At 40.4% G+C, this 262,324-nt stretch overlaps 18 protein-coding genes and 1 long non-coding RNA gene across 32 annotated transcripts; 12 read left to right on the top strand and 7 right to left on the bottom strand.

The window, feature by feature from the left end:
- Window positions 1–14,291: 14,291 nt before the first annotated feature.
- LOC124289673 (serine/arginine repetitive matrix protein 5-like) lies at window positions 14,292–35,298 on the bottom strand. Of its 4 annotated transcripts, XM_046726288.1 has the most exons (7): window positions 35,178–35,296; window positions 27,859–27,918; window positions 26,933–27,308; window positions 20,635–20,682; window positions 19,972–20,219; window positions 15,790–15,947; window positions 14,292–15,011 (listed from the first exon to the last, which is right to left on the bottom strand). In XM_046726288.1, exons 5-7 carry the CDS (start codon window positions 20,173–20,175, stop codon window positions 14,489–14,491), a joined length of 885 nt encoding a protein of 294 aa, XP_046582244.1. In that variant the 5' UTR covers window positions 20,176–20,219; window positions 20,635–20,682; window positions 26,933–27,308; window positions 27,859–27,918; window positions 35,178–35,296; the 3' UTR covers window positions 14,292–14,488. The 4 variants fall into 4 exon arrangements, with proteins under 4 accessions (XP_046582244.1, XP_046582240.1, XP_046582241.1 ...); XM_046726284.1 differs by lacking the exon at window positions 26,933–27,308 and having other exon boundaries at window positions 35,178–35,298; XM_046726285.1 differs by lacking the exons at window positions 26,933–27,308; window positions 35,178–35,296 and adding an exon at window positions 34,688–34,775.
- A 1,471-nt stretch (window positions 35,299–36,769) lies between these two features.
- Window positions 36,770–45,521, top strand: LOC124289675 (protein FAM221A-like). Its single transcript, XM_046726291.1, has 8 exons — window positions 36,770–36,936; window positions 39,234–39,312; window positions 39,597–39,691; window positions 40,052–40,242; window positions 41,000–41,212; window positions 41,673–41,783; window positions 42,018–42,130; window positions 42,984–45,521. Exons 1-8 carry the CDS (start codon window positions 36,860–36,862, stop codon window positions 43,104–43,106), a joined length of 1,002 nt encoding a protein of 333 aa, XP_046582247.1. The 5' UTR covers window positions 36,770–36,859; the 3' UTR covers window positions 43,107–45,521.
- Window positions 45,522–99,200: 53,679 nt separating this feature from the next.
- On the top strand, window positions 99,201–155,015 carry LOC124289651 (mucin-3A-like). The gene is made up of 19 exons (XM_046726255.1): window positions 99,201–99,231; window positions 109,853–110,090; window positions 110,408–111,815; window positions 111,876–116,973; window positions 117,883–118,067; window positions 119,069–119,237; window positions 119,701–119,894; window positions 129,318–129,517; window positions 130,139–130,260; window positions 130,546–130,670; window positions 131,110–131,206; window positions 139,101–139,233; window positions 141,469–141,508; window positions 141,737–141,870; window positions 144,272–144,298; window positions 145,693–145,788; window positions 146,032–146,087; window positions 146,867–146,997; window positions 149,064–155,015. The coding sequence occupies exons 1-19, from the start codon at window positions 99,201–99,203 to the stop codon at window positions 149,592–149,594; spliced, it is 9,015 nt and encodes a 3,004-aa protein (XP_046582211.1). The 3' UTR covers window positions 149,595–155,015.
- Window positions 155,016–156,083: 1,068 nt separating this feature from the next.
- LOC124289643 lies at window positions 156,084–158,433 on the top strand. Of its 2 annotated transcripts, XM_046726250.1 has the most exons (3): window positions 156,084–156,188; window positions 156,811–157,574; window positions 157,611–158,433. In XM_046726250.1, the coding sequence occupies exons 2-3, from the start codon at window positions 156,812–156,814 to the stop codon at window positions 157,643–157,645; spliced, it is 798 nt and encodes a 265-aa protein (XP_046582206.1). In that variant the 5' UTR covers window positions 156,084–156,188; window position 156,811; the 3' UTR covers window positions 157,646–158,433. The 2 variants fall into 2 exon arrangements, with proteins under 2 accessions (XP_046582206.1, XP_046582205.1); XM_046726249.1 differs by having other exon boundaries at window positions 156,811–158,433.
- Window positions 158,434–161,537: 3,104 nt separating this feature from the next.
- On the top strand, window positions 161,538–162,856 carry LOC124289650. Its single transcript, XM_046726254.1, has 2 exons — window positions 161,538–161,695; window positions 162,211–162,856. Exons 1-2 carry the CDS (start codon window positions 161,643–161,645, stop codon window positions 162,854–162,856), a joined length of 699 nt encoding a protein of 232 aa, XP_046582210.1. The 5' UTR covers window positions 161,538–161,642.
- A 2,100-nt stretch (window positions 162,857–164,956) lies between these two features.
- LOC124289646 lies at window positions 164,957–181,693 on the top strand. Its single transcript, XM_046726252.1, has 5 exons — window positions 164,957–164,967; window positions 178,582–178,677; window positions 178,898–178,953; window positions 180,715–180,930; window positions 181,688–181,693. The coding sequence occupies exons 2-5, from the start codon at window positions 178,653–178,655 to the stop codon at window positions 181,691–181,693; spliced, it is 303 nt and encodes a 100-aa protein (XP_046582208.1). The 5' UTR covers window positions 164,957–164,967; window positions 178,582–178,652.
- Window positions 170,934–172,351, top strand: LOC124289642 (extracellular matrix protein 2-like). The gene has a single exon (XM_046726248.1). The coding sequence runs from the start codon at window positions 170,960–170,962 to the stop codon at window positions 172,283–172,285; it is 1,326 nt and encodes a 441-aa protein (XP_046582204.1). The 5' UTR covers window positions 170,934–170,959; the 3' UTR covers window positions 172,286–172,351.
- Window positions 175,282–176,061, bottom strand: LOC124289647. The gene has a single exon (XM_046726253.1). The coding sequence runs from the start codon at window positions 176,059–176,061 to the stop codon at window positions 175,282–175,284; it is 780 nt and encodes a 259-aa protein (XP_046582209.1).
- A 5,826-nt stretch (window positions 181,694–187,519) lies between the features above and the next one.
- On the top strand, window positions 187,520–195,748 carry LOC124289672. 5 transcript variants are annotated; one of them, XM_046726282.1, is made up of 4 exons: window positions 187,579–187,630; window positions 192,409–192,472; window positions 192,996–193,827; window positions 194,829–195,748. In XM_046726282.1, exons 2-4 carry the CDS (start codon window positions 192,420–192,422, stop codon window positions 195,045–195,047), a joined length of 1,104 nt encoding a protein of 367 aa, XP_046582238.1. In that variant the 5' UTR covers window positions 187,579–187,630; window positions 192,409–192,419; the 3' UTR covers window positions 195,048–195,748. The 5 variants fall into 5 exon arrangements, 4 of the variants coding, with proteins under 4 accessions (XP_046582238.1, XP_046582237.1, XP_046582239.1 ...); XM_046726281.1 differs by lacking the exon at window positions 187,579–187,630 and having other exon boundaries at window positions 191,813–192,472; window positions 194,829–195,091; window positions 195,314–195,748; XM_046726283.1 differs by lacking the exon at window positions 187,579–187,630 and adding an exon at window positions 194,522–194,529 and having other exon boundaries at window positions 191,813–192,472; window positions 192,996–193,958.
- Window positions 195,749–199,429: 3,681 nt separating this feature from the next.
- On the top strand, window positions 199,430–200,855 carry LOC124289645 (extracellular matrix protein 2-like). Its single transcript, XM_046726251.1, has one exon. The coding sequence runs from the start codon at window positions 199,430–199,432 to the stop codon at window positions 200,582–200,584; it is 1,155 nt and encodes a 384-aa protein (XP_046582207.1). The 3' UTR covers window positions 200,585–200,855.
- Window positions 200,856–204,494: 3,639 nt separating this feature from the next.
- On the bottom strand, window positions 204,495–207,046 carry LOC124289674. Of its 2 annotated transcripts, none has more exons than XM_046726289.1 (2): window positions 206,866–207,046; window positions 204,495–205,733 (listed from the first exon to the last, which is right to left on the bottom strand). In XM_046726289.1, exons 1-2 carry the CDS (start codon window positions 207,029–207,031, stop codon window positions 204,946–204,948), a joined length of 954 nt encoding a protein of 317 aa, XP_046582245.1. In that variant the 5' UTR covers window positions 207,032–207,046; the 3' UTR covers window positions 204,495–204,945. The 2 variants fall into 2 exon arrangements, with proteins under 2 accessions (XP_046582245.1, XP_046582246.1); XM_046726290.1 differs by lacking the exon at window positions 206,866–207,046 and adding an exon at window positions 206,583–206,743.
- A 995-nt stretch (window positions 207,047–208,041) lies between these two features.
- Window positions 208,042–210,861, top strand: LOC124289666. 2 transcript variants are annotated; one of them, XM_046726274.1, is made up of 2 exons: window positions 208,042–208,175; window positions 209,110–210,861. In XM_046726274.1, the coding sequence occupies exons 1-2, from the start codon at window positions 208,136–208,138 to the stop codon at window positions 209,892–209,894; spliced, it is 825 nt and encodes a 274-aa protein (XP_046582230.1). In that variant the 5' UTR covers window positions 208,042–208,135; the 3' UTR covers window positions 209,895–210,861. The 2 variants fall into 2 exon arrangements, with proteins under 2 accessions (XP_046582230.1, XP_046582229.1); XM_046726273.1 differs by having other exon boundaries at window positions 208,043–208,175; window positions 209,104–210,861.
- Window positions 209,039–220,567, bottom strand: LOC124289670. Its single transcript, XR_006901732.1, has 3 exons — window positions 220,459–220,567; window positions 219,246–219,249; window positions 209,039–209,050 (listed from the first exon to the last, which is right to left on the bottom strand). It is a non-coding gene; the product is annotated as an uncharacterized LOC124289670 (long non-coding RNA).
- LOC124289665 lies at window positions 215,068–243,513 on the top strand. Of its 3 annotated transcripts, XM_046726270.1 has the most exons (5): window positions 215,068–215,220; window positions 216,376–216,442; window positions 217,906–218,192; window positions 219,284–219,795; window positions 242,109–243,513. In XM_046726270.1, the coding sequence occupies exons 2-5, from the start codon at window positions 216,377–216,379 to the stop codon at window positions 242,123–242,125; spliced, it is 882 nt and encodes a 293-aa protein (XP_046582226.1). In that variant the 5' UTR covers window positions 215,068–215,220; window position 216,376; the 3' UTR covers window positions 242,126–243,513. The 3 variants fall into 3 exon arrangements, with proteins under 3 accessions (XP_046582226.1, XP_046582228.1, XP_046582227.1); XM_046726272.1 differs by lacking the exons at window positions 216,376–216,442; window positions 217,906–218,192; window positions 219,284–219,795 and adding exons at window positions 238,683–238,749; window positions 240,257–240,543 and having other exon boundaries at window positions 215,089–215,220; window positions 241,597–243,513; XM_046726271.1 differs by lacking the exons at window positions 215,068–215,220; window positions 216,376–216,442; window positions 217,906–218,192; window positions 219,284–219,795 and adding exons at window positions 231,472–231,565; window positions 238,683–238,749; window positions 240,257–240,543 and having other exon boundaries at window positions 241,597–243,513.
- On the bottom strand, window positions 221,039–223,375 carry LOC124289669. The gene is made up of 2 exons (XM_046726277.1): window positions 223,162–223,375; window positions 221,039–222,293 (listed from the first exon to the last, which is right to left on the bottom strand). The coding sequence occupies exon 2, from the start codon at window positions 222,283–222,285 to the stop codon at window positions 221,506–221,508; it is 780 nt and encodes a 259-aa protein (XP_046582233.1). The 5' UTR covers window positions 222,286–222,293; window positions 223,162–223,375; the 3' UTR covers window positions 221,039–221,505.
- LOC124289668 lies at window positions 224,605–227,520 on the top strand. 2 transcript variants are annotated; one of them, XM_046726275.1, is made up of 2 exons: window positions 224,605–224,740; window positions 225,671–227,520. In XM_046726275.1, the coding sequence occupies exons 1-2, from the start codon at window positions 224,701–224,703 to the stop codon at window positions 226,459–226,461; spliced, it is 831 nt and encodes a 276-aa protein (XP_046582231.1). In that variant the 5' UTR covers window positions 224,605–224,700; the 3' UTR covers window positions 226,462–227,520. The 2 variants fall into 2 exon arrangements, with proteins under 2 accessions (XP_046582231.1, XP_046582232.1); XM_046726276.1 differs by having other exon boundaries at window positions 224,606–224,740; window positions 225,677–227,520.
- On the bottom strand, window positions 229,679–231,342 carry LOC124289664. Its single transcript, XM_046726269.1, has one exon. The coding sequence runs from the start codon at window positions 231,168–231,170 to the stop codon at window positions 230,262–230,264; it is 909 nt and encodes a 302-aa protein (XP_046582225.1). The 5' UTR covers window positions 231,171–231,342; the 3' UTR covers window positions 229,679–230,261.
- Window positions 243,514–243,870: 357 nt separating the features above from the next.
- Window positions 243,871–245,506, top strand: LOC124289677 (extensin-like). The gene is made up of 2 exons (XM_046726294.1): window positions 243,871–243,877; window positions 244,332–245,506. The coding sequence occupies exons 1-2, from the start codon at window positions 243,871–243,873 to the stop codon at window positions 245,504–245,506; spliced, it is 1,182 nt and encodes a 393-aa protein (XP_046582250.1).
- Window positions 245,499–251,960, bottom strand: LOC124289678. The gene is made up of 6 exons (XM_046726295.1): window positions 251,888–251,960; window positions 250,772–250,877; window positions 250,065–250,192; window positions 249,208–249,271; window positions 246,395–246,522; window positions 245,499–245,586 (listed from the first exon to the last, which is right to left on the bottom strand). The coding sequence occupies exons 1-6, from the start codon at window positions 251,922–251,924 to the stop codon at window positions 245,519–245,521; spliced, it is 531 nt and encodes a 176-aa protein (XP_046582251.1). The 5' UTR covers window positions 251,925–251,960; the 3' UTR covers window positions 245,499–245,518.
- Window positions 251,961–262,324: the final 10,364 nt, after the last annotated feature.

The following is a 262,324-nucleotide window of genomic DNA, read 5'->3' as shown; positions in this document are numbered from 1 at the left end:
AGATGAATCTAATGATAATGTAAATGACGTTTTTGACATAGATCTGGTCCCTGAGAATGATGTGCTTGATAAGGAAATTACTGTTGAAGAAATTTTGAAGAGTATTAATCATTTATAGACACGGAAAGCTGTCGGAATAGATAGAATAGAAAATGAGCATATTATTTATACTAAGCATGAATTTATAGAAATATATTATGAGTTGTTTAACTTTGTTTTGGAATGTGGTACCGTACCCAAGTCATGGCTGATAGGGATAATTAAGCCTATTTACAAACAGAAAGGTGATGTAAATAATCCTGAAAATTATAGGCCAATAACTATTTTGTCATGCCTTGGAAAGCTTTAAACTTCTGTTTTAAATTATCGCCTTAGTACTTTTCTTGATGATAATGATATATTAAGTTAGGCACAGGCGGGCTTCCGAAAGGGGTACTCTACTTTAGATAATATCTTTGTTTTAAATGGACTAATTGATATACTTAAATCTAAGAAGAAAAAGTTATATAGTGTTTTTATAGACTTTCAAAAGGTTTTTGATAATGTCTGGCGTGTGGGACTTTGGCAAAAAATTATTAAACTCGGAATTACTGGGAAAGTTTTAAAGGATACTTATAATATGTATGATAATATCAAGTCTTGTGTGTCAACAGGTGGAAATGATTCTACCTATTTTGACTGTTGTAAAGGCGTACGCCAGGGAGAACATTTATCACTTCTCCTTTTTTCACTGTTTATTAATGACGTTGAATCATATCTAGCGACTAATGCCTGTGATGATGTAGAAATTGATGATATATTTGGATTTGTAAAGATGTTTGTACTGATGTATGCTGATGACATGGTCTTATTTGCTGAAAGTTCGGATGAGTTACAGCGTAGTATCAATATGTTTAGAGAATATTGTGTAAAGTGGAAGCTAAAATTAAATACAGAAAGAATAAAGTAGTCATATTTGGCTCTAGAACTGCAAGGGTGAATTTTCAAAAAAATTATTTTGGTGACGTACCTTTGAACATGTCTGACACTTATACTTACCTTGGAATAAATTTCTATAAGAATCGGAAATATAATGCTGCCATTAAATCTTTAAGAGAACAAGGCCTGAAAGCAATGTTTTGGTTGTTAGCTAAAGCAAGAAAGGACAAGGTATGATAAGGGTGGTTTTTGGCCCACAAACAGAATTGGCTGAACACATGTTATTTGTTTAGAGACAAGATGGCTTTGCATAAAAAAGCTAATTTTTAAATGATCTGAGGCCATAATTTCAATGCAGAGGGGCCAAAAATGGGTTTTATCAGTTCCCATGAAAAAATAACAAGACATCTGAAATATCAGTGTGCCATAATGACTTATATACAACTATCAGTTTATTTACATACAAATAGTATCAGTTTTACAACAGGTATTCATGATGAAAACATGTCAACATCAATCACAAGGTTTTAACTTCAAGGGGCCCAATTAGGGTTGCCATACATTGTGAACAGTAATTCAATTACTTGCCAATTAATTGATTACAAAAAGCTCATTATTCACAACTTTCTTTGCAAACAAACTATAGGTCAATTTTACAACATGTACTTATGATAACCAATCATGTCCCACGAAAAATCACAGGGGCCCATTTTAGTCTAATTACATTTTGGGCACAGCTTGATTTGAACAAGTAAGTGTTAAAAGTCAGTATTCACAACCGGTTTTAGCAAATATACAGTAAACATCTCATTCACAACATGTTACTACAATAACCAATCATGTTGCACTAAAAACTCACAGGTCTTGACCTCAAAGGGGCCTATTTCAGGTGAAATTACATTCTTGGCACAGCTTGATTTAACACCATGTAAGTGTGAAAAGTCAGTATTTACAACATTCTTGCAAATATACAGTAAACATCTCATTCACAACATGTTGTTATAATAACCAATCATGCTTCCCTAAATATCACAGGTCTTGACCTCAAAGGGGGCCATTTTTGGTGGAATTACATTCTTGGCACTGAGCTTGATTTTAACACCATGTAAGTGTTAAAAGTCAGTATTTACAACATTCTTGCAAATATATACAGTAAATATCTCATTCTCAACATGTTGTTATAATAACCAATCATGTTGCACTAAAAATCACAGGTCTTGACCTCAAAGGGGCCTATTTCAGGTGAAATTACTTTCTTTGCACAGCTTGATTTAACACCATGTAAGTGTTAAAAGTCAGTATTTACAACATTCTTGCAAATATATACAGTAAACATCTCATTCTCAACATGTTGTTATAATAACCAATCATGTTGCACTAAAAAGCACAGGTCTTGACTTCAAAGGGGCCTATTTCAGGTGAAATTACATTCTTGGCACAGCTTGATTTTGACACCAAGTAAGTGTTAAAAGTCAGTATTAAAAATTCTTCAAAAAGTAATTATTCACATCTCATTCACAGCAAAGATATATAAAACATCCACTTTCACTCTTCATCCACATGGTCATCAATCTCTGAATCAGTTTCTGAATCACTGTCAAGAACTGCAGCATTCAACCGTGTATCACTAGAGTTGCTGGAAACTGGCATATTGTTTTGGTGTCTGCCATACCCAGATTTTCTCTCAACTGAAAAACAGATGACTTTATGTCAAAAGAAAATTCTGTTTTAAAACTTTGATATTATAAATCTATTCAAGGGTAACATTACTTTTTTATTTTCAAATGTCAGTAATCTGGCCTTGAAGGCTTATGCAGATTTAATCACCACTGAGACATCAGTATTTCTGAAATTCTGTGACATTAAATTAGAAAATTGAAGAAAAACATATTGTTTATTTTTTAGCACTCATATTATGCTTACCTTCCACCTCAAGTTTTAAGTTGTCATCTTCATGAAATGACACTCCTGAAATCAGTCCAAGCAAATTTCTCTTATCTGAAAACAAATATTTGAAATCATAAAAGAATTATCATTATGTTCAAGAAATTGGTGCTTTCTAATTTTTCTAATGCTAAACATGTCAATAGTATAGTTATATAGGGAAGGGAATTGACCTCCAAAAGCATAATCAATCGTTGAGGCCACTTTTTGATCAATTATAGATATAAGATAAAAACAACTGTTAGAGCACATGAAAACAAAGGTAATCAGTCCTCTGTTTTAATATGACAATTGAAACCAATAGTTATTGATTCTGTAAACATATTTTTTAAGAAGAAAGAGTGAACGCTTTAATTGATTATGTGATTTGGTTATCGGTAATTGACTGGCAGCCCTCAAAATATCCATAAACTAATTATTTGTTTGATCAGTGCACCACTAATTAACAGCTCCGGACAGTTTGTAAATATTTACTTAAAGAAATTACCATACTAACATTTTGAAACAATGCTTACCTTCTACAGGTTCTTTATTGTGTGGGAACAAAGTGGAAAAGTCAGTGTCTTCAGGCTTAAACAAGATTTACATGATGTTAATTCAAGTTTGTTTGAACAGTGTAACTTACATTACCAAACTTAAGAAAAATTTTTACAAATTTTTTATTTTATGTGCACAAGTTTTGTCAGCCAATTTACAATGTTTAAGTTAACTTTTGAAGAAAAAAAAGAAGAAAAGAAAAAAAACCATCAGGATTTGAACCTGAATGTCTGATAACAGAAAACATTGAAAGGCCATCACTGTAACCACTAGCCTACAGATTCTACTGTTACTATTTGTCACTTTAAGCTTATATATTACACTTTGCAACAATGTGTCACTTGACGTCTGCTTGCTTTTCATAATCTGCTAGACCTTGATACAATGTTCTTATTCTAACAATATTAAATGTAGCCTGATATATCAAAAACATCAAGGTACATTATTTTTGTTAAAATGTATGTATATACACACAGTTACATCCAGTGGAATGCCAGTGTTATTTGACAGTGACAGGTGACACAGAGGGGGTTTTGCTAAACCGGTTTTAGCAAATATACAGTAAACATCTCATTCACAACATGTTACTACAATAACCAATCATGTTGCACTAAAAATCACAGGTCTTGACCTCAAAGGGGCCTATTTCAGGTGAAATTACATTCTTGGCACAGCTTGATTTAACACCATGTAAGTGTGAAAAGTCAGTATTTACAACATTCTTGCAAATATACAGTAAACATCTCATTCACAACATGTTGTTATAATAACCAATCATGCTTCCCTAAATATCACAGGTCTTGACCTCAAAGGGGGCCATTTTTGGTGGAATTACATTCTTGGCACTGAGCTTGATTTTAACACCATGTAAGTGTTAAAAGTCAGTATTTACAACATTCTTGCAAATATATACAGTAAATATCTCATTCTCAACATGTTGTTATAATAACCAATCATGTTGCACTAAAAATCACAGGTCTTGACCTCAAAGGGGCCTATTTCAGGTGAAATTACTTTCTTTGCACAGCTTGATTTAACACCATGTAAGTGTTAAAAGTCAGTATTTACAACATTCTTGCAAATATATACAGTAAACATCTCATTCTCAACATGTTGTTATAATAACCAATCATGTTGCACTAAAAAAGCACAGGTCTTGACTTCAAAGGCCTATTTCAGGTGAAATTACATTCTTGGCACAGCTTGATTTTGACACCAAGTAAGTGTTAAAAGTCAGTATTAAAAAAGTTCTTCAAAAAGTAATTATTCACATCTCATTCACAGCAAAGATATATAAAAACATCCACTTTCACTCTTCATCCACATGGTCATCAATCTCTGAATCAGTTTCTGAATCACTGTCAAGAACTGCAGCATTCAACCGTGTATCACTAGAGTTGCTGGAAACTGGCATATTGTTTTGGTGTCTGCCATACCCAGATTTTCTCTCTCAACTGAAAAACAGATGACTTTATGTCAAAAGAAAATTCTGTTTTAAAACTTTGATATTATAAATCTATTCAAGGGTAACATTACTTTTTTATTTTCAAATGTCAGTAATCTGGCCTTGAAGGCTTATGCAGATTTAATCACCACTGAGACATCAGTATTTCTGAAATTCTGTGACATTAAATTAGAAAATTGAAGAAAAAACATATTGTTTATTTTTAGCACTCATATTATGCTTACCTTCCACCTCAAGTTTTAAGTTGTCATCTTCATGAAATGACACTCCTGAAATCAGTCCAAGCAAATTTCTCTTATCTGAAAACAAATATTTGAAATCATAAAAGAATTATCATTATGTTCAAGAAATTGGTGCTTTCTAATTTTTCTAATGCTAAACATGTCAATAGTATAGTTATATAGGGAAGGGAATTGACCTCCAAAAGCATAATCAATCGTTGAGGCCACTTTTTGATCAATTATAGATATAAGATAAAAACAACTGTTAGAGCACATGAAAACAAAGGTAATCAGTCCTCTGTTTTAATATGACAATTGAAACCAATAGTTATTGATTCTGTAAACATATTTTAAGAAGAAAGAGTGAACGCTTTAATTGATTATGTGATTTGGTTATCGGTAATTGACTGGCAGCCCTCAAAAATATCCATAAACTAATTATTTGTTTGATCAGTGCACCACTAATTAACAGCTCCGACAGTTTGTAAATATTTACTTAAAGAAATTACCATACTAACATTTTGAAACAATGCTTACCTTCTACAGGTTCTTTATTGTGTGGGAACAAAGTGGAAAAGTCAGTGTCTTCAGGCTTAAACAAGATTTACATGATGTTAATTCAAGTTTGTTTGAACAGTGTAACTTACATTACCAAACTTAAGAAAAAAATTTTACAAATTTTTTATTTTATGTGCACAAGTTTTGTCAGCCAATTTACAATGTTTAAGTTAACTTTTGAAGAAAAAAAAGAAGAAAAGAAAAAAACCATCAGGATTTGAACCTGAATGTCTGATAACAGAAAACATTGAAAGGCCATCACTGTAACCACTAGCCTACAGATTCTACTGTTACTATTTGTCACTTTAAGCTTATATATTACACTTTGCAACAATGTGTCACTTGACGTCTGCTTGCTTTTCATAATCTGCTAGACCTTGATACAATGTTCTTATTCTAACAATATTAAATGTAGCCTGATATATCAAAAAAACATCAAGGTACATTATTTTTGTTAAAATGTGTATGTTTATACACAGTTACATCCAGTGGAATGCCAGTGTTATTTGACAGTGACAGGTGACACAGAGGGGTTTGCTAAACAGATGATAGAACAAATATGATAAAATTCTAGCATAATTACAAAGATTCTCACCTTTAGAATGCTGCCTGATCATATTTTGAAAAATCTGCTGATGTCTTCTTATTTTTCCAGCAGTGATCAACAGGGTCTCCAAAAAACTACCCTTGTTTACCTCAAAGTAATCAGCCTTGAGAGTCCCTTACGATATTGAAATTTGTTAATAAACATGTTTGATAAGTTCATTTTAGTGCTCTAAAACATTCAAAATAGTAATGAATCATGGAATAGTTGTGTAAATGTGGCGAATAGTTTTCAGAGATATTACTTTACGCCAATGTTTATTTTTGAGATGTTGTATGGGGCAATTTCATAAAACAGAAAAAATTTACTTTTTTAAACATTTTGATATGAGCAAAAGCGTGACCCACCACAATTTTTTAGGAGTGCATTCTAATTTACTCTCTTCATGTGTGGTGAAAAAATTGGGATGGGTCAAGCTTTTGCTCACACTTTTTTATCACTCTGAAAATATGAAAATGCAGGTTTTTTCGATGATATTGTAAAATAGGTTAACTTTGAGGTCTTCAAAGAGGAAAAAAACAGCACTTAAACGTATAAAAAAAACATATGGAGGTAATTTCAACAATTTATTTAGCATTTTTTATGCTAAAATTATCATGTTGTAGAACTTTGAATATCATGAAATTTTGTGGGCCAAAAAGGGCCTTTATCATACCTTGTCCTTTACGCTTACCGCCAGACTGTCTTTTTAAAGCATTCGACCATATGGTTGTACCAATATTATTATATAGTTGTGAGATATGGGGCTCTAGTAAATTTGAAAGGTTAGAATTAGTTCATAGATGTTTATTAAAAAGGTGCTTCATTTACGTAAAGGTACCCCGGCTTATATGTTATACGGCCAGACTGGACGCCTGCCTTTAAGTATTACTGTCAAACAAAGAGTATTATCCTATTGGTGTAAAATTTTAGATAATGAAAACCAAAATAAACTTACAGTTAAAGTTTACACTAAATTATTAACAGTTGACAATTATACTGAATACCAGCCAGCTTGGCTGCATTATGTTAAATCTGTTTTAGACGATTGTGGTTTATCAAATATCTGGTATAATCAAAATTGTATTATTAGGAACTGGCTCCTTTGTAAAGTTGAACAAATTCTAACAGATCAGTTTATAATACAATGGCAATATGAAAAATCCTTATCGTCTAAGGGTAAAACATATGACTGTATAAAACCGTGTTTTGGTGCTAAAGACTATATTTTATTACCAGACAGAATTTCACAACCGCTTTTGAAGTTTAGAACTGGTAATACTAGGCTACCTGTCGAAGTAGGACGCTGGCATCATGTGCCATTTAATGATCGAAAGTGTCTGGTGTGTAACTCCGGTGAAGTGGGTGATGAGTAGCACTATATTTTTTAGTGTAATTCTTTGTTAGCAGATAGAAATAAGTTATTACCAAAGTAGTGTTGTACAAGACCCAATTACTTTAAACTGCATAGTCTTTTTATGGAAAGAAAATTACACAACTGTTGATAACTTAAGCAAATACATTACATGTATTTTTGTAACCCTTTCAAAACTTCAATGATATTACTTCATTTATGTATCATTGCATATCTGTACTATGTACATCACATGTACTTATGTAAACCTATCAAAAGTTCAATGATATTGCCTCGTATCAATATCAATATTACATTATGTATCACTGCATATCTGTGCTATGTACATTACATGTACTTATGAAAACCTATCAAAAGTTCAATGATATTGCCTCGTATCAATATCAATATTACATTATGTGTCACTGCATATCTGTGCTATGTACCACTGTGAGTGGTTTTAGTGAATTGAACTTGAACTTGAACTTGACATCTCCTTTGAATGATCCTGCTCAGTTAATCCTGCTGGTTGCTGTTTGTAATCCTTACACTCTTGTGTCAACTTGTGTGGGTGATCAGCGTAATTTGGGAACAGGCGAGTTGCGTACGTTGTTCTTTGAAGACTTATTGGCTGAGAAACCTAAACTAGTTAAGATGCTGATAATCAGGGGATAACTGTACTGTGTTTGACGAATTGGGGACGTATACCGGTGGTTATATAGCCGCAAATTTAGTTAGCGTAAGCGTTAGCGTCGCCGATGTAACTAAATTTGCGGCTATATAACCACTGGTATACGTCCCCAATTCGTCAAACACAGTACAGTTATCCCCATTCTATTTCAACTCGTTTTACGCTGGGTTTTTTCGTGAAAGAAATTCATTATGTAAACCAGGTCAAAGTGTTTCTAGGTCAAAGGTAAATCAAATCACTCCTTGAACTTACACCATCGCCTGAAAAAGTAGTTCCCTTTCAAACTTCAACACGTTTATTATGTGCACACTGACTAAATCTGACAATGATGAATAAATTATAGTGTAATAGCTAAAATGGACGGAATTATCATGAAATCGCCCTCTAGTTATCAGAAATGAGCAGGCCTCTGCAAATGATAATGGCCCGGTGAATCCTCAACTACGGACCACTATCTGTTCTGTTGTCAAATGACGCCACAGCAGGTGACGTCACGCTCCATAAAGACGTCATAAATCTTGTTTCATGATCTAACAGTGTTTGGTCAACAGCCCGTTGCGAGTAAGTTGTTTGAACTTGCAATTAAATTTATGATACTGTTTTGTCTTTTTTAACACAAATTCCATCCAATTTAGCGGAATAGGGGAGTTAAACTGACCGAGGGCTTCTGCAAATGACAGCGCCCAGAAAAAACAGTGTTACACCAATAGTGTAGGGATACATTCAAAGGTTTTGGTGAATAGATTTTCAAATTGCGACCGTATATGCTGATTATACGGTCGGAAATTTATAGCATTGACCAATCAGGCCCCGATTTCTCGAAACAAGCTTAAGTCTGAGATTTGACTTAAGTTAGAGTTTTTACTCAAATTTGAGAATACGGAAGAAAATACATTTCCCAGAATGAACTGAAATCGATATTAAACTCAAACATAGTAGACATTTTGAGTTTGGTGGATATATTACAGAAGTTGTTTGGGCTTTTTTATTTTTAAGATGCAGTTGAGTTAAAAATTTAGCTGTTTCAAATTGTCAAACTCAGTTTTAAATTTGAGTAAAAACTTAAGTTTGTTTCGAGAAATCGGGGCCTGAACTCGTGTTACATACTAAGCTGAATTAAAATATGCTATTTCATGTAGAATTTAGATATTGATGGTGTAATATTTGTCAACCCCTTGGGATCACAAATGGATGGAAGATCAATGTGGACAACGACGTATAAATATTTTAAGAACATGAACCCAGTATTTTGTGTAAAGAATATCTAATGGTAACATCTATTTCAGGATGTTCTACGTACGATGGCACTTACGCTGGTCATTGACTTGGATGACTGCAACATCTTGACATCAGGCACGTTGAGAGAACTGCACGGCCCATGCTGAACCATGCAAAAACACGCAGTGTTTGAACTTGCCATTTGTGTAACGGGACATGGTTCGAAATCACCCATGAGAGCCGAAAATTTAATGATGGTGGCTTGAATTTGTCTTTTAGAAACTGGCCTAAAAACTGTGCCTAAAATGTTCAGTGTGATATTGCATATCTGAGTCTTACATGGCGAGCATGGCTGGGGTTGTCATGGCTACTATGGCTATGGTTGACATGGTGAGTGGTGTAAATTCTTCTTCCGTTTGCTTAATGTTTATACACTTTGGAAGTGGTTGTGGCAGTTTGTTTCATAACTTCATGTTGCATTAACAATTGTCACACCAAGGGCGGGATCGCGAACCTCTCAATGTATATATTTGGCACCGACTGTTGTTTGAATATATTTGTTCACATAAACGTGTTAGCTGAATAAACTTCAATTGTTGTGGAATCATATTATGTCTTTAGTTGGAGGTGACATTTGGGCAATGACGACAGTGGAACTGGCAGTTGGGCGGTTTAAAGTAAACTTATCACATGTCCTTTAGTAACTGCTTTGAATTACTAAATAAAAACAAAATGATTTTTTGATTAATTTCGGAATATACTGTTTTATGTTCGTAGAAACAGATGAGTTTCAGTTGAACTATTTGACCATTTGAGATCACCGTGTCGTTTGATTGTGCTCTGGTGAAATTCACAGAACTGGGTGCTATTTCACACAAGTCGGTAAATGCTAAAATGAGACTTGGCTTCTCATTTAAAGGGTGCATGTGACAATACTTTTAGCTTCGGAATATTACGTTTAAATTTGTAATATGGACAATAAACTTCGAGGAATGACGGGTGATATACTATTTACAATATTGAATTCACTCCTCGTGTGTACTGTTCATTGTCAAACAGTGTTGACATTCCGTATGGGCGGACAATCTTTCATTATCAAAAACTTCGAATTAGGCAACACAATTCTCTTAGATGTGCTTTCTGTAATGTCAAATGACGATACTTCTTTTTATGAATTTTTAATGCCATAACCGACTTAAGTACTTAATATTATTTTTATCAAACTACCTCAATCCTTACGCTCCTGATTGGTTTGTCGTCTTTTTGCACATAACACTCATGGAGAGGGGGGCGAGTCTTCTCAGAGGTTGCGGAAAGGGGCGAATGGTGACATGAGCGGTGACGGATTCAGATCAACACACGTGCGTTTGTTCACATGACGACTTTCATTGATCCAAATGAGAGTTTTCTCCGGCTTGCTTCGGATATTATACGTGCGCTTTTATGATATTCTCGGGCTATGTCATTAAATATATACTACCCATCAAAAGTTTAGACTCACTTTAAGCACTCACTATATGTTATGTATATATGTATGGTTACATCGAAGAGGAATTTCTCCACTAACTTGGGAGACCCAACTGAACACCTTATGCAGATGAATTGCACGAGGATCATGCATCAAATTGCTGTAAAGCATGTGCAAATATCATGCATGTGGACAGCTGCGTTTTGGTGTAAAGTTTTGTTACGAATTCGTCAATTTTCACTGAGTTTCAACATTTATTGAGCTGATGACAATAATCTTTTCAACGTTACAAATGTGTTTTACAATACATCAGTTCATGTGTAAACAGTACCTTTAAAGAGTATGGAAAGTTTTGCAAAATGTATTTTAGAACAGTTGACTTAAGTAAATGGCTACATTTACACTAGTGAGTCTAAACTTTTGATGGGGAGTATATAAATAGCTACCAGTTTCAAAACAATATAGTTCTCTATAACTGATCAATTTTACACTTAAATATCGTGCTGACATTTCACTTCACTGGGGATATTTTGGTCTGACGTTAGTGGGGTCATTCATATCTTTTTAGACGTATTCATCATAAAGGGGAATACTGGAAAACTGGGTTAAAGATAACCTTATCACAAACATGCAATTGTCGGAATACGAGCGCGTTTGTTTCTTGTTCATTGCTATTTTACAAACTCTTTGCTCAATTTTAATCATGGGAGGTGACTTTTACCCATATGAAAATAAAAACTTTGCTTTAGTATTATAACATAACCAGGGGTGTGGTAGTAAGGTTACATGCAAGTTCAGACAACTGGTAGACATCGCGTACAATACATCATGATAGGACTCTCCACGAATTCTTCAGTTTGGGATATAAACTAGTGCTTATAAGAAACTCTACACCGCAAAAAATATTACATACAAATTCACAAAAATAAAAATGAAGTCATAAAGCCATACTGAGCCATGTCAAACACGTAGACCCATCTTTTCCGGGAACAAACGGTGAAACAAGTTAACAAATCGCCTAAACGTCGCAAAAAATCCAAAACGACGTTTCCTGATGTAACACGAAATGCACGTGCATAGTGACGTTATGAAACAGCCTACGCGACACAGTAGTAAAAAAGCACACACAAAATATGACACGTTTGAGGCATATCGAAAGAGAGAGAGGGAGTTGTCGGAATGGCCCGACAAGGAGCTAACCACACCGTCGTTGCCAGAACCTTCGGCTGCACCCGAGCAACTGTCATCAGACTGATGCAACGACGAAGACAAACAGGCATTACATCAGACAGACCTAGGACTGGTCGACCGGGGATGATAGCCACATCCGGACAATTCATCTTAATATAAATCGTTTTGAGACGGCGACGTCAACGGCAGCGGCGGCACTAGGACACCGTATCAGTCGACATACAGTGAACCAGCGACTGAGAGAACATGGTATTCGAGCATGTCGACCCTATCGCGGAGTTCATCTTAATAACCGACGTCGTCGATTGACATGGGCCAGGCGAGTTCGACGTTGGCAGATGCGTGATTGGCGACGTGTGATGTTCACCTACGAGAGAGTAGGTTTTGCCTTACAGTAAAGACATCCAGGCTCGTGGTTACAGACGGTCAGCAAGTCCGATCGTTTGGAGCCGGTAGCGTGATGGTGTGGGGTCTCAAAATGAGACTTGTGATTATTCATGGCAACCTGAATGCTCGAAAATACAGGAACGACGTTTTGCGACCAGTAGGTTGTGTTGCCATTTATCCAGCAACAACCACGTGGCATTGTCTACCAACACGATAATGCAAGCCCTCATACAGCAAGACTGACAAACGACTTTCTACATAACGCTAACATCGTCGTTTTGCCGTGGCCAGCATGTTCTCCCGACATGAATCAGCTGGAACACGTATGGGACTACCTGGATCCGCAAATCTGCCACCTGTCAACGCTTAAGAACTGGAACAATGTCTCCTACATGAATGGCATCACGTATAACGTCATTCGTCGTCTTACGTGTTTTGGCGTGTTTTGAAGCCAAAAGTGGTCACTCACTATTGATTCAACATTTGACATTTTGCAGAAAAAAACCTCCTTGATGGTTTGACTGAAAATTCAGACGATGATACCGGGTGTCTTTCGGTGTCAGTCTAAAGGGTACTTTCTACTTCCTATGAAATGAAAATGTGTAGGAGTGAATACTCTATTGAAATTGAACAGATGTTTATTTATATATGCTTTTCCTTTCTTTTCAAGTTCGGTCAAACATACTGCATACTTTTTTTTGAGCACTAGATTATTTCAGGACTCATAATTACAGCTCAAATATAATGTTATTTTCATTGTCTATGTTGGGAGGAAAACCCCACTTGCGATTCTGAAACCGTTTTTAGAAATATATATTTTAAGATAAAAAGTGAACAGCTGGCAATAAATAACATTAGAATATGTTTTCAACAAATTATTATCACTGAAAGCGTTGAAAGCGGGTTACAATAGTAGCCTTTCAATAACGATCCTCGTAAAAGGGATTTCAATTTTCGTTGTGTCCAAAACAGAGGTCGCAGATCCACAATGTACTTTATTTGACTATAATGTACAATATTATGGCGACAGTGTGCTACCTTCCCACAAAGATGTGTAGTAGTAGTAGTAGTAGTAGTAGTAGTAGTAGTAGTAGTAAATGGCAATATAGCCTAATGACAGATCACAATTTAAATTCTGGAAACCCATTTGTCCAGACACTCTCTACGCTGTGGCCAGTTTCTGCAAAAACATATTACAGAACTAAATAAGCTATTTGCATGAATATATACTGGAAAACGAAAGCCTAACATTAAAATCATCGCCGATAGTCAAGCCGTTTTGAGTTTGAGACAAACCAAAGGCACACCTACACAATAACAAATATAGTATGTAAATCTTTATTATATTTACTTAAAATCAACATGTCATCGTGTTAGGCGCAATGCACAAACTAAAAAGCTTTAGATGTAAAATAGTTAGTGTTAGCTAAATGTTAGAAAATGCGCATTACTAAAGTATACAAATTCTAAGTAGAGTGTATTATGTCCGGATAGTGTCTTCCCCGCTCTGACACTACGCAAATCTCTTCTTGATACAAAATACCCCTGCGAACAAGGCTCATGTGTTCCTGTTACTGTTACTGGTGGGGTAGCCTAATGGTTAAAGCGTTGGCTCGTCACGCCGAAGGCCCGGGTTCGAATCCCCACATGGGTACAATGTGTGAAGCCCATTTCTGGTGTCCCCCGCCGTGATGTTGCGGGAATATTGCTAAAAGCGGCGTAAAACCAAACTCAGTCAGTCAGTCAGTCAGTTATGACAGTTTCCCGATGAAGCCATTCCTGTTCCACCTCGACCAATGGCAGTGTGACTCATCACACCCTTCAACACAACCTGATGGAAATCATGAACCTAACATGACTGTTGACTTGTTCACTGTTGACCGTCGATTGCCAAACCCAGTATTCCTGCTCAGCACAACATAGTGTCAAAATAAACAGGATATGCTCACGCTACTAGGATCTATAAGCCGCATCACCACTGTCAACCCGATTTTTGCCTCTGGTGTGATGATCACCACTATTCACAGCACGAGGGTGTGGCTTATGTTTGGGGCTGTCCCTCGCATCATCCTTTTCCCTGTAGTCTTCTGGGGAAGCCTCCCTTTTGCCTCTCTGGGTCATCTCCCCGCTCATGATCCGACTCTTGTCTCTCTTAAACATCTGACCACTGTTGGCTGCTCTCGGCCGTGTCCGGGGAGGATCAGTAGTTCTGTGGTCCCTTTGTTCACGCTTGTTGTCTGCTGGGTCATTCTGGGAGACTCTGGCCTGTCTTTCTTTGGCCGGTCTTTCTTTGGCCTGTCTTTCTTTGGCCGACTCTTCTCTGCTCTCTCTGCCCGCCCTGCTAGCTCTGCCTTCTTCTGTGACCCTGGCCCAATGGGCTGTTACCTCCTCCTTCAGCTTCTGTGCATAGGCTCTCTTCAGTTCCTCCAAACGTTCTACCACACTGTCAATATGACTTTGTCTGTCCTTCAGCGCCCTGCAAAACAAAGGAATATTATATTCAAGACATTGACGTTATTCGCGGTTCTGTAGTGACACTACAATAATCTGGGAGCACAATTTCGAGTCCAATGGAAGTTAAATGTCTCCAAGATCTGGATGGTGAACGTTATCGGCAATGCCAAACCTGTATCTGATGTTCCCAAGCCATGGTATTCCTGGAGTTTGCTAATACGACTATAAACCCTCCTCACTGTGTACCCCTCGTTGTGTACTGATGAACATGTCGATAACGACGTGAGACATGATATAACAGAAGGGGTGGGTTTTGGGTTACGCAGACTTCAGCATCAGTATAACCATGGACATGCATCGAAGAACATCAGAAACGGGTTTCAAGCACAATACCAATGTGGAACATCGAACCGTGTCTGAATCACTAATTTGTCCCGATGACCACGAAAACCAGCTCTAAATATTGGTTTTGTAAGGAGGCATTTTGCAGTCAAAGAGTCGTCAGATTGAACCAGAAACAAAAAGCCCTATGAACGTACACAAAAAGGCGTATATAGTATTCAACGTTCGTATTTATATAAACAAGGCTCCGTGGGATAGCCTAGCGGTTAAGTTGATCGCTCCTAAAGTCGAAAGGCAATTTCGAATCCCTACATGGGTACATTACTGAACACCAATGCTAGTGTCCGCGCTGATAATGCTGTAGTGTGCTGTAAAAGCGGCGTAACACCATACTCGCACACTCGTATATCAAACCGCGTGGTGTGGGGAATAAAACCAAATGCGAAAACCAGACTCACACTTTGTCTATGATGAGGCTGTCCTCAAACAGCTCCATGACCTTGACCATCCGGTCTTGGCGAGCCTTCCTTCTGTCCTTCCGCAGTTGGTCATCACCAGCTTCCTTCCACCGTCCTCGATTGTTCCTACTCTTGTCCTTTGCCCGTTTAGCATCTCTCTGCAAGAACGGCTCACGTTATTAACTTTCATTTTGATGAAACACTTGGGACACGAACGGGTGTTTAGATAGAATGAGTGTTTGAGACACGTGTATATGTTAATATGTTGCTTCAAAACAGCCAGCCCCTATCTTCTTTTTTATCGTTTGTTCCGTCTTGATTTTTGTAGCTACTTAGTGGTTCATTTTTTACTGTACTTTTTTTTGTTTGGGAGATGGGGAGTGCTTTTGGGAATTCATCACGCAGATTGTATTTACTTTCAGTTTTTACATGTCATCAATAAAGTGGGCGGAAATGAAATGTAATGTAAATCTGTGATGTCTCGCATCAATATTTTGGAGAAATCTTGTAATCAATGGTCTCTTGAGAATTCCACAGCGATCCTGACAAAGCTTTGAGGATATTATCTCCTTCCGGTATTTACAACTGACCTTTGGGTGAAAACTGAATGATAATATGATAGCATGATCACTGTTTTAAGTTATAAATATCGACTGTAGCGGACCTTTTAAATAGAATAATTGGAATACCCTACTGTGAGTTCACCTATTCCCAGAGTGGTCCCCCTGTCTGTTACGCAATAACCAAATTCAGGGTCCACTCCGGGACAACTCGTTAGGAAGGAGTGATCGCGGAGGCAAGTGTGGAACAACTTAGAGATTTTTCTGGGTTACATTTTCTTCTTATTCTTGAGTACAACGTTTCAGGGCTTGTTCTGGCCCCATCATCAGGTTCTGTTTACCCAGAAAAATCTCTCTGTTCATCAAATAGCATCTTCTAAAATCCCAATCAAGCATCCAAAATAGTTGTCTTTGGAAGTGGTCCCTCTAAAAATAATAGTCCAACACTGTTGGTAATTAAGTTGATTGGGTTAAGAGAGGCCAGTGTGGGAACACTTAAGTGTTCAGGGGCCACGCTGGGAAGGGTCGTTAACAAGGCGTGAAAACTCAGGGCCCACTGTTGGAAGGGCCACTCCGGGCATAAATCTGTTATTTGTATTGACAGTGAACTTCCATAAACATTATTGAAACTGAAATTGTTATTTGTACTGGACATCATGCTGATACCGATCCTTAACAGAGACTAACATTCAAATGAAGCATCACAAAAATATTGATATTACACTTATTACTAACATTCTAATATGAAACATACAACAGCTCAAAATTATCAAACTCGTCAATGAATATATATATCAAAATATTTGGAAATACATACAGAGCACATCCTCTGCTCGACAGCCACCAGAGTATTACGAACATTTCATTCACTCAGTATGTAATATATTGATATAATAATGGGAATGTTATTTAATCCCGACATCGATACCAAAGCAGGAAATAAGTCAACCTTTCAAACAGTTTTGTGGGTTGAGTAAACATAATCGAATTAAAATATTATCAGACTTTTCATCTATGTTTAATTTTATCGGTAATTAATCACACTTTAATTGGTCCTGTTCACACACTGTGTGTATACTTCATGCAATACGCGTTTCTCACAGGTTTTGAATTTAGTCTCACAACAAGAACCGGGCTTGTATTACAAGGCTGGTTTATGATGCACTGATGTACTGAAGATGATTACCTCTCCTAGAGCGTGTCAAATGTTTGGATAACCTTCCCAATGCGCTTGGTCATATTTTCATTACCCTTCCCCAAGCGACGAAATGGAGAACAAAATAATCTCACAACAAAGACTGAATGAATAACAATAACTGGAAACTTAAACAACAACAAAAATATTCGCATAGCAAGAGTTGATATAAAATGTACCGCGGTTTTAAAAAAGAACCCAATCGCCTTCTCACTTCACTACGAAGAAATGATGTCTTAAATATAGAACTCATATTTGACGACATTATCGATGTGATTATCAGGGATGGAATGACATGTATAATCAATTGTTGTATCCGATTATTATAAGATCAATATAAGTGACGTTAAATCACAAACAGCTGCCTCGCCTAACAACAGGTTCATCGGTTTTATTGATCTAAGGCACATTCCGTCACGAACATTATAAACTGAACAGTTTACTTTGTAATCATGACATGTTGTTTTCAGACGAGGTCAATTCTACTTATCAGTTGTGCCCAGTTATGTACCTTACTCGTGACAGGATCCTACGATAATGAGTTTCAATAGCGGCCTTAATAATCATTCTTGTTTTGTCAATATCATACCCGAGGCAGCGGGTTTTCTTCACAGTGGTAAACTTTAGATATCTGCATTATTTTGTTTCTTTGTCACATATATATAACAGCGGCTTGTTTGCGTCCGTTAAGAATACAAACGGCTGTGGGTTGTGAGGCCAATACGTTTATTCTGGTCTATTTATTAAACAGCCAGGCTGGTTGTACCCAAGCTGATCATAATAGAGGATATTCTTCTGAATGATCACACTCACAGATCTTAAATCGTCATAAAATTCCCAAGACTCTGGCTATATCTCTCCTTCCACAGTACAAGACGGGATCTGACTTTAAAATCTGAACATTGTAGTTAAGCTGTGGCCGGCTTGGCCTATCAGTAAAACAATAGAAATGACTGAGAGCTGGAGCAAAGAGTGTTGAAAGCATGCAGTGTGACAATTAGTGGAGGTTAGACTGAGAGTTACAAGGCTTACTATGCAGAGCTATGGACCAAGAGTAAAATAAAGTATAAAACATAACTAAGATTCTTACAGGTGTTCTTATTGTTTAATAGAGTGAGTCATTAAGTGGAAACAATGCCATCCACCTTGATACTTAATATAATCTTCCCAACTAAAACCTATGTACATATATATATATATGAGTCTGCCACATATATGTTAAACTGATATCATACTACTAAAACGTGTACAAAGCCGCGATAAAAACTAGGTTAAGTAAGTATTTGAGTAGCTGCATATGTATCACTAGACGTTGAATATTGAGGAACAGTTATCCCAGCCAATTGACGTCCAGCTTTTCGCAACCTCTCGTACCCTTCAGGTTTTCCCGTTTTAAACTAAAACGCTGTGATATCAATGGAACACTGTGCAAAGAGGCATTAAACCTCACTCAACCCCTTGCTTTGTCTCTACATTATATACATATACACTAAACGCCAAAAGAAACGTTTTCCTTAATGACGGGGGTACCTATCTTTAGCTTGCGTTGTGATGCGTGGACGTCCACTTCTTGGTCTGTTTACGGGGACCCCAGTCTGTCTGAAGCCCTGAATAAGTTTTATACCCGTGATACGATGGCATCCGAGAGCTCTGGCAACGGCATTGTATGTCGGCCCCATCTGCACCATTACAATGGCCCTTTCTCTCTCTTCAGCTGTTAATCGTGGCATATTTCTCGTACTTGTGCATCATATCATGCATGCTAGGCTCTCTTTATACCCTACAGAATCATTCTACATGTGAAATGGATGCAAATACTGCTTGAATATTGCTGCGTTTTGGCGATTGATATTGCTGTGTGTAAACATAAAATGGAAAAATGTTACGTTGTAAGCAAAAATGTTAACAAAGATAATTTAAGATGTTCCCAAACATTTTTTCACAATATCACAGACACGTTTTACTTGTTTTCACTAATGCAAATCAGCAGAAAATGTTTTAAAAGACTGAAATCATAGGAATGATTATCTTACAATTTTACACACTCAGCAACAGTTGTTTCTTGTTTTAATAGTTGAAAAATAGTGTCTTTAAATGGTTTATCTGTGTCTCAAACAAGAATTTTTTTCAACCTTTCTTTAGGACATCTAAATCACTGTTATTGGTTTATTTCGTCATGGAAATATGACAATTTAACTCTTCTGAAAAGATGCATTTCACTTAAATATGAATGCATTTGAGAAATATTTTTCGTGATTTGCATAAAGCTGTGTTGTTCAGCTTTCTTGTAAACTAATACCTTCTAACATATCTTTGATAGTTTTAAGTAATTCGTTAATGTAGGAGGGTAACGTTTCTTTTTGGCGTTTACTGTACATACTTACTCACTCACTCACTTGCTACTTTGTATTAACCTTATATATTTACCTCATTACTCGTAGGTGACGGGTCCCTGTCTGACCAATCGTCATTTTCGTCATTTACGCGTGGTTTGTTGTTATCATACTTTTCGGATTGCCTCCCCTGTTTCGTAGGCTCCTTACTGGATCCGTATCGTGGGGAGTTTGACCCTCTTTGGCCTGACGTGTAACGTTCGTCCTTTACATTGGAATCACGTTCCTCGTTGTTCATGTTTCTCTTCTCAGCTTTAGAAGGACGGGCGTTTCGAGCATTACCTGAACAACATTCAAAATATATATATACATGTCTACCAAATGACAGCGAACATGTACGCAACACTCAACCGAGGCCACAACAAACCATGCAATTACCCCAAAATGGCAGACTGTGTCCGTTCAGCGCCCAAACGTACAGTTTAATATGAAGTCACAACCCATCTTGTTGTCAGAAGCTACTGACGGGAACGGGTGGCCCACTGGCATGATTGATGCATGTCATCATATCGCAGTAGCGTAGATCGATGCTCGAAACAAATGTCTGGATTATCTGGTTCAGACTCGATAATTTTACAGACCGCCGCAATATAACCGACATAGTGCGGCGTTAAACAACAGAAAAACGGATTTGCGGCAATTAAATGTTGCAAGAATATTAAGACATGTAAGCGCAATAAAATAGCTCAATACCCACCTCTATCCTGTCTACGCGAGGTGTCCCTGTTCGTGTCTCTTCCCGTAACTGGAAACAAAAGACATATTGACTTCAGGTAGGGTGGAATGACGTTGAAGAATAACTCACTTATATGGAGATGTGTATGTGTGTTTGTGTGGATATCGATTATGATCATTTCTTTATCTCCACAAATGCCAAATGCCAGGGTAACAACAAGTCCAGTCAGAGCAGGTTTGGTTTGTTGTAGTAACGCGCACTCAGCAATATTCCGGCGGCGGTCTGTAAATAATCGCGTCTGGAACAGACAATCAAGTGATCAACAACATGAGCATCGTTCTGTGCAATTGGGATACGATGGCATGTGTCAACCACGTCAGCGTACCTGCCCTCCCGATCCCGTTAGTCGCCTCTTACGACAACCATGGGTTACTGCAGACCAATTTAACCCGGATCGTCACGGGTTAGAGTAATAGGACTGAACCATCGACTTACCTTCATCCCGGCAGACACTACACAACGTAACCGAATCTTTGAATCTTATATTTGTTGTGTAAAGCCACACTTTATTACGACAGTCTGTAAACAATCAAGTTTGGGCCAGATACTCCAGTGATTGATATTGTGAACAACGACCCACGACGTCGGAGTACATCAACAGAGTCACCCAGAATGACCACTGAACCATGTGGTCGCCTCTACCTGCCAGCATAGTTTGGGCTTTTGTGCCAATGATAATAGAATGTTCATACCCTCATGGCCAAATTAAAACTAGACACGACCACAGTATCGTAAGGCAGTTGTTAGGTTACACAAGTAAATACTATCTTCTCTTTATCAAACACATCTTTAGTTACAAACACAAACCTAACGTATCGTTGACCCAAATCTATGTTCAAATGAGGAAGCCAATGAGCGAATACGAGAGAAGTGAGTGAGTTTAGTTTTACGCCGCTTTTACCAGTATTCAAGCAATTTCACATCGGGGGGACATCAGAATGGGCTTCACACATTGTACCCATGTGGAGAATCGAACCCTGAGTGAAGAACGAATGCTAGAGGATGTAAAATCTTATGTCCCGTGACTTTCACAATGTAATAAGTTACATTCGGAACAAACATTGCCAGTGTTAATGTACAATGGGAACATGTATCTCGGAAATAATTCCTCTGGAGAAAGATCGTATGAAGCAAATTTTTCACTTCAAGAACAGATACCATGTTCCATAATTACTACATTGTTCTTCAGGACATACATGTAGAAAAACCCCGGTGTCCTTGGCCATAAGACCGTAATGTGAGCAGTGTCTGAGTTGAACGCTCGATAGTGTTATAAGGTGAAAATGCATCCCTAAAGCAGTATGAGAATTACAGCAGATTCCGTATTTCCGTTACCAGTATGACTCAGAACTGATAACCTTTGGCTCATGACTAAGAACGGTTAAACACATAATGGAAACAGAAAGTCGGGAATAGGAGAAAGATAAACATTGAGATATGAACTTGGCTCAAACTTTCGTGAGGCAAGGACACGACAAGGTCGTCAGAGGAAAGTTACGAAATACATGAGTTAAAGGGCGGAGACGGAAGTAACAAATCACTGAAAAGGGGAGTCACTGAACGGTGCTGTCCGAGACTCTTCTAATTATAATACACATGAGTGAAAGGACAGATGCAGATATTAACGAATCAAAGCAATACGTTGAAATATGTGATCAAGATAAGGTCAGGCTCGTCTCATTTAAAAAGACATGTTTGGGCGCTAAGAGCAGAGAGAGTGCGGAGAGTACTAGCTCAACATTTCGGAAGCCAATCCACTTTACTAAGTTCCCCGTAGGATACGAGCCTGCTCTGTCTTGTGTTGGAGTTGTACTTTTGAGAGATATCGACTGAGAGACAGTAAACCTATGTGAGTATAGAACTTGGTGTTGCGTTTATCCTTGAATGTATGTGTGCCAGTACATGAATGTGATGTAGTTAGTTAGGAGTCACGGTCGCCCGGCCCCTCACTCCTTGACTGAGCATTCCCCATGGACCAAGCGAGTGCAGAGCTGGAGCTTACATCTCCCCTGACAATGTGGAACGACCATAATCAATAGGTAACTGGGGTAGGGTTTACTAACACCCATACGCCAGTTACGACAATAGCGACCTTTGATAGTGTGTTTTTGGGGAATTGTTAAATAATGTAATATCAATGAGAATTAACGAATCTCGAGTAATCATAATATGAACAGTTGTGGAAAATACTAATTGCATCAATACTTTCGGACCTCTTTATCATTGTATTGATTAAATATGTGAAGTATATTTGGAACACGAAATAATCACGTTATGAAAATATTCTCTGTTCCCACTTGGGAACATAATTCGATGATAGAACAACGTTTCAATCATAAATCAATGAATTCATTATTCATTTCATTATTCTATTATAGCATTATTAAACAGGAGCGACCAACAACGTGTTCAGCGGCAGTGACGCAAGTCCCGACCCCTGTTATATAAACCGTAATATGATATGCCTGTGTGGTGTTTAGGGAGTGAGTGTGCAGTTAAACGCTGAAATCAGCACTGTTCCAGCCATGTCACCGTGACCTATGATCGAGTTGGAGTAAAGGAAAACCAGTTGCGGTAATCTAAGCAACTAACAGCTCTGACAAGTGCGATGTCACCCAATCAACTTAGCTATAGATCCTGACCTCCCGAAAACATGTTTATTTGTTATTTATTGCTTAGTATTTTATTTTCTTTAGTCTGTTTTTTCAAGGACGCATTCAGCAAAAACATCCAACAACTTAACGCCGGCTTGTAAATACATGTAATCGAATCTGGACCAGACAATGCAGTGATTGATACAACCTAGGGGGTCGCCGTACGATGACACGCACCAAACCGGACAAGGCGACCCATTCGAGCGCACAAGTTGGTGGGTACCAATGTACTGAGATATTCCGGTAGGCGATGGCCCGAATCAGCCACCATAAACATCCATGAGATTTACTAAATGTGGAAGTTTACAACAGTTGTGAGCACCGGGAAACAGGCTGTAGGCGTTTACAGTATGACAGAATAATCATAAATATACGGATAAATGATTCGAACCTGCATGTGCAACCACCTAATTCCTGCTGGAAGAAAGCAGCGGAATGATCCTCAAATCCTATAGTAACCATCTTTTCTTCCTGTTAAATTTGTATAATCCATGTCAATTTAAAAATATTTCTATCCAAATAACAGCGAAACTGTCGGAGTTCCTCAGTGTCTTCTGTAGTCAGTGCGTTTAGTTTTACGCCGCTCTCAATAACATTCTAGTTACATGACGGGTTTCGTCTGTAAGCTGACAATCAAAAGAAAGTGAACCCCCACGTTTCATGTTGGAAAAATGATACAAACAAGAGTGGTATTTTTCGCGGATGGTGTATTTGACCCCGATATCATAGCTGTGATTTGGATCTAGCAATGACTCTTTTTAAGCTTAATAAAGTGTTGATAATATGAATTTTTCTTCAAATCCAGTTTTCAAGTGTATACTTTCTTTTGCTTTGTAATATACATTCGAGGTCACGCATTGCACCAGTAAGTACCATATATACCAACTGCAGCTACATTTACAATAATATACCTAACAACGACATGTTGTTGATCACTGGATTGTTTGGTCGAGAGCGCGGTGTAAAACAACAAACAACGACAGAGAAACATGTACAAAAGAACACACAATACAACAGCAAACGCAAAGAGTATACCTTACCTATTGTTCACAGAAACAATAAAAACATTCATAAAGAAGTTGAACGATAAAGAATTGGTACATTTTGTATGGAATAAAACAACTACAGAAAACTTCAGCTATTCTGTTCTTACCTCTCTGACACGCCTCGGAACAGAGAATTGGAAAAGACTGTGTCCCCTGCGCTTTTCAATCCAAACTGTAGCATGTGACACCTTACCAAGGGATCTCCCTCACTGATGAAATATACATGACAACAGGACACCAGTCTACCTATGCACCTGCGATGTAATCAATTTGGAGTGTTCAATTTCCTTAACCCATAAATATTGCAAGCCGGCTTCGATTCTTCTTGCAGTAGCTTGCCAGCCTATCGTATATTCGCTTTTAAGCACCAGTGGATTAACGGTTTCTACAAAGCTTGGATCGGCATGAAAAAGCTTTCAATGCTGTTCTCGAACCTATAAATGTGTGACATAAAGAATGGTAAATGTAATTGTCAATAATTCACGGATGTGCGCAAATCTTGGCTATCAACGTCTATTCAGTTGGTCACGGAGTAACGGTATAACCTTCCTGAAACACTGTACATTGTTAGAAGATCGTGTTTCATTAGGAAAAAGCTTTTACGCCAACTGGTATTTTCAATCATGTGCACTTGTACACAGAATATTTGAAAACTAATTCTGCCAGGGAAGTTGTAATACATTGTTTGGCTACAAGAAACCTAGCATGTCAGCTGGTAGCCCCTCGCTCATAAACATTGCAGCTGTTCGCGATTGACAGAGTAAAACTGTTTCTGGACTAGACACTCCAGTGATTGATATCATGAGCATCATCCCATGCCTTCGGGGTTGCAAGGACTGACTGACTGACTGAGTTTGGTTTTACGCCGCTTTTAGCAATATTTCAGCAACATCACGGCGGGGGACACCAGAAATGGGCTTCACACATTGTACCCATGTGAGGATTCGAACCCGGGTCTTCGGCGTGACGAGCCAACGCTTTAACCACTAGGCTACCCCACCGCCCCGGGGTTGCAAGGAAGCCACCGAGAGTTACTTTCTGATCCTTAAGTCTCTAGCAAACTCTACTGGGAATGAGCTCCGACCGTGAATCCAAGTAGGGTCGTCTTATCTAATGGTAGTGGAGAAGGACAGTGGTTAAAGCACTCTCAGCTATTTCCCGGGCTCGATTCTCCACACTGACGTAATGGTTAGAACCCAATATAACCCAGAAGTTATACGGTGTTAGCTGCTCTTACACAGTCGTTGAAAAACACGCGTTTGAGTACTAGAATATACTTTCTTTGTATCACTTTATTTTTTAGTTATATTACCCTTTTCCGTACACAGATTATGTTATTCAGTCATGACACTAATTACACAGTCAGCGCAGTCAAATATAGTCAACAGATCATAGAGGTAATCCTTTCATGCTGTGTCTGTGCACAAGGCTTACATCACACCTGCAAAATTATAACGCCCTTTACATCCATGTTTTTAAGATATGTAACATATACACGTATCTAATCTAGGCCAGTAAACCTATTTGTTCATTATTAACAGCGACTCAAATTTCCTTTTTTGCGACATATTTTTGGACATTGAGGAATTTAGACAGTTATGACGTCAAAAAAGATCCTAGACGTCTGAAGGAATGATTATTGATCTGTATGCAATCCTGGGTAATGTGTATGTACATCAACACATGTGTGCATGCACTGTTTTGAGTGTTCTGTGTTTTCAACCGCAACAATTATCCAACCCTCACCGGCGAGACGCACTGATGGCGCTATTGTGAACAGAGAAGATGGCTTCGAGCTATCGCTGCTACAACACACAGACTACTTGATCCATGAATTGCCTCACAAAGCACAAATTTGCCTCAACACTCACGTCCAATAGCTCGAGCAAGTTTGCTAAAAAGATCAATAAGCACTCTATATGATGGAAGGCATATTAAGTATGCATTTCGTGCCATCGTGATTGTAACAGGGCAGCAATTATGTGACGTAGGCTTCGAATCATCCTGGTTCGAATCCTAGCTCCGTTTTATTTATGGCAATGTGAAGATCGGTTGCAATTGGCCTTCAGCAACCAATACTTGTCTTAAGAGACGGGATCGGCAGTGAGGTTCGGCGACGTGATGCGTGCCACCTATCCCTATTGCATAGATCGGTGTTCAATCATTGGATTGTCGAGACATGAGCTGATTATTTTCAGACTGCCTTCATATATAACCGGAATGTTGTTGAGTGTGGAGTGATGCATAAACAATTGTATTATTATCATTATTATTATTACTTTGTGAGAACCTCGATCCTGGTAGTGGAATCACAAAAGAAATCAACACGTATTCTCCGCCATTTTTAAGCTGAGACTGCAATATTCCCTTGATATTCAAAACGGCGCAAACCTCATCTCACTCACTCACTCTAAAGTTTGTTAGTATCCCATTTAACTTCGTTAATATATCATTGAATGCATTTAATGACGGGATCAAAAGATCGAAAAGCAAATGAAGACGTGGACACAATTCAGCATGGACGTGGCGGGATAAGCGGTTAAACGAGTAAATAGTTACCTTTTTCTGGCTATGTAATTTGTAGCACCCCGTACAGTCAAAAGATCACTTGAAGTCTAATCAATTTGCCCCAAACTGCTTTCTGTGAAATTCACATAAGTATCCTCCTTTGGATCACTGATACAAGCCGAAAGCGACAGACGCAGAAAACCCTAAAAGCATACTTTAAAAGAACACCCAGTTACTCTTCCTTTTGACCAACGTTCGACATCATGTGGAGAGCGTGGATCGTATGTTCGTGAAGGAGCAGTCTCTGTGTGTCCAACAGGCCATTTCCCGATGGCTAACGTATTGATTTTGTGGGTATTAATCAGCATAAGGCTTATGATGAACGATATTTGTGCCAGATCTGTCGTCGTCGGCATTGATTCTTAATCTGAAGTAATTAAAATGCCATCAATATTTCTGCGTTCAATGGAACGCGATTATTGGAACCATGGCGACAGACAAACTCATAACTTTGACTTATGTATGTAAAATAGCCAATTTAAGTCTTTCTTTTTATGTGTAAAAACATGTACCGTAAAACGAAAACATCAGCTCCAGGGAAAGACCTCATACGCCGAAACAGATGATATTTGGGGAGTAAAACTAAATAGAGGTGAAAACTGGACCACAGAAAATCAGGTTTTCACAGAAACGATAAACATATGTTTCCCAACTAAACCGGCAGAATCAGTGGATCTATTCAATCTATTATAAATGTTTCAATAAATCTAATATGAAAAATATAGCAATGCAACTGATTTATTAATACGAAGATATAATTATTGAAGTAGAATCTGATGTTCATCAGATATTGGACGGAATCATCGTCTGTGATAAACAGCGATGTACCACAAACAAAGAGACAATACGACTGTTTGTTTGTACAATCGATCCGTATGACTTAATAACCGGGAATCAATATAATGTTCAATACGTACATTCGCTCATCTTTTACGGGATTCTGGAACGTCTAGGTCCTCTGGGCCTTTATCGATTTCCTGTAAAATGTCACAAGAGGTTTTTTTAGAATGTTTGTTTGTTGTGTCTTTCACCAAAGTCACCAATACTGCAGCTAAACTGACGGACTAAAGAAAGTATACACACATGATTGATAGTGGCTGAAAGTGAAACACACAAGACATGCTTATTCGACGGTGATGTATTCGACACGAGTAACATAAGCGACTGTACATCCATCACATAAGTGCGGATCTTTCAAAAGCTGATGTGCACATGTCTCGTGGAGCACAGAGATCGGAGTTTCCAGTACTTACTTTCTTTTGCCCGGTAGAATATATAAAGGAGATGTTATTTGCACAAAATATGAGCATGAAAACTTGATAATTTCAAGGGCCAGTGAGATATATTCATGTGCTTTAAGCCTTCAATCCTTCAAGGTTCGGGTTCCCCCATGGGTACAGTATGTGAAGACCACACACTAAACGCCAAAAGAAACGTCACCCTCCTACCTTTATGAATTATTATCAAAGATATGCATCAGTTTAAAAGAACGCTGAACAACACAGCTTTATGCAAATCACGAAAACAAATTCTCAAATGCATTCATATTTAGGTGAAATGCATCTTTTTCAGAATTAAATTATCCTATTTTCAACCATGCCGAAATAAACCAATAACAGTGATTTAGATGTTCACAAGAAAGGTTGAAATACAATTCTGTTGTTAGACAAAGATAAGCCATTTAAAGTCACCATTTGTCAACTATTAAAACAAGAAACAACTCTTGTAGAGTGTGTAAAATTGTAAAAGATTCATTCCTATGATTTCAGTCTTTTAAAACATTTACATTAGTGAAAACAAGTAAAACGTGTCTTTGATATTGTGAAAAAGTGTTCAGGAACATATAAAAGTATCGTGTTTACATTTTGTATTGAAAAGTAAAAGTCCTATGATTTCAGTCTTTTAAAACATTTACATTAGTGAAAACAAGTAAAACGTGTCTTTGATATTGTGAAAAAGTGTTCAGGAACATATAAAAGTATCGTGTTTACATTTTGTATTGAAAAGTAACATTTTTTTCCTTTTCATGTTTACACATAGCAATATCAATCGCCAAAACGTAGCAATATTCAAGCAGTATTTGCATCCATTTCACGTGATTCTATAGGGTATAAGAGAGACTAGAATGCATGATCTGATACACAAGTACGAGAAATATGCCACGATTAACAGCTGAAGAGAGAGGAAGAGCCATTGGGATGGCGCAGATGGGGTCGACATACAATGCTGTTGCCAACGCCCTCGGATGCCACCGTATCACGGTTATAAGACTTATTCAGCGCTACAGAGAGATTTGGGTCACCAAAGACAGACCAAGAAGTGGACGTCCACGCATCACAACGATAGCTACGATAGGTACCTCCGTCCTTAAGGAAGGAGGGTAACGTTTCTCTTGGCGTTTAGTGTGCATATGAAGTTTTTCCCACCTTGTTGATGCTGGAATATTCTAAAAGCGGTGGAAAAACCAACTTACTCACTGAAAAATTCAAGTTATCACCACCATTAGTGAGACTAAGGACATATGCACTTTCACATAGAATTAACGGGCTCGTTATTAATAAATATTATAAATTTACAGATGCTCTAAAAATCATATCAGAAGGAATATTTCACGTGCTCTATACACAACGCCCACCCCAACCCACCCACACCCAGCCTATCACCCATGGATACATATCACCGCCATGCCATGTAATAATGATGCGTGTCTAACTGAATCACGGGAGTCAAATGACTCCTACTCTGTGCAATACCTTTATGCAAACCATATAGTTTCCTAATACTAAAGCAGTATGGAGTAGACGCACATGTCTTACAAGACGTATTGTAATCTGAGTGCTCATTAGTCAGAGGACTCGTTGGATTTGCTCTTGCTGGAAGAAGGCCGTGGTTTGATTGGTTGGTAAAAGATAGTAACATCAAAGCGGATCCATGTATTCACGAGTGATGGGTGTCGTAAACTGGAGATTCGCAACTCGAGACTGGTACTTGTACCAGAATGTATTCGCAGATAATTTTGGAACGTAATGATCATTTTGCCCATGCTATAATACAGGTATATTTTTTTACAAAACAGAAAACATTTCAAAGACGGATTTAAACGTTTCAAAATATGGATGATTTTACTGTCATTGAGGCATGCATAGTAATCAGAGTAAATACATTATTGTTTGCTAACTGTATAAGAATTGTACTAGCAATTGTCGCCGTCAAGTAAAGAGGAACAATGTTGTATTGCTATAGATGCGACGTTTCGGTGTAGATGCTAACACCGCTATCATTTGTTTGATGATATCTTTTAAATGCCACTGAAAGAAGTTGTACACTCTCTGGGGCTGTGAGGTAGCCTAGTGGTTGAAGCGTTGGCTCGTCACGCCGAAGACCCGGGTTCGAATCCCCACATGGGTACAATGGTCGAAGCCAATTTCTGGTGTCCCCCGCCGTGATGTTGCTGGAATATTGCTAAAAGCGGCGTAAAACTCAGTCATATTAACTGTCCGTGGAAAACATTTAACGAAGTTCAAGATTTCGATTTTACACGCCACTTTATTGATTTTTTTAAATTTGCGAAACTGAATTCACGCTAAAGAGATCTAGACGGCTATGACACAGCTATGAAGTACCGAGGAAGCTATTTAAAAGCAAACTGTTTACTGATGCATCCGTTTAAACGCCATCGGTATATTTACCTCGTAATGCTTCAGTGGGAGATAAGACGTGAAAACACAAACAGTACATTAGCGGTAAACAATCCCGCAACGACCCTTTAGTGTTATACACCAGACACACCTCAGCTGATGTCACAATGGTATTGTGTCACAATACCTAGCGACACAATAGTGACAGTACATGGAGAAAAACAAAAAAGCATGTGCTTTCAAATACATTTTTAAACTTCACCCATTCAAATTCTGAACAACAAAAACCATGCTCATCCTTTTATGTGATCAAGCACTTATATTTAGTCGTAAGTTCCACTAGTAAACCAGCCAACCATTAGTAAACTTTGCGTCAACCTAAGAGACGAGGCTTCAACTCGATGAGAACATTGCATAATGTATACAGAGCGCGGAGAAGAGCGGAAAAACATACAATGGGCGTCAAGGGTCGTTATTTAATGGCCTACCGTACAACGTGATATTGCAAGGTGACAATATAAGTTGTTCACTGGTCTCGAGGGGGACATGGGTTACATGGGAACATACACAAACATCGAGGGTACATCAACCCATGGGCCCCGAGGGACCAGTGAACATACCGAACACCTCAATGGTAATTTTAAACTTTAAACACGGGTATCGGATCATAGTATGGAGTGCCAGACGACAAGAAAACCAAATTTAGAGTTATCTCCCTTCATCGATTTGCATTCGCAAAATATCGGCACTTTCCGTAGATAAGACGTGAGTCAATGTTATTCGAGATAACGAATTACTATTACGAAGTTCCAAATGAGTTCGGAATTCCCAGCGGGGTACGCAGAAAATGTTACTCGCTTGTAAGCGGGATACATTGAAAATAATAGAAGAGCGCTCAGCCAATCTGAAAACGACATTTATGTGTGAGGCAAGATAAGGTCCTATCGCGATTTGCCATCGCCGTATCACTGTAACACATTGCACTAGATCACTCAGTCACTTCACAATGTTGATCTGTCACACCGAACTACCACCCCGTCGCATTGGCTAATTCATGGCCCTAACGTTCAATCGTATCGTTTCGTGTATCAATCATACCGTCGTTCTGCGCTGTCACCCTTTAACATCAAACTATCGGTAAATCTAGTCATTGTATCACGTCGCTCTATCTACACATTTGACCACAGAGCACTATCGCTCCATCTCATCACTTCATCGCATGATGCCATCGCTCTATCATATCAAGCCTAGTGGTTAAAGCGTTGGCTCGTCACGCCGAAGACCCGGGTTCGAATCCCCACATGGGTACAATGTGTGAAGCCTATTTCTGGTGTTCCCCGCCGTGATGTTGCTGGAATATTGCTAAAAGCGGCGTTAAACCAAACTCAGTCAGTCAGTCTATCATATCATGGGGCGGTGGGGCAGCCTGATGGTTAAAGCGTGTGCTCGAAACGCTGAAGATCCGGGTTCGATTCCCAACATGGGCACAGTGTGTGAAGCCGATTTCTGGTACCCCCTGTCATGATATTGCTGGAATATTGCTAAAAACGGCGTAAAATCATAGTACTTACGCACAATCACAGCTATTGCCCTATCACATTGCAATACATGTATAGCCCTATCACAAAACCACATAGAGAGCTAAGGTGATGAAGGGATGGCTTCTCTCAGCTTCTCAACAGACCAGGGCAAACAAAGAAGAGTATGTAAAAAGTTACATGCTTCACTCCACCAGCCATGCATATTTGTAATGTAGTACACAGACACTGCGGTCGACAAGAAGGCGCAACACAATACAGCATGGGGAAACTGACACGTGTCACCATATTGACATTCAATAGACATGGTGGTAGCTCATGTTCCATGGGAATAACACTGCCGAAGGAGGTCTCTGGAGGATGGAGACGTCATACAAAGAAGATACAGTGGCGGATCCAGAGAGGGTGGGGGTGGGGGGTGGGGGTTTGCTGTGTTTCCAGGGGTTCGTTCCCCACCCCACCCCACCCTTTTTTTTGAACATGACTTAAGATCACATTCATGAATTTATTTAAACCGGTTTAAATTGAACTTATCAACAGTCATAATTTATGAGTGAGTGAGTTTAGTTTTACGCCGCTTTTAACAATATTCCAGCAATATCACGGCTAAGGACACAAGAAAAAATGCTTCACGCATTGAATACTTGTATTGAATCGAACTTGGGTCGGCGTGGCGAGCGAGCGCTGTAACCACTAGGCTACCCATCGCCTTGTTATACTTTATGTGAAATTAATAATAAAGTCAGTAAATATTCGAGTGGCAGATATACAGAATCTCACCCGAGTGTCTTTTGATATCAAACATATCACCACGAGTTGATAATGTTACAAATTTTTACATTTATCAACGAGTATTGATATATTTGATGTCAGAAGACACGAGGGTGAGATTCTATTTATCATCAAAAATCACTCTTCATTAGTTCTCAATGAAAGACGTTTGACTCTGAACACAGTACGGCGATTAAACTTAGCTGGTTCCCGGCTCCCTTTGTGCGCGCCACCTTGCGCCAAAGCTATATTGCGATATCCGAGACGGAGCCCAGCTTACCATTAGACTTGCAGTGCAGCGATGTCTTAGCATTGTGACGTCATCAGATTTTTGACGTCATAGCATTGTGGGTCATGATGTACAAAATCTTCTGTCTAAACGTTATCCTTAGGAGGTATCATTTTGATCTCACACAAGCAAAAATCTCCTGTAGAACAGAGTTTAGGATGATAAATGATGATGGACATAATCGATTCAAGGCGTATGCAAACTATTAACCCATAAAAACAGGTGAAAAACCGTGTCCATGAACATTATCCCGTGATGCTATCATACTCAACCTCCTATGCGGAAGCACCTGTTTACCTTATACGTATATCGATTAAAACTGCTCAGAGATAAACAAATGAAATCTTATGAAGATAGTCATCATTGCCAGCTCAGGAACTGAAAAATAGATTATCAAAATCTAACCGGGCCAGATGTGGCGTGTTTGTTTGTTTTGTTTGTTGTTAAGCAACGCTCTCGGCAATAGTGAAAGTAATACTGAAGAGAGTGCGAGAACGCGGATTGAAGGGTATTATGTGAGGTGAGATGAGGTGAAATTGGGTTTTACGTCGTGCTTGAGAATATTTCGCTCATATGACGACGTGCATGCGTATGTATGTGTATGTGCGGCTGCTTGTACTAGCCCAGACTTAAGCTGGTTTTATAGTGCTAGCCCTCTGAGATACCATGCCGCAGTAAGGCATGAATACCCCACATTATACTGACTCCGAGCCGTCCAGTTGTTGTACCCATTAATGCCGAGCGCCAGGAAGGGACCAAAAAGTACCATTTTTTAACGTCTTTTGGTATGACGCGATCGGGGATCGAACCCGCGACCTTCCGCTCTCCGGGGTATAAATTACAGTCCTTGTGCAAGTCAGAGTGAGTATTTTGTGCCGCTTTTAGCAATATTCCAGCAATATCACGGCGGGGGACACCAGAAATGGGCGTCAAACATTGTACACACGTGGAGAATCGAACGTCTTCGGCGTGCCGAGCGAACACTTTAACCACTAGGCTACCCCACCGCGGGGGACACGAGAAATGGGCTTCACGGATGGTACACACGTGGAGAATCGAACGTCTTCGGCGTGCCGAGAGAACGCTTTAACCACTAGGCTACCCCACCGCAGGGGACACCAGAAATGGGCTTCACACATTGTACACACGTGGAGAATCGAACGTCTTCGGCGTGCCAAGCGAACACTTTAACCACTAGGCTACCCCACCGCCTCTGAGCACGTCAAATACCTCTTGTCTAAAAGGACCACGACATCGACCAGGATCAGTATCTAGGTTGATGCATGGCAGCATCTCCCACTGCGTGGATCGATACTCCTGATAACAACCTCTGCTCTTCCTGGTCGAAGATCCAGGTTAGAATTGGTCTTCAGTACCCATGCTTGTCGTAAGAGGCGAGTCGCTAACGGGAGTCGCAATGCGTCTGGTGAAAATAAGCCATGAACTGAGCAATAACATCTGTGTAAAGTGACATCTAAAGTGTCGCTTACTCACGCATGCACGCACTCACCTTTACACACCAGCGTTCCATATGCTGACACCCAAATCGCGTTTAACGCCAGTGGGTGCGTGCGTGTGCAGTCAGGTGGTGACATGCATATGATTTGTATTCTTCACCTTTACCTTTGATCATAACATGAACGCTCTAGGGCCCCGTTCCACAAAGCGATTTTAGCGTTACGATTGTAGCAAGTCTGTGTTAAGGTATAGGAATACCGAGCATCTTAGCGTTAAGATCGCTTTGTGCAGCGGAGCCCATAGCTGTATTCGAGCTTAAAATAAAACATATTACTGCGATGTGACAGCTCACCTCAAGCAGAATGGTGTAGTAGTGTCCGAACGATATAGTCGAACGGGACTGGTTTTGACCGGGCGACCTGGTCACCAATAGCTCTCGGGACATACATAACGGTGTCTGAGCCACATATAGAAGCATATCCTAAGAGTTTGATTCATAATTTACAGTTATGCTCTCTTAGGATGAGAAGAACAACACTCACCTTGTCAGAAACCGTATCATCTGTGATGCTTGTTTGTTCTCCATCAACAACCAACGACCATTTTCTTTTCAGTTACGGCAGTTGGTGTAAACAAATCGATTTACTCCCATTGATGAGTCAATCGTGTTCTACAAGATATTTTCAATTTCTATTAGTGAATCAATACTACTTAGTGTCATGTTTTATGAAGATCCATTGATCCGTTTTTCGTTTGTTTACATCCCTGTTGCCATAGAGTTTAAACTTCCGGTATTTTCTCATCATTGTTCGCTCATGACGAGGCGGCAACCAGAACATTTTCTACCATAAACCCAGTGTGTCCTAATATAATTCGTTTATCGCTTCTTTTAACAGAATTTCCATTATAATTCCAATTTCGTTTTAATTTGGTAGGAAAGCGCTAACTGTTCCTGGTTTCAGATGTTTCCATCTCGGTGAAACCTATGGAAATTGGTATGGTCAGTATATGGTCTCTGGTATGGTGTATTAAAAACCAAGAATCATAAATCAGGAACATATAGCCCCAAACCATTGATCAGAAGATGAGGACGATACAAAGGCTGGCGGTCAGGGCTCAGATCAACTTTACAGAGGAAGTTATTCAATTCGTCCTAATAACCCCCAAACACGAGCGTGGTGCTAATAAACCAAGAAGGGGGATCTCGGGGAATCTAGGATTCGAACCCATGATTATAGATCCTTGCCCGCAAACGGGACACAACTCTGCCCGACGCATCAAAGAGGCTAGTGCAGGATTGGGATGTGTAAGTGAGTCAGTTGTTTGGGTCTTTCTCCCGAAATCAGCACATCAATCGAGTCAACTGTACAATACACAAACTAGTGGTTGCTAGCAGGAGCAACGAGTCCCATCACATGTCAACAAAAAATACATCATTTAGTGGATTAATTCAGCTCACACATGTTGGGATTCAGGGTCAGATATCCATACTTGCCCCAAAAGTCAATGAAGATATGGACCATGTGTGTGACTGACAGATTTCAATATTTATAGACAGCCGTCTTATTGCTGAGAACGGCGTTAAATAACGAAGTAACACAATAAGTCGGTATTTTAAACAATCACACACATCGATGAAAAACTCGAAAACAAAAATAGGCATTTTTAGGGTGCGTTCATAATTTATGGCTAGGGGGTGATGATGATTTTCATGGAGAAGCATGTACAATGTAAAAGACACCCCCCCCCTCCCCCTAATATTTATGCCCCCCAGTCCCCTAATATTTATGCACAAAGTGACCCCCAAACTCCTTGTCATTCTTGTTGTTTGTTTGGTGCTTGTTTGTTTCTTATTTATTGTTATTATGTTCGAAGTCAATGGATATGAACAGTAATTTCATCCAAAGTAGAAAATCATAATCGTATCGTTCGACAATAGACTATATTACTACATTCCTCTTGCCACGGGATAATTCTGATGCATGAAGATAAGAAAAATATCCGATAACAATTATCTCAGAGTAGACAGGTACTCTACCATCTATCGCGAGCAACCCAGTCTAAACTTAAGAAACTGGAGAGTTGCCTCCCTTGAAACTCTCCTCTCAATGAGACCACATTCCGCAAGGGTTACTTCCGCTGTCAATGTAAACAAGCTGAACACAATACTGTCGCGATCCATTGAGTGTTATTTACGGTCGATTGCTGTATTGACCCTTACAAAATGGGTGACAAACAGTACCACCTCAAATTTGATGGCTCTAAGGCTCAAGCTGTCGATGCCTACCTGGAATACAAAAGGTAAAGGGTTCGCTATGTTTTATCATGTTTACGTCACTCACTCTCACTTAGTCGAAGTCGAGCGTGCAAGGTTCAGCCGTGTATGGCTATGACCTCTGTCATCTCAGTACAAATAGGCCATTTGAACTTACGTCTACTTCGTATGTGTAGTCTTCAACACTTTGTGACTAGAAAAGGCACACATAGCGTTACAGATGTATCGATATTCCAGTAGTGGGATTTCCAAGTTAGAATACACCAGTCAATGCTTGTAGTAAGAGGTGGCCTTAGGTATCGGGGAGCAATGTTGGTGATTTGGTCGTGTTTGTACCACGACAGCGTGGAATGTTGTGTTTGTCTGGTTCAGACCTGATAACACGACGTCGACATAAGGCTGGAAAAAAAGAAAACAAACTCAAATAATTTACTGTGTCAACAAAAACAAAAACAATGGGGTGGTTTTAATAACAAAAACTGATCTACCTCGTCAGCATTTCACATTCATACCTTTATTGCCGTTAAAGAACTTGGAATACCGCGACTAACAGGATCGTGGGGGTCAGGCTTGCTGAATACACATGTGTCATTATATCCCAATTTCGTAGAAGGATCCTCATGCTGCTGATCACTGGATTGTCTGGTCCAGACTCGATTATTTACAAACCGCCGCCATATAGCTGGAGTATTGCTGAGTGCGGCGTAAAGCTAAACTCACTCACTACCTTACTGGAAAACCGTGATCAGGACACCATAGGAAGAAGAGAATTGATTCTGATAAAATTATGGGTGTACCATCCTTGTCTGCATTCATGAGAATGAAACCTGTTATGGGAGAACTCTGCTCCTCACTTGATTCGTTTATCAGGAAAATCGCTGAGACTGAATTTACCAGGGGCAATGTTGCTTTAATGAGTTTGGGTGTATATATTTGTAAGATTAGTATTATTGGTGGTCTGACTTTTAATCAATTGGATCGGATTTGACATATATCGAACATGTTGTATCATGACGATGTTATTATTTTGGAGTTACCATGACTACCATTTGTAATTTGGAAACCATCACTGTTACTCATGCAGTTAACGGTTATATTGGTTTTCTTTGAAAAATAATGGAAGCATTCAAAGGAAAGCATTTAAACATGTCCGCCTCGGTACTGCTGCCATGGAAGATTTACCTGAAAATATCATTTATTACTAAGTTACGTTAACGTAACGGATTTGTCATTCAGATCTAAAACAGTACTCCTCGTCAGAAACCTGTTTGCATTCCAGTAACGCTGAAGCCCGCAACATATATATTCTGTTTTACAATAGGTCAGGGGTCACGTGCCCATGCGTGTTAGATCCGCTATGTTAAACAAGGCGCACCCCTCAAGCGTACATGTAGCTACCGTTAGAATAGAGTTCAAACAGCCGGGGTCTTTGTATGTGTGTAACTGGTCAGACGGGACGATTGATATACATTGTTACAGACATTTATGATTATATAAGTTCATGAATATAAATTATTTGGTAATTATTAAATAATCAGGAACTATTGTAATCTAGATCAAAAGGCGTATTAGTCTGAACAGACTTAGACCCGCGGCATTATGTAGTTTCTTCCAGCATAAAACCTTCTGAACTAAAAAACATTAAATCTCAACACGTTTTCAAGTCTCTCCATATAACTGGATACTAGACACTTAAGTAATCAATTATTGTTATGTATCATTAAAAGTACTGCTCCAAGCGGTTATAAAGCCCTAAAATGCACTTTTCCAGAACCTCTTACTTCTAGATTATCCTCTAGATTTGGCGCCACATCGTGGATAAACCAGTCATTATGTCCATGTGAAGGCAGGCTTATACAGGCATACATGTACTGCAAAAAGCAAAGTTTAGAGATGACAATACTCAAGAATGGCCCAATAAAATACCCTTCACTCACTCACTCCAATGTATGAATTGTGCATGTTACTGAAAAGGCAATCTTATGCAAATCAGTTCCCCTGAACCAGGACCGGGGGCATTGCTTCCTTCACAGGTCACAGGAACTACCTTTCGGGAACTTTGACCGACCAATTAAATGACACCAACAATAAATTGACATCAGAGAAAAAGAAAACAACTTTCTCAAGCTATAGGGCGATTTTCGTATGCAGGAATTACAGTCTGAATAGATTCGCCATATTCTGCCACTTTGCCAGGTAGCTTGCTATAGTTCGCCTGGTATCTAGAACTTGCACGTATTCATTTACACGTAAACGCAACAACATATAGAAGTTTACTGTGTGTTTAGGAATGAAGCTGTACTGTCACCTCTGTCACTTGCAGAATTGTTGGGGAGGACGATGGCGGCATCATGTTCACCCCCGACGAGTACGAGGACTATAAGAAAAGGGTCATTCCCATGGTGAGTCATCATCATCATCAGTAGCAGTAGCAGTAATAGTTGTAGTATTTATTTTTCTAGTTTACTGACTATATTTACGACGCACATTTACATTTAGATGAATTTCAATGGGGGCTTATCTCTTATATATTTTTGATTACATCTGTATACAATTATCATCATTATTATCACAAAAAATATTGATATGTTTCAATGCATTAAGACGCACATGTATTCTTAAATACGAGAAACTATGTCTGTTTAACCAGATGTAATATTTTAACATAACATTCCTCATCTTTCAGCGAATGAAAAACCGCCTGTTCACGAGTTGGTCATCGCCGACTGGAATGGACTGTAAGATGATTGGTCCAGAAACCCTTTGTTTCTGTAAACACAGGTACGTAAACATCACAAACACCCAGGTTGGACTCCAGCTGTCGTTGCGAGTCCAGCAATGGAAAGCGTTATTAATCGAAGCACCTGTAAAATATATTGCTTAAGCTGTAACATTGGGTTAAAACGTGTCAATTCACGTCTCTGGCGCCCATACATCCCACCACGATTACTAAGGTCCCTGTCCCAATCAGCGCCCCCTCACAAATTTCAAGGCCAATCTATAAATGATCTTGATAAGCCCGTCTTGGTAAGACCGAACATTACAACAGTTTAAATTTACGTGTTTGCATTTCAAATTTGTTTAACAACATTATCGTGTTTATTGCGTCGAATTCCGTCACTGTGTTTTTCCTCTTTGTAGGTACAAACAGCATCAGACCGACTTTGAGGACATCCCCACGGAACGCCCCATCCTCCTCCTGTGCAGGGCCAAGGGGTGCAAGTGTGTCTCCTACCACTACGTCCCCCTCAACGGCGGTCAGCCTGTCCGCTGCACGTGTAAACACACGGCCGATGACCACTCTGAGAAGGGACCGTTTGTGTGCAAAAAAGGTTTGTATGTTCTGTTAGAATCTGTATACCTGTTAAACTGAGGTATGGTAGGGGCTACTTTGTACATGTACTATATTTATGTTGTACAGCAGATGCTGATCTGTACACCTTCTCCATGTTGTAGCGGGTAGAGATTAGATCTCCTTCTTGCCTCATATCCATTGACGTAACAAGATGGCTCCTGTTGTTACTCTGACTGGCTCAAAGAGAATAAGACCCCTGAAGGTCCTGGTTAGAATTGATCTTCAGTAACCCATGCTTGTCGTAAGAGGCGATTATTCGGGATCGGGTGGTCAGGTTCGCTGACTTGGTTGACACATGTCATCGTTTCCCAATTGCGTAGATCGATGCTCATGCTGTTGATCACTGGTCCAGACCGGATTATTTACAGACCGCCGCCATATAGCTGGAATATTGCTGAGTGCGGCGTAAAACTAAATTCACTCACTCACTCTAAGATAATAAAACAGGCACTTATTGGTTGAGAGTCAGTTAGATGTGTCTGAGAGGTTCAAACAGCAGCGTGGCATCTCAGAGGGCTTGCACTATAAAACCGGCACTACTCCAGACCAGAACAAGTACTCTATCATTAACAGTAATCCAGCATTGTGACGGCAGGGGGCAACCGAAATGGGCCTACACAAATTCACTTCAATTCAGATGGGGGCGGGAGAGAGATATATATGTCCTTACGGAGTCTTGAGTGTTACTTTTCATACCAATAGAGGAAATATAGCAGTACTGATGATTAATGTAGGTGGCTGTACGAAGTGCACAGGCTTCAAGAGTCCCTTCACCTGTGGCTGTGGCTCGCCCGTCCATCAACACACCATGATCGTTGAGACAGCAGATGAGAGGGAGGGGAGAGGTCACCCTGTTGGTCAGGCCACACCCTACGCCGCCATGGGTGGGCTCACGGGGTTCTCCTCCCTGGCCGAGGGGTACATGAGGCTGGACCCAAGTGGACAAGGTAACCTGGCATCAATATCTATGACCTGATAACTAAGAAGTAACGCCGAAGATGGACAGCTTCCTACAGTAGCATGTCAGTTTAAGTATATTTGGATAAATGATTTCGTGGTCTGGGATAAGAAGAGGAGCGGGTTTCGGCCACTGTTAGTGGAGTGAGTTAGTTCCTGGTATATTTGTCAGTCACTGCTTCAAGGCATAAGCTGTGATTTTTTTTCACTTTTTATCAAGGCGACAATTTAATTTTCATGAAGGCCAGCATATCAACAAACGTTTCTTTCCTCGGGCTCGCTGCGAATAGTTGCAAGAATTACTCACTCGCACTCTCATTTTTCCTTATTAAACCGGAAAACGCCACACAACCGCACACACGCAAATCACACAACAGAAAGTGGTGAATGTTTGTACAAGTTTCCTTTGATGACAGACAAATGATGTCCTGCCTTCAATCTTGTTGACAGGGGCCCCAAGCAAGGAGTTCCTTGACCAGGAGATCACCTCCAACGACAATCCGTTCCTGAGAGCCAATGTCCATTCTATCAAAGCTCATCAGATGGCTAAGAAGACATCAGGTAAACAGTTAGACCAATAAGTAAGAAGTGGTCACCATTAGTGTTACATACAGAAAACATGATAGACCCAATCAATTACATTTTTTCATAGTTTTACTACTTTGTAGTTCGAGTTGCAAGAGACATTAGCATGCAAGAGTGAGATAACTCCTTTTACAGAAGAAGATATCTCCTTTTCTGCTGTTCTCTGATATGACCTCAGTATCAACTCACTCACTGATTGTATGACACCAGGTATCAAGGGGGCGGACGACGAGGTGTTCGACGACATCACAGAGAGGGTGTCCGCCATGCGACGCCCTGGGGAGGAAGACATGGACTACTTCGAGAGGCGGTACCAGGAGAGGGTACGTCAGGGACTGTTAATGTTGAGACCTGCACGTGTGTTGTGCACGAAAGGGTACATCAGGAGACGTGTGTTGAACGTGTACAAATGCTAACTGAGCATGGGTGGCCCTGTCGTCAAAGTACGAAACTTATGGTCGTGGGTTCGAATCCCAGTGGAGCTTTCTTAATGTTTTCATGTCTGTCAGCACTATTTCTCTGCTCGGTGGTTACAACAGGCTTGTAAAAGTCAAGACTTACGTATAACAGGCGTCACACATTTAGACTTATGTATACTAGTAACTGGCGTCACACATTTAGCGAACATAAACCATCATGTAGTCTCTCACTTACTGTCACTGATAAATGTGTCTTTATCAATGGAAAGATAAATTCGGAGGCCTATATGGACTTCAGAATTTAGGGATTTTAAAAGTGTGTTTTCCCGTAAAGATCATTTTCAGTATATTCAATCCAGCTCCAATGATTTCTTTCTACCCTTCAATTTGGGTGACTATCAGCTTGATACACAATTGAATATCAAATATTTACCTGCGAATCTCATAAACACATAATGTTAATGATAAAAACATTATTACGGTATATTGTTTCAACCCATTAGGTTCGAAACCAGCTTTCGCCCTGATTTTATTTACAGTTTTGTCAGAGTCATACCCATTTATGTTTCAAAATTGGTAAACGTCAAAGTGCATAAAGTCCGGCTTTCCTGCAAAAATGACACACTGCGAATTACCTTTAAATACTGCTGAACGCAGTTTTAAACACCTCACTCATTGACATAGTTACTTACACGTCGCTTTCATGTCACGTTAATATTTAACGGCAATACAAATTTCTTTGTTTGTATATTTTCAGCTGAAGGCAGAGAAGGCTGCCAAACGGAAAGAGATTGGCCCAAACTTGAGGCAAGGTCAAAGGAAGGCTATTACACCGAAATCTAAGACGCCAGCAGGTCGGAGTGGAACCCCAGGAAAATAGGCGAGACTGAGCTGACACTGCTGTTTTCACAAGTGCTATTACTTCCCAGGGTTAACCCTTAGAGCTTTCACTAATCTGTACGCTTCTGTGTGACCTGATCAGATTGTAGATGTCTCTACACGGTTGTTGTACTCAAAGATGTGATACAAAAGGTCTTTGTACAACAAAGGTGTTTAGTTCAAGACTAGATATCTTAATATTTCAAATTTGATTTGAAAACACATGCGTGTAGACCATGAAGACACGTGTTCTTGAAGTAACGAAATTCTACCTAAAAGGGACCCGGGTGGTTTAATGTATGGTATAAAATGAACCCCATAATTCAATTGCTTAACAAAACAGTATTATGCTTAGCTAGTATCAGCGTAAAGTAACTGATCAATGCATTAGTATGTGGATACTATGCTGATTCATTGTAATGATTATAATATGGTTTTAGGTGTGGGAACGAACAGTCAAAAGTATATTTTTTTTTAATAATATTAGAAAGTTAACACATAAAACCGGATACCAGCTGCCTTAGTGGCCAAAGAACCAGGGAAAGTGGCTTGGAATCCCAATTTGGCTCTGCTTACCCTCCTTGGTTTATCAATACCATGCAGTTCTCATGGAGTTCTCCAAAGTGACGCCTACTGTCGGGGGTACCTGGAGATGACATGTCTCTCATAAAATATGACGCACTATGGATATTATCCAAATACTGAAATGCTTAGTGTGTGCGCAGGTAAAAGAGTCCATATTAAAACAATGCATAACAGAAAGGAGATGAACCTATTTCGTTGGCGGATGCAGATTGGGGTGTGTTTGCAGGGGTGCGCACCCATGAAAAAACACACCCCACCCCTTTTTTCTAGAAAATGTATTAAATGCACATTGAAACTCTCGTGAAAACGGGTAAAAATGAACTGTGCAGCCCCCTTTCTCAAAATGCTGTATCCGCCCATGTATTACATTGTGACCACGAACCATCTTAAAAAATTCAAACAGAATAGGTTCATTTCCAAACTTTTCTTCTGTCTATCCCGTCATAGCACTTATGTTCATCAAATTCTAAAATACCTAATGTGTAAGCTTTATTATATTAGCGTAAAACCGTATACTGTGTAGTGGTACATTATATCATAGGTGTGTGAATTGTTATGTATATACTGCCGCTCTAGTCTAATTATTTATATAATGTTCAGTTAAAAGATCTATATCTTGATAACTTTTCATATTTGCAATCACTTCTCCATACATTATCCACACATTATTTGTTTTCCAAGCGGCGTAATGCAGCAACAAGACACTAGTAGTACGTTATACCAGAAAGCGTACGTCATATCCACTTCTGGTTCATTATCACATCAGTGGTTACGACTTCAACCGCCAAGATAATTAAAATTGTCTTCACTCGTAATGAAATCCAGTTATCTGATTGGCCAGTCTCGAAAACATTGTAGAAAACATGCAACAGGGTAAGCCAACGTGACGTCACATTGTCGCCTATGACGTCTTCCACTTATCCCTCTGCATACTGGTTCACGGATCCTCCGCTTGGTGTCGCTGCACTTACCCGGCTTTCCCAGCCTGTCGGAGGAACGAACGGGAACCAGTTTTATCCCACTATGGCCCTGTTTTGCAGCTTGAGGGTCCATAACGATCAGTGTGATGTCAGGCAGATCTGATATTGTCACATAAACACATCTCACGGGAAAACTGTATGTATTTGTGAGCACCTGTTACATTCGTTGCATTTGCCACGTTTAACACATGTGGGTACGGGGCAGTTGGATAGCCTAGTGGTTAAAGCGTTCGCTTATCACGCGGAAGACCGGGTTCGATTCCCCACATGGGGACAATGTGTGAAGCCCATTTCTGGTGTCCCCCGCCGTGATATTGCTAGAATATTGCTAAAAGCGGCGTAAACCAAACTCACTCACTCACTTACTAGCGGGTACGGGATTTACCAGCGGGATGGTCGTGTACAACCCTCGACATTCTGTCTGGTGCAGTATCCCCCATACCCAGCTAATAACACGCCAAATTCTTCGCCAACTTTAATCAAAACATTCCTTGAAGAGCGACAACAAGGACCGATAGTCTCTCAGTGTGTGTCAGTTATGTAGTTGTGGACGTATTGATGTTAATGTGTGTTTTTGTCCCAATGTTACGTGTTGAACAGTTTAAACCTTTTTGTTCATATTGGTTTCAATCAAATTGTTATGTTCTTGTTCAGTATATCTTATGGCAATAATTCCACCATTTAGCTCCCGAGAGCTCATATATTTGCGATATGAAGTCAGAATTAAAAGCATCGCACGTACAAATTGAGGAAGTTATGATTTTACATATGATCCGTCCGCGAAGAAACATGTTACGTTTTATATAGATGCATGAATTTATTTTAATAAAGTATATTTTAGTTCACGACAATTTGATCTTGTTTATGTTATGTATAGTTCATGAATGACTGAATTCTGGCACACATGACAGCAGCGTATAAGGATCCCCACATCACCGTCAACTTATGCTTATCCACATCCATGGCATTGAAAACATTTTGTTAAATTAAATGTTCTTTGGACGGCAAGGTAGCCATGTTTAAGGAGTGATTCCTTGCGGCAGAGATCGTGTTCGATTCTCAATATGAATCTAGTATGTAACGCCCCGTCCTGGCCTGCTTGAGAAGTAACGTCTTTTAATGTATTTTAGTATGACGAGACCGAGGATCTAAGAACTGACCTTCCTCTCATCTAAGGGCAAATGCTGTATCCACTACACCACGGAGCGACCGGGCAATAAAGACTTTGTTTGTTTGTTGTTTACGCCGCACTCAGCACTATTCCGTATATGGTGACGGTCTGTAAATAATGGAGTCGGGACCAGACAATCCAGAGATCAACATCATGACCATCGATCTACGCAATAGGGATACGATGGCATATGTCCACCCAGTCATCTAAGCTGATCATCCGATCCCGTTAGTCGCCCCTGACAACAAACACGGCCACGGCTATAAAGAGGTGGTCACAAAGCTTCACCTGAAGAAAGTTGGTAAAACTGTCTCATATATTTACAGGCCTCGGCTACTTGGCTGTAAATGTGGCGTTGAAAATATTTCATTTAACTTGACGATGACTAGTTTGTATAAGCTTTGAAATACACCCATGTGTCTTACCCACGGGGTTGAAAATATATAAGTTCGTAAAGACGTGCACAAGTGTAAATATTTCTTCACGTGCACCATTGTATTGTTTTACGTCATCCCGATAGCATTGCTGACATCATTCGAATCTTCTTGTGACGTAAGATCGAAATGAGATCACACTATAAAGGCCCTTTTAGCTGAAGATTGTTGTCATTCGTCAGAGGTGCTACAATTCTCTGAGAAGAGTCAACTTGTGTGCGTTCCAGAGCCTTACGGTTCATGGTTCGAATCCCGGTCCGCTCTGATTAGTATTCCGTGTTTGTCAGAACCATATGTGTGTCCATTGCCCTGACCAGTGTAACGCCTTTCCTCCCACGTCAAGCTGACGCTCTGACGTGCATTCATATAACAGACTCACTGTCCAAAGCGCCTCTAGACCAATGATATCCGGTTTAGAATTGATCTTCAGTAGCCCATGCTTGTCGTAAGAGGTGACTGACGGGATCGGGTGGTCAGGCCTGCTGACTTGTCATCATATCCCAATTGTGTAGATCGATGCTCATGCTGTTGATCACTGGATTGTCTGGTCCTGACTCTATTAGTTACCGCCGCAATGTAGCTGGAATACTGCTGAGTGCGGTGTTAAACAAACAAAAAAGAAACAAAACACCTTTAACCCTATTCACTCACATGCATAGGCAGATCCGGGGGAGGGGGGTGTTGTTGCAGGGGTGCGTGACAACAACACCCCCACCCCACCTCCGTCCTGAAAATTTATTAAATGACCATTGAAACTCTCGTGAAAATGAAGTGTGCAACCCCCTTTCTCAATAGTGTGCACCCCACCCCCGCCCCTTTCTCAAAAAGCTGTGTCCGCCCCTGATTCCCATGTTTTAACCTCAAGCCAATGACTTGCAATGTGCTCCCCACGTTGACACAATAACCAAGACCACTGTAACATAGGAAACTAGTTTCAAAAGCTTGGTGTAAATTCTGACTTCACACGTCCAATATCGTTATCTGGTAATAATTACTTGAGTGATTATTCGCCATTGCTTCGATGCTGTCGGGGCTTTTTTAATAAATCATGAAAAACAGAAGATATTAACCGTGAGAGCACTCAGATAAGGAAGGGAATCTATAGAGGTTTGACTAATTGGTCGGTACTAGTCAGTAATATCAGTCACCATACGGGTCGTGGAGTACTGTATCACACTATGCTAGGACTGCATGCATGGTATTACCGGTATACCGCAATACGACTATAAATGGTACGTATTGCTATCAAACGATATATTAGGTGAGAAAATATAATTATATGGTTTACGTTAACATCTGCAAACTTTCATTCACAACTGACTGAGAAGTTAACAGCAACCTTCACGTAACGCAATGTACATCAAGGGAGACAACTCTTTCAAACCTTACGACACAACCAGGCGAAATGTGTACATTGACGGCTTGAGTGAAAATCGAAATATCATGTTCTTTTAGTTTCTCTGTCATTAAAACTTTTATTCCAAATCAAACCCTTTATTTAAACACTAAAAAACAACCAACACCCCCACCCCCACAACACCCCACCCACACAAGTCAGTGTTCTCAGTTCATCGTCAGAAGCTCTGTATCCAACACTTTATAATTCTATATGTTTATTCCAAACAAACACATGTACACTCTCATCATTATTCAGCAAAACGATCAGCTCGTCAGCCGATATAGATCTAAACAAGTATGTTTTCACAGTTCTTTAAAATTTCAACTGCATAAAACACCGTGTAATATTATTTCTAAACACTTATATTCCAAACCAAAGTAATAACAAAATGGTAATTGTTTTTACAAACAATAAACACACCGACCGGCCAGTTAATGTCGAAAAGCCTTATCCTTATCATTTGCTCTTTTGCACTTCCAAACCAAATTATTTACATATTAACTGTTATTCAACAGAACAATCACCCAGCAATCAAGCAACCAGCTGATATCGACATGTAGCCTATGTCAACACCCATCTTGTCATTACTTCGTGATGTAGTCAAGTTTCCACCTGCATCAACATAATTACCCCACACCTGAGGCTCTGTTATCTCCACCAAGCAATCTCGCTCTCAATAAATAAACCCCCTGATATTACATCCACAAATATGACACACAGCAGAAACGGTTAATTAGATTCTCATGTCTTCTCGACGAAGGTGTCAGAAGGGAACACGCCTTTTTACTGTTATGTAGAATGGCGCGATGCAAACTCTACAGCGTTGCTGTGCAAATACGGGTAAAATCGTGATATTTGCTTTCTGTCGATTTTTTTTCTCTTTGCGTTGTTTTTTTCATTTATAAGTGTCTCAAGTAGGACGGAATGCTGGGAGCAGCTAGTATAATAGTACTTTTTGACAATTTGTCGGTGAAACATTCCACGGATTGCTCATTCAACGAGTGGTCTGTGTGGGTTTGGCTCAAGAGGCTGCAGTATTTCTGCACTCGATCTGTCGGTGTGGTTTTGTAGCGAACTTGTGGGAAAACATTTTTTAGGTTTGATTCAGCTTTTTGTTCATTGTTTGAGACCAAACTGCAAACATCGGGTTGGAGTCATCACGTAGAACAATAACAGTGAGATTATTCCACAGTAAAGGTCACTTGGCCAAGTGAGTGAATGAGGTTTTAAGACACTTTTAGCTGTATTCCAGCAACATGACTGCGAGGGACACCAGAAATGGGATCCACATTACACATCCATATGCGGAATCGAACCCGGGTCTTCGGCGTTACAAGTGAACGCTTTAACCACATGGCCACCACACCTCCCCATGTGGCCAAGAGTGCAATACATAACATCATAATAATTTTCTAGCGTCTTGAGTTTGGTGAAATAGTGCTGAAAGGGGACATGTACACTCACTCAATTGGCGTTCTTGATAAACATTGGATAAAATGTTCCAATCAAAATACATCCTGATTGACATCTATTTTATGCCGCCGTGCTCCTGTAATTCTTCTACATAGCCTTTGAAAATAGTGATCAACCAGATTAACAGTGTCCGGGATTGGGAGGGGTCATTGTGGTGAGTGAGTGAGTCTGGTTTTTACGCCGCTTTTATCAATATTCCAGCAATATCACTGCGGGAGGGATCACTGTAATGGCTACTGAGCTACTATGTATGATGTTAGTAAATGACACAATAAGTTACTATACTCGCAAAATGAAAGAATAGCTTGCACTCAGATTCCCTCATATTCTAAGTGTATCTATATTTTGAAAGGTGTGTCAAACTCGGTATCTATTTTAGATTGACGAAAATGCATGACTAATTCCGCGGACATTGGGCGTTCTAATTGTGTTTAATGCCGAATTGTTCACGTTTGCATTAAGCCGTGAGCATTAAATGAAATTAGAGATTTATTTCAACATTCCTGTGTAAACATCACATACAAAAGGAAATACACACTTGCAGATTGTATTTCACCTAAAACTACAAACGTTATCAAAACGTCTGAAAACAGTCCCCGAAATATTGCAAACTTACGGTCCAGAACACAACTGTATCAAGTACATCGCCATCGTATAACCATTAATTGTTTAAGTTTTAGCCACATAGAGACATGGGTGAATACTTGCTTTCACTGTGCAGCTGATTTAGACGTTGTGTACACTCCCTACCATTCAGCTGCTGTATGCTTGGATGTACGATACTCAGAGAGCTTAAGGGCCAGCGCGTTTAAAGTACAGTTTAAAGTACACAGGAAAACACAGTAGGCCCAATAGTTTAGATCGGAAAGAATTATGGTTATTTGTTAAAGTTGGTGAGTCAATCATAAAGCAGACGATATGGACAACTTCTTGTTGGTGCTTTTATGCAATATACAAGAAGTTGTTATCAATAAAATCGTATGCTTCATTGAAGAATATTTAGGAGCTCTATAGCAGTGCAGTGATGGTATAAACAGCAAGAAATTCGATACCCACTGCATGGAGTGAAGGGCACATAAACTGGTCTTAAACCTCATCTGCGCTTTTGCCTCCCGGTCAGTATGACAAATTACCGTGCAGCGTACTTTAAAGCTGAACCCTGTTTTAGAAAGTAACCTCAGTGTTATGATTCATTTACCATGTTTAAGCCGTAAGGTCCTGCTGAATTCAAAACTATCGAAACAAATGTGTAGGCCTACGGGTCGATGTCTACTGGCAACAATGGCTGCACGCTCACAGCTTCCAACTCCATCACTTGCTTGATAGTGATGTTAGCATGTACTGACTGACTGACTGAGTTTGGTTTTACGCCGCTTTTAGCAATATTCCAGCAACATCACGGCGGGGGACACCAGAAATGGGCTTCACACATTGTACCCATGTGGGGATTCGAACCCGGGTCTTCGGCGTGACGAGCCAACGCTTTAACCATTAGGCTAACCCACCGCCCCTGTTAGCATGTAATCTAATGGTTTTACTGTCCTTTGTTGACAAGGTTTTATATATTATATGTATGTATTATACATTTAGAACTAGTTTTAGTCACGATATGGCTGAAATATTGCCTATGTGACTTTAAATTTTAACTCACTCACTCACCCTGTTAGCATGTACAAGCGTCGCATCTATTGCAATAAAGCATTTCTCTATCAATCAAAATGTCTCTTCATCAAACCAGCTTCTAAATGCCACTTGAGATCCCGGGGTCCAAATGCGTAGGCCCCGGTCGGATCCTGGGGTGAACCTGGTGTTGAAGCCAAACTATAATTGCCAGTTCTCTTCTTAGAAAAGTCACTGAAAAGGATGTATTCATATCTATTTGTGTCATTTTAAGTGGTCAAAATGCGCATGCCCAGTTTGGAGTAAGATTTATCAGTTTTGTCGTGAGAGCGTGACATGAGTAATATAAGCGTTAGTGTCAAGAGTTTGCAGGTATGTACACTTAGAAATACACAGTTACATGCAATTATTGCACATGTTACATACAACACATTTGACCTGAGTGTTTGCCATTTTGCAATGACAGTTGACATGAACGTGTCCCTTTTATACGTATCCTGATTATGCACACCAAATTAATTTATTCTATTCAATTTGATTACTTTAGTGTAAATTAAACACAATTAGTATGTTCACTAGGTGTCAAAATCATGACGTGAACCATATTCACCTCATCATGTTAGAAGGATAAACACTGCAGCCATATCCGCTTGCCGGATATGGTGAGCGGTGTTCACTAATCCCCTAGCCGGCTGGACAGGGGGGACCTTTTTTCATAGGGATCAACAAACTTTGCACAACCATTCACCCATAACTCTTAATCCCCTCAGCCTGCCGGACAAGTGGGAATAACCCACACTATGTTGGCACCAAAATTTATCGACGTTAGTGTAAGTCAACTTTTTTTACATACCCCAGTACAATCTAAGATCAGGATAAAATACACGCATGCACAGAACCTGGGTAATTAATGACGGAAGTTAAGCCATTTACGCTGGGCTAAATATGCATCTTCGAATCTAGAAGTTTTCCTTCTGTCATGGACGTCACTATTTTGTCTCTAACTGCAAGTAGTTGTGTAGAGTTGCTTCCCTTAGTTATGTACTCTGTACAGGGAACCTCCTTCAGCTGTTCAGTTAATGAAACTGTCTTTCTATCCAAATTTAAATCTTACTTTCGATTTATCAAATTATGCATACTCTGTGGCGTAGTGGCTCGATCCCCTGGGTGCGTCATACCAAAATATGATCTGTAATCGGTAGACGATTTTTCGTTTTAACGTGCAAAAGTCAGTTTAAGTGTGACATTAATACTCAACTCCGGAGTTTTATGGTGTTAAAATTCCGCTCAAGGGAGTTAAAACCAAACATTATTTTTTATGTGACATCAAACGCGCATCCCTCAGGAAAACCTTCGATTTATTTCCTCCGGTGCGGATATCTATGTCATTAAAATCCCCTTCATCCTTCCCATATAAAACAGACGGTAAACGACTCAAAATAAAAAATCTCATAATGTTTCTACTAAAGCCTACAGTTAAAGCGAGAACTCCGATGACCCGGGTTCGATTCCCTACATGGGTATAACTTGTGAGGCCCATTCTGGTGTCCCCCGCTGTATTACTGCTGGAATATCGCTAAAAGTAATGCCACAGTTTTTCCTCCATTGTACTGAAATCATTACGAAAAAAGAGCTGAACACACAAGATTTATCGTGGATGGAGTAATTCACACATGTGCATGCAGTGATAGCTGAAATTCGTTTACATGGCACCGTTAAATCTCCGCAACATTGCTGAATAATACGCCTGTCACTTTCCACCAAAATCCTCAGAAATAGCATCAATATTGACGTATGAATAGCTCCATCTGAAATGGAAATATGTTTTGTCTAGTTTCAACAACCCAGAAAAGCATTGCTACTTGTCCTACCTCAACTACGTGGCTAGGTCTTAAAGGATTAAAAGGACAGTGACTAATTATAGCAGTGTTTAGTGAACAGAACGTATTGAATTAGTGTATGTCGACTATTGTCTCTGACGAATGGGCAAGATATCATTGTTATGTTAATCAAACAGTGATATGTTTCCCGTTTTATATGAATTTCATAGACAATAATTATTTCAGATAATATATTAACACATGGCTCGTTAGCAGACACTTTAGGTTGTCATATTGACAAATGGTCTCACTGACCCCTAGGAAAGGGCCCAGGAACCAGGGTTAACTGACAAATCAACAAGCACACACTCTGTCCATCTCAGTCGTCTCTTCCGACAAGCAGCAGGTCCTGAGATTCACAGTCAGGAGTGACCCAAGCATGGTTGTAAGGGAGATGCTGACCCTGTTTAATCCGAGTAAACGGTAAAATTGAAACCTCAAACTGATTCCTTTCTCGCTTGAAATGTAGTGAGGAAACGTTGTTTAGAAACAGTTCATTTTATAACAGCATCAAAGCTTATGGACACACACCATAGTACAAGATGCCCCCTGGTCACGGCGGGGACAGATCCGAGATACCTCTCGCATCCCTCTTTTACTTGGTGTGGATTCGCCTAAAAGCGTGAAAACACAGCTAGTAGCGTTTGACAGAGTTTTACATGTATCCGTTAGATCCTCACTATAACGTCAATACATGTTTATTTCGTTTCACAGATAGTTCAAACATTTCAACATATCAACACAACTTTGATCTTGGAGAATTGGTCGATAGTGTTCAAATATTCCGTTTCCGCTTGGAATTAGGGTTTAGCTTTTGACCTTGCTTTGACCTTGAGGTCGTGGTTATTTTGGAGGGAGCATTTGTAAGATTCAGTTTAAGGATTAAAGCGCGTGTCGTTGATAAAAAAACATTTACCAGTCAATTTCATAAATTTTCAAATCTTATATAACTTCCAATTCGTACTTGGTTTGCGCTTTCCGATTCTTTGATTTGTGTATCTTCTCCATTGGACTGGATTTGATCCTTGCAACGAATTAAAGCGATCCATAATTGTCTATGAGTCAAATGATTCAGGCAATCTATCTACTAACTTCTGTTTTTATATAGCACCTTTTTACAACAGAACCAAATATTCCACGAATGTTTAAACAACTCTATTTTGACAAATGATATATTATTTAAAAACATAATGACAAATATACCTCGAACACGTGCACATATGCTCAACAAAACAATCCTGTTTAATTTCTACATACCACGCGTATCCTTCTCGCGTAAACGCATCGCAACACACTCCTTACACCAGTTATATTGTCACAGTTGTAATTTAAAGACGTTAACACGTTCAAGGTGATTGTGCAAACATAAGGTCGTTTACTCTTTGTCTCTATAGTTATCGATATTACAACCTTACATTTAAGCACATCCCCTCATACCGAAGTTAGAGATCTCTTTGACAATGGAGAGATGACACCGTTACCTTGAACCCTAGTTACAAACAAGCTTAGGCTACAATTGCCTGTTGACAATTTGGACGTAAGGCACAAACAGACCCCTCAAATCAAATATCAAATATTTGATTGGGTGGAATGTAAAAGGGATTTAGACGGTAATCTCTAGTTTCGCAAATATGTCCACACAATCAAGAGAAAGTTCCTTGCATCACAAATACGTTTCGTACACACCAATCTATAAAGTCTGATTTCTGTTTGATGCCAACTTGTCTCCTGCCAAGGGACAAAGCAACATTATACAAAACAGGGCTGGGTTCCGTCTACTCTATGTTCCGAGTATCCTTATTTTGTGTCATGTTGTTTCAAGATCTAGTGCCTATCATTTTCAAATATTTAATTCTGAAAACATCAATGGCCACGGCTGGTCAATTTTTTCTGTTAAAATGACACACCATTCTTTGTGACTCTCGGGGATTTTGGCTTATGGACACTATACACCTTTTGCCACAGTCTGACCGGAAATCCGAGGGTGGGGTGGGGTGGGGGATGGAGCCATCATAATCTGGACAACTGGAGATGATCGAACATATAGATCTTCGTTTAAGTACAGTAGATAGACAAGAAACGACAGTTTTGTGAAACGAAATCAAATTCGTTTTATTCCATCGTAAACTCTTATTTATTTATTTATTTATTTATTTATTTATTAATTTATTCTTCTTTCCTTCCATCCATCCATCCATTTTTTTTATCCTTCCATTTCATATATATCTCATTTCTTATTTGTCTCCATCCACGAACTTTCCATTTATCCTACTAGTCAGTCTTCAGTTTTATATTTTTATTGCTTCACCTTTCAGTTCACCCTATTATTCATTCATTCGTTTTGTCACTAATTACACGGTGACCTATGACGCGGTATCTCTGCCCTGTCTTATGACTAAGTACGATCTCTCCCATCAACTATTAATTATACATTGCGTGGTTGATGGCGGTGTCGTCATGGACGCTGTTGCTGCTGGTGTACGTGTACATGGTGCAAGACGCTGTACATAGCAACACATACCAGTTAATAGGAGATTTCAAAGAGCTGCTTCAGACAACGATAATATGGAATTTAGACTAAGGTGATTTACGTAAATTTGTTCTTCGGAATGTCGTTTTCGACGTAAAACATGTTTCGGTGTTTTTCCTTGTTCAGCCGCATGGCAACAAAGTTGTTCTGTTTGACTTCATGCCTTGCCTAAAGGACCGCCTCCGTGGTGTAGTGGTTAGAGCGTCCGCCCGGAGAGCGGAAGGTCGCGGGATCGATCCCCGACCGCGTCATACCAAAAGACGTTAAAATATGGTACTTGTTGGTCCCTGTCTGGCGCTCGGCATTAATGGGTACAACAAGGACTGGTCGGCTCGGAGTCAGTATAATGTGTCTGAGTGGGGTATTCATGCTTCACTGCGGCATGGTATCTCAGTGGGCTAGCACTATAAAAGCAGCTTAAGTCTGGGCTAGTACAAGCAGCCGCACATACACATACAAACGCATGCACGTCGTCATATGAGCGAAATATTCTCAAGCACGACGTTAAACCCAATTTCACCTCACCTCACCTCGCCTTGCCTAAACAGTGAGTGAGTGAGTTGAGTTAATGCCGCTTTCAACAGCATATCAGTTATGTCACCGTATCCCAATCGATGCCAAAGATTTTGATTATTGGATTGTCTGGTCCAGATTCGACTTCTTACAGACCGCCGCCATAGAGCTGGAATATTGCTGAGTGCGGCGTCAAACAACATGTAGGTCGCTATGCAGTTGCAATAATCTCACCGCGACGCTAAATTCCATTTCCCCACCCCGTTTCATCTCGCTCCAACACTCTAGATGCCCACAGATGATCAGCTGGATGAAAACACCGACAGGTGGTTAATTTGACGATCGATCATCAGTGAATTATGCATGTCTCTATTTTCTGCGCTTATCAAATCACGACACCAAGGTGTATATATCATCGCACACGACAAAAACAGCAACACCACCGTAACAACGTCGTCAGGGCCTGCATACGTCACTTGCCCTCAGACACCAGCAGAAGACGATGTTATCAGGCAAATTGCGTGGTAACAGTCTCTCTCACCCATTTGTGTCTGTTCAAAGACAATAAGAACTTGACAACCCTTTCAATTTGTAGACACTATCAAAGACGAATTAAAAAGTACTATACGTGAGACTAATTTCTAATTTCTAAACCATTAAAAATCATATCACTCTGCATAGAGAGGAGCAGAGTGGATGAAACGTCACATCGATCAGCGGTTCGCTTCCCGAAAGTGTCTCCATGGATCCAGTCTTGAGGGTATCCTCTAATATAGCTACAGTAATATTAGAGACGATTACGTTACCTCACTCACTCACTCACTCACATCGACGGCATCGACCAGAAATAACCGTCGTTACATCCCTAATTAATATTTGTCACAAGTAGGTATGTCAGCTCTCTCTCAACACCCTTCGGCCCCAAAATGATAAATTACTTCAATAAAAATACCAACATTGAACTGATAAATATGTAGGTTAATTGACTAAAACTGCCTAACCTAGTTACGTGAAGTCCACCTACTGACACTGTATTTAACACACCGAGGTTATCAGTTGCTGCAGATATCTCGTATTTGACAAGACACGTTAACACTTAGATTATCACAGATCGTAAGAATTGTTGATACATTGTATTTTGACACATGAGATCAGCTTTTTTTCTCATGATGGTATTGAGGATTTTAAGAATATTAACACCCGTAAAGATCCGGGTTAGAACTGGTCTTCATCAGTCCATACCTATAGTGAGCATTCATTACAATTTCGAACATAATAAATTATCTAGGTCACTCATGAATAGATGCTAATTAATATAGACTAAACGAACCGACATCGCATCGAAACGTTATGTGTATCAATCAGCTCATTATCTCATTACAGTCACTGTTGTGATTGACTTGCTTAATTACATTATCCATCAGCGTCTATTTCTTCATTGCTTTCTTCACAGACATGCGTATCTGGCATTCGGGCTGATTGAAATGGACACGACTATTGTCGATTTCAAATGTACATCTGGTGCTGCAAGACACGTACAGCTGTAAAAACAGCATATATCGATGTAATGTAATTGTACTGGCTCCATTAAGATAAAAGCCGACTAATTTATCATAGACCAATCTTATTAAGCCTCGAATGTTAAATTAGGTCCAGACTTTGTAATCGTAGAGTGGCACAGTGAGTGAGTGAGTTTAGTTTTACGCCGCACTCAGCAATATTCCAGCTATATAGCGGCGATCTGTAAATAATCGAGTCTGGACGAGACAATCCAGTGATCAACAACATGAGCCTCGATCTACGCAATTGGGATCCGATGACATATGTCAAGCAAGTCAGCGAGCCTGACCATCTGATCCCGTTAGTCTCCTCTTACGACAAACATGGGTTACTGAAGATCAATTCTAACCCGGATCTTCAGAGACTGCACAGGTGAACGTTGGACGAGAGATGGATGTTGACAGCAAACGAATTTCAAATTGTATATTCCTGTCGCGAAAACTGAGTCAGAGTTGATGTGCATGACAGTCAGTGGCGGTTTATTACTAACGTACGTGACACCTGACAGTCGTGCCTGTATTTAGCAAGTTCCTCTGTGTAGGACCTCTACTCACGCCACCGGGACGATGGCTCGCACTTCCAGCAGACAAAGGCCGTCGTCACATATAGATCTATTCCGAGACAAGCGACACTTAATTTTTCTTTAATCGTCAACTTTCGAACAAAAAGTCCCACGCATACCTGAAACAAACACTGAAAAGAGTTTTGATTTTTAACGCCACTTTTACAGTGTTTTTGTTACGTCACATCGTGTCAGATTTGTGTAGGAGGAAATCCCGTGGTGATGTAATACTTACACATGTACCACTTCAGTGAAACCAAGGACAACGGACGTGGTACTGACAAGTCAAGAATCTTAATCAGGGGCAATCTGGAATTCTAAACCCCAATCACAGGATTCTGTCATGTCGAAGGGAGGCAACTCTAAACATCGAATTATGGAGCCAGAAACGATGTATAGTAATGAAGGAATCAGAACAGTTTAATAATTATGTTTTCCATCAATCACCGTGGTATAACTGAATCACTGCTCAAAGAGACGTGAGTACTAAATCATATATATGTATACGATTCAGTTACTTACACTGACACCGTAATGTTAACTGGTTCTTTGTTAACACACCCGTGAAGATCCGTGTTAGAACTGATCTTCAGCAACCCATGCTTGTCGTAAGAGGCGACTAACAGGAACGGGCGGTCAGGCTCGCTGACTTGGTTGGCTCCCGTCATCATATCACAATTAAGTACATCGATGCTCATGCTGTCAATCACTGGGTTGCCTGATCCAGACTCGATTATTTACAGACCGCCACCATATAGCTGGAATATTACTGCGTGCGGCGTAAAACTAAACTCGCACACTTTTTGTTAACAAGGCATTCTTTGACGTAAAGACCATCAATGGAAAATCTTTATATCTTATAAGTCTGTGGTTACAGCATGAGAGTAATCCAGCATAGGACGTCGCTTAATCCATCTAACCCTTGCTCCCGTAATAGGGAAGTTAAACCGACGGGCATTCCTTCACGGAACACCGGTAACAGGCCGGAGGTGTGTTTGTTTCTGACTGGTGACTCAATCACGTTCGGCCCAAGTAATGCCTGTCATCTTAGAAACACTTCCTAATCGACTTCTCCACTGCTAATTTGAAGAGGGAGTTGCGATTTTTATGAGGTGGTGATTGTGTTGACTTATTTTTAAGATGTTTATTGAGAAAATAGTGAAAAAGCTGCTTGTGTTTGAAGATGGTCTTCAACTGCGAGCAAGGCGGCGGGGTAGACTTGTGCAGTGTTCGCTCGTCACAGAGAAGGCGCGGGTTCGATTCCCTATATAGCAACAATATCTAAAGCCCATTTCTGGCGTTTGATGGTGCTGGAATATTGCATAATCAAGCGTAAAATAAAAAGTGTTAGATGGCGTCATTAGGAATAACAAATAATTATTTCAAACTGATATATATCCCCAATATATGTTATTTTCATTTATCATGTGTATAGTGTATTAATGTCTCAGTTGGTGAAGTTTGTTCCACTGACAACAGAACCAAGGCGCGGAAAATATACTGTTGGTGAGAGCAAAAACTTGAAATCACACTTTACTCAGGTCATTACTTGGAAATCCATGAACCTCGTGGGGTGGGTATAAATCCGGTGGGTACAAAATGATAGTTGGTGTACGGATTGTGGTTTTACACAGCATTCACTCACGAAAACATTCGTGGATCCGATTTATTGTCCAGCAAACCATAATATATAATTAGTAAATTTCAGATAAAGTATATCATATCACTTCTGACTTTTGATAGTTTCTCTACCCCTCCTGTTCATCACTCTGATATGTCCAACACGGGGATGGCCTAAACTCGGGCCAAGCAGTCGGACCGGGCCGGGCCGCCGGGTACTACTAAAAATGGATTACAGAATATTAAAACGAACATAACAATGCAATGCATGTCCGGTATCCGCAGAAGATATGCTGAATCGGCGAATTTGCGTTCACGTTAAACCTGCCAGTCACAAATATAGCATCGATATTCAGACATGAAGAGACTCAACATTCTTCCCTGATGCTTTCATCCTCCGAGTTATCCCCCCCCAAAATCAGAGATTGTGTTTGAGGGGAATAGTTTTATCTGTCGCTACCGCCCTGGGCAGTGGATCTGAAACCACTCTGACCGGAAACACAATTCCATAACGTCAGTAAATATTGACGGTGTGTATGTGGATCGCCTCTTCGTGACCTTCGTTGCTCGTCGTGAGGACGACGTTGGTGACCGCGACGTTCGGAATCTGTATGTACGGTCTTGGTCTTAAACGTATTCATATCTGCCACAATAAATGAAGTATCTGTTATGCTGATTTGTGTTCCTGGGGTGTTCGTGTATTCCTTTGATGTTCAACACTGCAGACAGCAATATTCCACATATATATAAATGGCCAACTCTGACAAAATATAATACCATGGTGGCTAAAATACAACAAGCTAATAACTGTTAATTCGATAGATGGTACCCGTGAAGATCCGGGTTAGAATTGATCTTCAGCAATCCGTGTTTATCGTAAGAGGCGACTAACGGGATCGGGTGGTCAGGCTCGCTGACTTGGTTGACACATGTCATCGTATCCCAATTGCGTAGATCGATGCTCATGTTGTTGCTCACTGGATTGTCTGATTCAGACTGGATGATTTAAAGACCACCGCCATATAGCTGGAATAATGCTGGGTATGGAGTAAAACTAAACTCACTCCATCGATGGTTATGTGTTTGATGCGGTTAGCATAGGTGTGTTTGTAGTTTGTTTTTTGGCAGCCTTCTGGCAGCTGTTTTAAACGAAGTAAAATTTTGATAACGTTTGTAACTTTTGGGTCAAATCCAAGTAAATATGTTATTTTGTCCCGCCTTAAATGCAGGACTATGTAGACAAACATGTGGGTGATAGCATGAACATCGTCCTACCAGGACAAACATTTAGAGTAACGAAGCTGTCCACCCGATCCCGCTAGTCGGAACTTACAAGAATATGGGTTGCTCAAGAGTAATTCTAACACGGGATTATTATACAATGAGCTGATGGAATACCAGCCATGTGATAAAAATCAATTCAAAATAAAATAGGACTGCATTTGTTCCCGCAGCGAATAGCTGCAAAATTGCTGATGTGCCGTAAAGCAATACTCTGTGTGTGCGCGCATGCGCGATTGGTAGCGGAAGTAGGTAAGGGCCGGCAAGTAGAATTATGTCAGTCGTGAGATTGATACTTTGTGCAAGTTTTCTTTAATGTTTTTACTGGGGTTTACCAGCTGCATGTCATGTAGACGTGTGCTATTCCGAGCTTCAGCGACCAGGAGTTCGGGACACGCGTGACGCGTGTCAGCTGTTCATGTGGCTGCCAATATTCGGATCACGACGCGTAGCACGCATTTGTCTGAATGACACTGGGGAGGTCTGGAAATATGTTGCACTATTGTAACAATGTGTGTGCAATAGCCATCGTATGGTTGTACAAAATGTCAAACGAAGCTTCTTTTGGTTTATTGGGAATGCTGAACATTATAAGAGTGAGTGAGTGAGTGAGTGAGTGAACTTCATTGGTCCTGTGGCTTTATGACCTGATGATCGAGAATATTATGTAAGTTGAGATGACTTGAACAAATTTGGATCTCTGACCCACTTAATTTCGGGCTTCTGGCACATGGAGTTCTGGAGAAGACTTTGCGTTTTGCTAAATATGGCGCCTAACTGCGTTATTGAAATGTAATTTTGATGCCGTGCGTGCGAGATACGTAGGTTATTGAACTGCTTGACCATAGTCAATCTATACACTAAGCATTTATATCGTAAATAATGTGATTACAACGTAAATGTCATAACCACATATATCCTGAAAAGATTAATCTGATGTCAGTGCTTGTGTGAGTGGGTTTAAAGCCTGTTTTCACATCATTACGTGGGAGGGAATCACGGTGTAACTTCTAACCACTGGTGGAATCACAACCACAGGTAATCATGACAAAACTGGAAACATAATCCCCGCCCTACCCCGACACTATGTGAGCAATACGGCAGGTCAACCATATCAGTCACCTATATCTGTAACCGTCTCGTTTAGTTACATATAGACTTCGTGTGAAGTATCTCTTGATCAATATTGACCCGTTGGTGTTCAAACACTCCAATCCGATCCTAATGATAGACCGATATTTACACATATGCTATCTTACGGTTAAATAGAAGGCGGAGTATATCAATACCAGAATGAACTGTATAGGGATCGGTTTTAAGAGTCATGAATCTGTTTGAAAAGACTCGAATCGTGTCAATGCCTTTACCCTATACATAGATGACATGATTCGATGAACATCACGATCGCGATGGGATTAGCTGTTTGGTTGGTCTCCACACCACTATCATATAGGTCATGTGTGTTTGTCGTGTGTCTTCTGCAGCCCCAACTTTAGTCCAAGAATGATGAACACCAGAAATCTGTTCTGTCCCATCGAAATATACTGAAGGAAACCATCAAGGAACACCAGTTTATGGCAATGTTCCTTTATTTAATCTCGGATTTCCTCCCACAGCACTTTTCAAAGCTGGTGATGAAAACTGGAAGACATTAAAGGAACACTTGAATTTTCCTGTGTCCCTTTATTTGTTTCTCTCAGTGAGGTGAGGTGAGGTGAAATTGGGTTTAACGTCGTGCTTGAGAATATTTCGCTCATATGACGACGTGCATGTGTGTGTATGTGTATATGCGGCTGCTTGTACTAGCCCAGACTTAAGCTGGTTTTATAGTGCTAGCTCACTGAGATACCATGCCGCAGTGAAGCATGAATACCCCACTCAGACACATTATACTGACTCCGAGCCGACCAGTCCTTGATGTACACATTAATGCCGAGCGCCAGACAGGGACCAACAAGTACCATATTTTAACGTCTTTTGGTATGACGCGGTCGGGGATCGAACCCGCGACCTTCCGCTCTCCGGGCGGACGCTCTAACCACTTCACCACGGAGGCGGTCTGTTTCTCTCAGTATGTATTCGAAGAAAGGAAGTAATTCCCCACATTGTGGATTTGTTTTCCGTTTCTTTTTACGCTCCGCCTTTTGGCAGCTTCTCGGTTGTTAATAGTCGTTTAGTTGATACGTTTTAATTTTCTTGATGCGGGAAAAGTGGGTGGAGTGTAGTTTTCTTTTTTCATCCAGACAGTTCGCTATTTTTGAGGGTGTAAGTGTACAACCCATAATACAACTGAGATGTCCTCTTGAGCACGTGACGTCACTGTATGCTGGGGGTACACATCTTGAAATATCAATTGTCTGATTCATCTGATCCGGTGTACTTTCAAGTGACATCCGTATGGAGTTTGACAAAAGATATGACGGTGTGTCAGACATTTGCGTCCATATATGGAGATTCGGGGAAATAGCTTAAATAATAAAATAATGAATCAGCTTTGCGCATGCACTGTATTCGTGGATGAATGGGGCTTGTCCGACAGTATTATAAGTGTTATACAACCTTGAAGTTTTGAGTGCAAGGGAATAAAATCCGTGAGTAACTGTAAATGAAATTAGTAGGTGGTAAAACAATTAAACGACAGGAACTCATAGTACATGCATATCACCCAGCCTAGCAACGCCAATGGTCAATTTCGATGACGACCACAGAGACGGTACACTGGCAGGGTGCCCGTTAACAGTTTGTACCATATACACTCATATACACCAGACACCATATACACTCATATACACCAGACACTCATATAGACGTGACAACATATACACCAGACACCGTATACACTCATATACACGTGACACCATATACCATATACACCAGACACCATATACACTCATATACACCAGACACCATATACACTCATATACACCAGACACCATATACACTCATATACTCCAGACACAATATACACTCATATACACCAGACCCGTGTTGTCTCGGACTTGACTTTCAATATAAGAATAGACAGTGGTTAATTCGCCACCATCTCACACAAACAAAAGTGAATTTCTGTTCATGATTTTATGAGTGAAAAAATGAACGAGTAAACATATCGGGTTTTTTAGCAGTACGCTATATCAAAGTAAAACTTAATTCCAGAAATATAGTTCTGTTATTCATAATATTGTATCCACTAAATACAAAATATAAGCCCAATAGAGCCAAAATCAAGGCTTAATTTCCGCTGACGTAATCTAGCCTTTTGCCAAATAATTCTAAACTTGATTCTTGATATCTGGTAGGCAGATAACTGCTATATTAATGAAATCACCAAGAAGTGGCGGTGACGAGTTACACTTTGTACCCATGTTTGGAATCGAACTTGAGCCCTGACCACTTTTAGCACTGGGCTACCCTACTGCCTTGGCAAAACAAAATATCTTTTCGCTGGAAACGCTGGATATTTTGAAAAAGAAATGTTGTAAGAAATAATCACATAAAATCTAGCCTTCCTTTCACAGAGAAAGAAAGAGAGTGTGTATTGAGGCCGAATATACCTCTGATCTCATAACACAAATACAAACAGTCACGACAGCAATAAGTGGCGTAATAGCAACTGTAACATAGAGTGTTATGATAAAACTAGCTGGCAACAAAACAGGTACCGAACGTGCAACAAGCGTAAATATTAATAGGAAACACAACGCGTGGTCACGCTAGCGTCCGCGGCGTCTCCGAGAATCTCCATCCAGTCTCATGGCCGCTGTATGTATCCAACCACCTAACAATCTCACATCCACATTCCGCGGGATGGGGCCTGTCAGCTTATTTGACTTCAGGACGAATCGATCAAAAATCGATATCAACATCTGCCGTCAAACGACGTGAATTTCAAAGGGCGTTCCTTTCATGCTGTCAGAATTTAACCTACTTTTCATAGCAAACCAATGAGTTAGTGGATTGATATCAATCTGCTTTATTGACGGTAAAGGTTGTATTTTGTAGAAGTACCACGGTTGTAAATTAAACACGCGCGTTCGATGACGCTCAACACCTGTTGAAGATGCCGTTGCGGTTTAGAGTTCCTTCCCTTCGCTGTGTCGAGAAACTACTTTCTTAACAGCTTACCTAATAAACTTTACACGGTTTGTCCGTGCAGGCGCATTCTGTCACTGTAATTGGACACTGCTTTTGAAGGTTGTGTTAAGCGCATGTTTAATTCACATGGATTTGCCAGCCGGCATTTCCGGACGTACCATGCACATGAGATGTATATATTTATACCAGTCAATTTCCTAAACAACATTTCAGAGAAATTGTCCTTCAAACTTTGTCTGTATAATAAGGATGTATTATACTGCGATTATCTAATGTGAAATCGTAAAATGAAACAATTATGTGCGTCTTGATTTCAGTTGTTTGTGTTTTGTTTAACTGACTGACTGACTGACTGAGTTTGGTTTTACGCCGCTTTTAGCAATATTCCAGCAGCATCACGGCGGGGGACACCAGAAATGAGCTTCACACATTGTACCCATGTGGGGATTCGACCCCGGGTCTTCGGCGTGTCGAGCCAACGCTTTAACCACTAGGCTACCCAACCGCCCCGTTTTGTTTAACACCGCACTGAGTAATATCCCAGCTGTATGATGACTGCCTAGACAACACAATCCAGTGATTGACATTATGAGTAAGATTCTTGCCGTTGGGGTAATCAACCAGTCTGGCCACCGAGGTCATTAGTAGTGAGTGAGTGAGTATGGTTTACGCCGCTTTTTGCAATATTCCAGCAATGTCGCCGCGAGGGACACCAGAAATGGGCTTCATTTATTGTACCCATGTGGAGAATCGAACCCGGGTCTTCGGCGTGACGAGCGAACGCTTTAACCTTCTTGGCTACCCATTTTCAATAACTGCCGCTACTTTAGTGTACAGCAGTAGGTACGTTAAGCATGAAAAGGTTGTTGGTCATGTCAATGTATAAAATTTGATTGAAGAGAGACCGCCTCCGTGGTGTAGTGGTTAGAGCGTCCGCCCGGAGTGCGGAAGGTCGCGGGTTCGATCCCCGACCGCGTCATACCAAAAGACATTAAAATATGGTACTTGTTGGTCCCTGCCTGGCGCTCGGCATTAATGGGTACGACAATGACTGGTCGGCTCGGAGTCAGTATAATGTGTCTGAGTGGGGTATTCATGCTTCACTGCGGCATGGTATCTCAGTGGGCTAGCACTATTAAACCAGCTTCAGTTTGGGCTAGTACAAGCAGCCGCACATACACATACACACGCATGCACGTCGCCATATGAGCGAAATATTCTCAAGCACGACTTTTAACCCAATTCCACCACCAGTGAAGAGATTATCTGGAGTTCTACCTAGCTGAAGATAATAACACTAAAAATAATGATCAATCAATGCCCCAAATTCCACTCTGCAGTGAATATTCATGACGCTACGTAATCATATCCCAGGTCAACTATTCAGAGTGCATTTGAATTTCATTCTTAGATCCCCAGGTATTGCACAGCTCAAGCGGGCCATCATATGTTTACATTTCGTACATCTCGATAGAATGGATAGAAAAACTACCAACCACGATTTATATTTATAACTATAAACCTGGTAGATCAGAGTTCATAATATCACATGCTTCCTTTTTAAAAAACACACCAACCTTCACATGACATTTATTGTATTGTGGAAAACAAAACAAGCCCTAAACTTAACAGTGTCCTTTCGACACGAACTTTTAACTTGCGTGTAATTAAAAAGGTACAACTGTTTTTTAGAGGTTGCGTGTAAACACTTCTGACACAGGGTTTAAATGGAACTATTTGTATAAGTACAGTTATGTTTTGCGTTGTCTGACATTTTTGCTTGTCTTATGTTAAAGACGCCATGTCCTTGTATCGATACTCCACAGTTTGACGGACGTGTGGTACATTCTATTCTCAGGTCAGGTCCCATTTCAGCACCTTAATCTTCCCCCTGGCTTAAACCTGTACACAGACTGTGCCGAAAGCATACATTCCATTGCTTTAAAAAAATCAACAAACAAACCGATAAATCTATTTATTTTTGACATGATGTTTTCTTTCGGGTCACGTGAACGCTAAATACTTTCAATGACAATAATAAATTCAGTATTTATGTAAATGAATAATTCATATTTGTCCAGAATGATAGATTTATGAAATCTTACTGGCGTGAGATTGTTATATGACCTCTGCACCAGGAACGTCCTAATGATATGTGACAGGTGCGCGCCGCGACTTGATAAAAGCTAGTCGCGAGGGAAACCTTTCAGAATCACGGAGCGCTGCTCACGGCTGACACATGTAAACAAAAGTGCCGGCGCGATGTGGCGATTCAACGCTCCTCTTTTGAAAACCCTTCGTGGGTCGTGTTTAATACCTGTGTTACAACTGGAAGCCACATTAATTTCTCTTTAACGGATTTCGCATTTTTCACCCCAGACAATGCCAGGTTACAGTGTATGGGAGTGTCTTCGCAGATCACTGAAGGTTTGAGCACCGCATGCCGATTGTCATTTTGACGGCATGGATGTAGATAACCACAAAGCACCTCGGAAGATGCGAAATTGAGTCGGATATTATTGCACGTGACATGACAACCTTTGAGTTGCTAAAATGGAAATATTTCGATTTATGCTTGGATTCCTGCTGTCAAGTTTTGTCATCCAAGGAAATGCGCAGTCTGAGACAAGACCAGAAATTACAGGTAAGTGAAGTCGATATAGTCGTGTGATAATTTACCTACTGCTCAAACAACCATGACATGTAAAGCAATTGTCACGGAACAAGATCCCATTGTCGGTGTTCGTGTCATCCGAATGAACATGCTCTTATAATTGTCTTACTTCTCTTCTGATATGAAAGTAGGACGAAGTAGAAACTCGGAGTCAGACGAAGCAAGGCGTTCACTTCCAGACATGATATTGTGAATGTTTTCATATATTATTAATAATCCAGTAACAAATCGGATGCTATTAGATCGATATTTTCTACCTGTGGGTAGCTTCTGTTGATATTTCTATCCGTTCAGATTGTTTGGAAGAACGAGAGTATATGAAGCGGTGTCCTTTTGAAATTGAGATTGGAAGCGCTGGCTTGGGATTAGTGTCCATTGATCTAGATAAGCCGGGTTAAGCACGCTTTGGGCGGTCGATTCATGCCCCAGACCATCTGTTTGTCCTTGATTGCAAGTGACTGAAAAACAAAAGCAAATGAAGATATTAATGGATAAAATACTTCTTAAATGAAATATATTTTTTGAAATTTATTTCAAATAAATTTTGATAAATGAAAATCCTTTTTATTGTTGTAATTGATATTCTCACAATCATCATTCCATGTTGTGGGGTTTGTGTGCTATGTTTCATATAAATTCATCAAAAAAGGAATAAAAGTTGAGACAACTTTAAGCAAAGCAGGTATAAATACACCCACTTAAGGTGTATTAATGCTGACTGAACTGTCAATAGCCTTATTCCACACAGACTTTGCTATACGCCTCTCTCTACTCCCCAATCCAGCATACCTAACTCTTTTGATATCTTTTACTGTTCCCCAACCCTAACACCCAACATGACTGATTCCATCCAACACAGCTCACTCCGCCCGCACACATCTCACTCCCTGACCAAGCTCCTTCCTCCACACCTGAAACGTCTCTCCACACCCCATAGCTACACCTTTAACCTCATTCAAACTATCACTCCACCACTCCATCCTAAACAACTCGCTCCAATGAAAATCCCCTTCCACAACAACCAGACTCTGTCTCATTTCCCTCACCCTAACCTCACGCAACTCAAAGCAATGACACTTCCCACACACCCAACACACAGCCACCTTAGGGTACCTTCCCTCTCACACACACACACCTTACAAGACTCCAACCACCCTGCATCAACCCCACACCTGAGTCCATCCAACACATCTCACTCCAATGCCCATCACGCATCCCACAAGCCTCCTTCCGCACCCCGCCCCTTAGCCAACCACATCCCAAATTATCACTCCACCCAAACTCCATCTTATCCCCCCTCCCCTACAGCTCCCTTCAACCCCACCTCGCTCTAACCAAAACATATTACTCCACCCACACACCTCAGGATATCTCACCTGTCACACACCTCAGGGTATCTCACCTCACACACCTCAGGATATCTCACCCTTCACACACCTCAGGATATCTCACCCTTCACACACCTCAGGATATCTCACCCTTCACCATTGTAAACACACCCACAACCACTGCTCTACACACTTTACTAGACTGTATGGGTGAAATATTGCTGATGTGACATGAAATATTAACTCACTCACTCCCACCACCACGTCTCTTTCCTCTGTTCTCTGTACACACCTTACCCTGCCCCACACATCTCACAACCCAAACAAACCTAACCTCTCCCATTGCAACCTTGGCATTTGGTCACACACATACACACCTACATTATATCAATTACTAACTTCACCACTGTACAACAATACAAATCTGTGTTGGTATAACCTTTATATTGCACTGTTGGTATATATTCACTGCAAAAGATTTGTATTTCTAATATTTATTAAAAATCTTTATTCATATTTTATGACACTAAAAATCAATTCCCTCTGCTCTCCATGCTGTTGAGGGAATACTGCTTTTACATATAGACCATACAGCAATGAGATATGATAAATCCAGACTACAGTAGCAACACAATGGGGCAATGTCAATAGTAGGCTGTCACTCAGGCGCACTCTATTGACATGCAATTAACAACCCAATCCTTTCCAATTGTGGCGGAAAGTTTAGATTTCATGTAGTTCTTCCTCTTAGTTGTTTGTTGTGTTGCTTCAGGTGTGTATTGGATGAATACCTATATAATACCTGTATGAATACTTGTATGAAAACCTATTTGAAATATGTTTATGAATTATTGAATACCTTTATGAATACCTATGAAAATACCTATGTGAATGTATGTACAGATGCATGTATGTTTATATAGTTAATACCTGTATGAATAGGAATACCTGTATGAATACTTATAGGAATACCTGTATAAATACTAATATAGTTATAGGAATACCTGTATGAATACTTATATGAATACCTGTATAAATACTTATATGAATACCTGTATAAATACTAATATAGTTATAGGAATACCTGTATGAATACTTATAGGAATACCTGTATGAATGCTTATAGGAATACCTGTATGAATACTTATATGAATACCTGTATAAATACTTATATGAATACCTGTATAAATACTAATATAGTTATAGGAATACCTGTATGAATACTTATAGGAATACCTGTATGAATACTTATATAGGAATACCTGTATGAATACTTATAGGAATACCTGTATAAATACTTATAGGAATACCTGTATAAATACTAATATAGTTATAGGAATACCTATATGAAGAATACATTTACAGCTACATTTACTCATGCTTGTAGGTAACAAAGATACTTGTTTGGTAATATGATTTACAAGTGATTGCTTCCCTGTTTGAATGGCAGGGATATTACAGAATACTGTATATCTACTTGACTGTATGAAGTGGTTAGCTCTGTAAACTGGGGCCAGATATTGTGTACTTGCCAATGACACTTGAAACAGTTCAACTAATTCATGAGTAGGGACAAGCTATTAAATATTTGGGAAGGGATATGGGGCAGGGGGTATTTTTGGTTGCATCAGAATATTGTCCCAGTATCATTGCATTTACTATTTTGATTTTTGTGTTCAGTTTTAATGGACTTTTTACGACTACTTACCAGTCCTATCTGTTATCACTTTCAAAGCAAGATACTTCATGGGGGACAACTTCTTTGTTATGTATTATGTTGGGGTGGTGGGTTAGCCTAGTGGTTAAAGTGTTAGCTCGACACTCTGAAAAGCCGGGTTCGATTCCCCACATGGGTACAATGTGTGAAGCCCATTTCTGGTGTCCCCTGCCGTGATATTACTGGAATATTGCTAAAAGCGTCATAAAACTCACTCACTCACTCACTCTTTATTATATCATTGTGCAGCGTATGACTTGTCACTTGTTCCAGATATATTTACAGTCACCTGTTATTTGATAATGTCAACATCATACTATCTGCCAAACAAAATATATACAAACATCTATTGCATCTGCCAGCACTGTGTCATGAACAGTATATATAGAGAATACTACCGCGAGGTCTTATTACATACGAATTCTACGAAAGAGTGTCCTTCCTATGGTATCTGACTGAGCCGTGGCGAGGTTAGATAACATAGGAAGATCACGAAGTTTCTCGTATAATTCGTATGTAATGAGACCGAATAGTGTATTTTTATTATTACCCACGTCTTATATGCATTAAATTGACAAAATAGCGTATTTTGGTTATTTTTTGGTTTTTCATAAAGAGGTTGCGGAAGAGTTTTGTACTGTAGTACAATATTTGCATGGCGTCACACTGTAATGACGTCACTGCCTTTGGTAGCAGGCAGCCAGGATGCATGTCAGTTGCCATCGCCTGCATACAGCCTCCTACAGTAAACTACTCCGTAGCACCCGTTTCTTGGTTTGCAGTTGCTTCATTCGGCTAACATCACTGGTGGAAACATTGCGCGTTTATGTTTTTCGGCGGATATAATGTCTCAGTTCGACTCACAATTAAACAGCGACCGCGGCAACGTTAGCAATGTTTACATTAGTGTTTACATTAGTGTGGAAAGGCGCATGAAGAAATCTGCATTTTATTTATTTATTCCCACAATGCATTTAAGTTATAGAATGAATGAATTCACGTTTTCGTTATGAATGAAAAAAATAGTTACGTCAGAATGTGACCTAATTGAGAGGTCATCGGTTATCAATCAAATCGTTAGAATCTCAGGTCAAGTCGTTACGACACAGGTCAACGCGATCACGACACTCGTGTGACGTATTACAAGATTAGTATGCAACTACCCATACGTTGACCACGTGGGAATAAACTCTCATATCACCTGGTAAGGGTCAAGAAGTAGTTATGAACTGAACTTACTTACATTAAATATGTAGTTATCCATTATATATCATGTTTTCAGCAATGTAGTAAGAACCGATATTATAAATAAATTCACAATTTATTGTCAAGTTTATAATTGAAAATTTAATACATCAAGACATTGCATCAATTTCATACTTGTGCTGATGTCATTTGAAACAGACACAATACCATAGAGTAAAGCATATGTGATTTTCACACTTATCTTCAGTTTTGTTGTAAAATCATTTTTCTCAACTTTGTTTGTCATTAATTGAATTGACTCTGTGGTGCAACATTGCAAGGATGTTGTTACTTGCAGTAAACAGAAGCCAGGACATAATTTACAACCAATTAATCCATTAGGTTAATTAGCCTTGTCTTGACTACAGGTACACACAGCTCAGTCATAAAAAGGCCTCATGGCCTCCAGGCATGGTAGTTGTCAAGCCGAGGTTGTCAAGCTACTCCTGAAGTTTGATGTGTCATAGGAAATGTAATATTGAAAGGAAAGATGTATTGTTTGTTATTGTGCTTTTATTAAAAACTACCCATTATAAATTCTAAAGTAATTTGGAATTACATATTTCATTAAATTAATACAATTTTATTCTTTCTGGTTAAGTATGTTTGAGACAAGTTTATCTACTTCCAACAGTTACTTGGACAATGTCCATGGCGTTTCCATGCCTAGCTATGTTATGCTAAATGATGCAGAGATTGCCCTGATACAGAAATCTGTGTTGAAAGTACTTAGGTTGATTTTGCTTTTGAGTAGATTTGATGCAACAGAGAGTCAAGTTTAACATCAAATTTTGTGTCAGTATGTTGTGTACATTCAGTCATCCCATATTGCCAAGTCATTACTTTTGTTATCGAACCTATTTCTAAAAGTAAAATAGCTCTTACGATTCGTCAGTAACGTTTTTTCTGATTGGCTGTCACTAGTGTCATTTTTCACGCAGACTATATGTTACTTGAACTAATACTTGAATTAATTTTATAGAATAAATCCTTTTTCTTTAAAAGACACCATATGATATGCGCATGACTTTCGTGACGACACAGAGTCAAGGTGACTCCAATATTTCAGCAGCCTCGAGCAATCCCTTCATAATGTCCAATGATGGTAGTTTCACTGCCAGGTGCTCAACGTTAAGGACTGGTCCATTCTGAGTTAGTACACTGGACCTGCTCAGAGGTAGTCATCATATTTTGTTCCCAGTCTGCTCCAAATGGCATTAAAATTTCCCAAATAAAAAAATGTGTTCGTTTTTATGTACGTAGTCACAAAATAATGAGTTTTCTTAAAATTTCAACCTCTTTTTTTAGAATGCCCGAGAAGCACCTGGCTTATATAAAAAGTCGATTCCACACCATAAACTCATAAAATATTTTATAAATGTTTGGTTATGAAGTCACATTAGGCCTCATAAATCCACAAATCATTACTTGCAGTGGGCTGTCTGACATATATTACAGGTACACATTATCCAAGGTGTGTTTGTTTTTACTCTCAAAAACAATATGCATAATGTACAGAACCTGAGGGATGTTACCTGTTTTCAGAAAGGTACACAGTGGTGGCAATATTCAAACAAAGACATAAGAAATACACCTGTCCAGTGTTATACAACTGTGTGTATATGTGGACTGACATTCTCCAGCCATGACACTGTAGGATAAGCAGAAAACTATTGAACCACAGCAATGATGTGTTTTGTGTAGACATTTTCTGTATGTTAAACAGGCTGCTTTGACTGTAAATAGCCAGGTCAGGGTGACATCTACGTGATTATATCGCTGGGAATAACGTAAGATGTTCCGCCAAGTCCCTGGGGCAGGCAGCTTAGGAATAAAGCTGTACTTGGTTGGAAAATGACATTTTTAAATTCCTTTTTTCACCACATTCTTTGGTGATTTTGAGCAAATCGTTCAATACTGGTAGGTAAAACCAAGGTTATGTAAAATGTTATAGCTTTCTTCTGTTAATCCTTTAAATTTGTGGGGATTAACACTGATTAGGAAGCAATTCATTCAAATAATGCTAGAAATCTATGATCAGGATTTCCAATCCCATGTTCCATGGATACCATGTGTGAAGCCCATTTCTGGTGTCCCCACTATGATATTGCTGGAATAGTGGTAAAAGCGGCGTAAACCATACTCACTCACTCACTCCACTCCCAGGTCCCCCTGTTTGATTTTTTAGGTTTGTCAATGTCAGCAAAGTAACTGTATGTGTGGTAATCATCTTAGACCTGCGCCACTTTAGAAATATGCATATAACTGAAATACTCACTCACTCACTCACATTAACTCATTCAGATTAACTCAGAAATCTCACTTATTCACATTAACTCACTCACTCATTCACATTAACTCATTCACATTAACTCACTCACTCACATTAACTCATTCACATTCACTCCACTCACTTACATTAACTCACTCACTCACTAACTCACTCACTCACTAACTCACTCACATTAACTCACTCACTCTAAGAATGCAGTGTCTACTACTGAATGGCTGGTCAGTTGGTCACTGGAGGTCATTATTGATGGATGAATCAACCAGTCAGACATCACTGTGTTGGAGGTTGTCATGCTTCAGTTTGCACAATAACAATCCCCAAACACATCCCTTGTGCTGTTTCCATGTCATCAACACAACGGATTAGCTGCTGCACGCTGGGGTGTCTTCAAGTCATGTGCCTGGTATTTCTAAGGGCTGTTTGGGAAACACGATTGATTTAAGTAGTGTCTGGCACGTTCATTGTAAATTACGAACTGATATTTCCCACAATGATAATGATTACAGTAGAGGATGTAAATGGACATGGAATTTTTTAATTATATTGTTAAATGTTGGCCAGGAGAATTTCAGTATTGTTTTTAAGATATTCACTTTTAAAAATAATATCCATGGAGGTTAAGAATAATCATGCTTATTCGAACTAATACTTCATGACAAATGCACTCCTATCTATTGTTGTAGAGTTTTTTGTTGAAAGAATGACAAAAGCCTGGAAAAGTTGAATAATAAATATATATGACATTTTTCAAAATATTTTGTCCAACTGTGTTATAAACTTTGGTGATATTAAATTAGCTGTGATTTTATTACTGCTGTTTGTAATACATCATGAATACTGCTTTTAAGAATCTTTACAGTTGATTGGATATTTCTGTAAATAATTAAGTCTAGACCAGACAATCCAGTGATTGACATGACCATTGATCAGTTGGGGTACAATGATCAGTGAGTCTGACAACCTGATCCTGCAAGTCAACTGTTGTGACAAGTTGAAGACAAATTCTAACCTGCATCTTCATTAGGGGTGAAACGGTACGCTCTTATCATGATACTGTACGTATTGCGGTACAAGGCCTCCGTTTCGGTTTGGTATGTGAGATATGATCATGACGCTAAAAATTGACAACAAGAGCCAAACCTTACATTGTTTAATAACATGGAAAAACAATAAGCATAACCTTTGTTATTTTGAATGAACAAAACAGTCATGAATAATTTAGTCATTCTATGACTAAATAGAAATGAGAGCATGAAAACCGAAAATACTTAATTTTTGTATTGCATTGCGATATACCGAACCGAAGGCAAAATACCGCGGTGCGACCAATACCATGGTATACCATGATTTTCACCCCTAATCTTCATGTGTCCTTTTCAAATTTTAATGAATGCAGTTATCATGTTCCAATGATTACGAGAAACATATTTGAGTTGGATGTTGGCAGCAGAGCATAGAAGTCCGGCTTTGTTCATCCTCAGAGCTCATGTTTCGATGAACCTACACTTTACCCCTGGATACCTTCCCATGCTTCTTGCAAATTTTCCTTCACCTGCCTTTCATTTTTAATGAGCCATTTTGATTTCCTATGGTACGCAGTGTAATGAACCAATCAGAATATGGGTTACAAACCAGCTTCAATGTTAGGTTGATGATATCATCAACATGGGTGCCTGCCCCGGTAATTATAATGGAGTTAAAAGCCAAACATTCAGTAATAAAAAACTCACTGTGTCATGAAAAAAGCCCACAAAAGTCTTCTTGATGGGAAGGATGGCTTCATGTCTAATTAAACTGGCTGTGAAGTCCTAACTCACCCATTTCCTTTGTCCTTTTCTTGAAGTTCAATCGGTCAGTAAAATGTTTCTGAAAATCAAAGGCGAAAAATTTATGATCGTGTGAACCACAGGAATGGATTAAGGAGATAGTGTGAGTCTACTGAAAATCAGGCCCAACAGATATATAGAGAATACCAAACGATGTCCCGTGTAATACCACATTAATGAAACGAGTGAATGGTTTGGTATCTAACGAGCGAAAGCGAATGAGATACCAATGCCATTCACAAGTTTTCATAAATATGGTATTACACGGGACATAGTTTCGTATTTTATTTATTACTCACCCAACATTAGCAAAATAATATCGAGCAAAGTACCTCTTTCCTAAGAATTCATCGAGTGTGATGACTCTCAGCTATCCGCGAGTCAAGCAAGGTCTAATACTACTGTGACAGAGGTATTAGCATTGTGACGTCATAACTGTAAACCACTTTGGCGTCATACGTACGACATCACGCGATGTTATTACACAATGTGTAATAACATTGTAAAATTATTAAACAGTGATATCTTCAACGGGTGAGTAATAAATATGATTTTCTTTAATGGAAACTCAAACCAAATAGTTTTGCTATCGACAGAAATATGCTCTATTTCCGTTGCATTATAACTCAATACTAAGGCAATATTTATCAACAAACATATTTAAAAGCACTAATGTTAGATTTATAATAGACATTGTAAATGGTATTTATTAAGTCTATAATAAACCAGTATTCCCTGACCACCTGGACTTGTATGTTTCTTTGTAAAACCCGGTGGTTACCAATCCTGAATAAATTATTAATTCTCCATGAAAAAAACAATATGTTTAATACTACAAAGCATAGAGTAGTAGAAAAATTGTACAATGTATTTTTAATATATTTGTAGGTGATATTAATATGGGCCATGTAGACATGAAACAATGTATGACAGTCTCTTATACTGTCAATATATCCTGGGTGTTATTGATAATATATGCATATCAGGATTGTATTACATTTTATTACATTGTGCTGTAAATTTGTTTAAATTATCAGTATTGAAATGACATTTTGAATGTCAGACAGATTAAGAATATATTGATTTTGTCAGTGTCAACATTTTGGCCATCTGTTCATCAATGTGTTTAAATTGAAAGAATGTCAACATGAAATAATTACTGTTATTCCATCAGTGTGCCTTATACATACAGGAGTTGATACATAGTAATTTCTTCTTAATTTGAAGTTTGAATGTACATTAACTGACACATTTAGAAGTTTGAAACTGTTACAGTGAAGATTTATTGAGTATTGTCATTGAATATTTACTTATTTGCAGTGTAATTATTGACTTTGAGTAAATCTGAAATAGTAATTTTTGTAATTATGATTCATCCAAGTATGTGTATAAAGAGGTTTTGGGATAAAGACTGGTAAAACATGCTGCGGCCGATATTTATGCTTATCTGACTTACAATAAAGTCTCCTGCCGCCTCAAGTGTGCAATTCATTTAAAGTTCTGCTGAAATGACGATTTAAAGAAGTTTAAGGAGTGTTTTTTAACTTTGACGTATTTGTTTGCTCTTTGTCATCATCCTTGTGATCAAGCTGTATGCCACTCGTAGTGGGTAATTGAATCTCATCTAAGACAGAAGATATACACCCACGATAATATATTTATAGGAATTTATTGTCAATTTCAGTAGGTCTGCTTTACTTTAAGAGAAATCTACTTCAAAACATATGTTGTGCCTCCTTGTATTAAGCCATATCTGGACCCACCCTTTTTGTCAAGTAGGAGTAATCACAAGATTTGGTGAAATAAACATGATTCAAGCATGTCTTGCTTCATCAGGTGATACAGCCTGTCGATATTGACCACAAAATGAAGTAATAATTCTGTGCAAGGCATGTCACCGTGTCGATCAACAGCTGTCAAGGTGATCAACAGATGTAGTTTTCACGTATGTTTCAGTGGGAGAATTCCCTGCTGACTGGATACAATCTATTTGCCTGTTGGCATTTCAGCACATAACATTGGGTTAGATAACTTATGTCAGCTGAGGTTTTATGTAAGGAAGTTATTTAATAAAGTGTTTTGTTTTTGTTTTCTTTTGCAGAGTTTTTTAATTGTAAGCAATTAGTACATTGTTCTTCAAGTTTGTAATTGTTTTTCTCAATGTATGTCAAGTTTTTACTTTCAAGTGAAAGTACATTTATCACATTTCTCTCGGGTTTCCATGGAAATGGAGGGTGGGCTTCTAACTCAAAACTGTTGAATATTTTTCAATAGAACTTGGCAAATATATGAGACAGATCTTGAAGTGGTGCCTTTTGCTATTTACAGATTTTTGTGGTTTATTATTTTCTTGGTTTCCATGGAAACGATTCGGACTTACTCTCAAAAGGGAGGGGTGGGTTTTGTTTCCGGAGCACAACTCTTAATATCTTTCAGCAAAACTTGGCAGATCCCAAAGTGGTGCCTGTTGCTATTAAATGCAGATTTTTGGCAGTTTTATTTTTCAGAGTTTCCATGGAAACGATTCGGACTTACTCTCAAAAGGGAGGGGTGGGTTTTGTTTCCGGAGCACAACTCGAAAACTTCCCAATATCTTTCAGCAAAACTTGGCAGATATGTGAGGCAGGTCTTGAAGTGGTGCCTTTTGCTATTTTCAGATTTTTGGCATTTATATTTTTCCCGGTTTCCATGGAAACGATTAGGACTTAGTCTAAAAAAGAATCAAGCCGGACATTAAGTAACTGTCAGATGATTTGTTCTTTCAAAAAGGTGGGGGCCGGGGGGATTTGTCATCTTCTGTTGACTCTTGTTATTATTTGACATTGTCACATGGTATTTTTAAGAACGTAATGCGAGACTACTATAAGACTGACTGAGTATGATTTTACGCCGCTTTTAGCAATCTTCCAGCAATATCACGGCAGGGGACACCAGAAATGGGCTTCACACATAGTACCCATGTGGGGATTTGAACCCGGGCCTTCGGCGTGATGAGCGAACGCTTTAACCACTAGGCTACCCCACCGCCCCACTACTATAAGACAATTCTGTTTATCCACACCATTGTGATTCTGTCATTTGGATCTAATACAAGGAATTACACACCCTGTGTTCAATAATAGGGACCTTCCTTAAATAACTTGTAAAACTATCAATGACAGTGATTAATTTTGTTTCATTATTTTCACAAATAACACTTGTAGACACACTTTTGTGCGACATGTACAGTTCCGTTGTTGTGGTCATTGTACATGTGACTCCCTCTGCTGGTTCAGAATGTGTTATAGTTTCAGGGTTTCAGATTCCTTGTATTAAAATGCCAGTGGCGAGGTTAAGAGCATAAAAATAGTTCCCATAAGTTCTTTAAGGGTGACAATTTTGATTGGTTGATACCAGTGATTAATGACTTCATGCAAGAATTTGACAAGCTGTGGAAAATGATAAACATTTTAATTGATCATGCTTAATGAAGTGAATTTCGAATTACATATTTGGTTTGCTGAAAGGCATGACTTTCTGGCACAGTTTAATACCAATGTGAACACCTAAACACTTTGTATTCGCTGAGATCAATCTAACTAATTGTGTCAAAGTGCATGACAATAGATACTGAAATTTATTCAATAACCTGTCTTTTGTTTTGTAACTAATGTCTCTCTTTCCCCCTTGGGCAAGGCAGAACCATGGGTGTTTGGGTCTTATCTTAACAGGTACTCTGAATGTCAAACAACGAAAAGATAAAACTGATCCTACCTCAGAGTTAAACTAATACAAACATTTAACCTTGATCATGTCAAAGATCAAAACATTACCATACCGTTGAGTGATTATCTGGTATGAGGTGCAGCCCTATCCCTAGCTAAAGGCCATTGGTGGGTCTTTAAGAAGTCATGTAATTCCTAATCCACCTCTTGACTGATTGATTTACTTCTGGTTTTAGTCACATATCCACAGGGAATCTTCTACATGTTCAGGAGATTCTAATCTGTAGTGCAACCCTATCCTGCTAACTCGAGGGGGATTAAGTGGAATTAGTGAACACTTACATGGGTTTATGTTATGTCACACTGAAATCCGCTTCCCTGCTTGAAATGATTTCAGGAATTGATTTCTGGAATGTGTCTGTTGGAGGACGTTTCATTACATATATGTTCACAAGATAATAATCTCAGTCTTGGTTATAAAGACACTGGAGCTTATGTCATCATGAATAGGCATGGTATGACACTCCCTCCCTCCCACCCACTCACTCACTCACTCACTCACTCACTCACTCCACCCACCCACCACCCACCCACTCACTCACTCACTCACTCACTCACTCACATCAAAATTTACTTTTCAATATCGCAGTTGGGTGCCATTTATTATTAATTTTTGCAAAATGCGAAGTCTTCTCTAGAACACCATGTGCCAGAAGTCTGAAACTAAGTGGGTCAGAGATCCAAATTTGTTCAAGTCATCTCAACTTATATAATATTCTCCATCATCAGGTCCTAAAGCCACAGGACAAATGAAGCTGAAATGTCCCACATGCTCCCCGCGTGAAGACACCCCAGTGTGTTTCAGGGTACACAAAATTCATGAAATGTTTGTTTTTTCAGGTAGTAAAAGTCGACTGCATTTGGCTCCAGGGCTTTATTAAATATCATGAAATGTATGTTCAACTAAACTAGGATGGCCTTCAGTGACACCTTAACATATATTTTATCACAGATTGAAGACTTGCCTGAAGCGGTTTGATATATATGGCAGTATACAGGGACTAAAATATTCTTGAAATGCAAATATATTTTCATATCCGTCTCTTCACTATCCAGTACAAAAGATGACAGCCGAGAGTGCATGCATTTATTAATGCTGACTAAAGGTTATCAGGGCGGTTGGGTAGCCTAGTGGTTAAAGTGTTCACTCATCACTGACGACCCAGGTTCGATTCCCCACATGGGTACAATGTGTTCACCCATTTCTGTTGTCCCCCGCTGTGATATTGCTAAAAGCGGCGTAAAACTAAAGTCACTCACGCAAGGTTTTCTATTTTAATGTTGTCTTGGAAGTCTTGTAAACCATGACCTGAAGTCAGTGTCAGGTTCATCTCACAATGTCCAGACCTTCTGAGAGGCTTATATCCCATCCTAGGTCTGCAGTAAATGTCAGGAAAAATTTCCAAAAATCAATTTACAAATTTAAACATTGGTTTTATCACAGTAAATACTTGCATCAAATGAACTTTCACTGATGAGAGGACAAATTAAAGGAGGACAACATGCTCAAGTAAGACAACTTCAAATAAGAATAACACTGTTATTCCACCTTCACTCAAACATCAAAAGTAGCCACTTTGATATTGAATAAAAGACTTAAAAAATCCTTGATGAATTTGAACTGCTGTCTCTCATAACACTGACCATGAAACCACATCCGAAAAATCCAAGCTAATCTACAATACTTTGGCAAGTTCAGATGTCGTGAAGAGCTGTCCAAGGGCTGAGATCGACTCCTCTCTCTTATAAATCAACAGACAAATGAACAAAAACTTCTTAAATATTTGTATTTCAAAGACTGAATTTTTGCCCTCTTGAACAAATGCAGTGCAACAAGAAAAGTCATTTAAGAATTCCTTGTTGGCCCATATGATACCTAAGCTCCTTTCCTATGGTGATTACTTGTGCAAAATCACTTACTACAGTATGCAAAACAGTTCCTGTATCATAAATATGAAAATCAGTATTCTGTGTCTACGTTACTGGAGTTGCCATGGGGACCAATCAGTGACAGTTTGACATAAATAATAGATTTTGAAACAGCAGACAATTCCATTTCTGATGACCTGATCGAAACCTGCTAGAACCTCAGTTTGCATGGGCAGAAATATGTCCCCATCAGACTAATAGGATAAGTGTGGTTGCTGTGTGTCACATGGATTGGTGGTCATGACGTCAACCACTGGTTTATCTCCCCTGACTTAGTCGTTGTCATTACAGTATGAGCAGTCAATATATGGCTGGAATATAAATGGCTGCCATAAAACATCATTCACAGCCCGCCACAGCCACCTGATCCTCTTTAATCTTACAGATAATCCCTTCCATCCTCGTACCATTCCCCACGGTGCATGATCTAACCCTAACGGCTTATGAGCAAACAGTGTTTCCATTCAAGATGAGTCGTTAGGATGTACCTGCCCTGGCTCTAGGCTGGCGACAGCGCCTTGGCCTCAGCCCCATTAAAAAAACTCAACAGAAGACACCTTCCAGACACCAGATCGGCCATGTATGACTATTTACACCTATCTTGTGAAAACCAACAGCTTAGATAAAAACTCGCCAGATCTTACGTCTCCCTAATCCAGCGGCTGTTGACACCTGATGATAATCCCAGACAGAGCAGGTTCAATTACCGGAGTTAAGCTCATCCCTGTCTCCAGATTTCTCGTTGGTGCCTGATCTTGCCAGATAGCAAAGCACACGTCCGTTGTTGTTCAAACTGATTCTCTTGCATCAGGCCCATTTGCCGATGGGCAGGGCTAGTTTGTTGGACCAACATTGGGTGACCTGGTCGATGACACGACACTTTCACATATCCTCTCTTGTTCTCCGAATAGCTTTTCAAAGAAAACAGACCTGCTAGTTTATTTGCCATCTCGTAAGTTGTTGATGGTCGGCATCCAGCGAGGATCATTAGGGATCAGGTCCGTCATCAGGTTATGATGCATGCCAAGAGTTTGTTGGGTTTGAAAGAAATGTGGCATTATTTTAAAAAACATTAAAAAGTTTATCGGTTGTGTGAGATTCTTTCTGTTTTATATTTAGTTTCGTCGGGCATATGTTGCCAAGGTTTGTTGATTAAACACAGTATAGTTACTTTCATGTCATTTGCTAGATCTGATGTTATAATACAAAAGTCTTGTGTTAGCTGAACTTTGACATATATTTGACGTTCCTGCCAGTGATTAGAAATTAGGCTACAATAATTATTATAATCCAAATATCTCGATAATGCCATTTTGAAAATCCATAAAACATAATGTGAGTTGCAGCGATGGATTTAGGGCTAAAGACTACAACTTTGATTGTCGTGAACACATTGAAAATAAAAACAGAGCAAATATCGAATCGCGTTGAAAAAGAATGGATGTGTTGAGTCAGGGACACCGAAATTCTTTCGCTACGCCTGTTAATGCCAGATACATATTCTAGTTTCTATGGCTTTGTGCTGACATACGAATCCATAATCCTTTGAGTTCTACAGGGTCTGCCAGAGAGTGGAAGGATGGTTGTTCGTTTGAATATCCCTGCCTGGGTCATACCAAAAGATGGAATTTGCTGCTGTTACCCTTGCATATGGTGGATAAAACAAGTGTAGTATACCTCGTCTGAGTAAGCATCTACATATATGTTAAACTGCTGTATCAGCAGGTTTCTTAGCAGGTCTCTCAGTTCACTAGAACTAGAAGAAGCGGACGTTAGTGTGGACAAGTACTGCAGCACACAAGTCCATGATCATCAGTATCTACATGCATTAGGTGGTTGCTTTGTTGTCCGACTCCGCAACGCGGCATGGGGGACTATGCATTCCGCAACCTCCGTATGTACATCCCTATTCTTGTTAACGTGATATCTCATGCACTGTTGTACCCAATGTCTTCAAATTTGGTGACAGCCTACACTGGGGAATTACACAGACACCAGTTGATTTGGGTGACCTTGACCTTATCGTCAAGGGCACCACGATACTTTGACAACTTTTCAAACTTATGTAAACGCGATATCTCATAAAACATTGCACCCAATATCTTCAATTATGTCGACAGCCTACATTGAGTGATTATGCAGACACCAGTCATTTCAGGCATCTTGTATGTGACCAAAAACTAAAAAGTAGTAAATATGTTATAAATATTTCATTCTTCTTTAGCGCCGGGGGACATTGCCATATTAGTGGCAAACACTTGTTGTTTAATGCGACACTCAGCAATATTCTAGCTATATATGGCGGCGGTCTGTAAATAATCGAGTCAGACAAACCAGTGATCAACATGAGCATGTCAACCTACTAAACAAGCGAGCTCATCTAAATATCCTTTGAAATTTAATACTTCTTGTATATTGACAAAGAAAAATAGCTAAAAACAATTTATGTTTGTCAATTTTTAAATTTATTGTTTTCACAGTTGCCTATTGATCTGTATGACATATGCAAACATATGTAGACCAACAATACCCTGCCTATGTTAAGTTTATCCTTCAAAGTAAATCCATGATAGCTGAATATTTTCAAGATCTGTTCATTTTGGAATGTGGAAATTGAGTTTATTTGACCTATTTAAGCTATTTCCGAGCCATGGTTTCCTACAGTTGGTGAGTATTTGCTGTGTAATCAAGGGAGTGTGAAGTATGCATTGTACACGAGAGGGGACATGGTTGTCAAATAAACATCTCCAGCCTTGTGTTAACTGGTTGGAGTTTCCACATAATCTCGATTTGCTTTGTTTAAAATTCAATACTCCTGTTAATCACTGTTTAGTGTTCGAAAGTCATTTAGAAGCTGGCAGAACACTGTGTAGATGGTAAAGAAGTTGTTGCCCATATTTTTTTTCTGGTCAAGTCATTTTCAATCAATGACTAAATTTCCACCAAGGAAAAGTAACATTCGTAAACTGGGGGTCTTGGGAGATTATGTATTTTAATCAAGTTGTTGAAAAGCTTAATTGAACACACAAACAATATCCTAATTAAGGTCACTGCTCAATTCTCCGCAAGGGTACAATGTCACTCACTCACTCACTCACTCACTCACTCACTCACTCACTCACACACTCACTCACTCACTCACTCACTCACTCACTCACTCACTCACTCACTCACTCACTCACTCACTCACTCACTCACTCACTCACTCACTCGAGTAGACCGCCTCCGTGGTGTAGTGGTTAGAACTTCCGTCCGGAGAGCGGAAGGTCGCAGGTTCGATCCCCGGCCGCGTCATACCAAAAGACGTACTTGTTGGTCCCTGCCTAGCGCTCAGCATTAATGGGTACAACAAGGACTGGTCGGCTCGGAGTCAGTATGATGTGTCTGAGTGGGATATTCATGCTTCACTGCGGCATGGTATCTGAGTGGGCTAGCACTATAAAACCAGCTTAACTCTGGGCTAGTACAAGCAGCCGCACATACACATACACACACATGCACGTCCTCATATGAGCGAAATATTCTCAAGCACGATGTTAAACCCAATTTCACCTCACCTCACCTCACTTGAGTTGAAAGGTACCTGTTTGAAGAGTACATAAGAGCTTCTATCTCCAGGACAGTTAACAATGCATAAAGCTGATGCTGCTAAAAATGAAATATTCTATGACGCTATGAAAAATTGAGCCATGTATAAACACAGTAATGAAATTAAATACTGAATAAACATCCCAGCTGACCTTAGCCTCTCTCTGTTCCTGAAGATATGGTGCTAGTATAATCATGTAGTTATTATTATTAATGATTGATGTGGTTTAAGAGAAGAAGAAACTATCACATTAAAATAATGGCATAGATCATGTGATAATGTGAAAAAGGCCTGTTTGAGTTGTATAATAAGCATCACCATAGTAACAGTAATGTTTTTGTGATGTATTATGACTATAAGTGCTCTGTATCAGTTGATATGGATATCACGGATATCAGATTGCAAATGTTGACGCATTATCATGTTATAGCACCTTTTGTATATCTCAACGGGCAAAAATAGGAAAGGTTGGAAATATAGGGCAGTGTTTTTTCACTAACCAGTTTTTGTAAAAACAGTAAAATTTGGTACATTAAATGACAGTAAACTTTAGCCACAATGTGTTGATGATCATATTTTTGTGCATATAATTTAACCAAAATATGAGGTTTGTCACATTTAAAAATTATATAAGCAAAGTAATACATAAATATATCCTGGTGTCAGGGGTTTTCGACGATGTAAGACAAAAACGTATTTTTTATCTGTAATACCATTTAAAGTTTTCATTTTACTAACCTTGAGTGATAAAGGATATATTCATCTATTTCACACAAAAATATCAAGTGTTCCCTACAAAAATAGTGTTGATGGCATCGTATCGGTGAAACTGTTGCCGCTCGTAACATGCGGGTATTTTGTATGGGTTTTCGACGATGAGCCATACTTTTTGCTCCGCACTGCGAGGGAGTGTTGTGATCACGTGGCTTCCTATTTATATATTGCCTGTCACCAGCAGACGACTGATCTAACTGAATTTTCGCTATCTATTTTTTGTTATAAAGGCAACTGCTTTTGCATCGTAAGTGGTATTAACCATCTCGGGTAAATAATATTGATGTTTGTTTGCTTTTTATATAACTTTACTTCCCGATTTCCATTGTCAATAAAACTTCTCATGACAGCGACTGGGCACCCGCTCTACCAGTGAAACTGTTTGTGCACTCCGATTGCACACGTACTCCCCTGATATAGCGCGTGCAATGCAATTGTCGAAATCACCAGAACGTCGAATTCAGCTCGTGTTGGGATACATGTGCATATTTCTACATTTGTGTGTAACTTCTGTCATGGTTATAAACAGAAAAGAAGATTTGTATACACAAACGGTTCAAGCCATCAGTGGTTTTGCATTGAACACATGGGGCATTGTTCAAGGTCTGTTAGTACTTGGGAACAAGGATGTGAGACTTACCCCAGGGTTTTGGTTGTGGGATTCCTCAATTCATTGCCATAGGAACCCAGGGTTCAAAATACCCCATATATTAGAGTGCCATGGCACGGTAAATATTAAAATGACATGGATAAAAAATGTTCCCAGTGCCCTTTAGCACGCTTAATTTTTTTAGAGACAAAACTCACCTTTAGTCATTTGATCCCCCAAACAAAACACTTATGCAAACGACAAACAAGCAAAAACATTTATTGACTTTATCGCCCAGGAAAACACTGGAATTATGATGGATGATGTTAAGAAATCTGGCTGTTTTGGCATTTAGAGTGATGGGAGCTGTAGTACTGATAGTTCGGTTATTGAAGAGGAAACTGTGTATGTTAGATATACTGAACAGGTAAACCTGTCACGGAATTCTTAACTATTAAAGTTGTTGGGAAAGCAGAACAAATGAAGGTTAAGAAAGCCATCTTAACAGAAGACATATCAGTGAAAACAGAAAACAGGTTACATTTGTTGTTTACTAACAATAAATTTCAAAAGATCATCATCATTGCTACAGTCATTTATTCTAAAAACATGTGGGCACACTTGATTTCTGAATGGCACATTTAAAATATTTGCCTGGTGCCCTAAGGCACACTTAGAAAAAAAAAGTATTTCTATCCCTGGAACCTATGTTTAGCTATTATAAAGAATCAGCATAAGTGGATTGGTGGTCCAGCTCTGTTGGTTGTCATGACTACGTTGGATGTTGCTCATGATATCGATCACAGGTTTCCCTCATCAACTCTTGATACAAGTACCATGCTACAACTGATGTGTTGATAACAGTCGTAAAACAGCATTCACTCGATGCTTGGATTTTGAAACTTTTGTTGAAAGGGGCTTCACAAGTACAACTATGCATTATAAGGGTCAAGGTAGGGGGTTGGCTTATCTATGAGATTGGTTATCTACTGTAATATACGGTAAGTATTGACAGAATCAATGCAGGACGACTGTGTTTATTTGAAAGAAGGCAAACAGTGCAGTATGGTAATAAATATTGCTCTGAGTAACCAGCAGGGACGTGCCCCCATCACTATGCAGGGAATTACCGGTTCTTTCATCAAGAAAGTATTTGAAGCTTGTGAAGTATGTTTGAAGTCTTTAACTTAGTTACTTAGAGAGTGTTTGATTCACAAGTTTAAATATTCATGGTGAGGTGTCGTTAGCCAATGTTGAATAATTCAAGCAGTGTATTGTCAAAAATGTTTAATATACTCGATGATGATGAAGCTGGCTCTGAATCAATGAAAAGGCCATTACTTATTGAAATGTCATTCATTGTGATCGGGAGGAGAATGTTGAATGAAAGTGCATGCTTTCTGCTTGGAGGAAGATTTCGCTGGATGCAACATGTTGGACAGTAGAGTTGAGAGTGGAGGGCAATGATCTGTTCCTTGGAGCCCATCTGACTCTATACCATGAAGCTGTCTGAATAATAGACTAGTATCTCAATATATAATTTTAATTGTAACAAATAAACCAAAATTGAAAAGGGAGACCAGAGATTCAGCACCTGGGGAAATCTAGACTTGGTTCGGGCAGTGGGGTAGCCTAGTGGTTAAAGCGCTGGCTCATCACTCCGAAGACCCGGGTTCGAATCCCCACATGGGTACAATGTGTGAAGCCCATTTCTGGTGTCCCCCGCCGTGATGTTGCTGAAATATTGCTAAAAGCGGCGTAAAACCAAACTCAGTCAGTCAGTCAGTCTAGACTTGGTTCATTGAGGGCTTTACCATTGCAGAGAGGGCTAGGCTGTTGGGAAAATAATATGGTTCAGGGACTGAGACACTGACTATCTAAATAACTGACAGGTCTATGGAGTCTCCATATAGGCAGGGATTTACCTTGAGTCCTGTATTTGAGGGTCCCTGGGACTCATACTCTTAATTTTCAGGGGTCCTGGACTACAAAATGGGGGTCCCAAACACTTGAATATTATAATCAATACTATGTTGTAATATTGTTGTAATCCAGCAGAATATAGGACGTAGGAATTCGCGTCCTGTAAATCCCCGATATAGGTCTATTTGCAAGTCCTGGAGACTCTTCTCAATGAATGTTAGGTGGACCAGGGTGACCGACCACCTCAGCAGCAGAAATACAATGCAAAGTATACTGCAGATTGCAAGCTTGTCTCTGAAACGAGACGTTTCAACACAGCCGTAAGTTACTTTGACCAAAACACGACTAACCTATCAATGAATTACAGTCAGGGAAGAAGTCTGTCATAATTTGACATTAGGTCATCACAATGGTGTAGTAAATCACAGACCAGGAATTAGATCACACTCATATGTTTGATACCTGTTACCTCACAGAGGTAAAAACATCCACAGGTGTGTGAGAAAGCTGGAACACTGTTCTAAGTGGGAAACCATCTCACTCACTCACTCATGCTGTGCATAATGTGTGTGACCATGCTGAATGATCACTAATTCTGTGACAAGTATTGCTTGAAACCTGTTCACAACTAGCGAACACGTTCACAAAGGCCTGGGTTTGATTCCCCACATGGGCACAATATGTGAAGCCCATTTCTGGTGTTCTTGCTGTGATATTGCTAGAGTATTGCTAAAAGCGGCGTAAGACTAAACTCACTCACTCATAACACATGCTCTCAACATGCTTAACAGTTAGGTTGCTATACACTCTCTGGTATGATGCATAAAAATTACACTGTTGTATACAAAGCATTCAGTTCTCATTTTTTCTGATGAAATGAGTGAAAACAAAAACATATAAAGTATTCAAGTAAAAAAAAAATACATGGAGCCTAAGAACTGTTTATATCTAACCACTTATCTGTTGACCAGTCATACTGGCCCACCTCCTTGGTGTAAGAGTGTCCGCCCGGAGAGTGGAAGGTCGCGGGTTCGATCCCCGACCGCGTCATACCAAAAGACGTTAAAATATGGTACTTGTTGCTCGGAGTCAGTATAATGTGTCTGAGTGGGGTATTCATGCTTCACTGCGGCATGGTATCTCAGTGAGCTAGCACTATAAAACCAGCTTAAGTCTGGGCTAGTACAAGCAGCCGCATATACAGATACACATGCATGCACGTCATCATATGAACGAAATATTCTCAAGCACGACGTTAAACCCACTTTCACCTCACCTCACCAGTCATACTGTAGGTATTCATACTGAAATGATCAGTAAAAGCAGTCTTGTAATTCGATCCACATGGAAAGGCTAAATAATGACAAGGTTGAGTCGTGATTACACCTTGACGAGGATGAACTGATCCCACAATACCTGCACACCATCCATTATTAACAGGTGAAATACCAGGTGATACCTGCAGCAGGTAATCACCGGGGGTCGAGACATTCACTAGACAATGCTGGAACTCCCATGAGCACTGTGTGTGGAATACAAGCATTGTAGCAGGGTGTAAAGAAAGATTATAATTGTTATTATTGTTACATTCAAAGTACTAATGCCAAGGAAATGGTTCAACAGTCAGGTTATTGTTAGGGAGGTTCTTGTATCTAGATTCTGTTCAGCTTGCTGGAGGTGAGTCATTCATCTTATCAGTTGGGAATGAAAAATTATTATTGTTTAGGCCATGAAGAAGACTGACGGTGTATGCTTGTTCCTAGCAAACTGGTCAGGTATCTGTGTACATGGTGAAATGTATTATATTGTTAGATGTACTTCGTAAAATTGGAATAAGATCTTGATTCAGGTTTCTATTTTGTACGCTAATATTACAAAATTGTCTTATGAACCACATTTCTGGTGTCCTCCGCCGTGATGTTGCTGGAATATTGCTAAAAGCGGCGTAAAACCAAACTCAGTCAGTCTTATGAACCATCCTGATATCTGCTCTTGCGAGCACTACCTTACTTCATATCACACAACAGTGAGTGGGTGAGTGAGTGAGTGAGTGAGTATGGTTTTACCAAGAAATCATACCACTGTTGATGGTATTTCAAGTATGGACCAGACCAATACTGTGAGGATATTTATGTTTCTTCACTGTAAATAAAAGTCATAAATTATGAACGGTCTCTAACTTAGGTTTGGTTTGTTTGTTGTTTATGCTGCACTCAGCAATATTCCAGCTATATGGTGGCAGTCTGTGTATAATCAAGTCTGGACCAGACCATCCTGTGATCACCGGCTACACAATTGGGATTCAATGACATGTGTCAACCAAGTCAGCGAACCTGACCACCTGATCCCGTTAGTCGCCTCTTACGACAAGCATGGGTTGAAGAAGACCATTAGGTCAAACATAAAGATTATGACTTCTGTTTGAACCTGTGTGATGAGTTTCCAGTATTAAACCCTTTGTGTTACAATATTTGACCAAGAATAATCGTTCCTGTGACACACCTTGAATTTGTCTTGGAACTATATATACCCTGACCGTCACATCAAAACGTCTGCCCAGTATTGACCAAGTTTCAACGGAGACTACTTGTTGTCATAACACCACACGAATCTGTTGAACACCTTCAGTCTATGAACATCAACAGATGCTGCCATTGGCGATGACCACAAACAACATCATTGCCATGTTCGACAATCTTCAGCAACATAGCTGGCTGTACACTTGCACCAGGTGAAGGAAAAATAAATTATTCATCCTCTAATTTTCCTCCCCTGCGAAACCAGGAACCATCCAATTACTTGCCAGGTAGCAGATCACCAGACACGATGTTAAGTCATTGTGATCCTCAGGAGGGAGATGTACACGTGGAATAACTTCTGGAATGGTTTCAACTTTACACAGTAACAGTTTAATTACATGTTCTACAAATGTTTATTCCCAAAATACCTCAAGGTAGAATACAATGGTATTTTGTTTTAAAAATCTAAGATTTAATTTTCCACTCTTACTTGTAAATTTAATTATGCTTCAAGACTGATAAAATTTATCAGCACATCTTCCTTTTAGTTGTTTGTCCACAGCGTTCTTCTTGGTAGTTGGATTGAAATGTCACTGAAGTGTACCACATCATCCATTGTCTTATGACATCATCCATTGTTGTATGACATCATCCATAATCTTAAATCTTCCATTGTGACATCGTCACTTACAGGGGTGATGTCATGCTAGTTACATGCCCCACTGTGAAAATTCAGTGTTTTGGGATAATAAGTGGCAACGTGGATTTTCCAATATTTTAGTTTGAGGATGGCATCAAATGCTCAACAATACCCCAAACATGAAAAATAATAGTTTTTCGTGTAATCAGGACCTAAAACATGAGTAAAGAGATTGAAACTGAAGCAGCCATACTCATTAACTGTCCAGTATTAGAAATAGGGCACATGGATCCAGTTTGCCCAGGCCAGATTTTCTGAGGCAGCAATCTTTACCACTGAAGTTTGGTTCCTGTTCTTAAGTCCATTCTTTCAGGCAAGATTCTCTATTTGTATAGAGATCCAGAACTGAGTAAACAGAATCAAGTCTGTCGGATATTTTATTCTGTTTGTGGTGAAAGGAAGCAAATATCACTTAGCCCTTCCAGCAATGTCCAGACTTTTCCATCCAGTGTCTCCTTAGCATTACAATTGTTCTGGCATTTTTCACCCTCACACTCTCTATTAGCACATGGTCGTTGTCGTGGACAAACTGTTTGACCCACTTAAAGGAATTAGAAATCTTTGAATTGAAAACAGGTATATCATATTTGTTTCAAAAGGAAATACATTTGAACAATAGTGCCACTATTTCACATCCGACCACATCCGTACAATTGTTGGTGTTCCCCGTTGGAACATTAAAGCCAGAATTTCACAGTCTGGAAGAATGGAAGTGTTGCTGCATAACAAATAGGGACAGGTGTATAATACATTTATACAACTTTCAGGTAAAGAGTGAAAAGGTGTTGCAGGGTGCGATTTAGTTTGCCTTGGAGAAACTGCATCAGGTGCAACATGATGGATAATTTTGGTTGTACTTTCAAAATATTGGTTGCATGCACACGCACACACACGCACGCACGCACACACATGCACGCACACACACCAAAATAATAATAATAATAATAATCTAAGAAAATAGATATCTTACCAAATCTATAAGAGCTAAAGAGTTACTAATGCACTGTGCTACAGATTAGCTCAATTCCTATTTTCATGATGAAACTTTCAATGAGAGAAAAAACATAAATTCAACTGTAGTAAGATTTATTCAAATAAATGAACATCTTAGTTTCATTATTAACACCATTGCTATGATGACTTACAATGTTTTGAAGCTATCAAGTTACTTGCACTGGGTGTAACCTGCTAGTAAATGTTACTTGCACCAGCTAAAATTAACTTGCAAAGGTGCAACCTGTTAGTTGCTAAACGATGCACCCTGTGTTGTATTAACCAACAGGTTGGCTGTGTAAGTTGGTTATTGGATTGTGTCTGTGGTTTGTACGTACCTATAGCTGACTGACTGACTGAGTTTAGTTTTACGCCGCTTTTAGCAATATTCCAGCAATATCACGGCGGGGGACACCAGAAATGGGCTTAACACATTGTGCCCATGTGGGGAATCGAACACGGGTCTTCGGCGTGACGAGCCAACGCTTTAACCACTAGGCTACCCCACCGCCCCTCGTACCTATAGAGTTGTAGTTTACAGTGGAAGTGATGCTGAGTCCTGGAGCAGCTGTAACTACTTACTTCATGAAGTACTGGTTGGTTTGGGTTCAAGAATTACACGAGTCAATGTCTTTTGATATGTTCATTGTTCTTACTCTTCTGTAAAAGGGGCCTTGGGGTAGCCTAGTGGTTAAAGCGTTGGCTCGTCACGCCGAAGACCCGGGTTCGAATCCCCCCAAGGGGAAAATGTGTGAAGCCCATTTCTGGTGTCCCCTGCCAGGATGTTGCGGGAATATTGCTAAAAGCGGCGTAAAACCAAAGTCAGTCAGTCTGTAAAAGGTTAGTCTTTGACAGTTAGCAGGACCACCTCCGTGGTGTAGTGGTTAGAGCGTCCGCCCTCAGAGCGGAAGGTCACGGGTTCAATCCCCGACCGCGTCATACCAAAAGACGTTCAAATCTGGTACTTGTTGGTCCCTGTCTGGCTCTCGACATTAATGGGTACTACAAGGACTGGTCGGCTCGGAGTCAGTATAATGTGTGGTATTAATGCTTTACTGCGGCATGGTATGTCAGTGGGCTTGCACTATAAAACCAGCTTAAGTCTGGGCTAGTACAAGCAGCCGCACATACACATACACACGCATGCACGTCATCATACGAGCGAAATATTCTCAAGCACGACGTTAAACCCAATTTCACCTCACCTCTGTAAGACATTAGTCTTTAACAGTTAGCAGACAGTAAACATTCAGAGTTATTGCCCTTGTATTTTATAGGTTATCATGTTGTATTCACATTGGTAAAACATTTCCCGAAACAACATATCCCAGCAGGGCATATGGATCTGGTACCTCATCTGTCAACAAGGAATGTTGGGAAAAACCATTCCACTCAGTTTCCAGTTAGAAATAGTTTAATTCAAGGCAAGATGAAATTTGAGATAACATGTATTTATTAAAGTATCCATTTTTTTGTAAATTCTTGTGAATATCTTCCTTAGAACTTCTGGAATTACTTGATTATAAGCCAATAGGTTTTCCCTTACATCACCTCATCATGTGACCTGCATCTAAGCTTGCAGGGGACTACTAATTGTATGGACTATCCAATAAAAACCTAATATGTCAAAATATGTGTATCTGTCCTTTTCACCATGGTAGTTGCCATCGAACAGCTCTCAGTTACAACTGAATATCACATTTTCTTTGGATGAGGTATTTTATTGGACTCTTGGCATTTGTTTAGTGTCAGATCCTCCTTGACAATTGTTTGATGAGCATAATTGTTTGATGAGCATAATTGTTTGATCGGCAGTCCAGAAGTTGGTGAGTCAATAATAAAGCATGAACTTTAGGGATAACAATTTCTTGTTCATCTCTGTGTAGATTCTTATGCTGTTATTTAGCTTAAACCTCACAATACTGCTGTACACTCACAAACAAAATAATGATAATGGGTTTTTTAAGGTCTATGTGTCAGGGTTTCCCATGCCTCATTGATATGATTTGCGATCAAAATACGCCCACATCTTCAATGACTCATATTTTATGCAACATATTTCCATCAGTCAATATTAATTTGTTTTCATACAAGGCAACAAAGTGTTGTTTCTGCTCATTTGACTGGGCCTAAAAGAATATGTTAACGTGGCATTTTTCTCTGTTGGAGGAAAGTAGGTTATAGATAGCTGCCCTTGGTTGAAAATCCATAAAACATAAAAGGTGGACACTTAACTTTAAAAATGATGACAAACGCTTTCGTGTTTACCCAAATAAGCACTGAAGAATCATCTGTAGCTATTGCTAAACAGAATATGTAGTATATTTACATTGTGTGATCTGCAGTAGTGTCGGATACAAAAAAAATTCTGATAAGTAGGTCTAGCTTGTGACTCACAAGTGTAAATAGCCCTTCATGAATGTTGCAGGTCCACATTGGGATGAAAGGCCCCAAGCATGACATACAAATAGTGCAGTACATGTTCTGTGAGGGGGTTAATTAGCACTTCCTTTGAACTCGCTTTTTCTTTTCTGTCCTATTCCTCCATTGAATGTTGTTTACAATTGCTAAAATAATCTTCTAAAAATTTAAGATGTCGTCAAACCTTCCAAAAATATATCTTTGACTCTGACATTGTAAATTATGACAGCCTAATCTACAGACGTCGTAAAAACAACATGCCAAGGAGAATATACAAATATGGTAAACAATGAGTGCTATATCACTCAGTGTTTTGATAGGACCGCCTCCGTGGTGTAGTGGTTAGAGTGTCCGCCCTCAGAGCGGAAGATCGCGTGTTCGATCCTCGACTGCGTCATACCAAAAGACGTTAAAGTATGGTACTTGTTGGTCCCTACCTGGCGTTCGGCATTAATGGGTACAACAAGGACTGGTCGGCTCGGAGTCAGTATAATGTGTCTGAGTGGGGTATTCATGCTTCACTGCGGCATGGTATGTCGTGAGCAAGCACTATAAAACCAGCTTAAGTCTGGGCTAGTACAAGCAGCCGCACATACACATACACATACACACGCATGCACGTCGTCATATGAGGGAAATATTCTCAAGCACGACGTAAAACCCAATTTCACCTCACCTCAGTGTTTTGATAGAGGGAATTCATTGTCGGTGACATAAGTACTACATAATGGTAGTGTGCTGAGATGAACCAATCAGAAGAACAATTTTTATGGATTGACAACTTATTTATAGCAATAGAAGCAACATTTTGGTGTAAATGCTAACACCGTTATCAGCAAGTTATACACAATATTATGTATGTTAGCATGTACACCGAAACGTTGCATCCATTACTATAAAGAAGTTGTGAATCTATGAGAATTGTTCCTCTTCATCATACCAGCTTTTAATGCCACTTAAGGAAATACCTGTCATAGTTGACTGACCACATGTACAGGTGAGCTACAGAGCCCAATGTATTATATTAGTATACAGGCTAGGTTGAAGATTGGCTTGTGCCAAGACTCACATTAAGTATCCCTCATGGATGCTGTTAGTGAAACCTGTTCTTGGTGTTATTAATACAGTCAGACAATTGTTCAATTTCGTTGACTTCCTGATGTGTGGATTGTGTGATGCTAATATCCTACCTTTCTCACCTGGTGTTGCAGCAGCTGTGTTGCTATAGCAACGTAAGCTGCTGTCCCCCTCCCTGTGATAACACCTCAGTCTTGCCATGTGGTTCTGGGATGGTGACAGGTTGACACTGGTCATCTGTTGCTCACAATCTGATGTAAATAGTTTATGATATACCTGATACTTGGAAGTGATATCCTGTTGCAGAATAAAAGACTTTTCTATCTACTCTACACATCAATAGGTCAGTAGGTACTTCTAGTGTGTGATTCAGGTAATGATCCACAATGATTTTAAGTGTGCATTGTAACTATAAGCTGATGTGAGATGTGTGGGAATGAAAATCTTGTAATTCAATTGCACTGGCTTGTTGTATTTCCTAACCAATTTAAGATTTCCAAAATCATGGTTTTATCAAGTTTTATCATTTGCTGTTATAATCATGCTAAGTTAAATTTGTTGTCCGAGATTGAGCGAGACAGGAACAAACATACAGGAACATTGATGAAACACAAATGTTTCTAACTAAATGTTTTGCATCTACATACAATGTAGTGTTTTCTGTGTTGGAATCTTAATATGACTCTTTCAGGGTTGTACACAATGCAGAAATATGCATCCATTATGCACATATCTACAGGCAGGCCACAGGAAAAAATGTATATTTTGTCCCTGGGGACGTACTTTAATAGAATAATAGAATAGAATAATACTTTAATGCCTTTTCAGGAATTTGTGTTACATCAGCAGAGCTACTGACACATTAGAGAGATACCAAACATATTTACATAAATTCTTTGATTTTGGTATCTTCACATTTGTTTAAGAGAGATATGGTACTTGGAATAAAGGATGTACGGGCTCTCTTAGTTTTCACAATTGGAACTTTGTAGCGGCGGCCTGAAGGGAGGAGGTTGTATTCCGAATTGAGTGAGTATGGTCAGATATGATTTTGACAGCTTGATTCACGATTTGCCGCTCATATATTGATGATAAACATTCAAATCTGACTCCAGCGACTTTACTTGCAGTGTTAACAATTTTGTCTATTTTAGATTTGAGATGAACTGAGAGAGACCCGTACCAACAATGGAAGGAAAATGTTAAAATACTCTGAATAAATGCTATATAAAAAGATATCACAGATGGGTTAACATTAAAAGATCTCAGTTTACGCATGAGATGAAGACGTTGTTGACACTTTTTGTATAGGGCTTCAGTGTATAATATTCAGCCTGCACCAAATTCTCAACAAGAAATATAAAGATCCTGTTCTAAACATAATTATTACATCTTACATTACAATGTGCGACACTGTTACTATACTTTATTACATTACAAGACTCTCATATTTCCTGTAAGAACCGTGAAATTAGTATTTGGGGATCCCTAGGTGTATGGGCCAAGGTAGAACACTGCTCATTGATGTGCCGTTTCATTGTCGCTCTGTCAAACTGAACAATCTTACACCAGGGCGGTGGGGTGGCCCAGTGGTTAAAGTGTTCCCTCGTCACGCCGAAGACCTGGATTCGATTTCCCACATGGGCACAATGTGTGAAACCCATTTCTGGTGTCCCCCGCCTTGAGATTGCTGGAATATTGCTATTGCTCCCTCCCTCCCTCCCTCACTCATTCACTAACTCACTCCCTCCCTCGCTCACTCATGCTGTACATATAATGTGTGTGACCATGCTAAATGATCACTAATTCTGTGACAAGTATTCCTTGAAACCTGAACACACCAGCAAACGCGTTCACAAAGGCCTCGATTCGATTTCCCACATGGGCACAATGTGTGAAACCCATTTCTGGTGTCCTCCTGTCGTGATATTGCTGGAATATTGCTAAAAGCGGCGTGAAACTTAACTCACTCACTCACATACTACAATCATACACATCACATAGCAAAAACATATTTGGATCACACAGGGGATCATTTTAAAGTTAGCCTAAACATAACAGAAGATATTCATTTCCCAACAATTTTTTAAAGATAAGTTGCCAACTTTGTTTGCCCATCCTCTGTTATCTAGGGTATAATGTCTGTTAGGATAAGATCCTAGGTTCCACCATAGTTTTGTTTCAGCCTCATTCATTAACATGACGCCAGAAGTTCTCATCCAGTCAGATGTGTCTCCACTGTATCCCTTCAACATATTCCGGAAATGAGGTTAAAAACAGATGTTTCCAAATGTTCCTCTTGTTAGGTGGATAGTCTAGTGGTTAAAGCGTTCACTCGTCACGCCGAGGAGACCCAGGTTCTATTCCCCACATGAGTACCATGTGTGAAGCCCATTTCTTGTGTCCTCCACAATGACATTGCTGGAATATTGCTGAATTCGGCGTAAAACTAAACTCATTTATTTGCTATTAGCTTGAAAGGCAAGAGGCAAACACAGATATCTTCTTGATCTAGTCTTTCAAAATTTGCATGAATTAGTTACAACTTGGGTCCATTTTTCATAGAAAATCATATCAAAAGGATTTACATATAGTAAGTATTGTAGCTGTCACACATTGAACATTGATAACTCGTTAGGATGAGAAAGCCACAATAACTCGGTGCTGCAAGAGTTGTATACTCCCCAGGGAGTTGAGATTGGTAACACGTTGTGCCGTTGAGATTGACATCCAATGATTGAGGGAAAAAATACCAGCGCTTTGAGCAAGCACAAGTTGCTTGGATATGTGCGCTATAGAAATATTGTATAATAATAATTAAACTCCCTAATGTTACCATATGATCATCTTGAAGGAAACTCTCATTGAAAACAGCCTTTTGTAACTTATTGAACATTAAAAGTTACATCCATTATCTCCCCACAATCATACTGACACTCGGGGTACAGGTAAAAGTCGTGTTTGCAATGGCAACTGTCCAATTTGGGCATCATTACATCTTAAGAAGGATGAACCCACGTTATAGCTCACAATGTCGCCAATCGGTCTGACAGAGGAGGACAGTGTGTGGTGCCCATAGGCGGGTCAGGAGACGGGTGTGTTGTTGAATCATCAGATGTACACAGGCTTGTGACATTTATTTACATGTCAATACCTAGGCCAACCAATTTGTTTGAGCCAGGGAGGTTGTCGAGCTGCTCGTCGAACTGGTTGATGAGCTGACTCACCTGCTTTCAGCTCGGTCCGATATGTTGCAAAGCTTGAAATAAATCTTGCCTCTTGCAACGATTTACGAATTACTGAATTACACTGATATTGAGTGAATGGGACTGGCGTGAAGTATTGAATGGCCTCTCACTGTGGGTCTATTGTATAGATTTATCTTCATATCAGAAATAGTCTCGTATAAAAGACATGAAGAATAGTCTATTTCAAGCAAGAATAGCAGCGTTATTTTGCCGAACTGGGTGTGTATGTGTGATAATAAATCAGCATCTAAGATAGAGTCTTTTCATATAGAATGCCAGCAGCACAGCTAGAACTAATTTCAAAGTTAGTTTATGCTCAGACAGTCTTCAGGGCACTCTTGAAAATCACGTTTTACTTGCGTTTGTTTGAAGCTACTACAGTTTAAAATGGAAAACACATGGACAATAAACATTGGAACATGCTTGTTGCACAATAAGGTTTTCAAAAATATCTTTGGGTTTTCAGAAATTAAAACGTGTGTTATCTATCTCAGTGACAAGGAAGGAGGCAACTTTCAAATTTTCAACCTCTTTTTCCAAGTGGTGGCTGAAAATTTCTGAGTCTTAAAGAACAAAAGATTTACACACTTCACAGAAAGCTTGTGTTTACATGTGATACTTTGATGCTTCAGACTGCATTGTGAACCAAGCTACAGCAACACGTTATGTGTGGATCCCTACGTCTAGGCCACTACCAGTAATACCATACTGCCAGCAAACTAGGGAATCGTTATGATTGATTGTCTTGTAAATCCACGTTTGTAATATTAATGTGTATATTTCTAAAGCACTAAATCCATGTCGTCTCTGTCTCCTCCGATACTAAAGGTAAATACACAAAACCAAATATTTTCCATTGACTTCTGGAGTATATGTTATATATAGATTTTAATTAATTGAGCCCTCAAAAGCTATTACATGTGTGCGCAGCCTGGTCTTAAAACAGATGTAAACAATTCAATTACTTGCTTAACCAGTTCCTTTTCCACATATATGATGATACACAGATTGAGTGAGTTAAGTTTTACGCCACACTCAGCAATATTCCAGCTATATAAAAATCGAGTCTGGACCAGACAATCCAGTGATCAACAGTATGAGCATAGATATGGGAACTGATGACATGTGTCAACCAAGTCAGCGAGTCTGACCACCCGATCCCGTTAGTCGCCTCTTACGACAAGTGGGTGTAAACAGATTGAACCCACAAAATGTTCACCTGCTTCAAAATATCTCCGGTCACATACAGCATAAGTCATCATGTTAAATAAGAGCACTAAATATTGAAAAACATGGTCAGTTTTATTTAATGGATGGATGCACATTTAGAAAACACAAACATCTTCCACAAAATCATCCAATCACAGCTGCCATATGATTCTATCTGCACTGAACGATCCTTTCTAAAACTACCTGCTAATCAATGGATTGTAGTATAATGTAGAGTTTGGTATGGTATAGCCTAAAGATGTTATACAATACCACATTAGCATAATTAGTATACCTGTCTTAGCATCAGGTTTGAATAGACACAATCTTTGTAGCATCACAGTATCCTTGATTATCAATATTGATATTTTCAAGGGCATTCTTCAACTTGTTCAACATTGATTAAAGGATGTCACAATAAAACTGAATGAAAATGAGCTTTTTTCCAAACACCATATGTTTGTCTTTGCAAGCCATTATTTTTGTTAAGGCAGTCAAGATCATGTTTAAGTCTATGCTGTCCCAACATGCAACATTGACAGCTTCCCGCATGCAAATAAGCAGTGTGCAATAAAACAGTTTTTGTGTTTTCAAAGTGTTCAAGAGGACATGAAAAGAGAATTTAACAGTATAGATTTGTTGTCATGACAACACAGTTTCTTTATGTACACAGGTAATGAGATTGATTTTTCCGAAGTATCCTGTAGACCCAGGTTATAGGGGCAACAATAGTAAATACGCTGATCAGACAATAAACTCTTGTTGGTGGTGAGTAGCAACTAAATATTGTGCTAGCATCTTTGGAATCAATGAACCCATGTCATGTGACCAAATCAAACTGTACATTCTGATGTGGGATGGATGCAAGAAAATATTGTGACAATTGTTGCGACATAGATATCTATATCTGGGTTTGACACTGACCTACTTAACAAAGGATCCCGAGAACCCTCAGTCACTAGTTGCAAGGGTCCTTGCAGGAACCATGAGGGTCCTGTAAAGTACTGGAATGGTGTGATGTTACCTAACTGTAAAATTTAATGATTACTTTGATTACAAAAATGAAACACAACTTTATGGATGACAACTTCTTATTTATTGCATAGAGCAACATTTCGATTTCGATTCTTACATCATTATCAAGCTAAAGGTGTGTCTTGATAACGAAGTAAGAATCTACATCGAAACGTCGCTCTATGCAATAAATAAGAAGTTGTCATCCATAATGTTGTATGTTTCATTTTTGAGTCACCAACTTCTAGAATGCTCATCAAACAAATTTGATTACAGGTACTTTCAAGCAGGGTTTTACCTTGAGTCCTGTATTTGAGGGTCCTTGGGACTCATACTCTTAATTTTCAGGGCTCCTGGACAACAAAATGGGGGGGTCCTAGACACTTATATATTATTATTAATACTGTTATTGTATTGTGTATCATGATCATCACATTTTTACAGTAATTAAATTGCAAAAATACCATAACCCAGCTAGTAGCAAACTCAGTGATAACTTATTGTCACTTGATTGGAACTTTTACAAAAAGTATTTGGGCTTTTTCTCAGTCCCTGTGGACGTGCTAATAAATTTTGTTGCGTCCATTGTCAATTTTTATGCGTATAGGATTTGCGTCCTGTAAATCTCTGTTTCAAGTTATTGTTGGGAATTTAGTACGGTGGACATTATTTTGTGTCCCAGAGGATACAAGATATACTTTTTCTGCATTCATTCTACATGTTTAGGCATACTGGACGCATATTTCTACACTGCTGGTGGTACACTTTGTTGTGATATAATATAAAACTTGGACAGTAATGTTGTGAAAACATGACATGTGGACATTTGGCTGGTTCTGAGACAAGTCCATTGTCAAAAAAGAAAGATAAACATTTGGTAGATTAGCCTTAATTAATGAATGTTACTTTGACCTCTTGTACAAGCAGAAAATATGGTATTTCTAACTACTTTTCATACAGATTCACATATTTTGATATTCAATAACAACAGATAACAAGAAATATTACTTATTGTTACTGTAGTTATATTGCCGATGTGACGTTAAATATTAACTCACTATTACCGTAGTTGGACTGGGGAATGCGGCATCAATATACTATCACATCATGAAACCATGATACAAGTGTTTCTGTATAGGGAACAGTTAAGGTCATGGCATTGACTTTCCTTAAAACCTCAAATTTAAACAAAAGCTCAAACTAAAATGGCCTTTCCATCGGAATAAAATCTGTCCGATAGGCCTTTTTGTTGCTTGACAGAAGCGATTAACATTTTCATGAGCATGAAACATTCTTGAAATACTTGATGTGCAATTATTATTATGAAATGTGGTCATTGGTTGAAATAGCTGGTACTTCTAGAAGTAGAAACTGTGTCATATTTGAGAGGTCATTATCAACAACTAGTTTTCTTGTCATGCGCTGGCTGTGTAATATGGCAGTGCAGTGTATTGTTGAACAATGTTGTACTTTTATCATGTTTATTACCTTGTTTCTCTTTAGATTCGGTTCATTACACTATTTTTTAACAATAATCAGTTCTCAGGAATGTATTACGATCAAAGATAAGCATTGATGTGCAAGTTACTTTACTTAGATGCATTTAGAGTTAGGTGTCTGTAATCTAGAAAACTCCAGCTGAGTATAGAACATTCTGGAAGGTTACTTAGTCATACTATCAAATAGGGCCGAGGGACAGTGTGGTCAAAGGCCCGGGTTCGATTCATCACTTGGGTATATTGTGGAAAGCCCATTTCTGGGTCCCTCTCTGTGATATTGCTGGAATATTGCTAAAAGTGGCGTAAAACCCACGTCACTCACTCACACTCGAGCCTATACCATATGATGGAAGCCTGACCACATACTGCTAGACATATAATACTATCACCGACTTTAGTCATTATCACTGCAGTTTAATTTTATACTGCCATTGAATTTTGTACTGCCACTTTATTCAGTTGTGTACACCATTGTATCTCAGGTAGTGATTTGTAAAACTCATTTATTTTACAATACACTTATTAATTATTTAACAATTTTTGGTTGTTTGTTTCACAGTGAATGCATGGGTGTATGGATTTCTGAGTTGACTAATTGTTTAAATTTTTAAATCGACACGTAACAGCTGTGTTATGGATGTAATATTAGGAGGAAACTCTACAAGCTAAAAGGAAGGAAATATTCACAAATATTCAATATTTCTCATGGGTGACAGATAATCAATAATTCTTAATTATGATTAGGTTATTGTATATGTTACTTTTTCTCCTGGGAAAATAAAGGTAAATGTGTGTTACCCAGCGTGTTACCCAAGAGGCATTAGCTCATAAACAATGGATGACAGCATTGACAAGTAGTTGTAACAATGCACTGATATAACACCACACTGCTATGGGTTGCTACTAGTAATGCAAGAACAGCCTCTGTGGTCTTGTGAACAGGACCCGCAAAGGTCCGGTTTAGAATTGATCTTCAGTACCCCATTCTTGTCGTAAGAGGCGACTAACGGGATCGGGTGGTCAGGCCGCTGACTTGGTCAGCGCAGATCGATGCTCGAGCAGTTGATTACTGGATTGTCTGGTCCAGACTCAATTATTTATAGACCGCCACCATATAGCTGGAATATTGCAGAGTGCGGCGTTAAACTAACTCACTCACTCACTTGTGGACAGAGTCTGCCTAAAGAGCTGGTCAGTGGTTGGAACCTCTGGGCATGCCATTATTATAATAATCAGCTATACATGTGTATGTATGTTGCTATTTAGGGCAGTGTTCTTGAAAGTAGTGTTAAAACCCACTTTTGGCAGGATGGGTATCCTTAGTAAATGGTTAAATCGGTTCATCATGTGAAAGACCCGGAGTTTGATTCCCAACATCGGAACAATGAGTGATGTCTTTTTCCGGAGTTACCTGCAGCAGGGATGGCAATTTTCCACCGATTTTATTTCAAATTGATCAATTCAAATCCTTGCTCACTCACTCACTCACTCACGTTAAAGTTATACAAAATGAATTTCTGCATAGAGTTTAACCAATTATGTTGTGGGTAATATTGCTGTTGTCAGCATGAGACTCAGTGAATGTTAAATATTCTGACACAATAGTGTCAGAGAAAGTGATGTGAAGGTTGTCAATCATTCAGACATTTCAGTCACAAACGTATTTCATATTCTGATGTACTGTAGAGCTGATTAAAAACAGTTCACATGAAAGTCTGTGTATTTGAGAAAGTTTATTGTGAAAAATATCAATTGCACAGTCATATCTGAGTGACACATAGTGGTTGTTCATGTCAGGAAGTGATAAAGATGTCAGTTATACTGGGTTAAACCCACAAATCAAACACTCTCACATTGAGCCCCGTCGTTGACATTGTACCTTGTGAGAGGTGGGATAGTGTGAGAGTTGCACTTGTATTGCACTGATTGAAATACCGAAGTTTTCAAGAGGGTCATGGGACACTCATTAAGATTTTTCAGATGTGCACGTCAGAGTTTAAGGTGCCAACACAAATTCTTTTGACATCCATCTTCAAACTACACCAAGGCAAGACAGTTGTTACTAAGTATATAACATTTTCCCCTCTCTTCTCATTGACATTGATAATTCCCTTTTGAAATCCCCAGGTAAGTTTATAATTACTCAAGGTTTACTCCCAAAAGTTAGACGTCCCAAAAGTCAGACGTGATTACAACCTAGTCTTACCCACTCATATAATGAACCTGCCCCATACACTAACGAGATGGTGTTCATCTTTTATTATGTTCATCATTATTCACTTAATAATTATGTTTTTAAACATAGGTTGGTTGTAAAGTAACATATTAACAAAAATACAATCAAATTGTTTTGTTTCATGTCAAATAAAGTCATTGTCATTATCCTAATAGCTTCTCTTTGTGTTTGGATTAGTATATTTGGAGTAGTCCATTAATTAACGAAGGTAACAGTGTAGTGAACCTCAGTGCAACCAACCATAACCTTTGTTGTTTTAACTCGTCTAAGTTTTGGGAAGTCTAACTTTTGGGAGGTCACCTTACTCAAGGGTACCTGCCATGCCATGACAAAGTTACTATAATGATTAAAGAATTAGATGTCCTTAGATTTCCTTTGGCTATTGTACGAATGTCACTGGTTTCATACATTGTCAGTATTGTTGTCAGGAAAATTCCATTTCTCAGTGAACCATTCAAGGTCCAGGAAGATATTTTAGACTTTGCCATTGTGATTTTAACCATGCCATTATCACCTTAAGTGTACTTTTAAACACTGTATTAACGCTCATCATAATGCATGATTTATGTACTTTTCTGTCAGCGTTGTCATCACCATGTGTTCATTCAATACTGAATTTATGAGGCGGAGGAAGAACTGTAACTTATGTTGATGTAGACGTTATTTATGGATGTAGTTTACAGTTTGTTATTATATTGACAGTCCTGCTTTTTAATTTTATGATTTGTAGTCGTATCATGAAAGATATACACATAGTTGATGTGTCCTGCATTAGAGTGAGTGAGTGAGTTTAGTTTTACACCGCTTTTAGCAATATTCCAGCTATATCATGGCGGGGGACACCAGTAATGGGCTTCACAGATTATACCAATGTGGGGACTCGAACCCGGGTCTTCGGCGTGATGAGCGGACGCCTTTACCATGAGGCTACTCTACCGCCTTTCCTGCATTAGAGCCAGGGTTGAGTGTATACCAGAAGTGATACTGGTACAATAGATTTATCTTACTGATTTGCTTCAATCTGCCCTTGTAAAATATTCTTACAAATTAAAAATTGATAGAAAACATAAAAAGCTGTTTGATTAAGCTTAAGTTATCTTGTCAATCAATCAGATGTCAATATTCAGGGATGATTGGGTTTCAAATTTTGTTGTTGCTCGTGAAAAAGTTTATTTGTAATTATTGCTGTATTTTAGCTAGCAACCTTTATTACCATCATGTAAGTACAACAAGGCAGTTCTTATTATAACTGGTAGCCATTGATGCTGGACATCAGAGGTGACAGGGGGATTGGGTTTTCAGACCAGGCAATTTGGTTTATAGTGTGGCATCATACCGTACTCCTATGACGTTGATCATGCTCATTATGTCAATCACTAGATTGGCTGGTCCAGATGTGATTATTCACAGAAACACTTTCAATTTTAATAAAAGATAATTCTTACTATTTAGTTTCCAGATTTATTGCTCATTTTCTGAAAAACTGTGGCAAACATAATTTTGATTTATAAATGCAAATTAATGTGTGTTTTTTTTATATGTTTCTTGCCTTAAATATGAATAAAAAAGTCTATCTGAAGGACACACTTCTGTTCACAGAATTTTGTAACTGCTAACAAAAATGATAAATATGTCATATTGTTAATCATTTTTAAGTCAAGTTTTAGAAATAATGAGTATCCTGAAATTGTTGAGTTTTTTGTGAGCTTATTTTAGTGCAGTGATAACTTTAATTGCTAGTCCCGACTAGATTGTTTACCATGTTGCTACCAGACCACCATAGTGCAGGTGGAAACTTGCTGAATTAAACAACAAACACACTTTTACTGAACACATTATCGTCAGGTGTGACAAAAATCCTTGAAAATGTTGAAGTTCAGACTTAATTCTAGCACAGTTAGGAATTTGTAGACATAATATTTTTTATCAGTACAAAATAAATTCTAAAAGAAGCAAACTGTACAAACTTTCTGTTCCAAAAGGCTTTTTTTGTTTCTGGAGGTCTACAAACAAAGTGAAAAACCAGTAAGTTAAGCTTTTTAACGTCTTTGACAAACATGCAAATGTCAGATGTGGCGGTTCACATCCTCACTTGGAAAGCTGATTAGCTAATTGAACTGTCTCCCACAAATGTCAGGTAAATGTTGGACATTGACATTTAACTGTGTTAGTCAAACAGACAATTTCCGCAGCCTGTAACATGCCTATAAAAAAGGTTCAAGACAAGATTGACAATTTCCTTGATTGTGTAATGTGAGGAGGAAGCCTCTGTCTGGCTTCATGTAGGACAGCCTCGCAGGCATTCATGGGAAGAACAGGTCCTTTGTACCTGCTTGTCATACTCAACATACTGCAAGACTGCTGATTCAGTTAAACAATAATCACTCACTCACTCTGTTCATCATAAGACAGACTGGCAATGAAACTCTGTCACTTCACTGAACGAAGACAGGTTGAACTAAAATGGAAAATAACCCCAAGTGAAAGTAAATATCCTTATTCATGCTATTGTTAAATCTCAGGTTGATGATGATGATGATGATGATGATGATGATGATGATGATGATAACAATTATATTTTTCCTCCCAACCAACTTCAAGATCAGGACAAATTATATTGTCCGTGTTTAATGTTACACTTAATAATATTCCAGCTATATGATGGGAGCCTGAAATAGTTGTGGGCCAGACAATCCAGTGATGGATAATAATTATGAGCAGTCATTTACACCATAATTGTATGATGCGATCAACCAAGTCAGTTATCCATTTAGCGCCTCCTGCCCCAAGCATAGGTTGCTGGGATATGAAATGCAGGAATACATACATGTACTATTAATCCTTCAAGTACGAAATAAAATTTTGTACCATCTTCGCACTACTCAGTCCTGTTTAACAGGGGTATTTATTTAGGATCTGCAGCAATATTGTGCGACAAGAGTTTTGTAAAGAGGTTTCTCAATTTTTTGCTCTTCTTTGTAAAAAAATTATTGGTGCCATTGTCACGAAATGTTGAAGGATCTCATGTGGCCTCTCTACTCCTTTGTTTTTTGTGGATGTTGACACTAGGAGGAGGCGTGACTTGGTAATCTGAGGGGCTGGAATAGGGGCTAAAGGTCCCTGTCTTTGTGTTGAGAGGCCTAGGGGGATATCTGAAGAATCTTCCCACTTCGGGGCCAGCGAATGCCTAGTAGCAGGTTACAGTTTACTGTGCACAGAAGCAAGACAAACAAGACACAACACAATTTCAGGAATTAAGCCTGAGTGTGTTTGAGATAGGATTTAACCATTTCTGTCATTGTGTGAAAGCCCAATACTATAGTCATTGTTCTGGGACCATCAGTTGACGCTTTTCTTTTAGACCGGAGGGAGAAAAAAATCATATTTGTTGGTCTTGATAATTATTTGAAAGTTTGTCAACACCCCTGAAGTTAGTTTGAAATTTTTGTGGGAGGCTCTTGATGCGTTGTTGTAACAGTGTGTACAAGGTTTTGTTTCTTGTTTGAACCTGAACTATATTTGTTATTTATGCCAAGCAATATCCTGAACAACTCATTGGATCATAGTGAACAGTTTGTTCACAGACTGAGTGCATCAGAACTGAAACGGAATGAAAAACCCACTGACAACACCAACCTGTGCATCTTAGTGAGCATTGAGGTTTCCAGATCATTTCACCAATGAACAATGGGACCTTTTGGCAATGATAAGGAAAATATGATGTGATATTACGCTAAATAATTTCGTGAGTTTAGCAAAAGTGAAATTTGTTATGCTTATAAAGAGTTTTGAAAGTATTATTTCATTAGAAACCACTGAGATTTTAATTTGTTTAAGACTTGATAAGGCCCTAATTGCAAGTGATTTGCCCTGAAAAGACGCTAAATTTTACAAAACTTGTGAAGTTATGATTTTACAGGAAATTATTCCATTAAAGATACCTAGCAATGACAATATGTGTTATCTATCTCGATTGCAAAGCAAAACTTTTGCAGCAGTACCGATGTATCAAAGAGTTACTTCCCCTGTTTTTTTCAAATATTTATATTTCTGTGTGTCTCTATAGGGCCTTAAACTTGTGGATTGGGCATTGAAGAAACCTTAAATTTCATGGCTGATAACCTGTATTAACCTTGAATTAGTCAGAGTTAAGTAGAAGCAGGCACAATGCACACGTGCACTTTGCTAAGTATGTGCAAAAATCTTGAACCTTATGTTGAAGTCTATTTCACTTCACCGTATGTTTATAATAGTCTTATTTAATTCATTGGACTTATTTGGGGCGGTGGGGTAGCCTAGTGGTTAAAGCGTTAGCTCATCACGCCGAAGACCCGGGTTTGATTCCCCACATGGGCACAATGTGTGAGCCCATTTCTGGTGTCTCCTGCAGTGATATTGCTGGAATATTGCTAAAAGCGGCGTAAATCTAAACTCAGTCAGTCAGTCATTGGACTTATTTCATGTTTTCTGTCCACAGATTCAACTACATTATTGTTGCTGGAACCAAGCAGGACAGTGACTGACCTTGACATTCCAACATCAGGCTTTGACCTTCTGACTACATCAGCACCACAAGGAGGCACTGTGCTCTCAGCCATTACTGGTGACACATCTTCAGAAACTTCACCAACATCAGCTCAACTAGAAACATCCTTCAATGAAGCCTTAACAAGTTCTACACATTTGCCAAGCTTGGGCTCAGACCAAAGCTCTCTGTCAGATGCACTGAGCAGTTTTCAACTTTCCAGAACTGATAGTGTTGTTGATTCTTCACCAAGCAATAGTTTTGTTTCATCAAGACTTGTAATACCAGAGTCATCCATACAAAATGTTGAATCAAGTTCTAGGTCACAAGAATCAGTGTCATCTGAGCAATATACATCAACTTATGTGTTGCTGGAGCAGGCATCTGAGCAAACTGCATCAAGTTCTCCTTCACAAAATGATATTGCATCAAGCTCTGTTTCACAAGAGCAAACTGCATCAAGTTTTGCACAAGAACAAAATATTGCACCTATTTCTGTGTCACAAGACCAAAGAACATCAAGTGCTGTTCTACAAGAGGAAATATCTTCAAGTTCTGTGCTGCAAGAACAGATAACATCGAGTTCTTCACTACAGGATCAATTAACTTCAAGTTCTGTGCTGCAAGAACAGATAACATCAAGTTCTGTGCTACAGAATCAATTAACTTCAAATTCTGTGCTACAGGATCAATTAACTTCAAGCACTGTGCTGCAAGAACAGATAACATCAAGTTCTGTGCTACAGGAACAGAAAATCAATCTTCAAGTTCTGCAAGAACAGATAACATCAAGTTCTGTGCTACAGGATCAATTAACTTCAAGTTCTGTGCTCAATTAACTTCAAGCTCTGAGCTGCAAGAACAGATAACATCAAGTTCTGTGCTTCAGGATCAATTAACTTCAAGCTCTGAGCTGCAAGAACAGATAACATCAAGCTCTGTGCTACAGAATCAATTAACTTCAAGTTCTGTGCTACAAGATCAATTAACTTCAAGTACTGTGCTGCAAGAACAGATAACATCAAGTTCTGCACTACAGGATCAATTAACTTCAAGTTCTGTGCTTCAGGATCAAGTAACTTCAAGCTCTGTGCTGCAAGAACAGATAACATCAAGTTCTGTGCTACAAGAACAGATAACATCAAGTTCTGTGCTTCAGGATCAATTAACTTCAAGCTCTGTGCTGCAAGAACAGGCAACATCAAGTTCTGTTCTACAAGAACAGGTAACATCAAGTTCTTTGCTGCAAGAACAGGTAACATCAAGTTCTGTGCTACAAGAACAGGAAACATCAAGTTCTTTGCTACAAGAACAGGTAACATCAAGTTCTGTGCTACAAGAACAGATAACATCAAGTTCTGTGCTTCAGGATCAATTAACTTCAAGCTCTGTGCTGCAAGAACAGGCAACATCAAGTTCTGTTCTACAAGAACAGATAACATCAAGTTCTGTGCTGCAAGAACAGGTAACATCAAGTTCTGTGCTACAAGAACAGGAAACATCAAGTTCTTTGCTACAAGAACAGATAACATCAAGTTCTGTGCTTCAGGATCAATTAACTTTAAGCTCTGTGCTGCAAGAACAGGCAACATCAAATGCTGTGCTACAAGAACAGGTAACATCAAGTTCTGTGCTGCAAGAACAGGTAACATCAAGTTCTGTGCTACAAGAACAGGTAACATCAAGTTCTTTGCTACAAGAACAGGTAACATCAAGTTCTGTGCTACAAGAACAGATAACATCAAGTTCTGTGCTACAAGAACAGGTAACATCAAGTTCTTTGCTACAAGAACAGGTAACATCAAGTTCTTTGCTTCAAGATCAATTAACTTCAAGTTCTGTGCTACAAGAGCAAATATCATCAAGTGCTGCTCTTGAAAGCCAGTTAACTTCAAGTTCTGTGCTGCAAGAGCAGGTAACATCAGGTTCTGTGCTACAAGATGAATTAACTTCAAGTTCTGTGCTGCCAGAGCAGGTAACTTCAAGCTCTGTGCTACAGGATCAATTAAGTTCTGTGCTGCAAGGGCAAATATCATCAAGTGCTGCTCTTGAAGTCCAATTAACTTCAAGTTCTGTGTTACAAACAACAGGGCAAATACCGCCAAGTTCATATTCTGCAGTACAGTCATCAGAGAACTCAGTGTCATCTGGACAAATTTTATCAACATCTGTGTCACCAGCACTTTCCAGTGCACCAGTATCATCGAGTTTACTCTTCAGTGCTCAGTCGGAGCTGTCAAGTGCCTCAGCTTCTTCAACTGCATCTTCAACTGTCGCACCAGCCTCAACATTTGATGGTACTGAGGTCCTGGATTCTAGTGCTTCATCATTTGGTGATCAAACTTCTCTGGTATCTGTCTTAGAAGCATCTTCGAATATACAATCTTCTCCATTGTCAACTAGCTCTATAGCTACACAAGATATAAGTGAGAGTTCTGATGTGCCCTCAGAAACTTCTGCTGTGCCCACAGAGAGCTCTTTCCCATCATCTGACCAATCTGTGTTAAATACATTCCGTACAAGAAATATTGACTCCACAGAAAGCCTAATAACAACCAATACAATATCTTCTATGCAAAGTTCAGAAGGAACGCCTTCACCTGTGTCTGTAAATACAAATAGTTTTAGTTTTGTGTCAACTAATGTGCAATCTTTATCAGAAATAACAACACCTAGTCAAATACCAGAGACTTCAGACCAAATCTTTGCAACCTCAACAGACAGTCCTACATTAAGTATATCACTGTCTATAGCAGCCAGCTATGATGCAAGTAGCCTGTCCACAAGTATATTTGCCCCTGTGTCTGAAGATGTGATCTCATCATCGAGTTATGCCATCCCAGAGCTTAGTACACTCCTTCCACAAAGTTCTTCACCTTCTAAGACTGCAAGCATAAGCGAACATGTTACATCGTTCTTATCTGAATTACAATCAAAAGAATCCAGTTCATTCAGTGACCAGTCACAGACCACACTGTTATTTGATGCCTCAAGTGCCTTATTTGGACTGACTAGTGAAATATTGTATACATCGGAAAACAGTGTGGAACTTCAGACCCAAACTGAAACACCAAGTATAGATACTATTGCTTCCACAAACAGCCTGTCATCTGAGCAGATATCTGGAAGACAAAGTGAAACTTTTCCATCTTTAAGTATCAGTGACAGTACATTGGCTAGTTCATTCCCACAAGAGATAAATCTTGCAACCGAATCTGTGACATCAACACTAGAGATTCTGTCATCTAGAATTGGTGGAAGTTCATTTCAAACCTACGGAAGTAGTGAAAATATGCAAAGTTTCCTTTCTACTTCAGGATCTCAGCAACAGACAGGTGTGATTTCAGAAAGCTTGTTTTCATCTGAGTCCAGTGATGCGGCACCAACAGCTGGAGTACTGGGATCAAGTTCCCATCAGTCGGACACCATATTCACATACACTTTGTCAGTGACTGCTCCCAGTACTGGGTCAGCCTCATCATCTGATGTTGCTTTAACTGATGCTAGCATCCAGGAATCGTCCTTTACAGAGTCCTTGATACCAAGTCTGAGTATAGTGTCAACTTTTATGTCCAACACTGAATCGGCGCAACCTACATTCCGTACACCTAACCCAACTGCTGTCTTTACAGTTGTGTCGGTAGAGTCATCATCTACCCAACTGGCCAGTATGTCCTTCACACCACATGAAACACATGGAATACTTTCTTCTAGTTTGCTAGAAACAGCAGATTCAAGCTTGTTCCAAGCTCAGTTCAGCAGTGTCGTAGGTGAAGCTTTCAGCTCAAGTGAAGTGTCTGTTTCCCAAAGTTCAACTGATTTCGCTGCCTCAAGCTTATACCAGTTCAGCAGGATATCGAATCCAGATTCAGGATCTGTCGGTTCATCTGCAACTTATGTCTTTGGAACAATGTCAGGATCAACTGTTCAAACTGATCTTGTATCAAGTCAAGCCTCAGATTCTCCTCCATCAACAGAAATATTCTCCTCCAGCCAAAGTATTGTTATTGTTGTTCCATCAATCAGTGATGTCTCCTCCACAGTTCCTCAGACACAACTGTCATCAAGTGTACAAGGGCCTGGATCATCTGAGGTTGAATTTACTGGTATCACACTTCTGAGTGACTCATTATCTACATCATCTCAAGAGTCAGTTTTGGGTACAGTTCAACCATCGACTTCTGGATCTGAAGGGCAGTCCATAGCATCATCTCCTCTACTACCAATCATCATGGGATCTGACACAGCAACAGGAACTGAGTCATCTAGAACATACATCAGTGACTCGCTTTATGCAAGTGAAAGTGTCCAGACCACTTTGATCAGCTCTCAACTATTACCAGACACTACTGACATTCCAGGAAGCAGATTCTCAGATTCTTCTCTTCTGTTGCCCTCTGGTGTGGATGTATCAACTGGATCTCCATTTGCTACAGCTGTTTCAACACCTTCCTTCACCTTCCCTAACCCATTCATCAGCACTGCTGAGAGTGCCTCCTTTGAATTCAGCACAGTTTTAAAGCCTTCTACAGCTCCCATTGTTATCCTCCCAACTATTAAACAGTCATCTGCAATTTCCTCGTTTGATATATCTCTTCTGAAACCATCATCGTCACTCTTTGAAACACAGTCATTGTCAGGATTCAGTGATATTGTGTCATCAAACATGGGATCCATGAGTTATGCAGCATCTTCACTGTCAGCATCAGAATCCGAGTTAAGCAGTGGACCTTCGATCCCAATCATCACCTTGATGGAAAGCCAGACAACTTTCTTCAGTGACTCCATACCTACAGAGCTTCTGTCCATGACTGCAACTGGATCACAAAGCTTTACTGTCTCCACTTCAGTAGCTTTTGATTTTAGTTCAGTGTCAAGTTCAAGTGAAGGCAATTCAACTTTTATTGATACCACAAAGCCAAGTACATTCCTGTTTTCACAGTCACCTACACCAACAGGCAGTTCAGCATTCCTGGTCAGCAGCTCAGATCTGTCTACAAACTCATCCATAGGAGGAATAGTTTTACCAACGTTCTCAGGATCATCAGCCTCTGACATTGTTCCTTCTGGATCTGACATCCTCTTGACATCAACTGGGAGTTTATTTGCCTCAGATGTCAGCTCTGATTCTGGAGGATTTGTTCCTGTGCCTACAACCTTGTCACTGGGCAGCTTCAGTGCCTCTTCAACAGTTTCACTTGTGACTGAATCTAGTAGTGGTTTGCCATCAGAAGCACCTTTCGAAACTAGCACCAGTTTGTCCTCATTGTCTATATTTGACACAAGTACTATTTTACCATCACAAGGACCTTTCGGAACAAGCACCAATTTGCCTTCACTATCTTCATTTGACACAAGTCCCATGTTGCCTCAACCCAGTCCTTTTGAAACAAGCACCAATTTGCCTTCAATGTCTTCATTTGACACAAGTAACATTTTGCCTACTCGAGGTCCTTTTGAAACAAGCACCAATTTGCCTTCACTATCTTCATTTGACACAAGTTCCATGTTGCCTCAACCCAGTCCATTGGAAACTAGCACCAATTTGCCTTCACTATCTTCATTTGACACAAGTAACATTTTGCCTACTCGAGGTCCTTTTGAAACAAGCACCAATTTGCCTTCACTATCTTCATTTGATACAAGTAACATTTTGCCTCAACCCAGTCCTTTTGAAACAAGCACCAATTTGCCCTCAATGTCTTCATTTGACACAAGTGCCATTTTGCCTACACAGGGACCGTTTGAAACAAGCACAAATTATCTCTCATCTCTGTTTGACACAAGTACTAATTTGCCATCACAAGGACATTTTGAAACTAGCACCAATTTGCCTTCACTATCTTCATTTGACACAAGTTCTATGTTGCCTCTACCCAGTCCATTGGAAACAAGCACCAATTTGCCTTCAATGTCTTTATTTGACACAAGTACCAGTTTGCCAACTCAAGGATCTTTTGGAACTAGCACCAATTTGCCTTCACCATCTTCATTTGACTCAAGTACAAATTTGCCTACACAAATACCCTTTGAAACAAGGACCAATTTGCCCTCACAGAGCTCATTTCTGACAAGTGTCATTTTGCCATTCCAAAGTTTATCTGAGACCAGCTTATTTTCTCCTTCACCAAGTTTTTCTCCATCCAGTCCAATGAGCAGCTTTGCCCCAGTTCCACCAACTGGAATTGTCAGTTCTTTGTCAATCATATCAAGCCAAGAATATACAGACATATCATCTTTATTCACAAGAAGTGACATATCAACACCAAGTGCTCTGATGTCCCAGATCTCAGCTACTGGATCTCCTCAGTTCGTGAGCTCCTCCTCATCTGTAGAACCTTCAGGAGCATCCTCAGACATATTTGGATCCCTAAGTTCTGATTTCTTGGAAAGCAGTACAATATCCTCATCTGTGAGCAGTAGTGTGATAATATTTTTGCCATCATCTAAATTTTCGGATGTGTCTTCAGTCATATTTCAGACAACAGTATCTGTGTTAGGCAGCTCATTATTTGCAACTACGACGAGTTTTGCTGAGGTCTCAGTAGATACATCTCAGATCTCAGACTTCTCAGTGCCTGTTACAGTGTTACCATCTCTGAGCAGCATGGTATCAGAATCGATTTCAATTACTGGAGTAACCTCCCTTGAGTCAAGGTCATCAGTTGACAGTTCTTTACAGCCAGATTCAACCACTTTTGTGCCTACTGCTATCCTGTCATCGTCCATATCAGGCAGCCCAGTGTTGTCTCCATCTTCATCTGTGATAATACCAGCAAGTGATACGAATGTGATATTTTCAAGTTCTGTTTCCATGGTTTCATCCTCACAGACTGACATATCCAGCATTGTGTCAGTGGATACAAGTACTCAAACTGATGTCATCCCTACAGTTGTTCCAAGCTCAACTGAACCAATATCAAGCTCTGTTATGGATTTGTCGTCATCACTGTTCCCTTCTCCCACATCATCATCTTCAGCAACACCATCATCGTCTGTCCTGCCGCCAATACCAACCACTACCCCATCACTCAACACCAGTGATGCTCTCAAGGAATTCTGGGTGAACACAGGTGAGTTTAGAGTATGTAATAATAATATACGTAGAGAAACAAATTAAGAAACACAGGAAAATTCAAGTGTTCCTTTAATATTTTCTAGTTTTCATCACAATCTTTGAATAGCGCTGTAGTGATGAAAACTGCAAAATAATAAAGGAACACTTGAATTTTCCTGTGTTCCTTTATTTGTTTCTCTACGTTCAGTTTCTGTTGGTAGGATGAAATTCTAAGGGCGCAACCAAACACTTGAAGGAAATATGTTTCAATACATGCTTCGTCAACTATTACTGGTGGAACACATGTGGAATAGTAATCTGTTGTGTCACATGTTCTGTGCAGAATTGTATCCCTTGGGCATACAAGAAACTTATAAACATGGGTTTGAATCCAGATTGCCAGACTTTTATTTCTAGGTTCATCAGCACCAGGGCTCCAGATAAGGGTCGTATCGGCATATGTACGGATATAAAATAAGTACGATACGATAGGAAATAATTTGGAAAACGTAGCGGATACGCACCACAGCAATGGTGTACGGTCTTAGAATCATTTACAGACGTATTTATCTGAAAATGTATTGTTTTATTTGTTATTGCAATGTTGTGGTGCGTACATGAAACGAAGCACAAGATTACTGATACTCCATTAAATCCCATTCAGTACTCTAAATATACTCTTAAGGTTTTCCAGTACTCCTGTATTGAAAAAATAAGGAGTACGTACTCCTGATGTTGAAAAATTATCTGGAGCCCTGATCAGCACCATACCCTTCCTCCTGGTTTTCACACTAAACAAATCATTACTAACCTACATCACTTGTGCTTTCCTCCACTGAAAGCATACATGCCTCTATATACATGGAACACTGTCAAAAGGAGTGTTAAACCCAAGTCACTCCCTCACACACTCTCACTTTTACAGTGATCAAGGTGCGGCAGTCAGAAGACGTGAGCTCTGCTGCCTTCAAGGATAAGATGGAGGAAAGGTTGGCCGGGGTGTACGAAGAGGCCTTCACCCGCGAGCAGATGATTAACAATGGGACGTACCAGCCTCTCAAGCGTCGCAAACGATATGCATCGTCTCCTGATGGCAGTGTCAAGCTACAGGCATGTGATCTTTGATGTAGCCATAGAAATGCTTTCAGTTGGATGTGAACCAGTTATTTTCTGCGCATTTCGTAACAAAGCTGTATAGTTTAGTATGGCAGATAATTCCACGGTTACATGTGGGAAAAACAAAACTGACTGTAGTCAAAATAATGAAAAATGTCTGGTTAAGGGGAGGTAACCCATTGTAAAATGAAGCAGTAGTGAAATACCACTCAGTGCCCAGTATTTAATGAAAGGGAAATAACTGTAGGTAGCTTATAATTACTAGAAGTGTCTGTAAAATATACGCAGTCATTTTTGACATCACATTTTGTGCTGAAATGGCATCCGAGACTGAATTTTGAATGCATGACCATGAACAAGCAGGTCACCCAAATGTGCCAGTCTTCTCACTATCATCTTCATCAGATTGGTAAACTAAGACAGATGAAACCGCCAAAACTCTCACTCAAGCAACAGTCATATCTCGCCTTGACTATGCAATTCACTTTTGTTTGGGATAACAGCTTCCCTAGATTTTTCTGTTTATTACTTTATGACTTTTTATTAACACCATGGAGTGAAATGTTTCTAAAATATATGATTGTATTTGTCAGAAATTAAGACATGTGGTTTTGAATGTTCTATTTGTTACAAATCTTCTCGCTGATAATGTTAATTAGTAGATCTAGCAAAAACAATTTGATTAGTTTTATGTTTTCAGGTAAATATAGTATTTCATCTCTAATTACATAGTAAAGTGTTATTCAATATGTGAATTATAACAGTAATTGTCAGGGTAAATCAAATATCAAGCAATCATTTGTATCTTTTCAAAGTAAATATTTTTTAAACTTAATACTTCTGCGGCAAAATGTGAGGGAAATATTAGTAATTAACTCACAATTGAGCAAGAATTGATTATTTGGGTAAGCTCCAGCAACCCTGAAACCTGTTCATGCTTTCACGTTCAATCCACGATATATCTATCATATATGACCTTGACTTGATGTTTGCAGGTTGTGAATGTTGAGCGCGAGTCAACTTCCAACAATGTCAAACTGACCTACCTGGCTGAGAAGGATGGGAAGATGGTTCCATCAAACAAGATGGTGGACGCCCTGGAGCTGCTTGACCACCAGGAAGTAGCCCTTGGACTCGGATATGTTGTAGACTCTAAAGCAGAACGTAAGTACTTGTAGTCTTGAATATAGCATAGAAGCTACGGCAGAACATAACTGTATGTATTTTATATATAAACACTCTTGCAAAACATACGTACATATAGTGTCAGATGTGTGGAAGATGCTAAGATGGAACACAAGTGCATCTCAAGGTTGGAGGTTAAATAATGTGTGTTGTCTGCACTGAAATGAATTAATTTTGTTTGTTAAATGACTCACTCGGCAATATTCCAGCTATATGGTGATAGTCTGTAAATAATCAAGTCTGGACCAGAAAATCCAGTGATCAACATCTTGAGCATCGATCTACGCAATTTGGGATACAATGACATGTGTCAATCAAGTCAGAAGCCTGACCACACAATTCTGTTAATCGCCTCTTATGACAAGCATGTGTTGCTGAAGACCAATCCTATCTTAATGTGTCCTGATCAGAATTTAAAATGATCTCTGTCTCCTTCTCCCAGCCTATGTGCCTATCCCGGTCCAACCTCCTGCTGAGGACAGGAAGTTGTGGATCATTGCTGCAGTGCTGGGACCCATTGCACTCATCATCATCATCTGGATCATCATCTGTATTGCCTGCCGCTGCTGCAACCGCAAGACCAACGCCGACGCTGAGGAGCCTCACCTGATGAAGGTTCGTCGGGATGGAGCTCAGGTGAGACTGTTTAGCATTGTATCAAACCTTAAACATTTTTTACTCCAATATGGAACCTCTCTGTTTAAAGACCTCACAGCTCCTCAATAGGAGGTCATGTCAGGTGAATAATCAGCCAATCAGATTAGAGGCTTCTGAACTCTTAGAACAAGAAGCTTTCAAGCCCAGCATGTGTAATTTCTGGATCTCATTAAGGAGCTTAAGAAATGGACGCTGTGCTATTGACCACAAACGGATTACCAGTAGGGGTATAACAGTGTGAATTGTATGGCTTATATGTTTCTTAAAATCATTGTAGAAGAGGTCTTCAAATGAATCATTTCAGGATTAACTTTGGATGGTTAAGTTCACTCATTTGTTGCAGCTTTCTATGGCATGGTCGTCAGACCTTTACGCAAAGGGCGATTGTACGCATGTTAAATTGTTATTAAATGAGATTGACATGGCTCTGCAGTCTGGTACATAGAAATTCAGCCTAGAGAGTGCAAGGGGTATGCTTCCCGGCCTTATCACACCATGAGATATTGAAAGATGTTTCTTGTTTCCCTGCGTGGGGCTCGGCATTATGGGAAGAAAAACAAAGACTGGTGTGCTTGCAGTCAGTATACTGTGTCTGAGTGGGTATATATGTGAAATTTCAGCATTGTATCTATATCAGTTGGCTAGCTCTGTAAAACTAGTCTGGACAAGTAAAACCACACACATCACGATATAAGTGCAACAAGCCACACTCACTTTCACATGGAGAATTGATATATACTATATTTTTCAATTGGCAAACGTCTTAATGAGTGCCCTGTGGCACAGGGAAGCAAGTACAGTGAAACCTGCCAACACCGGCACCTGTCCAATCCGGCACACTGTCAAAACCGACATAAAATTTTGGTCCCGCCATTTTAGAAGCAAATCCCAACAAGCAATTGTAACTGTAATTAACACTGTCTAAACCGGCATGGGTATGAGCAGTCCAATCAAGGACCCATAATCCAATACACTAATTAATCCTCTTGGCACGCTAGATAATCAGGAAGTAGTGATTGCACGGTGAATCTAACGCTCTAAGCCAACATGGGTATGAGCAGTCCAATCAGGGTCCCTTAATCCAATACACTCCTCTCGGCACTCTAGATTAAGTGATTGTCGAGTGTAAATGGCAGCCATGTTGGAAAATGATTGTCACTGTCTAATCCCGCATCCTGTCTAAACCGGCATTTTATTTCGGTCCCGTGGTGTGCCGGTTTAGACAGGTTTCACTTTACATTTCTATCCCTGAAAGTGTATCATGACATGGCTTCCAACTGAATCATGCCCCTCGTGTACTAGTGTATGAGCAGTAAAATATATCATGTTCAGTCAGTGTGTAAGCTTGATGCTAATATGCGCACGTAGCGTGACAGCATGGTGATGTAAAAACTGAGCTATTCTGAACAGTATGTGGTATCCATGGTGATTATACAGATGTTACAGATGTAGCTCACAGTATTTGTAACAAACTGAAGGACATTATTTAAATGATGTACTCCATCAGCAGGCATTGATTACATCTCTGAGCTTCAGTGGGAAGTTACACTGTGAAGTTTCAGTACTAGCTACTAAAGTTATCATATAGCTTGTGTATATTTGTCAGATGAATTTCATTTTTTTCTATTTCCTGTTGTTAGTGATAAGTCTTTGTTTTTAGATATTTACCAATTTGGTAATGTACAAAAGTTATTATTAATTTTCTGTAGAACTCTATTGGAGGGAATGCTTACAGTCGTGAGGCTGACATGACATCATTCTGGAATGCTACAGATTTATTATGCAATAGATGACATCATTTGCTTTCTTGGTTACTGACCAACCTAGTGAGCAAAATGTGAACAGAAAGTGACTACATTGTGCTGATAAATTTTTATTACATATGCTAAGTGGAAAGGAACGTTGATTTCAAATTTTGGATTTTGGTACAAAAGTATTATGATGAAGATAATTTGTGTGGATCTACTTTTCTTTACAAATTGTGAGATGCCACAAATTTCAAATTCTTTTATGAGTTATGATAGCTCTGACCAAATGAAGCTATACTATTAAGTTCAATATGACATGAATTAGGCATTAGGCTTTCTCACACATAAAACTAGTTTACAATCAATTTTCCAATAATCACTGGTTTAAACCTGTGCTAGGGAAGGTCAGCCGATTGTAGGGAGTACTTTGATGGGGTACTTGTGTCAGTCATGTTAACAGAGACAATGTTTTGGGGGAAGATTACTAACTTAGACCCAGCTTGTCTAATTTAGACCCAGGTTACTCACATCCATTCGACAATATCTTATTTACTGCTGTGACAAATATTATATGGTAAAATCATAAAAAATAGAATCAGCTTTACCTCAGAAATCCAAGAAGTCCTCACGAGTGAGTTTCTTGTGCCCAGTGCAGGAGATCATCAATACTATATCAGCCCCTTCCCCAGTATGTAGTGTGATTATCTCCATCAGTCTCAACAAAACAGCAGTGAGGTGAGAGGAAGAGGCTCTGTATTATTAATGACATGCTGCTTCAGAGGGTGGAACTCATGTAACCTGGAGCAGGTGCTTCCTGTACATACCAGTAAACTGGTGAAATGCTGGGATTGTGTTCTCAGAGATTTTGTAGGAGCTTTTCAGTTTTTGCATTTTAGGATTCCATTTAGGCTAGATGTGTTTGTGTTCTTGTTTAGGGATTCTTGTAAAATGTAAATGATTTTTTTCAAACCTTTCCATATGTTCTTAAGCGGAAAAGAAATTTACATTTCAACTACGAAAAAATGAAATTTTATGCACAATTTTCCATATTTTTATAATCATATATGTATGATGTTTACACCATACTTGCTTGAAACAAGCATCTACTCAACTGTGGTTTATCTGTGCCCCGACCAGTAGATCCACATGTATTCCAGTTTTTGTTCTCTACTTCCTGGGGATTATACTTCAATTTTTTTTGTACATGTTCTTTAGTTGAAAGTTACATTTTTGTTATGATCAGTAACTTAAGTCAACTTAATTTTTATCTAATACTTGTTCTAATTGATTCCTCCCTCTAAGCTTTAGGTCATGGAAAGTCTGTACCAAGGAATTCAGCTTGTTTGGCCTCATGCACAAATTTTAAGATAATATTGTTATTAAACTGGAGATCTTTGATTCCTAATCCAGTTCAGCTGACAGATCCGGACATGTTGTTTATGTTTCCATACCAATTTGATTAATGTTGATCCATTTTGTCAGGTAAATTACAAACTTAAAATGTTTATTAGATATGTTATTAGAATATGATTCATGTTGATAAATGATGCAATTATAGAATTCAAAATAGATTCAGTGGCCCAGATAAGCTGCGTATCCGGGTAAAATACGCATGGAAAATTTCCAATTACGCATTGAAAAATAAATGTTGTGTACCAACTACGCATTTAAAATGTTAAATACGCAAAATGTTTAAAACAAATGCGTACGGAATATATTTATAAAAATCGCTTGCGTAATGAAAACGACATCGATTGCTCTCAAGTTGTACTGATAGTATAGGACAAGTGTTGTACTGTCAGTATAAAATGAGTGATTTTTTTAATGAAATCATTTCCATTATATTTAAGTTGGTTTTGATTAGGTATGACATATGGCAGAACATACCTGCTTAGTAAACTTACTCAATGACATAATACTTAGGTGAGTAAAATGACCGAAATACACACATATTTGAAAGCAGTGGGTAACGGAAAATGAAATACCCACTCAACATTCATAATACCCACTCCAAAAATATTCAGTGGGTACAGTACCCACATGAACTAAATCTTATCTGGAGCTCTGTAGATTTTTATTTCAAATCTCAACATCAAATTTGTCTCTATTGGACTCTTTATTTTAAGGATATTGCAATCTCGCCCAGTATCCCATAAAGAACATAGTTATAGTTCAATGGTAGTTGATTACAAGCCTACACGTATATATAATTGGATAGATAAATTCAAAAATTGATCTTAATGTCCCACATTGACTCAGCTGTACCCAATTCAATAGAAGTACCTTATAGTGAGGCAGTGTGTGACCGCGCTATAATGAGGTGCTTGGTTGTCAACAGTATAGCCACAACACTGTGACAAGTCCCTTCATGTTGAAGTTGTGGCTCTCTGTCAAACAAGGCACTATACAGAAGTGACCACGTTTATAAACATTACCTGTTAAATGGGAATCAAATCACTTGGATTTATATGACTGCAGAAATATGACCAAGTGGCTTTTGTGTTCAAGTACTGATGTTAAGGATGGCAGGAAGGTTTGTAAATGTTGTACATTACAGACAGACAGGTAGCAGGTGAAATGTGTGATCGTTAACTGCAGGTAGCTAGGTGCACTGAGTCGTGGTAAAGACGATCATTACAAATCGTTGAGTGCTGTGGTGTAACCTGATTCTATATCAGTCATAATTAGTTTTGAGGCTTAGTTTATGGAATGTTTCATTGTAGTTATGTTGTATATTGTTATATATGGGTCTTGGTCAGACTGACAGTCAGTGAAATTGGTTATGTCACAGTGAAGGTGATTTGATCAATTATTTGCCCAGGTCAGGCTTACCGGTATTTAGATTTTGCATGAAAAGTGGTCAAGATGGCATGTCTCGATTCCCGAAATTTAATTTTCTTTGTTGTCTGCTCATTTCTCAGCAGTATTACAGCCGTGTGACTGAGGATTGTAACAGCCATTCCAGTGAGTGACATTATGACTGACTGACTGAGTTTGGTTTTACGCCGCTTTTAGCAATATTCCAGGAACATCACAGCAGGGGACACCAGAAATGGGCTTCACACATTGTACCCATGTGGGGATTCGAACCCGGGTCTTTGGCATGACGAGCCAACGCTTTAACCACTAGGCTACCCCACCGCCCGTGACATTATGAAGAGAACCTACCTTGTTGGTACATGAGGGCAGTCAACTGGGTAGTGGGATAGTCTAGTGGTTAATGTGTTCGCTCATCACGCCGAAGACCCAGGTTCGATTCCCCACATGGATACAATGTGTGAAGCTCATTTCTGGTGTTCCCTGCTGTGATATTGCTGGAATATTGCTAAAAGCACTTCCAAACTAAACTCACTCACTAATATAATCCTCAAGATCTGACCCTCCACACCAAGGATAATAATAATAATTAATTTGTATAGCGCCTATTTTCCAACTTTGAGCTGCTCAATAGCGCTGAACAGGGTAGATAATTTACATATCATATGCTTGATTAAACAGGAAAGTTTTTAGACAGTTCTGGAAGGATTTGTGAGAGCTTGCTGTTTTGAGTTCAAATGGTAGATTGTTCCACAAGGTAGGGGCAACTTTGGAGAAGGCACGATCAGCAAGTTTAGTGGATGTTGAGGGAACCGAGAGATTCTTCATATTCTGAGATCGGAGATATCGTCCTGGTGTATACATCTGGATCAGGTCCTTTAGGTAGAGAGGGGAGTTATCATTGTGCAGAGCAGCATAGGTCAGTGATAAGACTTTGTACACCACCCTAAGCCGAACTGGGAGCCAATGTAATTTGTTTAGAACAGGCGTGATATGCTCACGAGGTTTGGTCCTTGTAACAATGCGAGCTGCCTTGTTCTGGATCCTCCGCAGATGGGAGATAGAACTAGATCCAGCCAACAACGCATTGCAGTAATCCAACCTTGATGTTGCCATATGACCAGCATGCATTGCTGGGAATTATTTAGTGTTTAAATTTCTGGCATTGTCTTTAATCAATTCATGTGGAATTCAAACTCAGACTGCTAAACTGATGTGACTTAATGAGTTAGATTGACTAACTGTCTGCAATTGATTGGAAAATAAATAAAAATATATACATATCTTGTAAATCTCCTCGTCGGTCAATTTGCAAAGAAGCTGTTCTCATCGACTGTGGTTCTGGAAGTTAAGATGGATTAGTTTGAATTATTTACCCCCATGGTTAACTTACAACCTGGACTTCTTTATTAAACACCTTGATGGGCTAGAAGCACACACGAATGTCTCGCGGGCCCTCACACTCGTACCTCAGGGAGCTATACATAGCAGTGCTAATCAGTACTGCATCAGGGTGGAACTCTCAGATTCAGACAGACACTTTCGGGAGTCTAGATTGGTGTGTTTGGCTGTGTGAGGTTCCTTTTTAAGATTTTCGTAAGTTTTTTAATTTTCATGTTTACTTTTTCTGCCGTGATTTTGTATTTACTTTTAGCAATATTTTTATGAGAATCTGTTATGCATTCATTGCAGGCATTGTCAGTATATTCGATCGGTTCACTTGTGCTTGAAAAGACAATATATTGATGTTGTTGGATGTGTTTGTTATGACCAAGCCTTGAGGTTGAAGGGGTTGTTTTGAATGTTTGTTGTTTAACGCTGCAATCAGTAATATTCCAGCTATATGACGATGATCTATGAATAATCAAGTCTATTCCAGACAATCCAGGGGTTGCTTTGAAAAGGGCACAAATTTCTTTGCTCAGAAAATTTGTAAAACGTGAGGATTAGTTCTTAAATTTTTTGTGTATGATGTTTTCAGAGCATGTCAAATTATATTCATCCAGACATCTCTATATCAGTTTAAGTTCATTTGACTGTTTTTTTAAGCAAGTTAGATTTTATATCAGTCCGGTTCCATTTTCTTCATATTTGTAAAATATTGTTGGTTCGTGTTTGCAAGTGATAATCTGTCCTTTCTAGTCTAGAAATTATTATCTACCCGTTTCATTTTTGCAAATGACTATGAATTTTGGTCATTTTAATTTTATGGACCTACTTGTTAACAGACCTACCGGTACCGTACAAATACCTCAAGTTTTTAAATTTTGATACACCTAAACTAATTCTTTTGTGATGTTCTTTTAGTTCTGGACAAAAATATCCTTTGAGATGTGAATTGTGCTGCTTAATCATTGACCCTACACAGTTGAACCACCATATGCTATTAACAAACCGGAGTTTTGTCTCTGGTGTTGTGAACAACTGAATTTAATTAAGACATTTCTTACAACAAATAGTATGGTGAAGACTAGTTGAAAAACCTAATATAACGGGATTTAAATAAGGAAAAGTATGGATTCCGACTTTTATTATGAATAATTTTCTTGATGCATGTCTGTCTATGTACTATCCAACATTCGTAGGAAGAGTCAGTCAGGTTGTTGAAAAGGATATCACATTTATTAATGTTACATTTTATTGATATACTGTCAGAACAATTTTGATTTTTCCCACTTTAAACTGACAATATGGAATGAATTGTGACGTTTTTCATTGTATTCGATTGTGATGTCATACCATTCTTGGGTGACATCACTGCTGTTTCACTACTGTGAGAGTCAACATAGATAATGAGTGCTTCAGACAATGACTGATTTTATAATGTTTAACAAACGCAAATCAGAAAAAAGTGAAAGCTCTTGAGCAAGGTTAGTCTGGATGACATAAATTTACTTACAAGTCAGCACAAATTGATTCATTAAAGTTCTGAATGTAAGTCGCACATTCCACACACGCATGCATGCACGTGCACAAACGCACACGCACACGCACACATACACACCAGCAAGTTGTTTATTTCAATGCTTGGTGATATTTCAGGTGTATGTAAGTGACAGGTAAACAATCCAATGTGGACCTGACAGTACAGTGATATTATAACAATCAATCCCTTGGGTCATGATGACATGCTAACAATCTATTTAGCAATTCTGACTACTCAATACACTGAGTCACCACTCCTGAACAGGCCTATTCTAACCTAATATCCCCCAAAAATATACTTGAACAAATCAAGATTGGAACATAGAGACAAATTGACATCAATTCTACAGGTTTTAAATGTCAATTCAAAGGAACATTATGCACCTCATGGCCTAAGTAATTACTCTATGTGTTTGGGTTTCTTACCTAATATTTGCAGAAATTGCAGAAAATATGCCATTAGCCCGTCACTTCCCAGCCATAGTGAGAGTCGTGCATCCTGACAAAACAAGGACAAGCTTCGTGTGTCTGCCGACAAGCTGTTGCCTCTGAAATAAATGTGATGCTCACATATTGATGATGATAATTTGATAGCTCCCTGCATTGTCAGTAAGGTCAGGTTGTGTTAGACTACAGCCATGGGCAGACCAGAGGTAGATATTTCCTGTACATTCGGTTATTGTGGTGCAGCATAAATCCATTGTGCCTCCTTTCAGAACATTGCAGTACTGTTGTTCTGAGGTGAGGCAAGGTGAAATTGGGTTTTACGTCGTGCTTGAGAATATTTCGCTCATATGACGACGTGCATGCATGTATGTGTATGTGCAGCTGCTTGTACTAGCCCAGACTTAAGCTGGTTTTAGCCTTAGCCTTTAGTGCTTAGCCTGTTGTTGTGGGAACAATGTGGCTGTCTGTCATCTGTGTGATTGTAAGGATCACATTGATAACTGGTAGATTTTGATGTTCAAATTACTGTTGGACTGTTATTCCAGGGAAAGGAAGGTCAGTTTATCTTTCTTGAAGGGCAGTAAGGTAGCCCCGTGGTTAAAGTTTTTTTGACATCAATTCCACAGGTACTTTGTTTGAAGGTCTGGTTATTCACTGAATACATAATTTTCTTTTGAAAGTGCTAGATGTAACTTACAGTAAAGTTGGGATTGCACTTTCTCTGTAAGGTACAGATTCTAGTACATTTGGGGTTTGGATTTGAACCCACACTCTCAGAGTGAGGACCAGTAGACAAGTTTTCCAGACGAGACTCAAATCCCAACAGTTAAAAAAATGACAAGCACCCATCTATCTAATCTTGAGCAGCATTAACAGACTTTTTATGGGATGTGCTCAGTCTCACATTTGCAAAGCTGCTTGGACCTCCTGGATGAGTTGAGTTATATTTAGTAAATATTGGCTGAGTTAAAGGTTCCTTGTTGTAGTATAAAGTGCCACAGGCACAGTCAAATCCAATCCAGGAGGGCACTTTTAAAAATGTTGATGTTGAACACAAGTATACCTGGTGATGCTTGTTGTTTAAATCCAGTGTATCTGTGTAATGTGGACAATTCTGTTTAATCAACATGTCATACCCAGGAGGAGTGATAAGCCTTGAGATTTGGTAAATGAAGAGGAGCTTGAGATTCATTTAGAGGATGTGTGTTTGTGTCTGTATGTCTGATGTGTGTCTGTATGGCTGCTGTGTGCATGCATGCATTCATGCATTTGTTTAAAATCATCAACATGGAATGAGAAATATTCCAAAGCCATTAGAAAGCATATAGTGTACCAACTATGCACCCATGAAACAGATTTTATGAAAGGCTGTTTATTCTTCATCCTATTGCTATATTTCAAATTACTTATTTCACAAATTTGTAAGGAGAGTTAAGCTACAGAGCCTGTGTGTTGTATGTTCCAGGTTCAGAGTGAGGCTTCAGGTGCTCCCCCCGACTACCCCCCAGAGCAGGGGAGCAAGAGGAGCAGCAGCGTGGGGCTCATCAAGACCAGAAACAACAAGATGTCCTACGAGGTGAACCCTGACCCTGATGAGGAGTCCACTCTGTACCCAGAGGTTAAGAAGCTAGTGGACATTGCCAAGACTAACGGGAAGAAGAAGAAGTAAGTCACTGTCACAAGCTTCCACAGAAGTAAAGAGGGGAGGTGAGGTGAAATTGGCTTTTACGTCGTGCTTGAGAATATTTCGCTCATATGACGACGTGCATGTGTGCATGTGTATGTGCGGCTGCTTGTACTAGCCCAGAGTTAAGCTGGTTTTATAGTGCTAGCCCACTGAGATACCATGCCGCAGTGAAGCATGAATACCCCACTCAGACACATTATACTGACTCCGAGCCGACCAGTCCTTGTTGTACCCATTAATGCCGAGTGCCAGGCAGGGACCAACAAGTACCATATTTAAACGTCTTTTGGTATGACGCGGTCGGGGATCGAACCCGCGACCTTCCGCTCTCCGGGCAGACGCTATAACCACTACACAGAAGTAAAGAAATTTGGATATGGTAATAAAGATAATGAAATGTAGTACACTGATTTAGGTTGGGACCTGTCATGATGATATCATGACGTTTATTTACCTTACTTTTCTGACATTTATCGAGATGACACTGGATCTATTTAGGAGGCTGATAGCTCGTTTGCAGCAGATATCTGGGGTTGAATGGCTTCATGATCATTGTATTGAACTACTGAAAAAGATGACATTATTTCCTCTTGTTCTAGACATCCATCAGCCAGTCCGCGGTCAGAAGCCAATGACTCCATGACATACGTGTCCGAGGATGATCGCTACTCCACGCCGGCCAGGAGGAAAGGGAAGAAACAAAGGAACATACCAAGAGAAGGTAACTCTGCTCAGTACTCCTGCTGGACTTACCATTTCTTACAGCAATGTCTTTGAATATTTAGGTCTGTAGTCTGAAACAGAAACTGTTTTAAATGTCATAAACATGGGAGATTGAAACAAGGCACTACCACATTTCAGTTAAAATATGTCATTTGACTCTGCACAAAGAGATTGCAATCTTTAAGTGATACTGGAGATATGGAACTTAGGAGTCGGTACAATATTAGGATATTAGTTCCTCCACCCTCCTGCCTCTCTATATCAGTTCATTTCTGTTCACCAGCTGATGATTCAAGCTCCCAGATTGACAACCCAGTGGCGCCCCACCCTGAAGAGCTGAGAACCAAACCCCTGCCTATACCCAGACACAACAAACACCTGGACAGCAAGCCACCTGCCTCAGCCCAGGTAAGTCTGTGGTTGTGAGGTGATTTCCGAACAGAAATACAGAGATTACTGATAACCCAGAAACTGGCTTATACAGAACTAAATTGTGAAACTGGAAAGTGAAAACAGGAGATCAATGAATAATTAACGAATTACCTCGAAACACCCATTTTTAGGTTTACAGTCACAGCCGCCAGCACATTGTTACAGGCTCTTCAATATTGATTATGTACAGACTCCAGCCTTTTATTATTACTGCCACTCAATTTGCTTTTCAGATTTGCATCACTTACGCTGTGGTGAAACAATTAATCTGTGGTGCTTGTAGGTTTCTAGTCAAGTGGTAAAAGTCTAAGGCTTAGAGCTTTTATCACGCATATGTCTGACACACTGTGTTATGACTGAAATACTGTAGAGCAGCATTAAACCCAACTCACTCACTCACTCACCTGTATTTCAGGAAGAGGAGGCACTCCTGGAGAGAGCTGAAATGGAGAGATTAAGGAACAAGCAGCGACTGAGAGAGCAGCGCAAGAGAGAAAGGTCTGGTAACACAGGTGAGGTGTTCTCCTTTAGAGCCTTGTGTACCTCCGACCGCCTCCGTGGTGTAGTGGGACCGCCTCTGTGGTGTAGTGGTAAGAGCGTCTGCCCCGAGAGCGGAAGGTTGCGGGTTTGATCCCCGACCGCGTCATACCAAAAGACATTAAAATATGGTACTTGTTGGTCCCTGCCTGGCGCTCGGCATTAATGGGTACAGCAAGGACTGGTTGGCTCGGAGTCAGTATAATGTGTCTGAGTGGGGTATTCATGCTTCACTGCGGCATGGTATCTCAGTGAGCTAGCACTATAAAACCAACTTCAGTCTGGGCTAGTACAAGCAGCCGCACCTACACATACACACGCATGCACGTCGTCATATGAGCGAAATATTCTCCACATTAAACCCAATTTCACCTCACCTCACCTCACCTTGTGTACCTCCAGTTCTGTACAGTTTAGGGTCCTAATTAACCTATATTTGTTGGCAAGAATTGTATCATAGTAAATCTCATTGTATCAGAGCAATGTGGGACTTTGGTCATCATTCCTATAAGAATTGTATCATGAAGTCAGTCTCATCTTTATTGTACCTCAACAGTGTGGGATGTTGATCGTGATATCAGTAACAGATTACAGGTTTCTAAACTACATGATATGGCTGGAATATTGATGAATATTAAAACAAACATTCTCAAACTTGTGCTGAATTGGAACATACTGACTGAGGAGGTACTGAGCATCATATAACAATGTAACAGATTCGACTCGTATGTCATTGATAACAGGACAATTGTGGAGGGAGAGACATTAGTGTTTTGTGATACATTATTGCAATTACAGCAACAAACCAATACCTCTGCTGTTAGGAAGATAAGAATTATGAGAAATATGTTAAGTAAGATAACAAGTTTTTCAAGTTTTCCTTTCAAGGGCATGTGGTTTGGAATTCCAGATCTATTCCTGGTATATGAAACCCCAAAGTATAAGTATAGGCTCCAAGGCTGTACTGAATGCTAAGTTCATGGATGTATAGTAATTCTATTCCTTAAAGAGGCAAGTCTAGATAAGTGGACCACTAGCCTTGCTCCAAGGCTGTACTGAATGCTAAGCTCATGGATGTATGGTAATTCTATTCCTTAAAGAGGCAAGTCTAGATAAGTGGACCACTAGCCTTGCTCCAAGGCTGTACTGAATGCTAAGCTCATGGATGTATAGTAATTCTATTCCTTAAAGAGGCAAGTCTAGATAAGTGGACCACTAGCCTTGCTCCAAGGCTGTACTGATTGCTAAGCTCATGGATGTATAGTAATTCTATTCCTTAAAGAGGCAAGTCTAGATAAGTGGACCACTAGCCTTGCTCCAAGGCTGTACTGAATGCTAAGCTCATGGATGTATGGTAATTCTTTTCCTTAAAGAGGCAAGTCTAGATAAGTGGACCACTAGCCTTGCTCCAAGGCTGTACTGGATGCTAAGCTCATGGATGTATAGTAATTCTATTCCTTAAAGAGGCAAGTCTAGACAAGCAGACACTACAAGGATGTTAGTCTGTTGTTTATAATTTTTCCTTATCCTGACTCATGCTCTTTTTGCTTGTCTTCTTCTTCTTGCGAACATAGTGGAACACTTGTATCTCCCTAATTGAAGCTCCCTTCAATTTAAAATCACTAATTAGTATTCACCACGAGTTACCTCCTTTCCACAAGCGCGGGAACGAGGGCGCCACCTCTACCCATGTGCCTCACTCTCTCCTTCTTCGCCCAGTGAGCTGGACGTGAGAGCGCCTGTGTCTCCCGACACACTATATCCTTTGAAATATATTTAGTTAGTTACCTCGTATAGACATCTATAGAGGTTTAGCTAGTATCCTTCAACGATTATATATTGATATTTAGTCGTTTTTCTACAGTTTATTCACGGGGCCGTGTTTTGTTTCAGTGGATTACGTTGATGAAAATTCTGTACTATTGCAGATTACGTTTTTTATGCTGCTGCTGATCCGCCTTTAATATGATGTACGGCGCCATGTTTATTATATTCACATTGCAGTTGCGGTACTAATTTATCCAATTCTACCTTTTTATTAATATTTACTTTGCGTTTGGCACGCACAGCAGATAGGTCGCGTATGCAGACTCTAGTATGACTGATACACCGGAACCCCTCGCCAGTCTACTGCTGTTGGCCGACTCCCCTCCCGTGTGGTGTTCCGCTAGAGTGGTGGAGAGGTGTGGGACGTAGTCCGCCATCTCCAAGAAGCATCCTGCTTCCCCAGACATCCCATCGTCGCAGCAGAAGACTAGAGGGTTTTTCTACCACATCTCAACAGCCGAGACCGTTCCCATCGCAGTTTGGGCCTGTTTGATGATCAGCCGGTCATCATACCAGATGTACATCAAAGATTGACCGATGTCGGCTCAGATCAGCATGCAGCCTGATGTACCAACGCAGATATGCGATGATCGTCCTGAGGGTCCCATCATTACCAACACTCAACGCAGACGTCGCACACCCAGGGCAGCGTCGACCTCTGAGGAAAATCAACGAAGTCTACTAGGACTTTCTCAGCCGAGATTGTTCCAGCCGATGACCTGGACCTCTCGATGATCAGCTGATCATCATCCCGGCGACGTGCGCCACAAGAAATCGACCGGTGACAGCTACAACGACATCAGCAGAGATCACCATGCAGCCTGATGCCTCTACACTGATGTCGGACGATTTTCGGTGGACCCTCCATTAACACCGCCAGATAAAGCACCGGCGACCTCGCCGCAGACCATCCCAGAAGACATGATGCGACAAATTATGAACATCATGGAGGACCACTATATCTGCGGTAGCAGGGTCCGAGCCTTCGCGAAGGCTCCAACGTAGACAGCACCCCAGAGGCACCCCCCGTCAACGTAGCAGCCAGGACGATGTCACCTTCGCGAAGGAAGTCACGGACCACCTTGACGAAGGACCTAGATGTACAGCCTTCGCGAAGGCGGAAAGAACCTAGATGTACAGCCTTCGCGAAGGACTTCGCGAAGGCAGGATAGATCATCACCTTATGCGGTTTCATCCCTAGATGTGGACTCGGACCATCAGACATCACGGAAGCCTTCGCGAAGGTCATATCGTCGTTCCCCGGACCGGACGCAGAGGAAGCTTCGCGAAGGCATGCGCGAAGGACACCTGAATCCAGATCATCATCATCTAGAAGGACATCGAGGGACTATACAAGAGCTTCGCGAAACTATCAACGTTCCCCTCACAAGTCTCCGAGAAGATCAACCCATAGACAAGTTGATCATCGATATCAAGTATAAGAACTACAATCGTATATTGGTTCTGTTGAATCCATGACGAGACGTATGTTCGCTGGCCTAAATAGATCTAGAACGATCAATTAGACACTTATCACCAGACTTCGTAACACGACTTCTGAATATGATAAGATGATCCATGCGGCCCTACTTAGGCAAGCGCTTCGCCGATCCCACATCCTGTTAAACACAGAGGCTGTTCACGAAGCAAGCGCATATATATATTTATATATATATATATATACTAATCGGGCTTTTGACTTCGACACCTTCGCGATGGTCGCGAAGGCTAAGTGGCTCCAAGTCTACTTCACCCAGAAGATCTAGAAGGGATACTTCGAGAACTTCGCGAAGTCTCCGGCGTTCACCGAGGAAGTCTCCTCCAAGGTTTCCATATACTAGCCACTCGTCATATATAGCTACTCGTCAGTCCGTTCAAGACGTCGCATAAGTTGATTATCAACTGTATGCCAGATGCCGTCTATAAGCCTACGCGAAGATAATTGCTCAGGCTATTTACAACACAGAACGTCGCTGTATTATTAGTCAACGACATTTCATAGATCTTCACAGAAATCAACTATTCCGTATAAATTGCTAATATACAATCCCGGACGACGATACGATTATCTACATGCGTGACCATTACGCATATCTGCAGACAATTCAATATCGAAATTGAACAGCAGCCTTGTTACAGCGTTAACTCTTAATCGTCAAAGTTTCTGAGAAGAAATATGTACAACAAGTTCAACGTTAATTCTACAATTATGACGATACATTCATGTATACAGTCTACAAGCTCACAACTTGCAAGTTGTTTATACCCTTATATATAAGGAAGTCGGAATTATATTCAAAACTGAAATTACTTTCACGACAACCAGGAAAATAACCTACCCAGCATAAAATTACAGAGCGAGATATTTCGCACCGGAGGTTTCGCGCGATTACCATTAACCCTCGAAACACGTGGTCACTCGGATAACTTCGGGAAGCTACGGTGAAGACCGACGTTTATGCTAATATCAACGACGACAAGAATTTATTCAAGGTGGGTTTTTTCCCGCTACACCGGTGACATCACAGCTGCGGGTATTATACAGAATCAAAATGCCTTGTTCTGATTGGACCGCGAGGGACAACGACCTACACAGAGGTCGATCTCAATTCACAGTTCAAGACTTACGTCACAAGTGACAACTATATATCAGTGAACGAGCAAGCCTCATTACAGTCCAGTTAACCTGAACATTCATGATTAGACTGCCTTTCTTCAAGTTAGAGACCTCCCTGTCAAGTTAAGACGAGGGATCGGCAGTCAGGCGATTTACATAAAGTTCAACGAGGACAGACACACCTGGTTGTGCACCTACATCGTCAAGGACTTCGCAGCGAATTACCTAGACGAAGATACAAGTGGATCTAAATCCACAGCGTTTCAGACTACAGCTGAATTTCATCAAGCGACTAACACAACTAGATGGTTAGTAAACCTACTAAACTTCTGTTTGGAGAATAAAACGGAAATTTCACGCCCAACCTGGGGATATGAATATAGTGCTCCAACACCTCACAAGTGAGGTTTATGAACACGCCTGGATGACATACTTGGACCCCATGATACGATGATTCTATCAAGTTGGCCAGCAAGAGCACTGTAAATTTATCTCCACCAAACCAAACAGGAGGAAAAAATGCAACAGATTATTTCCTCTATCATCAACTTACGCAGAGTGAAGTCTCATGTACTATATCTCCATTTGGATCAGAACTGTCATACTACGTGCATATGCGGATGGACCTATTCCGACCCTCCATGAGCTTAATACTCATGATATTATAGCGCTAACTTCTACAATTGTTCTACACAAATGTGATTGAAATAATGGAGGGTTTATTTCTGGAAATCCGATATGGTGGTTGCAAACCATTATCTGAGAGATATCACCACCGAGGACGTCTCAGGTATACACCAATTCGATCCCATGGTCCTCGCACAACAGCTGACAGTTCCTCGGAGAAGATAAGTCAATCTAACAGATTTTTACTTATCTTATAACAATACTAAATAGCTTCATGCTATGTATAATTTACTTAAGTTCCTTTTATCATCACAGTACTATGATTATTACATCATACAATATATAAGTTAACAACTCTACAGAGTTTGTTATTATATATATTTACCTTAAGTTATTCATATCTTAAGAGTAATACTATGGTTACATGATAAATGCATTAGCTAACAAACTCTACAGAGTTTTGGCTATTTTATACATAGCTTAAGTTAATTAAGCTAACAAACTCTACGGAGTTTTACTATTATATAGGTAACTTAAGCTAATTATACCTTAAGCATAGTACTATACTCATATTATTAAAATATATTGGCTAACAAACTCTAAGGAGTTTTGCTATTATATAGGTAGCTTAAGCTTATTCATATCTTAAGCTTAGTACTATGTTTATATCATATAAGTAGATTAGCTAACAAACTCTAAAGAGTTTTTGCTATTTGGCTTAAGTATCATCATATTTCTAAGCAATATGGTTATATTATAACATGTATTAGCTAACAAACTCTACAGAGTTTTAGCTATTATATATGTAACTTAAGCTTATTCATATCTTAAGCAGTACTATGTTTATATCATATAGGTATATTAGCTATCAAAACTCTAAAAGAGGGTTTTGCTATTATATATTTTCAAAGCAAGTTTCATCATATTTTAAGCTTTATGGTTACATTATAACATGTATTAGCTAACAAACTCTCACGGAGTTCTTGCTATTATATATGTAGCTTAAGTTTTCCTTCATAAGCTCAATACTAGGTTTATATCATAGCTAACAAACTCTAAAGGGTTGTTTTCGCTTATTATACAATTAGCTTAAGTTTCATCATATCTTAAGCAGTATGTTTACATTATAAAGGTATTAGCTAACAAAACTTCGATGGAGTTTTGTTATTATATATATATAGCTTAAGTTTCATCATAACTTAAGCTCAGTACTATGTTTTAACATAAAAGTATATTAGTTAATAAACTCTAAGGAGTTTATTTTGCTATATACTTTTAGCTTAAGTCTAATCTTATCTTAAGCTTAGTACTATGGTTACACTATAAACATATTAGCTAATAAACTCTACAGAGTTTTTGGCTATTATATATGTAGCTTAAGTTAATAATATCTTAAGCACAATACTATACTCATATTGTAAAATATATTAGCTAACAAACTCTCTGGGAGTTTTGCTATTATATATGTAGCTTAAGTTCATTATATCTTAAGCACACTACTATACTCATATTGTAAAATATATTAGCTAACAAACTCTCGGAGTTTTGCTATTATATATGTAGCTTAAGTTAATTATATCTTAAGCACACTACTATACTCATATTGTAAAAATATATTAGCTAACAAAACCCTACAGAGTTTTGCTATATATATGTAGCTTAAGTTAATTATATCTTAAGCTCAGTACTATACTAATATTATAAATATATATTAGCTAACAAACTCTACAGAGTTTGGCTATTATATATGTAGCTTAAGTTAATTATAGCTTAAGCACAGTACTATACTCATATTATAAAAATATATTAGCTAACAAACTCTACAGAGTTTGGCTATTATATATGTAGCTTAAGTTAATTATAGCTTAAGCACAGTACTATACTCATATTATAAAAATATATTAGCTAACAAACTCTACAGAGTTTTTGCTATTATATATGTAGCTAAAGCTTATTCATATCTTAAGCTCAGCATTATATCTATATCATATAAGTATATTAACTAACAAACTCTAAAGAGTTTGCTATTATATAATTAGCTTAAGTTTAATCATATCTTAAGCTTAGTACTATGTTATATCTTAAAGTATTTTAGCTAACAAACTCTAAGGAGTTTATACTAGCATATTAACAAGCTTAAGTCTATTAGTCTTAAGCATTGTATTAATGTTATATATACTTTATCATAATAAGTACATGGTAATAACCTTTTATATGGCAGCTGATAAGTTAGCAGCAGGAATTCATCAGTTCAGTGCCTTTATGAAGTTCCCATAGGGTTATTACAATCATCACAGTTCAAATCACTAATTATTAAAAATCCAAAGTATTAGATATTCCCACCTCCGTTCCGTAGGATGCTACAAGCAAAAAGAGCATGAGTCAGGATAAGGAAAAATATGTAATTTTTGGAGTAAAATTGATATTTTATACTTATCCTGACTCATGAGGTCAGCCCTCCCATCCTCCCCAAATAACACTTTGGATTTCCCTGTAAATTCAAATGTTGGGCTCAGTATATGAGGAGAGAGTGAGGCACATGGGTAGAGGTGGCGCCCTCGTTCAGCTTGTGGAAAGGAGGTAACTTCGTGGTGAATACTAATTAGTGATTTTAAATTGAAGGAGCTTCAATTAGGGAGATACAAGTGTTCCACTATGTTCGCAAGAAGAAGAAGACAAGCAAAAAGAGCATGAGTCAGGATAAGTATAAAATATCAATTTTACTCCAAAAATTACATTTTTTAGAGTTTTTCATTTTGAAATAGGCTGATCTGATGTCCAATGTTTCTGTTGTGTAGACCCCCGTCAGAGCGGAGATCATGAGGTCAGACAAGGGTACAAGAAGGCTCAGAAGGAGATCGACGCTGTCCTCGGCTCCCCCGACCAGGACACCAACCTCCCTGATGTCTTTGTCCATAAACCAAAGAAACGGTAAAGATCCATGCTGTTTCTTGGTAGTACATCTGTATCAAGGTTGATACTGATCTGCTGTTGGGGTTACAACTCTGGAGTCCAGTAGCACATGGACATGAGCGTCTTGCAGATACTAGTTGTGTTGGAACATGTTTTAAGGTTTATACAGTCGAGCACCGTTGTGTCGAACTCGGATAACTCGATATCTCGGTTGTCTCGATATAGCATCTCAGTCCCGGTAAAATGCTTCATAATTTATCATTATTCAAGCTCTTTTAACTCGATACAGATGTCCCGATATTTTAGATATCTCGAGATAATTTCATGGTCCCAACAAGCAATATTACCCTTTTGACTCGATAATTGCAAAGAAACACGATATTCACCTACCTTTAATGGGCAAGTATGCCTCTGAACTGAGGTTGTTTCCACTCGTTTACACACAGTGCAGCATGAATCAAAGGGATGCGGTAGTGTAAACTAATTAGGCTAACTGAGTTGAAGGTGTCACTTGTTTGATACTTAATTAGATTAATTAAGAAGGAATTAATTAGGAAGTACTCACTGTTACGACTATACACTACTGATAACAGATTATAGTTTCCAATCAAAACATACTGAGAATCCATTGAGGGTTTTGTGTAATCATGTGACTAGCATGTGATTGTTGAGTTGTTTCGAAATTGCGAACTTCCCCAAGCTACCGAGGCCCTGGATGCATTCACAATATTTGTGGAATGGAGGGCGACTGTTACAAGGACTTGTCATGTATCGAGAGTGGTTATCTACTATCGCTTTCATGCCTCCACCAAATGCAGTCTAATTTTTTCTTGGTCCCAGGAATATCGAGACAACGGTGCTTGACTGTAGTATCTGACTAGTTTGACTGCAGTAATCTGTATTTTACACATCCTAAAATCTAAATGTTGAGCATTGAAACTACATATAATTTGCCTGTTCATATGATCACGGTGGTGCAATAATACATAAGACATAGTCATTGAGATGTCATCCGACCTACTGCTCACTACTCCTACCTTGTGTGACTTTACACTCAACATTTCCCCGATATCTGTAGATTATTGAAAGATGATCGAAGATGATAATGAAAATTAGAGGGACCTAAGAACATTTATTAACAAAAAAACCCTGAAACGTTTTGACAAAACTGAAAAACTCATCAATAGATTACCACCAAGAAAATAGCCCCAGAATATCGGACAATAGGGCGTCAACTATGACTAGCCAATCGCATACTTTGAATATGAACTCACATGATTGATATGCTAAAGGTAATTGTCACAGAATGTATTTTCTCAGGATATATGTCTTTGTCACTTGTGAACATGTGATGAGAAGGTCATTACATATGTCAAGAATGTGCACCCATTTATGTACGACCTGTGAACCAGGTTAGAATTGGTCATCAGAAATCCATGCTTGTCGTAAAAGACGACTAATGGGGTCGGGTGGGCAGACTAGAGGACTTCATTGTATCCCAACTGTGTAGATTGATGCTCATACTGTTGATCACTGGATTATCTGGTCCAGACTTAATTATTTACAAACCGCTGTCATGTAGCTGGAGTATTGGTGATTGCGGCGTTAAACCACAAACCAACCACCCAACCATTTATTAGTGTTCCCCCTAGGCACATTTAGGAGGGCGCTGTGCCCTGCCCTTTTGTTTCGCGCCCTGCCCTTTTCGCCTCAATCCCAGGTTTTTTTCAGCTGTGCTTGATTTTACAACAACTGTGTGTATTTTCCGGATTTTATATAGGACGGAGTTCTCTCCCTTTCTAGGGGAGACGCAAAATTGTTTTGATAATGATTAGGAAATTGGCATTTAAATAAAATTATAAATTCATTTGCCTTATATATATACATTTTGTTATTGTTATTTTTTCAATAATCCTCACCAAAATGCCCTTTTAGATTATGAAGTGCCCTTTTCTTTGAAGTTACCCTGCCCTTTCTGAATCCTAGGGGGAACACTATTTATATGTACCAATAATGACAACATCGTTTAACCTTCATTCTCATGTATAAGCCCATCCAAATTGTTGTACTTCTTGTATACCCAGACCAGATCGAATGATTAGTCGTCATCAACCCTCATGCATGATGTTCAGGTGTAATTATCTATTGTTACTCTCTGTTTGTCCATGTAAGTATGTAGTATGTAAAATATTCAATTATTGATGTTGAGCATTCCTTTACTTGTATTTCTTAATTCTTTTGTAATTTCACCAGATCGAGTCGTCGTAAGAAAGATCCCCAAGAAGGACACACTGTGAGTACATGCATAATAGATAATGAAGTGCTTAGTTGGATTGAAAACTTTACTTTTTCCCTGGAACAAATTTGATTCAAATGTTACAGAAACTAAAGTGTCGCACATGTTTAATAATGACTTATAATCTGCCATTTTGGTAAGCAATAGATATTCAATGTGAGAAATTGTACATGTTTCACTGGATCTATTGATATTGAAATTTGACCAATCAGCAACCTGTTCCAGAATGAGGCTTTCACTGAGGATGAGCAAGAGGGATCATCTCAGTCTGGGGAGTCTCTGGATGAGGCCAAGCGGAGGATGCACAAACTGCTAGATGATGCGTTCTCCCTCATCTCCTCCAGCAGGTCTAGCATAGGGTAAGTACAGAGAAGTACAGGGACAGATGGGTTCAGTCGGGTGGTGTTAGGTACAAATGGGTTCAGTCAGATGGTGTTAGGTACAGATGGGTTCAGTCAGATGGTGTTAGGTACAGACAGATTCAGTCAGATGGTGTTAGGTACAGACGGGTTCAGTCAGATGGTGTTAGGTACAGACAGATTCAGTCAGATGGTGTTAGGTACAGATGGGTTCAGTCAGATGGTGTTAGGTACAGATAGGTTCAGTCAAATGGTGCTAGGTACAGACGGGTTCAGTCAGATGGTGCTAGGTACAGACAGATTCAGTCAGATGGTGTTAGGTACAAATGGGTTCAGTCAGATGGTGTTAGGTACAGATGGGTTCAGTCAGATGGTGTTAGGTACAGATAGGTTCAGTCAGATGGTGTTATGTACAGACGGGTTCAGTCAGATGGTGCTAGGTACAGACAAATTCAGTCAGATGGTGTTATGTACAGATAGGTTCAGTCAGATGGTGTTATGTACAGACGGGTTCAGTCAGATGGTGTTAGGTACAGACGGGTTCAGTCAGATGGTGTTAGGTACAGACGGGTTCAGTCAGATGGTGTAAGGTACAGATGGGTTCAGTCAGATGGTGCTAGGTACAGACGGGTTCAGTCAGATGGTGCTAGGTACAGACGGGTTCAGTCAGATGGTGCTAGGTACAGACGGGTTCAGTCAGATGGTGCTAGGTACAGACAGATTCAGTCAGATGGTGTAAGGTACAGATGGGTTCTGTCAGATGGTGTTAGGTACAGACAGATTCAGTCAGATGGTGTAAGGTACAGATGGGTTCAGTCAGATGGTGTTAGGTACAGACAGATTCAATCAGATGGTGTTAGGTACAGACGGGATCAGTCAGATGGTGTTAGGTACAGACGGGTTCAGTCAGATGGTGCTAGGTACAGACGGGTTCAGTCAGATGGTGTTAGGTACAGACAGGTTCAGTCAGATGGTACTAGGTACAGACGGGTTCAGTCAGATGGTGCAAGGTACAGACGGGTTCAGTCAGAAGGTGTTAGGTACAGACGGGTTCAGTCAGATGGTGTTAGGTACAGACGGGTTCAGTCAGATGGTGTAAGGTACAGATGGGTTCAGTCAGATGGTGTTAGGTACTGACGGGTTCAGTCAGATGGTGTTAGGTACAGACGGGATCAGTCAGATGGTGTTAGGTACAGACGGGTTCAGTCAGATGGTGCAAGGTACAGACGGGTTCAGTCAGATGGTGTTAGGTACAGACGGGTTCAGTCAGATGGTGCAAGGTACAGACGGGTTCAGTCAGATGGTGCAAGGTACAGACGGATGGTGTTAGGTACAGACGGGGTTCAGTCAGATGGTGCAAGGTACAGAAGGTGTTAGGTACGGGTTCAGTCAGATGGTGTAGGTGTGGGTTCAGGTACAGACAGGTTCAGTCAGATGGTGTTAGGTACAGACGGGTTCAGTCAGATGGTGAAAGGTACAGACGGGTTCAGTCAGATGGTGCAAGGTACAGACGGGTTCAGTCAGAAGGTGTTAGGTACAGACGGGTTCAGTCAGATGGTGTTAGGTACAGACGGGTTCAGTCAGATGGTGTTTGGTACATTTGACTCAGGTGGTGTGAGGTACACCTGGTACAGGTGAAGTTTGCCTTTGGAGAGGATTTGTTCAGTTGATTGTAGGTACACACTAGATCAGTCTGTTGATGGCATGGACACATACCATTAAGTTACGGTATACTTACATTCTCATCAGTAGCTATTATAGAGTAGCTGTTTCTTTCTAACAAAGATGTAGTTCAGTGGTTAGTTAGATTTTATCATGCGTCATGTTATTCTATCTCATACAAGTTGAAGGCACTCACCTCTCAGGGTCGATGTGTGACCCTGCGGTAATCCAGGTTCCACTTGGTCCCACTGAGCATGATTATACATCATCATCCTCCCCTGACATCCATCATTGCTCATAATATCAATCACTATTTTTTGGGTATTTTTCCTGATTCAAACTCATTTATTCAAGTTGAATATTGTTGACATCAGCATAAACAGACAAGTAGTTGTAGAGGTATTCTACTGGGTACTGTTAGACCTCAGTAGCACTCTATTACTCTGGAAATGCCATCAAATAGTTTTCAGTTACTGATTTGAGACAGATTCCAGATACCTGGACCGAAATAGTTTTTCATTATTTTTCATGTTTTCATTTTTTTTCATTGTTTATGCCAACATTTTCATGTTATTGGTGAAGACCTACACCTGTTAAACTGAGGACTATCCTTGACATTTATGTCTTGAGTACTTTAAAGAGTACAGATTGTCTAGTTCTAATACCATGTTAATTAAGTGTATTACATACCAACAGAATGTTGATTAGAAAATCTTATGTTTTTATATGTGTTTGCCAGGTCAGTTTTATCCTTCAACAAGAAAAGGTAATTTTGGCTGTAACTGGTTATCCGCCTGCCAAAATGGTGTTTCCATTATCATTTTTTCACCCTGGATTATCTCCCCTTTGTTAGACCACATCAAGCATTTGCTGTGTGGCTCAAGTAGACTTCATTAAATCGCATGAATGTTTTGTTTTTTTATTTGTGTTTTCCTGTATTTTTGAGTAGACACCTGCTTGTTTTCATGATTCGGCAGGAGTTCTGTTATTTGTTGACTATATTTTAACATCACTCATTGTTCCTTATCCTCATGGTTCACAGTTGTTTACTGTCGTGTATGATGTCTGCATGGGATTGTTGTTGAATATTTGGATGATGATCTCCACCCCCAACATACTTCCTTACAGATAACTAGCTACCATCCTGTACTAGGTGGGGGCAGTGAGGTAGCCTTGTGGTTAAAGCGTTTGCTCATCATGCCAAAGATCCAGGTTTGATTCCCCACATGGGCATGATCTGTGAAGCACATTTCTGGTGTACCCAACTGTGATACTGCTGGAATATTGCTAAAAGCGGCGTAAAACTAAACTCACTCACTGTACTAGGTGGCTCAGAGACACAATTTATCATACAGTTGTATTAACTTCTGGCATCATATGCTTCAGCTAGGTCTGTATGATTCCCAGGGAGCCGAGAATGTAACTTGAGTGTACGCCATTCCATTGACTTGGGTAGTAATGTGACACCATGAACCTTCAGTTTGTGAATGTAATCTAATGCATCCTACATGGATGTGTTAATACTGTTCCTCAAGGCACAGTAATTGTTTACAATAAGTGAAGCCCATTTCTGGTGTCACCCTCTGTGATATTGCTGGAATATTGCTAAAAGTGACATAAACAGAGAATCTCACCAAAGTTATCCACTGATATCAATTATATCAACACGAGTTGACAAAGTGACCAAAATCCGAGACCAATTGCCGAGAAAATCCCTCGTCATAAGTTTTCATTGAAAAATGTACATCTCTGAACATGGTACTACGATTAGACTTGCAGTGCAGCGATGTCATATCATAGTCATGTCATCAGGTTTTTTATGTCATAGCATTGTGAGTCATGTAATATGTATTATGTCAAAGCATTGTGATCTCATGTAATTGATGACGTCAGGGCATTGTACAAAATCTGCTGTCAAAACGATATCTCCTAGGAGATATCATTTGATCTCACACAAGCAATTTCTCCAGTGGAACATAGTGAAAACTATCTCACTTTATGACTGTGGGGCAGTTTGATGACCTAGTGGTTGAAGCACTTGTTCTTCACACCATTAACACTCATACTGAAATGATGTTTTAGTCTGATATGTTCAGTGAAGGGAGGGCTTTTGCCTGCATCCTGCTGGAGGTGTGTACAAAGGATGAATCTTTGTTCCAGGAACAAAGTGACCCCTGTGTCAAGTCCAACTAAGGCATCTTACACAAGCCTGTCTGAAAGTCGGAAGAAGGATGACAAGTCTGAGGTCACCCCAAGGTAAGAGGTCAAGGATAATAAAGGTCACAAAAAAGTAGCAAGGTCATTTGAAAATTCTGCTTGTACATTTATGACATCTTTAAGCATATTCAGATGTTGCTCCTTGTATGTTCATTGACAAATAACCCTTGTCACGATATGGCAGAAATATTGCCAATGTAATGTTAAATTTTCTCTCTCTCTTATAAAAATTTACTCACTCTCTTATATAAACCCACAACTGAATGTATGTTTTGGTTCCAGAGCTAATGGATCTGTGCCTACAGAGAGCAAGGAATCAAAGCAGCCAGCAGAGGAAGGTGGGTAAACACAACTTTGTATTTATCAACTGTCCTAAATGTTTTGCAGTCAAACAGTCAAACCAGAAAGTGTCTTCTGTATCCATGTAGGGGCGGTGGGGTAGCCTAGTGGTTAAAGCGTTGGCTCGTCACGCCGAAGGCCCGGGTTCGATTCCCCACATGGGCACAATGTGTTAAGCCCATTTCTGGTGTCCCCCGCCGTGATATTGCTGGAATATTGCTAAAAGCGGCGTAAAACTAAACTCAGTCAGTCAGTCAGTATCCATGTAAAGTATGAAGAGTGAACAGTTTAATCTGACGACTTCCCCTTTGCCTTTATCAGAACTGTAAGTGATCTGTTACATGTGACAAGTGATACATGTAGTTACAAAGACCCAGTGTTAACTTCTTCCAAACAATGTTTCAGAAAATTCAGATTAAGAACCAGTGCCAGCAGACTAATTTCTAACTGATTGGTTAAAGTTTGTTGCTCGTGATGATTATTTCACAACAGTGTCTGATAAGTCTACTGGGCGGTGGGGTAGCCTAATGGTTAAAGCGTTGGCTCGTCACGCCAAAGACCCGGGTTCGAATCCCCACATGGGCACAATGTGTGAAGCCCATTTCTGGTGTCCCACGCCGTGATGTTGCTGGAATATTGCTAAAAGCGGCGTAAAACCAAACTCAGTCAGTCAGTCAGTCAGTCTGATAAGTCTACAGTGAATGAGAAATTTAATGGTATGTATGATGAAAATAGAAACAGAACTGACTTCATGAAATGTGTCTTCATGCATTTACAGAGAAGAAGCACACGCCCCTGTACTACAACCCCACGTACACAGGGCAGGAGGAGGGGTCCCCCAGGCTGGAGACGTGGAGCCCCTACAGGGCGGCGGACGAGGTAGCCCTCATCTCGCTCCCACAAACACAGGTAAGCAGTTTATGCTGATCCTTTGTTTTGCTGGTTTATGGATTTGACTGACAGGAGTAAGAAGCCTTAGTCTGGACATGAAATAAAGTTCATATTTATTTTTGTACAGCTGTTTTAAAAGGATTCATAAAATATGAACAAAAAAGTTTAAATGTTTGATGAATATTAGATGAGTTTCATTGTATAAAGTCTGTGGCCACTGTAAGTCATGGTAACGACAAAAGTGAAATGTGATGTTTTATGTGTATGAGTGCCGGAGTGTACAGAGTTAGGACTGGGCAGGTACTCCCGGCCAGGGGACTGAAACACGAAGGAAATTGTTCACATTTGTTAATGATAGACAGTAGATGTGAACGTGAAGATACGGGTTAAAACCGGTCATCAGCAACCGATGCTTGTTGTAAGAGGCGAATTGGGATCAGGTGGTAGGCTCACAACACATGTCATGGTATCCCAATTACATAGATTGATTACTGGATTGTCTGGTCCAAACTCAATTATATACAGTTATTACCCATATGGGCTAAGATACACAGGTGATTATTTTTGTGATAATTGCACATGTGCTTTTCAGTGATTCTCAACGTTGATTGGTCAGCTAAGCAGAGAAGAAATATGATTGGTTGACGGAACTACTTTTCATGATCCCCGTTCATTGACAACTTTTACCGTTTCATTGATAATTAGAACGTGCTGTAATCACACATTCCGAGATTTAAAAAAGAAAACATAAAGGTTAAAGAATATGAATATTCTTTTTATTAGAAGTTATTATTTTGGAATGAAATTGCGTTATAAATAGTAGTCTTTTTAAATTATATAATCTTTAAAAAACCAACCTAAACAATCGTTGCATTGTTTGTAAACAAACATGGCCGCCGTTAGGCTAACCCCGATCAAGGTCACTTACCTAGTTAAACTTGACGGTGACCAAATAGGAAGAGTGATAAGAATTTTACAGCCCTTGAATTCCCAAAACAAGTTTGTTGTTAAAACTGAATTCGGGGAAATAGAAACAGCAAGATACCGACTAAAGATGTTATCTGAAAGTGTAACAAGTGAGTCGGACACGGCGTCCATGCCATCGAACCAGAAAACAGCTCCTTTCTTACCGGAATCATTGCTAAATGTTCTTCTTCAAGATGATTTTTTATATCCATGCATTCCTAATCAATCCGAGAGGTTGGTCCCAGTAGCCGATGCAGAGATTGACACATTTCATAGACTCGGATTCCGACTAGAGTCATCCTTCTTGGAACTGCTGTACTCTACTAAGACGAGAGTGTAACATGCCTTCCACAGAACAAAATGTTGTTTAATCTTCAAACTTGTTGAGTTTCTTGACAGAAAACTTTTCTAGATGTATTCGTGGGATGGTTGTCTTTTAGATTTCCTAACTTTTAACCGTTGACTTTCCCCAAAATTGACAGGTTTTTGCCAGAGTGTGTTTCAACACTACACCGTCACCCGTCACTAGAAAACACGTCAGTCCTGAATGAACGATGTTCCGTCGCACTGACTTGATCGAATAAATGTTTAGCTGTTATTAAGTTCAATGATATATTTAAAAGATCATTTTTATCATATTAACAAATGTTAATTAATTATTCCAGACATAATAATTTTGTTGTATTTTAAAGCGATTTTATGATGTACTATTTCCATAGCGTAGTTATGTTATTACCGCTGGAGAAGTTAGGTTTAATACGTGCATGAATACGAATCAGCTGTTTGAGGTCACAATTCCTGTCTCCGGGTGGTTTTTATTTCGTGGTTCTTCTTTTTAAATTACATTATTGGTAATAACTAGAATAACCAACTCGGTACGAGTGATTACGGGAAATATGCCCTCGTTAAAATAATGTTCAGTGCCTCGCCAGGGCTCGGCACTGTGAACATTATTTCAACTCGGGCATATTTCCCGTAACCATTCGTACCTCGTTGGTTATTCTCTAAACATCTGCTATATAGCTGGAATATTGCTGAGTGCGGCTGTAAACAATAAACAAAGACAGTAGATGATGAAGTGAGAGATCTCACTCACAAATTGTAATCTCCTGTTGCAGACTGTGATGGACAAGACACCGACACAGGAGCGTCTTCAGACAACCACCTTCAGCGAGTCGTACCCGACCAGCATGCGTGACAGCTACTACGCCACAGAACCAGCCAAGCCTATTGTGATCAGAACTAAAGACTTAGACCCTGACCCCAAGGGCAGCACAAACTCAAAACCCTCCCACCCCAAACATCAAACTGTTAACGGCATCGGAACAGGGATGGGCAAGTCGGGGCTCCCCAATGGGGACACCAGTTACCCTGGGATGACAGGCTATGAGGACATACCGTTGCATTCTTTTGGAAGTAAATCTCAAACACAGGACTCTGTGAAAGAAAATGGTGGTCTCAATGGAGGCCCACATAAAGGCCCCACAAAAACCTGGGCCGGTCAAGATGAGGTGGATGTTGTGTCCAGTCTGGAACCTGGAACCTCCCCTCAACCTTTCATTCGGTCACTCCGCGAAGAGCTGGAGCATTTATCCACAAAAATTGGTGAACCAGGAAAGACAGATTCACATGGAAATTCACTGGCATAGTATTAGCCTGTAGTGATTTATGTGGACATAGTACAGGATGGACTGATGACAGTTCAGTTTACAGACTGAGTCAGGATGGACTCTGGTAAACTGGTTCTGTGGAATTCATTATTTTGGTTGTTGAATGAATCCCAACAGATTTATGCTCGGGATTATTGTGATCATTCCCAGTGTTAAAGAAGGGAGTGTTGTTATAGGTTGTTATGTTTCTGACCGAGATTTTAATGTTGGATCTAACCAAGCTTTTACAAATGGAACAATTTGTTTATAATCATAGAAAAATTCTTGTCTTATGAACATGTAGAAATTTTGATGTTATTGTAACTCTACCATGACCGTTAAATTTTCTCATGGTTAGCATTTGATATATTTTAGTACTCACACATCCTCATCGACACAATGCTTTTTGATGACTCAGCATTGTGAGAACTGTTTTATTATGCTGCAGGATTAATTCTCAGCAAACATGACATGAATGAATACGGTGCCAATTATTGTTATTTGACATGTTCTTCTCAAAATGTACTGTGATGTATATGTGTCTCATCTTCAAAAGAAACACAGAAAGTCTGCCTGTATCCTGGAAACAAAATGAAGGCATTCTGGGTAAAGATTCAAACGCCACTGTCATAGATTTCCTGCTTGACTAACGGACAGCAAATCGTGGCATCTTTAAAGGTCGAGTCTTCAGTTATTAGCAGTGTGTTAGACAGAGAGGTAATGGAGAAAGGCCACTCACTTTTGTTTCATCTGTTTCATCGGGAATATGTACCCAAGTTAGTACACTTTGTACTATTATATTGTTTTCGTACCTGTACATTATTCCATCAGAATAAGTATAGGAAGATATATATATTTTTGTGCAAGAGACCTATACTGTTCAACCAAGAACACCTGTAGACTTTCAATCAGTTCATCAAGCTGCATGAATAAGAACATTCCAGAAAATTTGGATCGTGCCATTAAGTAATTTTGTAAAACATGATATGCAAGAATAGCATGATTTGTGCATGGTAAGAAAAGGCAGAATAATAACGTTAATTCATTCTTGTTATGTTCTAGCAAAACAATCAGATGAACATACTTTAATGTACACATCTGATGTTTATTTAGTGCTGAAAGTAAGCGTGAATGTCAAGACAAACACTACCATGACAACCCCAAAGATGAAAATCAAATATGTATGGGAAGTACAAGGTTAATTACTGAAGGAGAAGATTTCCAGAACCTTTGCTTCCCTTAATTTTTAACAATTGTGTTAATGTTTTCAATTACCTGGAAAATGAGGTTAGTTCCTTTGTGCTAGAGGTAGATTTAGGATTTTGTGCAAAACCCAATTCTAAAATGAAACAAAAATCCATGAAAACTGGTGTCATAGAGAAGCTGATTCAGGTTAGTACAGAAAAAAGAGGTGCATCCTCTGCATCTGGTGCAACTGATGCATTCTGTCTCGGGTGTAGGAGATGTCATGTTGGGCAGTGTATGGTACTCAGCTTCTCAAGAAACGATTGGGTTTAGATGGAGTTACCTCTTCAAAGACTTGAGTACCAAACAAGGGGAGATAACTCCTGGAATCATTTAGACATTGAGGATATGTAAAGAGACACTACACACTGTTGAATGTGTGGCATACATCTGTGGTGACATATTTTGAAACACTGTCACTCAAGTCCACAGTTTGTCGACCTGTCTGTCTGGAAAGGCTTCACAGCTTCAGCACATGAAGTGATGGTTTGTTGTGATGGTGTAGGGTGAACATCTCCTGATGTGTGTGTGTGTCAAACATAAAAGGTCTTCCCAGAAGTGTCTAGATCAGAGATCTGATTCTGTAGTGCTAGTTGCAGTATGCGTTTAATGTTGCAGCTTCTTGTTTTATGTTTGTTGTTGAAAGAGACAATGTGGATGTGTTATTGTCTGATTATGTTTTCAGACATATGTTTTCGCACGGCAGTGTTTAGGCTCACTATAACGAGGCAGGTTGCGTCACAGACATTTTAAATACTTCGTTGAAGGCTTCTGCTGAAGATAAGTTGTTTTTAATAATTTAGTGACATATTTTACAATTGTTCATGCAATAATCAAGAATCTCAAGATCTCATTTCTGTGTAGGGAATGAGACTTTCTAGAAGACTAAAATGGGACCAACATCTCACGTGAGTCCATTCCTAAGAATCTGTTTTTCATTGTATGTCTAACATAAAAGTACCCACAAGTGTGATAAGTTAACCTGATTATGAAGATGAAGAGCCTGCTGCCAAGTAGTAGTCCTCATATATTATGATCCTTAGTGTCAAATATTAGAAGTACCTATATGTTTTTGTTTTTTTTAAACCAAGAAATTTACATATCAATATTATTATACTCAAATATTATATATATATTACATATTTGTTCTGCCAGAATCATCCCCTACCCTTAAAATCAGTTCTTTAAAATCTGACCTTGATATATCAAAGTTCCTTTCCAACCCCAACACACACACACACACACACACACACACACACACACACACACACACACACACAAAACCTCCATCTCCATTCAAGCACAGTACATGTCGAGAGCTTCCTCCCTTTCTCACCCCACCCCAAAATTGAATTGTTTGTTTTGAAATATAGTTATTTAACAATATAGGTCTGTTTTCAAGTTATCCTGTTGCTTTATTTTGACAAAAATATGCGAATGCAGGTGATATGAGAAAGGGATAATAAACAAGAATAGAGTTATGGGTCAGGAAAACACACATTTTGCCCAATAGGATAGAAACTCCACCAGGTCTTTCATGATTGTGTAGTTGTATCGTACGCCTTGCTTTGTCCATCGCTAGTCATGACTTATTGTACTTATGAAATATATCTATATTGACTTATTGAGCTTATCTATACCTGTGTAATCAACAAGCTTTTGTACCAGGTTAGTGAATGCTCATCTCCGATGATCCAGGGTACAATTCTCCGTTATGTTGTAATAAGTACCCTGGTCCTGTCTGTTAGTGGTTGGTGGGGTAGCCTTGTGATTAAAGTATTCGCTTTTCACGATGAAGATTCAATTCCCCTCATGGGTACAATGTGTGAAGCCCATATCTGGTGCCCCCAGCCATGATATTGATGGAATATTGCTAAAAGCGGCGTAAAACCACTCACTCACCCATTTGCTAGTACAGCTTAGGTTTGAGTTTTGATGAACTGGCATGATGCTTAAACTTACCATCCAGTAAAATTATTAAGTTCCTTCTCAATTACAATAAGTGGCGATATGACCAGTACTCAAATTGCCTTGTTAAATTCTGGCTCAAATACATGACTTTGTAGCGAAACTTCTTTGTCGTCATGACAACAGATTCTCCTGATGCAATTACTTAACCACATTTTTAAATTAGATTTATGCCAAACTGTCATAAAGAAGAGGCACTTTGAATTGATAATTTGATGAGAATGAGTGAACACTTCTGTGTTTAGTTAGTGGTAAGCAAGATGAAGACTGTGACATTACTTCTGGAACAAAAGGATGCTGAATGCCTTCAATAATTGACATCTGCCCTCCAAATATTGTTTGATGAAATGACATTATTGAGATACCAGGTGTTTGGGATAAAAGGGATTTGCCCAAGTGACAGAGGTGATGAACCTTGGGAGCCTTTATCTGTGCCCCAGGTCTTGTTTTCTCAGTGTAATGAGTACTAATCATTATTCATAATCAGATTCATATACATCATAAGTCTAAAGTAACCTGGACTTCAATCAACCTTGCAAGGTCTGATAATCCGTCTGATGTTGGTCCTTCTTTGATATGATATTGTGTCCCAACGGAACACATATCCAATGCCCAGAGCTTCTGTCAAACATTGATGACCCATCATAGGCGGATCCAAAAATTTTCAAAGGGGTTTTGGTGTGGGTGAACCCAACCCAAACTAAAAAAAACTGTTTATCTCCCGGATTTGCTGTTGCCGATGTATGATCTCTGATTTGTTCAATTTGGCTAGTAATAAGTATGCAATAAGTATTTTTACTTATTGCATAACACAGTGACATCGCATAAATGACGTCTGAATATTAAATAAATTCCAAATAGCTTCGTTTTTACTTATGAGGTAGTTGTTTCATTCATAACACTGGATACAATATAAGTTGCATGTTACAGCCTAGGCTGATGACCATTAAGGTTATGTTTGACATTCTGAAGAAAATGAAAATCACAGTATATTTGCTCAAACCAAAACTGAAAGATCTGTGTCTTTGCTTAACAGAACTTTCAAATGTATGTTACTGGGAGCTAGTTCAGCAGTGTTGACTGTGATAATATCTTCAAACACGATGAAATGTTACTTGAGAGTAACTTTTTTATGTTTTAATGTTGATTAATTGTTAATGAATTTTATTATCAAATTTGCTAAATTTGTCCCATTTTCTGTCCATCCTCATCTGATTGATATGTTTATATCAAAATCTTGTACAGTGACAAATGGTACTTAACTGCAGATTATTATCATCTATGTGTCCATAGTGTTTAGTTGTTGAAGCTTGATATGTGATTGGTGATGTTCCACAGAAACATGACATATGTTTCATTTTAGATGGAATAAAGTATCAAACGACAGTGATGAATAAGGGTCCTTTTTGTGATACAGGATCTGCAAATTTAAGAACTGAGAAACCATTTTGACATTATTATGAAATATATCAGATGTGGTTTCTGGAAGTTGAAGTCTGCTTTGTTCATTTCAACACATGAAATGTTTGGGTCAAAGGTAACTGCATAGGTAATGATTAGATGTGATTAAAAAATTATTATAGGAGTTTTTATGAAGTGTTTTATATATATATATTTTTAAAGGAGTATGAACGTGTCATTGACCCCAAGTGATTTTAATAGAATTTGTTTATCAAACACAAACACATAGTAACAGTTTCTATTTTGGATCGACTTGCTTATACTTGAGGTTTCACTCATTGCAGTCGTATTGTCAACCATGTCAAAACTTCAAAAGTGAGAAGGAAAAGAATCTACTTGTCACCTATTTGATCATGTCTGATCTTTTGCATATTACAAAATTGCCACAATTTGAAAATTTGAAAATTCCATTTGGCAAAAGGACCGTTATCCCTCATTGCCGTTTGTTTCTCCACAAGGACATTGACCTTTAGCACTCAATTTAAATATGAGTATTATTGACATTTACCTCTTGTTTAAAGGTCGTCACACATCATGTATATCATATATATCCATGGGGAAGAGTTGCATATGAACTGTATATCATACTTTGTTATTGCATAACATCATGGGAATGGGTATTTGTTAAATCAACAAGACTTGTACAGATATAGAGCTGCAATGTTTGTATATAGACATTGTAACACACAACACTGTATTATACAATATATTTTGTAATGTAACTGATAATAAAATACTGATAATTAATCATAATGTTTTGATTCTTCATGCCCAGGGTGAGTGAGGGGCGATGCAGTGGCCTAGTGTTAAAACTCTTGCTCCTTGCATCAAACACAGAGGTTTGGTCCCCACAAGGGTACAAAGTGTGAAGTCCATTTCTGGTGTCCCACCATGCAATTGCTGGAATATTGCTGAAAGCAGTGTAAGACCTAATTCCCTCACTCAGGGTTGCTCCCCCTAGATATGACAGGAACCTGTGATTGGTGGTTCAAATCTTGGTTCGTACTGCTTGTTTTGTCAGCATCAGAACAATGTTGTGATAAACGGCTTGGACATCCAAGCGCTACACTGACACACTTAATACAACTGAAATTCTATTAAAAGCATCCTTTATCCAAACTCCAGCTTGTGAAGAAGTCATCCAGACAGATATTGTTTGTTGCCTACCATCGCCAGGATCATACAGGACCCTGTAAATGCCCCTTAAATTTTGCCCAGTAGCACCCACCATTAACAATTTAACGAACGCCAGAAATAATATAGAATATGTTTTCAGCAACCCATGTTTGACGTAAGATACGGCGAATGGGATCGGGTGGTCAGGCTCGCTGACTTGGTTGCTCCATGAAATCGTATTCCACTGGCGTAGATCGATGCTCATGATGTCAATCTCTGGATTGTCTGGCCCAGACAGGATTATCTAAGCTGGAATTTATATAGCTGGAACATAATGCTGAGTGCGGCCTTACACAACAAAGTGAAATATCTTGAAAAATGAATGGATCTCCTGACAATCAGACGACATTGCGTAGGTTTTATTAATAATTTAACATTGGAGACACGGGTACCTCAGTGACTTGTAGCATCATACCCTTATATACGTGTGTTTTTACAAACTCCACCGCTTCGTCATCTATCGGTCAAAAAAACAAAAGGCTAAAGATAGGTACAACGGTTGGACAGGCCTGGTGTCATACATTGCAAGTACGTCAGAGAAAGCGACTTTAGGCCCACTAACAGTTATACAGTCATACATTACCAGATTCTATTTATATCGACACATATTCCGAGTCACCCGACGGCCTGACTACCGCCACGTGTACCATGGACATTATATAAAGGGGACTCCAACTGCTTCTGCACCACTTGAGAACCAACGTTGAACCTGAAATCAGCTTTGAAGTTTGCGACGTTTTGTAGGTAAGTTAATCTGTATCCAGTTGATTTCTATAGTCCGTGAGTGGGTGAGTGAGTTTAGTTTTACGCCGCTTTTAGCAACATTCCAGCAATATCACGGCGGGGGACACCAGAAATGGGCTTCACACATTGTTTCCATGTGGGGAATCGAACCCAGGTCTTAGGCGTGACGAGCGAACGCTTTAACCACTAGGCTACTCCACCGCCCTGATTTCTATAAGAGATGACAAATTGAGAGAAGTAAATGTTGTAACACACTTATTAAAATTATTATATGGTGGGATTGACTGCTTCCGCTCGTGTTCCTGCTGCTTCTATTGTTGCTGGAAGACATATGATAACTACCAAGGATAGGGAGTAACACATCTGACGGTGATGAACTGTTAACTGTAATTCCTATCATGCTTGATGTTAGGGTATCAACTCTTTGATTGGTCGTAAGCGTATGCGCCGTGCCCCTTTCGCGTACCCGGATTCTATGATCGAGGGCACGAATCCTGGATTTTATTTGGTATTGTCAGTACCGTACATATCTATACTTGGAGGTCAAGATTTCAAATAGAAGTAGACGATGTCCCAATTGAATCTTACAATGCCTCATTGTTTTGTGTATTTCATATCACAGGATGGCCAGCTCGGTTACCGATCTTGATGAACTCCTCAAACAATGGGCGTGGAAAATATATACACGGACGAAAAATGCTGTGACTATCGACAATGCACAGCTCGATGTGGTTTGGAATAAGGTCCGTTTCCTTTCCTCCCAACCAACCTTTTCGAAGCAGCATAAATCAAGTGTTCCACAATCTCAGATCGTGTTCAGTTCGACATTCGACAATGAGACAAGGCAATATCAACTGCACAACTTCCAGACTCAACGTTCCACGATTGCGACAGTGACAACGACGATGTCCAAAGGCTTCACACGCGGGGTCAATGCAGGAATCAAGCTTCCGGTCCCACCGGAAGTTCTCACCTCTACAGCTGGGTTCGGCAACGAAGTCACTATTGAATGCGAGGATGAAAATACGGTACAGAATTCTCTCTCCTGGGCCGTCAACACGACTGTCAAAGCGCCGAAGGAAATGCGAACTGTTGCTGAGCTTGAAATACTTGAAGAAGAATTCAAATGCAGCTTCAAGATGAACGTATCCTTCCGAGGGATGGTGAAAGTGAAGATCACAGAATTACCATCTGAAAAAGTACTGATTGTAGAAAATGATATCGCCCAGATTCTACGTGACAGTAATGCCATACTACCAGACTGTGTGGAGATAACCCCCAAGAAAGTGGTTTGGCCTATAATCGGGAAGGTTCGGTTCCGGTATGGTGTTTCTCAAAAGATCCGGGTGTATCAGGAAGACGTACCTGACGATGATGATGACAATGGTGATGATGACGACAATGGTGATGATGACTACAATGGTGATGATGACTACAATGACGATTGGTATAACTGAAATACGTTTGAAATCACATCGTTGTCCTTCATACAGATTTGTGATCTGTACGTACAATGATGAACTGATTGCTAGAAGACTATAATTATAGACCCTTTAAAGTGGCAAAATCCGTTCAATATCGGTTAATCCATAAGTCTGTGTGTATTTATCCACAATATTTTTTGTTGGCATGACTGGTAGATATATGCAGGTTGCAAGGTGATTTTGCGATGTACCTATGACCAGACAGTTATCGTGTCTTTTAAACAAACCGTCATCAGTACCACGGCTGTTCACATCATCGGAATGAGGCTCAAAGTTCGACCATCCCGACAAAAGGATCCCAAATCGTTTATTTAATTCACAAACGTCCTGTACACTCTATTTTTGTTGTTAGCAAATTCGGCAAACAACTTTGAATTGGAATGGAAACTTTAAGTTTTTCGAGACGGTTCATTTGTGTCAAATGATTATTTCTGGAAGAAAAAAAGTGTCTGTTGATTACCTGTATATATCATGTATTGCAATTTAGATTTTAGAAACTTCATGTTTATGTATATGTGAAAATTAGAAGATAATAATATAATGATTATTTTTAAGCTTGCAAATTTGATTGTGCATATTTTGTACGATTGGGGAAACTGCACCTTTTGATAACATATAGAACTGACTTCAAATTTAGGATAGAACTCGACACTAAATATTCAAAATATAAACTTCCTTTAAGTTTTTATACGATTTATTAGAATAAAGTGTAAATATATTCACATCAGTATATGTAATCTGAATAAATTCGGTCACAGCTATCTATTTAGTTCCTGTTGTATTTCCACCGTCCATGTAGGACCGAACTCTCCACGTCTTTCAAAATTATTCCTCTTTATTTCAAACTTATCAGTAGCCCTGATATATTCTTAAAAATAAGATATCATTGCAGTTTACGGGTCCCCAGACCCGGAAGTAGAAATGTATTTTTATAGCTCGCGCTTTGCGCGAGCACGCGCCGAAGGCGCATTTGCTGCCTTCGGCAGTAAGTGACGCGCGCAGCGCGTCATATATATAGAGAAGCACGCGAGAGCGGGCTGATCTCCGTTAGGAGACATTTTAGACGAAATTAGAGGTCATTTTCGTGTTCACTGGCAAAAGTTTAATTTAAAACATCGTCTGAAAGACGATAGTTTTAAACACGAATTTTAGTAATGCTCCAAAACATCAATCCAATCGTTAGTAATCAAGGGGAAATCCCGATGACGTTCCTTTTATTTGATTGGTCAATTGTGGACGCACGTGTCGAATGTTCCAAATAAGGTAGTGGGTTACTACGACTGCCACAACTTTAACGCGCACGGTTGGTGAGTTGTATTTTGCTTGTCGCCTGATTTCAATCTTGCTTATTTGACTTGCTTAGCTATGGCTGTAAGGAGAATGGTGTATGATGATTTGTATGAGCTGTGTAGAGATGAGAGAAAGTTGATGGATTGGTTGGAAGCGTTTGGTTTGATTGGAAATTTCAGTGGGAAGTGTGTGAAGTGTGACAGTGGGAGTATAGGAAAGCGAAAGGATTCGAGTCGGAGTGAGGGTTATGTGTGGCGTTGTTCAAATAAAATATGCAATCATAAAATTGTAGCAAGGCGTGATTCTTGGTTTTTTAAGTCTCATTTGTCCGTTAGTGAAATTATGAAATTGACATTTTATTGGGTTTATCAAGTGAGAGAGAATTTTGTGAGAGTGCAGTTGCGTCTGGGGTCTGACCACACTTTGGTTGATTGGTTTAATTATTGTAGAGATGTGTGTTTGTTTGTGATGGAAGAGGAGAATGAGATGATAGGTGGGCCAGGGATTGAAGTTGAGATTGATGAGAGTAAGTTTGGGAAGCGTAAGTTTCACCGAGGAAGGCGAGTGGATGGTGTGTGGGTGTTTGGGGGTATCGAGAAAGAAAGTAACCGGATGTTTTGGAAGTTGTGGAGAAGCGTGATGCAGATACCCTTTTGATGTGCTGAGAAAGTGGGTGCGACCGGGATCGATTATTCATTCTGATTGTTGGAAGGCGTATGCTAGGCTGAATGAGATGGGATACGAGCATGTGACTGTGAATCATAGTAAGGAATTTGTGAATGCAGAGAATGGTGCGTGCACTAATAAAATTGAGAGTACGTGGAGAGCGGTGAAAGCGTCCCTGCCCAGGTATGGAACTACGAAAGGATTGTATGATAGTTATTTTGTTGAGTACATTGTGAGGAAGAAATATTTACGTTGTTCTGATGATCCTTTCGTTACATTTCTTACTTTTATCCGCCGTGTATTTGACCCCAAAAAAACCCATCAATATTTTAAAATAGTTGAAACTGGAAATAAAGAAAATGACATCCCCCAAAATGAAAGCTCACATGATGTACCCGATGTATTTAATTCAAGTGCGGATTTGTTCTTGTGAGGTAAGTCAATTCAATTGAGGCGCAGATTTGTTCTTGTAATATAAGGTAAGTGAAGCGTTTCGATATTTGTTATCACGCTCTGCTACATCATGTTAACTTACCTGTTTTGTTTATTGTATCGATTAGTATCCAAGGGTAATTGAATACCAAAACAGCGATTTGATGACAAAAAATGGACCAAAACAGCGATGTTGTTATGACAAAAATAGCGGCGCGCAGGGTTGTTTTGCTAACCGTATGCGTCAGCGTTAGTGCTCGCTTCGATGTAAATATGGCTTCTGCGCATGTCATGTAGTCTAAACTTCCGGGGACCCGTAAAGTGCAGTCGACCCGTTGGGCAGGAAACTTTCCCCCTTACCCGAACACCTTGTAGGAGCAATATTTGAAAGTGATTCATTGTTGTACAATCGAGTCTGCTTTCAGCAATATTTTGTTGAGAATGTCGTAAAGGTCTTTGTGTTTCTTTTATTTATGAGAAACTGTAGAACATGGACAATAATCCAGTGTTGGCTTGCCTTGTATGAAAAATAATTCATTGCTTTAGTAAATAGTAGTTCTGGTGACATTCATAAACATCCTGGAAATTGGCATCAAAACACTCACAGATACGTTCACCCCGATGCAGGAATGTCAGTACATAGAATCGCAGAATAATCTGATTCATCTGTCATAGTGTAGGTAAAATACTAGCTGCTTAATGAAAGGTAATAAGAAGCGCTGGGGAGGAATGAGTAGTCGCCTTACTGCACAACTTGGTGACTTGTACAGTCAAATGAGTGAGTGAGTGAGTGGGTGGGTGGGTGGGTGGGTGGGTGAGTGAGTGAGTGTTCATGCACGTAGCTATTTACGTGAGACCCGTGAAGATCCGGTTTAGAATTGGTCTTTAGTAACCCATACTTGCGGTAAGAGGCGACTAACGGGATCGGGCAGTCAGACTCTATGACTCATGCTGTTGATCACTGGATTGTCTGGTCCTGACTCGATTATTTACAGACCGCCGCCATGCAGCTGGAAAGTTGCTGGGTGCGGCGTAAAGCTGATCTCACACACACACACAAACACATATGTACGTGAATTATAATTAGCTTAAACGCGAACGCGACGTAATATTCCATTCTTTGCCCGACTGGCAATTTCAACAATATCACAGTAACCCACTGAAAATGGACTACATTGCAATGAACCGGCACGCATACGATGTACACACATGACAACATTCTTTAGCCCTATAACCATTGACTTTCTCTCATGTGTCACTGGTGCCTTGAGCTCATTTTCATTGTTGAATTTGTATTGCACAACAGCTGAGGTGTGTCGAAACAGGTGGTAAGGCAACACTGAACAATGGATTTTGCGTTCAATAATCATCTCTATAGTAGTACTGGTATTTCCACAGTTTTCGTTGTTCCTTGGTTGATTTTAAAATACTCACTGACGTGGCAGAATTTCCACTAGACTCTGCTCCGTTCAGTGCATTATTTAAAGCCCAGTCCCAGTCGTGGTGCAGTATAAACAACGCATCTCGGATTCGGTTCTTCGTCAAATTTGATTCAACTATTTACTTTACAGATTGACACACTATGGAAGAAAAGGCTAGTAAGGATTCAACAACGAAGCAAACTGGAAGTGCAAGGTATGTAGAAAACATGTCATTACAGGCGTTTCTTCTGAGTATATCTCATAAAGCAAATGGCAAAAACTTTACAAACGAAATATCTCAAGTTTGAAGTAGAGGTACTGTACGAATCTGAGTATGTCATAGCCACGTGTTGAGGAAACGGGGCGTGTTTCCTGACCCGCTCAGGGTTGTTTCTTTGCATGAGTGTTTTGGCAGATAATCCATACATATTCCCTTTTTGGGGCGAGGGTCTTTCATTAGGGTTTGAGATGTAGTCAGGTTGTAGTTTCCCGAACCAAAAGTTATGGTATCAGACAGGCATCATGATATGTACACCGATTCTTGGTCCAAAGTTTGGACCTTATTTCGAGTTTCCTATCTCGAAATCTCACATTAAACTTTCTTTCATGATTTCCTAAGTGACATACCGTGATTGCTGTTATTTCGTTATCACTTAATTTGAATTATCCACAGTTTGGGATGTTTAGGTTGTACAAAAATAGTTCATAAGATTCCGTTTTTTTATTCAGGTCTCCAGTTGTGCCAGACCTTCTTGACATTGTCGAAGAATGGGCAACGAAGAACTACAAAGTAACAAAACCTGAGGCTAAAGATGTTCGTATGGATATAATATGGAAGAAGCTGAACTTTACCTCGTCTTTTGTTCATTTTGAGAACAAGAAGTATGGCAAAGATCCAGCCCCACAGGTGCTACTTACAACAAGCTTCGAGAATCATACAAAGAAAAACCAACATCAAGAGTTCAAGGCCAGTGAAACATCAACTTCTACTGCTACTACAACTCTTGAAAGGGGATTTACTCGGGGAAATACAGGGGATATAAATCTCACTGTTCCTAAGAAGATTCGGGCTACAGCGTCTCATTTCAACGAGGAAATTGTAATAAATGAAGATGGGAAAAAGACTGAACGAACCAGAAAGTTGAAGGGGAAGACATCTTTTGATGCCATTGCTCAGAAAAACACAATTGTCCAAATGTTAATTCTTCAAAAGGAATACCATTGTGACTTCACGATGACAGAGACTCTCCGTGGAACTGTCATTGCTAACATTACAAGCAACATTTCCGAAGTTCCAGTTACTGTGCAAGGTTCTATTGTCACTATCTTTGAAGATATGGAGGACCTGTTTCCCTGTTTCCTATTCCTGCTCTAAAAAGAAGTGTTATTGAGGAAAGTCCATCAGCTTATTCAGATGCCGACATAATTAACTGTCTACCTCTCAAGAAAGCTGCTGGACCAGACCAGATTAGTCATCAGTTACTTAGAAAAACGGTCGAGTCTATAAGCCCAGTACTGTGCATATTATTTAACATGTCACTTAATTTATCAGCATATCCTAGCCAATGGAAATATGCAAATGTTATGCCCCTATTCAAGAAGGGTGATCACTCAATTGTATCAAATTATCGCCCTATTTCACTTATAAGTTGTGTTGGGAAGATGTTTGAAAGAGTTGTATTTAAACATATTTACAATTACTTCATTTCAAATGATTTGTTATATAAATATCAATGTGGATTCCGGAGAGGCCACTCTACTGTACAACAACTTGTTGAAATTTATAACCAAATCTGTATATCACTAGATAACAAAGAACACTATTGTATGGTCTTTTGCGATGTATCTAAGGCCTTTGATAGAGTTTGGCACAGAGGGCTTATGCTTAAATTGGAGAGGTACGGAGTAAGTGGAAAGTTACTTGATTGGTTTGATAGTTATGTAAGTGGTCGCAATCAATCAGTTTCTGTTCACGGCTCGTTATCTAAGCCTTTGGTTTTAAAAGCAGGAGTTCCACAGGGATCAGTTTTAGGTCCCTTTCTTTTCATTGTGTATGTAAATGAGATAGCAGATAAACTACATTGTATAACTCGGCTTTTCGCTGACGACACGTCACTGGGAGCCTTGTCAAAAGAAAAGCAGTTGATGGAAAGAATAATGAAAGAAAATCTACAAATATTATGTAATTGGGCAAAGGACTGGCTAATTTCTTATAATCCGGACAAAACGGAAGCTATGCTATTTACGACGAAAGATGGCCAAACAGACATTAATTTGAAATTTGACAATTGTCATGTAAAACCAGTTGACTTTCATAAACATTTGGGACTAACATTTTCATGTAATGGGGGTTGGCACCATCATATTGAAAGTATTGTTAAAAAGACTTCTAAAATGATTGGAGCATTTCGAAAGTTAAAGTTTCTCCTGAATAGAACAACATTGTCAAGCATATATACTGTATTCATAAGACCACATTTCGAGTACGCATCTGAAGTATGGGACGGGTGTTCTATTGAAGAATCTAATAGATTAGAAAAGTTACAACTTGAAGCGGCTCGTATAGTTACTGGTCTGCAGAGATATGCTTCTTCTAGATCATTATACTTTGAAACGGGATGGGATTTACTATCTGAGAGAAGAAGGGTGAAAAATTATCGTTATTTTATAAGATACATACAGGCCTTGCTCCAAGTTTTCTTTATGATTTACTCCCTCCTGTAGTAGGTAGTCGAACAAATTATGAATTAAGAAACTCCAGTAATTACACTCAACCCTGTACAAGACTACGATATTCGACTCTATCCTTTTTTCCATCAACAATTAAACTGTGGAATAACATCCCCTTAGCTATCAGAAACTGTAAATCTGTTGTGTCTTTTAAAACTGCAGTTCATGTGAAACAAAAATGTGCACCCGTATATTTCTCATATGGGAAAAGGAAACTAAATGTTTTGCATACAAGATTAAGATATATGACAAGTACACTTAATTATGATTTATTCAGAATTAATGTTAGAAATGATGCACTTTGTCAGTGTGGCCATAATTGTGAAAATGCTTTTCATTATTTTCTTGAATGTCCATTATATATAATTCAAAGAGAACAAATGTTAACCTCTTTAGAAAATATAGTGAATAATAGAGCATGTATTGATATTAATCTCATCTTAAATGGCAATGCAGGTCTCTCGCTTAGTGAAAATCAGAATGTTTTAAAAGTGTACATATCTACATCCATAACTCTAAACGATTTAAATAACTCTGTCTGTACATATCTATACCCTTTGTCTGCCTCTTGTTGAACTTTTTGTAATATACACTTGTAACTATGTGGAGAGGGCTTATTTAAGTTGGATAACTTGTGCCCAATCCGTTTCTTAATTGAATAAAATATGTTTACCGACTCGTGAAGATCCGGGTTAGAATTGTTCTTCAGCATCCCATGCTTGTCGTAAAAGGCGATTAACGGGATCGGGTGGTCAGGTTCGCTGACTTGGTTGACACATGTCATCGTATCCAATTTGAGTAGATCAATGCTCATGTTGTTGATCACTGGATTGTCTGGTCTAGACTCGATTATCTAAAGACCGCCGCCATATAGCTGGAATATTGCTGAGTGCGGCGTTAAAAAACCAACCAACCAATCAACCCAATTCCCACCAAAGTTTAAGAGAGTTTATTCTATCGCATGGAGAGGATGTATGCTTCTTTTGGGACTTATCATAAAGTTTTCTCATTTGCACCTGTACAAAATAACTGCTGATATAACAACGTTTATCATATTGGACAATACTCAAACGAAAGATAAGAAAATAATAGTAATGAAGAATCTGAATGATCGGAGTTGCGAGAATTGAGAATACTTAAGTCGATTGCTTTTGTCGCATGTACCTTCAGTGTTTTTAAAGTCTGACTGTCACCACCAATAAGAATAGTTTGGGTTGCCCCTTATCTGATCCGTTGAAAAGGTTTTCGTGTGGATGATTCACGCTCAGTTTTATCAGGAACTCCTCCCCTGAAACATTTACCTTCTGCTGTGTGTGTGTGTGTTGGACAAAGCCTGATCGGTTGGTGTTATGCTGTGAACTGGTTTGCCTTTAGAATGCCCCGAAACGGAAACCCCCATCATGGACTGGAAATTTACATTTTACACGTACGGGTTCGTGGCCGTCATTGGACACTGTGTCAGGAGGAGGAGAAGTCGTATTTGCAAATTCTCAAAGACGTCTTTCGCTTCACAGCCTTAATTCGAGTTTATCACAGCGGAGCTTGATGGACTATACAGGATACTTGAGGGACGAGGCCGTTCTCAACAGTGATGAAGATACAATGTCTTATGAAATATTTTAGTGTTTGAGAAGGAGCGAAAGGGACAAAGAATATAGACGCTCTGGTGAAACATATAGACACTAGTACTTGTTTTCGACAACCAATACTACAAAGTTAGGGATGTTAGATTCTAAGTGGCTGACGGCTTGCACATTGAGATCAGTTTGTTTGTACAGACCAGGACTTTAGTGTTGGAATGAGTGAGTGAGTGAGGTTAGTTTTACGCCGCTTTCAGCAATATTCCGGCAATATCACGGCGGGGGACACCAGAAATGGGCTTCACACGATGTGCCCATGAGGTGTTTTAATTAGTTTCATTGTGAATAATTACGTGAAGTAAGAAACCAAAGAAATTATTTTCGTTTAACCTTGTTATGCATAATAATTATATGGAGCCAATGTGTATCAACATTCTAATATATTTGTGCAGTGCCAGTACCCATATATTGTTGTTGTTACAGTATGTTTAGACACTGGCCTGTGTTACTTTTTTTTAAAATGTTTTATGTATGAACCTTTAATAATATATATTATTTTAGCTATGTTTTTTCGTTTTCTTTGTTGTGCATAACAATGTTTTAGACGCCTGCCTTCGTTACCAGTTTACCTGAAATGTACTGATACTATTCGATTTGATTGTAAACCATTAAACAATTTACATGCGTATATATCCTGTAAATAAATAGTTGAACCAATTATGTGTCGTTTTCACAATTTACTCCAATATTTACACCTCGCGTATCCCCCCAATTCTATAACATACTTTATTGAACGATATATTTCAGAAATTGTTGATAGAATACATCATTCCACAGTTATCAGCCCTCATTGCAATTAGGAAGTAAAACTGGTATTCCACATTTCTGCAATAATCAGCAACCACTCTACGATTCTGATTATTTCATGTGAATGAGTCTATGAATCGTCACGCTTGTGTGGTACTTTGTTAAAGCGGTTGGGTAGCCTAGTGGTTAAAGCGTCCGCTTGTCACCCTGAAGACCTGGGTTCCATTCCCCCCACATAGGTACAATGTGTGGAGCCCATTTCTGGTGTTCCCCGCTGTGATATTACTGGAATATTGCTAAGAGTGGCGTAAAACCATACTCACAACGTCTTTAAAGCTGTTGGACAATACGATGTGGAGGCACACGTGCCAGGGTACCTCAACCTCCTCCACACGTAAACAACTGACAGGTTGAATACACCATGTGATTTAGAAAGTGGTCAAATGTAACATATGCTATATGTGGGATTACAAAAGTTAATTTTGGTTGAGTCCCATCCCTCGCAACAACCACGGCTTCCACAAAAATGGAAGCCGGACAACTGGTTCTACTTCATGTACTATCCGCTAAGATCCGGGATGGATCTGATCTCCAGTAACCCATGCTTGTCATAAGAGTCGACTAACGGGATCGTGTGGTCAGGCTCGCTGACTTGGCTGACACATGCCATCGTATCCCAATTGCGTAGATCGCTGCTCATGCTGTTGATCACTGGATTGTTTGGTGCAGACTCAATTATTTACAGATCGCCGCCATATAGCTGGAATATTGCTGAGTGCGGCGTAAAACTAAACCCACTCACTCTCACTACTTCACGTACTTTTGTGGAGCCCTCTGATACGCGTAAATTGGCACGGCTTCGATTTAGCCGTGAATACACAATGCCATTTAGGAAATGATCAAATGTAACATCTGTTAACTTTGGAATTACACGTATGTTTATATGTGATATGTAAATTATAAATGTTATTGAAATGGATTGTATATATGATGAATACGTAGTGCTAACTACAAGCAGTATCATGCCGACATCCAATAGAGTTATATACTATTCAAAAAAAAAAGAAACACATAACCCAGAAATCTGTTGCGAAAATGTTGTATTTCCAAACATGTATAACTCGTCCACAAATAGACTTTAGGAAATGAATTTTTGCATCAGTTTAGAAGAAGGAAATATCTATACAACCAAGTAGATACTTTTAGACAACAGAGACGCTGAGCGCCATGGTGATGACGTAGACCGGCCCCGACGTCGGATCTCCTGGGCCTAGATTTTCGAAGCTCTCTTAGCGCTAAGATAGTCGTAAGTGCCATACATTATAACATTAACTTACGACTATCTTAGCGCTAAGAGAGCTTCGAAAATCTAGGCCCTGGCTCTCAGTCCAATCTCTCTCAACCTGTTCCGTACAGTTTGACCGGATATCCTCCGAAGTCCAGGCACCCTGGCTGCTGTGCTCTCACCCGTGGCAGTACGATCACGCAAATGTAGTACCCGGATGTACCGATCTTGGGCTACAGTGGTGACTCGAGGTCTGCGTGTACGGTGAGAGTCATTTGTTATACCTGTTTGGTTGTAACGAGCTGTTAGCCGTGATATCGTGCTCAGATTAACATTCAGACGCCTGGCAACAGAAGATTGGTCATCTTCAGCCTGCATTCTTTCAATAGCGATGTTCCCTGTCGCAGCGTCAAGACGTTTCGTAGTGATTTGAAATTGAAACTCTTCAAAACGAATGCCGATTTCCAAAAGTAATCAGGATTTTTATAGCCAGACAGTGCATGCTCTTTGCTGCACAATTTCAACTGGAAGGTGATTTCTGTTGCGTTGTGGTGATGCCTTTTTAATCCTTGTAAGAAATCTTATCAAAATCAACATTTTCAAGTAAGGCCGATTGTTTACTTGTGCAATTGTGTAAAATCATGTTATCAACACTGTTGTTACATATTTTGTCAATTGTTTGAACACGATAGGTAATTGATATATGTTTTTAAAATACAAAACGCCTATGCGTTTCCTTTTGATAGTATATTCCTTTTGGGAAGTATTGAAGTATAGGGAATAGACATTCTACATGTATACTGAAATTAAGATGAACATTTAAATAAATATTTAAATAAAGGGTAATACAGAAGAAGAGTACACAATCAGTTTATATACCATTCACCAACCAGTCTTTGGTCCGAAAGATACTGGTAAACGTGAAGTCTGCCCTGGTTAACCGTCTGTTGGTGTAATAATTCGCCTTTTATCAGATACAGGCTGTTTGTTAAAGATTCGATCGGCGTTGTCACTGCACGAATTTGTTTAGGGAAAACATATTCGGAAGAGAAATTGAAACAGATTGCCCATTACACTTGCTTAAACTATAGTTTAATGGTAAATAATTTAACTGATGACTTAACTGTTGCCGTATGTTAGTGAAAAGTTAATTTAAAACTGTAAACAATATATACAACAATAACTAAGGTAAATCTGTCGAGGCATGAAGCACCTACTTTGTTTCCAATAGCGGTCCAGGGCTACTTCAGGGGGCGGTGGGGTAGCCTAAAGGTTAGAGTGTCCGATCGTCACGCTGAAGACCTGAGTTTGATTCCCCACATGGGTACAATGTGTGAAGCCCATTTCTGTGTCCCCCGTCGTGATATTTCTGGAATATTGCTAAAAGTGGCGTGAAACCAAACTCACTCACTCACTCACTCTTACATCTTCCCCTGATGAATGGGAAAAGGCGATAATGCTGTACACTTTTACTTTTCGTTCTGGCTCGCACGACGATATGATTCATTTAGCTCTGTTCTGCCTATTCAAAATCGCTGGTTGCTAATATATACATGTATTGTACATGGAAACTGTGGTATGGGCCTTTAACTATGCCGTTATATCTACGACTGCGTGATAAGATAAGGACCAGTCTTTTGGTACCAGAATCATGTTGCCATGGAAGGTAGGAGAGATTTATTGAAAATAATGAATTCCGAATATAGTGTTGGTATAAATTACTATAATGATATCCGAATACCATAACGTGCTCTTGTTATAAGAGATATCATGCTATGAAAGCCAAGACGCCTCCCATCACTGATATCTGTACCATATGTGATTATTTCAAAAATAAATCTATCCCATTTAACAAAACAAAATATTTCTCTAACATTGATGAAGTACTTTCCTTGTAGAATCCCTGTTCGTTCATTAAATATTATAATAAATAGAAGCGACAAAGCCGACAAGGCATCGCCATGTTAACTCGGTAAACAACACTGACCTTATTGCGATATCTATTATTAGGTTCGAAATCCACGAGGCACTGGCATTGCACTCCCTCCCTCGTCTCTCTATCTGTCTTTCTCACACACACACAAATATATACACACATTCTCTCTCTCACCACCCGTACTATACACACGTCTTCTCTCTCCACACACAAATACACACATCTTCACTCCCCACACAAAATACTCTTCTCTCCCACAAACAAATACACACACCTTCTCTCTTCACACACAAATATACACGTCTTCTCTCTCCACACACAAATACACACGTCTTCTCTCTCCACACACAAATACACACGTCTTCTCTCTCCACGCACAAATACACATCTTCTCTCTCCACACACAAATACACACGTCTTCTCTCTCCACACACAAATACACACATCTTCTCTCTCCACACACAAATACACACGTCTTCTCTCTCCACACACAAATACACACGTCTTCTCTCTCCACACACAAATACACATCTTCTCTCTCCACACACAAATACACACGTCTTCTCTCTCCACACACAAATACATACATCTTCTCTCTCCACACACAAATACACACGTCTTCTCTCTCCACACACAAATACACGTATCTTCTCTCTCCACACACAAATACACACGTCTTCTCTCTCCACACACAAATCTTTCTACCACCACAAGCACGTACAAATACATACATCTTCTCTCACCACACACAAATACACACGTCTTCTCTCTCCACACCCAAATACACACGTCTTCTCTCTCCACGCACAAATACATACATCTTCTCTCACACCACATATACACATATTTACACACATATTCTTTCTCTCCACACACGCACATACACATATTCTCTCTCACTCTCACCACACACACATATATTTTCTCTCCTTCACACAGACACGCTCACACAGAGAGAGTGAAGCACACATATATGCACATGCCGTTCTTCCGATCATTCATATGAAAACTTATTTAAAAACGTGCCACTTCATCTTCAGATGAATACTAATTGCATAACTTGCCGGGTGAACTGCGTATGAACAGTCATGGACATTATTTTATCTCCAGATGCCTCTGTGTTCCAAGGTTTTGGCACTGATGGTGCTCTACGTCCCCTGTGTGTCATCATTTCTCCTGCAACCTGACAACGCTTGTCCAGCACCTTACCCATGTCTGTGTCGAGGTGACAGCATCCAATGTGGTCAAGCCCAGCTCAAAACTATACCCGTCTTTACAGCATCACGCAAGTCATGGTCCGTCTACCTCAACTACAACAGCATCTCTGTCATTCCAGATAACGCATTTAAGAATATCAAAATCAAAGAATTAATCCTGGACACGATGAATCTATTGAAGCCTGTGACCATTGCTGATAATGCCTTCCAGGGACAAGAAGCAACCTTGAATAAACTCAGTATGGTCAACTGTGGGCTGACCTCTCTTCCTCCAGCTTTCAGAAAGCTGAATGCCCTCACCGACCTGGCTCTGGATGGCAATGCCATTTCTCAATGGGACGACAACGCTATGCGGACCCTCGGGAGGGGCCTGACCAGATTCAGTGCCAGATCCTTCTCAGGAACGTCCTACGCATGGACTCGTCAGTTTGCCTACATGAGAAGACTTGATTTCCTGGATCTCTCTGACAGTCCGCGTTTTGTTCCAGATTTGGACAAGTTCGTTGTTCTGAATGACACGCTTACAAAGTTAATTTTGACCAGGATGGAGATGACTCAGGTACCCGACGTTTTAAAGCATTTTCCCAAGCTGACAGAGCTAGATATGGGCTATAATAAACTGACGGAAACTAGTATCAAGGGGGATTCATTTGCATCTCAAACTGAACTCCAGTTCCTTACAATCTCCTACAATCAACTCAACACAACCCCTGATGGACTTTCAAATCTCAAGACTGTCACCTATCTTGACATTAGCGGGAACCCAATGACGACGATGGACACCTCAAAGCTGCCCACCGGTATTGTACGATTGATTGCAAATCATGGTGGCCTGAAAACGATCCCTGCTAATCTTCAACGGTTGACGAAGTTAGAAGAGCTCAATATGTACACCAATCACATAACAGCTATCAGTGAGAAGGACCTCAGTCATTTGCCAAATCTTAAAACAATCTTCTTGGGAGGAAATTATTTGACTTCGCCCTTGCCTGCCAATGCGTTAATTGGAGATACAAATCTGGAACAGCTCTCTTTAGAGTTTAACAGACGTAACAATGTCGTGTTCTCCTTTTCTGTTATTCGCTCCTTACCAAAGCTGTTGTACCTGACAGTACAGAATCCAGTATGCACCTGTTCAAGTGACGTTCCCCAGTGGTGGAGCGGAGTCACAAAGAAGCCGGACCTTGAAGGTCACTGCCTCAACACGTCTAAGAAAATGAAAGACTTGCTCACAAACTGTCAACCTTAGATTGTTAACCAGAGCTATTCAGCGGGTTCTAGGATTATCATGTCTAAAATAGACCTGTTATGTCTTCGCCTGTGCTTCTTTTAATTCTAGTGCACAAAAACACTATTCTGTCTATTGACAAGTGTGCGAAAGAGACCAATTATATACCTATGTATACTGGTGTAAGGAGGTACACCAGGTAAGCAGATTAATGTGTGTGTGTGTGTGTGTGTGTGTTGTGTGTGTGTGTTGTTTTGTTGGTGAAACGCCTGAAAAGCCGTGTGTGTGTGTGTGTGTGTGAGAGTTGTGTGTGTGTGTGTTGTGTGGTGTGTTGGTGTGTGTGTGTGTGTGTGAGAGTGGTGGTGGTGAACCGCCTCCGTGGTGTGTGTGGTTAGTGTGTGTGCCTGTGTGTGTGTGTGTGTGTGTGTTGTTGTTGGTGAACCGCCTCCGTGGTGTAGTGGCTAGAGCGTCCGCCCGGAGAGCGGAAGGTCGCGGGTTCGATCCCCGACCGCGTCATACCAAAAGACATTAAAATATGGTACTTGTTGGTCCCTGCCTGGCGCTCGGCATTAATGGGTACAACAAGGACTGGTCGGCTCGGAGTCAGTATAATGTAACTGAGTGGGGTATTCATGCTTCACTGCGGCATGGTATCTCAGTGGGCTAGCACTATAAAACCAGCTTCAGTCTGGGCTAGTACAAGCAGCCGCACATACACATACACACGCATACACGTCGTCATATGAGCGAAATATTCTCAAGCACGACGTTAAACCCAATTTCACCTCACCTCACCTTGTTGTTGGTGGTTTGTTTGGTCTGTAACGCCATGTGTGTATGAGTGAGTGAGTGTAAGTGTGTGTTTTTGAGTGTGTGTTTGTATGTGTGTATACTGGTGTAAGGAGGTACACCAGGTAAGCAGATTAATGTGTGTGTGTGTGTGTGTGTGTGTGTGTGCGTGAGTGTGTGTGTGTGTGTGTGTAATGTGATGTAAAGTGGGTGGGTGTCTTCAGCTCCTGCAGTTTTGTAGATACACTTTAAAAGCTCTCCCACGAATCCAAAACAGATGAGATTACACTTTACGAGAGAACATGTTTATGAACACAGTTAAGGTCCTTGCTCACGTCATCCTTGACTTGCGTCCTCGCTCCCCGGACTGTTCAGTCACAGCTAAATGTTGACACGTGTTCACACGGGATTTCAAACCTCTTCGGACCAAAACATGGGACAAGTGTATTTTTGTTTCACAGAAAATGTTTTACCTTAAAGAGATTTGACCAGTAACAACGCCCCAAGGGTTGGGGTGTACAGGTGAGGAGGGTAGGGAGGCGTATTTCAACCACACACTGCTGTCTTCAGATATCATGTGGTAGTGGATACCTTACTTAAAATAATCGATGAAGAAAATGATCCTCGACGAATTACAGTGCAATTATATGTTTCTAATAAACAAATATATGATAAACACCAGACAATAATAAAAAGACTGTATATATACACGCATATATACGTACATAGATACAATTATATTCACCACAGCTATTATTGCGTGTCAAAACTGCGCCTACGCCTTCAATCCGGAAATACCCAGATTGTCGCGGCGTTGTCACGTGATCGTGAGAGTAATGTGTATCAATGCAGCAGTGTCATTCTATAAATATCATTCAGTCATGTGATACCCAGGAATTAAAGATCTCATGTGCACAAATGTTGTTTAACAAACCATCAGCCATATGCGACGCTACAACGGCTGTGTGTTAACAAAGCAGTTTTGACAAAGCATGGTTGTGGATAGCTGCCGTGTTTAGCCTCAGAAGGATCTCCTTGAACTGCTATGGTTGGAAGATAGACCATTCTGCACAGTGTCATCACCTCATCACCATGCTGCTTTAAACAATAGCTCAGTGTTCTATATATCCTTATCTTGCCAGGGCATATCTGTGTGTTGTTCGAGTGATACATATTTCACATACCAGGTATGACATTCATCCCCGAGTTGGTGTTCAATTCTAACTGGGGCGGTAGGGTAGCCTAGTGGTTAAAGCTTTCGCTCGTCACGCTGAAGATCCGGGTTTACTTGCCCACATGGGTACAATGTGTGAAGCCAATTTCTGGTGTCCCCCGCCGTGATGTTGCTGCAATATTGCTAAATGTGGCGCAAAACCATACTCACTCACTCGTTAAGTGATGAATATACATGTGTTCCAGTTTTCTAATTTAACACACACACACACACACACACACACACACACACACACACACACACACACACACACACACACACACACACACACACACACACACACACACACACACACACACACACACACACACACACACACACACACACACACACCACCCCCGTGTTCATCTCACATAAGTATCACGACGTTATAATACCGATTACCTTTGAAGCTGACCCACCCGTAATATGATAATATGAGAGAGTGAGCGTGTCTAGGTAAATTTGAAATGAGGTTCTCCCAGACAGACAGAGATTTAACTTCCTACACTCTAGCAAACCAAGAGCAACGTTTCAGGTCGCAATTTTAAGCCCATATGACGTCAAGAAAACAAAGAAACAAAATACTTGATTGAGGAAGGAACATCCGCCTTTAATGTGAAAACACAGGTAACACCGTTCACACATACAGTTATTCTGTCTGTACCTTTGAAAACAATGACAATGTTGATGAATATAAATTTTACTAAACTTTAGCATACAATCAGCAAAGTACAATATTTCCCTGGAACACACTGTCAGGATATCGTATCTCAAGGCATCCATCGCTTGTTGCTTCAAAACGTGTTGCTGTATTCTGTGTAAGGGAGAACCGAACAAATAGTTTGGTTTAAGTTAATGTATAATCAGTTTAGTTTAAGTAACTGAACAATCAGCTTTGTCTAACTGAACAATCAGTTTTGTTTAAGAAATTTACATATAAATATCCATTGTTGACATCAACAAATCCCCTTCGATATATCATTTGAGAAATGCATTTTAACGTCAGCCCAACCTAGGTTCTGGAATCCACTCCAGTAGGTAGTTGCTCTTGTGCAAGGTCCATTTCTTGTGACACGCCATGCGAGACATGTAGTTTACCAATAACTGGCCACTTGACCATGTCTCCCTGAACATAGGCACAGTTAGGGAAATATATTTCACTTCGGTATATTGCGTCTCCGATGATAGTTGCAATGTCACCCTCGACCTGAATTCGAACCTGACTGTTGTCAGTGGTGTTTACAACTAACACGATGACCCGTCCCTGTATACCCACGTTGGTTCTGAAGCAGCATTTGAAACGTTTCTCAACGACTCTTACCGTGGCAGTGGTTCTCCGCATAGGTGGCGCTGTCACGCTGTACTTGATCACCCAGGAAATAGAGTTATCTGCCCTGTTGTCTTCCTCACCGGCGATGAATATGCCGTTGTTAAACGCGCCTGCGACATCTTCGGGAGCGGTAAGTTTTATACCTACATCCGCACCACGACAAAAACCTCGTCTTATTGTAACCCTCGCTGTCGCCGATGTCGTGCGTTGTTCTCTTATCTCATGGTCATGCGTGACGTCGGTGTGGTTGTCGTAATTGGCCTTGAAAAGGGACGTTGATCTGGGTGTTTTGTAATCGTATCTCCCAAAGAAATACGTGGGCTGCTCTGTACTAAATCGGACACCATCCCACACCACTTGTAGCTGGTAGTCGTTGTAGTCGTGTTGTCCTTTTGTTTTAATAAATGCCGCCCACGCCCACTTCTTAATGACGTCATCAAGGTCCGTCAGTTTGCTTGGCATGTTGATATCTAAGGCAAAGGGTAGATGACTGATTACGAAATAAGATCAAATTCTAAACATAAAGTGATTTTAGGCTTACGCTGCTTTTAGCAATATTCCCGCAATACCACGGCGGAGGACACCAGACATGGGCTTAAAACCTAATATTATGTTTCTGCTCTTCACAGACGTAGTGTCAACATCAAATATTTTGTTCAAATATATATTTTTGTCCCTGTGTTACCTAAATGCTGTCTCGCCTATTCCTCTTTGGTCCCAGACTTTTTTCTGGTCGGTCTATGCTCTTTATTTATACTCACTCACTCACTCACTCACTCACTCACTCACTCACTCACTCACTCACTCACTCACTCACTCTATGAAGTGATGACAGGTTAAACTGATGCTCAGCAGCTACCTACGGGGGTTGTGGGGTAACGGATTGGGTAGTCCATCTCGGCACCCTGTCTCGTTGCATGCTATTGCAACCCGTTTATGTTCATAATATCAATCACAGGTTTGTCTGACCAAAAGCGATTTAATAAAACCCATCAAATGCATCCCCACGGAAAGCGCATGTATATGCCTCCTACATACATCGGAGATATGGACAAAAGCTTTTGATGCTTGTGAGACCTTTAAAATACGATATATTCATTGACATGTGCGTAATTGTCCGGTTTTCGATCATTCACCGTATTTCTGTGATGAACTTATATATATATATATACTAGGGGTGTTGATACTAAACCGGCGCCGAGCTTATCGATTTTCTGACCCGCAGTGGGGGCCTGTGATTCCAGATACCTGGACCGAAATAGTTTTTCATCATTTTTTCATATTTTCATTTTTCTATTGTTAGCGCCAACATTTTCATGTTATTGCTGAAGACCTGCACCTGTCAAACTGAGGACTATCCTTGACATTTATGTTTTGAGTACTTCTGAAATTTCAGCAGATTGTTTAGTTCTAATACCATGTTAATTAAGTGTATTACATGCCAACAGAATGTTCATTAGAAAATCTTATGTTTTTATATGTGTTTGCCAGGTCAGTTTTATCCTTCAACAAGAAAAAGGTAATTTTGGCTGTAACTGGTAACCGCCTCCGCCAAAATGGTGTTCCCATTATCATGTTTCACCCTGGATTATCTCCCTTTGTTAGACCACATCAAGCATTTGCTGTGTGGCTCAAGTAGACTTCATTAAATCGCATGAATGTTTAGTTTTTATATTTGTGTTTTCCTGTATTTTGAGTAGACACCTGCTTGTTTTCATGATTCGGCAGGAGTTCTGTTATTTGTTGACTTTATTTTAACATCACTCATTGTTCCATATCCTCATGGTTCACAGTTGTTTACTGTCGTGTATGATGTCTGCATGGGATTGTTGTTGAATATTTGGATGGTGATCTCCACCCCCACCATACTTCCTTACTCCCTGCAGAACAGATCACTAGCTACCATCCTGTACTAGGTGGGGCAGTGAGGTAGCCTTGTGGTTAAAGTGTTTGCTCATCATGCCAAAGATCCAGGTTTGATTCCCCGCATGGGCATGATGTGTGAAGCAAATTTCTGGTGTACCCCATTGTGATACTGCTGGAATAATGCTAAAAGCGGCGTAAAACTAAACTCACTCACCGTACTAGGTGGATCGGAGACCCGATTTTCATACAGTTCTTCTGGCATCATATGTTTCAGCTTAGGTCTGTATGGTGCCCAGGAGCTGAGAATGTAACTTGAGTGTACGCCATTCCATTGACTTGGGTAGTAATGTGATAACATGAACCTCCACTTTGTGAATGTAATCTAATGCATCCTACATGGATGTGTTAATGCTGTTCCTCAAGGCACAGTAATTGTTTACAATAAGTGAAGCCCATTTCTGGTGTCACCCTCTGTGATATTGCTGGAATATTGCTAAAAGTGGCATAAATAGAGAATCTCACCCTAGTGTCCACTGATATCAATTATATCAACACGAGTTGATAAAGTGACAAATATCCGAGTCTTGCCGAGAAAATCCCTCGTCATAAGTTTTCATTGAAAATGTACATCTCTGAACATGGTACTGCCATTAGACTTGCAGTACAGCGATGTCATAGCATAGTGATGTCATCAGGTTTTTTATGTCATAGCATTGCGACTCATGTAATAGCATAGCACAGTGATGTCATCAGGTTTTTATGTCATAGCATTGTGAGTCATGTATTATGTATTATGTCAAAGCATTGTGATCTTATGTAATTGATGACGTCAGGGCATTGTACAAAATCTGCTGTCAAACGGTATCTCCTAGGAGATATCATTTGATCTCACACAAGCAATTTCTCCAGTGGAACATAGCTTTGGATAATGAAACTAAATTCCTATCTCACTTCATGACTGTGGGGCAGTTTGATGACCTAGTGGTTGAAGCACTTGTTCTTCACACCATTAACACTCATACTGGAATGATGTTTTAGTCTGATGTGTTCAGTGAAGGGAGGGCTGTTGTCTGCATCCTGCTGGAGGTGTGTACAAAGGATGAATCTTTGTTCCAGGAACAAAGTGACCCCTGTGTCAAGTCCAACTAAGGCATCTTACACAAGCCTGTCTGAAAGTCGGAAGAAGGATGACAAGTCTGAGGTCACCCCAAGGTTAGCGGTCAAGGATAATAAAGGTCACAAAAGTATAGCAAGGTCATTTGAAAATTCTGCTTGTACATTTTATGACATCTTTAAGCATATTCAGATGTTGCTCCTTGTATGTTCGTTGACAGATGACCCTTGTCACGATATGGCAGAAATATTGCCAATGTAATGTTAAATTTTCTCTCTCTTATATAAACTCACAACTGAATGTATGTTTTGGTTCCAGAGCTAATGGATCTGTGCCTACAGAGAGCAAGGAATCAAAGCAGCCAGCAGAGGAAGGTGGGTGAACACAACCTTGTATTTATCAACTGCCCTAAATGTTTTGCAGTCAAACAGTCAAACCAGAAAGTGTCTTCTGTATCCATGTAAAGCATGAAGAGTGAACAGTTTAATCCTGACGACTTCCCTTTGCCTTTATCCGAACTGGAAGTCATCTGTTACATGTGACAAGTGATACATGTAGTTACAAAGACCCAGTGTTAACTTCTTCCAAACGTTGTTTCCAGAAAATTCAGATTAAGAACCAGTGCCAGCAGACTGAAAGAATTTCTAACTGTTTGGTTGAAGTTTGCTACTCATGATGGCCATCAATAATAACAGTCACTCATATCTGCTTTATCATTATTTCACAACAGTGACTCATAAGTCTACAGTGAGTGGTATGTATGATGAAAATAGAAACAGAACTGACTTCATGTAATGTGTCTTCATGCATTTACAGAGAAGAAGCACACGCCCCTGTACTACAACCCCACGTACACAGGGCAGCAGAAGCTTTAGTCTGGACATGAAATCAAGCTCACATTTATTTTTGTACAGCTGTTTTAAAAGGATTCATAAAAATGAACAAATTTTATATTTTGCGGGGGTATTAAGATGGTCTGTACGTCCGCCCGTGCACATTTGTCTTTCCGGAGCAGAACTCTAAAACCGTTCAATATTCCTCCACCAAACTTGGCACATAGATAGATATAGTGGCGTACTGGTGCCTTTGGTAGTTTTGGAATTCTGAATAAAATATATTTTGGCGTTTCCATGGCAACAAGTTTGACTTAGCCTGATATTGGTTGTAGTGCTTTTCCGGAGCTGAACCCTAAAACCGTTGACTATTTCTTCATCAAACTTGGCACATAGATAGATCTGTTGGTGTACTGGTGCCTTTTGGTAGTTTTTGGAATTCTGAAAAATATTTTTTGGCTTTTCCATGGCAACAAGTTTGACTTAGCCTGAAATTGGTGGTAGTGCTCTTTTCCGGAGATGAACTCTAAAACCGTTCACTATTTCTTCACCAAACTTGACACATAGATTGGTCTGGAGATGTACTGGTTCTTTTGGTAGTTTTGGATTTCTGAATAAAATATTGTTGGCGTTTCCATGGCAACAAGTTTGACATCGGCTGAAATTGGTGATAGTGCTCCTTTCTGGAGCAGAACTTTAAAACCTTTCAATACTCTCCTTCCACTTTTCTATATACACACCTAAATATTTGACGTAATCATAACTCGTAAACATAATCATGAAGAGTATTTTGCCATTGGTGGGGATATTGATGACTTTGTCTTCTTGTTTTAAATGTTTGATGAATATTAGATGAGTTGCATTGTATAAAGTCAGTGGCCACTATAAGTCATGGTAAGTGCCTTCCTTGATGAAATGTGATGTTTTATGTGTATCAGTGCCAGAGTGTACAGAGTTAGGAATGGGCAGGTACTCCAGGCCAGGGACTGAAACACGAAGGAAATTGTTCACATTTGTTAATGATAGAGAGTAGATGTGAACGTGAAGATCCGGGTTAAAACCAGTCATCAGCAACCAATGCTTGTTGTAAGAGGCGAATTGGGATCAGGTGTAGGCTCACTACACATGTCATGGTATCCCAGTTACATAGATTGATTACTTGATTGTCTGGTCCAAACTCAGTTATATACAGACATCTGCTACATAGCTGGAATATTGCTGAGTGCTGCTTTAAACAATAAACAAAGACAGTAGATAATGAAGTGAGAGATCTCACCCACAAATTGTAATGTCCTGTTGCAGACTGTGATGGACAAGACACCGACACAGGAGCGTCTTCAGACAACCACCTTCAGCGAGTCGTACCCGACCAGCATGCGTGACAGCTACTACGACACAGAACCAGCCAAGCCTATTGTGATCAGAACTAAAGACTTAGACCCTGACCCCAAGGGCAGCACAAACTTAAACCCTCCCACCCCAAACATCAAACTGTTAACGGCATTGGAACAGGGATGGGCAAGTCGGGGTCCCCAATGGGGACACCAGCTACCCTGGGATGACAGGCTATGAGGACATACAAGTTGCATTCTTTTTGAAGTAAATCTCAAACACAGGACTCTGTGAGAAAGAAAATGGTGGTCTCAATGGAGGCCCACATAAAGGCCCCCACAAAAAACCTGGGCCGGTCAAGATGAGGTGGATGTTGTGTCCAGTCTGAAACCTGAACCTCCCCTCAACCTTTCATTCGGTCACTCCGCGAAGAGCTGGAGCATTTATCCACAAAAATTGGTGAACCAGGAAAGACAGATTCACATGGAAATGCACTGGCATAGTATTAGCTTGTAGTGATTTATGTGGACATAGTACAGGGTGGACTGATTTACAGACTGAGTCAGGATGGACTCTGGTAAACTGCTTCTGTGGAATTCATTATTTTGGTTGTTGAATGAATCCCAACAGATTTATGCTTGGGATTATTGTGATCATTGTGATCATTCCCGTTGTTAAGGATGGGAGTGTTTTTATAGGTTGTTATGTTTCTGACCAAGATTTTAATGTTGGATCTTACCAAGCTTTTACAAATGGAACAATTTGTTTATAATCATAGAAAATTCTTGTCTTATGAACATGTAAACATTTTGATGTTATTGTAACTACCATGACCGTTAAATTTTCTCATGGTTAACATTTGATTTATTCTAGTACTCACACATCCTCATCACAATGCTTTTTGATTACTCAGCATTGTGAGAACTGTTTTATTATGTTGCAGGATTAATTCTTAGCAAACATGACATGAATGAATACGGTGCCAATTATTGTTATTTGACATATGTTCTTCTCAAAATGTAGTGTCTTCTGAGTGTATATGTGTCTCATCTTCAAAAGAAACGCAGAAAGTCTGCCTGTTTCCTGTTGGAAAGGCATTCTGGGTAAAGATTCAAACCCCACTGTCATAGATTTCCTGCTTGACTAAGGGACAGCAAATCGTGGCATCTTAAAAAGTCGAGTCTTCAGTAACTAGCAGTGTGTTAGACAGAGAGGTAATGGAGAAAGGCCACTCACTTTTGTTTCATTGGAATATGTACCCAAGCTAGTACACTTTGTACTATTATCTTGTTTTCGTACCTGTACATTATTCCATCAGAATAAGTATAGGAAGATATATATATTTTTGTGCAAGAGACCTATACTGTTCAACCGAGAACACATGTAGACTTTCAATCAGTTCATCAAGCTGCATGAATAAGAACATTCCAGAAAGTTTGGATCGTGCCATTAAGTAATTTTGTTAAACATGATATGCAAGAATAGCATGATTTGTGCATGGTAAGAAAATGCAGATTAATAACGTTAATTCATTCTTATTATGTTCTATTGATACAATCAGATGAACATACTTTGATGTACATATCTGATGTTTGTTTAGTGCTGAAAGTAAGCGTGAATGTCAAGACAAACACTACCATGACAACCCCAAAGATGAAAATCAAATTTGTATGGGAAGTACAAGGTTAATTACTGAAGATATCCAGAACATTTGCTTCCCTTAATTTTGAACAATTGTCTTAATGATTTCAATTTCCTGGAAAATCAGGTTAGTTCCCTTGTGCTAGAGGTAGATTTAGGATTTTGTGCAAAACCCAATTCGTCAAATGAAACAAAAATCGATGAAAACTGGTGTCATAGAGAAGCTGATTCGGTTAAGTACAGAAAAAATGAGGTGCATCCTCTGCATTTCATGCAACTGATGCATTCGGTCTCGAGAGTAGGAGATGTCATGTTGGGCAGTGTATGGTACTCAGCTTCTCAAGAAACGATTGGGTTTAGATTGAGTTACCTCTTCAAAGACTTGAGTACCAAACAAGGGGAGATAACTCCTGGAATCATTTAGACATGAAGGATATGTAAAGTGACACTACACAATGTTGAATGTGTGGCATACATCTGTGGTGGCATATTTTGAAACACTGTCTCTCAAGTCCACAGTTTGTCGACCTGTTTGTCTGGAAAGGCTTCACAGCTCCAGCACATGAAGTGATGGTTTGTTGTGATGGTGTAGGGTGAACATCTCCTGTATGTGTGTGTGTCAAACATGAAAGGTCTTCCCAGAGGTGTCTAGATCAGAGATCTGATTCTGTAGTGCTAGTTGCAGTATGTGTTTAATGTTGCAGCTTCTTGTTTTGTGTTTGTTGTTGAAAGAGACAATGTGGATGTGTTATTGTCTGATTATGTTTTCAGACATATGTTTTCGCACGGCAGTGTTAAGGCTCACTATAACGAGGCAGTTTGCGTCACAGACATTTTAAAGACTTCGTTGAAGGCTTCTGCTTAAGACAAGTTGTTTTTAATAATTTAGTGACATGTTTTACAATTGTTCATGCAATAATCAAGAATCTCAAGATCTCATTTCTCTGTAGGGAATGAGACTTTCTAGAAGACTACAATGGGACCAACATCTCACATGAGTCCATTCCTGAGAATCTGTTTTTCCTTGTATGTCTAACATAAAAGTACCCACAAGTGTGATATGTTAACCTGATTATGAAGATGAAGAGCCTACTGCCAAGTAGTAGTCTTCATGTATTATGATCCTTAGTGTCAAATATGATCCTTAGTGTCAAATATTAGAAGTACCTATATGTTTTTTAAACCAAGAAATTTACATATCAATATTATTATACTCAAATATTATATATATATTACATATTTGTTCTGCCAGAATCATCCTCTACCCCTAATATCAGTTGTTTTATTCTGTTTCTGACCTTGATATATCAAAGTTCCTTTCCAACCCCAACCCCTACACACACACACACACACACACACACCACAACCACACTCACACAACCTCCATCTCCTTTCAAGCACAGTACATGTCGAGAGCTTCCTCACTTTCTCATCCCACCCCACTCCACCCCACCTCACCCCAAAATTGAATTGTTTGTTTTGAAATATAGTCATTCAATAATAAAGGTCTACTTTCAAGTTATCCTCTTGGTATATTTTGACAAAAATATGCGAATGTCTTTAAATGCAGGTGATATGAGATAGGGGATAATAAACAAGAATAGAGTTATGGGTCAGGAAAACACACATTTTGCGCAATAGGATAGAAACTCCACCAGGTCTTTCATGATTGTGTAGTTGTATCGTACGCCTTGCTTTGTCCATCGCTAGTCATGACTTATTGTACTTATGAAATATATCTATACCTGATGTCTATTTATTGACTTATTGTGCTTATTTATACCTGTTTAATCAACATGCTTTTGTACCAGGTTAGTGAATGCTCATCTCCGATGATCCAGGGTACAATATCCCCATTATGTTGTAATAAGTACCCTGGTCCAGTCTGCTAGTGGTTGGTGGGGTAGACTAGTGATTAAAGCATTCGCTTTTCAAAACGAAGATTCAATTCCCCTCATGGGTACAATGTGTGAAGCCCATTTCTGATGCCCCTGCTAAAAGCGGCGTAAAACCACGCACTCACTCACCCATTTGCTAGTACAGCTTAGGTTTGAGTTTTGATGAACTGGCATGATGCTTAAACTTAACCATCCAGTAAAATTATTAAGTTCCTTCTCAATTGCAACAAGTGGCGATATGACCAGTACTCAAACTGCCTTGTTAACTGGCTCAAATACATGACTTTGTAGCGAAACTTCTTTGTCGTCATAGTCATGACAACAGATTCTCCTGATGCAATTACTTAACCACATGTTTAAATTAGATTTATGCCAAACAGGCATAAAGAAGAGGCACTTTGAATTGATAATTTGATGAGAATGAGTGAGCACTTCTGTGTTTAGTTAGTGGTAAGCAAGATGAAGATTGTGACATTACTTCTGGAACAAAAGGATGCTGAATGCCTTCAATAATTGACATCTGCCCTCCAAATATTTTGGTGAAATGACGTTATTGAGATACCAGGTGTTTGGGGAAAAAGGGGTTTGCCCAAGTGACAGAGATGATGAACCTTGGGAGCCTTTATCTGTACCCAAGGTCTTGTTTTCTCAGTGTAATGAGTACTAATCATTAGTCATAATCAGATTCATATACATCATAAGTCTAAAGTAACCTGGACTTCAATCAACCTTGCAAGGTCTGATAATCAGTCTGAAGTAGGTCCTTCTTTGATATGATGTTGTGTCCCAGCGGAACACATATCCAATGCCCAGAGCTTCTGTCAAACATTGATGACCCATCATAGGGTTTGTGGGTGTGGGGTGAACCCAACCCAAACTAAAAAACCTGTTTAGCTCCCAGATTTTGCTGTTGCCGATGTATGATCTCTGATTTGTTCAATTTGGCTAGTAATAAGTATGCAATAAGGTTTTTACATAACACAGTGACATCGCATAAATGAGGTCTGAATATTAAATAAATTCCAAATAGCTTCGTTTTTACTTATGAGGTAGTTGTTTCATTCATAAAACTGGATATGGTATAAGTTGCATGTTACAGCATAGGCTGATGACCATTATGGTTATGTTTGACATTCTGAAGAAAATGAAAATCACAGTATATTTGCTCAAACCAAAACTGAAAGATTTGTGTCTTTGCTTAACAGAACTTTCAAATGTATGTTACTGGGAGCTAGTTCAGCTGTGCGGACTGTGATAATATCTTCAAACACAATGAAATGTTACTTGAGAGTAACTAAATTTGCTAAATTTGTCCCATTTTCTGTCCATCCTCATCTGATTGATATGTTTATATCAAAATCTTGTACAGTGACAAATGGTACTTAACTGCAGATTATTATCATCTATGTGTCCATAGTGTTTAGTTGTTGAAGCTTGGTATGTGATTGGTGATGTTCCACAGAAACATGACATATGTTTCATTTTAGATGGAATAAAGTATCAAACGACAGTGATGAATAAGGGTCCTTTTTGTGATACAGGATCTGCAAATTTAAGAACTGAGAAACAATTTTGACATTATTATGAAATATATCAGATATGGTTTCTGGAAGTCTGCTTTGTTCAGTTTCATTTTGGATCGACTTGCTTATACTTGAGGTTTCACTCATTGCAGTCGTATTGTCAACCATGTCAAAACTTCAAAAGTGAGAAAGAAAAGAATCTACTTGTCACCTATTTGATCATGTCTGATCTTTTGCATATTACAAAATTGCCACAATTTCAAAATTTGAAAATTCCATTTGGCAAAAGGCGGACTGTTATCCCTCATTGCCGTTTTGTTTCGCCACAAGGACATTGACCTTTAGCCCTCAATTTAAATATGAGTATTATTGACATTTACCTCTTGTTTAAAGGTCGTCACACATCATGTATATCATATATATCCATGGGGAAGAGTTGCATATGAACTGTATATCATACTTGTTATTGCATAACATCATGGGAACGGGTATTTGTTAAATCAACAAGACTTGTACAGATATAGAGCTGCAATGTTTGTATATAGACATTGTAACACACAACACTATATTATGCAATATATTTTGTAATGTAACTGATAATAAAATACTGATAATTTATCATAATGTTTTGTTTCTTCATGCCCAGGGTGAGTGAGGGGGCAATGCAGTGGCCTAGTGTTAAAACTCTTGCTCCTTGCATAAAACACAGAGGTTCAAGTCCCCACAAGGGTACAAAGTGCGAAGTCCATTTCTGGTGTCCCACCATGCAATTGCTGGAATATTGCTGAAAGAAGTGTAAGGCCTAATTCCCTCACTCAGGGTTGCTCCTCTAGATATGACAGGAACCTGTGATTGGTGGTTCAAATTTTGGTTCGCACTGCTTGGTTTGTCAGCATCAGAACAATGTTGTGATAAACGTCTTGGACATCCATGCGTTACACAAACACACTTAATACAACTGAAATTCTATTAAAAGCATCCTTAAACCAAACCTCAGCTTGTGAAGAAGTCATCCAGACAGATATTCTTTGTTGCCTACCATCGCCAGGATCAATCATACAGGACCCTGTAAATGCCCGATCCCCAACCCCCAACCCCATCCCTCCTCCCCATCCCAATTTCACGAACCAGTAGCGCCCACCATTAACAATTTAACGATCGCCAGAAAATAATATAGAATATGTTTTCAGCAACCCATGTTTACGGCGAATGGGATCGGGTGGTCAGGCTCGCTGACTTGGTTGCTCCATGAGATCGTATCCCACATCCCGATGCTCATGATGTCAATCTCTTGATTGTCTGGCCCAGACAGGAGTATCTGAGCTGGAATTTATATAGCTGGAACATAATGCTGAGTGCGGCCTTACACAACAAAGTGAAATATCTTGAAAAATGAATGGATCTCCTGACAATCAGACGACATTGCGTAGGTTTTATTAATAATTTAATATTGGAGACACGGGCACCTCAGTGACTTGTAGCGTCATACCCTTATATACTTGTGTTTTACAAACTTGGAACTCCGCCGCTTCGTCATCTATCTGTCAAAAAAACGAAAGGCTAAAGATAGGTACAACGGGTGGACAGGCCTGGTGTCATACATTGCAAGTACGTCAGAGAAAGCGACTTTAGACCCACTAACAGTTATATAGTCATACATTACCAGATTCTATTTATATCCACACATATTCCGAGTCACCCGACGGCCTGACTACCGCCACGTGTACCATGGACATTATATAAAGGGGACTCCAACTGCTTCAGCACCACTTGAGAACCAACGTTGAACCTGAAATCAGCTTTGAAGTTTGCGACGTTTTGTAGGTAAGTTAATCTGTACCCAGTTGATTTCTTAAGTCCGTGAGTGGGTGAGTGAGTTTAGTTTTACGCCGCTTTTAGCAACATTCCAGCAATATCACGGCGGGGGACACCAGAAATGGGCTTCACACATTGTGTTTCCATGTAGGGAATCGAACCCAGATCTTCGGCGTGACGAGCGAACGCTTTAACCACTAGGCTACCCCACCGCCCTGATTTCTATAAGAGATGACAAATTGAGAGAGTAAATGTAACACTTGTAAAAATTATTATATGGTGGGATTGACTGCTTCCGCTCGTGTTCCTGCTGCTTCTATTGTTGCTGGAAGACATATAGTAACTACCAAGACTAGGGAGTAACACATCCGACGGTGATGAACTGTTAACTGTCATGCATTCCTATCATGCTTGATGTTAGGGTATCAACTCTTTGATTGGTCGTAAGTGAATGCCTACAAATGTATGAGATTTGCCCCTTTCGCGTACCCGGGTTCTATGATCGAGGGCGTGAATCCTGGATTTTATGTCAGTACCATACATATCTATACTTGGAGGTCAAGACTTCAAAAAGAAGTAGACGATGTCCCAATTGAATCTTACAATGCCTCATTTTGTTTGTTTATTTCATATCACAGGATGGCCAGCTCGGTTACCGATCTTGATGAACTCCTCAAACAATGGGCGTGGAAAATATATACTCGGACGAAAAATGCTGTGACTATCGACAATGCACAGCTCGATGTGGTTTGGAATAAGGTCCGTTTCTTTTCCTCCCAACCAACCTTTCGAAGCAGCATAAATCAAGCGTTCCACAATCTCAGATCGTGTTCAGTTCGACATTCGACAATGAGACAAGGCAATATCAACTGCACAACTTCCAGACTCAACGTTCCACGATTGCGACAGTGACAACGACGCTGTCCAAAGGCTTCACACGCGGGGTCAATGCAGGAATCAAGCTTCCGGTCCCACCGGAAGTGCTCACCTCTACAGCTGGGTTCGGCAACGAAGTCACTATTGAATGCGAGGATGAAAATACGGTACAGAATTCTCTCTCCTGGGCCGTCAACACGACTGTCAAAGCGCCGAAGGAAATGCGAACTGTTGCTGAGCTTGAAATACTTGAAGAAGAATTCAAATGCAGCTTCAAGATGAACGTATCCTTCCGAGGGATGGTGAAAGTGAAGATCACAGAATTACCATCTAAAACGTACTGATTGTAGAAAATGATATCTCCCAGATTCTACGTGACAGTAATGCCATACTACCAGACTGTGATGAGATAACCCCCAAGAAAGTGGTTTGGCCTATCATCGGGAAGGTTCGGTTCCGGTATGGTGTTTCAAAAGATCCGGGTGTATCAGGAAGACGTACCTTACGATGATGATGACGATGATGATGACAATGGTGATGATGATGATGATGATGACAATGGTGATGATGACGATGATGATGACAATGGTGATGATGGTCTACTACATATCACTTTTTCAGCCACACCATTTTACAAATAACCATACAGCTATTATCTAAATGTGGCACCTTGAATTATGAAATAATATCATCCGATACGTACGTGACTAGTTTTTCTGACTAGAGAATTAAGTGACAATGTGATGAATTATTTGAGTAACTTATCAAATATTCCGCATGAGCTTTTAGTAACACACATGTCTGCTCAAAGACTTTAGAAGTCCTTTGACATACACATTGTAAATCATTATTACTCAGGTTCCTTTAAAAATACCAACAAATTGCAAAAACAGTCTCAAATCAAACCAGATAACTAGATTAGCCGACAATCTGTGGGCGTAGTAGACCAAACAATGAGTAGCTGAGTATTTGATCAATAGCCAGTTGCAATAACATTAAACTTTTTATCATGAAGAATAATACTTTTTCTTACCTAAAACATCGATTAAAACACATCAGCATCCTTTTTCTTCAGGATTACAATATTCTAATGTTCTTCCTTTACTGTTTTAGTAATACATAAAGACAATATCAGGGTAATCAATATTAATCATCATAAATTTGGCAAAGGAACATAAGAGGACTGTATCCTCAATCGTTCTTTCTCAAGGAAAGCGGGGCGTTTTGCTTTCTGAATTTACAGATATTCTGTCTGAATTTCGGCTCTACTTTTACCACTTGGAATAAGAATCAAATGACATTTCGATACATACGTTACCCTATAATTATGCTCTTTCACATAACAAAGACCCAGGACTGAACAAATGGCTGGCGACTTCAATTGCACCTCATTAATGAGAATTGGTGTATAACTGAAATACGTTTGAAATCGCATCGTTGTCCTTCATACAGATTTGTGTTCTGTAATTACAATGATGAACTGATTGCTATTAGACTATAATTATGGCAAGTGGCAATATCAGTTCAATATCTGTTAATCCATAAGTCTGTGTGTATTTATCCACAATATTTTTGTTGGCATGACTGGTAGATATATGCAGGTTGCAAGGTGATTTTCGATGTACCTATGACCAGACAGTTATCGTTTCTTTTACACAAACCGTCATCAGTACCACGGCTGTTCACATCATCGGAATGAGGCTCAAAGTTCGACCATCCCGACAAAAGGATCCCAAATCGTTTATTTAATTCGCAAACGTCCTAGCTGTACACTCTATTTTTGTTTTTAGCAAATTCGGCAAACAACTTTGAATTGGAATAGAAACTTTGAGTTTTTTCGAGACAGTTCTTTTGTGTCAAATGATTATTTCTGGAAGAAAAAAGTGTCTGTTGATTAGGGTGGGTATTGCAGAGAATTTTCATATTGCGATATCTTGCGATGCGAAAGCAAGTATTGCAATATGTATTGCAATATATTGCATGAAGTATTTTAAACTTATAATCGAGTTACTTCTTGATTTATAGAGCAAAAACACAACAAAATCACTAAGCTTGATTAAGCTTTAATAACAACTTTTAATCATGATAACATAAAAATGTGAATAATATTTGGCACAAATGAAACAAGGACATATCCGAACATTTCCGAGTGTTACGAAGTTTTCTGAATGCAAGTCAAAATACCGGTTTTCGATCAGCCTGTCGCAATTCGTATCGTGTTCATGTCTGAACCGGTAAATACCGGTAAACCGATTATATTTCGCAGCCCTACTGTTGATTACCTGTATATATCACATATTGCAATTTCGATTTTATAAACTACATGTTTATGTATATGTGAAAATTTGAAGATGATAATCTAATGATTATTTCTCAGCTTGCAAATTTGATTGTGCATATTTTGTACGATTGGAGAAACTGCACCTTTGATAACATATAGAACTGACTTCAAATTTAGGATCGAACTCGACACTGTATATTCAGAATATAAACTTCCTTAAAGTTTTTATACGATTTATTAGAATAAAGTGTAAATATATTCACATCAGTATATGTAATCTGAATAAATTCGGTCACAGCTATCTATTTAGTTCCTGTTGTATTTCCACCGTCCATGTAGGACCGAAGTCTCCACGTCTTTCAAAATTATTCCTCTTTATTTCAAACTTATCAGTAGCCCTGATATATTCTTAAAAATAAGATATTATTGCCAATATACTCAGCTCGGATAGTGGTGAAAGCGTTCTCTCGTCACGTCGAGAAAGTGATTGACTGCATCAGTTACAGCCTGACAGGATCCGAAGACCGTCACATCACTATCCGAGATCGAGTGGTTCAGCATATGAACAATGACATTAATGATGAACTAAAACATTTCCTGAACCAAAATGTCAATGAGTACATCACTAATTCGGGAATTTCACGAGATGGAGTGTGGGCAACAGATGCAGAAGTTATGTCAACAGCCAGTCTGTTAAAATGTGACATCTATATATACAGTGCAGTTGGTCAGTCAATGCAATGGCTGATGTACCCTGCCAGCTTCAGCTTGAAAACTCGCACTGATTATGCTTTGTATCTGGAAAATGTATCGGACCATTTCAATGTTGTAACCAGTGTTTAATTGTGTGAGAAGTACAATAAAATTATAGTAGTATCCTTAATCACTTGTTTTCTGTAGGGGCATAATCTGGGCTGGGGGGTATACTATGGCCTAGTTCAGAATATACCCCGGGGGTATAAACGAGGCTAGCCCAGATTATACCTGGGGTATAGTCTGGGCTAGCCCAGTTTAACCCCGGGTATAGTCTGGGACGGGTATACTCTGGCCTGTTACACCGGGTTCGATTCCCCACACGAGTACAATGCATGACGCCCATTATTGATGCCCCCTTCCGTGATTTTGTTGGAATGTTTTGAAACTTACTCAGGTGTGTATGAGAGTGTCCACACAGATCGTTGATAAGCGCTAACCTCAGTTACCACATATACAGGCACGGTGATAATGTTTACGCACTACTTATGTTGTCCAACTCAAATCAATAGCGGCGCGCAGGGTTGTTTTGCTAACCGTATGCTATATATAGGTACAGGTGTCGTTACGTCAACGGTACTAGATCAGGTAGTGCCCGCTGATGTGTAACTAAATACAGCTCCTTCGCTGTATGGAATGGAACTCACTGAACAATGGATTTTGCGTTCAATAATCATCTCTATATTAGTACTGGTATTTCCACAGTTTTCGTGGTTCCTTAGTTGATCTTAAAATACTCACTGACGTGGGAGAATTTCCACTAGACTCTGCTCCGTTCGGTGCATTATTCAAAGCCCAGTCGCAGTCGTGGTGCAGTATAAACAACGCATGTCGGATTCGGTTCTTCGTCAAATTAACTCAACTATTTACTCCACAGATTGACAAACTATGGAAAAACAGGGTATTGAGGATTCCACAACGAAGCAAACTGGAAGTGCAAGGTATGTAGAAAACATGTCATTACTGTCGTTTCTTTTAAGTATATCTCATAAAGCAAATGGCAAAAACTTTACAAACGAAATATCTCAAGTGAAGTAGAGGTACTGTACGAATCTGAGTATGTCATTGCCACGTGTTGAGGAAACGGGGTGTGTTTCCTGACCCGCTCAGGGTTGTTTCTTTGCATGAGTGTTTTGGCAGATAATCCATACATATTCCCCTTTTTGGGGCGAGGGTCTTTCATTAGGGTTTGAGTTGTAGTCAGGTTGTAGTTTCCCGAACCAAAAGTTATGGTATCAGACAGGCATCATGATATGTACACCGATTCTTGATCCAAAGTTCGGACCTTATTTCGAGTTTCCTATCTCAAAATCTCACATTAAACATTCTTTCATGATTTCCTAAGTGTCATCTCGTGTTTGCTGTTATTTCGTTATCACTTAATTTGAATTATCCACAGTTTGGGATGTTTAGGTTGTACAAAAATAGTTCATAACAATTTACGATTCCGGTTTTTTTATTCAGGTCTCCAACTGTGCCAGACCTTCTCGACATTGTCGAAGAATGGGCAACGAAGATGTACAAAGTAACAAAACCTGAGGCTAAAGATATTCGTATGGATATAATATGGAAGAAGCTGAACTTTACCTCGTCTTTTGATGATTTTGAGAACAAGAAGTATGTCAAAGATCCAGCCCCACAGGTGCTACTTACAACAAGCTTCGAGAATCATACGAAGAAAAACCAACCTCAAGAATTTGAGGCCAGTGAAACATCAACTTCTACTGCTACTACAACTCTTAAAAGGGGATTTACTCGGGGAAATACAGGGGATATAAATCTCACTGTTCCTAAGAAGATTCGGGCTACAGCGTCTCATTTCAACGAGGAAATTGTAATCAATGAAGATGGGAAAAAGACTGAACGAACCAGAAAGTGGAAGGGGAAGACATCGTTTGATGCCATTGCTCAGAAAAACACAATTGTCCAAATGTTAATTCTTCAAAAGGAATACCATTGTGACTTCACGATGACAGAGACTCTCCGTGGAACGGTCATTGCTAACATTACAAGCAACATTTCCGAAGTTCCAGTTACTGCGCAAAGTTCTATTGTCACTATCTTTCAAGATTTTAAGGACCTGTTTCCTGATTACGTCACTTGCAAGGGAAACCACATCGTCTGGCCGATCGAAGGACATATTGCATTCAGATACGGGGTTGAAGTGAAAACAAGGTATTGGTATGAAGAAATACCGGAGGACAGCAAAAGAAAACCCCAAAACACTGTAGAAGGAAATCGTGAGGATCGTGAAGACCAAAGCCAAGTAGAAGATGATGACATCGCGGGTGGCCACGTAAGTGCAGACAGCTCGGATGACACTACCGACTTCGATGGTGATACACTGGATGTTGATGAAGACTTGTTTGGTTACACAAGAAGAATTTTTTTCTGAACACCATCGTACTTTCCAGATGTCTTTTGCCGGCTGCAACCATCAGCTGCGTCAAACAACATTCACTCTATCACACACTATTCTATTACAGAGCTCTTACTGTGGTTCAGTCAGCTGCTAGCATGCTATAGGTCCTTGTCTACAGAAGAGCTCTTCATCTTCGTTTTTACGATATGTTGTTCTTAATTCCCACCGACTCGAAGATCCGGGTTAGAATTGGCCTTCAGCATCCCATGCTTGTCGTAAAAGGCGAGTAACGGGATCGGGTGGTCAGGTTCGCTGACTTGGTTGACACATGCCATCGTATCCCATTTGCGTAGATCAATGCTCATGCTGCTGATCACTGGATTGTCTGGTCTAGACTCGATTATCTTAAGATCAACGCCATATAGCTGGAATATTGCTGAGTGCGGCGTTAAAAACACGACCAACCAATCAACCCAATTCCCACCAAAGTTTAAGAGAGTTTATTCTATCACATGGAGAGGATGTATGCTTCTTTTGGGACTTACCATAAAGTTTTCTCATTTGCACCTGTACAAAATAACTGCTGATATAACAACGGTTATCATATTGGACAATACTCAAACGAAAGATAAGAAAATAATAGTAATGAAGAATCTGAATGATCGGAGTTGCGAGAATTGAGAATACTTAAGTCGATTTCTTTTTGCCTTTCGCATGTACCTTCAGTGTTTTTTAAAGTCTGAATGTCACCACCAATAAGAATAGTTTGGGTTGCCCCTTATCTGATCTGTTAAAAAGGTTTTCGTGTGGATGATTCACGCTCAGTTTTGTCGGGAACTCCTCTCCTGAAACATTTACCTTCTGCTTGCTGTATGTGTATGTGTTGGACAAAGCCTGATCGGTTAGTGTTATGCTGTGAACTGGTTTGCTTTTAGGATGCCCCGAAACCGAAACCCCCATCATGGACTGGAAATCTACTTTTTACAAGTACGGGTTCGTGGCCGTCATTGGACACTGTGTCAGGAGGAGGAGAAATCGTATTTGCAAATTCTCAAAAACGTCTTTCGCTTCACAGCCTTAATTCGAGTTTATCACAGCGGAGCTTGATGGACTATACAGAATACCTGAGGGACAAGGCCGTTTCTCAACAGTGATGAAGGTACAATGTCTTATGAAATATTTTAGTGTTTGAGAAGGAGCGAAAGGGACAAAGAATATAGACGTTCTGGTGAAACATATAGACACTTGTTTTAGATAACCAAGACTACAAAGTTAGGGATGTTAGATTCTAAGTGGCTGACGGCTTGCACATTGAGATCAGTTTGTTTGTACAGACCAGGTCTTTGGTGTTGGAATGAGTGAGTGAGTGAGTTTAGTTTTACGCCGCTTTCAGCAATATTCCGGCAATATCACGGCGGGGGACACCAGAAATGGGCTTCACACGATGTGCCCATGAGGTGTTGGAAGTAGTTTCATTGTGAATAATTACGTGAAGTAAGAAACCAAAGAAATTATTTTCGTTAACTTTGTTATGCATAATAATTATATGGAGGGAATGTGTATCAACATTCTAATATATTTGTGCAGTGCCAGTACCGTTATATTGTTGTTGTTACAGTATGTTTAGACGCTGGCCTGTGTTACATTTTAAAAAAAATGTTTTATGTATTAACTTTCAATAATATAAATTATTTTAGCTATTTTTTTTCGTTTTCTTTGTTGTGCATAACATTATGTTTTAGAAGCCTGACTTCGTTACCAGTTTACCTGAAATGTACTGATACTATTCGAGTTGATTGTAAACCATTAAACAATTTACATGCGTATACATCCTGTAAATAAATAATTTAAACAATTACGTGTCGTTTTCACAATTTACTCCAATATTTACAACTCGCGTATCCCTCCAATTCTATAACATAATTTATTAAACGATATATTTCAGATATTGTTGAAAGAATACATCATTCCAAAGTTATCAGCCCTCATTGCAATTATGAAAGTAAAACTGGTATTCCACATTTCTGCAATAATCAGCAACCACTCTACGATTCTGATTATTTCATGTGAATGTGTCTATGAATCGTCACGTGTGTGTGGTACTTCGTTAAAGCGGTTGGGTAGCCTAGTGGTTAAAGCGTCCGCTTGTCACCCTGGTTCCATTCCCCCCCACATAGGTACAATGTGTGGAGCCCATTTCTGGTGTCCCCGCCGTGATATTGCTGGAATATTGCTAAAAGCGGCGTTAAACCATACTCACAACCTCGTTAAAGCTGTTGGACAATACGATGTGGAGGCACACATGCCAGGGAACCTCAACCTCCTCCACACGTCAACAACTGCCAGGTTGAATACACCATGTGATTTAGAAAGTGGTCAAATGTAACATATGCTATATGTGGGGTTACATATTTTGGTTGAGTCCCATCCCTCCGCGGCTTCCACCAAAATGGAATCCGGACAACTGTTTGTCTACTTCATGTACTATCGGCTAAGATCCGGGATGGATCTGATCTCCAGTAACCCATGCTTGTCTGAAGAGGCGACTAACGGGATCGTGTGGTCAGGCTCGCTGACTTGGCTGACACATGCCATCGTATCCCAATTGCGTAGATCGCTGCTCATGCTGTTGATCACTGGATTGTTTGGTGCAGGCTCAATTATTTACAGATCGCCGCAATATAGCTGGAATATTGCTGAGTGCGGCGTAAAACTAAACCCACTCACTCACTCACTACTTCACGTACTTTTATGGAGCCCTCTGATAAGTGTAAATTGGCACGGCTTCGATTTAGCCGTGAATACACAATGCCATTTAGGAAATGATCAAATGTAACATCTGTTAACTTTGGAATTACACATATGTTTATATGTGATATGTAAATTATAAATGTTATTGAAATGGATTGTATATATGATGAATACGTAGTGCTAACTACAAGCAGTACCATGCCGACATCCAATAGAGTTATGCCGATTTCCAAAAGTAATCTGGATTTTTATAGACAGACAGTGCATGCTCTTTGCTGCACAATTTCAACTGGAAGGTGATTTCTGTTGCGTTGTGGTGATGCCTTTTTAATCCTTGTAAGAAATCTGATCAAAATCAACATTTTCAAGTAAGGCCGATTGTTTACTTGTGCAATTATGTAAAATCATGTTATCAACACTGTTGTTACATATTTTGTCAATTGTTTGAACACGATAGGTAATTGATAGATTTTTTTTTAAAATACAAAACGCCTATGCGTTTCTTTTTGAATAGTATATTTAGACATTCTACATGTAGATTGAAGTATTGAAGTAAAGGGAATACAGAAGAAGAGTATGCATATAACTTTTCCACTACTGTTATACTGAAATTAAGATAAACATTTAAATAAATATTTAAATACAGAGTTGTAGCGAGGGCAGTCGGCATCAAACATCCGTGAAAGTACACAATCAGTTAATATATCATGCAGCAACCATTCTTTGGTCCAAATATACAGGTAAAAGTGAAGTCTGCTCTGGTTAACCGTCTGTTGGTGTAATAATTCGCCTTCTATCAGATACAGGCTGTTTGTTAAAGATTCGATCGGCGTTGTCATTGCACGAATTTGTTTAGGGAAAACATATTCGGAAGAGAAATTGAAACAGATTGCCCATTACACTTGTTTAAACTATAGTTTAAAAGTAAATAATTTAACTGATGACTTAACTGCTGCCGTATGTTAGTGAAGAGTTAACTTAAAACTGTAAACAATATATACAACAATAACTAAGGTAAATCTGTCGAGGCATGAAGCACCTACTTTGTTTCCAATAGCGGTCCAGGGCTACTTCAGGGGGCGGTGGGGTAGCCTAAAGGTTAGAGTGTCCGATCGTCACGCTGAAGACCTGAGTTTGATTCCCCACATGGTTACAATGTGTGAAGCCCATTTCTGTGTCCCCGTCGTGATATTGCTGGAATATTGCTTAAAGTGGGGTAAAACAAAACTCACTCACTCACTCTTACATCTTCCCTGATGAATGGGAAAAGGCGATAATGCTGTACACTTTTACTTTTCGTTCTGGCTCACACGACGATATGTTCAAAAAATCGATGGTTGCTAATATATACATGTATTGTACATGGAAACTGTGGTATGGGCCTTTAACTATGCCGTTATATCTACGACTGCGTGATAAGATAAGGACCAGTCTCTGGTACCAGGATCATGTTGCCATGGAAGGTAGGAGAGATTTATTGAAAATATGAATTCCGAATATAGTGTTGGTATAAATTACTATAATGATATCCGAATACCATAACGTGCTCTTGTTATAAGAGATAAAATGCTATGAAAGCCAAGACGCCTCCCATCACTGATATCTGTACCATATGTGATTATTTCAAAAACATATTTTTCCCAATAGGCCCATGTAACAAAACAAAATATTTCTCTAACATGGATGAAGTATTTTCCTTGTAGAATCCCTGCTCGTTCATAAAATATTATAATAAATAGAAGCGACAAAGCCGACAAGGCATCGCCATGTTAACTCGGTAAACAACACTGACCTTATTGCGATATCTATTATTAGGTTCGAAATCCACGAGGCACTGGCATTGCACTCTCTCCCTCGTCTCTCTATCCGTCTCTCTTACACACACACATTCTCTCTCTCACCACCCGTACTATACACACATCTTCTCTCTCTCCACATATAAATACATTCATGTTCTCTTTCTCTCCACACACACATATATTCTCTCTCACACCACACATACACATATTTACACACATATTCTTTCTCTCCACACACACACACATCCATATTCTCTCTCACCACACACACATATATTTTCTCTCACCACACACACGTGCATATACGCTCTCTCACCACACACACACACACACATTCACATAAATTCTCTCCTTTACATAGGCAAGCTCACACAGAGAGAGTGAAGAACACAAATATGCACATGCCGTTCTTTCGATCATTTATATGAAAACTTATTGAAAAACGTGCCACGTGATCTTCAGATGAATACTAATTGCATGACGAGCCGGGTGCTCTGCGTATGAACACTCATGGACATTATTTTATCTCCAGATGCTTCTGTGTTCCAAGGTTTTGGCACTGATGGTGCTATACGTATGAACACTCATGGACATTATTTTATCTCCAGATGCTTCTGTGTTCCAATGTTTTGGCACTGATGGTGCTCTAGGTATGAACATTCATGGACATTATTTTATCTCCAGATGCCTCTGTGTTCCAAGGTTTTGGCACTGATGGTGCTCTACGTATGAACACTCATGGACATTATTTTATCTCCAGGTGCCTCTGTGTTCCAAGGTTTTGCACTGATGGTACTCTACGTATGAACACTCATGGACATTATTTTATCTCCAGATGCTTCTGTGTTCCAAGGTTTTGGCACTGATGGTACTCTACGTATGAACACTCATGGACATTATTTTATCTCCAGATGCTTCTGTGTTCCAAGTTTTGGCACTGATGGTGTTCTACGTAAGAACACTCATGGACATTATTTTATCTCCAGATGCCTCTGTGTTCCAAGGTTTTGGCACTGATGGTGCTCTACGTACCCTGTGTGTCATCATTTCTCCTGCAACCTGACAACGCTTGTCCAGCACCTTACCCATGTCTGTGTCGAGGTGACAGCATCCATTGTGGTCAAGCCCAGCTCAAAACTATACCCGTCTTTACAGCATCACGCAAGTCATGGTCCGTCTACCTCAACTACAACAGCATCTCTGTCATTCCAGATAACGCATTTAAGAATATCAAAATCAAAGAATTAATCCTGGACACGATGAATCTATTGAAGCCTGTGACCATTGCTGATAATGCCTTCCAGGGACAAGAAGCAACCTTGAATAAACTCAGTATGGTCAACTGTGGGCTGACCTCTCTTCCTCCAGCTTTCAGAAAGCTGAATGCCTTCACCGACCTGGCTCTGGATGGCAATGCCATTTCTCAATGGGACAACGACGCTATGCGTACCCTCGGGAGGGGCCTGACCAGATTCAGTGCCAGATCCTTCTCAGGAACTTCCTACGCATGGACTCGTCAGTTTGCCTACATGAGAAGACTTGAATTCCTGGATCTCTCTGACAGTCCGCGTTTTGTTCCAGATTTGGACAAGTTCGTTCTTCTGAATGACACGCTTACAAAGTTAATTTTGATCAGGATGGGGATGACCCAGGTACCCGACGTTTTAAAGCATTTTCCCAAGCTGACAGAGCTAGATATGGGCTATAATAAACTGACGGAAACTAGTATCAAGGGGGATTCATTTGCATCTCAAACTGAACTCCAGTTCCTTACAATCTCCTACAATCAACTCAACACAACCCCCGATGGACTTTCAAATTTGAAGACTGTCACCTATCTGGACATTAGCGGGAACCCAATGACGACGATGGACATCTCAAAGCTGCCCACCGGTATTGTACGATTGATTGCAAATCACGGTGGCCTGAAAACGATCCCTGCTAATCTTCAACGGTTGACGAAGTTAGAAGAGCTCAATATGTACACCAATCACATAACAGCTATCAGTGAGAAGGACCTCAGTCATTTGCCAAATCTTAAAACAATCTTCTTGGGAGGAAATTATTTGACTTCGCCCTTGCCTGTCAATGCGTTAATTGGAGATACAAATCTGGACCAGACAGCTCTCTTTAGAGTTTAACAGACGTAACAATGTCGTGTTCTCCTTCTGTGTTATTCGCTCCTTACCAAAGCTGTTGTACCTGACAGTACAGAATCCAGTATGCACCTGTTCAAGTGACATTCCCCAGTGGTGGAGCGGAGTCACAAAGAAGCCGGACCTTGAAGGTCACTGCCTCAACACGTCTAAGAAAATGAAAGACTTGCTCACAAACTGTCAACCTTAGATTGTTAACCAGAGCTATTCAGCGGGTTCTAGGATTATCATGTCTAAAATAGACCTGTTATGTCTTCGCCTGTGCTTCTTTTAATTCTAGTGCACATAAACACGTTTCTGTTTATTGACAAAGTGTGCGAGAGAGACCGATTATATACCTATATATACTGATGCAAGGAGGTACACCAGGTAAGCAGATTAATGTGTGTGTGTGTGTTGGTGGTGGTGGTTTGTTTGGTCCGAAACGCCGTGTGTGTGTGTGTGTGTGTGTGTGTGTGTGTGTGTGTGTGTGTGTGTGTGTGTGTGTGTGTGTGTGTGTGTGTGTGTGTGTGTGTGTGTGTGTGTGTGTGTGTGTGTGTGTGTGTGTGTGTTTGTTTGTTTGTTGTTGTGGTGGTGGTGGTGGTGAACCGCCTCCGTGGTGTAGTGGTTAGAGCGTCCGCCCGGAGAGCGGAAGGTCGCGGGTTCGATCCCCGACCGCCTCATACCAAAAGACGTTAAAATATGGTACTTGTTGGTCCCTGCCTGGCGCTCGGCATTAATGGGTACAACAAGGACTGGTCGGCTCGGAGTCAGTATAATGTGTCTGAGTGGGGTATTCATGCTTCACTGCGGCATGGTATCTCAGTGGGCTAGCACTATAAAACCAGCTTAAGTCTGGGCTAGTACAAGCAGCCGCACATACACATACACACGCATACACGTCGTCATATGAGCGAAATATTCTCAAGCACGACGTTAAAGCCAATTTCACCTCACCTCACCTTGTTGTTGGTGGTTTGTTTGGTCTGTAACGCCATGTGTGTATGAGTGAGTGAGTGTAAAGTGTGTGTTTTTGAGTGTGTTTGTGTGTGTGTGTGTGTGTGTGTGTGTGTGTGTGATGTAAAGTGGGTGGGTGTCTTCAGCTCCTGCAGTTTTGTAGATACACTTTAAAAGCTCTCCTACGAATCCAAAACAGATGAGATTACACTTTACGAGAGAACATGTTTATGAACACAGTTAAGGTCCTTGCTCACGTCATCCTTGACTTGCGTCCTCGCTCCCCGGACTGTTCAGTCACAGCTAAATGTTGACACGTGTTCACACGGGATTTCAAACCTCTTCGGACCAAAACATGGGACAAGTGTATTTTTGTTTCACAGAAAATGTTTTACCTTAAAGAGATTTGACCAGTAACAACGCCCCAAGGGTTGGGGTGTACAGGTGAGGAGGGTAGGGAGACGTATTTCAACCACACACTGCTGTCTTCAGATATCGTGAGGTAGTGGATACCTTACTTTAAAACATCGATGAAGAAAATGATCCTCGACGAATTACAGTGCAATTATATGTTTCTAATAAACACATATATGATTAACACCAGACAATTATAAAAGACTGTAAATATACGCATATATAGATACAATTATATTCACCACAGCTGTTATTGCGTGTCAAAACTGCGCCTACGCCTTCAATCTGGAAATACCCAGGCTATAAATAGAGATTGTCTCGGCGTTGTCACGTGATCGTGAGAGTAACGTATATCAATGCAGCAGTGTCATTCTTTAAATATCATTCAGTCATGTGATACCCAGGAATTAAAGATCTCATGTGCACAAATGTTGTTTAACAAACCATCAGCCATATGCGACGCTACAACGGCTGTGTGTTAACAAAGCAGTTTTGACAAAGCATGGTTGTGGATAGCTGCCGTGTTTAGCCTCAGAAGGATCTCCTTGAACTGCTATGGTTGGAAGATAGACCATTCTGCACAGTGTCATCACCTCATCACCATGCTGCTTTAAACAATAGCTCAGTGTTCTATACATCCTTATCTTGCCAGGGCATATCTGTGTGTTGTTCGAGTGATACATATGTCACATACTAGCAATGACATTCATCCCCGAGTTGGTGTTCAATTCCAACTGGGACGGTAGGGTAGCCTAGTGGTTAACGCTTTCGCTCGTCACGCTGAAGATCCGGGTTTACTTCCCCACATGGGTACAATGTGTGAAGCCAATTTCTGGTGTCCCCCGCCGTGATGTTGCTGGAATATTGCTAAATGTGGCGCAAAACCAAACTCACTCACTCACTCGTTAAGTGATGAATATACATGTGTTTCAGTTTTCTAATTAAACCACACACACACACACACACACACACACACACACACACACTCACACACACACGACACACACACACACACACACACACACACACACACACACACACACTTCACAAGTTTACAACTCGGAAATTGAAAACCGATAGCACAACTTAGAGATGCTCACCCCACATAAGTATCAATACGACGTTATAATACCCTGTTTTGATTACCTTTGAAGCTCACCCACCCGTAATATGATAATATGAGAGTATTTGAGCGTTAAGTCAACAGGCAGCAGAGGTTCTTCAGGTCGTGGAAGTTTACAACTCAGGAGAATTGACTTGAAACATTAGGCAGAACGATAGCTCAATATATACAGTCATCTCATCACATACAGATCACCTCGGTGAATACAAACACCTCAATGTCTTTGTTGTAAAACAGATCACCTTTTAATATAAACGACCACCTCCAATATATACAGTCACTCATCAATGAAAACCAGCACCTCAATATAAACAGTCACCTCAATATAAACACCCACCTCAATATATACAGTCATCTCAATGAAATCAAGCACCTCAATATAAACAGTCACCTAAAAATAACCAGGCAGCTCAATATATACAGTCATCTCAATATAAACACCCACTTCAATATATACAGTCACCTCAATGAAATCAAGCACCTCAATATAAACAGTCACCTCAAACAAACACCCACCTCAATATATACAGTCACCTCAATGAAAACAGGCACCTCAATATAAACAGTCACCTAAAACAATACAGGCAGCTCAACATATACAGTCATCTCAATATAAACACCCACTTCAATATATACAGTCACCTCAATGAAAACAAGCACCTCAATATAAACAGTCACCTCAATATAAACACCCGCCTCAATATATACAGTCATATCCTATCTTAATATATAGAGTGATCTCAATATAAACACCCACCTCAATATAAAACCACCTTACTAAAAGTGCATAAAACACTCACTCACTCAATTCTAACTAAATTCCTCATTTAGTGGAATGGTCTGTTTCCAGTAGGGAGGGGGTAGGGGAATATATAATATATTTTTAAATAGGGATAATGTTTTTTCTTGTAAATGGTTGAAAAAATATATTTCGTTCTGTTTTAAACTGCTTTCAAGCTACCTGTAACAAAACAATGTCCTTAATTTAGGCTCGTAATTTACAAAAGCCCCTTTACAGTTGGGTACGTTGTGCTGTATCCTGCTGAAATACTGCTTAAAGATTGCAAAACCATACTCACTCACCCAAAGAGTTTAGGTCTAGTGTACAATCACAGTCACACAACGTTAACTATTCTAACGCAGATTCCTGTTTGGCTTGGAAGTAAGCTTTACACTGAAAGAAACAAATGTCCTTGATACACGATATAAGGTTATATTTGCTCAAACAGATATTTATATATATATCGTCAGTTCGATTCAGTTCACTGATCAGATGTTCACCAGTCTAGGTAAATTTGAAATGAGGCTCTCCCAGACAGACAGAGATTTAACTTCCTACACTCTAGCAAACCAAGAGCAACGTTTCAGGTCGCAATTTTAAGCCCATATGGCGTCAAGCAAACAAAGAAACAAAATACTTGATTGAGGAAGGAACATCCGCCTTTAATGTGAAAACACAGGTAACACCGTTCACACATACAGTTATTCTGTCTGTACCTTTGAAAACAATGACAATGTTGATGAATATAAATTTTACTAAACTTTAGCATACAATCAGCAAAGTACAATATTTCCCTGGAACACACTGTCAGGATATCGTATCTCAAGGCATCCATCGCTTATTGCTTCAAAACGTGTTGCTGTATTCTGTGTAAGGGAGAACCGAACAATCAGTTTGGTTTTAAAGTAAATGTATAATCAGTTTAGTTTAAGTAACTGAATAATCAGTTTAGTTTAAGTAACTGAACAATCAGCTTTGTCTAACTGAACAATCAGTTTTGTTTAAGAAATTTACATATAAATATCCATTGTTGACATCAACAAATCCCCTTCGATATATCATTTGAGAAATGCATTTTAACGTCAGCCCAACCTAGGTTCTGGAATCCACTCCAGTAGGTAGTTGCTCTTGTGCAAGGTCCATTTCTTGTGACACGCCATGCGAGACATGTAGTTTACCAATAACTGGCCACTTGACCATGTCTCCCTGAACATAGGCACAGTTAGGGAAATATATTTCACTTCGGTATATTGCGTCTCCGATGATAGTTGCAATGTCACCCTCGACCTGAATTCGAACCTGACTGTTGTCAGTGGTGTTTACAACTACCACAACGACCCGTCCCTGTATACCCACGGTGGTTCTGAAGCGGCATTTGAAACGTTTCTCAACGACCCTTACCATGGCAGTGGTTCTCCGCATAGGTGGCGCTGTCACGCTGTACTTGATCACCCAGGAAATAGAGTTATCTGCCCTGTTGTCTTCCTCACCGGCGATGAATATGCCGTTGTTAAACGCGGCTGCGACATCTTCGGGAGCGGTAAGTTTTATACCTACATCCGCACCACGACAAAAACCTCGTCTTATTGTAACCCTCGCTGTCGCCGATGTCGTGCGTTGTTCTCTTATCTCATGGTCATGCGTGACGTCGGTGTGGTTGTCGTAATTGGCCTTGAAAAGGGACGTTGATCTGGGTGTTTTGTAATCGTATCTCCCAAAGAAATACGTGGGCTGCTCTGTACTAAATCGGACACCATCCCACACCACGTGTAGCTGGTAGTCGTTGTAGTCGTGTTGTCCTTTTGTTTTAATAAATGTCGCCCACGCCCACTTCTTAATGACGTCATCAAGGTCCGTCAGTTTGCTTGGCATGTTGATATCTAGGGCAAAGGGTAGATGACTGATTACGAAATGAGATCAAATTCTAAACATAAAGTGATTTTAGTCTTACGCCGCTTTTAGCAATATTCCCGCAATACCACGGCGGAGGACACCAGACATGGGCTTAAAACCTAATATTATGTTTCTGCTCTTCACAGACGTAGAGTCAACATCAAATGTTACAAATTAATTTGAATTTTGTTCAAATATAATTTTTTGTCCCTGTGTTACCTAAATGCTGTCTCGTCTATTCCACTTTGGTCCCCAGATTTCCGTGTTGCCTTTGGTTTCTGACAGTCTCGTTATTTATATCTCACTCACTCACTCACTCACTCACTCTATGAAGTGATGACAGGTTAAACTGATGCTCAGCAGCTACCGAGGTCGTGGGGTAACGGATTGGGTAGTCTATCTCGGCACCCTGGTTCGTTGCATGCTATTGTAACCCGTTTATGTTCATAATATCAATCACAGGTTTGTCTGACCAAAAGAATGTAATGCGGTGTTAAATAGCAAAGAACCTTAATATGTGAAGCTCTGTATGTATATCCATATTCTTGTAGTAATGGTGTATTGTGTATGTCGCCAAATTGTATAAACGTAGTGTATATTATGTGTATCACAGTATGCATTATTGTTTCATGAACACACACACACACACACACACACACACACACAAACACACACACACAAACATATTTATATATGTTATTGATATATATACATAAGAATGTATCACTGTAATATGGGCTGGATGACCTAATTCTCGGATAAACATTGATTAAATCATAATATGAAACCTGGATGATATTTAAAGTATGATGTATAGCAAAACGTGTTCAACATACCAGAATGGCACCAGTACCGAGTAATTCCTGAACACGATTTGAGCTATGTCATGCGACGTGCTTCATAGGTCAGATCACATGACACATCGGTTCGTATATGTGAGTGTGTGAGTACCAAGTCGTTAGGCAGTAAAGTGAAAATGGGGATAAACCTATCAGGTGATATCTGACACGACAGCACTGTATTAGGAACGTATGCGTCCATCTGCCACGTCTACATGTACGGCGACAAAGGACCAGTGTTCAACCCATCCGTCAGGTATATTTGTGTACAACGACTTACCTGGTATTACCGTTCCCGAGGGGAATCCCCGAAGTATTGACAACAGTATCCGAGGTACAGATAGTTTGTAGATTGCAATCAAAAGATAGGGCCTGGCATGCGCTGGGTGATATCGATTATCGACTTGCAGTGAGCGCCTGTTAGAACACCCGTCATTGCAGTGCATGTAATATTGATATATAAGCCCTGTTAATAATCGTAAATTCGCATGCTTGTATTTTATACACGTTCTTGTACATTTACTATGCAAAAGTGACCGATTATGCAGTTTTACCTACATATCTACATTTGCTGAGACCCGTGAATATCCGGGTTAGAATTGGTCTTCAGCTTGTCCTAAAAGGCGACTAACAGGATCAGGTGGTCAGGCTCGATGAATTGGTAGATCATGCTCATGATGTTGACCACTGGATTTGTCTGGTCAAGATTCTTTACAGACCGCCACAATATAACTGAAATAATTCTGAGTGCGGCTTTAAACAAAACAGAAATACCCAAACAAATACTTGAAAACCAGCTAAGCATGTGACATGCGCGCGTGTGTACACGTGATAATGTGTGGGTCCCTGAAATGAAAGGTCAACCAATTTATTCTGTTAACGATATCCTTCGGCTGATATAACTTGAAACTTATGCACAAAAAAGCTAGGAATCCATACTTCAGCCAGTCATTACTATATCCATGGGAGAAACAAGGTTAATTACTCGTGGAATATTTACTTACATACATTTTTAAATACAAACATTATTGACAGTGTATTGACGAAACAGATCTGGGGTTCATTTACGAGCTTTTAATAAGACGGAATTCGATTTATTAAAAGATTTAAGACCAATACCACGTGACATTCATCTGATATCACAACATTACGTCAGCCAACGTCAAGTGCGACTGCGTCTACATAAATACATGGGGTGTATAAGCTGCAGAATAATGTACTCTTCTATCGGTTCAACTGATTTTCTCGCCATGGGTTGCCTGTTATGGTTATGCACTGTTTCCATGAATTAGGCGGAATGCAGTGTCTTCACATATAGATACCCTTTCCATAGGGTTAACCGCTAACTGAAACTAATAACCCTTTATCTCCACGGAAATACCCCCAGTTGCAGATGTTATAGATACCATTCAGGGATTCCAGGAATAGGTACACGTCACGCGGTGATAAAACTGCCTGACATATGGCACACCTCGACTATATAATGAATGGTCTAGCTCACCCCCTCAGTATTAAATGGTTGATATTACACCAGGGCGGAAGGTGGCATAATGCAACAGAACATGGCTTACCGTCCTGATATTCCCTCAGGTGAGTAGGTGTGCGTGCGTACGCGTGTGTGTACGCGCTCGTGTGTATCTATTATACGTATTTATATTTTACGCAATGTGATTTTTGAACCTGTCAAACCCCGTCAAACCGCCATATGGCATCACATGTCAGTAGTGCTAAAGCTGCCTTTGACTTTGGTGAAGCCCACGTGAAAAATAATGGATCGAATAACAATAGTGTGACGTCACAGTTGTTTTGTATCACTTCGTATTTATTCGTTGATGCATGTCTTGGTAGTATTTCATGATTGACGGTGCACAAACTATCACCAAGGTTACAACTATCGATCACACATATTTTCAGAGGGGATCTCACCTTAAACCAGTAAGACTAATGAGGGTTGGGTGTTTAAAATGTGTGACCAAGATCAGTGTCGTCGTTTGTTTGTGTTTAACGCCGCTCTCCAGCAATATTCCAGCACTGTGACGGAGGCCTGTTAATTATCGAGACTGGACCAGGCAATTCAGTGATGTAATCAACTGACATGCATCAATCAAGTCATCGAGACTGACCACACTATAGTGTCAATCGCCTATTACGACAAGACAGTTCTAGTCATGTTTCGGCGTACCAATGAAACTCAGGCCTTCATCGTGAATATCTGCGCTTTTGGCCACAGACTTCACCATGCTCTTTATCTAGGCAATTAGCGACATAGTACATCCACGCAAACATACATACAGCTGTACATGTCACTAGTGAAAAGTGATTGTACCTATGACAATTGTAAGTGTGCATTAAACAATTCATGATAGTCCAGGGATACGAACGCTATTATCTGTTACATATTTTGAATTACATAGTTACGTAAATATACACGCAAGTTTACCAACAACCGAACGTGGGTATTTCCTCTTGAAACGAAACATTTTGACCACGTGAAATTCAGATATGATACTGTTTACAGTTTCAGGTACGTCCACGAAAATTACAGACATTAGCACAGTGTTCAAGGAGTGGGCATGGACGACCTATCTCAAGACACCCAGACAACCTGTACTTTCCAGAAAGTTGAAGCTTACAGAAGCTGATATCGAGTTGAAATGGCATAGAGTGAAGATCACGTCCCTAACGCCACAGTACACGAAAGTTGAGGCGACTCCCACTAAAGTACACGTTCTCTACGACTCCAAATACAATAACAGTACCAAGGATGACCAAGAACAGACATTCAGGGCTGAGAAGGAGACAGTTTCCACAGCAACCACCAAACTAACCAAAGGTTTTTCCAGGGATATAAACGTCGGCATCGAACTTACCCTTCCTCCAGATCTTGACCAACCTTCCAAAGCAGAGGCCAGCTTTGGACATCGACTGAATGTGGATAACGAGGAACAGAACACTGTTGAAAGTAAGGTCAAGTGGTCTGTGGACACCAAAATCACCTCTAGACGTAATGTCGTCACTGTAGCTGAACTGGCAATAGAGGAGAAAAGCTGCCAGTATGAGTTCTCAATGGACGTGAAACTTAAAGGGACGGTCCTTGCAGTCATACGGGACGCCCGTGGTGAGAGGAGACACGTCATGACTGTCCAGGGGGACGTGGCTACCGTTCTGAGGGACATTAAAGACAAAGACAGATTTGGTAAACTTTTCAGTGTAGATATCAACAAATCTCGAACCGTTACCTGGCCCGTGTCCGGCTCTCTCCACCTTAAATACGGAGTGTCACAGACTGTCAAGATATATCAACTATAACCTTCGAAAAATGAGGGTTAGAATTTTGGCAGGAACATTTGTTCCAACTGCAGATATTCGGTTTTGATTCCCCAGATGGGAGTTATTCATGAAGAATATTTGTCGTTTCTGGAACGAGTTGTTACTGGACTGCTGCCAATGGCAACCCATTCCTAAGTACCGATGTCAAGCTTCGAAACTCACTGTCAGTAACAGCAGACATATTGATAATCAATTTCATTTTGTACAAGTCCTTGGACCAACGTACAGACATGGTTGAAGTGTTGTGCCTTGCTCCAGATACATTTTATGTCAGTTCAACCCAAGTGCATGACATCTATGAGACTGTCCGTGAATGACCTAACTGTGAAACCAACAAAAATAGACATATGCTGTAATTAACGATTAAATGTTTTGTGATGGATTCCATTATACCCACCAGTGTAAAATAGTCAATCTTCTTAAACAGGACAGAGCTTCGCGTGTGAAACTTCATGTGTCAAACACTGGAAAACGTTCCGATTATAATGTTCTGTGTTTCCGTATAGATTCTCATCGTGCATTTGAGAAACACAAATAGAGACGGTGTACGGATTAACACCGATTTATTACAGAGATGAATATGTGAGTATGACTGTGTGGTTAACTTGTATTGTCAACAGTTTTGTAATGGTAACGATATCAGAACTGATTTACAATTAATGTCATTATAATACAATACTGATGAATACCATTCCAGTGTTAATTTGCCCATATGTACATAAACCAGAAGACTGTACATCCCTAGCTGTCATTACATGTATCCATCTCGAACAAATTTTATTCAACTTCAAGCAGAAGAAAAATTATGTATGCAAAATGTTTATATACATTTCCAATGTAACATCGATGTTTTATTCATACAGTATAACATGTGATAAATGTTTAGCTTCGGTTAGTGGAATTAACCATGTTGCCTTTCTTGTCGAATAAACCTCTTCATCATCTACATCTTCTTCTGTTGTTTACGATGTCCTCAGAAGCTGTATAACCTAAATTCAGTAACGTTATCAACCCGTGAAAATCTGTTAGAATTTATGCTGTACTACTCGTAAGAGGCGACCGACGGGTGATATGGCTCACTGAGTCGCATCGTATCCTAATTGCGTAGATCGATGCTCATGCTCTCAGAAATTGAATTATACTAAAGTTTACTCACTGAACTGTGAAGAGATCACTAGCTGTTATTACCGCATGCATTCGCGTGGAAACCAAATACAAGACCGATTCTGAGCAGAATATGTGTTCGTGAAAAGCGTCAGCCCTCTTAACATTCTATAATAGCAATAATGTTTGTGTGTGTTTTAACGCCGCACTCAGCAACATTACATCTGTGTGACGACCGTCTGTAAATAACTGGACCAGACAATCCAGTGATTATCATCATGAGCATCATCCAGCCTGACCACACTGTCGCCTCTTACGACAAGCATAGGTTTCTGAAGAACAATTCTAACGCGGATTTTCAAGGGTTGATAACACTAATGAATTCAGGCTACACAGTTCCCGAGAGCATCTTTAACGATCAGCATGAAATCAAAGCTCCTATGACAGGATTCGTCTCATGGCTGCGAAAACGCAATACCCTGGAACGAATCTTTGGCAGCTGTGCGTTATTGTTCCTAATATAGAGCTGTCGTGTCAGAAAACAGCTGATGGGTTTATCCCCATTTTCACTTTCATGCCTGACGAGTAGGTGCTCACACACTCACATATTCGAACACGTATGTTTAACTGTGTTCGTACCACGGCTCAAGACATAACTCAAAGGGTGTTCAGGAATTACTGGTGTCATTCGGGTATGTTGAAAGAGTTGTGCTATACATCATACTTTAAATATGATACAGGTTTCGGCTTCAGGTTATTTGTGTTTGTTATTTAACGCTGCTTGTCAGTTATATCATCGCTGCAAACCTGTTCTCGAGTGTTGGCCAGACAAACCTGTGATTGATATCATGAACACTATACACGCTGACGGGTAACAATAACACACCACATCAAACAGATCAGTTTATCATACACAAACCTTACAAATAATTATGCCCTTCCGATTATTATTTTTCACACTTTCAGGTGTGTCTTAAACTACACACTACATGTAACGGTTGTTTAAAATGCCGGTCAAAGTGTTACATTGTGACAAGGATTTGTCAAACAGTAAGGTCCAGTGCTTAACACGTTTGCTATTCACACCTAAGATTAAGTTCGAAGCCCGTTTCAGATGCCCCTCACTTATATATACTGAAAAGCGGCGTAAAACCATACTCATTCACCAATGAGAATTGTTTATAAGGGATCGTTCATAACTTATGGCTGGGGTGGTGTGTGTGTGTGTGTGTGTGTGCGTGCGTGCGTGCGTGCGTGCGCGCATTCGCCATGTAGTAATATGTGTGTATGTATGTATGTGTGTGTGTGTGTATGTATGTATATACATATATATATATATGCATGTGTGTGCGTGTGTATGTATATATATATGTGTGATTTTGTGTATGTATGTATATATGTATGTGTGTATATATGTGTGTGTATGTGTGTGCGTGTATATGTGTGTGCATATGTGTGTGTTTATGTGTATGTGTGTGTGCGTGTGTGAGTGATGGTCATGTACAAAGTCAATCAGGCGAATACTTTTATTAATATTTTTATGTACAAAAATGATGACCCCCGCCCCCTTGCCTCCCCGGAACAAAATTGGTGACCCCCCCTGCCCCTTTAATATCAACAATCCAGTGATCTACGCAACACCTCGATCTACGCAATTGGGATACGTCGACGTGTCAACCAAGTCAGCGAGCCTGACCACCTGATCCCGTTAGTCGCCTTTTAGGACAAGCATGGGTTGCTGAAGACAAACCAAATGGTACGCCTACGGGCCACAATTCTTCACAATGAATCGCAGCACCTCACGAGAGTGGGCTAGATGCTCCTCTCATCCACACCTCGTATAGTCTACCATATACATATGTATGTTTTAAACTACACAGAAAGACAGAACAATCAGAACTACAAAATGTGCAAATTTATTTCAAAGTATGAAAACGTGATTTGTAATAACATTTAAAACATGACGACGGATAGTACAATTAGTGGAATATCAAAGTGTAGTAGGGCATCATAAAGGTATAACTAGTAGTTGGCGGTACAATATAAACCTAGCTATTTAAGGCCAACAATCCAAAGTATATCACAATGACAAAATCTAACGTGAATAGTCCTAATGATAAGAGCAATGTACAAAGGAAATGGTTAGACAATATGCGCCCTGCTCCAGGTCCATTAATAGTGCTTTACACTATGATCACAACTGTGACAATGTTACTTTGCATCCAAGGATTGTCTACACTACAACAGTATAAAAACATACTGGCCATAGTAGCCACACTGTTAGTATCAGTTCAGAATTCTTGACTCAACTGCCAAAGGAAAGACCTCCCTTGAGTAGGTGAGATGGATGACTCGAGACATTCACATATTAGAGTCAGTATTTTGTTTCTCCCACTGATTCACAATATAACAAGTTCTTCAACATAAGTACAACATATTTTCCTGTTAAACTGAGTATCACCAACCTTCTCCCCCAATAACAGCTATGGTATATCTTCCTCCGCAAGTGATGGATATACACTCCGGGTTGCCCCTGCTTGGCTTTTTGCTGCACCAGCGTCTTTTCCATAGGAAACCTTCACTTTCTGTGACACACCGTACCTGAACACCACACTGCCGTGTACAGGCAGCTCCACAGTACGGTTTTGACTGTCAAATATTAAATCATTCATACTGCCACCATTTCTGTTATTAATGTCTTTAAGAACAGTTGCCACGTTGTTTTCAACCACCTGCACGACTTTCTCCTGTTTCTCCTGTCCCGAATCACAACCACCACTCTCCCCTTTAGTTTGATGGCGCTGGTGAATGTATATTTTGCGCTCGTCTCCTCCACCTCCAACTTGGCTATGGTTTGTTTCTTACTCTTGGACACTATCGTTGTGTCCACAGACCAAGTCTTCTTCTTTCTGACAACACTGTTTTCATCAGTTCCCACGTTAATACTGTTCCCGAAACTGGCAGTCGCCATTTGCTTCTTTCGCGCATCTGGAGATTCATCGCCAGCGGTCATTCGTGACATTTCGTCCGGAAGGTCCATTTCAATCGTAGTATTCGCCTGCTTGCTGTAGCCTTTGGTCAACGTGATACTAGCAGTAGACTCCGTGTCCTGTTCCGTTTTGAAACTGTGCGTCTGGTCATTGTCTGTAGCATTGTCGTACTCCGCCTCAATGACCACTTTGGTTCCAGATTCCAGTCCCTCCAACTGCTTCACATACTTAGTTTCCTGGGTAGTAGTTTTTAATTTGTCCCATAAAATCTCAATGTCTGCGTGTTTATACTTCAGTTTGGGCCTGAAGAGCTTTGCGAAAAAGCTTGTACTTGTGTTCAAGTAATGCCTCCAAGCCCAATCTTGGAAATATTCCTGTAGATCGATGATTCTTTGAAGCATTTTGTTTATGTATCCCGACTGTCGTATTGCGCCGAGCTCAAGCACAGAGTGAGGCGTCTTTGCTGCTCTCGGTCTTTTATACCCTTCAGTTTGGAAACATTTCCCTTTTGTAATTCCCCTTGTGCAAAGAAAGCCGCCTGTTGTTTGAGCCCCGTCACTGTGATCACGTCTATTTATAACTCTTTGGGTTTTCCCAAGATTATTTGCCACAGTGAATTCTACCGCACTCTAAATTGGACACGTGACTCCTTGCTGAGCAGTTACGTAACCGCCGGCATAATGCATATGATGTCAGTGATCACATACGAGTTATACTGACACACCTAGAAACATCTGTGCAACATAATGCCATCAACTCCACATTTACAAACATTTTATTTTATTAATAGCGAACTGCTTCATGGTGCATACTATTTGTGAAGCAAAACGTATCACACTGCCTCATAACAGTACATAAGTAAGTAAGTAAGCATATATTTGTTTACATGGAGTAGAGGTAACCATTCTTATACACAGGTTGTGGAATTACAAATTGAAAGGTACATGTGTATATATAGACCTGAGTGTTCTGTCTCAACTCAGTGGAACGCATAAATTTGAGCGACGACCCCACGAATCCCTTGTGCGCATGTACACATAATATCTATTTTTAGTCATCCGGTCTTTCCAATGTTATGGCTACTTCTATGAATAGACACACGTCTCCCTCCCACAACTGCGATGCAAAACATTTCAGTGTAACCGGCTGATCGTTCAACTATGATGAATTACATGTGATTTTATCAACGAAGACAAAGACTGACTTTCAAGGTAAAATGATCTACGTCATCATATCATTGCTGGAGTACAAACGTTCATGTGATTCTTTTCTGTACACAGAACTGTTTGTTTGTGTGTGTGTGTGTGTGTGTGTGTGAGAGAGAGAGAGAGAGAGTGAGGCAGAGTGAGGTGTGTGTGTGTGTGTGAGTGTGAGAGAGAGAGTGTGTGTGTGTGTGAGGAGACTGTGTGTGTGTGTGTGTGTGTGTGTGTGTGTGTGTGTGCACTGTGTGTGTGTGAGAGAGAGTGTGTGGCACTGTGTGAGTGTGTGTGTGTGTGTGTGTGTGTGTGTGTGTGAGAGAGAGAGAGAGTGTGTGTGAGCCCGGCACTGTGTATGTGTGTGTGAGAGAGAGAGTGTGTGTGTGTGTGTTGGGGGAGGGGTGAAGGGGCTAAACGTGTAAGTCAGTTCACCAGTTACAAACAATTCAATATCTCATTCATAATTACTTTTAAACATTTACTGGTTATATCCGTCAACTTCTAATAACCATGTGGTTATACAGTGTTATTTGATAAAGCATTGCTCGTCTAAATCCGTTCTCACCGGCACGCTACGAGGGACGCCCAGTGTTACATCTTGAATGGCGATCACGACTATTGATTATATTGTTAAGTGCGAGTAATGTTTACAGTTGATTTGTATCGCGGCTGTCATTCCCTACTTTCGCTTTGTCCAGTAGTGAAAGGGTCGGAATATATCTCTACTTTCCCTTCGTCTAGTATCGAAATATGATCTATATATATTCCCTTCGTCATAAATCGAAATATACGTAAACCCTTCTTAGAATCAGTGAGTTTTACAGTTATGACTACTATCACTATTGAGCATTTACACTTTAGGGTTGTAGTGTGTTGTGTTAGAACTGAGAGAGTTCAAGATAGTACATACTTATATAACAAATTTTGACGATCAAGGTGCGCCACTTCAAATCTGTCAATTTTATTGACCAAATGTTCAGTACTCTTCACGTCAGATGAAACTCTACATGTACGGAGGTGCTTAACAACTAACTTAAGAAATACAGGGCATCAATTAATGCGTTCCCAGTTGTGTTTCTTTAGTTTTAATGAAACAGAAAGTACTGCCTCCTTCCTCAGTTTAGAAACATTATTAATTAAGCTGCCTAACTGTATTATGTTTACTTTCAGAATGGGTACGTGCTGTAGTACCGGTGCTGTTCAAGAAAACTACCTCTCTATCCCTATGTCGACAGGGGTAAGTGGACCCAGATGTACTGACTGACTGACTGAGGTTTGGTTTTACGCCGCTTTTAGCAATATTCCAGCAACATCACGGTTTTGGGCGCCACTTTTAGCAATATTCCAGCAACATCACGGCTACCCCACCGGGACACAGAGAAATGGGCTTCACTCATTGTACCCATGTGGGGATTCGAACCATATAAAACAGGTCACTCACTCACTCACTCACTCACTCACTCAGCCAACACTTTAAACCACTCACTCACCCCACCTCACTCTACGAGACCGCCCGTAAATGAACTAAGTGTCAAACCAACAAACACAATAGACATCTGCTGTAATTAACGATTATATTCCAAACTTGACGAAGCTCACAAATCAATACAAGGGCGTCACTATGGTAGTACAAAATAGAGTGGCAATAACAATTCAAATATAACATAATACAGAAGCAATGATTACCGCAATATAGACAGTAATGGCCATATTTACCTCTCAGCAACATTAATCCAACTAACAAGAAACTACAGGTTTAAGCAGAAATCCCAGAGTGAAGATTGATCACACAAAATGCTGATAATTTTGCCCTTGAGAGATACGAGGCAAGTTAGTTCCCCTTACGTATATATAAGGAAACATACTAGATCTTTCCACACTGTTCTCGACGTAACTGAAGAGGGCAACAGCCTGTTGGACCCGTGAAGATCCGGGATTATAATAGAATTGATCTTCAGTAACTCATGCTTGTCGTAAAAGGCGACTAACGGTGGTCAGGCTCGCTGATTCGGTTGACAGATGTCATCGGTTCCCAAATGCGTAGATCGATGCTCATGCTGTTGATCACTGGATTGTCTGGTCCAGACTCGATTATTTACAGACCGCCGCCATATAGCTGGAATATTGCTGAGTGCGGCGTAAAACTAAACTCACTCACTCACATCAGCCTGTTGTAGAGCAATCCACAAGTTGTCTAAAATAGCACAATTCTAAATATAGCACACGTCTGCGGATGGGTACCTGACGTACTGTCTGTTCCGGGTATTTCTCCAGTCTTGCACCTACCAACAAGGCCAGACAAGTTATTCACAATACAGAATGTACCCACCACAGGGTCGTGTCGTGCTTAAAAACAGCGTATATATAGTATACAATATATAGTAGGTATATAGACTATATATACCTATAGAGACTATATACGTCTTTCTAACGCAGTTTTTAAGCACGACACGCCCCTGGGAATTTCTAAATTTCTGAAAATAACGTACCATCGGTACAGTATCACCATTCGCCCTTGAGTGAAATCCATGATTCGTGACGAACCTCAACGTATATTATATATATCTGTGTGTTCCCGAGACATAAACCTCATTCACTCACTCACTCATTACATGGTGTTTAATCCCCACGGTCGTGCACCATTGCCGACCATAATATTACCGTAACACTGCTATAATACTCACTAACACATTGATCCAGGTACAAGGGAAGGCCGGCGGAGCGGTGACGGATCTGGAGACGTTGTTCAAATCCTGGGCTTGGGAAAACTACCTGAGAAGTGCAAAGGGGAAGAAACTCAAATTTCGAGAAGCTCAGATACAGCTTGTCTGGGATCATGTCAAGTGCAAGTCAGACAAGCCTGTATACACACAACTGGAGACTCCGATCCCCGGGACCAGCGCGGGCGTTCCCTCGACCGAGACCCAGGTAGTCTTCACATCACGGTATCAGAACGATACTGCAGTCGCACAGACGCATGCCTTCAGGTAACAGTTGGGAAAAGACTGTGGGTGCAATTGCGGGTATTCATTATTGGCCGTAATGTTTAGGTGCATGGTCACGTGCACAGGTCATTAGGTGAGTGAGTGAGTGTGGTTTTACGCCGCTTTCAGCAATTTTCCAGCAATATCACGGCGGGGACACTAGAAATGGGCTTCACACATTGTATCCATGTGGGGAATCGAACCCGGGCCTTCGGCGTGACGAGCGAAAGTGGGGAATCGAACCCGGGCCTTTGGCGTGACGAGCGAACGCTTTAACCATTAGGCTACCCCATCGCCCCAGGTCAGTAGGTGAAGTAGTGTCGGCGGCGGGGAGTAGAAGCATGGGTGACCGCGTTGGCCAGCACGACTTCTGAGAGTTTTTAGGTTTGTGGTTCTGCTCCACACGGACGCACATGTAACACATAGTCGATGTCCTCCTCAGGCGACGGACTTTGTTGAAATACAGGTTTGAGTACCCAGCCGTAACAATTGTTAGTTAGTAGGATGAGATAGTAATGTAACATATACCTTTCACCCAAGTCAGCTTGAGTTGTATACTTTCCAAAAAGCTGAAAGGAGTACATGCTGATCCATTGTCCAGGGTTTAATAATGGTAATAATGTTGTTGCATGCACCTTGTTTATAGAGGCCAGCACAATGTGTGTACATACATGCATAATTGTTGTTGCATTAGAAAGTTCTGCATGTCAGAACCATGCATGTTGTAGTGATGAACATCAAAGACTTTAACCATCTCAGGCTTAGATCCCGCGTTACGTTGACGTCACGTGAAAAAGCGACGTTGTTCTCACTCACTCAAGCACGCGCAAAGTCAATCACTAGACTAACGTTTTGTCTCTGAATATATATAATTCTGATAGTAACAAACAAACCCATATAAATTAAAACGGAACCCCAGGGAGACCAGAGATTCAGAACCTGAGGAAATCTAGACTTGCTTCATTTAGGGCTTTAGCATTGCAGTGAGGGTTAGGCAATATGGAAAATAATGTGGTTCAGGGACTGTGAAACAGACTAAGTCAATCACCAACGCACTGACCTATCCACTCACTCACTCACCCACTCTTTTACAGAGCTGAGAAGACGACGAACGCTACCATTACAACAACCATTACGAAAGGGTTCGCTAAGGAAGGAAGCTTTGGGCTGGAGTTGTCCCTACCCGCTGACGTCGCCAAGGCAACGATTGGGTTTGGTCTCAACTACACTGTTGAAACTGCCGAGGAGCATACCATCGCAAAGTCAATGACGTGGGCCACAGATACAACAGTGACGTCAGAACCGAAGTCAGTCACTCTGGCAGAGCTTGAGATTGAGGAACAAGCTTCCAGCTGGACATTCGAGGTCAAGGTCACCATCAAAGGGCGGATAACTGCAGTTATCAAAGGTACCAAGGGCATGACATCTGTTGCCATGACGATTGATGGAGATGTCGCAACTATCCTTGAAGATCGTCGAGCAGGAACTGCATCGTCTGTACCCAAGGATGTTGAGATTAAACATGGCAAGGTCACTTGGCCGGTAACGGGCAAATGTGACTTCCGGTTCGGCGTGTCCCAGAAAGTGAAAGTCTCGCCTGCACAACCAAATAGATAAGAAGGAGTAATGAATTTTAGATTTAAATTTAAAACTGATGCGTAATACGTAAGAAGTTTCAAATGGTAATAGAGTTCCAAACCATTCACTAGTGCTTTGTCCCATGCTTGTTGACTAACGGGATCGAATGGTCAGGGTCGCTGACATGGTTGACGCATGTCATCGTGTCCCAATTTCGTAGATCGATGCTCAAGATGTCAGTTGATTGTCTGGTCAAGGCAGACTGTCGTCATCGATGCTTTTATCGGATTTAAAAACAAAACCCAGGTTTATGTTTCCAAGGTTTCCAAAATTAATTTTTCGTATTACCATTCCGGTTCTAAGTGGCTTAGTTGCCAAATTCGACCTTTCAAATTGCTGCTTTGAATAAATATCTATGTTTCATGAGGTCGAACCTTTTCGAAAGAAGTGCAGTTACGTCAACGATCATTTAAAGAGGTGTTTCGCAAAATCCCTGAAAGTCCATTCAGGTAGCTTGAACGTCGCCATTATAAACCGGAGACGTTTACATCTCTTATAAGTTCTTAAGATGAGTTGATTCAGAAAGCCGGAAACGGCGTCTGTTACCATGGAAACATATGTCCATGTATTTGCCGGCTGTGTTACTGTGGATCAAAAGAAAAGTCTCCTTTATTGTTCACATTCAGTGTACATGCTTGTTATCATTTCCCCTACAGTTCTATGTTTACAACACTGGTATGTTTCCAGGATTGAAAACAGGCAGTACATGAACGCCTGGTAATAACTTTCTTATTAATCAACAATTAACTTTTAGCGTTGCATCGGTAATATTACAGTAATTTATGATTGTTGATAAACTAGATTTCTTTCAAAACGCACATAGTATATGCTTACTTTTAAAAGCAAAGAAAAATATTCAACACGGATATGTTTGTATTTTTATCATACCTTTTTGACCATTTTCATGTATTGAAGTAGATGACAATAGCGTGATTATGGTGCTTGTGACAATGTGATTACAGAGCTTTTACTAGCGCTTCCGATTAATTTTTCGTTTTGCCAATACGTCTATAATTTTGTGCTTAGATATATATCGTCAGTTCGATTCAGTTCACTGATCAGATGTTCACCTGTCTAGGTAAATTTGAAATGAGGCTCTCCCAGACAGACAGAGATTTAACTTCCTACACTCTAGCAACCCAAGAGCAACGTTTCAGGTCGCAATTTTAAGCCCATATGGCGTCAAGCAAACAAAGAAACAAAATACTTGATTGAGGAAGGAACATCCGCCTTTAATGTGAAAACACAGGTAACACCGTTCACACATACAGTTATTCTGTCTGTACCTTTGAAAACAATGACAATGTTGATGAATATAAATTTTACTAAACTTTAGCATACAATCAGCAAAGTACAATATTTCCCTGGAACACACTGTCAGGATATCGTATCTCAAGGCATCCATCGCTTATTGCTTCAAAACGTGTTGCTGTATTCTGTGTAAGGGAGAACCGAACAATCAGTTTGGTTTAAGTAAATGTATAATCAGTTTAGTTTAAGTAACTGAACAATCAGCTTTGTGTAACTGAACAATCAGTTTTGTGTAACTGAACAATCAGCTTTGTCTAACTGAACAATCAGTTTTGTTTAAGAAATTTACATATAAATATCCATTGTTGACATCAACAAATCCCCTTCGATATATCATTTGAGAAATGCATTTTAACGTCAGCCCAACCTAGGTTCTGGAATCCACTCCAGTAGGTAGTTGCTCTTGTGCAAGGTCCATTTCTTGTGACACGCCATGCGAGACATGTAGTTTACCAATAACTGGCCACTTGACCATGTCTCCCTGAACATAGACACAGTTAGGGAAATATATTTCACGTCGGTATATTGCGTCTCCGATGATAGTTGCAATGTCACCCTCGACCTGAATTCGAACCTGACTGTTGTCAGTGGTGTTTACAACTAACACAACGACCCGTCCCTGTATACCCACGGTGGTTCTGAAGCGGCATTTGAAACGTTTCTCAACGACCCTTACCATGGCAGTGGTTCTCCGCATAGGTGGCGCTGTCACGCTGTACTTGATCACCCAGGAAATAGAGTTATCTGCCCTGTTGTCTCCCTCACCGGCGATGAATATGCCGTTGTTAAACGCGCCTGCGACATCTTCGGGAGCGGTAAGTTTTATACCTACATCCGCTCCACGACAAAAACCTAGTTTTATTACAACCCTCGCTGTCGCCGATGTCGTGCGTTGTTCCCTTATCTCATGGTCATGCGTGACGTCGGTGTGGTTGTCGTAATTGGCCTTGAAAAGGGACGTTGATCTGGGTGTTTTGTAATCGTATCTCCCAAAGAAATACGTGGGCTGCTCTGTACTAAATCGGACACCATCCCACACCACGTGTAGCTGGTAGTCGTTGTAGTCGTGTTGTCCTTTTGTTTTAATAAATGTCGCCCACGCCCACTTCTTTATGACGTCATCAAGGTCCGTCAGTTTGCTTGGCATGTTGATATCTAGGGCAAAGGGTAGATGACTGATTACGAAATGAGCTCAAATTCTAAACATAAAGTGATTTTAGTCTTTTAGCAATAATCCCGCAATACCACGGCTGAGGACACCAGACATGGGCTTAAAACCTAATATTATGTTTCTGCTCTTCACAGACGTAGAGTCAACATCAAATGTTACAAATTAATTTGAATTTTGTTCAAATATAATTTTTTGTCCCTGTGTTACCTAAATACTGTCTCGCCTATTCCACTTTGGTCCCCAGACTTGCGTGTTGCCTTTCGTTTATTTACACTCTCTCACTTTATATCTCACTCACTCACTCACTCACTCACTCACTATGAAGTGATGACAGATTAAGCTGATGCTCAGCAGTTACCGAGGTCGTGGGGTAACGGATTCGGTAGTCCATCTCGGCACCCTGGCTCGTTGCATGCTATTGTAACCCGTATATGTTCATAATATCAATCACAGGCTTGTCTGACCAAAAGAATGTAATGCGGTGTTAAATAGCAAAGAACCTTAATATGTGAAGCACTGTATGTAAATCCATATTCTTGTAGTAATGGTGTATTGTGTATGTCGCCAAATTGTATAAACGTTATAGTGTAAATTATGTATATCACAGTATGCATTATTGTTTGATGAATACACACACACACACACACACACACACACACACACACACACACACACACACACACACACACACACACACACATATTTATATATGTTATTGATATATATACATAAGAATGTATCACTGTAATATGGGCTGGATGACCTAATTCCCGGATAAACATTGATTAAATCATAATATGAAACCTGGATGATATTTAAAGTATGATGTATAGCAAAACGTGTTCAACATACCAGAATGGCACCAGTACCGAGTAATTCCTGAACACGATTTGAGCTATGTCATGCGACGTGCTTCATAGGTCAGATCACATGACACATCGGTTCGTATATGTGAGTGTGTGAGTACCAAGTCGTTAGGCAGTAAAGTGAAAATGGGGATAAACCTATCAGGTGATATCTGACACGACAGCACTATATTAGGAACGTCTGCGTCCATCTGCCACGTCTACATGTACGGCGACAAAGGACCAGTGTTCAACCCATCCGTCAGGTATATTTGTGTACAACGACTTACCTGGTATTACCGTTCTCGAAGGGAATCCCCGAAGTATTAACAACAGGGTCCGTGGTACAGATAGTTTGTAGATTGCAATCAAAAGATAGGGCCTGGCATGCGCTGGGTGATATCGATTATCGACTTGCAGTGAGCGCCTGTTAGAACACCCGTCATTGCAGTGCATGTAATATTGATATATAGCCCTGTTAATAATCGTATATTCGCATGCTTGTATTTTATACACGTTCTTGTACATTTACTATGCAAAAGTGACCGATTATGCAGTTTTACCTACATATCTACATTTGCTGAGACCCGTGAATATCCGGGTTAGAATTGGTCTTCAGCTTGTCCTAAAAGGCGACTAACAGGATCAGGTGGTCAGGCTCGATGAATTAGTAGATCGTGCTCATGATGTTGACCACTGGATTTGTCTGGTCAAGATTCTTTACAGACCGCCACAATATAACTGAAATAATTCTGAGTGCGGCTTTAAACAAAACAGAAATACCCAAACAAATACTTGAAAACCAGCTAAGCATGTGACATGCGCGTGTGTGCACACGTGATAATGTGTGGGTCCCTGAAATGAAAGGTCAACCAATTTATTCTGTTAACGATATCCTTCGGCTGATATAACTTGAAGCTTATGCACAAAAAAAAGCTAGGAATCCATACTTCAGCCAGTCATTACTATATCCATGGGAGAAACAAGGTTAATGACTCGTGGAATATTTACTTACATACATTTTTAAATACAAACATTATTGACAGTGTATTGACGAAACAGATCTGGGGTTCATTTACGAGCTTTTAATTTATTAAAAGATTTAAGACCAATACCACGTGACATTCATCTGATATCACAACATTACGTCAGCCAACGTCAAGTGCGACTGCGTCTACATAAATACATGGAGTGTCTAAGCTGCACAATAATGTACTCTTCTATCGGTTCAACTGATTTTCTCGCCATGGGTTGCCTGTTATGGTTATGCACTGTTTCCATGAATTAGGCGGAATGAAGTGTCTTCACATATAGATACCCTTTCCATAGGGTTAACCGCTAACTAAAACTAATAACCCTTTATCTCCACGGAAATACCCCCAGTTGCAGATGTTATAGATACCATTCAGGGATTCCAGGAATAGGTACACGTCACGCGGTGATAAAACTGCCTGACATATGACACACCTCGACTATATAATGAATGGTCTAGCTAACCCCCTCAGTATTAAATGGTTGATATTACACCAGGGCGGAAGGTGACATAATGCAACAGAACATGGCTTACCGTCCTGATATTCCCTCAGGTGAGTAGGTGTGCGTGCGTACGCGTGTGTGTACGCGTACGCGTGCGTATGTATTATACGTATTTATATTTTACGCAATGTGATTTTTGAACCTGTCAAACCCCGTCAAACCCCATATGGCATCACATGTCAGTAGTGCTAAAGCTGCCTTTGACTTTGGTGAAGCCCACGTGAAAAATAATGGATCGAATAACAATAGTGTGACGTCACAGTTGTTTTGTATCACTTCGTATTTATTCGTTGATGCATGTCTTGGTAGTATTTCATGATTGACGGTGCACAAACTATCACCAAGGTTACAACTATCGATCACACATATTTTCAGAGGGGATCTCGCCTTAAACCAGTAAGACTAATGAGGGTTGGGTGTTTAAAATGTGTGACCAAGATCAGTGTCGTCGTTTGTTTGTGTTTAACGCCGCTCTCCAGCAATATTCCAGCACTGTGACGGAGGCCTGTTAATAATCGAGACTGGACCAGGCAATTCAGTGATCTAATCAACTGACATGCATCAATCAAGTCATCGAGACTGACCACACTATAACATCAATCGCCTATTACGACAAGACAGTTCTAGTCATGTTTCGGCGTACCAATGAAACTCAGGCCTTCATCGTGAATATCTGCGCTTTTGGCCACAGACTTCACCATGCTCTTTATCTAGGCAATTAGCGACATAGTGCATCCACGCAAACATACATACAGCTGTACATGTCACTAGTGAAAAGTGATTGTACCTATGACAATTGTATGTGTGCATTAAACAATTCATGATAGTCCAGGGGATACGAACGCTATTATCTGTTACATATTTTGAATGACATAGTTACGTAAATATACACGCAAGTTTACCAACAACCGAACGTGGGTATTTCCTCTTGAAACGAAACATTTTGACAACGTGAAATTCAGATATGATACTGTTTACAGTTTCAGGTACGTCCACGAAAATTACAGACATTAGCACAGTGTTCAAGGAGTGGGCATGGACGACCTATCTCAAGACACCCAGACAACCTGTACTTTCCAGAAAGTTGAAGCTTACAGAAGCTGATATCGAGTTGAAATGGCATAGAGTGAAGATCACGTCCCTAACGCCAAAGTACACGAAAGTTGAGGCGACTCCCACTAAAGTACACGTTCTCTACGACTCCAAATACAATAACAGTACCAAGGATGACCAAGAACAGACATTCAGGGCTGAGAAGGAGACAGTTTCCACAGCAACCACCAAACTAACCAAAGGTTTTTCAAGGGATATAAATGTCGGCATCGAACTTACCCTTCCTCCAGATCTTGACCAACCTTCCAAAGCAGAGGCCAGCTTTGGACATCGACTGAATGTGGATAACGAGGAACAGAACACTGTTGAAAGTAAGGTCAAGTGGTCTGTGGACACCAAAATCACCTCTAGACGTAATGTCGTCACTGTAGCTGAACTGGCAATAGAGGAGAAAAGCTGCCAGTATGAGTTCTCAATGGACGTGAAACTTAAAGGGACGGTCCTTGCAGTCATACGGGACGCCCGTGGTGAGAGGAGACACGTCATGACTGTCCAGGGGGACGTGGCTACCGTTCTGAGGGACATTAAAGACAAAGACAGATTTGGTAAACTTTTCAGTGTAGATATCAACAAATCTCGAACCGTTACCTGGCCCGTGTCCGGCTCTCTCCACCTTAAATACGGAGTGTCACAGACTGTCAAGATATATCAACTATAACCTTCGAAAAATGAGGGTTAGAATTTTGGCAGGAACATTTGTTCCAACTGCAGATATTCGGTTTTGATTCTCCAGATGGGAGTTATTCATGAAGAATATTTGTCGTTTCTGGAACGAGTTGTTACTGGACTGCTGCCAATGGCAACCCATTCCTAAGTACCGATGTCAAGCTTCGAAACTCACTGTCAGTAACAGCAGACATATTGATAATCAATTTCATTTTGTACAAGTCCTTGGACCAACGTACAGACATGGTTGAAGTGTTGTGCATTACTCCAGATACATTTTATCTGTACCAAGAGCATGACATCTATGAGACTGTCCGTGAATGAACTTACTGTGAAACCAACAAAAATAGACATATGTTGTAATTAACGATTAAATGTTTTGTGATTGATTCCATTATACCCACCAGTGTAAAATAGTCAATCTTCTTAAACAGGACAGAGCTTCGCGTGTGAAACTTCATGTGTCAAACACTGGAAAACGTTCCGATTATAATGTTCTGTGTTTCCGTATAGATTCTCATCGTGCATTTGAGAAACACAAATAGAGACGGTGTACGGATTAACACCGATTTATTACAGAGATGAATATGTGAGTATGACTGTGTGGTTAACTTGTATTGTCAACAGTTTTGTAATGGTAACGATATCAGAACTGATTTACAATTAATGTCATTATAATACAATACTGATGAATACCATTCCAGTGTTAATTTGCCCCAACCGTACGTAAACCAGAAGACTGTCCATCCCTAGCTGTCATTACATGTATCCATCTAACAAATTTTATTCAACTTCAAGCAGAAGAAAAATAATGTATGCAAAATGTTTATATACATTTCCAATGTAACATCGATGTTTTATTCATACAGTATAACATGTCATATATCTTTAGCTTCGGTTAGTGGAATTAACCATGTTGCCTTTCTTGTCGAATAAACCTCTTCATCATCTACATCTTCTTCTGTTGTTTACGATGTCCTGGGAAGCTGTATAACCTAAATTCAGTAACGTTATCAAGCCGTGAATATCTGTGTTAGAATTTATGCTGTACTAGTCGTAAGAGGCGACCGACGGGTGATATGGCTCACTGAGTCGCATCGTATCTTAATTGCGTAGATCAATTCTCATGCTCTCAGAAATTGAATTATACTAAAGTTTACTCACTGAACTGTGAAGAGATCACTAGCTGTTATTACCGCATGCATTCGCGTGGAAACCAAATACAAGACCGATTCTGAGCAGAATATGTGTTCGTGAAAAGCGTCAGCCCTCTTAACATTCTATAATAGCAATAATGTTTGTGATTGTTTTAACGCCGCACTCAGCATGATTTCATCTGTGTGACGACCTTCTGTAAATAACTGGACCAGACAATCCAGTGATTATCATCATGAGCATCATCCAGCCTGACCACACTGTCGCCTCTTACGACAAGCATAGGTTTCTGAAGAACAATTCTAACGCGGATTTTCAAGGGTTGATAACATCGCTTCAGGTTATTTGTGTTTGTTATTTAACTTCTTTAACGATCAGCATGAAAGACAAACCTGTGATTGATATCATGAACACTATACACGCTGACTGGTAACAATAACACACCAGGCTACCGAGCTGGACTCCTGTGCGTCCATGTTTCCTCACATAATAGTAGCTGATCTGTGATCGAAAACATCATGATGGGTTTATACCCATTGAGTCAGTATTATACATGCCTGACGAGTGAGTGCTCATTATACGTTGAGTATGAGAATGAGTGAGTTTATACGTGGAGTATGACGGAGTGAGTATTATACTAGGAGTATGACTGAGTGAGTGAGTATTATACTAGGAGGAGTGAGTGAGTATTATACGTGCTCATGAATGAGTATTATACTAGGAGTATGAGTGAGTGAGTGAACTCAGGGTGAGGTATTATACGTGGAGTGTGAGTGAGTATTATAAAGCTTTGAGCTATGAATGAGTGATTATTATTCGAGGAGTATGAGGAGTCAGGAGTGAGGTTATTATGGAGTGTTAAGCGGGTTATTGATTTTCACATAAAGTCCAAGGGTGTGTTTGCTTCAGATTATTCAGGTAATAAATAAAAAATTACGGTACCAACAATAAAAATCGCTAAGCAAAAGATTGCCAATACTTTTAATTGGAATGCCCTTTGATCTAGAACTGTTGATTTTCGCCGTTTCTAACATAAACATCCTTGTCAACTCAAGAAAAGACCAGTCTGATAAAACACCATATTCACTCACTCACTCTGGGTTTGTCAACACCAAACACGTAGGGTTCATCAAAGGGGTGAATGTCTTCTTTACTGTATTACTTCGGGCTTTCTTCCCACATCAAACATATCAGTTTATCATACACAAACCTTACAAATAATTATGCCCTTTCAATTATTATTTTTTCACACTTTCAGGTATTTCTTAAACTACACACTACATGTAACGGTTGTTAAAATGTCGGTCACAGTGTTACATTGGGACAAGGATTTGTCAAACAGTAAGGTCCCGCTTAACACGTTTGCTATTCACACCTAAGATGAAGTTCGAAGCCGTTTCAGATGCCCCTCCCTTAAGCGGCGTAAAACCATACTCATTCACCAATGAGAATTGTTTATAAGGGATCGTTCATAATTTATGGCTGGGGTGGTGTGTGTGTGTGTGTGTGTGTGTGTGTGTGTGTGTGTGTGTGTGTGTGTGTGTGTGTGTGTGTGTATGTGTGTGTGTGTGTGTGTGTGTGTGTGTATGTATGTGTGCGTGTGTGTATGTGTGTGTATGCGTGATGGTCATGTACAAAGTCAATGCCCCCCCCCCCTCGCATAATTTTTAAGCATAATTGTTCAATATTTTTATGTACAAAAATGATGACCCCGGCCCCCTTGCCTCCCCAGAACAAAATGGGTGACCCTCCATCCCCCTTTAATATCAACGATCCAGTGATCTACGCAACACGTTGATCTACGCAATTGGGATACGTCGACATGTGTCAACCAAGTCAGCGAGCCTGACCACCTGATCCCGTTAGTCGCCTTTTAGGACAAGCATGGGTTGCTGAAGACAAACCAACTGGTACGCCTACGGGCCACAATTCTTCACAATGAATCGCAGCACCTCACACGACTGGGCCAGTTGCTCCTCTCATCCATAGCTCGTATAGTCTACCATATACATATTTAAGTTTTAAACTACACAGAAAGACAGAACAATCAGAACTACAAAATGTGCAAATTTATTTCAAAGTATGAAAACGTGATTTGTAATAACATTTAAAACATGACGACGGATAGTACAATTAGTGGAATATCAAAGTGTAGTAGGGCATCATAAAGGTATAACTATTAGTTGGCGGTACAATATAAACCTAGCTATTGATGGCCAACAGCCCAAAGTATATCACAATGACAAAATCTAACGTGAATAGTCCTAATGATAAGAGCAATCTACAAAGGAAATGGTTAGACAATATGCGCGCTGATCCAGGTCCATTAATAGTGCTTTACACTATGATCACAACTGTGACAATGTTACTTTGCATCCAAGGATTATCTATACTACAACAGTATAAAAACATACTGGCCATAGTAGCCACACTGTTAGTATCAGTTCAGAATTCTTGACTCAACTGCCAAAGGAAAGACCTCCCTTGAGTAGGTGACATGGATGACTCGAGACATTCACATATTAGAGTCAGTATTTTGTTTCTCCCACTGATTCACAATATAACAAGTTCTTCAACATAAGTACAACATATTTTCCTGTTAAACTGAGTATCACCAACCTTCTCCCCCAATAACAGCTATGGTATATCTTCCACCGCAAGTGATGGATATACACTCCGGGTTGCCCCTGCTTGGCTTTTTGCTGCACCAGCGTCTTTTCCATAGGAAACCTTCACTTTCTGTGACACACCGTACCTGAACACCACACTGCCGTGTACAGGCAGCTCCACAGTACGGTTTTGACTGTCAAATATTAAATCATTCATACTGCCACCATTTCTGATATTAATGTCTTTAAGAACAGTTGCCACGTTGTTTTCAACCACCTGCACGACTTTCTCCATGTTTCTCCTGTCCCGAATCACAACCACCACTCTTCCCTTTAGTTTGATGGCGCTGGTGAATTTATATTTTGCGCTCGTCTCCTCCACCTCCATCTTGGCTATGGTTTGTTTCTTACTCTTGGACACTATCGTTGTGTCCACAGACCAAGTCTTCTTCTTTCTGACAACACTGTTTTCATCAGTTCCCACGTGAATGCTGTTCCCGAAACTGGCAGTCGCCATTTGCTTCTTTCGCGCATCTGGAGATTCATCGCCAGCGGTCATTCGTGACATTTCGTCCGGAAGGTCCATTTCAATCGTAGTATTCGCCTGCTTGCTGTAGCCTTTGGTCAACGTGATACTAGCAGTAGACTCCGTGTCCTGTTCCGTTTTGAAACTGTGCGTCTGGTCATTGTCTGTATCATTGTCGTACTCCGCCTCAATGACCACTTTGGTTCCAGATTCCAGTCCCTCCAACTGCTTCACATACTTAGTTTCCTGGGTAGTAGTTTTAAATTTTTCCCATAAAATCTCAATGTCTGCGTGTTTATACTTCAGTTTGGGCCTGAAGAGCTTTGCGAAAAAGCTTGTTCTTGTGTTCAAATAATGCCTCCAAGCCCAATCTTGGAAATATTCCTGTAGATCGATGATTCTTTGAAGCATTTTGTTGATGTATCCCAACTGTCGTATTGCGCCGAGCTCAAGCTCAGAGTGAGGCGTCTCTGCTGCTCTCGGTCTTTTATACTATTAGGCGGGACTTCCCCTTTTGTAATTCCCCTTGCGCAAAGAAAAATTATGTTTAGCTCTCACGTAATCGCAGTCTCAGACATTAAATGTAGCGTTTGTTGAGCGACGACCCTACGAATCACTTCTGCGCATGTACATAAAATATCTATTTTAGTCATCGGGTCTTTCCAATGTTATGGCTACTTCTATGAATAGACACACGTCTCCCTCCCACAACTGCGATGCAAAACATTTCAGTATAACCGGCTGATCGATCAACTATGATGCATTACATGTGATTTTATCAACGAAGACAAAGACTGGCTTTCAAGGTAAAATGTTCTACGACATCACATCATTGCTGGAGTACAAACGTTCATGTGATCTTTTCTGTACACAGAACTGTTTATGTGTGTGTGTGTGTGTGTGTGTGTGTGTGTGTGTGTGTGTGTGTGTGTGTGAGAGAGAGAGAGAGAGAGAGAGAGAGAGAGAGTGTGTGTGTGAGAGCCCGGCACTGTGTATGTGCTTGTGAGAGAGAGAGTGTGTGCGTGTTGCGGGAGGGGGTGAAGGGGCTAAACGTGTAAGTCAGTTCACCAGTTACAAACAATTCAATAGCTCATTCAAGTAGTATAGAGGCCTTTATGGCGTCAAAATCTATTTTTAGCTATGGGGCTTTATAGGGTCAAAATCTATTGTTAGACTTCACATAGTCTATTTTTATTTAGATGATGAGTCACTGCTCTCTCTATTGTATATTGAGATCTATGGTGTGAACATCTGGTGTGTCTATTTTTTAGATGATGAGTCTTTGTCTCAGGTCTATGTGTAGATTGAGATGGTGTGTGACACTGGTGTGTCTGGTGTGTCTATTTTTAGACTCGGGTGGGTATATAAAGTCCACCAAACAGCCTCATGTCATACTCAGTCACTACACCTAGTGATTACACATTGTGGATATACTACCAGTGTTCCTTTTGCAACCCTAGTGACTACAGTTACTGGGTGTAAAGCCATTCTTGGTTTAGACGCTGTACTGTGCGGACGTGTTACCATAGGACCATGGATGTGTGTGGACATTACCCATTCGACAAGACTGTCGTTGCCGATTGCTGTGCAATCAAGACTGAATGGACTTCATTCCAGAAAAGACTCGATTCGTTTAAAGACTGGCCAGTGCAAATGAAACAGAGTCCTAGTCACATGGCTCAGGCAGGATTTGTGTACTTAATCAGAGGGGACGCTTGCAAGTGTTTTCAATGTGGTCTCGTTCTCAAGAACTGGGAAGTAGATGATGATCCCTGGGCCGAACATGAAAAATGGTCTCCAGATTGTCCGTATTTGGCCCTGGTGGGAGTACCTCAGAAAGAGGTGACCCGTTGGGGTAGTCATGTGGATTTGCAACCAAGAGTGTGATGTAAAATGTGTGACTATTGGAAATAAATCAATGTTAAGAGTATGTCTGCCTTGGTTGTCTATGTATAGTATAACAGAGCATCGGCTTAGTACACCTGGTACACCCGGTTTAGTTTGTCATAGTAGTGCATCCGAACCATCCTGGCAGCGATGTTGAAAGCTATACCAAGGTCAATGAATATATCTATATAACAGGCCACAAGGACTATCTAACTTCATTTAGCCGTGGACCAGTGACAGTGACGCATCACCCCAGACCGCTCCCGTTTTCATCATGAATAATCCACGATACAAACTCTTCGTACCGGATGCCGAAAAATGGACACGGTATTACATGCTCAGGGCTGAAGGGAAAGGAGACCCTTATCATTCTATAACACGTGGAGGAGAAAAATCTGCCATGATGTCTGTCGAGCGATATTTGGAACTGTATGATCCAGAGTGGAAGAAAGACAAACAAAAACCAGAAACCACAGAGCAACCTAAGATTAATTTCGTTACCCCTACTCAACAAGTGGTTGAACAAGCTAAAGCCAAGTTGAAGAGAGAAAGGGAAAGTGCCGTCAATAGGGAAAACACAAAGCGAATGAAAACATATTTTTAAATAGAGACAAAAGGTTAAATGTATCATTTGTAGTAGGACTGTTGACGTGTGAACATCATTATGCATCCCTGTCCCGTATGCTCCAAACAATATGTTTGGGCTCATGACTTGTCCCGTCATATTCGAACAAAACATCCAAAAGATATCAAGCAGCAGCAGCAGCAGCAGCAGCAGCAGCCGTCACCACCACCACCACCACAGCAGCAGCAGCAGCAGCAGCAGCCGTCACCACCACCACCACCACAGCAGCAGCAGCAGCAGCAGCAGCAGCAACCACATCCACCACAACGTGTGGCTGCTTTGGAAGAATGTAGACTGATTCACCCCTTCACCATGATTGTCTCAGGGCCAACCTCCTGTGGGAAAACCTACTTAGTGAAACAGATTCTAGAAAGGATGAACATTAAACCTTATCCTGAACGTATTATATGGCTCTACAAACGATGGCAGCCCTTGTATAATGCCATTCAAACCCATGTTTATCCCTATGTGGAATTTCATCAAGGCATTCCTTCTGATCTCGAAAGGATGCATTTCTAGACCCCCATGTGGTGAACGTGGTTATCCTCGATGACTTAATGTCTACTGCCAGCAAAGATCCACGCATTACAGATCTGTTTACGGAAGGAAGTCATCATCGTAATCTCTCAGTGATCGCCTTGAACCAGAATTTGTATTTCAGTAAGGATCCCACACAACGAAGAAACTGTCATTATCTGCTTCTGTTCAACAACCCTATCGATCAACAACCCATCATGACTTTGGCGAGGCAAATGTATCCAGGTAACGCAGACCATTTCATGGAGCTGTTTCAAAGGGCTACCCAGAAGCCTTATGGCTACTTGTTGGTTGATCTAAAACCCCAAACACCTCCCCATAGGCGACTTTGTCCCAATGCATTCAGTTTAAAAGGACACCTCCAAGCCAGGACAAATCAGTCCGAGTTAGATGTTCAGCGTGAGCAGACGTGTGAAGAAAACCTCTCAACCATGCCAACTTGTGATGCCTGTGGACTCGTGTTTCAAGATGTGCAAGATTTGCAAAAACACAGAAGAAACTGGTGTCCCGAAAAGTCTTCAGTGGGTCCTCCTGGGATACCCCAAGTGAAAAGGCAGTGGGAGGAAGACAACAACTTCTCACCTGTGAAGAGACCACGTCCTCTGGTGGATTGTGACTATTGTGGTCAAGTGTTTAGCACTAACCATAACTTACAAAGACATTTACACGATAAACAATGTCCTGAAATGGAAAATGAGGACGATGATGTTGAATCATTAAGCGATGTCACACACAACAGGAAAAATAAGATGGTTGATCTCGAAGAGCAAGGTATAAGACAAATGTATTCACGTACGCGTGAGCTGAATAAAGACTTTTTGGATGAGAAACGACAGCTGTACATAAAAAGAGGTTTAAACGAAGACATGATTCAAGCCAAACTGAACAAATTGATCTGGAGCACGTTTAAAGAGACGTATGCCCGATTTATTACTTATCTGTACCATATGCAGGATGGTCCAAAGACACAAGGAATACTGAAACGAGTAAAAGACACAAATAATATGTATCATGAAGTGATTTCAAAATTGTACCAATATAAGTCTTGGGTCGAAGGCATGACCGAAGATGATGACATAACATCTGATGAAGAGAGTGAAGGACAGGTGGATGATGAGGAAGGGTAATAAGACAACAGATGTAAAGTAGGCATTTGGGAGAGCTCCTATCCTAATGTCTACTCATTTGAAACGGAGCTAATAAACAATGAAATCTGTATATCTCTCTTGTTTCTTAATGTATTGTACCCCTGGGTTACCCTTCAGTAACCCATGCTTGTCATAAGAGGCGACTAACGGGATCGGGGGGGTCAGGCTCGCTGGTTGACACATGGCACATGGTGTAGAATGACGCTCATGCTGTTGATCACTGGATTGTCTGGTCCAGGCTCGATTATGTACATTATGTACAGACCACCTCCATAGAGCTGCTGAGAGTGTACTTGACTCACTGAATGTATTGCTGTAGGATTGACATAAGACAACTGTTGTGCAATTCTTTGTTTTTATAATACCAATTTCAACCCTATTTCACCGAATCCACGAATTCCTAACCTCCTCATATTATTATCAGACATACAAGTTTCAGTTTAAATGTCATTCCTGTTGATTGAATAACAACTGTTTCAGTTCATGGTATTGAAGATAATAACTGTTACAGTTCATTGTATTGAACAACAATTTTAATGATCTGTAATGAATATATTTATATATAAACGGTTTATAAATACATAAGCTATTACACTAGTGTTGTAAAGCCGGTCTACAAAGCCGTTTTGGACATGTAACCGGTTTGGACATGTAGTCATTTTGAGTCAGAACCGTTTGCGAACCGTTTTGACCAAGTTTCACTGAAACCGGTTTGGCAGAAGCGGTTTTGAGACTGAGACAGGTAAGGGCCGTAACTCTAGTCTACTGAACCCGCGTGCGTGGCGTTTCTTTGTCTGATCTTAGAAATGGAGGGAAATTCATGTCCATGGATGACACGAAATGTGTGGAATTTGTGCAATGGACTTTTCTATATCATGAAGGACATGTTCAATATTTTGATGGAATCATACGGAGGACAATAATTTGTGAGTTTACCGTTCATGATTTTCATGCCGATGATGGGACAGATCACGTATGTATGTTTACATTGACATGTTTGCGGTATCATACTGGTATGTATGATCTGATGATTATGATTTTAACCCCATCGTCATCTATATTTAACATTGACATGTTTATTATATCCACACATAGTACAAGATGTGTTTGATGTAGATCATGGCTCGAATACGAGATTATGAACTATATTTATACAAAGTGACTCGAGATCGGAGATGTTTTACCATAATTCATCACATACTATGTAATCACATAATGATTATTATTTGTATCTGCCTTGTTGGTTCTTAATTATGATTCAGGCATGGTTATCAGTATTATTATTTTTTGTGTGTTATTAATTGTTTTCAATGACTCAACAACTATTTTATTGTAACTGAAACAACAAGAAATAAAGTAAATATTGTCACTACATATAATTGTAATTTTTTTTTGTATCTAGATGTTGTTTCTTCGTTTTATGATTACAAACGTTGAGAGCACAACCAAATGTTTTCCAGGTGACTACAGACACACCTGGCCTATTGTTAGCACTGAAAGAAATGAAGGACGCTAACATAGGGTGGTACATTTGTCCAATGTCGGTATTCTAACCTTAGGAGTCTTCTCTTTGTGAAACTAGTGTAATTTTCCAGCACCAGCTGCTAACCTCAAAACATGTTGGTCATTTTGGTAAACTTGAAAAGAAAATGCAGGTCATTGATGAAAAGTTCCAGGGTTTGGTACTGGACGTTCTTTGTGTGAATATTCCCTATTTAAAACCCCGGGTCCCCATTCCTACACACTTCACCCCTGGCTCATTCACTGTTGTACCTAACAAGAAAAAAAAAAATGGCAGAAGAATTTTTGAACTGTAAGTATTTCTATGTTACATTTTGATAATTATTGTGAAAGTAATTTCATCATCACAAAATGTTTTCTGACTATCATTTCACATGAATCCTTATGACACTAAGACTAGTGTAAAATGACAGTCCTAAAAGCATTTTTCATTATGGATTTCAGCCAAGACATGATTGAGGAATTTTCCCCAGTCTCCCCCAACTATTCGGACATCACAGATTGGGATACAGAGTAAGTATGCTATAAAATAGTTATTTTTTTACAAGTATTCAGTTAATCAATGGTAATGTTGTAAAACACAATTTCTGATAAACAGTAGGCTCATTTTTTCACTAATGTCAATTTTATTGCTCTTTCAGTGATATTGATGACAGCCTTCTGTTGGAAGCTGTTGAGGGCATGAGCACCTCTGTGGAGTAAGTAATATTAATTTGAAAATGATTTAATACTAATGTATGTAATACATGATGTAAAAGAATTAACATAAATCACACAAAAGTTTGTGTGTGTGTGTGTGTGTGTGATTATGACCTTCAACCATTTTGTGTTAATTTAGGTATATTGTTCTCATTTTTCAGTGATGATGACTGTGTCATCACAGGGGTGGAAATGCCTTCTACCCTATCTGTTGCCAGTGATGCCACCAACATCAGTGACACCACCACTGAGGGGGCATCCTCCCCCACCTCCTCCTCGTAAGTGTATATTAGATACATTGAAGTTATTACTATCTGAAGTAAATGTATTATTATCATATACAGGATTTTTATCTTATTTTGTTCCTTATTTTTTTTCAGTCTAACAGAAGTCATCCAGGCACATATAGAGTGGAGAAGAGGGAGGTGGAAAATCGAATATGCGCTCTTCAACATGAAGAGTCCTTATTGGACATTTTAGAGATAATTATTAGAGAATATTAGGTTTTTGTAGTGTTAGTTAGTGTTAGTTTTGTATTATGTTTAATTTGTTATCTTTGTGTATATATTGTTAACTTTTGTTCATATATGTGTTTGTGTAAATAAAGGTGCCCAAGGGTGGGCAAATGAGTCATTCATTGTTGGAGTACAGTATGAATCAATCTGTTTCTTCACATGAATGGGTTACTTGTCCCAACCCCTCTAAACATCCAGACATGCTTGGAACAAGGATGTTGAATATATTCTCAATATTGGACATACCTGCTGGACTGCATATGTGTATTCATGGAAATATGTGTGGATACAATTGATATGTGCGTGAATCGATCTGTTCATGGAACTATTCTAAGTGAAATTGTGCTGTTCATGGACATATGTGCTCATGGACGTATGTGTGCTGAGGATTTCCTATGGATCACATGAGGTAAGTTGCTTCAATTCCCTATTCTGATGTTGTTTCCACAAATGTGAAGGGTAACTTACCTTGATGTTCTGTTGATGTATAGTTGAGAGGCTGATGAAAATATATATCCAGTAGACAGTATAATCCAAGGTTGTTTAGTAATCCAGTGCACACAGTATAATCCAATGAGAAATGCACTCTGGTATATCCACAATGTGTGAAATCACTTGAATGTATATCCACTAATGACTTCAGAGACTGAGTATGACATGGGGCCGTTTGGTGGACTTTATATACCCACCCGAGTCTAAAAATAGACACATTAAGTGTGCTCACAATAGATCTCAACATAGACCTGAGACAAAGACTCATCATCTAAAAATAGACACACCAGATGTTCACACCATAGATCTCAATATACAATAGAGAGCAGTGACTCATCATCTAAAAAATAGACTATGTGAAGTCTAACAATAGATTTTGACCCTATAAAGCCCCATAGCTAAAAATAGATTTTGACGCCATAAAGGCCTCTATACTACTCTTCCTCAGTTTAGAAACATTATTAATTAAGCTGCCTAACTGTATTATGTTTACTTTCAGAATGGGTACGTGCCGTAGTACCGGTGCTGTTGAAGAAAACTACCTCTATATCCCTATGTCGACAGGGGTAAGTGGACCCAGATGTACTGACTGACTGACTGACTGAGGTTTGGTTTTACGCCGCTTTTAGCAATATTCCAGCAACATCACGGCGAGGGACACCAGAAATGGGCTTCACACATTGTACCCATGTGGGGATTCGAACCCGGGTCTTCGGCGTGACGAGCCAACACGTTAACCACTAGGCTACCCCACCGCCCCGGACCCAGATGTAACTGGTGTTTAGGCAGTTTAGGGATAGTCATTTATAACATGGGCTTCACGTTTGCGTACCGCACCACCCGTCTCCTTCTTGAAGCATATAAAACAGGACTCACTCACTCACTCACTCACTCACGCACGCACGCACGCACGCACGCACTCACTCACTCACTCACTCACTCAGACATATGCTGTAATTAACGATTATATTCCAAACTTGACGAAGCTCACAAATCAATACAAGGGCGTCACTATGGTAGTACAAAATAGAGTGGCAATAACAATTCAAATATAACATAATACAGAAGCAGTGATTATCGCAATATAGACAGTAATGGCCATATTTACCTCTCAGCAACATTAATCCAACCAGCAAGAAACTACAGGTTTACACAGAAATCCCAGAGTGAAGATTGATCACACAAAATGCTGATAAATTTGCTCCTTGAAAGATACGAGGCAAGTTAGTCCCCTTATGTATATAAGGAAACATACTAGATCTTTCCACACTGTTCTCGGCGTAACTGAAGAGGGCAACAGCCTGTTGGACACGTGAAGATCCGGGATTATAATAGAATTGATCTTCAGTAAATCATGCTTGTCGTGAAATGCGACGGTGGTCAGGCTCGCTGACTTTGTTGACATGTCATCGGTTCCCAAATGCGTAGATCGATGCTCATGCTGTTGATCACTGGAATCTCTGGTCCAGACTCGATTATTTACAGACCGCCGCCATATAGCTGGAATATTGCTGAGTGCGGCGTAAAACTAAACTCACTCACTCACTCACATCAGCCTGTTGTAGAGCAATCCACAAGTTGTCTAAAATAGCACAATTCTAAATATAGCACACGTCTGCGGATGGGTACCTGACGTACTGTCTGTTCCGGGTATTTCTCCAGTCTTGCACCTACCAACAAGGCCAGACAAGTTATTCACAGTACAGAATGTACCCACCACAGGGTCGTGTCGTGCTTAAAAACAGCGTATATATAGTATACAATATATAGTAGGTATATAGACTATATATACCTATAGAGACTATATACGTCTTTTAAGCACGACACGCCCCTGGGAATTTCTAAATTTCTGAAAATAACGTACCATCGGTACAGTATCACCATTCGCCCTTCAGTGAAATCCATGATTCGTGACGAACCTCAACGTATTTTATATATCTCTGTGTTCCCGAGACATAAACCTCATTCACTCACTCACTCATAACATGGTGTTTAATCCCCACGGTCGTGCACCATTGCCGACCATAATATTACCGTAACACTGCTATAATACTCACTAACACATTGATCCAGGTACAAGGGAAGGCCGGCGGAGCGGTGACGGATCTGGAGACGTTGTTCAAATCCTGGGCTTGGGAAAACTACCTGAGAAGTGCAAAGGGGAAGAAACTCAAATTTCGAGAAGCTCAGATACAGCTTGTCTGGGATCATGTCAAGTGCAAGTCAGACAAGCCTGTATACACACAACTGGAGACTCCGATCCCCGGGACCAGCGCGGGCGTTCCCTCGACCGAGACCCAGGTAGTCTTCACATCACGGTATCAGAACGATACTGCAGTCGCACAGACGCATGCCTTCAGGTAACAGTTGGGAAAAGACTGTGGGTGCAATTGCGGGTATTCATTATGGGCCGTAATGTGTAGGTGCAAGGTCCCGTGCACAGGTCATTAGGTGAGTGAGTGAGTGTGGTTTTACGCCGCTTTCAGCAATTTTCCAGCAATATCACGGCGGGGACACTAGAAATGGGCTTCACACATTGTATCCATGTGGGGAATCGAACCCGTGCCTTCGGCGTGACGAGCGAACGCTTTAACCATTAGGCTACCCCATCGCCCCAGGTCAGTAGGTGAAGTAGTGTCGGCGGCAGGGAGTAGAAGCATGGGTGACCGTGTTGGCCAGCACGACTTCTGAGAGTTTTTAGGTTTGTGGTTCTGCTCCACACGGATGCACATGTAACACATAGTCGATGTCCTCCTCAGGCGACGGACTTTGTTGAAATACAGGTTCGAGTACCCAGCCGTAACAATTGTTAGTTAGTAGGATGAGATAATAATGTAACATATACCTTTCACCCAAGTCAGCTTGAGTTGTATACTTTCCAAAAAGCTGAAAGGAGTACATGCTGATCCATTGTCCAGGGTTTAATAATGGTAATAATGTTGTTGCATGCACCTTGTTTATAGAGGCCAGCACAATGTGTGTACATACATGCATAATTGTTGTTGCATTAGAAAGTTCTGCATGTCAGAACCATGCATGTTGTAGTGATGAACATCAAAGACTTTAACCATCTCAGGCTTAGATCCCGCGTTACGTTGACGTCACGTGAAAAAGCGACGTTGTTCTCACTCACTCTTAAGCACGCGCAAAGTCAATCACTAGACTAACGTTTTGTCTCTGAATATATATAATTTTGATAGTAACAAACAAACCCATATAAAGTAAAAAGGAACCCCAGGGAGACCAGAGATCCAGAACCTGAGGAAATCTAGACTTGCTTCATTTAGAGCTTTAGCATTGCAGTGAGGGTTAGGCAATATGGAAAATAATGTGGTTCAGGGACTGTGAAACAGACTAAGTCAATCACCAACGCACTGACCTATCCACTCACTCACTCACCCACTCTTTTACAGAGCTGAGAAGACGACGAACGCTACCATTACAACAACCATTACGAAAGGGTTCGCTAAGGAAGGAAGCTTTGGGCTGGAGTTGTCCCTACCCGCTGACGTCGCCAAGGCAACGATTGGGTTTGGTCTCAACTACACTGTTGAAACTGCCGAGGAGCATACCATCGCAAAGTCAATGACGTGGGCCACAGATACAACAGTGACGTCAGAACCGAAATCAGTCACTCTGGCAGAGCTTGAGATTGAGGAACAAGCTTCCAGCTGGACATTCGAGGTCAAGGTCACTATCAAAGGGCGGATAACTGCAGTTATCAAAGGTACCAAGGGCATGACATCTGTTGCCATGACGATTGATGGAGATGTCGCAACTATCCTTGAAGATCGTCGAGCAGGAACTGCATCGTCTGTACCCAAGGATGTTGAGATAAAACATGGCAAGGTCACTTGGCCGGTTACGGGCAAATGTGACTTCCGGTTCGGCGTGTCCCAGAAAGTGAAAGTCTCGCCTGCACAACCAATAGATAAGAAGTAGTAATGAAATTTAGATTTTTTTTAAATCCCCACACTGATGCGTAATACGTAAGAAGTTTCAAATGGTAATAGAGTTCCAAACCATTCACTAGTGCTTTGTCCCATGCTTGTCGACTAACGGGATCGGGTGGTTAGGGTCGCTGACACGGTTGACGCATGTCATCGTGTCCCAATTTCGTAGATCGATGCTCAAGATGTCAGTTGATTGTCTGGTCAAGGCAGACTGTCGTCATCGATGATTTTATCGGATTTAAAAACAAAACCTAGGTTTATGTTTCCAAGGTTTCCAAAATTAATTTTCGTATTACCATTCCGGTTCTAAATGGCTTAGTTGCCAAATTCGACCTTTCAAATTGCTGCTTTGAATAAATATCTATGTTTCATGAGGTCGAACTTTTTCGAAAGAAGTGCAGTTACGTCAACGATCATTTAAAGAGGTGTTTCGCAAAATCCCTGAAAGTTCATTCAGGTAGCTTGAACGTCGCCATTATAAACCGGAGACGTTTACATCTCTTATAAGTTCTTAAGATGAGTTGATTCAGAAAGCCGGAAACGGCGTCTGTTACCATGGAAACATGTGTACATGTATTTGTCGGCTGTGTCACTGTGGATCAAAACAAAATTCTCCTTTATTGTCCAAATTCAGTGTACATGCTTGTTATCATTTCCCCTACAGTTCTATGTTTACAACACTGGTATGATTCCAGTATTGAAAACAGGCAGTACATGAACGCCTGGTAATAACTTTCTGTTTAATCAACAATAACATTTAGCGTTGCATCGGTAATATTACAGTAATTTATTATTGTTGATAAACCAAATTTCTTTCAAAACGCACATAGTATATGCTTACTTTTAAAAGCAAAGAAATTATTATTCAACACGGATATGTTTGTATTTTTATCATACCTTGTTTCACCATTTTCATGTATTGAAGTAGATGAGCAATTACATGTATATGGTGTGTGTGACAATGTGGTTACAGAGCTTTTACTAGCGCTTCCGATAATATTTTTCGCTTTGTAATGTCAATACATGTACTTTTATAATTTTGTGCTTTATATTATTCTGTTCTGACAAATACCCTGGACCGATGTCCGCCACATATCTGGAAAAAAAGGTTAACAAATGGTACTTGATGTTAACCTGCCTGGCACACGGCATAAGGTGATAAAACGGCCGGTCAGCTCGTAGTCAGTATAATGTGTGTCAGAGTAGGGTATACATGTATAAATGCCACGTGGTGTCCCACTCAGCTGGATCTATGACAGTCAATTTACCTGGACTAGTACACGCATGTACACCGTAATGTTAATCTTTAGCTTCATCTTCTTCCTGTCCATTTGCAGCAACTCTTAACATACAGATTTAATAAAAACAAACACTTTTAAACTTTGGTTACTTTTTGTAATTTCTACAACAATAGCAAACATGTGGTCAAAACAGAGACCCAAAATGTATCACGGATGTTTTTATAACACAAAAAAGCAACTTCACGAAAGACATTTCAGAGTATGCTAAGCAAGCACGGCGTACGATTTATCAACAAAATGTGAACGCATGTTCGTAACGTATTAGCGACATATTGCGCGGGACGAGGATCGTCGTACTGTAGTTTAGCAAACTGACTGTTTTAAAAGGTTTTGGTTAGACATTGAGCAACTTTGACAAGAAACAATAAATTGATCTCCATCTTGAATCAGTTCGCCCAAACACATCCGCCACTCTTTGTTAACCTGGTATTCCATGCAATGTATGTTGACAGACAAGTCGCAACAATTTAACAGTTGGTCGTTCACCTTATATACAGTATAGTTGTCGGACAAATACACCCAGCTCTCCAAGTAAGAGTTTGTCTTCATATGCTACTCAAAAGATGTTAAGGACTATCCGATTCTTTGTCTTTTCCAGGGCGAGACCATTTTACAGGATAATGGAATCATGTATTACACCACGGTTTGAAGACGGCAGTCTTCTTGCAGTTCCTAAACCCCATAAAAACTGGTGACATCAATAAGCCAAATGCAAACTCTGTTCCTCTTCCCTCGGCTCCTCTCCGCTCCATCCAACTCCATCCACCCAACCAAACACTTCTTCAACCTGTCCTCTTCTCTTACCTCTGCTCCATCCACCTCCCTCCACCACACCACACCCCTTTCCGCTACTCTACACCCCATCACACTCTGCTCCTCTACACCCCATCCCAGTCCGCTCCCCTACACTCCACTCCACTCCGATCCCCTACAACCCTCCCCTCCCCTCTCCTCACCTTTACACCACACCCTGCCCCGATCCCTTACGCTCCTCTCCGATCACCTACACCCCACTCCGCCCCCCATACACCCTGCCCGTTCCCCTACACCCCACCCCTCTCCCCTACGCCCCACCTGTCTCCCTCCCCTACACCCCACCCTTCTACTCTCCTCCACCCTACCCCTCCCCCATACACCCCACCCTCTCCCTCCCCCCACCCTCCCCTACACCCCACCTCGCCCGCCTCCCCCATACCCCACCCCCACTCCCCCTACGCCCCACCCACCCCTACATCCGCCCCTGCCTGCCTCCCTATACCCACCTGCCCCCTACATCCAACCCTGTTTCTCCCTACCCACCTGCCTCCTCCTACACCCCACCCCCCACTCCCCTCTCCTACCCACCCCTGCTCCACTCCCCCACACCCGTCCCCCCTACATCCGCCCCACCCGCCCCCCCTACACCCCACCCCCTATCCCCTACGCCCCACCCGTCTCCTCCGTACACCCCACCCTTTCTCCCTCCTCTCCTCCTACACCCCATCTCGCCCGCTCCCCTACGCCCCACCCCCTTCTCTCCCCTACACCCCACCCCCTATCCTCCCCTACACCCCATCCTCGCCTCGGCTCCCCCACACCCCCACCTCCACTATCCCTCCCCCTACACCCCACCCTCGCCTCAGGTCCCCCTACACCCCACCTCTCCCCTACACCCCACCCCTCCCTCTCCCCCTACACCCAGCTCCACTCCCTGCACCCCACCCCTCCCTCTCCCCTACACCCAGCTCCCCACTCCCCCTACACCCCACCCCCTACATCCGCCCCACCCGCTCCCCTATACCCACCCGCCTCCCCTACACCCCGCCCGCTCCCCCTACATCCAACACCGTTCTCCCTACCCACCCGCTCCCCTACACCCACTCCTTTCCCCTACACCCCACCCCGCACCCCCTACCCACTCCTCTCCCCTACATCACGCTCCGCCCCACACTCGGCTCCTTTCCCCCTACACCCCGCCCCCTACACCCCACCCCTCTCCAGCCCATTCCTCTCCTACACCCAACCTCGCTCCGCTCCCCTACACCCAACCCCACCCAACTGCTCTCCCCTTCGCGCCACACCCCGCTTGATGTGTCCTTTGTCTAATCCTTCAGGGCAACTCCCAGAACCACGAAGATCAGGGTTGACAGTGTGCATTTCAGGAAACTTCCTAGAACAAGAACCACAGAACAATTAGTGCCGTTAGAATTTGAATCATATGTGCGTTCGTTCATACTTGTGTTTTCCGGTGCATGGGTGAGTATTGCGTCTAAGGCCGCAGCAATATTCCAGTGGTATCACGGGGCCTGTCAGTAATCAAATCTGCACCAAGTCAACCAGTGGCCGATGGCATGAATATCGTTATCACGATTACACACAATCAGCAACGTCAAACAAGAGTTGGCTCTTGAGGCCATTTCTGACACCTGACTGACTGACGCCGTTTTTTAGCAACATTCCAGCAATATCACGGCGGGTGACACCAGAAATGGGCTTTACAAATTGTACCCATGTGGGGATCGAACCCGGGCCTTCGGCGTGACGAGTGAACGCTTTAACCACTAGGCTACCCCACCGCCCCTCTGACACCTGAATCCCAAACGATTCGATTCCCCGAATGGTTCCTATGTGTGAAGCCCCTTCGTGGCCTCCACCACCGTGATGTTGCTATTAGTGGCGTAAACTCATACTAGGTCACTCAAGCTACTGAGTGAGTGAGTTTACTTTTACGCCGCACTCAGCATTATTACAGCTATATGGCGGCGGTCTGTAATTAATCGAGTCTGGATCCAGTGATCAACAGCGTGAGCATCGATCTACGCAATTGGGATACGATAACATGTGTCAACCAAGCGAGCCTGACTGCCCTATCCCTCTAGCCGCCTCTTACCACAAGCATGGGTTACTGAAGATGAATTCTAACCCGGATCTTCACGGGTCACACACGCTAGAATCTTATGGGGCATTTCGTTACTCACCAGCACATACGCTGCAGTGTTCTTTCACTTTTGCCCTCCACACCGCACGTTTCGCTGTGTTGGAGGTGGTCCCGTCACAGGAGACGTCAGTTGAGCCATACATACACCCTAGCGTCGTAGCGGATGCTCTGAAAGGTAACCATGGCAACAGAATCATAAAGTGTCATTTGGCGGGGTTTTTGCAAAAGCAGTCTCGTAATTGTACCACATTGTTTCACCAAAGATCAGTGGTGTGCTGGTTACATCTGGATTAGTTAACACTAGTCAGGAACCTCCTGGACCATTCCAATATGGGATAGAACTTTCCAGAAGGTATTCAGACAAACGTACACACGTGACATTTTATCTCTGACATTACATCAAGGCACCGGTCATCCTGGATAAAGCGACCTCTTTAAGAAACTTAACCATTGTTGCTGCCAGATGCGTTTTATTAATCCCGATGTCAATGCCATTGCTATTCCTTTATGAATATAACATAGGTTTTGTTTGTTTGTTGTTTTACGCCGCACTCAGCAATATTCTAGCTATATGGCGGCAATACTTAACCATTTCTGGTATATTGTGAAACTCCCTTCACCCACCCACGAAGACAAGCAGTTGTGTGAAAAATACATGTCGTCCTGGTATCCCAGCCTAGCCGTGTTTGGAAGTTTGTGATTGGGCAACTTTGCATAAAAATTACTTTGCTCAATGAAGATATAAAGATGAATATAATACTGCGATATGAAATACATTTTCAACCACATACGTCTAAACCGTGTTTGAAATGTTGTATATTTGGGTAAAATAGGAAACTATTGTTTTTGAAAGATAAGATATCAAATATACCGAATAGAATTTGTTAATAATAGGAAAGTTTAATTTTTCACTTTAAAATTTTAAATCAAAATTATTTTTAAAACATAAAGACTTAGTGTTGACTAAGCGCCCGTACAGTATACTTTGTTCATATAATCTCAATTAATTGAGATATTTTCAATCTGAAAAGAAACGTCTAAAATCAACTGACCGGTGTAATAGTTCCTCTGTTCCCCTGTTTATATGTTCGTATATAATACCTATTATGGTATGTACTTTTATAGGCTGTATTACTATAATATCATATTTATGTTCCGTCTGGTTCCTATTGTCTAGTGACGAGGTCAATCGATATAGGTCATAGAGGGCAATAATTGTGAGCTTGACTTGTCGATTATCGATTAATTTCGGAGAAGTAACTTGAAGTAAAATATGCAAAGAAAGTCTCAAAGAAATCAACATATTTCAAATCACTAGAAAACTGGTGGCATGCTTCATAGTGTCTGATCTTGTGCATAGAGCACAGGTCACACATCAGTTGAAGTTGTGCTACGTTGATCAGAGAGAGTCCTTGGGTTGAGATCATGTTTGGCAGTTAGACTCCTGAGAGTTTCTAGGACTTCAGTCCTGCCCTACAACGAAGCACACGTGACACACGTGGTCTCACCCTAGGCAAGTGAGTTTGTTCATAAATTGCCTCTGTTCACCCCAGACAAGAGAATTTGTACCCTGTGGGGTAAGTCATATGATGGTTAACCTGCTAGGTTGACAGGTTTAGTTAACCTGGGTAATAATGTCGTAGCGTCAACAGGCGCTTTATAAATGTCCATTGTTATCATTATTATTCCTTATTATGCATGGATTACTTACAAAACAGCATTCTGAACATAGGTAGTAATAATCATTTCCCCGTGCACAACACCTATATTCAACAAAAGGGGAAATAAAGGAGAAATAGTATAAAATCGATATTCGTACCTATTTCAAGATAATTCCCATAAATAAACAATAGCTCTTCAGTTCAACCTTGTACAGAGGGTTCAGCTACGTACACGTGTTATAACCCGGTGGAAACACGGGTTAGAATCGGTTTCCAGCACTCTAATGTTTCGAGGCGACAGAACAGGGCCCAATTGCACAAAGCGGTCTTAGCGTTAAGATGGTCGTTACTCCTATGTAGGACTGCACGGTATTATCGGTATATCGCAATACGCCTTTCAAACGATACGTATTGCAATATATTTTCTGAGAACCGGTATATTGGGTAAAGAACATATATGAAGTTTTTGTGATTATCTTTATGGTTTAAATTAAAGTCTACACACTTTCATACACAATAAATGTTTTCCTTCATTATTCAATTACAAAACGGCATACAATAAATTGTATAAACCAAAAATAGAATCCCTGACTATTAAAATTCTAATTTTGAGATTGCTGTTATCAGAACCATAACATATATGTTTAGGGACTTATCATGTATAAAATAGAATTGACATGCACAATTAGTGTCACTTGCTGTAAAACACTCAAGCTCCCAATATATCGCAATACGTAGCGCGATACGGGTACCTGAATCGCAATATATTGCAATACAATTTATTTGCCAATACACATGTACTTGTTGGTCCCTGCCTGGCAATCGGCATTAATGGGTACAACAAGGACTGGTCGGCTCGGAGTCAGTATCATGTGTCTGAGTGAGGTATTCATGCTTCACTGCGGCATGGTATCTCAGTGAGCTAGCACTATAAAACCAGCTTGAGTCTGGGCTAGGACAGGCATCCACACATATACATATGAGCGAAAGTGCGACGTTAAACCCCATTTCACCTCACCTCTAGCATAGACTTAAGAAAGAGTTGGTGCTCATAATATCTATCTCTGGGTTTTCTGACACAGACCAGATCCACCATTAAGCCTTTGTTTCGCGATCGTATTGTGGTTGAAAAGTACGTTCAACCGTCGAGAAGAAATATTTATTGATTAATTAATTTAATGTAATTACTTACGTGCAAGTTGAAACTGGGCTGAAGGTCAAGTGTGTGGTTTCGCAAAGGCAGGTCCCACTCAGAGCTGTAAATGAATACATCCGCGATCATTGTGTTGTTGGATAAAGATCTAAAACACCCTTAGGCATGCCAGAAACCAGTTTGAATCTCACATGGGTCCTGGTTGTGTTTCAAGATTTGTCAGCGTAATAATCGTGCTCGTAAGTTACACCTTCGTGAAGCCTAATACCCGCATCACCTTGGTCTGTTTTGAGTGCGTGAGTTAACATCTAAGCCGCTTTTAGCAATATTCCAGCAAAGTCACAGCAGGGGACACCAGAAATAGGCTTGACCCATTGAACCCATCTAGGGAATTGAACCTGGGTCTTTGGCACGATGAGCAAACGCTTTAACCACTGGTCCAAGACATGCCCCCTTCTCTTAAATGAATCACCGTGCTGTTATATTACTCTTCAAAGTGGCGTTAATAACTCTCTCTTACGTTTTCTGGGCAACGTATACGCGTATACGTACGTCACCTCCACCCCATGAGTGCAAAGATTATCGATTCGTGTAATCGCAATACTAATCTATCTGACTGCGTCATCGAACGTTGCCCACCGTCAGAATATCGACCATGTCGTCAAACTAATTTCTGACAGGGGTGGTTGGGTAGCCCAATTGTTATATCGTCCGCTCGTACACAATTTGAACAATATGCTCACAAACACGACGAAGTAAGTAGTCAAGCTACATGACACTATCCTTTGAATAATCGAGTACTGGCTAGCCAGTGGTTGATAGCCTGAACACTGATCCTCGCCATCGGGGCACGATGACCCTCAATCATGTCACACCAACACCTAAACAAAACGTACCGCAGCTGACTCCTGATATTGAGTTGATGGTAGTCACGGACTGGAGAGCAGTGGAAGCCTTCGACATGACGGAGGTACAACCAGCTCCACTGGCCCCAACCAGACACACAGCGTACGCCTTGGCCGCTCTGTACAATGGTTGAAAAGTGAATGACCTTGACCGCTCTGTACAATGGTTGAAAAGTGACTGACTGTGTGTATATATGTACATGTAAATCCCAACCAACCCAAGTGTATCACATGTCAGTTGTGGGAACGTATGACGTATCAGGTTCTGTTGAAACCCAGACGCACGTTGTCGTATTTTCATGTCATTGGTACACACAAACTGTACATCTGTCTCGTGATAGGCATGCTCATGGTAGGCTCTCTCAAAAGTTACGTTCCTAACTTAATACGTAAATGTGTGTGCCCTACTCATATCTTACGTACTTTACTTATAACGTGCGTGTCCAGTCATAACTAACTTACATGCCCTATTCATATCTAAAGTGTCCGACACATAACCTACGTGCCACACCCACGACACATTTGGCTAACTCTTAACTTTAATGACCTACTCACGACCAACGTATGTGGCTTCTCATCCTTCTCATATCTAAGTGCTCGACTTATGACTAACGCATGTGCCCTTCTCAGATCAAAGTGATCTACTTAAGACGAACGTATGTGCTCTTGTCATATCTAAATGATCTACTGTAACTTACGAGCATCTGTTGATATCTGCAACGCCGGGCGTCGTGTAGTCGGCGTTAAACTGCGTCGTGCAGCTGTCACATGTCGCAGCAACGTGGCCAACAACAGCTGTTGGAACTGCGAAACAGAAGATGTTAAGCCGGATCACATTTCGTCAAATTTCACGGGTACTTTCATTCAAGATTTCCTTTCAAACATGTGAGAAAGACAGTTGTTATGTTCGCTACGGGCTTATATCTCACCCTATCATACAGACACCGTAACCTTTGTTCGTTGTTGATAGAGTCCACGACGTAACCGATATCAGTTGACTGTAGTGTTCTGGAATTACCATGCACTAGACGACTGGGCTACCCGTGTTCTAGAATGTGCAATTTGTAGCTGCTCAAATTAAAACACAAATTCAGAGTGAGTGAGTATATTTTTACACCGCTTTTAGCAATATTCTAGCAATATCACGGCGGGGGACACCAGAAATGGGCTTCACACATTAAATCCATGTGGAGAATCGAACCCGGGTCTTCGGCGTGACGAGCAAAGCTGTACCCACTAGGCTACCCCACCGTATCCACAAATACAGACAGCAATACAGACGCCGTTGTACAATATAAAACGTGTGGCAAACCCAAACTGATTCATGACACTCAATACAAGACAAGTCCTTGAATAAATAAAGCAATAGTGAAGCAGGACATTCAAATATAGAAACTTATAAAAACAATGCACTATCACTATTGAATTATACGCCTGTACCAAATTCATTACACAAATAAGGATTACCATATTTTCACGAACAAGCGCCCAGGCACTTATTTTTTCAACAGACTTCCAGACCCGGAGCTTATTAGAGGGCCGACGCTTATAAGAGAAAATACGGTATACACGTAGTCGCGGCTAAAACAGTTTGTGAACAAATGATCAGAGTAAATAGCAGAAGTTCTGTACCATTCATTTGATACAGAATTTCCATCTAATAGGACTTTCTATTGATGTTGTAAATTCTAACAAATTCGTTCTAAAATTAATCCACACTATGTTTTCAAATTCTATTTACATATAATTTAGTTGGTAACATTTTCATAGCTGAACAAATACAAGAAATCAAAATTAGAATGAAACAATATTACCTAAAACAAATACACTGAAGACCTGGGGGAAGAACATCACTTCACCGAGTGTCGCAACTGGAGTACTGAAACTAACTGAACACTGTATAGTAGGTCTGACTTTGGTAATGAAGTGTAGGTCTCACGCACCGAATCAACCAATCGTTTTCACAAAAGACAGCTGAATATCGATCATTGAACTGTAAGAAAACTCATCTGTAACCACCCATCATTGATTTTTGGTTCTGTTACAAGTTACTAACACAGCAATACATATATACATAATTAATGTTTGACATACTCCCGGCTCCAGTTGTTCTAAGATGTAAGGGACATGGCGTTTTTAAACAACAATCTTTTCCTCAAAACGCTGGAAATATAATCATGATAAAGTGCAAATACATTGTTGTTGACTATTATGTGACTCATTTCACAGTAAACCGTGGGTGTCTTGAAACCTTCACTAAATATATATCCGTCAAAGCTAACACACAGGCACTACAGCTGTGGTGATCAATTGTGTAACTATCACATCAGCAAAATGTAACACAGGTTTCTAGTTGGTGACTGTTTATTATAATATTAAACGTTTTGCTGAAGATCACGCCTTTAACTAAACATGATAATGTTGGTTTTAATTAAATCCTAAGACTGTTTGAAAAAGGAAACATAATTTTGAGAAATCAAGATTCCCTTCAGTAGGAAACCATCAACTCCCTGAAAATGATGAGAAAATATCTAATACATATTATAGTGTTTATAGAGCTTTATACTAAAGAAAAAACGAAATATCAACATGCTGCACAAAATACAGAATGGAGAGTTGGACTCCCAACCTTCATTGCCGATGCTGTCATGGTATTGGTCATGGTATGTAGATACTAAATGAAGGCATGAATAACTCATAACTTACTGCCCGTTAATGAGAAATAATGGATCGGGTAACAATGAGTTAACAACAGACAGTTGTTCTGAACACTTTCTATTTATTTACGTCGTCTTGGAAGTCAAAACAAGAGGTCTTTTATGATGACGGAACACACGCTATCACCAAGGTTAAAACTATCGATCATTCCAGAGGGGATCTCGCCTTAAACCAGTGACACTAATGACGATTAGGTGTTAAAAATTTGTGACCAAGATCAGTGTCGTCGTTCGTTTGTGTATAACGCCACACTATTAAACATTCCAGCTCTGTCACGTAAGTCTGTAAATAATCGAGACTGGACTAGACAATCTAGTGATTGACATCTTGAGCATATGTCTACGCAACTAAGATAGGATGACAAGCATTAACCGAGTCAGCGAGTCCACTCTACCCCACCAGTTGCCTCTTATGACAAGCATGGGTAGGTGAAGACCAATTCTAACCCGGATCTTCACTTGTCACTGTCGTCGTCGTCCGACGGCGTTAAACGTAGATCATGCTATCGATCATGCCTTATTATGGAAATGACATGAAATTATGACACCGTCCCAAACAAACGCACATTTGTATTGTACTTTGTTAAAGCTATCCAAACAACGATAGTAGATCATTGATAGTCAGGTAACACACAAACATCACATTGTGTAAACAACTCGAATTTAATGTGCTGAAGAAACCATCGTTCATGTGGTAACTCTCCCGTCTTCCTTGTGGTGACTCTCTCGTCTTCCTTGTGGTGACTCTCCCATCTTCCTTGTGGTGACTCTCTCGTCTCCCTTGTGTTGACTCTCTCTTCATTGTGGTGACTCTCTCGTCTTCCTTGTGGTGACTCTCTCGTCTTCCTTGTGGTGACTCTCTCGTCTTCCTTGTGGTGGCTCTCTCGTCTTCCTTGTGGTGACTCTCTCGTCTTCCTTGTGGTGGCTCTCTCGTCTTCCTTGTGGTGACTCTCTCGTCTTCCTTGTGGTGACTCTCTCGTCTTCCTTGTGGTGGCTCTCTCGTCTTCCTTGTGGTGATTCTCTCGTCTTCCTTGTGGTGACTCTCCCATCTTCCTTGTGGTGACTCTCTCGTCTTCCTTGTGTTGACTCTCTCTTCATTGTGGTGACTCTCTCGTCTTCCTTGTGGTGGCTCTCTCGTCTTCCTTGTGGTGACTCTCTCGTCTTCCTTGTGGTGACTCTCTCGTCTTCCTTGTGGTGGCTCTCTCGTCTTCCTTGTGGTGATTCTCTCGTCTTCCTTGTGGTGACTCTCCCATCTCTCCTTGTGGTGACTCTCTCGTCTTCCTTGTGGTGGCTCTCTCGTCTTCCTTGTGGTGACTCTCTCGTCTTCCTTGTGTTGACTCTCTCTTCATTGTGGTGACTCTCTCGTCTTCCTTGTGGTGACTCTCTCGTCTTCCTTGTGGTGACTCTCTCGTCTTCCTTGTGGTGGCTCTCTCATCTTCCTTGTGGTGACTCTCTCTGTCTTCCTTGTGGTGGCTCTCTCGTCTTCCTTGTGGTGACTCTCTCGTCTTCCTTGTGGTGACTCTCTCTCTGTCTTCCTTGTGGTGGCTCTCTCGTCTTCCTTGTGGTGATTCTCTCGTCTTCCTTGTGGTGACTCTCCCATCTTCCTTGTGGTGACTCTCTCGTCTTCCTTGTGGTGGCTCTCTCTCTCTTCCTTGTGGTGACTCTCTCTGTCTTCCTTGTGTTGACTCTCTCTTCATTGTGGTGACTCTCTCTGTCTTCCTTGTGGTGACTCTCTCGTCTCTCCTTGTGGTGACTCTCTCGTCTTCCTTGTGGTGGCTCTCTCGTCTTCCTTGTGGTGACTCTCTCGTCTCCCTTGTGGTGGCTCTCTCGTCTTCCTTTGTGGTGACTCTCTCGTCTTCCTTGTGGTGACTCTCTCTGTCTCTCCTTGTGGTGGCTCTCTCGTCTTCCTTGTGGTGATTCTCTGTCTTCCTTGTGGTGACTCTCCCATCTTCCTTGTGGTGACTCTCTCGTCTTCCTTGTGGTGACTCTCTCGTCTTCCTTGTGGTGACTCTCTCTGTCTCTCCTTGTGTTGACTCTCTCTTCATTGTGGTGACTCTCTCTGTCTCTCCTTGTGGTGACTCTCTCTGTCTCTCCTTGTGGTGACTCTCTCTGTCTCTCCTTGTGGTGGCTCCCTCTGTCTCTCCTTGTGGTGACTCTCTCGTCTCTCCCTTGTGGTGGCTCTCCCCTGTCTCTCCTTGTGGTGACTCTCTCTGTCTCTCCTTGTGGTGGCTCTCCTCGTCTCTCCTTTGTGGTGACTCTCTCGTCTTCCCTTGTGGTGGCTCTCCCATCTTCCTTGTGGTGACTCTCTCCTCTCTCTTGTGGTGACTCTCTCTCTGTCTCCCTTGTTGTGACTCTCCCTTCTTCCATGTGGTGACTCTCTGTCTCTCATTGTGGTGACTCTCGTCTTCGTTGGGTGGTGACTCACCACATGGTGACTCCTCTCTGCTGCTTCATTGTGGTGACTCTCTCGTCTCCCTTGTGGTGGCTCTCCCATCTTCCTTGTGGTGACTCTCCTGCCTTCATTGTGTGTAACTCCTCTCGTCTCTCCTTGTGGTGACTCTCTCTCTCTCTCCTTGTGTTGACTCTCTCTTCATTGTGGTGACTCTCTCGTCTCTCCTTTGTGGTGACTCTCTCGTCTCTCCTTGTGGTGACTCTCTCTGTCTCTCATTGTGGTGGCTCTCCTCTCTGTCTCTCCTTGTGGTGACTCTCTCGTCTCTCCTTTGTGGTGGCTCTCTCTGTCTTCCTTGTGGTGACTCTCTCGTCTTCCTTGTGGTGACTCTCTCTGTCTTCCTTTGTGGTGGCTCTCTCTGTCTTCCTTGTGGTGACTCCTCTCGTCTCTCCTTGTGGTGACTCTCCCATCTTCCTTGTGGTGACTCTCTCGTCTTCCTTGTGGTGGCTCCTCTCTGTCTTCCTTGTGGTGACTCTCTCTCTCTCCTTGTGGTGGCTCTCCCATCTTCCTTGTGGTGACTCTCTCTGTCTCTCCTTGTGGGTGACTCTCTCTCTCTCTCTCCTTCCTTGTTGTGACTCTCCCTTCTTCCATGTGGTGACTCTCTCGCCTTCATTGTGGTGACTCTCTCGTCTCTCCTTGTGTTGACTCTCTCTCGTCTCTCCTTGTGTTGACTCTCTCTTTCATTGTGGTGACTCTCTCTCGACTTCCCTTGTGGTGACTCTCCCGTCTCTCCTTGTCGTGACTCTCCTCCTGTCTTCCTTGTTTGTGACTCTCTCTGTCTCTCATTGTGGTGACTCTCTCTGTCTTAATTGTGTTGACTCTCTCTCTCATTGTGGTGACTCTCTCATCTTCCTTGTGGTGGCTCTCCCTCTCTCTTCCTTGTGGTGACTCTCTCTGTCTTCAGTGTGGTGGCTCTCCCATCTTCCTTTGTGGTGACTCTCTCTGTCTTCATTGTGATGACTCACCACATGGTGACTCTCTCTCTCCTTGTGGTGACTCTCTCGTCTTCTTTGTGGTGACTCTCTCGTCTTCCTTTGTGGTGATTCTCTCGTCTTCCTTGTGGTGACTCTCCCATCTTCCTTGTGGTGACTCTCTCGTCTTCCTTGTGGTGGCTCTCTCGTCTTCCTTGTGGTGACTCTCTCGTCTTCCTTGTGTTGACTCTCTCTTCATTGTGGTGACTCTCTCGTCTTCCTTGTGGTGACTCTCTCGTCTTCCTTGTGGTGACTCTCTCGTCTTCCTTGTGGTGGCTCTCTCGTCTTCCTTGTGGTGACTCTCTCTTCCTCCTGGTGGCTCTCTCTGTCTTCCTTGTGGTGACTCTCTCGTCTTCCTTGTGGTGACTCTCTCGTCTTCCTTGTGGTGGCTCTCTCGTCTTCCTTGTGGTGATTCTCTCGTCTTCCTTGTGGTGACTCTCCCCATCTTCCTTGTGGTGACTCTCTCGTCTTCCCTTGTGGTGGCTCTCTCTGTCTTCCTTGTGGTGACTCTCTCGTCTTCCTTGTGGTGACTCTCTCTTCATTGTGGTGACTCTCTCGTCTTCCTTGTGGTGACTCTCTCGTCTCTCCTTGTGGTGACTCTCTCGTCTCTCCTTGTGGTGGCTCCTCTCGTCTTCCTTGTGGTGACTCTCTCGTCTTCCTTGTGGTGGCTCTCTCGTCTTCCTTGTGGTGACTCTCTCGTCTTCCTTGTGGTGACTCTCTCGTCTTCCTTGTGGTGGTCTCTCTGTCTTCCTTGTGGTGATTCTCTCGTCTTCCTTGTGGTGACTCTCCCATCTTCCTTGTGGTGACTCTCTCGTCTTCCTTGTGGTGACTCTCTCGTCTTCTCTTTGTGGTGACTCCCTCTCTTCCTTGTGTGACTCTCCTCTCTTCATTGTGGTGACTCTCTCGTCTTCCTTGTGGTGACTCTCTCGTCTTCCTTGTGGTGACTCTCGTCTTCCTTGTGGTGGCTCTCCTTGTGGTGACTCTCTCGTCTTCCTTGTGGTGGCTCTCCCATCTTCCTTGTGGTGACTCTCTCGTCTTCCTTGTGGTGGCTCTCTCGTCTTCCTTGTGGTGACTCTCTCGTCTTCCTTGTGGTGGCTCTCCCATCTTCCTTGTGGTGACTCTCTCGTCTTCCTTGTGGTGACTCTCTCGTCTTCCTTGTTGTGACTCTCCCTTCTTCCATGTGGTGACTCTCTCGTCTTCATTGTGGTGACTCTCGTCTTCGTTGTGGTGACTCACCACATGGTGACTCTCTCGCCTTCATTGTGGTGACTCTCTCGTCTTCCTTGTGGTGGCTCTCCCATCTTCCTTGTGGTGACTCTCTCGCCTTCATTGTGGTAACTCTCTCGTCTTCCTTGTGGTGACTCTCTCGTCTTCCTTGTGTTGACTCTCTCTTCATTGTGGTGACTCTCTCGTCTTCCTTGTGGTGACTCTCTCGTCTTCCTTGTGGTGACTCTCTCGTCTTCCTTGTGGTGGCTCTCTCGTCTTCCTTGTGGTGACTCTCTCGTCTTCCTTGTGGTGACTCTCTCGTCTTCCTTGTGGTGACTCTCTCGTCTTCCTTGTGGTGACTCTCTCGTCTTCCTTGTGGTGACTCTCTCGTCTTCCTTGTGGTGGCTCTCTCGTCTTCCTTGTGGTGACTCTCTCGTCTTCCTTGTGGTGACTCTCCCATCTTCCTTGTGGTGACTCTCTCTCTGTCTTCCTTGTGGTGGCTCTCTCGTCTTCCTTGTGGTGACTCTCTCGTCTTCCTTGTGGTGGCTCTCCCATCTTCCTTGTGGTGACTCTCTCGTCTTCCTTGTGGTGACTCTCTCGTCTTCCTTGTTGTGACTCTCCTTCTTCCCATGTGGTGACTCTCTCGCCTTCATTGTGGTGACTCTCTCGTCTTCCTTGTGTTGACTCTCTCGTCTTCCTTGTGTTGACTCTCTCTTCATTGTGGTGACTCTCTCGACTTCCTTGTGGTGACTCTCCCGTCTTCCTTGTCGTGACTCTCCCGTCTTCCTTGTTGTGACTCTCTCGTCTTCATTGTGGTGACTCTCTCGTCTTAATTGTGTTGACTCTCTCGTCTTCATTGTGGTGACTCTCTCATCTTCATTGTGGTGGCTCTCCCATCTTCCTTGTGGTGACTCTCTCGTCTTCAGTGTGGTGGCTCTCCCATCTTCCTTGTGGTGACTCTCTCGTCTTCATTGTGATGACTCACCACATGGTGACTCTCTCGTCTTCCTTGTGGTGACTCTCTCGTCTTCTTTGTGGGGACTCTCTCGTCTTCATTGTGGTGACTCTCTCGTCTTCATTGTGGTGGCTCTCCATCTTCCCTTGTGGTGACTCTCTCGTCTTCATTGTGGTGGCTCTCCCATCTTCCTTGTGGTGACTCTCTCGTCTTCATTGTGGTGACTCACCACCACATGGTGACTCTCGCCTTCCTTGTGGTGACTCTCTCGTCTTCCTTGTGGTGACTCTCTCGTCTTCATTGTGTTGACTCTCCCGTCTTCCTTGTGTTGACTCTCTCTTAATTGTGGTGACTGTCTCGTCTTCCTTGTGGTGACTCTCTCGTCTTCCTTGTCGTGACTCTCCCGTCTTCCTTGTTTGTGACTATCTCGTCTTCCATGTGGTGACTCTCTCGTCTTAATTGTGTTGACTCTCTCGTCTTCATTGTGGTGGCTCTCCCATCTTCCTTGTGGTGACTCTCTCGTCTTCATTGTGATGACTCACCACATGGTGACTCTCTCGTCTTCATTGTGGTGACTCTCTCGTCTTCTTTGTGGTGACACTCTCGTCTTCATTGTGGTGACTCTCTCGTCTTAATTGTGGTGACTCATCACATGGTGACTCTCGTCTTCATTGTGGGGACTCTCGTCTTCCTTGTGTTGACTCTCTCCTGTCTTCATTGTGTTGACTCTCCGTCTTCCTTGTGTTGACTCTCCAGTCTTCATTGTGGTGACTCTCTCTCGTCTTCATTGTGGTGACTCTCTCGTCCCCATTGTGGTGACTCCCCGTGTTCCTTGTGTTGACCCTCTCTTCATTGTGGTGACTCTCTCGTCTTCCTTGTGGTGACTCTCGTCTTCCTTGTGGTGACTCTCGTCTTCATTGTGGTGACTCTCTCGTCTTAATTGTGGTGACTCTCTCGTCTTCATTGTGGGGACTCTCTCGTCTTCCTTGTGGTGACTCTCTCGTCTTCATTGTGTTGACTCTCCCGTCTTCCTTGTGTTGACTCTCCAGTCTTCATTGTGGTGACTCTCTCGTCTTCCTTGTGGTGACTCTCTCGTCTTCCTTGTGGTGACTCTCTCGTCTTCCTTGTGGTGGCTCTCTCGTCTTCCTTGTGGTGACTCTCTCGTCTTCCTTGTGGTGACTCTCCCATCTTCCTTGTGGTGACTCTCTCGTCTTCCTTGTGGTGGCTCTCTCTCGTCTTCCTTGTGGTGACTCTCTCGTCTTCCTTGTGGTGGCTCTCCCATCTTCCTTGTGGTGACTCTCTCGTCTTCCTTGTGGTGACTCTCTCGTCTTCCTTGTTGTGAGCTCTCCCTTCTTCCATGTGGTGACTCTCTCGCCTTCATTGTGGTGACTCTCTCGTCTTCCTTGTGTTGACTCTCTCGTCTTCCTTGTGTTGACTCTCTCTTCATTGTGGTGACTCTCGACTTCCTTGTGGTGACTCTCCGTCTTCCTTGTCGTGACTCTCCCGTCTTCCTTGTTGTGACTCTCGTCTTCATTGTGGTGACTCTCTCTGTCTTAATTGTGTTGACTCTCTCGTCTTCATTGTGGTGACTCTCTCATCTTCATTGTGGTGGCTCTCCATCTTCCTTGTGGTGACTCTCTCGTCTTCCAGTGTGGTGGCTCTCCCATCTTCCTTGTGGTGACTCTCTCGTCTTCATTGTGGTGACTCACCACATGGTGACTCTCTCGCCTTCCTTGTGGTGACTCTCTCGTCTTCCTTGTGGTGACTCTCTCGTCTTCATTGTGTTGACTCTCCGTCTTCCTTGTGTTGACTCTCTCTTAATTGTGGTGACTGTCTCGTCTTCCTTGTGGTGACTCTCTCGTCTTCCTTGTCGTGACTCTCCCGTCTTCCTTGTTGTGACTATCTCGTCTTCCATGTGGTGACTCTCTCGTCTTAATTGTGTTGACTCTCTTCGTCTTCATTGTGGTGGCTCTCCATCTTCCTTGTGGTGACTCTCTCGTCTTCATTGTGATGACTCACCACATGGTGACTCTCGTCTTCATTGTGGTGACTCTCTCGTCTTCTTTGTGGTGACACTCTCGTCTTCATTGTGGTGACTCTCTCGTCTTAATTGTGGTGACTCACCACATGGTGACCTCTCTCGTCTTCATTGTGGGGACTCTCTCGTCTTCCTTGTGTTGACTCTCTCGTCTTCATTGTGTTGACTCTCCGTCTTCCTTGTGTTGACTCTCCAGTCTTCATTGTGGTGACTCTCTCGTCTTCATTGTGGTGACTCTCTCAGTCTTAATTGTGGTGACTCCCCGTCTTCCTTGTGTTGACCCTCTCTTCATTGTGGTGACTCTCTCGTCTTCCTTGTGGTGACTCTCGTCTTCCTTGTGGTGACTCTCGTCTTCATTGTGGTGACTCTCTCGTCTTAATTGTGGTGACTCTCTCGTCTTCATTGTGGGGACTCTCTCGTCTTCCTTGTGGTGACTCTCTCGTCTTCATTGTGTTGACTCTCCGTCTTCCTTGTGTTGACTCTCCAGTCTTCATTGTGGTGACTCTCTCCTGTCTTCCTTGTGGTGACTCTCTCGTCTTCATTGTGTTGACTCCTCCGTCTTCCTTGTGTTGACTCTCTTCATTGTGGTGACTCTCTCGTCTTCCCTTGTGGTGACTCTCGTCTTCCTTGTGGTGACTCTCGTCTTCATTGTGGTGACTCTCTCGTCTTAATTGTGGTGACTCTCTCGTCTTCATTGTGGTGACTCTCCGTCTTCCTTGTGGTGACTCTCCCGTCTTCCTTGTGCATATTGACAAAGGGAAGACATCCTAATTAGATTAAAATATGGTCTGACAACCATTATTGGCATGAGTATATATTCAGATACTACGTTCGTCTAATTGCAATACTGCTTTGTATGAGCCCCAGAACTCGCTGTTCGTCGTGAGGGGCGATTAATGGGGCTCAAATAATGAGAATATTTATAATGCACCTTTTCCAGGCTAGATATCTGCTCAAAGCGCACAATCTGATCATTATTACCCCGAATAACCCAAGCTCCCTGTTAGGCGCTAGAAGGTTAATAGTCTCACGACTTATTTCACCGGGTACCCATTTCCTGCTGGGTGAACAGAGGGCAACTGTGAACAAACTCACTTGCCTAAGGTGAGACCACATGGATCAAATGTGCTTCGTTGTGTGGCAGGACTGAAGTCCTAGAAACTCTCAGGAGTTAACCTGCCAACACGGTCACACATCCAAGGTCTGTCCGAGCCCAACGTTGCTTTCTAACTTCAACTGATTTGTGACCTGAGCGCTATGCACAGGGCAACGTGCCACCACACAAAAGGCTCTGATGAATGACATGGATAACTGTGCATCATCGAACCCCGATGACGTTGATTGTTACCCACGTGGCAAGAATAAACACTATTTGCGTCATATATTTAAAGCCTAATACAAATGTACTAATGCCAACAAAGATATTACCGCATGTGATCATTAATGAAAGTACAACAGTATTTGGTGCAAGTATAACGGACAGCATTCTTAATGGAGAGGAAGTTCTGAAAAAAATTCGAATGTAACTCTCCTTGAAGTTATAATGCAAGCTTGCTGCATTTATGACGTAAAACTGATTCCTCGGCAGTACATAGGGAAAACTGTAAGTCGTTATCAAAAGCGAAACGTTCGGGTTCTATTTTATTATTTCACTTTCTGTTCCAAACAAGACTCTCTATATATTTTAAATAAGTTTAATTGTATATCCAAACAACGCACTCTCTGGTTTCTTTAATGAGTTTAATTTCAGGCGGTTGGGTAACCTAGTGGTTAAAGCGTTGGCTCGCCATGCCGAAGACCTGGGTTCGAATCCACACATGGGTACAATGTGTGAAGCCCATTTCTGGTTGTCCCCACCGCCGTGATGTTGCTGGAATATTGTTAAAAGCGGCGTAAAACCAAACTCAGTCAGTCA

This window comes from Haliotis rubra, unplaced genomic scaffold (genome assembly GCF_003918875.1).
Source record: "Haliotis rubra isolate DU_JTF1 unplaced genomic scaffold, ASM391887v1 Scf446, whole genome shotgun sequence".
NCBI classification, from domain to species: domain Eukaryota; kingdom Metazoa; phylum Mollusca; class Gastropoda; order Lepetellida; family Haliotidae; genus Haliotis; species Haliotis rubra.
Note: the sequence above shows the minus strand (reverse complement) of the source record. Positions and strands in the feature narration are given on the sequence as shown.

What these genes read in the sequence shown, in the direction of transcription:
- LOC124289673 (XM_046726284.1), bottom strand. An exon ending in CTCGCGTAGACAGGATAGAG is followed by an intron (nt 20,220 to 20,634) that starts GTGGGTATTGAG and finishes AATGTTGTTCAG; the next exon opens with GTAATGCTCGAAACGCCCGT. An exon ending in CGTCACCTACGAGTAATGAG is followed by an intron (nt 15,948 to 19,971) that starts GTAAATATATAA and finishes CCGTTCTTGCAG; the next exon opens with AGAGATGCTAAACGGGCAAA.
- LOC124289675 (XM_046726291.1), top strand. Translation starts at nt 36,860, where the DNA reads ATGGGTGACAAACAGTACCACCTCAAATTTGATGGCTCTAAGGCTCAA. An exon ending in GCCTACCTGGAATACAAAAG is followed by an intron (nt 36,937 to 39,233) that starts GTAAAGGGTTCG and finishes TGTCACTTGCAG; the next exon opens with AATTGTTGGGGAGGACGATG. An exon ending in AGAGGCGGTACCAGGAGAGG is followed by an intron (nt 42,131 to 42,983) that starts GTACGTCAGGGA and finishes GTATATTTTCAG; the next exon opens with CTGAAGGCAGAGAAGGCTGC.
- LOC124289651 (XM_046726255.1), top strand. Translation starts at nt 99,201, where the DNA reads ATGTCGCCAATCGGTCTGACAGAGGAGGACA. An exon ending in TTCGTCGGGATGGAGCTCAG is followed by an intron (nt 119,895 to 129,317) that starts GTGAGACTGTTT and finishes TGTATGTTCCAG; the next exon opens with GTTCAGAGTGAGGCTTCAGG. An exon ending in ATCCCCAAGAAGGACACACT is followed by an intron (nt 141,509 to 141,736) that starts GTGAGTACATGC and finishes AACCTGTTCCAG; the next exon opens with AATGAGGCTTTCACTGAGGA.
- LOC124289643 (XM_046726249.1), top strand. Translation starts at nt 156,812, where the DNA reads ATGGCCAGCTCGGTTACCGATCTTGATGAACTCCTCAAACAATGGGCG.
- LOC124289650 (XM_046726254.1), top strand. Translation starts at nt 161,643, where the DNA reads ATGGAAGAAAAGGCTAGTAAGGATTCAACAACGAAGCAAACTGGAAGT. An exon ending in AAGCAAACTGGAAGTGCAAG is followed by an intron (nt 161,696 to 162,210) that starts GTATGTAGAAAA and finishes TTTTTTATTCAG; the next exon opens with GTCTCCAGTTGTGCCAGACC.
- LOC124289642 (XM_046726248.1), top strand. Translation starts at nt 170,960, where the DNA reads ATGGTGCTCTACGTCCCCTGTGTGTCATCATTTCTCCTGCAACCTGAC.
- LOC124289647 (XM_046726253.1), bottom strand. Translation starts at nt 176,061, where the DNA reads ATGCCAAGCAAACTGACGGACCTTGATGACGTCATTAAGAAGTGGGCG.
- LOC124289646 (XM_046726252.1), top strand. Translation starts at nt 178,653, where the DNA reads ATGACAAGTCTGAGGTCACCCCAAG. An exon ending in AAGTCTGAGGTCACCCCAAG is followed by an intron (nt 178,678 to 178,897) that starts GTTAGCGGTCAA and finishes TTTTGGTTCCAG; the next exon opens with AGCTAATGGATCTGTGCCTA. An exon ending in AAAGCAGCCAGCAGAGGAAG is followed by an intron (nt 178,954 to 180,714) that starts GTGGGTGAACAC and finishes GTCCTGTTGCAG; the next exon opens with ACTGTGATGGACAAGACACC.
- LOC124289672 (XM_046726282.1), top strand. Translation starts at nt 192,420, where the DNA reads ATGGAAAAACAGGGTATTGAGGATTCCACAACGAAGCAAACTGGAAGT. An exon ending in AAGCAAACTGGAAGTGCAAG is followed by an intron (nt 192,473 to 192,995) that starts GTATGTAGAAAA and finishes TTTTTTATTCAG; the next exon opens with GTCTCCAACTGTGCCAGACC. An exon ending in ATGACATCGCGGGTGGCCAC is followed by an intron (nt 193,828 to 194,828) that starts GTAAGTGCAGAC and finishes GTTTGCTTTTAG; the next exon opens with GATGCCCCGAAACCGAAACC.
- LOC124289645 (XM_046726251.1), top strand. Translation starts at nt 199,430, where the DNA reads ATGCCTCTGTGTTCCAAGGTTTTGGCACTGATGGTGCTCTACGTACCC.
- LOC124289674 (XM_046726289.1), bottom strand. Translation starts at nt 207,031, where the DNA reads ATGCACTGCAATGACGGGTGTTCTAACAGGCGCTCACTGCAAGTCGAT. An exon ending in CTCGGGAACGGTAATACCAG is followed by an intron (nt 205,734 to 206,865) that starts GTAAGTCGTTGT and finishes CCTTTGCCCTAG; the next exon opens with ATATCAACATGCCAAGCAAA.
- LOC124289666 (XM_046726273.1), top strand. Translation starts at nt 208,136, where the DNA reads ATGCAACAGAACATGGCTTACCGTCCTGATATTCCCTCAG. An exon ending in CCGTCCTGATATTCCCTCAG is followed by an intron (nt 208,176 to 209,103) that starts GTGAGTAGGTGT and finishes TACTGTTTACAG; the next exon opens with TTTCAGGTACGTCCACGAAA.
- LOC124289665 (XM_046726270.1), top strand. Translation starts at nt 216,377, where the DNA reads ATGGGTACGTGCTGTAGTACCGGTGCTGTTCAAGAAAACTACCTCTCT. An exon ending in CTATCCCTATGTCGACAGGG is followed by an intron (nt 216,443 to 217,905) that starts GTAAGTGGACCC and finishes ACATTGATCCAG; the next exon opens with GTACAAGGGAAGGCCGGCGG. An exon ending in GCACAGACGCATGCCTTCAG is followed by an intron (nt 218,193 to 219,283) that starts GTAACAGTTGGG and finishes ACTCTTTTACAG; the next exon opens with AGCTGAGAAGACGACGAACG.
- LOC124289669 (XM_046726277.1), bottom strand. Translation starts at nt 222,285, where the DNA reads ATGCCAAGCAAACTGACGGACCTTGATGACGTCATAAAGAAGTGGGCG.
- LOC124289668 (XM_046726275.1), top strand. Translation starts at nt 224,701, where the DNA reads ATGCAACAGAACATGGCTTACCGTCCTGATATTCCCTCAG. An exon ending in CCGTCCTGATATTCCCTCAG is followed by an intron (nt 224,741 to 225,670) that starts GTGAGTAGGTGT and finishes TACTGTTTACAG; the next exon opens with TTTCAGGTACGTCCACGAAA.
- LOC124289664 (XM_046726269.1), bottom strand. Translation starts at nt 231,170, where the DNA reads ATGCTTCAAAGAATCATCGATCTACAGGAATATTTCCAAGATTGGGCT.
- LOC124289678 (XM_046726295.1), bottom strand. Translation starts at nt 251,924, where the DNA reads ATGTTCTTCCCCCAGGTCTTCAGTGTATTTGTTTTAG. An exon ending in AATATCAGGAGTCAGCTGCG is followed by an intron (nt 249,272 to 250,064) that starts GTACGTTTTGTT and finishes ATTCATTTACAG; the next exon opens with CTCTGAGTGGGACCTGCCTT. An exon ending in ACACTGCAGCGTATGTGCTG is followed by an intron (nt 245,587 to 246,394) that starts GTGAGTAACGAA and finishes TTCTTGTTCTAG; the next exon opens with GAAGTTTCCTGAAATGCACA.